Source organism: Budorcas taxicolor, chromosome 5, assembly GCF_023091745.1.
Source record: "Budorcas taxicolor isolate Tak-1 chromosome 5, Takin1.1, whole genome shotgun sequence".
Taxonomy (NCBI): domain Eukaryota; kingdom Metazoa; phylum Chordata; class Mammalia; order Artiodactyla; family Bovidae; genus Budorcas; species Budorcas taxicolor.
In genome coordinates, this window is record NC_068914.1 from 42,959,722 (window position 1) to 43,248,079 (window position 288,358).

Below are 288,358 nucleotides of genomic sequence, written 5' to 3' on the forward strand. Positions count from 1 at the left end.
GCCTGCAGAATCCCAGGACAGAGGAGCCTGACAGGCTATAGTCCGTGGGGTCACAAGAGTCAGACAGTGACAGTACCAAGCAACTGAGCCACCAACACCACCGCTAATTCTTAGGAAACTCTGATTAGGATGATTTTCTGTTTGGATTTGGTAGCTTCTTTAGCAGGGTCTGTATTTGTCTTTTCTTCCCACCCTCTGCTTCCTCCCCAAAGCCTCAATTTTGAACAATATTTTACTTTGGTCACTGGAACATTACATGAGTATTTCAAAACTCAGGTAAGTGACATAGAAACTTGGCGTCTGGACCATTCTGGGCAAAGAAATCCAGTTTATTGACTGCATTAGATAAGACCTGGCCACCAAAAATGGATTAACTCTGTAGCTGCTGCCGAGATAAGATCACAGATGAACGAGGAGGACCTGGGTGCATGGCGGGTGCCGCCGCCGCCCTGAGGAGCCCTGTCTCAGCATCTGCCTGGAGAGGGCCCCTGACAGGGGACGAGGCAGGTGTGCCGCCACCATTGAGAGATGCCCCCTCCAGCCTGTAGTGGGGCACACTGCCACCACCCTGAGGAGCCCTGCCTGGAGAGGGCCCCTGACGAGGGGGCGAGGCAGGCGCACCACCACCAGTGAGAGATGCCCCCTTGCAGCCTGTGGCGAAGGGAAAAGGCACCCCCCACAGCAGGCCCTGAGGTGGAGGGGAACAACTCAGTGATAGGCTGATGGGAGAGGGGAGGAAGGTTTCACTGACCTGCACCATGGGCAGCCATGCACAGACAGACACGGCCACGTCCATGGGCCCAGAGAGCTCCCTGTGCCCCAGTTCTCCACCCAGGCTCCCGACAGGGTGGGCCTGGACACCTGCGTCCCCAGCTTGCAGGCAGGCATTGGCAAGGGTTACGTTTTACTGCTTACCCAGGTGAGCCGGTGGGCCTGATGCTGAGACTATGGTCTAAACCACTGCACAGACTGCTCCCCGGATTCACCAGCGGGGCTGGCGGCTTTAGGCCCAGTTTATGTAATGCCTTTATAGGGCATTTTCTCCTGTCTGAGGCTTTATAGACAGGTGAGATCAAACCTCTCTTCTGATCTAAAATATTGCAGATGCTCAAGGTGCACCCCCTCCCTGCACCATTCTCTCAGCTGCATTCCTTTCTTGCCCTGGATCCAGGCGGGAGCTTTTGGCTGAAGGCCTGATCCAGCCCAGGTTGACCTGCTGGTGAGCTGAGGTCTGGGCAGTGGTTGGCTGGAAAAGAGCCCTCGGCTGCAGCCAGCCCTGTGCTGAGCCAGCTGACCTCTCACCAGGTGGCACAAGGGGAGGTGAAGGGGAAGGGGTGCCCCTGGAACCTCTCCCCAGGTGCCTGCCGGCCGTCTTGTGGACCAGGGGTTAGGGGTGGAAGGCAGGTCTCCAGAGCGTCATGATCCCTTTCCCCAGGTGCTGGCTGCCCACTCGCCAGCTTGTGTCTGTGTCTCGTTCTAGCCCCACAATGGGCAAAGGCTCATCAGCAGTCTTGGGTGTAGAAAGCCAAGGGCTCCAAAGGAAAGGGAACCCAGGAAACTGAACACAGTTCCCAGGAAATGCCTCAGCCCTGCCCAAGGGGCTCCGCAGCCCACTCTGGAGGAGAGCTCTGCGGGATGGCCCTGTGGTTCTGCACCCTTGACTGTCACCCTAAACACCTTCTGTCTTTATTAGGAAGAGTGCTGTGACTCCATTACCTAAGCCTTTATTCCATGTGGCTTCTCTGTGTGGCTCATTTTTAAAAGGATTTTTAAAGCTCCCTTCTGAGTATGTCCTCCTCTCCCATTAAGAAGTACAAGAGGGTATCAGTACCAGGGGGGCACTTGGAGCGTCGCTCGAGGATGTGAGCAGCAAGTGAAGATGTGTCCCATGTGTTGGGCCTGCGTCTTACCCCCGGCCCAGAACACGCCCCTTTTCTCCACCGCCCAGGCCCTCCCGGCTGTGGCCACTGCTGGAGGCGCTGCCCGTGGGAGTGAAGAGCAGCCGTGCACCTGCGCACAACCAGGACTGGGTCTCCTTAGAGGAGGGGAGACTCTTGGCTGTGTCTCTTCTCCATCAGCTACTGTGCTGCAGATGTAGGGCTTTTTTCCTACGCTACTTGGAAGCGAGTCCTTTTGTTTCCATATTTGGAGATGAAGGCTGAGCTGGAGGAGAGGCAGGCCCCTGACTTCTGTGGGGACTATGAGGGGAAGGAGGAGATGGGAGTGGGTGCAGGTGTGAGGGTGTGGGTGTCCGTCAGGTGGGGTGTCCTGCAGCAGAGGGTGAAGGGTCACAGTGGAGCACACCCAAGACACCGCATCTCCCAGCTGGAGGACCGCAGGGGTAGAGCACCTCCCTGCCCGATCTCTGTCTTTAATCTGTGGTTCATTCTTTTACACATTCCTCAGACAAGGCTATATCAAAGCCAAACTGTGACCCACAGTAATGAGTATTACACCCGGGCCTGGCTCTCGACTCTGCCAGTGCCTCCCTTTACTCCTCAGGACTGCCTGTGAGCCAGGACCATCACTGCCCCTCCTCCTTGAGTGGGGAAAGTGATGCTTCACGCCCGTGGTGGCTCCAGGGAACTCAGTCACTCCCACCGCCGCCCCCACTGTTGGCGGCTCACTCTTCCGGCAGGGATGGTGCCAAGAGCCAGGCACCCAGCTAGCAAACGGCATGATCTGTGCCTCGAGGGCGCTGGGTGCACATGTGTGGGCTCCACCCGAAGGAGGTCTCCATAAGGGGCAAGCCCTGTGTGGTGGGGGTGCTGTCGGAACTGCTGCCGGGGCACAGTACCCCCCCCTCCAAACCGTGGGGCGCTTCACCTGGGCAGGCAGCGGACGCGCCTGCCTGCACACCCCCAGGAAGACGGGATCTGAGCCTCAGGAGGCTGGAGCAGGCCTGCCTCTGACCAGGACCAGCTGGTTTATATGTAACTGTCTTTGGAGAGCATGGCAGCACGTAGAGCAACAGAGCGAGAAGTGGCCTCAGCTGCTCAAGAGGCACCGGCAAAGTTTCTCGCCTCATCCGTACTCACCTTAGGTTGTGACACTTCCTTTCACTCCCTCAGAAGCTTCTAACTGGTTCTGTTTTCCCCTGGGAAGTGTGCCCACCTCTTTCCTTGCCTTCCTCCACTAGGAAAGGGCTGCGGTTCAGGCAACAGTGAGTGGTGGAAAAAATAATTAATGGGACAGATGATATTTTAGCTTTTTAATTAGGTCTCCCCCTAGACTTAGCTGTTTTAAAAAAAATACATCTAGCTTCACAGTTGGGAACTTCCTGTAAGTAGTACACAAAGGAGGGAATGGGGCTTCTGTGATTTTAGTAGGTTTAAAAAGATAGACTCAAAGCAGTTGTATACCTTTTTAGGTGTAAATTTTAGAACTGGAGTTGTGAGATTTTTGGTTGAGGTATTTTGGGGTAACTTTCATCCATTTCAACATAATAGCCCAGTATGACGTGATCCTTATTGATACTTATCACTGCTTATCAATAGAAGTACAGTGTCAAAAGTGGGATGGATGCTCTGTCAGCTCCAGTACCAGTGAAGCCCCGTGTCCAGTCCTGGCCCCTCCCTACAGCAGGAGGCATCGACCAGTCAGGGGTCCAGGAGGCAAGGACAGTGGGTCCACATCGAAAGCGAATGATAGCAGGGGCAGCTGGGGAGACGGGGTGGTGAGTGGGGCGCTGCGCTGGCCCGGGGCAGGGGCGTGGCAGCGGTCTCCGGTCCTCCTCCCCGCTGCTGGGCACGGTGCAGGTCACCCGGAGGCGCCTCGCCACAGGGGAGGGGATTTCCAGCACCAGAGAGAGCTGCCCAGCATGGGCACAGGACACCTTCCAAAGCAGGGGACGCTGCCTACTGCTAACCGCCTTGATGGACAGGGGCGGCATTGGGCAGGACACTGTTGCTGCAGGTCTGATCTTGACTAAGGAAGAGCAGAAAATGGGCAGGGATTGAGGCCCCATTCCCAGGGCCTGGCCCCTGGCAGGTGCTGTAACCAGAATGAAGATGCTGTGTCCAGAGGAGGGCTTACCCTCCCCCCAGCCCCTTCCTCTTCCTCGTGATGGTGCCCACTTCCACAGAGTTTCTGACAGGGACATCTGTGTCAAAGAATCTGGAAAGATTGCTGCTTGACATTTTGTTGTTGTTGCCACCATTAGCATTATCTTGTGTTTTTTCAGTTAAGAATCTTTAGGAGAAATTTTTTAATCTTCCTGGAAACTGCATGCATCACAGTTGACATCACACAACTTCTTCTCCATCCCTTTTGTGACAGTAAAGCAGACCCTTTTGATTATTTTTAAAAGTCAAGATTTTGATTTTACACAAAGCATGCTTGAAACACCTTTTTTTTACAAATGAAATGAGCTAATTCTGAGTACTAAAATATTAAGTATGACCCCCCAAATTATTATTCAAGTCAGATATCTAATCATGTGTTTTTTATTTCTTCAACAAAGTGATTACACTCAGCAGCTTTGAAATATAGTAAGATACATTGCATTTGCTTTCTTTTCGGGGAGGGCCGGTGCAGGAGGGGATTACAGGACAAAGGAAATCAGGGACTGTGTGTGGGATCTGTTGCCAGAAGTAAATAATAGCAGAGGTTAGGCAGAGCCTGGGGAACCACCCCAGGGATTCTCCTGAAAGTGAAGAGGGATGGCAGGTAAGGGGACCCGGGGGGCCACAAGCACATTCTACCACCTGAGGCTTCCCAACCGCTGCTGTTCCTGGGGGCGTCCGAGACTGCTGGGGTCCTCCCTTCTCTCACCTCCCGTCTTTTGCCTGTGGGGGGCACAGGAGCCCCCACTGTCAGAGGTTGAACTGTGCAGCCTGCAGGGTCTACTGCAGCCGCCAGCACTGCCCTGTCCTCCCCTTCCTCAGAAGGTTCTGGAATCAGGCATACAACTGGGATGAGCATTTACTGCCAGAAGGCAGGTCCCTGGGAGCAAAGTGAGAGATGGGGGGGAAAGTGCCCACAAGTGGAGCAGGCCTGTGTGGGGCATCAGCAGAGCAAGCTTTGGCTTGGGTGGTAATCTAGGAGGCCAAGGAGTGGGAATTGTTTCCATTAACATAATAGAAAGTCTTTATATTATGAGGTGTTGGATGCCACTTTCCAGGGTTCTTTTTATACATCATTGGAGGAGGATAAAAGATTTTGAGGAGCATGTGTTTAACCTCAATAACCTAAAATAAGAATTAAAACTTTTTACAGTACATCATGGCAATGTTTTAAGTTCTTTCATAGCCAAAACTAACTTTTAAACACAATTTTAAAGTTTCCATGGTATCTTTGCTTGCCACATCTTTCATTAAATGTTGGAATTACCTTTGCTGAATTGTTCTGTTGACCTCTCATGATCATTTTATATTTATTGGTGACTTTCCTCCCCATCAACTTTACATCTTCCTTCCAACTTTCCTCTCTACATCACTGCCTCTTACTCCCGCCTCTGTATGCATCTCCTCTCCTTTTTCTTCCCCGCCTTTTATCTCCCCACCTCCCTCTCCACATTCCTTTGGTGAGCCCTGGAATCGCTCCCTGACTGTCCTCTCCAGATTCAGAGGGGCCGGTCTTGTCCCTCCCTCTTGCAACTATCGTCACCACACCACTGCGATTCACTAGTGGAACGGGTGGGAGATGTGAACATTTGTATCGAAGACACTGTGAGGGTAGAGACAGCCCAGAAAGAGGCTTGGCTTCAACACAGATGAAACAAAAACCCCTTTATAGTTGAGAATGGATATCAGAATTTAATTGACTCATCCTAGGGGCCCCCCTTCCATGCCATGTTTCTTGAACTTTCATCATGTCCCCTGCTGGTGTGGTTCTCTTTGAGGTTCACAGAAATACTTGGAAAGTTAAACAGCCACTCTGATTTGAGAGATAGGATAGCAGAGGGAAAGTGGACTAAAAGTCATTCATTAAATCAACTGTATGAACTCTTCTGAACCACTAGACACTGGGGATGTAAGCAAGGACAGCCTTTGCCATCAGGGACTGTCAAGCTGTGGGAGAGACATACAGAGATCTCATGTGACCAGAGTAATAACAGTATGTAAAAAAAAGGAACAGCGACCATATTTTCTCACAAATAGGGTAGGCTGTTTTTGAAGGAATGTTAATGGGGGATCAGAGAGAGGTCAGCTGTGGATACTACACAAAATGAACGAGCTTGCTGCTTGAAACAAGCCTGCGTCACATGGGCCCATCTTGGGCCAGAGGCTCTGGGATTTGCCACTGGGAGAGTCTTGGGGTCAACAGGTAAAAGTCCAACAGTTCTGCCTCTGTTTAACCACCCTGACACTATGGGGCAGGTGAAATGCATCCATGTTCAAGTTTGTGCTCCAAGGAGAGACAGGCCCTGGAGGAAGTAGCTGCTTCTGAGGAAGCCAGGGAGCTGGACACCGGTCTCCCCCGCACAGATCCTGTCTGGGGGCAGCAGCTGACCCACCAACCCGGGCCCCCTCCCTCCCCACCCCAGGAAGTGGAAAAAGGTTGGGTAAGATCTGCCCTCTCTCAAGGCAGATGGTAGTAGTGGCTTTCTATCCAGTCACCATCCACCAAGTCAGAATGTCTACAGACCACGAGTTAACAACCGCACAAATCGAGACTCACTGCCAGCCAGATAAGTGTATTCAGGAGGATAACAGAATGAAATATTTAAAAACCCAGAAAGATTGTTGTCCTGCTGTAGACTGTATAAGCGCTGGGAAGGGTAGGCGGCTTTGTCTGTTTCCAAGAGTGTTAGAGTGAAAAATAACGACGCGGCCCTCCCCCAATCTGCCCACCTCTCTTGAGCCTCTCCATGTCCGACCAGCAGAGGGCAGCAGAGGACGCCGCGTGCCCTTCCGCGGTCTCTGCACAGCGCACTGCTTCCCCCGCGTTGCAGTTAGGGTCGCACAGGGTTCCAGGCCCAGTGGATGCCGCAGCGAGAGACACACAAGGTGTCTACTGATACAGCGCTGGGAGAGAGAGCAGTAAGCAAGTCACACTCACAGATGACTTCCTGGGGGCAGGGATGGAAAAGGAACTCGGGACACAATTCCACACTAGTTCCCCTGCAAACGTGTGCCAGGTGTTTACCAGGCCCAGGCCCTTGAGGGGGCAGGTGACAAGATAAAGACTCCTGCCGTCCTGAAGTTGGGCGAGAGGGTTGGACCCAGTAAACCAAGAAGTGCTTGTACAGTGTTTGTACAGATACTTAGTTCTACAGACAACAGGACAGTTCGGGTTTGATGAGTGCTGAGGCTAGGCTGAGGGGCTTCTGTTTGGAGCAGGTCCCAGGGGAGGGTCGGCGCAGCAGCTCCAGGGGCCCAGCCAGCCCCACCCTCTGCCAGACTGTGCTGAGGTCATGGGGGCAGCTGCGCCTGGGCCCTTCGGGAAGAGCAGGGATCTTGGGCGGAACAGGCTGTGGCAGAGGGGACGGGACTCAGAGAGGAGGCCAACCCACCAGGACAGGGAAGGTGCCCTCTGGGGAAGCTGAGGGTGTTGGAGCAGAACCAGCAGAGTGGTTGGCAGAGTGCTCCCAGGCCCCGGAGGGCAGGACGGTGGTTCCTGGCTGTGGGGAAAGGGAGGGGCTGAGACGGAAGGTGGGGAGGGAGAGGGAAGCCACGCTGTGGGGCCCTCGCAAACAAGCTGCCGTGGTCCCGCAGGTGGTCTCAGCTACCAGAACCCTCCCCTCCTCTGGGATTCCCCCCAGGGACCAAGGCAAGGCTTGACTTCTGACTAGGACTGCTGCGGATGTGAAAATGAGACTCCTGCTTTCATCTTGGCTGCAGCCCCAAGAGGCCAAGGACAGCGAAGCATCCTGACCCCGCAGAGCTGTTGGGCTCAGCAGGGGACCCAACACCCTTTGGAAGTTTCCAGAGGGTTGCCCAGAGTTCTTAGCGTGTCCCCTGTGTGTCGCTGCAGCCTCGGCTGGGCAGCCTGCCCCATCTCAGGAAGCTTCTCCCTACTGCAGTGACCATGGTGGAGCAGGAACAGAAGACAGGATCCTGCAGGGCCTGGCTGTCCAGGCCAGAGACCTGCCCACAGGGTGGCCCTGGGGAAGTGAGAACTGTGAAGCCTGGACCCTGCCGAGGGGCCCTGGGGGTCCTGTGCAGAGTGACCCATGGCGGCGGCCTCTGCAGGGGGATGTGCTCTGAGGCTGTGCGGCGGCAGTCTGGGCACAGGCTCCACCCTGAAAGCGCCCAGTGCCTCTGTGGGCCTCGGTTTCTGGGAACAAAGGACCTGCCTGACTTCTTTACAGAGATCACCATGAAGACATCAGGGTGTGACACTCGGGGACTACTGCCCCCGTTAATGATCCTGGGCTCGGTAGGCGGAGGGACGACTCCAGTAACAGTGGAGGTCAGCCCTGTCCCAGGCCTCCTGCTCTCAAGCCTGAGGCCTGGTATGCGTCAACCTCCCTGGAAGCAGAAGGCCAGGTAAAGGATGGAACATACAGGGCGTATTCCAGGAAGAGGCCGATCTTTCTAGTGTGAAAAGTGAGACCCCCTAAAAGATGAGATCCCAGCCATGGGGGAGTCCATGTTCCCTCTTTTTCCCAGTCATGCACCCCGCCTCCAAGCAACATCAGGACCCAATGGAGACAGTCCAGCTCCAAGTGGAGTGAAGGGAACCAAGGGATTGCAGGTCCAAGGGATGTGGGGAGGGGGATGACATCCAGGGGCAGAGCCTCTGTATGAGGGGATCTCTGTCTTAGGAGCAGAACAGGTTTAGGAAACCAGTCCAGAGTGCCCCACCGCCAGCCCTGCAGGGGTTCCTTTCTTCTAAATCTGTATGTTTCACCAGACACCCCTGCTTGTGGAGTACCCCCTTCCTTTTAGTAACAGGGAACACTTGCTACTAAAAGATTCATTTGTGTGCACATCTCAGGGCACAAGAGAAGGTGCTCAAAACATGGAGATGGTAGAGGATGCCCAGGCGGCCCAAAGCCGACTGTGGATGTGCAGGTGCTTTCAGAAGAGGGACTGCTTCCAAAAGGCTTTCACTCAGTATTAGAACTGAGATCTCCTCACCAGCTACCACCAGAATCCACAGCAGAAAACAGGAGGCTCCAGGGTGCCTCCCCCTGCAGCTGCACCACTGGGCATCTCACAGAAAATGCCTGAGGGCTCCAGTTTCTCCACACCTTTGACAACACTTGCTGTCTTTGTCTTTTTGATAGTAATGATTCTAACAGGTATGAGGTCTCATTGTGGTTTTAATTAGCATTTTGCTGATGATTGCAATGTTAGCTTCCTCCCCTTACCCTTCCCCCCATGAATGAATGAAAGAAAGATGCTCAGTTGGTCTGAACCTTTGCAACCTCATGGTCTGTCCATGGAACTCTTCAGGCAAGAATGCTGGAGTGGATTGATATTCCCTTCTCCAGGGGATCTTCCCGACCCAGGGATCAAACCTGAGTAGCCTGCATTGCAAGCAGATTCTTCACCATCTGAGCTTCAGTCGCCTCGTACCTGTTGGCTATTTGTATGTCTTCTTTGGAGAAATTAAAAATAGAACTACCACATGATCCAGCAATTTTACTTCTGGGTATTTATCCAAAAGAATTGAAATGAAGATCTTGAAATGACATTAACACTCCCATGATGATTGTAGCACTGTTCTCAACAGCCGAGATGTGGAAACAACCTAATGTCCACCGACAGATGATTGGATAAAGACAATGTGGGCTATACATTGTTGATGAAAAATGAATCAGTGGTTAATCTAAGAGAGAAATGGAGATTTTTATTCAAACCAACATGAGGATTATAACCCAGGAGACAGTCTTTCAGAGAGCTCTGAGGACTGTTCCCCCTGTCAGAGGGAAACACAGCTCTACACATTTTTGAGACAAAGGATCACATGTCATGGTAACATATGGACAGTTGACATAGTCCAACCAGGTGAGCGCAGGTCATCGTGACTCCTTACAGGATCGATGTTATCTCCTGAAGACTGACCCTGATGGTGCCAGGAGGAAATTGCTTTTTCTTGGCAAGCAGGCTTGCAAGGATGTGGTTAACGAATAGTGCAGATGCACCATGCACACTAAAGAGGGTGAGGGCCCAGTCGGGAAGAGTGAGAATTTTATGTTTAAACTTTCTCTTGTTCTGCTTTCAAAATAATTTTTGTTTCACCAACATAAGATGCAATGTTAGTGTTTGAAAAGAAGGATATTCTGCAACAGTGCAAATGTGGCTGAACTTTGAGGACCTTATGCTTAGTGGAAAAGGTCCGTTTTTATTCCAGTCCCAAAGAAGGGCAATGCCAAAGAATGTTCAAACTACCGTACAACTGGGCTCATCTCACATGCTAGCAAGGTAATGCTCAAAATCCTTCAAGCTAGGCTTCAACAGTACATGAACTGAGAACTTCTAGATGTACAAGCTGGGTTTAGAAAAGACAGAGGAACCAGAGATCAAATTGACAACAACCACTAGATCCTAGAAAAAGCAAGGGAATTCCAGAAAATCATCTACTTCTACTTCATTGACTATGCTAACGCCCTTTGAATGTGTGGGTCACAACAAACTATGGAAAATTCTTAAAGAGATGGGAATATCAGACCACCTTACCTGCCTGCAGAGAAATCTGTATTCAGGTCAAGAAGAAACAGTTAGAACTGAACATGGAACGATGGACTGGTTCAAAATTGGGAAAGCAGTATGACAAGGCTGTATATTCTTACCCTGCTTATTTAACTCATATGCAGGGTACATCATGAGAAACGCTGGGCTGGATGAAGCACAAGCTGGAATCAAGATTGCGGGGAGAAATATCAATAACTTCAGATATGTAGATGACACCACCCTTCTGGCAGAAAGTGAAGAAGAACTAAAGAGCCTCTTGAAGAAAGTGAAAGAGGAGAGTGAAAAAGTTGGCTTAACGCTCAACATTCAGAAAACTAAGATCATGACATCTGGTCCCATCACTGCATGACAAATAGAAGGGGAAAAGTGGAAGCAGTGACAGATTTTCTTTTCTTGGGCTCCAAAATCACTGTAGATGGTGACTGTAGCCATGAAATTAAAAGATGCTTGCTCCTTGGAAGAAAAGCTATGACCAACCTAGACAGTGTATTACAAAGCAGAGACATTACTTTGCTAACAAAGGTCCATCTAGTCAAAGCTATGGCTTTTTCGGTAGTCATGTACAGATGTGACAGCTAGAATATAAAGAAGGCTGAGCCCCAAAGAATTGATGCTTTTGAATTGTGGTGCTGGAGAAGACTCTTGAGAGTTCAAACCAGTCAATCCTAAAGGAAATCAACCCTGAATATTCATTGGAAGAACTGATGCTGAAGTTGGAGCTCCAATACTTTAGCCACCTAATGGAAAGAGCCAACTCATTGGAAAAGACCCTGATGCTAGGAAAGATTGACGAGCAGTAGGAGAAGGGGATGACAAGGATGAGATGGCTGAATGGCATCACCGACATAATGGACATGAGTTTGAACAAACTCCGGGAGATGGTGAAGAACAGGGAAGCCTGGCATGCTGCGGTCCATGGGGTCACAAAGAGTTGGACATGACTTAGTGACTGAACAATAACAGAAATGCTTAGTGACATAAGTCAGACACAGCAAGGCAGACTCCACTTAAAGGAGAGCGGTTTCCCACAGCCTGGGGCAGGGTGGAAGGGTTCAGGCCCAACATGGCAGGGCCCCTAGCACCCTCATTCCTGACACCCTGGGACCTGCACACGAGATTTCTTCACAACACGTGATGCTCAAGCTTGATGCTGAGAAAAAACCCCACATTTTACTTTTTCTTTTTCTGATTGAAGTTCGGAGGGTAGAAGGGGGGCTTCAATCCCTGAATCTCCCAGGAGCTCAGCCACCAGCCAGTGGTCCCCCAGCACCTCCCTCTCCCCAGGCTTTCCCCTACCTCATAGGAAGGAGGGGAGGAGGTCGGCAGGGCTTCCCAATCCAGGGAGTGGGGTCTGTTAACACAGACTCAATTGGCTGGAAGTGATGCTTTATTGCTTAGAACAAGTAATTTGAGAACACCTTCACCTGCCCCCTTTGCAGGCATCTCTTGAACAGGGGGCCCTGGGATCCTCCCTGTACCCCAACTTCCCTTACATGGAATCCAAACCTCTCCAAGCCCAGAGGCTGTTCATTTCTCTTTCTAAAATTGCATTCACTCACTAGCAGCAAGGAGCCCCCTTTCCTGCTGGATCTTTTCAAGACCACAATCAAACTGTGGCCAGCACCCCTCTGGGGACCAGTGGACTAGCACCCTCACTTTAGTAACAGCCTGTTAGACTGGGTCTGCATGGAAGGGGCAGCAGGGAGACTCATGACCACCCCCCTCAAGGATTTCCTAGAACTTCTGTGTATGTCACCTTTCATGGCAGATAGAAATTACAGGGGCAGGTAGAGTTAAGGCTGCTAGTCAGCTGACCTTGAGATGGTGAGATTGTCCTGGGTCATCTGGGTGGGGTGGTGTAATCACAGGAGTCCTTCCCAAGTGCATTCACTGAGGAGTATGCGACTATGGAAGACTGTGAGAGGAACCGCTGCCGGCTTTGAAGATGGAAGTGACCAAAAGCCATGGAATATGGAAAAGCTCCAGGAAGAAGCTGGGGAAGGCATGAAAATGGAATCTTCCCCCAGAGCCTCCAGAAAGGAACCACCCCCCCCCCCCCCGCCCCCCCGCCCCAGACACCTTGGTTTTAGCTCTGTGAGACCTGCACCAGACTTCTGCACCAGGACAGGAAGACAGCATGTTTGTCTTGTCTAAGCCACCTAGCTGGAGGGAATTTGTTACAGCGACAACAGGAAACTACTAGCATGGGGACTTGAGACCCAAGAGTGCCTTTGAGGGCAGCTGGGACATTGGGGTTTTCTCAATAAATATGGAGGAGAAGGCAATGGCACCCACTCCAGCACTCTCGCCTGGAAAATCCCATGGATAGAGGAGCCTGGTAGGCTGCAGTCCATGGGGTCGCTGAGAGTCGGACACGACTGTGCGAGTTCACTTTCACTTTTCACTTTCATGCATTGGAGAAGGAAATGGCCACCTACTCCAGTGTTCTTGCCTGGAGAATCCCAGGGACAGGGGAGCCTGGTGGGCTGCTGTCTATAGGGTCACACAGAGTCAGACACGACTGAAGTGACTTAGCAGCAGCAGCAATAAATATGAGGGGGGGCTTCCCAGGTAGTACTAGTAGTAAAGAGCCTCCTGTCAGTGCAGGAGACCTCAGAGACCTAGGTTTGGTCCCTGGGTTGGGAAGATCCCCTGGAGGAGGGCACACAACCCACTCTAGTGTTCTTGCCTGGAGAATCACATGGACAGAGGAGCCTGTTGGGCTATAGTCCACAGGGTCACAAAGAGTCAACCACGACTGCAGTGACCTAGCATGCACGCATGCAATAAATATGGCTTTGACAGGTGTTCAGCACATCATTTCTGTGGCCTCTTGGAATAACAGAATGAGCAGGTTTTAATGGAGAAAGCTGGAATCGGGGGATGGGTCACACGAGGGCATCTGGCTTTGTGGTCTCCAAATACACAGAGGTCAGCATGGATACTGCCTTCTGTGCTTCTAGTTCAGAAACGCGAGCTCTAACTTCTCCTTGTGGTTGGGAGGAGAGCGAGCAAAGTGACTTTTAAACAGAACTGTGCAGGTGGTAAAGCTACGTGACAGGGATATTGTCTCAGGTGAAGCCTTTGGACTTAGCCCATCTGAGTTTATCTGTCACCTAAACAAAGGATGGTGGCACATGACAGGTGACCTGTGATCTGGTACAGAAAGAGCCCTGACCTTAAAATGCAGCCTGCTGGGACAGAGGCACATGCCAGGCTGGAGACACGGATGGCAGTTTGGAAGAGCCTGGAGATGGATCTCTCTCAGGGTTTTGAACCACCTGTCCCAGGGCCCCTCCAGGCTTTCCAACTCTGCACCATTCCCTAGGCTGACCCTGCATTTAGGGAGGTGGAGGCAGGGCCTGGCGTTATGTTGACTGGCCACATGCCTGCAAGATGAAGTGGTTCTCGTGGGATAAGAAAAAACTGGGCCTTGGAGCCAGGACCTTTGAACTGAAGCCAAGCTCTGTTGTTCACTGCGTTTGCAAATAAATTATGGATCCTCCTTGACCCCTCAGTTCGTCTTTTATGGAAAGATGAAGAACTACCTCACAGGGTGACTGTAAGGGTCTTGTCACAACACCCAATGACTAGCTGAGTGTTTCCCAGGTGCCAGCCCCTGCCAGGCTCTTCACCTGCATTATCGAACAGGAGAGGGTCTAGGGAAATGCTCGGGAGAGTACTGTGTTCTTCTCCTGGGGCTGCTGTAGCCAATTACTAAAATATGGCTTAAAATGACAGAAGTGTGTTCACTAACAATTCTGGAGGCCACAGGTCTGAAGTCAAGATGCTGGCAGAGCCACACTCCCTCCGGGGACTCTGAGGAGAGTCTGTTCTTTGCCTCTTCTAACTGCTGTTGGTGGCTGGCAGCCCTTGGCCGGCGGTCACAACACTCAGTTTCTGCCTCTGCCTTCATTTTGCCTTTTCTTCCATATGTGGCAACACTCCCCCGCCTCTCTCGTTTTTAAAACAATTGTTGACAAAGCCATATATATATATATATATATATATATATATATATATATATATATATATATATATATATATGGGCTTTCCTCATAGCTCAGTTGGTAAAAAATCTGCCTGCACTGCAGGAGACCCGGGTTCAATTCTTGGGTTGGGAAGATCCCCTGGAGAAGGAAATGGCAATCCACTCCAGTACTCTTGCCTGGAGAATCCCATGGACAAAGGAACCTGGCAGGCTATAGTCCATGGGGTCAAAGATCAGACATTGTGGGGCCCTAAATGGGAAACCTTAAAAAAGATGGGTTAGCTTTGCGGTGGGAAACTAAGATGGCACCTGGTGGAAGAGATAGGGGCGTGGTCTATGTTACAGTTTTTGATTGGCTCTCTTGATTTCCCTGCACATGGACAGCGCATGATCACCATAGACTCCTGTTATGAAGGCACATGACTATTTGACCTTTAACGTGATTGGTACGACTATGGCATATTACGATTTGACCTTTAACGTGATTGGTGCAACTATAGAAAGTCCCTTGCAAAACTCCCCTGCTTGCCTATATAAACCAAGAGTTTGTGGCAATAAAGCGGAACTGCTTAGACGGAACCCCTGTGGCATTTGATTGTCTCCCTCGCAGAGGGTCTGGGTTGGTGAACAGCAGGCTCACCTCTGCTCGGGACCCCTCGGCTTTGCTGAGGGAAGTTCCACTGCCTCTCTCTTTCTGCGGAGCGCCCCCCGCAGGACATGACTTAGTGACTAAACTACTGCTATTTAATTAGTTTATTTTGACTGCACTGGGTTTTCATTGCTGTGTGCAGGCTTGCACAAGCAGCAGTCACTCTCTAGTTGCAGTGAGTGGGCTCCAGGGTACATGTGCAGCAGTTGTGGTACACAGGCTTTGTTGCTCTGCAGCATGTGGGATCTACCCAGACCAGGGATCGAACCCGTGTACCCTGCATTGGCAGGTGGATTCTTTACTACTAGGTCACAAGGGAATCTCCTGCTTCTCTTTTATAAGGACATTTGTTATTGGATTTAGGGCCCTCTTGGACAATCTAGGGCCATCTCTCCATATCATGATCCTTAAGTTAATCACAACTGCAGAGACCTCTTTTCTTTATCAGGTAACATTTACAGGCTCCAGAAATTAGGAATTGGGACCTAGTATCTTTGGGTGGCCGCTATTCAGCCAGCCTACAACAGTCCATCCTCTGGTCCCTAAAGATTCATGTCCATCCCAACTGCAAAATATAGTCACCTTGTTCCAACATCCTCCAAAGTCTCAGCCCATTCAGTATCAATTCAAGCTGAAAATCTCATTTAAATCTCATCAGCTCAAAAGTCTTCAATTAAAACATCTAAATGAGATATCGGTAAGACTATAGATGTGAACCATCCTGGGGGAAAATACCTCTCCTCCTCTGGACCTGTGAAATTAGAAAATAAATAATTGATTCCCAAAATACAAATGGTGGGGCAGGCACAGAATAATAGTTATAGAAATTCTCATTCCAAAAGGTGGAAAAGGGGGCCACCAATCCAAAGTCCTTTGGAAACTCAGCAGAGCAGCTTCCATTAAGGTCAAGGTGTGGGAGTAGTCCTCTGGGGCCGGAGGTTCCATCCTCTGGTCCGTGGCTCAGACACCAGGGATTAGGATCTATTATCTTTGAAAGAAAGTGAAAGTGTTAGTCGCTCATTCGTGCCCCACTCTTTGCGACCCCATAGACTCTAGCCCACCAGGCTGCTCTGTCTGTGGGATTCTCCAGGCAAGAATACTGGAATGGGTTGCCATTCCCTTCTCCAGGGGATCTTCCTGACTCAGAGACTGAACTAAGGTCTCCTGCATTGTAGGCAGATTCTTTACTGTCTGAGCCACCAGGGAAGTCTAAAAGCCTACAGCACCCAGTATTCCCAGGCAGTCTCCCATCCAAGTACTAACCAGGCTTGGACCCTGCTTAGGTTCTGAGATCCGCTGAGTTTGGGCATGTTCAGAGTGGTTTGGCTGTAGTGGTTCTTATTGACTCTGCTGCTAGTACCATGCTGGCGTCAGTTGTTCAAAGTATATTTTTCATAAGAGTGTGTTGGAACATACCTTAGAACAGTTGTATCTTACTAGTGGACAATCCTGATCGATGGTCCTCATGCAGGTTGCCTGGGCCGCACTGAACTAAACTTTCCTTTTTCCTTTCTGGCCTGGGGGTCAGCCTGGGGACAGCCATACATGCTGGGTTTTTTTTTTTTTTTTTTCCATCCTGTGCAAAGGCCTCAGCAAATGCAACCACCCCAGCCCTCCTCAGGTCCCCTTGGATTCTGAGGAGCAGGGTGGGGAGGAGGTACTCTCTTCTCCTCGGGCAGCCACCTGTTGGTTCATAGCAACCTGTAAGGCAAATTGGTTTGCACAGGGAAGTGACCGCTGAGCTGGGTGCCCAGCCCTGCCGAGCCACCAGGTCTGAGCTTGGCCCCCAGAGAGGGGCCTATCCCAGGAGGAACCCCACAGATTCCTCTTGGGAAGTCCTGTCCACAACGTCCCCCTCACCGCCCATGGTGCCTTGGAAGGACCTAGACGTCACATGTTCTGAAGAAGCCAGACAAGTCCCTGCAGAGTAGGAAAGAGGCAGGTTGGGATGTGGCCTCATGGTGTGAACATTCCTGGGAACAGTGGGCCCTCCTCCCAATCACAGATCCATCTCCTTCTGTTCAGCTACGGGGACACTGTATGTCCAGAGTCCACAGGTATGACTGGAGCTCTGCCCTACGTTAGTGTTCCCCATCCCCTCTGCTCACCTTCCCTCCTCTCTCGATTTCTCTCCAGGTATCTTTGTGCTACCCAGTGACCCCTTAGCCTCTTCTTGGTGACTCCTCAGAACCCATCTGTCTGTGTCCTCAGAGCCCAGGGCCTAATCTGGATTCAAGCATGGTGTCTGGCTTAGCCCCTGTGCAATGAAAATCGTGTGTTTTCCTAACAGGAAGATGCCTCAATAACAAATGTCTTAGGAAGAAGCCTTCACTAGCCTCCTGGAGGTAAGGGCTCTTCATTTCCACAGTGATGGGTGACACAGAAAGAGCCCTGGGCCAGGCGTTGGGGCATTGGCAGAGTCTCTAAGGACTCCCACGGCCCCATCTTGTGATTAAATAGAGGCCTGGCTCTTCTGCAGGAATCCGCCCACTCTGGCTGCCTATGAGGCTGTCATCTGGTTATCAAGGGAGCTTGGTGAGTGAGTAGTTGATGCTCAAGTTAAAAAGCACTGTGGTCTTCCCTTCTGAAAGGTTCTTATATCCATCGAGAGACGGATTTTCATGCTAATACTGCAGGTGGTGTGACAGACTGCTGGGCGGTGATAGTCTGAGGTGAAGGGGTCTTTTGGAGTCTCTCAGTCCCATCACTGGGCAACCTCTCATGTAAGAGCCGACTTTGGACCCTGGCCACCGGAGTGCAGACACAGACCTTGCCGCCAGGGCCTTCATCCGCAGTGTGATCACAGGCAGACTGGAGACCCTCCCTGCCACCACGGGCTTCTCAATGTCAAGAAGGCCCTCACCATCTGGATCCTCTGTCTCTGGGGCTAACTTAGGTAAAATAAAAGGAAGCAGTGGTGAAAGACCATATTAGGGAGGAAAAGCCTGAGTTTTATTGAGAGATGCAGCTGATAAATTTCAGGTCAGGTATGTGAGACTCAAGCTGCAGGTCTGAGCAGCTCTTTCCCCATAACTATCATTATGAAAAGAGACTTAACAGGCAAGAGTGTTTCTCACTGGCAGCTCTCTGCCCCTTGCCCTCCCTGGATGGGAGCCACCACCCTCTCAGGAGCCCTGCTATCCCAGGAAGAGAGGGGCATGGTGGGTGTTTCCCAGAGTGGGGGTCAGGCTGACCAACAAACCCAGGGCCTCAGGAACCCTCCCCCTCTGCTTCCCCACACACTCCTTGCAGCCCGGAGCCCAGGGGTAAAGATGGCTTGTATATAGGAACAGAGGGACATGTGGGGAGTTCTAGCTGCAGGGCTTGTCAGAGCAGCCAGCATTCCAGTTGTATCTTCTGCTTCGCCTAAAGAACTGGCCCGAAGCCCATACAGTTCCTTAAGGTGCTGATACCAAAAACCAATTCAGCGATCAGCAGAGACCAAAGGAAGAATCTGCACTCAAGTGCTTTCTTTAAACACATCTCTCAGTTCTAGTCCATCCTCCTTCCAGGAAGGTGGTGGAAGTGGGCCTATGTTAGTTTATTTATCACCGAACTCCCTGATCCAGGAGAGAAAGAGCAGGGCTGGTTAGAGGGTTAGAGTCACATACAGACCTTCTCCCACAGCCCAGGAACCAGCGTTTGCCTCAAGCCAGAGCCCAGGAGCCACTTGGGACTGTATTCTTCAGTCCTTGCTTGGATCAAGCCGTTTTTTGCCCCAAAGAAGCTAGCTGTCCATGTTTGAATACTTTTTGCAAGTCTTATTCAATTTATCACCTACTTCTTTAGCGTAAGTTCTGTCACTCAAGGCCTCTGACCCTAAGGAGTCCAAATTGAAATCACAAAACGCAGACCTCTGATATGAAGTCCCTCTGAGTCCCAAATGAGGAAAGTGGTTTCCTATGAAGCAGGCTGGCGTAAAAGCACAGCAGTAGAATCACACTGTCCTATCCTTTCCCCATTTTCCTGATGAGAAAACAGAGCAGAGAGACTGAAACACCAAGGTCATGTAATCAGTGCTCAAGCTGGAGCCCATGAAGCTGGCCATACAGCAGTCTGGCTCCAGAATCCACAATTTAAACACCACCCTCCACAGCTCCACAAGGCCACCAGAGGACACAGCAGCCAGCATTTACATGAAGAAGTGTGGGACATTCTGCCATCTGACAAGGGCTGCAAGCTAGTCATGGTCTGAACCAAGGGGTGTGCTCCTCACAATGTGGTCCTGGGAACCACTGGGGAGTTTGTTGGAAATGCAGATTCTCACTGAATTAGCAGTTTGGGGCATGGGGGGCCAGGAGATTCCAATGCCCTGAGGTTTGAAAAGCTGGTCTAGTTCACAAGCCAGCCACGATGATTCTTCCTTAGGAAACTCTGCAGACACAGCAATGCTTGCCCCACTGGTCTTGGACTGGTGTGACATGCATTTTTTGTTTGTTTGTTTTTCAGCTCCCAAAGGAATTGAAATATGCAGCAAGATTTGAGAATTACACATGTTATACAAAGGGCAGGATTTTGAAGTCTGAGAACTAGGCTCAAATGATTGTTCTGCTGACCACTGAGTGACTGCTACACGACTCAACTCTTAAACATTCAGTGTTCCACTTTGCTCATCTGCTGTGGGGTGGGTAGAAGTGAGGATTGAAGGAGATTGCTCATAAGGCACAGTTTTTGGCCACCCACAGGCCCCATCTTTCAATCAAGCAGCCTCCCCATGTCCGCCAGCTAGTGCCTAAGCAGACTGAGAGTATTGGAAGGAGAGCTGGGATGCTGGGGGTTCATCATGGGTTATGACTTTAAAGAAGTTGTCCAGTGCTGGGAGTTGACCCTGCAGACGTGTGCACCCTAGGACATCTGGTTTGGAACTGGCAGGAGGCCAATCTGAGCTGTGCACATGGGTTTGAGAATTCATGAGGGCAAAACCCTGTATTAGGCTTCCAGCGCTGCTATAACAAGGAAGAGTGGTGGGGAAGGCATAGGATAGACATTCCGTTTCCAAAAGGGAGAAACTGGAAAGAAGAAAGGGGTAACACTCCAAAGGAAGTCTGAAACCTTCCATTAGAAGGACAGATTCCATTAGATTATACAGGTTAAGAACAATCCTCTTTGATACTACAAAGAAAATTACAGGCCAATATCTTTGATAAATATAGATGCAAAAATCCTCAACAAAATATTAACAAGTTCAACAATATATAAAAGAGATCATACACCATGATCAAGTGGAATTTATCCAAGGATGCTTCAATATCCTCAAATTAATCATTGTGATACATATACCACATTAACAAAAGCAAGGATAAAAATCACATGATTATCTCAATAGACAGAGAAAAAACACTTGACAAAATTCACCATCCATTCAAGACAAAAACTCTCACATAGTTGGTGTAGAGGGAGCATCTCGCTGTTTAGTCACTAAGTTGTGTCTGACTCTTTCGGAACCTCATGGACTCCTCTGTCCAGGGATTTCCCAGGCAAGAATACTGGAGAGTGGGTTCCCATTCCCTTCTCTGGGGGATCTTCCCGACCCAGGGATTGAACCTGGATTTTCTGCATTGGGGGGAGGATTCTTTGGCACTGAGCCACCAGGAAAGCCCCAGAAGGAACGTATCTCAACATCATAAAAGTCACCTATGACAAACCCACAGTTAACATTATGCTCAACAGTGAAAAGCTGAAAGCCTTTCCTCTAAAATTAGAAATAAGATAGGATGCCCACTCTTGCCACTTCTTTGATGCACAGCATCAGAAGTCCTACACAGCAATGAGAAAAGAAAGAAAAAAAAAAAAGGTATCCAAATTGGAGAGGAAGAAGTAAATCTGTCACTATTTGCAGCTGATATGATCCTGTATTTAGAAAACACTGAAAGTGAAGTGAAAGTGAAAGTGAAGTTGCTCAGTCGTGTCCGACTCTTTGCGACCCCATGGACTGCAGCCTACCAGGCTCCTCCCTCCATGGGATTCTCCAGGCAAGAGTACTGGAGTGGGTTGCCATTTCCTCCTCCAGGGGATCTTCCTGACCCAGGGATCGAACCTGGGTCTCCCGCATTCCAGGCAGACGCTTTAACCTCTGAGCCACCAGGGAAGCCCAGAAAACACGAAAGCCTTCACCAAAAAATTTTTTGAGCTAATAAATCAACTCAGTAAAGTTGCAGTAAAGTTGAAGTATACAGGATTAATATATAGAAATCTGTTGCTTTCCTATACATTAATAACGAACTATCAGAAAAGGAATTCAAGAAAACAATCCCATTTACAATTGCAGCAAAAAGAACAGAATACAAAGGGATAAAGGTAACCAAGGAAGTGAAAGACCTACACTCTGAAAAGTATAAAATATTGATGAATGAAATTAAATGATACAAAGAAATGGCAAAAATATCCCATATTCTTGGATTGGAAGAATTAATATTGTTGAAATGTCCATTCTACCCAAAGCAATCCACAGATGTAATGCAATCCATATCAAAGTACTCGTTACATTTTTTTCACATAAATAGAATGAATAATTCTAAAATTTATATGGAAATTTAAAAACCCTGAATAACCAAAGCAAACGTGAGAAAAAAAACAAAGCTGGACTTATCATACTCCCTGACTTCAGACTATACTACAAAACTACAGCAATCAAAACAGTATGCTACCAGCACAAACACAGACACAGATCAATGGAATAGAATAGAGAGCCCAGAAATAAACCCATGCACTTATGGCCAGTTAATCTATGACAAAGAAGGCAAGAATATACAATGAAGAAAATAATAGTTTCTTCAATACATGGTGTTGGGAAAACTGGACAGCTACATCTAAAAGAATGAAATCAGAACAATTTTCTCACACCATCTACAAAAATAAACTGAAAATGTGCTAAAGACCTAAATGTAAGACTAGAAACTATAAAACTCCTAGAAGAAAACATATGCAGAACACTCTTCGACAGAAATTGCGACAGTATTTTTAAGGATCTGTCTCTTCGGGCAAAGGGAACAAAAGCAAAAATAAACAAATGTGACCTAATTAAACTTAAAAATTTTTGTCCAGCAAAGGAAACCACTGACAAAATGAAAAGACAACCTACCGAATGGGAGAAAATATTTGCAAATGATATGACCGACAAGAAGTTAATATCCAAAATATATAAACAGCTCATACAACTCAGTATCAAAACCGAAACAAAACTAACTCGATTAAACAAATGAGAAAAGGGAACGTTAGTACACTGTTGGTGGAAGTGTAAATTTATGCAACCACTATGGGAAAACAGAATGGAGTTTCCTCAAAAACAAAAATAGAACTGACCATATAATCTAGCGATCTAGCTCCTGGGTATATGTCTGAAAAAAAAAAAAAAAAACCAAAACACTAATTCAAAAAGATACAAGTACCCAGTGTTCATAGCCGAATTATTTATAATTACCAAGATATGAACTTGGAGAAGGAAGTGGCAACCAACTGGAGTATTCTTGCCTAGAAAATCCCGTGGACAGAGAAGCCTGGTGGACTACAGTCCATGTGGTCACAAAAACTGGACACAACTTAGCAAATGAGCACACACACACCAAGATATGGAACCAACCTAAGTGTCCATCAACATAAGAATGGACAAAGAACATGTGGCGTTCTATACAGAATACTACTCAGCCATAAAAAAGAATGAAATCTTACTTCTGCTTCATTGACTATGCTAAAGCCTTTGACTGTGTGGATTACAAAGACCTGTGGAAAATTCTTAAAGAGGTAGGCGTACCAGACTACTTTATTTGTCTCTGAGAAACCCATATGCAGGTCAAGAAGCAACACTTAGAACTGGACATGAATCAATGAGCTGATTCAAAATTGAGAAGGGAGTTCATCAAAGTTGCTTATTTAACTTATATGCAGAGTACATCATGTGAAATGCTGGGCTGGGTGAATCACAAGCTGGAATCAAGATTGTCAGGAGAAATATCAACGTCAGATATGCAGATGATACCACTTTAATGGCAGAAAGTGAAGAGGAACTAAACAGCTTCTTGATGAGAGTGAAAGAGGAGAGTGAAAAAGCTGGCTTAAAACTCAACATTCAAAAAACTAAGATCATGGCATCCAGTCCCCATTATGGCAAACAGATGGGGAAAAAATGGAAACAGTGAAAGATTTTCTTGGATTCCAAAATCACTGTGGATGGCAACTGCAGCCATGAAATTAAAAGACACTTGCTCCTCGGAAGAAAAGTGAAAAGTGGAAGTATTAGTAGCTTTAGTCATGTCCAATTCTCTGCGACCCCATGGACTATAGCCCACCAGGCTCCTCTGTCCATGGGATTTTCCAGCAAGAATACTGGAGTGGGCTGCCATTTCCCCGACCTAGGGATTGAACCTGAGTTGGGAAGCCCCGCCGGCCTCCTCCCCTCCTTCCTCTGAGGTAGGGGGAGAGCCTGGGGAGAGGGAGGTGCTGGGGGGCCACAGATTGGTGGCTGAGCTCCTGGGAGATTCAGGGACTGAAGCCCCCCTTTCACCCTCTGAACTTCAATCAGAAAAATAAAAGTAAAAAGCGGGGTTTTTTTCTCAGCATCAAGCTTTAGCATCATGTGTTGTGAACCTGCTCACTGAAAACTCAGCACCTGTAACAAGTCTTTCCCCAGGCCCTGTTCCAGGTCCCTCCCTGCGTGCTCACAAGTGCCACTGCCTGTATGAGGACGCCCAGCCAGGGATGTTGTCACATCTCACCTCTCATCATGACCATGACCTCGGGAGGCGAGCAGATTGCCCCGTCTCTCAGACCTGACTTTCCTAAGGTGAGACAGGGCTGGGAGGCAGGAGCCTGCGGTGAGGGCCTCTCTGAACTTGCTATGCACCCCAGGCCTCCCTCCAGTTTTCTGGGAGTGATTCCCAGCCCGCCTGCCTCTCCCTGCCTCACTCTGCCAGGGGCTCCTTGCCCTCCTGCTGGACCAGAAAGAGGACCATCTCAATGTGGGTAAACTGGGCAAGAGGCTTGTCCCACTTGGCCCTCAGAATCAAGGCTGGGACCAAGATCAGGGTCAAGGTTGCTGGGGGTCCTGCGGGGCTCTGCTTCCTGCTGCCCCGCCTCCAACTGTCCTACAGTGAGAAGACATGGCCGCTGAGGCACAGAGCTGGTCCCAGAGCACAGCTGTGGGTCACAGGTGGCATCTACTCTGAGATGCTTAGCATTTAGGAGGCCTAGGGACTTCGATGGGAAAAAAATGAAGGCTATACCTACTCCTAACTGAATGAAGCCAATTAACTGGGCACTTCGTCACACATACACACACAAATCAGATAGCTTCACATCACATTAATTGTAGATTTTTCACACTATTGTTTATGCTCATCACTACTTTGAATTTACAGCAATTATCAGACATGAGGGTGCACTATTTAACACATTAAGAAACACGTACTATAAAAATATTTTGATAGTCACCTTAGTATCATTAGTTGTCTTGGTGATCTCAAGATATGAGTCTCACTCACTTGAAAACAAAGGGGCCCCACATTGCCAGCAGACACCAGAGGACCAGGGTGAAGCCTCCTCTCATGAAGGATGCAGGAACCTGTGACCATGTGGCCACCGGGCCCACCCAGCTGCTTCCAGAATTCTTTTAGGAATGACAAGTGTGGTGGGCACAGTGCTTGCCTGAGCAACTGCCCCTCCCTGTCCTGGCCAGCAGATGTGCCCAGGAGTGAGGATGGTGGTGCTGGGAGGTGACTGCTGCCCATGGCCCAGGCACCTGAGCACCCAGTTCTGGGCAATGGGGCCTGAGAGGTCTGTGCAGGGAGTGGGGCGGTCACTGGGAAACGTGTGTCTGCCCTAGGAGGAGGAGGAAAGAAGGAGAAAGATGGACGGGGCAGCAGGAAACACTTCCTTTTCACTGTCTTTCTGCATCTAGGTGGGAGCAGGCAGGGGGTGGTCAGGCAGAAACCAGATGGTTCACAATGAAGTCAAGTCCCAGGATCAAGTTGGAACTCTGTCACCCTGGGCCTTCCTGTTTTACGAGATAATAAATGTATCTTAATTTACATTGCATTTACTTGGGATTTCTGACATTCTTAATGGAAAGTGCTTCAGTAGAGAATTCTGTACAATTCAAGAGCACCATGGACAGTTAATTTCTGGAAGTTCTTCAGCAACCCTGCACCACTCTGAGTCCCCATGTCTTGGCCCTCGATGGGGGACCCTACCCCTAACCACCCCAAAGATTCTCTTCATTACCTTCAGGAGGCCAGGGCCGCCTAAGACTGAATCTATCTCCCTAACTGTCGTCAGTGTGGTTCAAAATCAGACTGCCCTGGATATAACCTGGGGCGGGGACCAGGATAGTCTTTTCCGCAGCCTCCGCCCAGCATCCAGGCTGGGCCCACAGGCGCTCAGGCAGGAGCTGCCGGGCAAATATTTCTGACTGCTTCTTTGGGACCCCACAGATGCAATGACATTTGTAAATAGGATGTTTATCATATCCAGGTACACATAATACATAAATCAAATACATATATATTGTATCATCAGTAAGTTGCTCAGGAATATATAAGAAAATCTATGAAGAGAATTATCTTTTTTTAGGAGAGTCCATGGGCAGAAGAGGGCATGTGAACATTCTATTTTTCTGGCTGAATGTTTTTCAGAATGTGAAATACATTACAGAATCTAATTGCTGAGTTGGCATAAGTATTTTACTCTGTTTTGCAAATCTGATCCTCCCTGCTCCAGCCCGTGGCTCATACAGCTCCCCTCTCCGCAGAAACGGCCTCCACCACTGACCAGACCTACCCAATCTGGTCTCTAAATACCCTACCTGGAGCCCGCTGGACACTCTGCTTTCTCTTTTTCTGGCTTTCAACGTTTCCTCCCCTCCTAGGTCTTCAGGGTATTAGTGCAACATAGTTTCTCAGAAAATATTTACTGGATGAATGAACTTTTCCCTGCAGTCAAAGCAGGAAACACACACACACACACACACACACACACACACACACACATACACACACACAATTCCTAAAGGCCCCTGACACACACACACACAATTCCTAAAGGCCACACACACACACACACACACACAATTCCTAAAGCAGAATGGGGCTTTCAGAAAGTTCAAAACACTCATTGGTAAATCTTTTCAGCCTCCCCAATCTCACTGCAAATTGCTAAAGAACTGGCAATGTTGTGTTTCCCTGACACCCCTGTGGAGCTGTTCAAAGGCTGAGGATGAGGGGGAAGAACTCAGCCAGCCTGGGATAGTAGTGGAGAGCCCAGATAACTGGTGAATAGTATAGGGATTTAAAATACTCTTAAAGCTGTGATGACAGCAGCCCCTTACCATTCCCCTGCCTCATGTAGAGGGCAGGCGCTGGGTCTCAGTGCCCGAGGCTGACCGGTGAGTACTTAGTGGTATGACCTTGAGCAGATTAGCCTGTGACCTTGAGCAGGCTAACAGCTTCAAGAATCAGCTTCCCAAACCAACTGTAAAATGCAGCCCATAATGCTATCCCCCCAGGTGACTGAAGAGACAATGAGGATGTATTTAAGCGCTCCACAGGGGGCCTGGCACACAAATGGTAATGGCTATTATTACAAATAAGAATAAATGTCAAAAGGTGCAGCAGTAAAAGGTGAATGCATTTTAAGAGTGTGATAAGAAGTGGTAATTGAGCAGCCCCCCACCCCACCCAAGACAGACCATAATCACAGTCCCCAAACATCAGTCGCATCCATCCGATAAAGACAACGTATCTATAAAGTATCTTCTCTTTATTTAAGTTAAACAATTTTCAAGGATGGTTTCCATCTATAAAATGGACAAAGTACAAGCTCTGTACAGCAGTTCTTTTTAAAAATCAACTGGAAAAAAAATTACCAAACTATATTTTGAATCTGCAAAACATACTCACAGATACCATCATTTTAGCTTTTATGAAGACATAACAAAGACCAGCACAGAGAAGACAACTAATTTTGCCACGCTTTGCTCAAAGGGCTCCTAGGAAAGAAAGTTTACTTGTAAAAACAGGAGTGGGAGGGTGGGGCAGTCCCAATGACTAAAAAGCAATCCAGCCACAGTAAGTCACTTTGGCACACTGTGTCATGTAAACATAGCTCACCTTAGAGAGCCCTCCCAGCCCACCTCTGCTCGCAACGCCCACACCATCCAAGGCTACCACCCCCACCAGCTCAGGGATGGGGAGTTGCCCCCCAGGGCCCAGGGGGACCCATCTTGATGTTACCAAGCTTGGTAAGACTTCTGGGTGGGGTGGAGGTGTGTGGGCGAAAGATTTGTCAAGAATCTGATGACAATTTGCTTCACTTGAAAGCCAAATTTAATTTCCACTCATGGGATTTTTTTTTCCTAACAGTAGTAGTAGCCTACTACCTAGCCAGTAGTAGGGCTGGGTGACTGCTTCCTGGCCCACCTGCATTCAGCAGCCTTGTACAGGTATCCAGGACTCATCCCAAGAGCTTACTGGTGGTCAAGATCAGCCTCTGAAGATAGGGGTGTGCAGAGTTAATCCAACCAGGGCCTCCCTGTCTGCTGAAAATACACCTGGTTGGTTGGCAGGGGGCAAAAACGCACAGGACAAAGTCACCCAGCCAGGCCTCCAGGCCTGAGCACACTGTCATGAAGCAAACCCACGTGGGGCTTTTGCAGTGGAGGAAGAAAGACCAACATCCCCTTTCCTAGAAGAAACAGGCAGGAAAGAGCTGCACTTGGCAGACTGTCTACCTGGCAGAACCCTTTGGGGCCACTTCCCTGTGACCACCCAGGCCCTCCAGAGGGGCCAGGACATGTGCCCATGTGACTCCTCATCAGGTCTGGCACCTGAAGCGTTGGGCCAGGGGGCGCAGGAAGACAGGAGGGCAGTAATCCTGGGAGTGACTGGGGCACCCTCCTGCGGGCGCTGCAGCTGGGCCACCACTGCATGTGAGCCCCTCAGAGGCCAGGAGGGCTCTGCGGGCCAGGCCAGGGGTCAGGGAGGGCCTCAGGCCTCTTCCTGCTTGACTTTTAGTTTACAACTGGCTCTTGTGTTATGCTGACACAAGCCTCCTTCCTAAGCCACAAAGCTCCTGTTTGTACCCTGAATCCTCAGTGTCAACGAGTAGGTGTTCACTTTCCCTAATTCTTGACCCAAAGCCCCTGAGGCAGGCGGGACAGGGCCCAGCGCGCCCAGGCCCTCACACAGCGCCCCATGCTGCCTGTGACAGCTTCCCACCATCACTGGGAGCTGGGAGATTGTTTTTTACTCAACTTTATCCTTAGAAAACAGAAATATAATTTACAAAGACCCAAAGCAATATCTGTCAAAATAAGTAACCCATCCAGGGTTTACAGACACCAAGGGCACAAAAAGTGGATTTCAACACACAGCATGACTCCCAGCTGAAGCCAAACCGAGATGCTGGGGTCGGGGCCTCCGAGCAGCGCTAGCCTCCGCGGGGGTGGAGGGGGGTACCGCGCAGCGGGCACAGCGGCACCACCTCACCTATAAGGCTCCGGGGGCTATGGAAGCCCCTTCCTCCTGCCGGCCCCTCCTCCTCACGGCTATGATGAGCTTTGTGGAGAAATTACAAGATGAGGATGACTTACGGAAACCATAGGAACTGACCGTACATTCTCTCCTCATATATATCTGGGTTTAGTGTCCCACCGTAGAAAAGTTCATATCCAAAGAGAGCAGGTACACCACATGGAAGGGGTCTGCGCTGGTAAGACAGTTGGGAGGAAGGCCCGGGGAAACACCGTGGCCGTGACCGGGGTGGACCCCGCACAGATGTCTGGATCTGGGTGGAGGCTGGAGAGGCCCCCTCACTGTGCGCAGGGCGCCCCTTCTCTCCCGGTCCACCCTCCGGGGCGCGGTGCTCTGCAGGGGGCGCTGGGCGGCCGGGGCGCAGGGCCGAGGAGGGCGCGGCAGCTCCATCTCCTCGCGGCTCTGGTGCCGCCCGCACTGCGCTGAGGTCTCCCGACCTGCAGACCATGATGGAATACTGAGGTATATAGTTTCTCGGAAAGTTTAAGAAACAGACTTGATGACGTGCTCGTCGCTGGGCGGCCAGGCACGGGCAGACGTGGGAGGCTCCACTACGGCTGCAGGTTGAGCGAGAACTTCCACTGCTGCGACAGCGCCGGGCCGCACACCTCCACGCTCAGGCCGCCTGTCTTGGCTGCGCGGCTGTCCAGGCAGAGGTTGCTGCCCACATGCCGCAGCTTAGAATTGCCCTCGATCTGCTCCCATTTCTGCAAAAGACAGGACACCTTACAACAGGGGTGCCAACAGGGGAGGACGCAGGGGGTCTGCTCTCCAGGTCTGCTGGCTCTGCTCAAGACAAGGTCCCTGACTACAAGGGACAGGCGGGTACAGCAGCCCTGGGACAAAACAGATGTCTCTGAGGGCCAAGAAGAGACCAGCGCGCTCTACGGGGTTTGCAGCTCAAAACCTCTTCTCTGGAGACCACTTTCCTGCCCCATCCTTTCCCCTCTTCTGGCATCTCCTCATCCAAGCCCTGGGCTCAGGGTCCTTGTTCCTCCTCAGTCTTAACAAGGACCTGACACACAGGAGGATTTCCGGGAGGGACTTTGTGCTCATTCACAAGAAGGGCCTCATCTGAGGGTATTTCCCCCGAGGAAGGAGCCACAGGAACCGGGCTGGCACCAGGAGGGCCCGGGCTGCCCCGGCTGTTGAAGGCAGCTCTGCCCAGCCCGGCGTCGGTCACCTCCGAGGGCCCACTTACACTCAGGGCCTTGTGCTGTACCAGAGGGATGGGGAGCAGCCAAATGAGAGGGAAGTGGATGCCGGTATGGATGGAATGCTGTGCTGGGGAGCCCACTTCTCCACTCTCTGTGGTCTCACCCTTTCCACCTTGGTGGGCGTGAGAAGCTCATCTCAGCCACCCTGAGTCCCCAGGTACAGCCTGCCAAGTTCCACATGTGCTGTCCAGGGTGTAACACCATACTGCTGTGTGTACACACCTGTGCCCCACTGAACCCAGACCAGCCCACCAGGTAAACCAGAAAACAAGCCCACAGCCCAGCTGCAGGAAACCTGAGGGCCTCTCACCCTGTTGTTCATCCGTATGTAAAAATCTCTAATGTTTGTTCTTAAAAAAAGTAACATGCTTTTTTCTTTCAAAAGCTCTCCCTTCATTAATGCAGGCTGTGATTCTAATTAATTCTCTACACTGTGTACACTGAGGCTCCTTTCTGTCGGTAGTTTTGCAAATCCTTTGGACACCATGGAATTAAATTTTCTTACTCCTGCTTTCCTTTCTCCTTTGACTCTGCAAATGCACAGTCAAAACACAAATATACAGATGTGCCTGGAAGCCAAATGTTTCAACTGGCAAGACAGTGCAGTTTCGAAACAGAACTCTCTGAGGAGCCTCCTCTCAAAGGGCAAGTAACTAAGGTGGGAAAGAGGCAAAGCACGGTGGGGAGGAGCTCTCCACTGGGACTGGCTACACAGGGCCCTGCATGGATACGCCTGTGGGGACCTGGGAAGCCTCTTGATCCAGCCTGCTGGCTGGGAGTTTTGCCAACAGTGAAATGTATTACAATCTCCCATCGCCTCCCCCTTCACTCCTCTCCCCTTCGCTGTCACTCCTGCTATTTTCCTGCTGTCACATGAAATGTGTCTGTACTGCCAACATCCGTGTGTCACTCTGAGTGGCCAGGACCCGTTTGACAAAGAATGTGGGATGGATGGACCGTGACTGTTCTCTCAGTGAGCTCTGCCTGTGTCTCAGCGTCAGCCAGATGGAGGGCTTAAAAAATGCTGACACCCCAGCTCCATCAGCAGAAGGCGGCCTCAAGCCCTGGACCCAGAGGGCTGTGGTGGGGCAGGCAGACTTCTCAAATGCTGAGGGTCCACTGAAGGGCCACACCTTCTCTAACAGGCAAGCTCTCACTGTAGGAGACTCCTCCAGAGATGGAGCATCTGTATGTCTGCAACAAAGGCTTGGAGTTCAGATAAGGTCATCACGTTATCCCTCCTCTATGCACAGACGCCCCTGCCCTGACACCCAGGCAGCACACCTGGCTTGACTCATGTTTCCTAATGCCGACCGGCAGGTCCCAGGAGGTCAGGGCAGGAACAGGGACTCCTTTGTTTAACAGTCCCTCCTTCTCACTTGGGTGCCACAGACATCAAAACAGACAGGCATTTAAGGACCAGATGGGGTTCGGCAGAGCAGGGCGGGGGGGCACCCAGAACCAGGTGGGGGACAAAGGAGAGACTTTGCAAGTGTTTCCAGACACCTGGGATCCAAGCAAGGGGCCTGGTCTGGGCTGCGCTGTCCCGGGCACCCTTCTATAAGTGAGTGGTGGGTAGGAAACCCGTGTGGGGTCCTGGCTCCAGCAGGCCCCAGGCCTCAGTTTCCCTAGACCTGCCTGTCTCGTGAGGAGGGACAGAAGAGAATAAGCCCAGGTGTCCGGCGAAAGTCATTTAGGGGCTGCACTAGCCACTTCCCCTGGGCTCAAAAAAGGCTTTGCCCCCAAGGCAGCACCAGGGCACAGATCAGAAAACACCAGCTAAAAAACGTAAATGTACATTCTGAACAGTTTGAAAAAGATAACTTGAGTGTGTGTGTGTAACATATCTACTTGCACCTTAATCATTTACAATTTATAAACTTAAAAGGGAAAATATTTAATGAATAAACAAAAACGTGGAATTTCTCTTCAAAATGTCCAGTGGTGGGGGCCTTCCCTGGTGGTCCCGTGGTTAGGACTCTGTGCTTCCGCTGCAGGGGGCACAAGTCCATCCCTGGTCAGGAACTAAGATCCCACATGCAGCCCAGCCAGTGCACCCCACCAGCAATGAGGCCGGCTGAACCAGTGGAAGTTCAGCTTTGCTTTAAAAATGAGTTTATGACTTTACTCATGAGTAGTTAATGAAATACTGACCCACAAACCAGCCTAGAAAAGACAGCCAAAAAAAAAAAAAAGAAAAGACAGCAAGGTTCATGATAATGTCTCCAAAGGAGGTGTGTGTGTGTTTAAATTCAATTTTTATTCCAAAGACTGTAATGGGTAGAAAGAAAATAGCCAAAACTAGAAACAACTGCCTTAACTGGAAATTAGAAGTAGTTGATTTGCAGGTGAGCAAACAGTAGGTGATAGTCTTGGCACTCTGATAACAGCTATAACCAAGAAGGCATAAAAATAACCAATGTCCTGATACATAATATGGATGTGTGGCACATACAGTAAATGACAAGAAAGGAAGAAAGGAAAAGGAAAGGGAAAAAAAAATCCACAAAACCCCCAAACTCAGAAATTAACAGTAATTTAAGAACATACCATAGTGAAGACTTTTGGTAGCAAAATTTTCGCAATTCTTAAAATAGGAGTCTTCAAAAGTACTTAAGTTCAAAAGCTAAAAAAACTGAAGACAGAACAGTTATACTGGCTTAGAAGAGCTGCCACCTGTCACAAGGATGACAGTCAGCCCTAGTTCCAAACACAATGATAACCAGTGCAGCCAAAAAAACAATGTCCAGGGATGTGGGGAGGATATAAGCCACATTAGGCCTCTGGCTTCAGAAATAAAGGGCTCTTCATAGATACTGTTTTATAAAATGCAGGTCTTTCCTTTCAGGGTTGGGGGTTTATCAGCAAGGAAGTGAAACACCTCCTCTGAGCTGACGTTATCATGAACTCCACTATCTTTTCTAGGCTGGTTTGTAGGTCACTGTCTCACTAACTTCTCATGAGTAAAGTCATGAACTCTCATCTTTAAAGCAAAACTGAACTCCATTGGTTCGGCCAGCCTGGTTCCTGGCGGGCTGCCCTGGGCCACTCCGGTGCTGCAGAGGAGCCAGCGCCCAGGACTCTGCCAGGTCACTCCCGGCTCTGGGGCCAGGGGTCCGTGCCTCCAGGCAGGGTTGGCGGCAGGGAGCTGCAATCCACGCACCCCAGCCACCAGCACCCCCATGCGTCAGGTGCTCCCAGGCACCGCCAGACACAGTCTTCCCTGGCGCAGGAGGCCTGTCTCAGGGAGGGCCCAGCCTGGCTCATCTGGCCCCCAGGGGGAACGGGAACCACCTCTGGTGCTGGCACTCCCACCCCAGTGCCCAGCCCTCGTTGACCTGCACAGGAGCTAAACACGTAGCTGCAAAGCACAGCCCTGCCTCTGCAGCCTATTAAAGGGGAGGCTCAACACAAAGAGATGAATCCAGAGGTGACAGGATAAATACCTAGGATGGTGGACTCTGGCAGAAGCGGCCCACAGCAGATGGACTGGCCTGTGTGGCACCCATCCCGTGCTCCTCACAGTGACCCCAGCGCAGGATTTGCTGGGTGTTCACAGCTTGTCAGGGGCTCCACGTGGGGACACAAGACGGCACAAGTCACAGGTGCCCCCAGTGAACACCCAGCCCCTGGGACCCCAGCCCTGGGGCAGGGGGGAGCTGGCTCGGGCTCGTCCCTACTGGCACCTACCTGCCTGCTGTCATTCTCCCGGCAGCCCTGCAGCTTTATGAGGGAGCCAGGCGCCCGGTCCACCACGGTCAGGCACAAGTCCATGTGCTTCACCGACTTTTCCTTGGTAAGGGCCCATTCCTGCAACACAAACCCGAGGTCAGGGCTCGGCTCACGGGGCTACGGGGTGAGGATGCAGCAAGGAAGGGCCCAAGAAGGGAGGCATGCAGGGAACAGGCTTCAGGAGCCCCAGCCAGCTCAGGGCCAGCAAGGGACTTTGTGCCCAAGAGCAAGTCTCCAGCAGGAGTGGCAGGAGCTTCACCTCTGAGCACGAGGCCAACGCCAGTAAGTACTTCAGCCCAAACACAGGCTAGCGCTCCACACTCCATCCTCCATCATTAACTGTGAGCTGTGAACACTGCAGCCCCAGCTTGTCACCCACGGGTGGACAGTTAGGGCCAACGTTTCCTTGGAATGACTCTGGCCTGACACAGGTACAGTTTGGAAATAGCATTTATGACTGTGGCTGTCCTGTGAGAAATTATAAACCACATACAGCATATTTAGCCTCACTACCAACCACTAAGCCAGGCTACTGATGCGTGTGAAGCTCTGTGAGCTCCCTACGAATGGATCCAGGTCTTTGCCCTCACATGGCACAGCCAGCCCTGGGTGCCCAGAATGTGCCTGGCACTGTTCTAAGCCCTTTATACAATAGTCCCATGAGAGGCTATTATTAACTCCATTTTACAGATGAGAAAACTGAGCCAGAAAGTGCTGAAATAACTTGCCTATGATCTTAAAGAACAGACATACATGTGAGCACACGCACACGCACACACACACACCCCTTAAAAGCTGAGAGCAGAACCCTTTATTCCGAACACTAAACAAGAGCATGAGAAAGGGGAGGAGGCTGAGAAGGGGACGCGATGGGTGAGTATGACCAGGCAGGAGAGGTAGGAAGTCTGCTCTGGGCAGGGCCACAGTGGAGGCAGGAGGACACGGCTTCTGACCTTCACTCTAGGACTTGATGCTTGCAAAAGGATAAAACCCACATGAGGCCCCAGGATCTGGAGCCTCTTCTAAGTCAGAATCCCTCAGGAGGTGCCCTCTCTGCTTCTTCTGTACCCCAAGGAAAGCTGCTGTAAGTCAATCTGTCTATTCATCTGTCTACTCATCCACCCAGTGACTGTCCACTGAGTGCCCACACATTTAAAGGCATTCTCTGAGGTCTGGACCCATGGCAGGGAAGACAGGCCAGGGAAGACACAGGCCAGGTCTTGCTCCCCAGAGGCTCTGTCCCTTGTGGGGAGAGTAGGTATCACCCTAGTGCTTGTGTTGTGTAACATGGGGCACAATTGAGCATTGTGCAGAGATTGTTTTCCTGTTCTCTGCTCTCAGGGGACAGAGCTAAGGGAAGGATGCAGAATCTTTTAAAGAAGCCTCATTGCTCCTCACCTAAATCACCTTGGAGCAGATGGTCTGTTATCAGAACAGTGTTAACATCTGGGGGCCACACATGCACCCCAACCCACTCAGCAGTGAGATATGAGTCCAGCTCAGGGGGTGGCTGTGGGGCAGAGGCTTGGGCCACATCCAGTAAAGGGAAGCCCCAGGGGGGGCTTCTTTGTCCCCTGACAGGGGTTCAGACTAGGCAGCCCCCTCGAATCCCTCAGCTTCAACTTTCTCACCTTCTGATTAGTATTTCTCAAAGCGAACTCCAGTAGGAATTCTACGAAAAGTTGCTTCCAGGTCAAGTAAATTTGGGAAACACTGAATTTGGACCATTTGTCACTGTTGCAAATTTACCAGTAGCCTATGAGAGGCTCTGAAAAGTCCTAGAGGAGAAGAACCTGTGTGGCCTGTCTTCCATGGAAGCCCAGAGCCCTGTGCCCACCCATCCCCGGGGCTCTTGGTTCTGAGTATGCAGCGCTTTCTCAGAAGGGCCACGTGCTGGGCCGTGAGGGTGGTTCCAGTCTTCCAGGAGGCTGTCCTTCCCAGGGACGGGGGGGAGTAGGGTGCCTCAAAGCAGCACCCAGTGCCACGGAGGTGCCAGGAGGGGGCAGAGCCTGCACCTTCCATTCTTCTAGGTGTTCTTGTACAACAGGGACACGGAGCTCGGCCTCTCCATTTAGTAAGAGGAGTGATGGGGCAGCCCTCTGTATGGGGAGGGGTTTTCAATTGTTCTTGGAAGCTGTTGGGGGCTTTGCTGATCTCCACGGAAAGCTCACATCTGAATGTTTCTACAATCTTCCTGCCACCGTATACTTCATTACTTTAAAACAGACTTTACACTGAATCCCAGAAAAACTAATTCAGCTACGCAAGCAGCAGAGATTGCTGCCATTTCCTTTTTCTGCTGCATGTTAGTGATCTAAATTTGCAAATAAAGTTCATGAATATTTAAGAAGTACTTTTTCAAGCTGCCACTCTTAAATTTTCCCATTTCCTGTGTGTCTGCTGAGGCCCAGCCAGAAACCAGATGACACATCTTACCCTTTCAGAGCCGCGTCCAATTTCCCATAAGGACATGCTATTTAGTTCACGCGTGGCTACGTGAGTTGCAGTGAAATACAGTGAGAACTTCACACCCTGTTAGCCTCACCAGTTTCCAGTGCTGGGCATCCACATGTGGCCAGTGGTGCTGTGCTGAGTGGTGCAGATCTAGAACCTTCTCTTCCGCACACAGAGGACTACAGGGCGGTCTGATCTGGAGAGGGGCTCACTGCGTCCAGCTTGGTCCACGGAGGACGGTGCTCCCTGACTGGGGGTGGAAGTGTCGCACTGCCTTGCTATTACCTGCCCCTTTGCGTCCTTCCTGCTGGGAAACCCTCCTTGCCCAGCACTCACGGAGGGCCACCCAGCCTGGAGGGCTTCCAAATACCCTGATGCTCTAATTCCAGATTCATGCAATCAGGATTTCTGTGCGTGGGACCCGGGATCCATGCTGCCCCAAAGTTTCTGGGCTCTTCTGCTGAGAGCCAGGGAGGTAGCCCGCCTTGGGATATGAGCTGGAGCCGGCTGGGGGCTGTCTGCTCCCCACGTCCCGCCTGTCACACGTCTGGACAACCACAGAGACAACACCACCCGGAGCAGACAGGAGGCCAGGAACTGGAGGCTGCCATCTGTCCAGACGTTTCTCAAGAGGATGGAGCACAGCCAACTTCACACAAAGGCAGGCACCCTCTTTAGAAAATAGTTCCATTTAAAGAAGACTCTGGGATACACTGAGCTCAAGTGACTTTTTTTTCCAATGGCAGGCCCCCTAAGAGTAGATGGCAGCACCCAGCACTGCCCAGCCATTTTTGTGTCCAAAGCCCTCATTCTACCACATGCCTGTTATCAACTCACAGGAAAACCACTTTCCAGAACACTGTCCTCTGGGAGACAGACCACAGCTGGGTCTGTCAAGTCCTCACTCACCTTGCTCCTTTCCCACGAGGACAGAGCTGTGAGTGTTCACATATAAGCTGTTATCATCTAATGGGCAGCCCTAGCAGCTGTGGGTAAGCACCTGCACACACAGACCTGGGCAGGCACAGATGCAGACAGGTGCCCTGGCATGAGCACACGGCCCAGGGTGTCAGTGCAGAGAGGAGGATGGGGGGAGGGGAGACCCAGGTCGCCCGCCCTGCGCACCAGAGCCCACCCAAGGCTGACCACAGCTCCAGGAGGACATCCCCTCTGACCCCGAGGCCAGCTGTGAGCAGGTGGCCATCTCAGGAGGAGGGAAAAGGAAGGAGGAGGTGAAAGGAAGTGTGGCCTCAGGCCCCTCACCTTCCCCGGTGCCCCATGCACGTACCTGGTTGCCCCCAGCATTGTGACACTCGTAAACTCCAACAACACCATCAGCGAAGTGGCCCAAAGTGTCCAGGCAGTTGGTTCCCTGCTGCAAGGCCCCAAAAGCTATATCCTGATGGTCAGGAACCCTGAAATCAAGGAGACAGTCACTCACTGCACTCAGGGTTGCTGGCTCCCTGTCTGCCCAGCCCCCAACCTGTGCTCAGAGCCCTCAGAAAGGAGCCAGGCAGTGAGAGAGTAAGGGCACCCTCAGGTCAGGTGCCCCCAACACAGGCCCAGCTGCACCCTAAGACGGCATGGCTTCAAGATTCTCAATCCCTGACCCTACAGGGAAAATTTTAGGTTGAAGTAGTCTTTTTGTTTTGTACCAGAGAAATTTTTCTGGAAAGAAAATGCTCCTTTTCTCTTTAGTGTTACTTGTTCAAAGTCACTTAGAAAAGCAATTAATGTGGTCAGATCCTGCTGCTTGGAACTTTCCAAGCTCCAAGACTGAGGACTAACCTTTACCTAAGAGAGGGGAGAACACAGGTGGGTCAGCCACATGTCCTGGTGCCAGCAGAGCAAGAGAGCACAGTGGCGGGGCGGCCGGCTGCAGGGTCAGAGCTGGCCCCAGGCCTGCCTTGGCTGCACACCAGCCTTGCACGCTGCTGTGCGCCCTCCTCCTCAGTGGGGTTGTTTCAGGGGCTACAGAGCAGCCCTCAGCGTGGCTAGGCCCACAGGCTCATGCAGGGAAGGCAGAGAGTGTCGCTGATGCAGCACAAATATCAGGCTGGTGCCCCCCTTGCTGGGCATGGTCGAGGCTGGACGATCTACCCATGGCTGTGGTGTGAATGCTTTACACATGTGATCCCACATGGCACAGGGCCCATGGTCGCCCCAAATCACCGGGGATCTCGGGTCAAAACTGCTGTAATGTTACCGCATCTGGTCACCAGGCACAGGCCAGTGACACTGAAGCGCCAGGAGGGGCTGTGGTCCACTGCTGTGAGCCCCTGGGCTGCTGAGGGACTGCTGTAACGTCACCGCATCTGGTCACACAGGCCAGTGACTGACACTAAAGTGCCAGGAGGGTCTGTGGTCCACTGCTGTGAGCCCCTGGTCTGCGGAGGGAGAGGCAACGGCTGGGACATTACACTGCCGCTGGCCTGCCCAGAGCGGGCAGGGAGGGGACTTCTGTTCTTCCCCTTCCTGGGGTGTATGGGAAACACAGCAGAGGGACCCCGAGAGCGCAGTAAGTGGACAGCAGCAGAGAGGCCGTGTGGCCTCAGACGAAGCTCTGTGGCCAGGGCTCTGAGAGCCCTTTAGCATAGAAGGGGATGGTGGTGACTCCGCAGTCACAGCCTCTGTGTGCAGACACATTTCCTGCTGTGAAATGCACTGGGAAAAGTCAGAGAAAGGAATGTGCCCCACTGAGGCAAGCCCTGTCTGCTGACTCCTCTAAGAAGAAGTCCAGAGCAGCCTGAAGCCCACAGACCCACAGGCCTCCTGCTGTGCCTCAGGATGCGAGTGGGCAGGCATTAAAACAACAGGCCAGTGTGGTTATTTGAGCCTCTGCTGGGCGCTCACCCCTGCTGGCCAAGCCTTGGTCTCAATCCCTACACAACTGCAGGGGGCAAAGGAGCCTCAAGGGGGAGTCCCAGGCAGGGGGAGCCTGTGGGCTGGGGACAAGGGCACCCCCTTGGGGAGCCTGAGGACAGCGGCAGGGCACAGCTCCTGGCCTCTCCCCCTAACACGACCTTCCTTCCACCTCCAGGCCCTGCACCCGGTGGGCGCTGGCTGCCTCCGAATCCTTCTGAAGCAGAACCCGGCCCCGGGGCCTCACCTTAGCTCTGGGTAGACATTTTCCAGGTACCATTTGAAAGGCTTGCAGTTAAGTTTCTTCCTGAGCTCCAGTCGGCTCTGAATACTGGAGAAGGAGACAAGATTCTTTAAGATAAATTTAAAAAACAGATGGGCTCTACATCAAACCTGGAAATCTGCCGATGAGAAAAAGAGCTGGGGCAGGCAGTGGGGACTGGATCATCCACACTGCTGTTTGGACTCCTCTGTCCCCCCGTGCTTCCCGAGAGGGCCCTCGCTACCCTTGAGCAGAGTCCCCTCTTTGACACCTGATCAGCTTACGGCGTGGGCTGCCCCTGCCCTTGTTACACGCGCGCGCGCACACACACACACACACACACACACACACACACACGATCCCAAGAAGCAAAACAGCGAGAGGCCATGGGTCACACTCACTTTCCATAAGGGACATTTCTGGCAGAAGGCACTGCTGCGTAGTAGAAGTTCTTATACTCGTCCATCCAGACCTCTGCTGCCCGGCGGGTGTTACTAGAAACGAAACAAATCTCCTTGAGCCGTGAGCTGCCTTCTCTCCATCGGCGCTGCTTGGTTTGCACTGAGCAAGTGCTGCGGAGGCTTCAGGGTCAGGCTTCTGGGGGGCTGGCGGCCTGACAGGGGCCCACATGGATCAGGGAGCAGGCTGTCCCCCACCCCTAGGTGCCTTCAGGTGGCTGGCATTCAGCAGGTATCACTGAACAACAAATACAACCTCCTCATCTTTCTTTGAACACAGATTGTCAAAGAGCAAAAGTCAAAGTTAGAATGACTGCACAGGGAGCTATTTTAAAACAGGGACGTGGCTGTACCACCAAGAAGGACTGAAGAGGATCACTCTCAGTAACTCTTCGTTGTGTAGCCCAGAAGGCTGGTGTCAGGGAGCAAAACCAAGAATCCTTGACCTCTTCTCTCTGGCCTTTCTCATCACGCCTGCGATGGAGAGCTATGACCAAACAGCTCCGGGAAAGTTGAGAGCAAATCACAGTTACTATTAAATTACTTCGGGTAGAGCTGAGCTGAGAGCACCCTGTTTGGACCAGAAATAGTGAGGGAGAGTAGTATATGCCCCACATTTGGGGTTCCTACTGTCCTGTGCAGAACAGGCTTCTCTAGAAGGCCAGAAGACCCCACACTGACATCTCACAATCACGGAGAGAAACAACCTATGATCAATAAGGCCAGTGGGACAAGCTACCTTGGAATGTATGATATGTACTAAAGGCCGCCACATGCCCGGCACCAGCATCTTCTCCTGCCAGCGTTCTCCTTAGAGCATCTGTGGAGTAGCACTAAGGCAGTGAGCGTCTCTGCTCCAGTATCCCTGGACTCTGCTCCAAAGTAGACTCACATTTTGGGCTGAGACACCGTTCTCTTTTAGAACCCATAAGGCATTCCATGCTTCTAAGATAAATACATTAGGGAGACAATATTCATATTCTACAAGAATAGGTATTGTTCCCCTATTAGAAAGGTCTTTTTAAAATGGAAAGTGAAAGAAAGGGAAAGTTGCTCAGTCATGTCTGACTCTTACGGACCCCATGGACTATAGAGTCCATGGAATTCTCCAGGCAAGAATACTGGAGTGGGTAGCCTTTCCCTTCTCCACGGGATCTTCCCAACCCAAGGATCAAACTGAGGTTTCCACATTACAGGCAGATTCTTTACCAGTTGAGCCACAAGGGAAGGCCATGAATACTGGAGTGGGTAGCCTATCCCTTCTCCAGGGGATCTTCCAGACCCAGGAATCAAACTGGGGTCTCCTGCACTGCAGGTGGATTCTTTACCAGCTGAGCTATAAGTGGGGAGCCTTCAAATCATCTGAGTTACAATTACTAAAATAATTTGTTTGGGGCCTATATCCTTCTTGGCACCTCTTCTGTCAGGTCCATACCATTTCTGTCCTTTATTGAGCCCATCTTTGCAATGAAATGTTCCCTTGGTATCTCTAATTGTCTTGAAGAGATCTCTAGTCTTTCCCTTTCTATTGTTTTCCTCTATTTCTTTGCATTGATTGCGGAGGAAGGCTTTCTTCTCTCTCCTTGCTATTCTTTGGAACTCTGCATTCAAATGGGTATATCTTTCCTTTTCTCCTTTGCTTTTCGCTTTTCTTCTTTTCACAGCTATTTGTAAGACCTCCTCAGGCAGCCATTTTGCTTTTTTGCATTTCTTTTTTGTGGGGATGGTCTTGATCCCTGTCTCCTGTACCATGTCACGAACCTCTGTCCATAGTTTATCAGGCACTCTATCTATCAGATCTAGGCCCTTAAATCTATTTTTCACTTCCACTGTATAATCAGAAGGGATTTGATTTAGGTCATACTTGAATGGTCTAGTGGGTTTCCCTACTTTCTTCAATTTCAGTCTGAATTTAGCAATAAGGAGTTCATGATCTGAGTTACAGTCAGCTGCTGGTCTTGTTTTTGCTGACTGTACAGAGCTTCTCCATCTTTGGCCGCAAATAATATAATCAATCTGATTTCGGTGTTGACCGTCTGGTAATGTCCATGTGTGGAGTCTTCTCTTGTGTTGTTGGAAGAGGGTGTTTGTTATGACCAGTGAGTTCTCTTGGCAAAACTTTATTAGGCTTTGCCCTGCTTCATTCTGTACTCCAAGGCCAAATTTACCTGTTACTCCAGGTGTTTCTTGACTTCCTACTTTTGCATTCCAGTCCCCTATAATGAAAAGGATATCTTTTTCCGGTGTTAGTTCTAGAAGGTTTATAGGTCTTCACAGAACTGTCAACTTCAGCTCCTTCAGCATTATTGGTAGGGACATAGACTTGGATTATCGTGATACTGAATGGTTTGCCCTGGAAACGAACATAGATCATTCTGTCGTTTTCGAGATTGCATCCAAATACTGCATTTCAGACTCTTTGTTGCCTATGATGGCTATTCCATTTCTTCTAAGGGATTCTTGCCCACAGTAGTAGATATAATGGTCATCTGAGTTAAATTCACACATTCCAGTCCCTTCCTAGAATGTTGATGTTCACTCTTGCCATCTTCTGTTTGGCAAGAATACACAGAAGAACTGTACAAAAAAGATCTTCACAACCCAGTGAATCACGATGGTGTGATCACTCACCTAGAGCCAGACATCCTGGAATGTGAAGTGAAGTGGGCCTTAGGAAGCATCACTATGAACAAAGCTAGTGGAGCTGATGGAATTCCAGTTGACCTATTTCAAATCCTAAAAGATGATGCTGTGAAAGTGCTGCACTCAATGTCAGCAAATTTGGAAAACTCAGTCGTGGCCACAGGACTGGAAAAGGTCAGTTTTCATTCCAATCCCAAAGAAAGGCAATGCCAAAAAATGTTCAAACTACTGCACAATTGCACTCATCTCACACACTAGTAAAGTTATACTCAAAATTCTCCAAGCCAGGCTTCAGCAATACTTGAACCGTGAACTTCCAGATGTTTAAGCTGGTTTTAGAAAAGGTAGAGGAACCAAAGATCAAATTGCCAACATCTGCTGGATCATCAAAAAAGCAAGAGAGTTCCAAAAAAACATCTATTTCTGCTTTATTGACTATGTGAAAGCCTTTGTCTGTATGGATCACAATAAATAGTGGAAAATTCTGAAAGAGATGGGCATACCAGACCACCTGACCTGCCTTTTGAGAAAACCGTATGCAGATCAGAAAGCATCAGTTAGAACTGGACATGGAACAGCAGACTGGTTCCAAATAGGAAAAGGAGTACGTCAAGGCTGTCTATTGTCACCCTGCTTATTTAACTTATATGCAAAGTACATCATGAGAAACGTTGGCTGGATGAAGCATAAGCTGGAATCAAGATTGCTGGGAGAAATATCAATAATCTCAAGATACGCAGATGACACCACCCTTATGGCAGAAAGTGAAGAACTAAAGAGCCTCTTAAAGAAAGTGAAAGAGGAGAGTGAAAAAGTTGGCTTAAAGCTCAACATTCAGAAAACTAAGATCATGGCATCCGGTCCCATCACTTCATGGCAGATAGATGGGGAAACAGTGGAATCAGTGGCTGACTTTATTTTTGGGGCTCCAAAATCACAGCAGATGGTGACTGCAGCCATGAAATTAAAAGACGCTTACTCCTTGGAAGGAAAGTTATGACCAACCTAGACAGCATACTAAAAAGCAGAGACATTACTTTGCCAACAAAGGTCTGTCTAGTCAAGGCTATGGTTTTTCCAGTGGCCGTGTATGGATGTGAGAGTTGGACTATAAAGAAAGCTGAGTACCAGAGAATTGATGTTTTTGAAATGTAGTGTTGGAAAAGACTCTGGAGAGTCCCTTGGACTGCAAGGAGATCCAACCAGTCCATCCTAAAGAAAATCAGTCCTGAATATTCACTGGAAGGACTGATGCTGAAGCTGAAACTCCAATACTTTGGCCACCTGATGTGAAGAGCTGACTCATTTGAAAAGACCCTGATGCTGGGAAAGATTGAGGGCAGGAGGAGAAGGGGATGACAGAGGATGAGATATGAGATGGCATCACCGACTCAATGGACATGAGTTTGGGTGGGCTCCAGGAGTTGGTGATGGACAGACAGGCGTGGCGTGCTGCAGTTCATGGTGTCACAAAGAGTCGGACACGACTGAGCGACTGAACTGAACTGATCCTTCATATCAAGTGATATATGTGTCTAGATGGATCATTGTTTAGAAGACCCTGTAAGAGGCAGAGAAGATAGTTCGAATGTACCTGTCCTCTGATCTAGCAGTTCCCACATCTAGAAATTTACCTCAAGAAAATAACAAACCAGGAATGAAAACCTGCTTAATTTAGCACTGCTTACTATGGCAGAATAAACAGAAACTATAGAACCATCAGCAGTAAAGTGGTCAAACACATGGGCTCTCTGAGGCCATGAAAGATACAGGTGTACGTTTCACATGTTGCCACGGGAAGACGTCCCGACTTGATGGATGAAGATACGGTAGCAGCAGAAGAGCACACAGGTACGTGTGAGCAGGAGAAGAGTGGCGAGGAGGGGAATGGGGGAGAGCGAGACTGAAGGATGTTCTCACCAAACTAAAAGGTTTTAGGAAGTGCAATCATACAGCAGTTGCAAACCACCTAAAACTCATTAGTGATTAAGTCATTTCTCAACTTTAAATGCGAAGCCCCCTTTTCTGCCTACTTAATAAAAAAAGGTACGTAGGTAGCCTCAAAGAATGAGCCTCATGTGCTGCTCAACACCAGTTTAAATTCACTGACGCAAATATTTCTCAGGCGCCTATATGGCAAGGAGTCTTCTAGGAGCTGTAGGCACAGGGCACCTTGCCTTTGCTCCCCTCCCTGCCCAGCCTTGGTGCAGGCAAAGTAGTTCTGCCAGGAAGCAGGCAGGAGAGAGAGGGTGGGACTGGCCAGTCACACACACTACACAGGAAAAAGTTTGGTAAGAGAGTAAGTTTAAACTGCTGCTTTCTGTGTTTAATTTAATCGTAGTTGCCCTTACCATGAACACGTCTCACCATTAGCTGCTAACAGTAAACCCAAACGTCTCCCAAGGCACCCGCCCTGCAGCCCCATGGCTGTTCTGGCCTTGGCTCCCGGCCAGGGAGCTCTAATCCACATCCACATTAGCAACACTCTCCAGTCTCGTAAGAGGCTTTGTAAGAGGCTAACTGGAAACAAAGCTGTAAGAAAAAGAGAAGGAAGTGTCCAAGGGTTCTCACTCAACGGGTATCCAGGGACGTGCTTTGATGTAAGAGCTTGCAGGTGTGGCATCACCTGGCTCTCTCTAAAGCAACAGGGCACACATGTGCAGAATAAGGCAGGAACCCAGGAGCCCCTTCTGCACCCACTCCCTCATCGTCCCTGCCTGTCTGCCTCCTTCCCTTCCTCACACAATGACCTGCACAAATGAGATGGTTCTCTACCTGCCACCCTAAACCTACTTTAGAGTCTGTATCTCAATGCTGAAATCTAGCAGCCTCAAGCACTAACCGTACTTAGAGATTTGGATAAAAAATAACATGGACTCCAGAGCCAAGTGGCCAAGATTGAATACCACTTTCCAGCTGCATGAACTCAGACAAAGGAACTGAACCATTTTGTGCCTCAGTTTCTCGTACCCCTAAAGTGGAAATGGTGGTGATGGTTTAGGTCGCCAAGTTGTGTCTGACTCTTATGACCCCATAGACTGTAGCCCACCAGGCTCCCCTGTCCATAGGATTTTTCCATGGCAAGAACGGCAAGAATCCATGGCAAGAATATTGGAGTGAGTTGCCATTTCCTTCTTCAAGGGATCTTCCCGACCCAGGGAATGAACCTATGTCTCCTGCATGGCAGGCAGTCTCCAACATGACAGACAGATTCTTTACCACTGAGCCACCAGGGAAGCCCAGAAATAATAATACTTAATTTATAAGGCTTTATGAGGAGTATGCGACTGGAATGAAATAGTAAAGTAATGCTTAAAATTCTCCAAGCCAGGCTTTAGCAATACGTGAACCGTGAACTCCCTGATATTCAAGCTGGTTTTAGGAAAGGCAGAGGAACCAGAGATCAAATTGCCAACATCCGCTGGATCATCGAAAAATCAAGAGAGTTCCAGAAAAACATCTATTTCTGCTTTATTGACTATGCCAAACCCTTTGACTGTGTGGATCACAATAAACTGTGGAAAATTCTAAGAGAGATGAGAATACCAGACCACCTGACCTGCGTCTTGAGAAACCTGTATGCAGGTCAGAAAGCAACAGTTAGAACTGGACATGGAACAACAGACTGGTTCCAAATAGAAAAGGAGTACGTCAAGGCTGTATATTGTCACCCTGCTTATTTAACTTATATTTAGAGTACATCATGAGAAATGCTGGGCTGGAAGAAGCACAAGCTGGAATCAAGATTGCCGGGAGAAATATCAATAACCTCAGATATGCAGATGACACCACCCTTATGGCAGAAAGTGAAGAAGAACTGAAGAGCCTCTTGATCAAAGTGAAAGAGGAGAGTGAAAAAGTTGGCTTAAAGCTCAACATTCAGAAAACTAAGATCATGGCATCCGGTCCCATCACTTCATGGCAGATAGATGGGAAAACAGTGGAAACGATAGCTGACTTTATTTTTCTGGGCTCCAAAATCACTGCAGACGGTGATTGCAGCCATGAAATTAAAAGACGCTTACTCCTTGGAAGGAAAATTATGACCAACCTAGAGAGCATATTGAAAACCAGAGACATTACTTTGCCAGCAAAGGTCCATCTAGTCAAGGCTATGGTTTTTCCAGCAGCATGTACGGATGTGAGAGTTGGACTATAAAGAAAGCTGAGCACCGAAGAATTGATGCTTTTGAACTGTGGTGTTGGAGAAGACTCTTGAGAGTCCCTTGAACTGCAAGGAAATCCAACCAGTCCATCCTAAAGGAGATCAGTCTTGGGTTTTCACTGGAAGGACTGATGCTGAAGCTGAAACTCCAGTACTTTGGCCACCTGATGGAAAGAGCTGACTCACTGGAGAAGATCCTGATGTTGGGAAAGATTGAGGGCAGGAGGAGAAGGGGACGACAGAGGATGAGATGGTTGGATGGCATCATCGACTCGATGGACATGGGTTTGGGTGGACTCCAGGAGTTGGTCATGGACAGGGAGGCCTGGCGTGCTGCAGTTCATGGGGTCGCAAAGAGTCAGACACGACTAAGCGACTGAACTGAACTGATGAGGAGTATGTACTCCTCATACTCATACACAGAGACTATGTGAATATTTATAAAGCATCCAACAGCCTAGCACATATGAAACACTTTATAAATATTAGCTATTGTTGTCAAGTTCCAACTTTTAGATGGCAAAATACTTATACCCTGAATGTGACATAACAGAAGAAATTAAAGAGGACTGGATTTCAAAACTAACACATTCCACCATCCTAACTTTTAGGTGAGTCAGCCAAGAGGGGGCAGCAAGGGCCTTGCTGAAGGCCTGATGATCCATGCTGCCCCCAGTTCTGAAACATGGTCCGTTTCCTCCCCATATCTCCAGCGTAAGGACTCCCAGGCTGTAAAATACACTGGAAAAGCTTCCCTTCTAAAAAACAGTGGGGTTTTTCCCTTTAAAAAAGCATATAAAGCAATGTCTTGTGTATTTTACTTTATTTTTTTTTGTCTTGTGTATTTTAAAAGACTGTTTTCTGAAACCCCAGGCTTTGCTGGTAGCTATCAGGCTTTGATTTGAAGTGTTTGATCTGTCTCTACAAGAGGTTTCTGAGAAGAGTCTCACGGTGCCCTAGAGGAAAACGTACATATCACTGTTTGATTTTGTAGAGGCTGTCATGTAAGAACATATTTTTGTTTCTAACAAAGAGAAATGAAGTTTAGACAACATCCAGGAAATGATATACTTATTGGGAGAAGGCAATTTGGTCAGAAGCTTATATGATATTTGGCTTCTGTTAAAGTTTCCCTGAACATAGAGCCCTTATGCTAAGAAACCTAGTTTCTGTACGATACAGGAATACTGTGCAGCCTGTACTTAACACATGCTTTAAAATGCCACACGGAGCATAAGCTGGTCATCCCCCACCTTATGCATGCCCACCCTACTCTGAGGCTTCCTGTGTCTGTAGGGCACCGCGTCAGCCAAGTGTGTGATCGCTAGTGTGGGTGTCACCAAGGAGTCCCTGCTCGCTCTCTCCTGTTCATCAGTAAACATGCCTGCCTGGCCCCTGCCCTCTGCTGCCTGCACCATCATTTCCTCTTGGTGTCATCCTTGCCATCCTCTGGCCAGGGACGAGAAGAACCCTTCTAAAGTCCAAAACAAAGGAGTCTGGTAGCTGCTTAAAACCCACAGGGGCTCCCTGCTCCCGAATCAGACAGCGTGATGCACTGTCCTCAGTCCCTACAGCTGCCCCTGTCATTGCCGAGGGGCAGCCCCTTGCAGGACATGTTTCCACACAGCCCACGGTCAGGCCTGTGCGGGGCTGGTCAGCAGTGCTCAGGGCCCTGCTGGGCCTCTCGGTCACTTACCGGGCGAAGACAGTGCCGCTGCCTCCCGGGAAGGTGTAGGGGTGCTGCTTCCTGAACACGTGTCCCACGCGGCTGCAGGGAATGATCTCCAGGCTGCCGCCACACTGCCACACGCGGAACGAGATCTCTGAGGTGGGGAAGACAGGGGTGACCGAGGGCCTGGGCTGCCCACGGGTGTGGATACCCACCCTACCTCCAGGGCCTGAGGCAATGCCAACAGGGAGGACCCTTTCCCAGTGGGGGGAATGTCCCCTGGGGGGACATCTGACACTGGTCTCTAGACTCCAGGGCACAATCAAGGAACTATGTGTGTGGTGGGATGCAAGTGCATATCAAATCATCCTGCTGTATACCTTAAATATATACAATTTTAAATTGTCAGTGAAACCTCAATAAAGATGGAGAAAAAAAAAGATTGAATGAAATGTCCTAAAGATTGAATGATGGTGTCTGCACAGCAGTGGTATTATACAGACAATATAAAGTAGTGTAGATAAAGTGAATAATTTATGCCCAACAAACTACCCACACTGGGACATTTACTATCTTAGATTTTACCACTGAGCAGAATGTCACCGAATTCCTTGTTTTCATGAAAGAAGTCTATTCCAAATTTTAAAGAAAGTAAGAGCACACTTGAAATATTTTTCAGATTTAGACTAGAAACCCTAGGACAAGAGTGACTCCCTGACCCACTGTGGACAGAAGACTCCTGGCAGCAAACCAGGCATCCCTGTAACATCACCAACACTGTGGATGAGGCTCGGCCCAGAACTCCTCTCTGACTGGTTCTCCACAATGGAGAACTCCACAATTACTATGCCTCCTAAGGATCCAAGTTAGAAAAGGCAACCAACAGTGCACGAACGTCCATGATCAAGAGGCATGAAATGCCCACATCAGCCCTAATGCAGATCTAAGAGGCAACTGTGTACACCACCTTCCTCTAAAACTCAAGTGCCCAGAGCATCCGCCTGCACCTGAGCTTCCTCCACCCAGGACAAAAACAATGTCTCCCCTTAAATCGCAAAACTTATCTCATCCCTGGGCAGCAGCAGGTGTCCAGCCAGCCGGCCAAGTCCAGTGACCAATGACGCCAGAAGAACAGCCGACTCAGCACCTGAGCAAGCAGGCGCGGGTCATGAGACATGCACACACAGGCAGCCCAGAGCACCACGCTTGGGAGCAGCCTGGACACAGGGAGCCGGCCGGGCTCCCGTCCTGATCGCCAGCCACTCTGAGCAGGGGCGTGACTGAACTCGAGAAATAGGTTACACGGGAAAATCAAGATATGATATGATGGAGGGTTAGACTTCGTTTTTCTGAAAGGCTTCCTGAGGTTGGTGTGAAAGGGTGTTTGCTCAGCATCACTCTGCACCCCTGACAACACGCGGGGGAGTGAGACAGAACGGCACACACAGTCACTGCTGCCAGCGTGGACGGCTCAGAGCCAGGGGCTTCCCGCGGAACTCAAGGCCTCGTGTGGCAGCAGGTGCCCAGGCCGTGGCCAAAGGCATGTGACACCCACGTGAGAGGAGGGCAGCAGGAATCTCTGCTGGGGCCAGTGAGTGGAAGCCCCGAACACCTCCCTGTGTAGCAGTCTGGGGATTTTAATGACCACTTCCCTCATCATATTAGAAATGTGTGGTCATAACCACCAAGCCTACACAGTGTTGAACAAAACTTGACTAGGAGGCTCCCTGTATCTAAGGAGATAAGATTCAAAGATATAGTTGCCTACCTGGAAAATTCAAAACTGGGGGCCACGAAGACTCCCTGGCTCCTGTATGGGTAGCCTGTTAAACCAGTAAGGGAGCCATTCAGAGACCTGGTGGGAGAGTTTTAAGGCCACGAGCAACTACAGCTATGTTCAACTGATTTCACTGGGCTCCACCGAGGGATGATCGATTACTCAGGAAAACATGGTGGCTTTTTAATTAGGCAGTTTGTGTCTGTATCTTGGCTCTACTAACAATAAGCTCGAGACCTCAAGCAAGACCTCAGTCCCTTCCAGAAAGCATGAAACGAGATGATGCACTGGGGGTGGTCAGCATCCTTCCTAAGGCTGTGGGGATGGGCTGAAAAGGACCAATCCTAAGGAGTCTAACCCTCACATCTCACAGGGGCCAGAGCTAGCATTCTTTGTCCTTTTTATTTACTTGAAAAAAAAACTTTTTTTTTTCCTTTTTTGGCCACAACGCAAGGCTTGTGGGATCTTAGTTCCCCAACCAGAGATTGAACCTGGTGCCACAGCAATGAAAGTGCTGAGTCCTAACCACTGGACCACTGGGGAATTCTCTCTGTTTCTTTTAACTGCTTTAATTAGATTTACACTGTAGGTCAGGAAATCTGGGAGCACTAGTAGATTTGGTGGGGCATCCCAAGAGGGGCTGTTTGGATTTGACTCGGGCATCCCCACTCCCTGACTCTCCTAATAGGTACCCACATCAGCCCTCAGGCTGGACAACCACTATGGGTGTGCATGCAGCACCCAGAAAATCAAGTCTGAGCGGTGCCAAGATGAGAGAAAGACTCACTGCAAGCTCTTCCTGCTGAAACTCTGTGCCTCTTTAATCCTGATGGGAGAAGACCCTCCAGAGTGGCCATGTCAGAGCCCGCCACAGGAGGAAGTGCCACAGTGCCAGCAGCATCCAGACCACATGACCTCAGACCTTCTTTCCCGTCCACCACGCGCCACCCCACCTGAGCCCCTTGAGCCCTTCCAGGGAACCTCGCACACGGCCCAGGTACTTAAACACACAAACCAAACCAACAGTAAACCAGGTAGCAGGAGAGAGTATCTCCCCTCCCGCTGGCCTCCGGGTGCAGTCTCCTCTGACATTTAAATCAATACTCTTTCTACACTCTGATGCTTTAAAAGGCTGGCTGCCTCCGTCCACCTTAACCTCACGGCACACAGCAAACCCCGAGTGGTGATCCTGGCTGGCTGGGCTGCCCCAGGGGTGCCAGCAGGGCAAAGGTGACAGAATTCTCTCCAGGAGATTAACAATCCTTCTGAAGCCTTCTGTGCTCAGATTTCAATCAAGCCCTGCCTCCTTGTCAGTGTATCATTAAAAAAATCCAAAAGGCATCTGACTCAGGTCCTTCCTCCGGGTGTAGTTACTGAATCTAAAGAAGCTTTCAAAATCTACCAAGGTGATAACCTCTCTCCACAAATGAGACATTATCACTAACATTGATATCATAAAATGAGAGAAAAATAACAGGCGTGTCTAACCTAGTTTTTTCTTTTAAACAAACAAAAAAATCAAAGTCTGTTATAAGTAAAAACTACTACAAGGGATAACAGCATCCTTCTTTGCTCCTTCTACCCAGGCGAGAAAGTAATTTGGCAGCACTCAAAGGTGAGGAGACTCAGCTCAAAAACTTCAAGTGAAACAAACAAAACCCCCTGAACAAAAAAACTAACATAACACAAGAGTCCTTCTATATTTATGCAGTAAATATGATGCAACTACCAATAAAGACCAAACTCTATACAATGTAATTGTCCCTAATCATTGGTAAAAATGATTTGTATGCACTACAAACAAAAACAAAATAGAACCATCCCTGCCACATGATTATAGTTCAGCCAGTCTAACAGGCTTCGCTGGGACTCATTTTCCACCCTATGTGTCTAAAAATGAGTCTTAGAGCCTGAAGGGTTCCCCCAATTTTTGTCAGTCTGTTTTCCAAACTCCTGAATTCAGATGACATTAAAAAGTATGGAATTTCCTTCAAACACTCTGTATCTAGCATCCTACCTTCTTAAGGAAACACATTCTAATGCCCAACCCAAGACACTTTTGAGAGTAAAAAGGGTGCTATTTATACTTTATAAGGGGACTAATTATGTCTGTTACACGGTTACTTTAATGTCTCTACAAACCTTTTCCAATTGGCACCTCGATACTACAAACTCTCACTCAATAATTTCTCCAAAACTTCCACTTTTCATTTCTACTCCTTGGTTGGCAGGAAAAGACCATGGTTTCAGCAGAATTGGAAACAGTTTGGTGTCCAAAGACACAAGGCTTATACGTACCCAGGTTTTCTCCTCCCCACACATCCATCATCATGTCATACTTCCCCAGCTCTTCAAAATAGAACTTATCCATCACGAACAACCCTCCAGCAATCATAGGGGTTCTACAGAGGCAGAGAGGGTAGAGGAGAAGAGAGGTCGAAGGTCAAGGTTAGATCACCAGCATTCTAATGCCAAGGTCAAGCCTGAAAACCAGACTTCAAAGCAACAGCACAGCCTGGCCCTTAGCTCAGAGCTCTAGGGGCCCCTCTCAACTTGACCCCTGCTGGCTTCAGTGCCCTGCTCAGATGCTTCCAAGTGCGAGGGGCTGCAGGGAGCCTCCCTATGTGAGAGCAGCTGCTCGGCTGGGATGCTTGCTAGTGTGCCCCAGGCTAGTACTCGGCTTTTCTGTGCCAGGTTCCTTGGAGGATTACAAACAATAACAGGCTTAAAGCACCCAGTGCACACAGGAAACACTCGATGATACTAGCTACCCTTATTCTTATCCTCATCAGAGGACAGCTTCTTCCTCTGTTGGAGGAAGCATCATCTTCTCGTTTCCTCTCAGCCTGGGGACAGGCCAACAGCAGAGCCCCAGCCCTGTCTCCATGGAGTCACTCTGAGAAGTCCAGGCCCCACGCTGCTGGAGCTCCCGGCTGACGGGGGACAAACGCTACAGTGTAGACACTGACAGTGTCCGCAGGGACCCCTGAGCTAGGTGTTCCCGGACAGGCATCCCCACCACGCCTGGGGACCCCACCCAGCTGGCAGTGATACAGGTGCCTCCTCTGTTTGCACAGAGGAGGGCAGAATCCGGTGAATAAGGGGGGCTGACTGGCAGCGGTGGGGCTCACCCTGGCTGCCCACCTCTCTGCCCAGACCCTGAGGGCAGCCTGAGACCCCATCCTGTGTGGAAAATGCTCTACATTATCAGCAAAAAGGATGTGAAATTGGCAGATTTGATATACTTAAGTACAAGAAAATAAATCTCAAAGTACTTTATTCTACAAGCTGTTGGCAGAGACTCTCCCTTGAGTGAAGATGAGGGCAAGTGAGGGTGTGGCTGCAGACAAGAGCGCGACTAGATCCCAAGGGAACATGAGGCTGGAGCCTGACGTCTCACCTGCGACCTCAGAGAAGGGAACCTGAAGGACACTTGGCACTTACTTTATGGGAGCGACGGGGTTCCCCTGCCGGGACCGTCTCTGCTCAGGGGTCATGTAATCCCATTTGAACACCAAGTTCCAGTCAAAACCTGCAGGTCACAGAAGAGAAAAGAAACACAGGATGCTGTAGGCACGGGCGGCCTGCTGCTGGTACTTCCGTCCCTGGTCGCTTAAAGATATCTGGTATTTGGATGGATTCACTGAAAACCAAAGGAAAAACAGAGGTGACGCAGAGGGAAGAGGGAGAGACTGTGGGGTAGAGTGGGACAGGGAGACCAGAGGGGTGGGCACACACTGAAATCCTTCCCCATGAAGCTTATCTAACACAGAAACTGTGGGGCAGTTTTTCCTAAAACCAAAAACTGTAAGTGTGAAATAAGGCAACTGGAGTCTGTGAGGTAATATCCAAGGGCTGTAAGGAGGTGAGAAAGAAGAGTGATGGATTAAAAAATCTGCCAGGCACCCCCTAACAAGGTCCCAGGGGAGGAGAGAGAGGGCAGAGAGGGATGAGAGTATGGGTTCCTGGGCCACAAACTTGGTCCCTTCAGTCTCTCCTGATTGCAGCTGAGCCACGTGCGCTGGGATTTCACCAAATCCTCTCGGAATGGACCTGGCCCAGCCCTGGGGCAGCATGGGGCTGCACCCATGCAGGTCACCTCACCATCCACACCTGCTCCACCGTAAGCAGGTGCTGCAGGAGGCGAGCCCGTCACAGCTCAGCTCCTGCACGTTCTTAAGGGGTAAGACAAACTGGACAGTCACACCGAGGGTGACAGTGACAGCCAAGGGCTTGAACTGGAAAGCCCCAAACACGCTCACCATTTACTAAGCATCTCTGGAATCTTGCCTCGCAACCTAAGTGCCTCCTCCCAGCACGACTGCCCCCAGTTGAGGCACTGGGTGGGAGCAGCCCAATCACGGCCCTGGCCTCCGCCAGCCACCCGAGTGGCTGCACTATCGTCACCCCTTTTCTCAGGCAGGGATGCTGAGGGGCAGAGGGGACATGGCCTGCCCGTGACAGTGCGGCCTGAAAGAGGCACCAGGGCTCAGGGCTCCCCGGCGGGGCCCAGTGTTCCGCTTTCTGAGGTTCCTTCCAATGTCTCAGTTTTACTGTCTCCTTTGTTTACTGTCAGTTGACCCTCAGTTGTGTGTCTGTCTGGAATAGTCCATCTTCTAATCAGTTCAAAACGTTAGAGATGGAAAATAAGCCCCTCAGCTTACATAAAGAAACTGGGGTGCTGGGCCGTTAGAAGAAGAGTTCACTCATCTGAGGTGTAGAAGAATCCAGAGTGAATAAATCGCAGACACGGAAGGCAAAGGTTCTGACGTCTCTCTGGTTTCTCTCTTTACAGTAGGCTTTGCTGAGTTTTTGGCTCTTAGCTGAGTTCTGAGAGGACAGGCTGCCAACCAGCTGAGTTTCAGAACTTGAAGCATTTACCACTGGGCTGTGCAGGAGCCTGCATGCCCCAGGTCACCCCACAGACAGTCCTGGGGTCACAGGAGAGCCTGCGGGCCCCAGGTCACCCCACAGACAGTCCTGGGGTCACAGGAGAGCCTGCGGGCCCCAGGTCACCCCACAGACAGTCCGGGGGTCACAGGAGAGCCTGTGGGCCCCAGGTCACCCCCACAGACAGTCCTGGGTCACAGGAGAGCCTGCGGGACCCAGATCACCCCATAGACACACAGTCCTGGGTCACAGGGACAATAGGGTTGGCTCCTCAGGGTCAGCTAGCATGAGGCCTGTGTACCCATCAGCTTTGTGAAGCTCCTCATGAAAACAGCAGCTCTCCAGGTGGAGTCCAGGAGCCCCTGGAGTCCTCAGGTCCTTTCTGGAGGTCTGTGCTATTGAAACTCCTTTCATATTTATATTAAGGCTTTACAGGCCCCTTTCGATCTCATTTTTCCAAAGTGCAGGAAGGAGTTTTCCGGAAGCTTCAGGATAGGAGGCGTCAGCGCACATGGGCAGCACAGGTGTGCCTGCATCACTCCCTGTTCTCACCGTCAGCCTTACTTTCTAACACAGCAAATGCTCATCAGTACAGCCCACGTGAACGAAGCTCTTTGGGGCCTTCAATAATTTTCAAGAGGGTAAGGACTGCCAACGCAGGAGCCACAGGAGACATGGGTTCGAGCCTTGGGTTGGGAATATCCTTTGGAGGAGGAAATGCCAACCCACTCCAGTATTCTTGCGAGGGTAATCCCACCGACAAAGGAGCCTAGAAGGCTGCAGTCCATGGGGTCTTGAAGAGTCAGACACGACTGAGCACAATAAAGACAAGATTAGACACCTAACTATAGCGCTTTGTGGAGGGTGGATTTTACGGGTCACACTCAAGACATAAGGGCCCTTGGGAAACTAGTGGCATCATTCAGACAAAAGGGTCCCCAGAAGGAGGCGGGACATGGGTGGCTAGTGGGGAAGGGGGGCTGACAGTCAGGCCACAGGAAGGATGGGCCGTGCAGGCCTGGAGGCCCAGAAATCAGGGCAGAGCCAGGCGGATGGGTTTCCAGCAGGAGATGGAGGCTATGAGGGGATGGTGGGGTGTCGATGACAGACCCCGTCAGCCTGGCATCTGTCCACCGGCTCCCATGGGGATGGCTCTGTACACCAAGCCACACGTCCCTGCAGCCATGTAAGCCCAGCAGATAAGGATGGGAACCGTGGAGGCAGTCTCAGGGAGCCCAGGCTGCTTCTGTCCCCTTATGAGCCCTGTGGCTTGAGCACAGGTGCGCTCTTGGTGGGGACCTGCAGGCCCGCATGCAGGTGCTATCGCTACCCCTGACCTGAGATGGAGCAGCGCTAAGCTGCACACAGGCTGGGCCCCAAGCAGCACCTACCGCCTTTTAAGTCCGCAGACGCGCCCACGTACTGAAAGTTGTCCATGTTGATGACATCGATGATGGGGGACACGACACGGGTCCTGTCCTGAAATGCAGGGGAGGCAAGAGCAGGTGTCAGGACCAACCAGGACCTGCATGGGGGAGGCCTGAATGTCAGTGCCCAGAGGAGATCCCCACCCCCAACACCTGCCGCCCCTCGCCCTGGAGTTTGCCCCCTGGCTTGGCACCCACAGCCCTGCGCTGTGCTGGGGGTCAGGGGCATAGAGCACGCGGCCCCAGAGGAGGTGCCAGGGGGTGTGGGGCGGCCCCGCACATGTTCACTGGTGGAGAACCACTATCTCCTGGGACTGTTCCTGGTTTTGTCTTATTTCCGTAACAGCCAAGAACAAATGTCAATTTTTATTAACCCCAAAGAAGAAATTAAGAGTGGCAGACAGCATCTCAGCAAGCATTAGCATGAGACTATGTTGTGAGGATTACAACACATCATTTGAGTTATTTATTTCATGTTTCGTGATTTGCTGCTTATCTGCATTCCTGGCTACGGTACAAAAAGAATGACTTGTTCCTTTAATATTTCTCTCGCACTTTCATTACATTTGCTTTACTGTCCCAAAGAACCTCTTTCTTAGTAGGAAGAAAAGAAAGTCAATAAAACAAGGAGATGGCAACAGAGATATCACAAGAGGCTGAACATAACAGTAACACTAGAGATAGCGTTTCTAGGAGGCAAAGGTGAGCAGTCCCCGCTCACCTAACGGTCTCATGCGTCCCTGTGTGGCTGGGGCTGCCCCTGCCCACCAGCCGCAGCCCAGGTCTCAGGGTGGCAAGGCCAGGCTGGGGGCCCTGCGGCCTCTGTCCTCAGCGCTCTACCTGCTTTGAGCTCAGAATCGGTGCAAAGCTTCGGTCAGGAAAGGAAGACCCTCCGAAGGGGAGGGCTGTCTTAGACGATCCAGACTCTCAGCAGCCTCTGCTCACCCTCCCCTGTACCTGCCAAGTGGTTTTCCCCAGTTGACAGATTCCCCCAGTGGACAAAATCGCCCCCGAGGCCCGTCCCAGCCCGCGCCCTCACCTCAGCCACCCTCTCCAGGAGGGGCTCCAGCCAGCGCTCGTTGCACTCGCAGTGGCTGTCCAGGAAGGTCAGCACCTTGGCCTGCGCCGCGTCAGCCCCCCGCACCCGCGACCTCATCAGGCCTGTGGAGCGACAGCAAAAGCGTGTCAGGGGAGAAACCCAGCGAGCCCAGCATCTGCGCCTCCTCACGCAGCCCCCTCTCTGGCACAGACTTCACCACAGCATTTGCAGAGGGATCGATGCTGCCTTGAGGTCACCCAGGTAAGGACTGTTTTTTTAAGGCTCACTGGATGACTGAGGAAACAACTTGAAAAACCGCCTTCTGAGGAAGGCTTTTGCATAATTGGAGTCTTTACCAAGCAACTGAAATGTGCAACTTCTGAAACTACTTTCGTGACAACAGAGTTTTCTAATTAACTAGGGTAAGGAATGCGTCACCCAGACACTTCAAGTGCTAAGGGAGCCAATTTTAATGGCAGTAATTTAATGATAATAGTGTTGTCAATGTCTTTGTCTTCAAAGACTTACCACAAGCCAAATTAACATAAATGATAAAGCCCAGTTGTTTGACTTTTACACAAAATTAGTTATACTATTTGGTCACATTAAAAAATTATATACTTGTGATCTGCTAATAATACACACCTTTTATTATCACACAAAGTCTTCTCATACATAGTATGTTCATCACTATACGGTGTGGTCGTACTGGCTTATGCTGGGCTTCGTACATGGAGACAATGAGAATATTCACAACCAGTGAGGACAGTACAGTGTTGTATGTTCTTTATACAGTACAGTGGTCAAAAAGGGTTTCAATGATTCTTAAGGACCCGCATGCCAGAGGAGGAAGAACAGGCAAACAATTTCTGGGTCTGCTATTATGAAGTAGCTTGTAATAGGCAAACCACGTTCCAGAGAACAAGTATAAACTCTGAGCAAAATGGAAAATCCAATTTGGGAAAGGGCTCGAGTAGCCAAGGGCAGGCAGAAACTAGAGGGCATTCAACCCCTAAATGAAGAAAATTAGGGATTTCCCTGGTGGTCTAATGGTTAAGAATCCACCCTCCAATGCAGGGGATCTGGGTTTGATCCTTGACTGGGGAAAGATCCCACACAGTGGGGACAACCAAGTCCATGTACACAGCGGGAGAAGTGCATGTGCTGAGACTAGAGAGAAGCCCTGCGAGCCGTAACTAGAGAAAGCCTGAGGGCCAGAGTGAAGGCCAGTGTAGCCAAGTTTATTATTAAAATCACACAGAGTGAGAGCGCTCTTTACATGGGATTTCCCCCCAGTGGTACTCTCCAACCCACTGCAATGGAGCTGTTTGGGGCTAAAGTGTCAGAGGGTAGAGTCTGGGGTTTCTAGAGCGGCTGAAACAGAAGGAGGAGATCCTGGGAGGGATCTGGTGATCCCTGAAACCCTTGGCTGACTCCTGACCTGCAGGCACAGAGGAGACCTTGAAGAGTCCATGAAGAGAAACAATCAGAAGACAGAAAGAACAAAGATTTCTGCTGGAATTGAGCTTTGGCACTCGAGTTCTGCCAAGTTAGAAGGGTTTGGTAAACACCTCAGTTCTACAGAAACTCCAGCAGGGACACATTAGGAACACAGACTATGTCTCAGGAATAAGGGTTTCACCTAAGATATACTCATCCGAATGAAGTATAACGACAAACCTACCCAGGTTCAAGGTCATAAACTAGTCATCTAATTAACCAGATATAACAAAGATCATTCTCTAGAGAAAGGTAACAGAATCTAGTGTCTCTACTACATATCATTCACCATTTCCAACATAAAATTAAAAAATTAGCAGACATGAGAAGAGAAAAATGTATTCCATATTCAAGAGAAAAAAAATCAATAGAAACATCCTGAAACGATTCAAATGTTGAAATCAACAGATGAGATTTTAAAGATGCTATTATAATAACTCTATCCAAGAACTCCAAGGAAATGATTGGAATGAGCAAACATGGGGAATCTCAGCAGAGAAATGAAAACTACAAGAATTAAATGGATATTCCTGAACTGAATACTGCAATTGTCTGAAATAAAAAATTGACTGACTGGGCTGAATAGTAGATTAACCGTATCAGTGAATTTGAAAATGGATCAATAAAAACTGATCTATCTGGTGAATACAGAGAATAATACTGAAAGAGGAAAAAAAGATGAAGCAACCTATGGACAATATCAAGTGGTGTAACACACAGGTGCACTTAGAGGCCAAGAATGAGGCATGAAACAATATGTAAAGAAACAAAAGGCCAAAGATTTCCCGAATTCAGTGAACACTTCAACTTACAAATTCAAAGGGATCAGCAAATCTGCAGCAGGATAAATGAAAGGCAAATCAAATATAACCAGGTCACAGTCAAACTGCTAAAAACCAAAGATAAAGAGACAGTCTGGAAATCAGCGAGAAGAAATACCCTGCAGCAGACGAGGAATCAGCAACACGGATGCCTACACATAAGCAGAGAGACAGAGGCCAGAGGCAGTGGGGCGGCGTGTTCAAGTGCTGGAAGGCAGACTAACGGTCAGCTCAGACGCCTACACATGAGACAGAGAGACAGAGCCCAGAGGCAGTGGGGCGGCGTGTTCACAGGGCTGGAAGGCAGACGAACAGTCAGCTCAGACGCCTACACGTGAGCAGAGAGACAGAGGCCAGAGGCAGTGGGACGGCATGTTCACAGGGCTGGAAGGCAGATGAACGGTCAGCTCAGACGCCTACACATGAGCAGAGAGACAGAGGCCAGAGGCAGTGGGGCGGCATGTTCACAGGGCTGGAAGGCAGACGAACGGTCAGCTCAGACGCCTACACGTGAGCAGAGAGACAGAGGCCAGAGACAGTGGGGCGGCATGTTCACAGTGCTGGAAGGCAGACGAACGTTCAGCTCAGATGCCTACATGTAAGCAGAGAGACAGAGGCCAGAGGCAGTGGGGCGGCATGTTCACAGGGCTGGAAGGCAGACGAACGATCAGCTCAGACGCCTACACATGAGCAGACAGACAGAGGCCAGAGGCAGTGGGGCGGCATGTTCACAGGGCTGGAAGGCAGATGAACGGTCAGCTCAGAATTCTACTCAGAGAATACACTCTTCACTAACAAAGGAAAAAGAAAGGCTTTTCAGACAAAGAGAAAGTGAGAGATTTTATTTCCTACAAGAAAAATGAAGTTTTAAAGGTTCTCTGGGCTGAAGGGAAATGACATTAGACAGAAAGCTGAATCTATGGAAAGAAATGAAGATACTAGAATCAAAATATGCAAGGATAAATTTTACAGTCCATTTATATATTCTAATTTCTTTATAAGATAACATTATTTTAAAGCAAGCATTTTAACACTGTTATTTTGGGGTTTAAACCATATCATAACAACAAATGAAGGAAATATATGATAACAACAATATTCAGGACAAGGAATAGAAATGGAATTAATTGTTGCAAGGTTTTACATAAAGTTGTAATTGACTCTAAATAGACTGTTACAAGTTAAAAATGTATGTTGTAACACTCAGAGCAACCAGGATAAGAAGTATATAGCTAAAAAGCTACAAAAAATATGAAAATGGAACACTAAAATAAACAAAAATTACTTCAAACTACATTACCAAGCTATAGTAATCAAAACAGTATGGCCTTGGCATAAAAATAAGTATATAGGTCAATGAGACAGAATGGAGAGCCCAGAAATAAACACACACACACATACGGCTATTAATTTACAACAAAGGAACTAAGAACACATACGGAGAAAGGATAATCTCTTTAATAAATGGTGTCAGGAAACTGGACAGCCACATGCAAAAGAAAGAAACTGGACTCCTATCTTACATCATACACAAAAATCAACTCAAAATGGATTAAAGTTCTGAAAATTAAGGCTTGAAACCATAAAACTTCTAGAAGAAAATATAGGCAAGCTTCTTAACATTCAGTTCAGTTCAGTCGCTCAGTCATGTCCGACTCTTTGCGACCCCATGAACTGCAGCACGCCGGGCCTCCCTGTCCATCACCAACTCCTGGAGTTCACTCAAACTCATGTCCATCAAGTGGTAGCAATAATCTTATTTTAAATTTGACACCAAAGCAAAGGCTGCAAAAGCAAAAATAAACAATGGGATTACATCAAACTAAAAAGCTTCTCCAGGGCACGTACACACACACAAACTACTCATAAAATGAGAAGGCAACCTATAGAACGAGAAAAAGTATCTGGAAATCACACAGCTGATAAGAGATTAGTGTCCAAAATATATAAAGAACTCACACAACTCAATACCAAAAACAAAAACAAGATAATCTGATTAAAAATGGCCAGAGGAATTGAAAAGACATTTTCCCAATGAAGACATATAAATGGACAACAGGTACATGAAAAGGTGCTCAACATAAAGGGGATTATAATCATAATTGTAATTATATAATTATAATCAAATTTTATCATAGAATTATATAATCACATAACTCATATCATATAATTATATGATATATATTTTATGATATTCATATCATATAATCATAATTTTATCATATATAATCATAATTATAATCATAATCATCAGGGGATTCAAACCAAAACACCTCACACTTCACAGAATGTCTGTATCAAAAAGACAAGCGATATCAATTGCTGGTAAGGACATGGAGAAAAGGGAACCCTTGTGCACTGTTTGTAGGCATGTAGATACGTGTATTCACTGTGGAAAACAGTACGGACAGTCTTCAAAAATTAAAAGTAGAACTACCGTATGAGCTAGCAATTCCAAGGAAATAAGAATCACTATATGCATCCCCATGCTTGCTGCAGCATTATTTACTATAGCCAAGGCACTGAAGCAAACTCAGTGTCCACTGACAGATGAATGGATAAAGAAAACGTCACACACACACACACACACACACACACACGCACTGCCGCTTGCAGCAACAGTATGGATGGATCTTGAGGGCATAATGCTACATGAAATAAGTCAAACAGAGAAAAAGACAAATACTCAGTGAGCTCACTAATATGGAAATCTAAAAAATCTAACCCAAAGATAAAGAGAACAATTGATGGTTGCTAGAGGGAGGGGATGGGTGAACGTGGTCAAAAAGTACACATTTCCAGTTAATGAGATAGAAGTTCTGGGCACGTGATGTACAGCGTGGCGACCATAGTTAATAATACTGTATTGTTTATTTGAAAGTTGCTTTGAGAGGTAGATCCTGAAAGTTCTCATCACAGGAAAAAGATCTTGTAGCTGTGTGAGGTGATGGGTGTTAACTAAGCTTACTGTGGTGATCACTTCACAATACATACATATATCAAACCACTATATTGTATACCTCAAATGAACACAATATTCTATGTCAATTATATACATCAATAACCTGGAAAAAAATCAACTAATCAGGCAGGACAGTAGGAACAAGAAGCACAGGGACAAATTGAGAACCTGGCTTATGAGCATGGTTTTGGCCCCACTGCTGTCATTAAACAGCTGGATGATCTTGGAAAAGCAACTTAACTTCCTTCAACTTTAATGTTTCCATCTGTACAACAACAACTAGGTTTTCAAACTTTCAAAGTACATCAGTATTATCAAAATGCAGATGTCCAGGCGCCACCCCTAGACATCTAAAAATTCTAATTCAATTGTGAGTAGCATCAAGGAATGGTCTTCTTTTAGGTTCCCTAGGTGATTATAATCAATAGCCAGGTAAGGAACACTGGCACAATTAACTCCCAGCACTAAACGACCCAAGGTTGCTCCTTCACTATAAGATTTCAAGCAATTGGCTTGCTCTGTCGTCTAGCAGCGTTGCTATGAGCACTTCTGTATATGTTCAACTATATGGGATACACACACACAGGCACACACACACTTGGGTGTGTATCTTCTGGCGCAACTATCTCATTCCTCATGTGTTCCACATAGGTCTACCACAATCTGGCTTCCCACAGCTGCTCCTCTTCATTCCTTCCCAAAACAAGGTGGGTTCCCCTCCACATGAACTGCCTAACTTGAAGCAAATGGCAAGTTTCTTTTAGAAACACTGCTTTTGATTTCTAAGCAGGTTAAAGGCACTCTGATAAGGCTAGCATGCGGTTTGCCAGTTACAACAGCCAACATGAAAGATGATAATTTCTTTTCTTTTTTTTTCCTCTTCATCTTTTCCCCCATGCCAGAGGACACTTTGGTTTTGAATTCAACAAGTTATTATGTAACTTCTCTGGGGGCAAGTACAGTGAAAGATTTTGGTTTACTCAAAGCTTGGGGGACAGATATAAGTCCAGCAAACAGGTGGCTTAGGGGCAAGGCTGACCCCATTGTTTATGCATCTTGAACATCTGGATTGGAGATCTCTGTTGGTTAAAATATGATGTTGATGATATCGCCCTAACAGGCTCACCCACTTTATTGGCTGGTTAGATTCTTGCTAAGAAAAACTGACTCCAGCTGGAGCACACAGGGGGCCAGATGAAAGACGATGTTCTCTGATCAAAGGGCACAGCCACCACTCCAGGATCAACAGTCATCCTCAAACAGCAAAAACAGCACCTAGTTTAAAGCTCTGCCGTTTTCCCTACAGAGAGATTCTCAGGACCCTGGAAGAGCCAAGAATCCGGCCATTAGCTCTCTACCAGCATGGATGCACTGGATGTTAATTACACTGTGATTTCAGTTTCCTTTCCAGACACTTCAAAGTAATGCTTTCCTCTCTGGAGTCTCTCTTAAAACTGCCAATAAAGTGGACTCGATGAGCCCAGCTCCAGCAAAGACAAGACTGACAGCAGGTTTCAAGGCTGGCATTTGCAATAAGCACGTAATTACAGTGCTCTTTCCCCTTTTTGGATGGTTCACCTTGGGCAAGCTGTCAAACTTGAATCCCAGTTATTTTATCAGATGCCTGAAGCATGGAGTCATTAAAGTTCTCGTTACTAAATCTCCCTTTTTCTTCTTAATTCTAGTACTCAAGGGACTTGATAAGATTTCCTAGGTTGTGAAAGAGAGAAGCCAGTTTTCTAAATACATAAATAACAATGTAATTTGAACTCTAGCCCTAGTGCACAATTTCAATTAGGTAAGCTTTTAATGTCCTTCCTATGTTTGCTGGGAGAGGCTCCCAAGAGGCTGTGCTGGAGAGAGGCAGATAAAAGACGAGACAGTTAATTGTTCCTGTACCTGAAATGCTTCTTCACACCTATTACTGGGTTCAGGGAAAAACAGAATTCAACTGTTTTGGTATTGAATTAAGAGAAGTCTTACCTTCTCGCCGATCATTTCGGAGTACACGTACTTTCTCAATTTTCCCCAAGAGAGCCCCGTCTTCAGCTGAAAAGAAAAGAAGCAAAGCTTTTGAACCTCAAGTTTACAAAGGGCTTGGGGGGGCAGGGATGGTGATTCTCCATCACCTATGGGCTGATGAGCCCCTTGGGGCATCAGAGAGGCCCTCTTTTTGCTGCTCCCACTTCTTGAGGCCTTTTCTTGAAACTTGTCCTTAGCACCCACAGCCCAGAAAGGCTGGTGCCCAGGAGAAGGGCCACAAGGAGGGGTGGGGGTGGGGGACTGGTCTCTACTTACGGTCATTGCTGTAGTCATCCACCAAGATGATTTCTTTTATCAGGTGGGGCGGGCTTTTCTTAAGGACACTGAGGAAAGGCAGAAAGATACAGTTGCAGGCCTTTCAGGGGTGTGATGCGGGTGGGAAACTCTCATCCCCTGGCCCCAGTCCTGGATGGAGGAGCCACCAGCCCCTCCTGTGCTGCACAGTCAGGGGACCTGTCTGCTCCCCCAGACAGCCCTTGCCTGGCTGTGCTGGGCACTTGGCCCTTGTTCGGCATCCCTGCTGGGGATGCCCCTCTACGCTTCAGTGGGTGGGACTGGGTGGCAGCTGTGGGCCTCACCTGACCACTGTCCTCAGCAAAGCTGACCTGGCTTCATTGTGAAATGTGATGACCACGCTGGTGGCTGGCAGATCTACCCGCCACTGCTTCCGCTGACACCTGCAGGAAAAGAAGGAGTGACCTGAACCATGAGCTGGGACCAACCCCAGTGAGCCCTCTGACAGCGTGGGCAGCCGGCCCTGTAGGACAGCACTCGAGGTGAACCTGCCGTTTGCAGGAGGCACTGGCCTATTCTGAGATGCAGTGACAGTGGGCCATCAGGAACAGGAAACACAACCAGAGCAACAATTTAAAAGATGAAAGATTTCAGCAAAATGTAACATACTGAGAACATCTTTCTAACGTGTTAAAAAAAAATGTGTTTCAAAACAGTGAATTCCCATTTAGTCGCACATGCTTATACACCTATATAGATGTGCTTTTCACAGTTCACAGTGGTTACTTCTGAGGGGTGGAATCAACTGCGTGATGCTGCTCTTTTCTTCTCTCCTGCTTTGCCTGCAGCAAGCATGTGGGTTGCTGGGATTCTCAGCCGAGCTGTATTTGGTATCTGGCTCTACCCTGGTCCTGGATCGCAAGACACACGCCCCTCACCTTGCCAGACTGTCATCCCAGGGGCCAGTGCTGCAGGCTGCTGTGGGAGAGGGAAGGATGGTTGGGCCTTTGAGCCCATCAGCTCCCCTTCTACTTCCAGCAGCACTGAAAGAACCTGGGACCAGGCTGAATAAAGTCCCTACAAATTGTGGGCAGACTGCAACAGGCAGTCTGTACCCTGCAGACAGACACAAGGCTGTGAGGGCCCAGAAAAGCTGTTTCAGAACACAGGACTCTAAAGCCCTGGGCTGAAGATGCTGAGCCATCACCCATGAGGCAACAGAAAGGACCAGCAAAAGGAGATCGGGCTCAGCAGGTACAACATAAGGGACACTGCAAGTCCCTCGAAAGCTCCATGACCTTGAAAAACATGCCAGCAGAGAGGTGATGCTCCAGAGAATTCTGAGAGAGCAAGACCCCTGGGCAGGCTTATAGTTCTTGAGGACTGCTGCGAACAAACTGTGGCAGGAGGGCATTCAGGGAGTTATCAGGCTGGTGGGAAAAGGGGTGAGGACAGACAGCTAAAGCCTCTTTGGCCTCTGGAAGCAGCTCTTGGCCCGAGGTGGAGACAGTGATGATCTTGCCTGCAGTAGGGTGGGGACCATCAGTCAGCCACCAGGGACGTGGTCCCTCCACACTGTGCTCACCATCTGGGATCCCTGCACTGGTAGCAAAGAAGGTAGAACACTTCCCATTGGGCCAACATATTTTCAAGAGTTTGTTTTACTCTCGGGACTTTCCTGGTGGTGCAGTGGCTAAGTGGCTAAGTGCTCTCAACGCAGGGAGTCTGGATTCAGCCCTGGGTCAGGGCATTAGATCCCACATGCCACAACTAAGAGCTCTCATGCCACAACAAACAAAGACCCCAGCGCAGCCAAACAAGTAGTTTTTGAAGAACTTGTTTTACTCTTTAGCTCTTAATGTAATTGACCACAGCTGCAAGTGATCTGCTCCCAGAATTGAAACTATTCATCTTAATGATAAGAAATGAGTAGGAAAAGGAGAAAGATTAATATATTTGGAGCTCAGCAGCGCCTTAAAGGAAAATGGTTGACACATATTTTCCCTCAGGACTGGGAAAACTATTTCAGAGAGCAAATTTTGAAAATGAGCAAGAAAAGCAGTACGATTAAAAAGCAATTAGGTCAGATCACAAAATGGGCTTCTTCTGTTTACCTCAGTTATATGGATAACTGGATTTTAATTAACTATGAGAAAATGACATACCAGTCACTGTTGGGGGAAAGAATGCATTCTGGAATTAATGTCAAGTCTTTAATGACAAGTAGATTGATAGGCTGGAGTGTTTTTTCTTTTTTTTTTCACTTTTAAGAATTTGTCGATTGTTAGATTAAGGAAGTAAGAATCTGCAAGGTTCAACTGTAAACAAATGATCAACAAATGTCATTCCCAAGAACCAAAACTGCAAAGCTAATGAAATAAGAACCCCAGGATAGGAGCCAATACTCTGCAATCAGACCCCACTCCACACAGTTGAGGGGGGTGCTTTGCTGAGCTGAGCATATTTGCTGAGCTGAGCATATTTGCTGAACTGTCTGGTGCAGCCACGTGAAAAATCAAAAGGAGAGAAGGGAGCATTTTTCAGGCTTAAATCATAGTAAACTCAGCTGATGCAATCACGTCCTATTCCCTTGTTTTCTGTCTCTCTGCAGGAAGCCTCGTCTTCCACGAGCATTTGGAATTCTCAAGGGGCTTTGGACACATTTTTCAGAACGCAGCATTCACACCATTTTATTAAAATTCCTCTCCAGTCATAAGGCACCAAGTTTTGCTAGGAATTGGCAATTAGGAAATTTAAGAGGTATATCCTATTTCTAAGATAAAGAGGGATGACAAGTAAAAACCGAGAAATAACTCATACCTTGTGAGTTTAAGAGTGTTATATGTACGTATATGAATTCAGATCCTAAGTCTTCACACTGAGCCAAGAAAAAGGAGGGGTTGTTTGAAGAATTTCTTTAAAAAGAAACAGAATAAATCTTGCACGTAAGGAGCTCTGTCGCTGCCAAGCAGTCTTCTCTGCTTCAGAGCTGGTGAAAGAATGCCTGCCTGATATAGAAACCCACTAGGGGGGCTAGCTGTCAGGGGCACCTTCATCCTGAAGCTTCTCTGAGAACTGAGCAGAAGCCGGGGCTTATTTGGCATCAGCAGCATGGAGAGTCTGCAGTCAATTCTGTTCTCCCTCCCAGACGACGCAGCCGAGGCAGTGTGATGTGGAGGATAGCTTTGGGTCAAGTTCACTTGAGTTTCCATGGGTCATTCTGGTAATTTCCTGTCCAGTTAAATGGGGACTTTAAAAAACTGGACACACAATGATTTTAAAAAATATTTTATTGAGCTTTAAATTTCTGTGAGATGATGGCCATCCTATCTATTTCTCAATCAGCTGATGTCTAGTACACTGAGCACCTGAGCCCTCAGGGTGCAGAAGGAACCTGTCTCTGGGGAGGCTTGTCTCTGATGCAAATGTTATATGTAGGTTTCGTTGAGACACCGATGAAATATTCAAACACCACATGTCCTCAGACTGGGAAGCTAGGGGCTCCGTTTAGTAACATGGAAGGTTGCCCCATGGTGTGGAAAAGGGTACAGAAATATGCTGTCTACCCCATGCCCTCGACCTACCTCCCAGCCCCACTGCTGGTCTGGCTTGTGGCAACCTTGGTCACTGAGTGACCTGAGGCACTGCACCCTTCTTCGTCTGTGAAACCGGCCCGTACAATTTTGCATGGTCAGTGGGACGATCAAGTATCGAAGGACTCTGAACACTGGAAAGGTTGCTGTCATCCTAATAAGGGCTATCGTATGCACTTGGCTGTGATGTATCAACAGGCATCTACCCAGGCATCTTCTACCAAGCACCTGGGCTCAACCCCTCTCTGACACCAGCAGGGTCCCCGGAGAGGGCTGTGAAGACCCCACTACCCTAAGCATTCAACACCAGCCCTGCTCTAGCCATGCCCTGGGGCCCCACATAGGGGCAAATTTCCAGCAAATGGGGACCCTGGGTGTCAGTCTCCATGGCAGCGGATTCTTGCTGTGTGTCCATGGTGGGCCTTCTGGCTGGGTCTCAGCTTCCCATGAAACACCTGGAGGGGAAATATCAGGATCATTCACAGTATTTCAAGGTTCTGGTTGCTGTCATGTGTGTTTCTCTTTAGAAATTATTGACCTAAAGAAATTTTGGAAATAAATTTTGGATTTATTCTGTGATTTTAACTGGAGTCTGCCCCTGAGAGACAAATCCAGCTTTGATTTGCTGACAACAAAACAAGGCAAAGCATGGGGAGAAAAATAAACAAGCAAAAACAAATTCAGTTCAGTTCAGTTCAGTTCAGTCACACAGTCATGTCCAACTCTTTGCAACCCCATGGACTGCAGCACTCCTATCCATCGACCGCAGGCCTCCCTGTCCATCACCAACTCCCGGAGCTCACTCAAACTCACATTCATGGAGTCGGTGATGCCATCCAGCCATCTCATCCTCTGTCGTCCCCTTCTCCTCCTACCTTCAATCTTTCCCAGCATCAGGGTCTTTTCCAACGAGTCAGTTCTTTGCATCAGGTGGCCAATATATTGGAGTTTCAGCTTCAGCATCAGTCCTTCCAAAGAATATTCAGGACTGATTTCCTTCAGGATGGACTGGTTGGATCTGTTCGCAGTCCAAGGGACTCTCAAGAGTCTTCTCCAACACCACAGTTCAGAAGCATCAATTCTTCTGTGCTCAGCTTTCTTCATATTCCAATTCTCACATCCATACTTGACCACTAGAAAAACCATAGCCTTGACTAGATGGACCTTTGTTGGCAAAGTAAAGTCTCTGCTTCTTAATATGTTGTCTAGGTAGGTCATAGCTTTTCTTCCAAGGAGCAAGCGTTTTTAATTCCATAGCTGCAGTCACCATCTGCAGTGATTTTAGAGCCCCCCAAAATAAAAGGCAGCCACTGTTTCTACTGTTTCCCCATCTATTTGCTATGAAGTGATGGATGCCATAATCTTAGTTTTCTGAATGTTGAGCTTTAAGCCAACTTTTTCACTCTCCTCTTTCACTTTGATCAAGAGGCTCTTTAGTTCTTCTTCACTTTCTGCCATAAGGGTGGTGTCATCTGCATATCTGAGGTTATTGATATTTCTCCCAGCAATCTTGATTCTAGCTTGGGCTTCCTCCAACCCAGCATTTCACATGATGTACTCTGCATATAAGTTAAATAAGCAGGGTGACAATATACAGCCTTGACGTACTCCTTTTCCTATTTGGAACCAGTCTGTTGTTCCATGTGCAGTTCGAACTGTTGCTTCCTGACCTGCATACAGGTTTCTCAAGAGGCAGCTGAGGTGGTCTGGTATTCTCATCTCTTTAAGAGTTTTTTAAAGAATTTTCCACAGTTTGTTGTGAAAAACAAATTAGCAAACCTAAGGATAAAGTCTTGGGCCATGATCAACTCAGGTGTGGTAATGAGTATCCTGTGGCCTGCTGGGGAGAGAGGCAGCAGGCCTGCTTTTTCCCAGGTCGTCACCACCACCACCATCATGGTTATGTCTGCAAGATATCACAGACATAAAATCTAGACAATGTTATACAAGCACCTAGGTGTTCCTGCCTGGAGAATCCCAGGGACGGGGGATCCTGCTGGGCTGCCGTCTATGGGGTCGCACAGAGTCAGACACGACTGAAGCGACTTAGCAGCAAGCACCCTCCACTCCACTTTTTCAAATCTTAATACTTTGCAACACTGGTACCTGATGAAGATTTTTTAAATGAAATAAAACTCGACATATAATAGTTAAAGTCCTGGTACGTCTTTCCTACCTCAAATCCCATCTTCACCAATGGTAACACTACCCTAAGCTTGGTTCATCAGTATTCCTCAGTACATCTTCATCAAACCACGTGTGTTGTGTGTGTGTGTGTTAGCTGCTCAGTTGTGTCTGACTCTTTGTGACGCCATGGACTGTAGCTCACCAGGCTCCTCTGTGCATGGGATTCTCCAGGCAGGGTTGCCATTTCCTTCTCCAGGGGATCTTTCCGACCCAGGGATCAAACCCAGGTCTCCCACACTGCAGGCAGATTCTTTACGGCCTGAGCAGTTCGTAAGCAGAATGGAGCACTGCTTTGCGTATGGCTGACACTGCACTGCGGCTTGCTCTCTCCGCTTTTGGGAATGTACCTGCTTTGACACACATGGCTCTGTTTTATTCACACCCACTGCTGCACAGCCGTCTCCTGCAGGAACACACCACATCCAGTCCCTTCTGCTGACAGTCAATCTCTCTGTTAGGAACAATGCAGTCGTGGATACTGTCTTTTTGCATATGTGAGAAAGTTTCTCTGCATCATTTGCCCGCAGACGACTCCTAGTCACAGATTTATGTTATTCAGCAAGCTGATCTTTGAAGGCTGTTCCCAGCTTTACCCCACCCACAAGGGCAGCATTCACAGTGCTCCAAATTCTCACCATCCCCTGATAGCATCAAATTTTGCCCACCAGATAGATATGAAATAGCCTCTTAGTATTCCTATTTTCTTTCCCCTGTTTACTAGAGAGGGCACACATCTTGTCATATGTTTATGAGCTGATGATTAAAGACCCCTTTCTAAAATATTATCCCAGGGCCACAGTTTGAAAAATCAAACTTAAAAAGTATGTTTGACAGAATACATCTTAAACAAAATAACAGGATCTGCCACAGACTTGGAGAAGATTTTTGCAGTACTCATGGCTGACAGAGGATACTATCCGGAATATACAAATTCCTATCATCGAATAATAATGAGGTAAAAACCTAATGAATAGTGGACAAAGAATATGAGCAACCATTTGACAGAAAAAACAATCTAACCAGCTCACAGGCCACTGCTGGCCATGGCTGGAGTCTGTGGACTGTGCACTCAGCAACCTAACTGAGCTCTCCTAGTCCTGAGAATCTGTATATTCTCTTGGATTTTCCACCCACTGATTCATCCACATTTTGTCCTTTTCTTTACACCACTTCTACATTTACAGTTCTTGTCTCAATAAGGCACTGTTTATGGCCTGCAATGCAATATGCAATAAAAAAAAAGGTAGTAGAGAACATCTCATCTTCAAAGTGAATGCAATTCAATTCTCATAAAGCATCATGTTTGCCATAGACATTTTACAGATACCTTTAATCTAGTAAAGTAATGCTCAAAATTCTCCAAGCCAGGCTTCAGCAATACGTGAACTGTGAACTTCCTGACGTTCAAGCTGGATTTAGAAAAGGCAGAGGAACCAGAGATCAAATTGCCAACATCCGCTGGATCATCGAAAAAACAAGAGAGTTCCAGAAAAACCTGCTTTATTGACTATGCCAAAGCCTTTGACTGTGTGGATCACAATAAACTGTGGAAAACTCTGAAAGAGACAGGAATACGAGACCACCTGACCTGTCTCTTGAGAAATCTGTATGCAGGTCAGAAAGCAACAGTTAGAATAGGAAAATAGGAAAAGGAGTACATCAAGGCTGTATATTGTCGCCCTGCTTATTTAACTTATATGTAGAGTACATCATGAGAAACGCTGGGTTGGAGGAAGCACAAGCTGGAATCAGGATTGCTGGGAGAAACATCAATAACTTCAGATATGCAGATGACACCACCCTTATGGCAGAAAGTGAAGAAGAACTAAAGAGCCTCTTGATGAAAGTGAAAGAGGAGTGAAAAAGCTGGCTTAAAGCTCAACATTCAGAAAACTAAGATTATGGCATCCATCACTTCATAGCAAATAGATGGGGAAACAGTAGAAACAGTGGCTAACTTTATTTTGGGGGGCTCCAATATCACTGCAGACAGTGACTGCAGCCACGAAATTAAAAGACACTTACTTCTTACAATAAAAGTTATGACCAACCTACACAGCATATTAAAAAGCAGAGACATTACTTTGCCAACAAAGGTCCATCTAATCAAGGCTACGGTTTTTCCAGCAGTCATGTATGGATGTGAGAGTTGGACTGTGAAGAAAGCTGAGCACCAAAGAATTGATGGTTTGGAACTGTGGTGTTGGAGAAGACTCTTGAGAGTCCCTTGGACTGTAAGGAGATCCAACCAGTCCATCCTAAAGGAGATCAGTCCTCAGTGATCATTGGAAGGACTGATGCTAAAGCTGAAACTCCTATACTTTGGGCACCTGATGTGAAGAACTGACTCATTGGAAAAGGCCCTGATGCTGGGAAAGATTGAAGGCAGAAGAAGGTTGGATGGTATCACCGACTCAATGGACCTGAGTTTGGGTAAACTCTGGGAGTTGGTGATGGACAGGGAGGCATGGGGTCGCAAAGAGTTGGACATGATTGAACTGAATTTAATCAGATTTAGGAAATTCCAAGTGCCAAATCAAGTTTATGATTTTTTCCCTTGCATCTATTAAGAAGATCATATAGCTTTCCTCCTTTAATCCTTTGAGAAGGAATATTATATTAATATATCTCCTGTTGTTCTATCATTTTTGTATTCCTAAATGAAACTCCACTTGGCTATGACTTTTTTTAAAATAGAGCAACATTAGATACACTGGTACTTGGTTTCCAATATTTTGACTCTATAATCGTAACAGTAGCTGGCCTACAATGTTCTGTTCTTCTACATTCTTTTTCCAGTTTCACAAGAAGGTATTCGAGCCCTCAAGAAGCAAACAAGGCAGCTTTCCCTCTCTTTCTAGAAATTCTCTAAAATAGTCTGTGAATTCAGGGAAGATAAACTTCTTACTGTTAAAAAGACCTTTCATGGCTTGCATTCATATTTTTCTATTTCTTGAATGACTTTGGTAATTCCCACGTTCCTAGAAAACTAAGCATTCCATTAAATTTTCAAATTTGCATAAAAGTGTACCCACAGTTTTCTTATAATCTTTACAAACTCTACTCTGTCTATAGTTATATCTGCTCTGCTCTTTTATTCCTAACATTATTTAATCATGCTTTTTACATTTATCAGTATTCTTAGAGATTTCTAATTTTTGAAAATCAACCTTTATATAATCCTGTTTCTTATTTTCCCAGTTTATTAAATTTTTCTTTCTCCTTATTTCCTTTCTTCTATTTTGAGGTTTACCCCATTTTTGTGTGTGTGTTTGCCTTTTTGAGTCACAGATCTGTCTTACAGTTTAAAAGTCCAACCAGACTATCACTGGAGAAACAAAGGTAGTTCTGTACACGACCGAGAGGAGGGTGGGGTGAAAGAGGAAGAGGCGCCTGTAGGTGTAATGACTAGCTCTAACACTGCAAGAGTGATGTGGCACCTGCCTTGGTCCTGTGCCAAGGTATACACGTGGGGTGGTGCCTCGGGCAATGGACAGCAACATAGCACTGGGCTGGGCTGGTCTCTCCAGCAGACAGAGCTCGTGGAAAGGTGCCAGTCTCCACGTGCACCCTTGGTCCAGGTGAGACAAGCCAAGGGAGACTGTGTCAGGGTCAAGCTCAGGTGGCAGGGCCAGGGGTTTCAAAAAACAAAAGAACCGATCAAAATATATTGTCAGTTTCCAGGCCCTCTGCCTCTGCTTGCATGTGGAGGTGTGCGTGTGTAGGGTCCTAACACACAGAGCCTGGGACGCAGGCTATGAATAGCAGGTGACCCAGCTGAGGCCCCGAAAGTATCTTTTGTCCTTTGCCCTCACCCACAGGCAACACATTTTCTGTTCAAAGGAAGAAAGAGGCAGGTCTGCTGTTTGAGTTGACTGTGTCCTGGTAGTGGACACAGCGGTCCCCACGGGAGCTGGAACTTTCAGTACAAGCTGTGCAGCTGAAGCCACTCACCCACCCCATCGGGAGCCAACCACAGGCTGGGCATGCTCCTCATCAGGGACCTGCTGTGCTCTGGGGCCAGGTAGCTGTCCTGGCATGATCTTACGGGCATCACTCACAGAAGGTGAGTGCCAGACTCTCCCAAATGCAGGTCGTCAACATGCAGATGCCTTGGCTCTGCCCACACAAGTAGGTCTGGTTGATGCCTAGGAATGTGAGTTTTAGAAGCTCCCTCCTCGACGTGAAGCAGCGCATCAAGAGAGCCAGGCCTAAGGCCTCATGGCCCTGGGCCCTGTGGAAGACGGTGGGAGCCTGGATTCACAGCAAGGCACCCTGAACTCAGACCGGCCCTCCCTCCAGCCCCAGGGCAGGCAGAGACCTTAAAGCCTCAACCCCAGGGATTTCGACTTCAACACAACCTGAACAAGGGGTCAGCCTCACACTGCCATCTCCATGGCTCATTTGCTCCGAGGGGCTAGGGAGGCCAGGGGGTAAAATGGGAGTTGGAAATGGGATTTACAAAAGCAGGAAGGTAAAAAAAGAGGTCTCACAGCTGTTGTATAACGTTCATTTAATTAAAATACACTCTTAATAATCCTTCAAGCAGTGATAATGACATGATATTCACCTAATCAACTAATTTCTGATCAGTCCTAATAGCTAGAGAGCTTATTCTATAGAGGTCTTTTAAAATGGAAAAGAATCAAATCCAAAGATATTTTAAAACCTCTGCAGGACCCATCTGAAATTAAGCTTCTTAAAAATCCAGTTGGCAGCGGATCTGAATTAGCCCCAGATAGTGGCAGGTCTGTCTCACTCTGAAGTTTTCAGTCCAAAGCACCCCAATGCTTCACCTGAGTGTTCTCGTGCCTCGCGCTGCATCTGACCACAGGAGTGTGTTCTTATACCAAGAACGAGGTGTCTGAAACCCCTCTCAAGGTATCAGAAACTGGAGTCTGTTGTGTTTATCACTCTCCCCTTGAAGTCCTCCGATCCCCTGGAAAAGCCAAGCACTCCAGAGGTGAAAGCATAGCAGACGGTCCACAAGCACAGACTCCTCACTCTGAAGACGCTGCAGCAGAGCCACGGAGAACACACGCTGCCCAGAACACACAGGGTCCTCTCCCGGCCCTGAGGGAGTGGATGTCAGGTTTCTACTTGCTGCTTTCAGCCAGTGCCTTTTGGAGAAAGCAAACTATTTTCTCATTCAAAGAGTATCACCTGCCCTTTACTGCCTCCAGTTTTACAGATACTAAATTTTAACTGAGAACTTTTTCAAGAGTGGATAGCTACTGAATGTTAAGAAAATAACAGCCCTGGATGAAGCCCTGTGAGGTTCTTATCCTTCCAAGTGCACTTCAGGCAGGACCTCCTGTTCATGGCTGAGGAAGTCAGAGCAGAGAGAAAGCAGAGCTTGAACTTCTTACCCCTTCCGATGCAGGGAGCCACCCTCTCGGGATGAGGGTGCACACCGTTTATCAGAGAATGAGAGCCATGGGTCCCCACATGTTCCACAGACACAGGCCACCTCCATCTTCCTCCTGGACTCAAGTTTCCAAGTTTCTCTTTGCACTGCTCTGTGAAGAGACCTGCTCCCTGCTATCTTGGGGTTGATTATGCGAGCCCCTCTTGGCTTTAGTCAGACAACCGGCTTTTCTCTCTGTCCTGCATCTCTCTTCCAATCCTCCCCCCAAATACGGGTCAAATAATCCCTGGGACTGGAAGGATGGCAGGTTCAAGTGCACGGACCTTGTTGTGGTTCTGACTTTTAAGGACACTGACGTTGTCACGGAAGATGCTTTTGGCTCTATGTTTTTGCTTGTTGTACAAAGATAAAATTTTTACCCATTTCCTCACAAGGATGAAAGGCAAACAGAAGAGTTTTGTCACTGGTTAAGGACAAGGATGTAAACTGGAAGCAGAACCCTCCTTGGCCCCAGCCCATCAGGGTTTCACACAAATAACCAAGTGCTGAATATTCAGCACTTGGCTTGAGATGACCTGTTCCCACCCTCTCCAGCCAAAGCTAGGGTGATATCTTGTTCCCTGAGACCTTGCTCATGTCAAGTGTAACAGCATCCTTTTGGAATCTTGGGGGGAAAAATTAACTTCTAATGAATGGCAGAAAGATGGTATGTTATGGTAAAGGATGATGAAGTTATCCAATTCATGCTTCCTGACACTGACAGCCACTACGTTTATGCTCAGTCCTTCTGACTGCAATGTCGTGGAGTTCTCTTGTGCACCCCTGAAAAAGGGCACAACCATCTTGGTAACACAAAAGTCACACCCCTCTTGCCCCCTTCTTACAGAGCTTGTTTTGGGCAAACTGCCAAGCCCTAGAGATGAGTTCTGCTTGGCCAAAGACAAACTCCTTTCCCTAGCCTCCACCATGATCTCCAATAACCATGACTTAGTTCTGGCTAACAAATAGTAACAGAAAGTCTGCTGGGGGATTCCAGAAAAGATGTACTTTGCTGATAAAAGCAAACGGTCCCTAAAGAAAAGACTATTTTGGACCCCTTTGCTTCCTGCCTTGAAAGTAATTATGATGCATGGAGCTATGGCAGCTTTCCTGAAACTATACAAGGCAAAAAAGATGAGGCAGAAAAACCAAAAAAAAAAAAAGTGTTTCTAAACAAGAAAAAGGATTTAAGTGCATATGAATATGATATTATACCAATATACTTGAAAACCAAGTGGCATTTATGATAAGCTATAAATTATCAAAATTAATTCAAGTGAAGCACAGGAAAATTTGCCATGTATCAATATCCATATAGGAATTTTAAGTTATCCAAGGATTACACTGATTCAAACAAAAACAGCTCTAGGTTTAGATGACTTTTACAGGTGAATTTCAAGAAACAGTTCCTTTATAAATAAGTTTTTCTTAAGCATCTTTTTTTTTTTACACATTTGTTCTAAATTCATTTTATAAAGTTAGCGTAAGTATAAAGCCAAACCCACATGAAGGGAGGAGGAGGGAAGGGAAGGGAGGAGACCATGGATAATTTCAATTAGGAATCTTAATTCAAGACCCCAAATAAAATACCAACCAAACTGAGCAATTTACTGAAAAAATTCTGGTAGATTCTCAGAACTAAATAATGTACTGACTTTTAAAAATATGCTTCCTTTCAAATGAATGGGCAAAGAGGTTATCAAAAAATACTCACCCCAATACTGTTAGCATTAAAGAAGTAAAGAAATAAACTCCCTCCCATCACCAGAGAACTTCGCCAGTCCAGGTTCGATTCATGATACTGGATGCTTGGGGCTGGTGCACTGGGATGACCCAGAGGGATGGTACAGGGAGGGAGGAGGGAGGGGGGTTCAGGATGGGGAACACGTGTATACCTGTGGCGGATTCATGTTGATGTATGGCAAAACCAATACAATGCTGTAAAGTAATTAACCTCCAATTAAAATAAATAAATTCATATTAAAAAAAAAGAAAATCGAATATATAAAGCCATTTAAAATGAACACTAGATGTAAAATGTTTTCTATGCATCACTGAGTGAAAAAGTAGACTGCCCAATAGCAACTGCAGTGTTGTGCAGTTTATACAGAACGGTCTGCATCTAACTACTGGGAGGTATAGGAGACACGTCAGGAAGGATCTCTTAGCAGCTTTCAAATATACCACCTGGCAGTGTTAACTATGGTCACCATGCTGTACAGCACATCCCCAGTACTTATTTATCCTATAACTGGAAGTTTGTAACTTGTGATTACCTTTCTCCAACTCCTCCACCTTCTACCTCCGCCTCTGGTAGCCAAATCTGATGAGCTTTTTAGTTCACATGTAAGTGAGATCATATAGTATTTATTTTTCTTCATCTGAATTATCTCACTCAGCAAAATGCCTTCAAGATCCATCCATGTAGTCACAAATGGCAGAATTTCCTTCTTTTTTATGGGTAGATAACTTTCCATTGTACATGCATGTGTGTCCAAGTATATAACATCCATTCATCCCTCAGTGGGCACTGAGGTTGCCTACATGTCTTAGAAAGAAAGTGTTAGTCACTCAGTTGTGTCCAATTCTTTGAGACCCCATGGACTGTAGTCTGCCAGGCTCCTCTGTCCATGGAATCCTCTAGGTAAGAATACTGAAAGTGAAGTGAAGTGAAAAATACTGGAGTGGTTGCCATTTCCTTCTCCAGGGGATCCCCCCAGTCCAGGGATCAAACCTAAGTCTCCTGCATTGCAGGCAGACTATTCACCGTCTGGGCCAGCAGGGGGCTTTCCACGTCTTGGCCATTATAAACAATGCTGCAGTGAGCGGGAAGCGCAGAGTATCTCTGAGACAGGGATTTCATTTCCTTTGGAGATACACCCAGGAGTGAAATTGCTGGGTGGCATGGTATCAGTAGTTTCATTTTTTATTTTTTGAGGAACCTCCACACATTTTCCACAGTGGCTACACCAACTTACTTTCCCACCAACGGTGCACAAGGGTTCCCTCTTCCTCCACATCCTCACCAACACTTGTTATCTGTTACTTTTTTCGTGACAGTCAATCTAACAGGTGTGAAGTGATTGTCTCACTGTGGTTTGACTGGCATTTCCCTGATGATTAATGATGCTGAGCACATCTTCATGTACCCGTTGGCCATTTTACCAACAGGAACATGAAACAGGTACATTTACCTTCTCTGGAAAAATGTCTATTCCTATTCTGGTCCTTTGCTCACCTTTTGATAACATTTGGTTATTATTTTTGCTATTTACATGAGTTCTTTATATATGCTGGATATTAGTTCCTTATCAAATATGATTTGCTAATATGTCCTCCTTCCCACTCTGCAGGCTGTCCTTTCACTTTACTGGCTGCTCCTCTTGCTGTATTAACCACCCATTTATTACTGAACCCTTCATCTTGACCCCCACACATCTGATCCCCATATGTTTTCTCACTATTGCATTTAACACTGTCTTATTCCATAAATCTGATCATTTATTTTACTCTCTTCTATTTTCACTCCCTTGACATAAGCTCTAAGAAGGCAAAAAAATTTTTTTATCAGTTTTGTTCATTGCTCTTTCCCTGGTGACCTGTCACAAGGCACTCAAATCCTTACTGAATGAATGCAGAAACGCCAAGAGTCAAAATAAATCAACAATGTATAATATAAAAACTGGAATCTAAATACAATATTCCGACTGCAATATTTTCTTCTTTTAATAGGCTTGAATTTTCACAGACATGAATTTTTCTCTTTCTTTCATCATTGTCAGATGGGGGAAATCATGGTTGATCCAATATGCTTAAGATGAATATTATTCTAAGTCTGCACTTTTAATTTTATAGATTGAAAGGGGATCTGGGTTCTCGCAGATTCCATCACGAGCACTTGACAGCCAGAGTATGTGTGGACGGGTCAGTTCCAAGAGCAAGCAGGCAGGTGTTTGGGGGTGAGCGTGTGGGTACATCCACTGGCAACACCGCTGCTCTCACGCTCATCAGAAAAGTCAGAAAAATCCCTGAATCTGCAGCCTAAATGACTAACAAATGTATAACACATTTTATAACATTGGGGTTATTTCCTGAAATATTCAAGACTTCCATTGAAAAGGACTTTTTTTTTTCAATTGTTTCATGGTTCCATGGTGATGGTGAAGCAACTCATTTAAAAGTGTGGCTGAAACAGGATGGTTTTTGTTCAGACCCACCGATTCATCTCGTTTACAAAGCAACACTCTGCTGACTCCATTTTAATTGCCCTGATTTCTTCTGAAACAGGTGGGATTGCTGTTTCAAAGTGGTTTCTCCAACTGCTTTTGGTCAATAATGAAACACTCCAATGTCATGCTGCAGTGAGAAGACCCAGGTGCCCCTCAGTGTCACACGTGGGAAGCTGAACATCTGCCCTCCATGCCACACTCATGTCGGGAGCACTCAAAGCCAGCTTCACACACTCACACGCCACTAGGCACAGACAACAACAACATAATATCCTGTATTTGCACCACTGTTTGCAGTTTATGAAATTCTTTCATAGACATCTGAGCCTAAGAAAAATGTGTACGATGGGCAGGGCAGGTGCTATGGTTTTATAGCTAAAAATCCAGGGTTTAAAGAAATTATTTCAACCTTAGTCTGACAGTAAGTGGTACAGCCATTAACAGAAGCTACATCTCCCAACTTCAAGTCCACTCTATTTTTATGTACTCTCTTTTGGGACAGACATTGCTGCTTAAAACGAAATTTATGAACTGTGAATTTCCCACTGAATTTAGTTCCAAATAGAACACTCAGCTTTTTCTTGCTCTCAGTGATAGTAAAAAGTTGCTTGTTGTAGATCAACCTACCCACTGAAAGCAACTAGAAATTCTGGATGAAACACATCAAAAACACTGATTTGAAGGTACTGGAGATCGAAAAGGCATCTGGGTTCTCGATCTAGCCAGGTGCTGGAGGGCCAGGTTCTCAGAAAGAAGAGGAGTCATGGGAGTAAGTCCAACACTCTCCAGTCCTCCTCCCCCAGGCAGGGTGGAGCCAAGAGGCTGAACGAGCCAGGAGGAGCGATGGTGCTGCCGGTGGCATGGGGCTGGGGGGCCAGACTGGGAGTCAAGTCAACAAGGAAGAGGGCCTCTGACACACAGCCCGGACTCCCAGGGAGAATCCCAGTGGGCTGCTGCCCGGGAGCACAGAGATCTGGATGCTCACCAGCTCTCCCATAAAAGACCGAACTCCAGCTCTGTTTCAGCTCAACTCCAGACTCAAGGCAATCTGCCCTATTCCAAGTGCCTGCCAGAGAGCAAAACTAGATCCTCTTCAGAGGGAGAAAACATCAGCTACAGACTCTAAATATCTCCATACCTGTTCATACACAGCAAAATATAGTACCTGAAATTAAAATTAAATAGGTGGGTTTGAAAGCAGAATAGATTTCCAAAGCAGGGAAAAGAATTAGGGGGCTGGAAGGCAGGCCGATAGAATTATGTCCAGACTGAAGCTCAAGGAATGAAAGAGAATAAAAAAATATAGAAAATAGCATAAGAGGGACACAGGACATGCGGAAATATCTAACAAAGGCATAGTTAGGGCCCAGAGGGAGTGGGGAGAGAGAATGTGGCACAGAAACACTGACACAGTACAAAGCTGTAAGATTCAGGGACAAGCAGAGACTCCAGCCACGTTCAGCACGGCGACAGTGCCAGGCGCAGTCTAACAAGACTGCTGAAGCCAAAGGTAAACATCCTTAGGGCGGCTAGAGAACACAGTCAAGATCCCTTCAAAAAGCAACAAGAAGACTAACAGCTGATACTCCACCAGGAAGAATGGAGGCAGAAGACAAGTAAATGGTGATGTAAAAGTTCAGAAAGTAACTGTCAACCTGGGCATCTCTACTCAGTGAAAACACTCTTCAAAAATGAAAATGAAATGAAGATTTTTTCAGATAAAATGAAAGGACAGATTCCATTGCCAGCAAATTGGCACAGGAAAGAAATATTCACAGAAGCTATGAGAACTGAGGAAACCGCACCAGGTGGGAAAATGAAAAAATAAAAAATGAGGGAAAATGGAAATACCAATACGCAGGTAAATCTAAAGATATTAACTGTAAAAAAACAATATAAGATATCCAGTAGGGTTTGCACATAAATAAGGAATTAAACCAAATGACAATAATGCATCAAAGGGAGTGGAGGGGAAGTGGTCTGTGCCTTGTCCAGGAGGAAATGAGAGTATTCATTTATATTAGATTCTAATTGCCAAGTTAATGGTGCGGGAAATACTTAGTCCAAAGGAAGCATGAAAGGAGAGGAGAAGAAACACGAAATGGGTGGGAAGAATAGAACTCATCAGAAGAACAGAACCAGACGGTGAGACGATAGTGTTGTTTTGGTTTTTTTTAAGTTATAGTTTTGTCCAGATATATGCCCATGAGTGGGATTGCTGGATCATATGGCAACTGTATTTTAGTTTCTTGAGAAAATTCTGTACTATTTTCCATAGGGGCCACACAAACTTACATTCCCACCAACAGTGTAGGAGGGTTCCCTTTTCTCCACACCCTCTCCAGCATTTGTTATCTGTAGACTTTTTATGATGGCCAGTTTGGCCAGTGTGAGGTGGAACTTCATTGCAGTTTTGATTTGCATTTCCCTAATAACTAGTGACACTGCGTTTATCTTCATGCATCTGCTGGCCATCTGTGTGTCTTTTCTGGAGGCAGGGTCTATGCAGGCTTTCTGCCCGTTTTTTGATCGGGCCCTTTGTTTTTTGTTGCTGAGCTGTGTGCACTGTTTGCCTATTTTGGAAATTAAGCCTGTGTCGGTCACCTTATCTGCAAATATTTTTCTCCTGCTCTGGTTGTCTTTTTGTTTATGGTTTCCTTTACTGTACAGAAGCTTCTAAGTTTGATTAGGTCTCGTTTGTTTATTTTTGCTTTTGTTTCTATTGCCTTGGGAAACTGACCTAAGAAAACATTGGTACACTTTATGTCAGAGAATGTTCTCGCTGCGTCTTCATCTAGGAGTGTTATGGTGTCATGTCTTAAGACACTTTGAGTTTCTTCTTGTGTATGGTGTGAGGGTGTGTTAAAACTTCATTGATTTACATGTGGCTGTCCAGCTTTCCCAATACTGCTTGCTGAAGAGACTGCATTTTCCCACTGCATAGTCTTACCTCCTCTTGCCAAAGACTGATTGACTACAGGTGTATGGTTTATTTCTGGGGTCTCTATTCTGTTCCACTGACCCATGTTTGTTTCTGTGCCAATGCCATGTTGTTTTGATTCCTGTGGCTTTATAGTTATGCCTGAAGTCTGGGAGGGTTATGCCTCCTGCTTTGTTTTTTCTAGGATTGCTTTGGCAATTCTGGGTCTTTTATGGTTCCATACACATTTTAGAATTATTTGTTCTTGTTTTATGAAAAAAGTCATGGGTAATTTGGTTTGGAGAACATTAAATCTGTGTATTGCTTTGTGTAGGAAAGTCATTTTATTAGTAACAATAATAATTCTTTCAATCAAAGAGCATGGGATACCTTCCCATTTCTTTGAATCAGCTTCCATTTCCTTTAATAATGTTTTATAGTTCTCAGCATATGTCTTTTAGGTCAGGTTTACTGCTAGGTATTTTATTTTTTTGGATGTGATTTTAAAGGGGATTTCTTTCTTTCTTTTTATTTTTTTTTCTTAACATTTCCTTTCTGATAGAACACTGTTAATGTAAAGAAATGCAACTGACTTTTATATGTTAGCCTTGTATCCTGCTACTTTGTTGTATTTATCAGTTCCAGTAGTTTCTGTGTGGAACCTTTAGGATTTTCTATATATAGTACCATGTCATCTGAATACAAATGACAATTTTACCTCTTCCCTTCCAATCTGGATAGCTTTTATTTCTTTTTCTTGTCTGATTGCTGTGGCTAGGACTTGTTGCGTACTATGTTGATTAGAAGTGATGAGAGTGCGCATCCTAGTCTTGTTCCAGATTTCAGCAAGAAGGCTTTCTCAACTTTTCATAGGTGAATATTATACTGGCTGTGGCATGTTTGTCATAAATGGCTTGTATTATGTTGAGAAATGTTTCCTCAGGCGCAGAGTATTCTTTAATTGAGATGCACATAAGCCCTGAAATGATCCAAAAGGAAGACCATATAAAGGGCAAAAGAGAGTGGTCCTGGTGCTAAAAACTTGGAATTGGTTTTATGAAAACACTAAAAATAAAAACAAACGAACAGAAAGCAAAGGGACAGGAGAGGAGCAATGGCATGGCCTTGGTTTAAATCTGGCACTCAAGGTGCAAGTCAGGCCACACGAGGAGTTGGGGGTAGGGGCGAAAGCAAAGCACCTGGCAGCTGGCCTCCTCCCGCTGCCCAGCTGCTCAGCTTCTGCGCCTGCCCACCTCCCATGCTGGGGCAGGGGGATCACACTGACGGCACACAGGCAGCGGCCTCACCGCCACCAGTGTGCAAGAACATTTCAGGGGAACGGAAACAGTGTGTTCTGCAATTACGAGAACCCGAGACTGGAGAAAGGGGACAAAAACCTTGGTTTTTCTCAATTTCTCAGGATTCTGTCAGTATGTGTCCAGCTAGGAACACGATGTCTCAAGCTACCAACACCCAGCTCTTCCTGCTTTTTGGGGTGCATTCAGCCCTCATGCGAAAGACTCACACCTGAAAACTGGCAGCAGAGAAGACAACTGTGCAGGGCAGATGGTGAGGCACCAAGTCTAGAACATGGGACTGTGCACACGAACCTGGGCACCCAGAGCTCTATCCCGTCCCCTCACTGCCTGCCCCTTGTCCACCATGTGTGACGTCAGGCAGGTGATCCTGCCCCACAGCAGTGGCCAGCTCTCCCACCTGCTGCATGGACTGGGATAAACCACACAACACAATAACTGTAACATCTAAGACTTGTGGGGGAAGGGCTCTAGACGGGGGTGCCTGGACAGAGGTCTCAGGGATTTGCATATGATGTCACCTGGAGAAGGTGACATTTGCTGACTCAGATGAAGTAAGATGAAGCATGTAAAAGGCTGGGCACAGGCCAGGATGCCCTCACAATGCCCAACAATGTGTTGTGGTTACTGTCGGACAGGCTTTTAAGTCTCACTGACACACCACACCCAGCCCCGCCAGTCACAAATGCCGATGAGGCCACTGAAACCCAGAGCATGCAATGGGCCCAGCTCTGAGAAGCCAGCCCTATCCACCAGGACCCTGCCCACAGTAACCCACAGGGTCAGAGGGGGTCCACCGGGTCCCTGACTGACCTTTGAATGGAGAGCAGCTGGGGCAGCAGCTATGCCAGAGGCCTGGTTGTGTATGCTTATAAAATGCCACTTTCATAAGAAAAATGTGATATGAAACAAAGCCTTGGGCCCCGGAAATGAGAGACTCTCCCATACCCACTGACAAGGAGCAGAAATGCTCTTCGGAGCTAGGCTTCCTCTTGTTTCTCCAGATCTCTTGCCTCCTAAAAATGAGACTGAATCTCACAATAACTGCCTTCAGAGCTTCATGCCAAGCTGCTGAGTTTACCCTGAGAACCCTTCCTTGGCTTCAGCAATGTTTACTCTTTCCAAGTAACAATGAGAAGTCCGGAGGGTGTCCCTCCCACAGCCCTTAATCCTGATTAGCCGCTCTCCTAAGACAACTGACCTCAACTCTGACATGCCACCAGAGCAATGAACACAGCCCATCACTGTAGTGCTAGCCTGCTGATTTAAAATTTCTTAAAAAAAAAAAGAAAGAAAAAAAAAGCCTCTCAGGAGCTCTGATCTCTGTTTCAGTTCAGTTCAGTTCAGTTCAGTCGCTCAGTCATGTCCGACTCTTTGCGACCCCATGAATTGCAGCACGCCAGGCCTCCCTGTCCATCACCAACTCCCGGAGTTCACTCAGACTCACGTCCATCAAGTCGGTGATGCCATCCAGCCATCTCATCCTCTGTCGTCCCCTTCTCCTCCTGCCCTCAATCTCTCCCAGCATCAGAGTCTTTTCCAATGAGTCAACTCTTCGCATAAGGTGGCCAGAATACTGGAGTTTCAGCTTTAGCATCATTCCTTCCAAAGAACACCCAGGGCTGATCTCTAGAATGGACTGGTTGGATCTCCTTGCAGTCCAAGGGAGTCTCAAGAGTCTTCTCCAACACCACAGTTCAAAAGCATCAATTCTTCGGGGCTCAGCTTTCTTCACAGTCCAACTCTCACATCCATACATGACCACTGGAAAAACCACAGCCTTGACTAGACGGACCTTTGTTCACAAAGTAATTTGGGCTGCATTAAAGCCAGACATTTTAAGAGTGGTCAAAACAGAGTTCTTTAAAAACAGAAAAACAAAGTCCTTTAGTGGTTCTTAAACAAAGCAAAAGCTTACAACTGTAATTTATAAATTGAGTCAACACACTTTGTCCTTGATGCAAAGGCTGCCAGAAAACCCATTAGGTGTGTGAAATGGATGAAATTTTCTCCCAGAGAAGGACCCTCATGGGATCATGGTTGGGCTGCTCTAGTCTCAGGAGCAATACTTCAGTTTTAGATTTTAAAAAATGCCTTAAAACCCTTCATTTTTAAATTTAATGATAAAAGGGAAAGGTGTCAACACAGAAGGAAGTCTCTAATGATTTAAACTTTTGAAACCTGAAGGAATCTGTTCCTTGACTAAGTGGTTCTCCCTTTTAAGAGACTGACTGCTGCTGCTGCTAAGTCGCTTCAGCCGTGTCCTACATAAATAAATAAAAGGCACAGTACTGGCTGATGTGGGAGAGAAGAAAACAAGATAATGTTTCTCCCCAAAGGGTTTATTTGATTTCACTTATATAAACAGTTTTAAAGTAAACCATCTAGAGCTCTCCCCAGCAGACAGAATGATGTTCCATACACGTCCCAGGCTCCAGTCCACTTTCATACCTCACTTCCCCATCATATGCAGCTCTGGACAAACGCCAGAAAAGAGAACACAACACAAAGCCTTTCTGAGCCAGATTCTGGAAAGGCTTTCGCAGGGACAACCCTCTCCTCACAACAGCTCTGTTCTAAAGACGGTAGCAGAGCGTCTCTGCTGGGGTCTTGGCACTGCGTGAGGTTTGAGCCCCTACGGCGCTTGGCCTGGACTCCGGTCAGCCTGGGTTTTAAATCTGCTCACAGTGTCAGATCATCCAGAGACGGTCCTGGGCCTCTCTCCTCCTTGTGCATGTTCACTGTCTGGGGGATGACACCCCAGCTCATGGTTTAAAATATCATCTGTGCACTCAACATTCCCAAACCGACATTCCCACTAAGACCTTTCCAAACACTGACAGAACAAGTCTGTCTACCTTCGATGCTCAATTCACCTTGGACTTAACCTGTCTGAATTTTACCCTCTGACGTGTCCCCTAGACCTGTACCACTCACAGTTCTTCCATCTCATGAGGGGCTTCAGCCTGAGTCACCTTGTCCATCCATCTGTCCATCCATCAGCCCATCCTGTTGACTCTGCCTTCAGAATATGCCCAAATCTGACTGCCTCTCACCACCTCCAATGCTGCTTCCCACGATCTTTTGTCAAGAGAGGAAAAACAGCTTCCAAACGTGAGGGGGGGAAGAAACAAGTCATCTGAAAAGGCCTCTAAAAAATTCCCATTGGTTTAATTTGCTAAGTCTTCATAATTTATTTGAAATTTCAAATAATATTAATTGAGGTAGAAAATCTTTATTTTCAACTGAGAGACTGAACTCTCAAGACTGGGATGGGCTACCACCTTTCTAATTTCTAAGTGAGTCTAAGAGTTCCAGTGTGTCATATCCAGTATTTCACTCGGAGCAGGCTTTTCTATACTTCCTCCTTCATTTAAATACTTTTTCTTGGCATAGTATTTGCTACACACTTAAAAAGGTAAATAAAACATAACCCAAAAGTATAGGCTTTTTGTTTGTTTGCAAGGTTCTGAACTTGATTTCTTGGCTCTGCCCCGGAACACAGTGAATAAGGGGTGGGTTGTAAGTCATCACTTTCCAGTCCTCTGAGAACCTACCACACAAGAGAGAGCAGCAGTTCAGCAGCTCCTCCTTACTGCTTAAAAATCTCCCTTTCATCCACCTTTGTTCTTCTATGACTCTTCATATTAAATTTACTGGGTACTCACCATATGCCTGCCACTGAGCCAGGCAATTCACTCACTCAACAAATACTAAGTTTAACGGGTGCCATGAGATGTCTGAATACTAACCCCAGACATGGTCAAGTGGGCCTTAGGAAGCATCACTATGAATAAATCTAGTGGAGGTGATGGAATTCCAGTTGAGCTATTTCAAACCCTAAAAGATAATGCTGTTAAAGTGCTGCACTCAGTAAGCCAGCAAATTTGGAAAACTTGGCAGTGGCCACAGGACTGGGAAAGGTCAGTTTTCATTCCAATACCAATGAAGATGAATGCCAAAGATTATTCAAACTACTGCACAATTGCCTCATCTCATATGCTAGCGAAGTAATGCTCAAAATTCTCCAAGCCAGGCTTTAAAAGTATGTGAACTGTGAACTTCCAGATGTTCAAGCTGGTTTTAGAAAAGGCAGAGGAACCAGAGATCAAACTGCCAACATCTGTTGGATCATATAAAAAGCAAGAAAGTTCCAGAAAAACAGCTTCTTCTTTTTCTTAAAGAGATGGGAATACCACATCACCTGATATGCCTTCTGAGAAATCTGTGTGCAGGTCAAGAAGCAACAGTTAGAACAGGACATGAAACAATGGACTGGTTCCAAAGAGGGAAAGGAATATGCCAAAGTTGTATACTGTCACCCTGCTTATTTAACTTATATGCAGAGTATATCATGTGAAATGCCAGGCTGGATGAAGTACAAGCTGGAATCAAGATTGCTGGGAGAAATACCAAGAACCTCAGATACACTGATGACACCACCCTCATGGCAGAAAACAAAGAACTAAATAGCCTCTTGATGAAAGTGAAAGAGGAGAGTGAAAAAGTTGGCTTAAAGCTCAACATTCATAAAACGAAGATCATGGCATCCGGTCCCATGACTTCATGGCAAATAGATGGGGAAACAATGGAAACTTTATTTTCTTGGGCTCCCAAATCACTGCAGATGGTGACTGCAGCCATGAAATTAAAAGATGCTTACTCCTTGGAAGAAAAGCTATGACCAACCTAGACAGCATATTAAAAAGCAGAGACATTACTTTGCCAACAAAGGTCCATCTAGTCAAAGCTATGGTTTTTCCAGTGGTCATGTATGGATGTGAGAGTTGGACTATAAACAAAGCTGAGTGCCGAAGAACTGATGCTTTTGAACAGTGGTGTTGGAGAAGACTCTTGAGAGTCCCTTGGACTGCAAGGAGGTCCAACCAGTCAATCCTAAAGGAAATCAGTCCTGAATATTCATTAGAAGGACTGATGCTGAAACTCCAATACTTTGGCCACTTGATGTGAAGAACTGACCCATTGGAAAAGATCCTGATGCTGGGAAAGATTGAGGGCAGGAGGAGAAAGGGACAACAGAGGATGAGATGGTTGGATGGCATCACTGACTCAATGGACATGAGTTTGAGCAAACTCCGGGAGTTGGTGATGGATAGGGAAGCCTGGCGTGCTGCAGTTTATGAGGTTGCAAAGAGTCGGACATGACTGAGTGAACTGAATTAAACTGAATAGCCCACTACCTTAATGAGCACATTCAGAGCAACATATAGATAGGTGAGACACGTGGTTTGTAGGTGGTGATGAAGATCATGGAGAAGGATCAACCAGAGAAGTGCGTGGGGATGCTGCAGGGAGAGGCTGGGACCTCACTCCCAGGGCAGGAGCTCAAAGGAGGCGGGTCTGGAACAAAACCTTAGGGGAGGAGGAGCCAGCCTTTGGGAGTGTTTCCTTTAACCCTCACAGTAGCCAGATCATAATGTCACAACGTCACAGTATTTCATAAGCGACAAAGGCCACAGGATTAGGGACTGGAGAAACAGGCTTTCAAACAAGGCCTCTGTGACTCCCAAGCCTTTGTTCTTAACCTCCGCCTGCACCGCTTTCAGATTTATCATAAGTAAAGACTGAATCCCACAGGCAACCATTTCCATCAGTCTACACAAAGGGAGATGCCGCAGAGCCAAATATATGGTGTTTATACAGGAACGTCAAATGCTTTAACAGCCCTCTATTAGATATGGGTTAGGGGTGGGATTCAAATCAGTAACTTAATCTCCTTAGCCTGATATTCAGTAATACTGGCTGTTCTAAAGCGGAGTCTTTGCAGACAGGACGTTGGCTCAATTCCAGGCATCAAATTGACTTTGGGGAGATTTTAATTTAGCCCAAATCCAACAAACGTGGCAGGCATCCCAGCTGCTCCTTTCGCACGTGCAGATGAACACGACACAGTAGCTGGAGCTAAAATTAAAGCACCTAAAACACAGCCCACTGCAGGATGAATATTCAAACATCTGTTTGGACAAACTCATATTTCAAAAACTGAAAAATATATATAGTTTTGTGAATATTTAAGGGACTTGGGGTGGAGACAGAACTCCAGTCTGCGCACTGTTGAGCATCAGAAAGAACACCATTTTCTCTTAGCTGTGAGGAAAGGTCACACAAGAAAACAGCTCTTAAACCAAAAAGTAAAAGAAAACTCACACCATCTCACGGAGATGTCATTCTAAGTGGTGGATTCCAGTCACCAGGAACAATTTTTGAGCTAGATTCTGCTAGAACTTGAACCTCTCTCCCGAGTTTAGGCCAAATCCCAGACTGTCTCCTAAGTAAAAGCCATGCTAAGTCCTTCTGGCCTCAGCCACTGCTCCTAGCAAAGGGCACGTTATAAACATTGCTCTCTCCACAGTGAGGACAACCTTCAAACCCGAGCCATGAGCTATGGGAGTGACTGGCACAGGATGGATCCAGAGGGCTTGGTGAGCCGAGGAGTGAGAGTGGTAGGGACGCAGGCCCCGCGACCCTCCCTAGACATGCAGGCGGCACCACGTGTGGCTGTGCACCAGCTTCAGGGCCTTGCGCCCAGAGCCCACGGGTCCCTGAATCCTAGCTCAGGAACTTATATTCTAGACAGGGTGCTTACCAGTTACCCATGCTGACTCCAACCAGCAGCCCATCAAAGGGGCTTAGTAAAGCTGCCTTAAACATAAATTAATAGGTTATAACAAATACTAAGCAAAGACAATCTTCTAGGCCAAATTTAGAAAAATGATGAGATTCTTAGTATCATGTACAATATATGTTTATATACTGATCATATGTTTCATATATTATCTCTCTTACACAAACAAACACACACACACAACTTCCTGAGTCTGAAAGAACTGTAACTGTACACACTTGTGAGCTGCTCTGGGTATACAGAATTGACTACAACCCCACCCCTGCAAAACAGACCAGCTTGTAAGAGCAGGCAGAGTCCATCTGTGTGACTAACTGGTGTGCACACAGTTACAGAACTCCCCTGAAATCAGGAAAGAAGAGGAAAAGTGTTAACGTGTTCACATGGAGCCTGGTGGCTCTTGTTTCTCTCCAGCTCACTGGCCCTTCAGTACCCAGAACTGGCAGCCAGAGGCACGGAACCCCAGGTGGCACTCTACAGGCCCAGAGCTACCTGTCAGAGCTGGTCACTGGCCTCCTGCCTGGATGCCTACAGTTCAAGACTCTCCTAGACGTTCACTGCCTCAAATGCACTGGTCTGGAGCAGACTGTCCAAGGGCACACTGCCACACACCTCCTCCTGCCCCCTACCTCCTGTCCTCTCCACCAGGCAGAGCAGGAGAGGTTTTTCTGCTGGACCCGAGGATCCAAGCACGGCGTCTACATCACAGTGGATATGGCAGCCACGTACCTTTACACAATGGATGGACAACTCTAAAACAAGCCTGGTGAGCAGGAAGGCCTAGCAGCATCCAGGGAACAACTCCCCTCTAAAAGCAGCTCCTTATTTTATAATAAAACCAGATTAACCATCTAAGGCCCCTAGTGTGAATAGCGTTCCAATGAGAGACGGTTGCCAGCAAGGCTCAAAGGCACAGAGTAGCCGTGAGGGTCATGTTATCACCTCTGCGGTCAAGTGTGGCAAACGCACGTTCAGGGATCTGGAGGCCTCCCATGCTGTGCCTGAGAAGCCCTCGGTCCCTGAGAACCAAAGGACGGATGCAGACCACAGCCTGCGCCTCAAGCACTCGGAGTGGAGAGACAGCCCCAGGACCCTGCTCCAAGTTTATTCTCAATTTAACTTCAACCCTGAGATGCTGTTTCATTCTCTTTACTGATCTCTAGAGCATTCCCAACTTTGAGCTTCCCAGTAAGCAAGACTCCTTTTTCCCAGTCAGGTTGTGAACAACAGAAAATTGCTTTGTGAATGAATTTTAAACATGAGTGACCAGTGCACACGAGGGCAGTCACACTGGTGGCTCCCATGCCCTGACCAGCGGCCTGAACACGCCAGGGGGTCAGGAGGACTGGAACGTGACCTCAAGCAGCGCTTTCACTCCCTGCAGGTGAGGTTCACTGCAACATGCCTCAAACTTTTCCTAGTTTTCCGGCCCTGTGAAGACACGGCACACACTGTTTTGAAGAGTTAACAGAAGAAACAAGCATCCCATTGGAAGTTACTCACTGTCAGAGAGGAAGTGGTCAAGGCGGCGCCCGGCCGTGGACTGACACTTACTGGTCATGCCTAGTGTCGGGAACTGCTCTGTCCATCCGCAGCTTATCGCTCTCGACTTGGTTGAACTTGTTGCGTGCATAGGGGTCCTGCCCGGAGCGGACCATTGTCCCGCCAACGTAAGCCTCCTGGTTAAAGTCCCGCCATCGCACTTTCCCTGCAAGGAGCAGAGCAGAGAGTGTGGGATGTGGGCATGAGCGACCAGAGAGCTTGGCACAGGGGCCGCGCATCAGTGTGACTTCAAGGAGCGGTGCCAGGGCTGCAGCTGACGGCAATCTGAACCAACGGGCTACCCGAGAGTGGCCCGAACAAGCAGCAGTAACTGAACTGTTACAGTCTGCAATGTGAAAGGTAAAACCCAGATTTCAAGCATTTGTCCAGTGAACAGTTTCTATGCCCAAATATCCAGGAGAATGGCACCACTTACACTTCATACAAAAAGAAATACTATGCTTATCCCACCTTCCCAGGGATTACGGTAACACCAAAAGCACCTCAGACATGGTGACAAAGTTTTTGAACAAATGAAAGTAAGGTATCTCATCATGTGACATCAGGTGTCCTCCAAACACCATCAAAAGAATGCCGTGTCCCTTTCTCTATTGCAGAGTTGAGGAAACTGAGATGCAGTTATATGTGATTTGTTCCAGGTTGTAGAGTAAATTTTCTGTATAAAAGCCCATCCGCTTCCTGTTACAATTGTCCTGCAAGGTCAAAAGCCCCATCTCATCTCAGCTGGTTGCCATGGAAATGATGCTGGGGGGTCACAGAGGTCTGGCTTCTCAAACGGGAAAGCAATTCCAAAACTCATGAGGTCCCAGACCGTGAGCAATTCTCAGTCTCTAATAAACACTGGGTTCCAGGAGCCAGCCCACCTGCCTGCATTCTCTTCAGCCTAAGATAAAATGTTTCCAGCACGTGTTTTCCATGCTGGCAGCCCGAGAAGTACCTATGGATCCTCCACTCTCCACACTTCTGCCTTCACCCTGGGCTCCAGCGCTCCAGCCCTTCCTCCTCACCACATGAGCTCACCCCTCCCCAGCTACACCAATCAGAAGCCCTGCCAAAATCTACCCCAGCAGTATTGACCCAGAATGCAAATAGGCTGGTTCCCATTAAACTAACTTGTTTAATGGCCTGAAAACTCTTCACTGCAACAAGGAACTTGGAAGTACAGTGCCCCATCCCAAGCCAGAGAAAGGACCATCACCCACGAGATGCTGTCTCCAGTTCTGCTTCTTGCCTGGAGAACTAGGCTCAGCAGGAAGTGGCCTGGTTGGTGGGGGGTGGAAGGGGGTGTCCTGTGTATAGGGGTTGGGATCAAGGCCCCTGCTGAGTTCCTGGTCCTTCAATCCCCCTGTGCCATGAGACTCCTGAGCCCTTTCTGCAGTAAGGCAGCAGAGGGCTTTATGGATGACTCACGTGGATCAGCTCTGGGGCTGGGGATGTCCCTGTCTTGGCCTCACGCCATCGCTGTGTACCAGATTGCTGACTATGTGCTAGGGATCTCATTGGCTCCTGCAGGTATATCAACAAAAACAGAGCTGATGCCTGCCTGTGAAAGTCATGCTCTGGGAGACTGGTGGCGGGGTGGTGGGTACAGACAAGAAGATAATGACCATGTTAGTAACTGTAGCATTGAAACCTGAGCTAAGTGCTGAGAGTGAGGACTGTAGTTCTATGGAGGCGTCTAACAGAGGAGCCTGGTCTAGAGGTGAAGAGGGGCCAGGGGACGCCCCCGGGGAAGGAGCACCTGAGCTGAGATCTGAGGGATCACAGAGCAGTGGAAGAGAAGCTGTCTCAAAATCCTACCGTTCTTTAGCCTCCAAAGATGGTATGACCCACTCAGACGCTCTCCTCAGTGAGCCCTGCCCTCTGACACGACAGCCTTTACAGCACTCCTGGGGACCCTGCCTGGCCTGGTGACAGCGAATTTCCCAAGGCACACACCATTTTACCGGACACAGGTGATAAATGACCTTTCTTTCATAAAAGCTTAGCAATATATTAGAGTACTGCAGGGACTTTCAAACGTATTTGACTATGACACACAGCTCACATCATGGCCTGTAAACACATCATGTTACATCATGCTGTAAACACACAGAGGTGAAATGAAAGTTTCCTTCCTTGCTACCTGGGAACACATACATTCTATTGTTTCATGTGGGTGTGACTCACAAAACTGGCTCCACATTCTTGCTATTGTTGTTCAGTTGCTAAGTCATGTCTGACTCTTCACAACCCCACAGCATGCCAGGCTTCCCTGTCCTTCACTATCTTCCAGAATTTGCTCAGATTCACGTCCATTGAGTCGGGGATGCTATCTAATCATCTTATCCTCTGCCACCCACTTCTCCTTTTGCCTTCAGTCTTTCCCAGCATCAGGGCCTTTCCCGATGAGTCAGTGGGTAAAGAATCCACTGCAATGCAGGAGACACACGAGACGTGGGTTTGACCCCAGAGCTGGGAAGATCCCCTGGAGAAGAGAATGGCAACCCACTCCAGTATTCTTGCCTGGAGAATCCCACAGCAGAGGAGCCTGGTGGGCTACAGTCCATGGGGCCGCAAAGCAACGAAGCACACACGGCTCCACCCTCTAAGAATGTGGGTTACAGGACCAGCGATTTCTGCATTACAGAGTTGCCAGGGCTGGAGCAGGAAAAGGCAGTGAAAGCAGTATTCTCAGAGGGAACACACGCCCGGGTGCAAGCACAGGCAGTAAGGCAAGAAGCAGATGTGGAGGTAACCTGGGACTGGGTGGCTAAGGCAGAGGCTGGAGAGAGTCAAAACTACAGACACCGTGTCTGAATATACTGACAGAAAAAAACTACACTTATAAATCACCTTGTATTTCTATCACATTTTAAAATCTTAGAAAGAGCTTTAGAATAAGAGTTTCAAAAAATTACATGAAAATTTAGTGAAATGGACCTGGCTAAGCAGAAGCAGTGGATGGAAAATACCCCACAGATATGAAACTTTTCATGAGAAAGCAGAAGATGCCAGCTTCATCACCAAGACAACAGGAAAACAGAACAGGCACTGAAACAGCAGGAGGGGGGAAAAGGACCCTCACCCTGAGAAGGGCTGTGGAAACTGCTCGCTTGTTACATGGGGTCCTAAAGATCTCGATGAGGAGATTTCTAGCAGACAGACCTTCAAAGCTAAAGGAGGAATGGTGTGACCCTGAGCATTGACACCTCTGGTTCCACACAAGGTGAGCCTTCCCGATGGTTCTGGCAGGCTTCCCCCACTCCCAGCCCTCTAGCAGCCCCCCAGCCCCCTTTTGTGGACACACGCAGCCACTCAAGTCCTCCCCACCCTTCAAGGCCAAGCTCGTCTCCTGGGTCCCTGGTACACCATTTCTCCCAGGGTGAGGAACGGGCTCCTGGGGGGCACGGACCAGCCCTCTACCTTGACCCCAGCCCAAGATGGCAGTGGGGAAGCGCCAAGCGAGACCTGAGTCACTCAGAAGAAGGCCTGGCCCCGCAGGCAGTCTCCCGCTGACCCCGGGCCTGAGGACTGCTCTCACACACGCTAGACACTGGCTTGAGACCTCCTTCCACTGGCTTGCAAGCATTTTCTAAATGGCGCCCTCTCAAGCCATTTTTCCATCCCCTCCACAAGGAGTCACAGAAGCCAGGCTCCAGAGGCAGCACCTCTGCCTCTGCCAACATTAATTACCAGACCCCACTCTGGTCAGCCTTGTTCTGAGGCCCTCCATGGTGACCTGCAGACTCCTACTGAACCACAGACCACCCCCCACTGGCCGCACAGAGCCCAAGCCGAGTATGCTCACACACGAGAAACTATGATACTAGAAGGCTGCTGCTGCTGCTAAGTCACTTCAGTCGTGTCCGACTCTGTGCGACCCCATAGATGGCAGCCCACCAGGCTCCCCCGTCCCTGGGATTCTCCAGGCAAGAACACTGGAGTGGGTTGCCATTTCCTTCTCCAATGCATGTAAGTGAAAAGTGAAAGTGAAGTAGCTCAGTTGTGTCTGACTCTCAGCGACCCCATGGACTGCAGCCCACCAGGCTCCTCCGTCCATGGGATTTTCCAGGCAAGAGTGCTGGAGTAGGGTGCCATTGCCTTCTCCGATACTAGAAGGCAGGGCTGTCCTAATTTACTTACTCCAGGCTGCCGGCTGCCTAGCTGCCTCCCAGGGTGGCCACCTCCTCCAGGAAGCCTCTCTGGTATCCTCAGCTGCAGTTCCTCCCCAGGGCCTTCCTCACTCACAGCTCCATCCCGAAAAGGGTTTTCTTACACACCTACTGTTAGAGGGCCTCACAGTTTTTACCACTCCTTCATCTAATAACTAACTCAAAATTGTGCCAAGGCACAGCTCAAGTCTGCCCACCTCTAACTGCTGTTTGCCCTGCTCTGCTGGCACGTTGCTGGCTCAGGGGTCCCCAGGAACCCTGTGCCCTGTCTCTATATGGTCTGGACTCGGAGACACACTCATTTAAAGCGTTCAGTATCCTCCTAACAGCATCTTTGTACCTCTTTCCAGTCCGGACATCAAGGTCCAGATGGAGAAGGCAGGGATAAGCAGTCCTAAGGTGAGGACCTCCTGCCGCTCCTACCACTGGGCCACTCTGCCAGACACACAATCCACTGGCCGCCCTGTCGTTACCACACACTGCCCCCTGGCCCAGCAACTCCTTCTCTTCTTCCTTTCTCATCTCTTACTTACTAGGCAAACCTGCCATTGACATTCTTCCTGTCACACCTGCTGTCCCTCACCAGGCTTTGCAGTTGATACATCCTGGAATCCAGAGTTTCTTCTCTCTTCCCCTTATCCACCCATCAGGCCTTAAGTTACATTGTCTTTCCAGAATCTGTTTCTTCCTAGTTGAGTTTTGGGATTTACCCCCCTATCCATCTTATCTGGACTGGAGAACAGCATCTTTGGAGCAGAGGCTAGCTGGGGATCATAACACGCGTGGTCCACGGTGCCCGCATGGGATGCAGAGGTCAGGGTGTCCCAGGTCTGTGCCCTGTGGGGTCTGGGCAAGGCTGGCTCACACACGGTCCCAAGTGCCTCTCAGGACATCACTGTCATGGGAACGCACATTCTAGGCTCCAAATTACCAACCCTCAAATTACCATTTAGAAAAGACGCTTTTATATTCAGGAAATTGCTTGCCTTTGGATAATGGTGTTCGATTAACTTTAAAATATTACTACACTTCCAAACACTGTCATTTTTTTCCTCAAAATTTTTGTTTTTACTAAACCTCATATTTAAAGAAATGATGTAAATCTGAAAATGGGCGCTCAAAGGATTACCACCACAAAACATTTGGCAACACCAAAACATACACGGTCTTCAGATGAGGGCCCCCTCGGGTGTGCCAGTCCTGTGGTCGATCGGGGCCCTCTGACACACACCCCAGGGCAGCCTCATCTTCTGCGTCAGCAGAAGCAAGAGGGGAGGTGACAGGCCCTGTCGGTGCAGCCCTGCCCGCCAGGGGGCAGGGGTGTGGCAGGAGATGTCTGGACTCTGCTCTGGCAACACAGCCACACAGCAAATCTTCACTCAATTCTCCCCGGGAAGGACAGCTTAAACAAACTGAAAGCCTGCCTGTGTGAAACAGCGAGCCTCTTCTGGGAAAGCAGCCAAGAAGGGAAATAGAATGAATTTTAAATCAAAGGACAAAGCTCTCCAATTTATTTTAACCTCTCAGTTGATCTCAGATTGAATGTAATTTTACTATGCTTAAAAGGAAAAAATTCCTCATATTCTTCCTCTAGAAGGTCATAATGTTGCGCCAAGAAAGAGAAGACCAGGCAGGGTAAGCCCAGAATTACAAACAAATGTGTCCATTTATATGATAAAGACATGTAAATAATACTATTATTTGTCTTTATTATTTGTGTGACAGGCTTTTCCACCTATGAGACACTGTCTTCTGAATGAAATAAGGGATCCTACACAACTCATTTTTAAGGATGAAAAAATAGAAAATTCAAAGAGTGATTAAAAGCTAGTTAGAAGACAATATAAGAAAAAAAATCAGATGCTGTAGGGTAAACACTCTGAATTTATTTACAATTCTTTGTACTGCCAAAATAACTAAAACCCACTGTGAAACACTATGATTTGCATTACGAGGTCTATACCTGGCTTGAATTCAAGGAATCTTCATATACATTTTTCTTTTCCAAACTGTAAACAGAAATTCCTCCTTCTCCCTCTATGAGTAATAGTGTCTAAACACAATAAATTTAGTTTGTTGCATATGGACTGTGAAGAAGGCTGAGCGACAAGTTGATGCTTTTGAACTGTGGTGTTGGAGAAGACTCTTGATACTCCCTTGGACTGCAAGGAGATCCAACCAGTCCATTCTAGAGGAGATCAGCCCTGGGATTTCTTTGGAAGGACTGATGCTAAAGCTGAAACTCCAGTACTTTGGCCACCTCATGAAGAGTTGACTCACTGGAAAAGACTTTGATGCTGGGAGGGATTGGGGGCAGGAGGAGAAGGGGACGACAGAGGATGAGATGGCTGGATGGCATCACTGACTCAATGGACATGAGTCTGAGTGAACTTCGGGAGTTGGTGATGGACAAGGAGGCCTGGCGTGCTGGGATTCATGGGGTCGCAAAGAGTCGGACACGACTGAGCGACTGAACTGAACTGGTATGGTTTTTCATCCTGAATATTAGTAAAAGTATCAAAGCGAACCTCCTACTCAGAATTGGGGCTGATACTTGAAAGACAGGAGGAGAGAAAGACGGGCTCGCCAGCCAGCACCCACAGGACAGCAGCTCCGCACAGACCCCACCTAGCATACAAGAACCCTGCAGAGCACGTGCCGTCACTGCAGTTTGTTTGTGGTTTAGTTGCTCAGTCGTGTCCAGGTCTTTGCAATCCCACGAACTGGAGACAGCCAGGCTCCTCTGTCCATGGGGATTTCCAGGCAAGATTATTGGAGCAGGTTGCCATTCTCTCCTCCAGGGGATCTTCTTAATCCTGGGACTGAACTCTGTCTCCTGCACCGCAGGCATACTCTTTACCCCTGAGCCACCAGGGACGTCACCACAGTTTCCACTGTGCTAACAGGGCAACTGAGATGTGGAAGTTAAACTATAAAACGGAACCACAACTCCCACTGTGGCTGACAACTCACTTGGAAGCGGGTGGAATTGTAACTAAGCACCAAAAAGCATCCCCGCAGTGCAGGCCCCATTCCTTGCTTCCAGAGGGCACCAGCCTCCCCCGTCCCGTCCTGGCACACTGGAGTCTGACTGGAGGAGGTGGGGCCTCTCCTGAAGGCTGACGTCATGTGTTGAAGTCAGAAGGTACCAGGGATGTGGATGTGAAGAGCTCTTCATTAAACCCCCAACATGCAGCCAGCCGGAGCTGCCAGCCTGCACTTCCTTGTACAACAACACTGCTTCCCTGCAACTCCCACCCTCTGGAGTCTCAGATAAAAAGAAAAGAAATTAGCCTCAGCCTCTTCTCTGCGGCACCTTTTCAAATATTTGGGCATCATGATCCCACTTTGCCCTTCTCACCCCTTTGTAGAAACATCCATTTGAGTGCTCTTCATCAGATGTGCTTCCAGCCTCCTCCCCATCTGAGTCTTCATCATCTGGACCTACGTGAATTTGTGAGCATCTCTGAACACCCTGTGCCCAGAACAGAGTGAAATATTTGAGGGGTGGGCGACAGCACAGAGGACACTGGGCGCTGCTGGAACTGTTTGGGGCGTGACATTTCTACTAATACAGCTCAGAGTCATGTTGCTTCAAGAGCGCCACCCCTATTCTGGCTACTGACCTGAACTAAGTCCTTTGTTTTGCTTTCTTACTCATTGGAAAGGGGGGACAACAGAAGATTTGTTTTTAATGTTGGCTAGCGGGCAAGGTATAGGCACCCTCTAGAAAACAACTTGGCCATTAATATTTAAAAAAACGCATGTGTTGCTACTGATCCTGCAATTTCACTTTAGGGAATTCATTTCAAGAAAATAATTAGGGACACACAGATTTATAAGACTTACATATAAAGATACTGGCTGGAAACCTTGTGTGTCCTATAATATAGGAAAAACTCAATAAGCTTATAGTAATGGATGCACATTGTCATTTAAAATGCAGGAGTTATTTAAGGACATGAGAAGGTATTTATGACATATTACCTTAGTAAGAAATAGGCAAGAATAGTGTAGTACCGTATCTGTAATAATCTGGATGTAAGCAGATAGTAGGGGCTGCCTGTCACCCGTCCTGAGCTATTTCAGGAGGAAGGTGGAGGAGGGGGCCCCTCTTGGAGACCTGGCAAGAACCTCAAGGTGCTGTTGCTGGGAAAGAGGGTTATGTGTGGGTAGACTGCCCAGTTAATCCCCAAGATCTCGGGCAGTGTTATCTATCTAGTAGATGACTTGGAATGTGGCACAATGGGGATGTGTGGACAGAGGGGCCCAAAGGCCCAGGAGATAGTGTTGGACTCAGAGATCGAGGTGTCTGAGCTCAGGCCTCCGTGCTGGGATTGGCGCACCTGAGAGGCTGCAGAGACAGCTCACTGCAGCCACAGGGGTGAGTGCGTCCAGGTGTCCGCCCAGTGCGAGACTGGGGAACGTGCAGCGGGAGAGCCGCAGTCATTAAGAGGTGGTGGAATTATATGTGAACACAATGCTCTTATTTTTGCTTCTCTGAATTTCTTAAATTTTCTCTGAATTTCTTAAAATTTCTAAAAGCAAACATCATTGTTGTTTAGTTGCTAAGTCATGTCCAACTAACTCCGTGACCCCGTGCTCCTGGCAGCCTGTCAGGCTCCTCTGTCCATGGAATTTTCCATACAAGAATATGGAGTGGGGTGGCATTTCCATCTCCAGGGAATCTTCCTGACCCAGAGATCGAACTGGCATCTCCTGCATTACAGGCAGGTTATTTACCATTGAGCCACTGAGGTTATTTGCTGTTAAAATGTTTCTCTAGGGATACTCGGAGCTACTTCCTTCCCTGATGAGGACACTGGGCAGACCCTGGGGCTTCAGGCCTGGGTCGCAGGAGGCACGTGGTGTTAGCTGCCCCCTGGCTGCTGCACATGCTACCAGAGGACGTGGCTCATGGCGTCCAGGTGCAGAGGTGCAGTGGAGGAGTGTCCAACCTTGAGAAGGAGGGAGAGGCTGACACACGCTATCTGCCACAGGGACGCTGCAGCAAGGGAAACAAGCCTGTCACAGGAGAAAAAATACCACGTGACTCCACATATGAGGTGCCTGGAAGAGAAGGGTGGGTGCCAGGGGCTGGAGAGGGGATGGGGAGTCAGTGTTTAATGGGGTTAGAGGCTCCGTTTGAGAAGATGAGAAAGCTCTGGAGGTGGATGAAGTGATCGTGGCAGACAAAGTGAATGTACTTAATTGCCACTGACCTCTGTACTTCAAAATAGTTAAAATGGTAAATTTTATGTTATATATATTTTAACATGATTTTTTTTTAAAAAAGCACAATGCTGGAACCCATGAAATCCCTCAGGAGGGGGAGAGGTCGGGGAGCAGTCCTCCTGACCCTGAAACATAGCATAGTAAAAGCTGTTTGAGAAAATGTACACAGGACATTCCGGCCAATTCTATTCAAGGTCATCTAACCAATCTGAAAAATCCCAGTTCAAGTCGAGTTTATCCTATGTGCCAAAAACACACACAGTTGGTTCACCTCACTGCTCTTCCCTGGGAGGCGGAACTGCTAAACACTGTGCAGTGGCAACTCATACCCAGGATTTAAGACCTGCTACACACTTCGCCATTCCCATCTCATTCATCTTTACAGGAACGTAATTTCTGCTTTTTGACCTCAAGTGTCTCCGGTGATAAACCAGCAGCGGGTGAGAGGGGTGGGGTGAAAATCCAGCAAGGGATGGGAAGGACCTCCTAGATACCCCAAAACCTAACCAGGACTCTCCTTTCCTCACTCTCTCCATACCCACTCTCCAAGGTTCACCCCCTCACACGAGGTTTCCAATGAACACAAGAGTTAACACTGAGGTCTTGTAAAAGCAAGAAGAAAATCTGCTCTCAGAGGGCACATCTTCTAAGGATGGGAGTTCCTGGGTAAGACCCTCCACCAAAAGCCATCCTCAAAGCCAGATGCTGGCCCTTCAAATGCAACTGGCCTGTTCCTTCTGTGTCACCTGCTACCCTGCCAACCAGTCTCCTCAATCAGATCAGAGATGCCGAGGAGACAAGAGAAGGAGATACAGGAGGGAGAATTACAAAGAGGAACTGATTTTTCAAACCCAAAAGCTTTTTCTGCACCCAGGGAAAAAAGATAAAACTTATCTCCATTAGACAGATTTTCAAAAAACAAAAAACTGATGAATAAATACTCTATTTGAAACACTTTGAAAATCAGTATTTGAAAAAAAGAAATTCAGTGCTTCCAGCTGGAAAACATGATGATGAAGTAGAAACGATGGTCACAGAATCTAAGGGCAAAAGTCCCCCATGCTGGACCTGAAATGCTCTGGCTTACAGGGTGTGTGGTTAAATAACACTGGAGGCCGTTGCCTCGGGGCGTCACTGCTATCTTACATCTGGCCCCGCATCTCTCAGGGAGCCAGGCTGAGCCACCAGGTTGTGTACACCTCCTTCCTCCCATCTGCCAGACAGCCAACACCTAGAAACACAGGAAGCCACGGCATTCCCAAACAACCTGCTCACAGAGGGCAAAGTGCTGTGACCAGTGGCTCCTTGCAGACCACAGAATTCTGCCCATGCCCATCATTCTTGGGGAAAACATACTTCTTAACCATAACAAAATAGTTTCTAAAGGAAAAACTCACACATATGATGGATGAGTAAGAAAAAATGTTTTAAACAAGAAAAGAAGATAAAGTCCTTTAAAGGCAAAGTAAAAGGATTTGGTGCATTCGTCAAAAGTTATTAGTAATATTTCAAAAAAAAGAGGAAAATCAGTATATTTATATCTCTTTAAAGATAAATAAATCAACTGTATAACAGTTAAGAACATGAAAGCCCAGGTCAGTGCCACATCGATTTTAACTACTGGGTCTGACTGTAGCAAGTAGCTACATGTAGGACATGTCCTGAAGATAGCTTCTCCCTCTCTCTCCAGTATGCCTTGAAGTCCAAGAGAACACTTGGTTTTATAAATATAAGACAACCCACAGGAAATCTCTCATTAATCCACACAGAAGAACTACATCCTATTATTATAAGGAAACACTTTTTAGCTAACTGTTCTGTTCAGATGCTCCCCACTACACAGGTAATGCCTGTCTCACATAGGAAGGAGCTGTGGTTTGGGGCTTCCGAGGCAGTGGGGAGAGAGGGGGCAGATCTAATGCAGATGTCTAATGCACACACACTCCCAAGTTGAGTGCAGCTGGAACCTGTGCTGGGTGTTACACAGGCCTGGACTCCCTGGACTGACAGTGTCCCAGAAAGAAACACTAATAATCAAACTCTCTGTCACCATTAAACAAAATTTCATGCACTAACTTCCTGTTTTCAGGAGTTTGTAAGTTATTACTCCAACCCAACAGATAAACAAGCTGAAAAGCCAACAAGTCCTCTCAGATTGCTCAGAGAAGTGAGGTTACAGGGCAAACTGCTGCTCCCAACACTGGGGAGACCAGCCGGTGAATACAGAGAATCACAACTTCCCAGAGCAGCAGCCTGTGGGAGGCAGAGCCTGAGGAGGAAGCCTGAGCTGCAGGATGAACGACTGGAGGCTCGCTGTGAATAAGCCTGAGTGCCAAGGTCAGGGGGCCCCACACTTCCGTGAGTTCTACCTCCAGGAGCTTAACCAGGTTTCCCAGAGTGACTACTGGAGATAGAACCCCTCATGCCTCCAGTGGAGGAGGGAGCTGTTCTGAAAGAAAAGGCGCACTCTGGTGGCTCAGCAGCAAACAATCCACCGGCAATGCAGAAGATGTGGGTTCGTTCCGTGAGTCAGGAAGATCCCCTGGAGTCGGAAATGGAACCCACTCCAGTATTCTTGCCAGGAAACCCATGGTTCCGTGAGTCAGGAAGGTCCCCTGGAGTGGGAAATGGAACCCACTCCAGTATTCTTGCCAGGAAAATCCATGGACAGAGGAGCCAGATGGGCTTCAATCCATTTGGGCTGGAAGAGCTGGACATGACTCAACTAAACCACCATCTGTTGTTAGGAAGGCTTGCCCTTGAGAACCCGACCAACTGGGCTGTTATCAGAGCCTAATCAATCTGAAGGAAGGGAAATACCCAACTCCAGGGACCCCGACTATCTTGTCCCACCTGAGTGGGAGGAAAGCTGAGATGCGTTTGTGAAGTAGATGCCAGGGGTGCAGGCTCACTAGAAGACTGAGACCACTATGGCACCAAAGGCTGGGTTATGGGAGTTCCTCTTACCCAGGACATCGTATCTGGCTTTTAAGAAAAAAATTATAAGACACACTGAAAAGGAAAAGGAATGCTTGACGAGACAAAGCGAGCAGCAAAATGAGACTCACATATGGCAGGATGTTGGAATCATCAGCCAGGAATTTAAAGCAACTAGAACCAATGTGCTAAGAGCTCTAACAAAAAAAATAAGGTGAAATGAAAGAAAAAATGAATACCATAGGCAAAGAGATAAAAATTCTAAGAAAGAATTATAAAATAATGGTAGAGATAAAAAATACTAACAGAAATGAAGTATGACTTTGAGGGGACTGGACATGGCTGATGAGACGACTTCGGGGCCTGAGGATATGACAACAGAAACTTCCAAAATAAAAATCGAAGATGAAAAACAAGACTGGGAAAAAAAAAAAAAAAACCCAAAGCAAAACAGAATACCTAAGAACTGTTGGATAACTACAAAAGGTGTAAGAGGTGTAAGTGGTTCCACTTACAGAAAAAAGAGAGAAAGCAATATAAGAAATATTTGAAGCAATAATGACTGAAAATTTCCTCATTTTAACTACAACAGCAAACCACAGATTCAGCAAGGTCAGAAAACACCATACAGGATAAATACAGAAAAACTACACCCAAGCATACTCAAACTGTAGAAAATTAATCATAAGGAAAAAACCTTGAAAGAAGACAGAGAGGGGATAAATAGCTTTACAGAAACAAAGATATGAATTACATCCAACTTCTGCTCAGAAAAAATGAATACCTCAGAAAAATGACTCGATGGACGTGAGTCTGAGTGAACTCCAGGAGTTGGTGATGGACAGGGAGGCCTGGCGTGCTGCGATTCATGGGGTCGCAAAGAGTCGGACACGACTGAGCGACTGAACTGACTGAACTCTCCTCAGAAACCGTGCAAGTAACAAGAGAGTGCAATGAACTATTTAAAGGGTTGAGAGAAAAAAAATCATCAACCTAGAATTCTGAACCCTGTGAAATCTCCAAAAGTGAAGGGGAAATAAAGACGTTCTCAAATCACAAAAACTGAGGGAATATGTTGCCAGTAGACCTGCCTTGCATGAAGTGTTAGCAGAAGCTCTTCAGAGAGAAGGAAAATGATTCATGTCAGAAATGCGGATCACCATAAAGAAAGGAAGAGCATCAGAGAAGGAATAATTGAAGATAAAATTACAACTTTAATTTTTCGTCTCTTCGTCTTAATTGATCTAACAGATACATTTGCTCAAAAATAATAATAGCTATCATATATTTGATTCTGTATGCTTATATATGCATTTATGTATATGGCTGACATGTGTGAAATGAATGACAGTAATGATACAAAGAATGGGGGGAGAGATTCGTAACAGTCTGCTGTTAGATACCTGTGCTGTGAAGCAGGTTACTGTTGTCTGAAATTAGACTTGGATTATCTATAATAAAATGTAAAAAAGCGAGAAAGTAGAATCATAAAATGTTTAATTAAAACTACAAAAGGCAGACAAAGAGTGGAAGACACAGAACAAAGAACAAGAGCAAGGAACAGACAAGAATAACAAACACGGCAGACACTGACACAGCTGTGTAATAATTACTTTACATTGTCATGATCCAAACACACCAATTAAAAGACACACTGTCAGGATGGATAAAAAAAACAAGCTCCAACTACCTACATGCTGTGTACAAGAAATCTACTTTAAATATAAAGACACATATAGATGAAAAGTAAAGGGATGAAAAAAATATACCGTTCCAATACTAATCAAAAGATGGCAGGAGGAGCTGTATTAGCTCAAACAGAACAAACTTCACACCAAGAAAAGTTACCAGGAATAAAGAAGGGAAATACATAATGATAAAGGCGTCAACCTGCCAAGATGACAGAATAATCCTTAATGTACATGTGCCTAACAAGAGCATTAAAACACATGATACAAAAACTAAGAAACCTGCAAGGAGGAACAGAATACATAGGTCACAGAACAAATCTTAGTGAAATTAAAAAAATATTCCGAATCAAATAAGAATGAAAATACAACTTACCAGAATTTGTGTAATGCAGTGAAATCAGTGCATGACAAGAAAATGACAGCACTGAATACAATATGGAAAACAAGAAAGATTTGACATTAATCATCTAAGCTTCTACCTCAGAAAACTAGAAAAGTAGAATAAATCCTAAGTAAACAAAAGAAAATAAATAATAAAAATTACAAAGCTAAGAAATGAGAAAGAATTCTAAAAACTGGTTCTTTGAAAAGAGCAATAAAATCAATAATCCTCTAGTCAGGCTGCCTATGAACAAATGAGAGAAGACACAGATTAGAATGTCAGAAATGAAAGAGGGTACATCAGTATACAGATCCTGTGGACATTAAAAGGAGAATAAAGGAATACTATGAACACCTCTATGCCTGCAAATTTGATAACCTAGATGAATGGGCCAATTTCTTGAAAGACACAATCTCCAAAACTAAGACAAGAAAAAACAGGCAATTTCAACAGGCCTATATCTATCTTAAAAATTGAATCAATAGTTACTAACCTCCTATAACAAATGGCACTAGACCCAGCTGCATTCATTGGTGAATTCCGCCAAACATTTAAGGAAGAAATTATACCAATTCTCTATAGTCTCTTCCAGAAATAGAAGCAGAGTGAATACTTCCTACTTTATTTTATGAGGCCAGTGTTAACCCTAATAACAAAACCAGACAAAGACATTGCAAGAAAAAAAAATTTTAAACCAATACTTCTTGTGAATATAAATGCCAAAATCCTCAACAAAATACTGGCAAGTTGAATCCGACAATGTGTAAAAAAGAACTGTACACAATGACCAACTATGATTTATCTCAGGTATGCAAGTCTAGTTCAATATATAAAAATCAGTTAATTTTATCTACCACACTAAGAAGTTAAAGAAGGAAAATCCCATGATTATAGTTACAAATGCAGAAAAAGCATATGATCAAATTCAACACTTGTTCATGATAAAAAATTTTCAGCAAACTAAGAACAGAGGGGAAACTGCCTCAACTTGATAAAGAACACCTAAAAAAACCTTCATCTAACATCATATTTAACAGTGAGAAACTAAAAGCTTTCCTTCTAAGATCAGGAACAGAGCAAGAATGTCTTCTCTCATCACTCCCTTTTAATATCACACTAGAAGTCCCAGCTAATGCAGTAAGACAAGAAAACAGAACAAAAGATATAATATAGACTGAGAAGGAAGAAATAAAACTGTTTTTGTTTGCAGGTGACATGATTGTCTATATAGAAAAACCGAAAGAATCAACCAGAAAAATCCCTGGAACTGTTAAGTAATTACAACAATCCTTGCTATAATTGCAAGATATACAATAAATACACAAAAGTCAATTGCTTTCCTATAGTAAATGAACAAGCAGAATTTAAAATTAAAAGCACAATACCATTTACATTAGCACCCTCAAAATAGAGATACTTTGATACAAGTTTAACAAAATAGACACAAAAATTTATATAACCAAAACCAAAAAACTCTAATGAAAAAAATTTTTAAAGAACTAAATGAATGGACAGATACTCCATGTTCATGGATTGGAAGACTCAATATTGTCAAAATGTCAATTCTTACTAACTTGATCTGCAGACTCAACACAAACCAAATCAAAATCCCAGCAAGTTATTTTGTGAGTATCAACAAACTAATTCCAAAGTTTATATGAAAAGGCAAAACAAAAAACCAGAAAGCCCAACACAAGATTAAAGGGAAAGAACAAAATCGGAAGACTAACATTACCCAACTTCAAGATTAAATCTAAAGGGAAAGTAGTATTGGAAAGAATAAACAGATAGATCTTTGGAACAGAGAAGACAGCCCAGGAACAGACCCACATAAATACAGTCCACTGATTTTTGACAAAGGAATAAAGGCAACAACAAAACAATGATGGCCTATTCAATAACTAACACTGGAACAACTGGATATCCGTATGAAAGAAATAAAAATCTAGGCAGAGACCCTACAACGTTAAACTCTTCTCAAAAATTAACTCAAAATGGATCACAGGCCTAAATATGGAACACAAAATAATAAAAATCCTAGAAGATAACACAGGAAAAAAAATCTAGGTAACCTTGAACATGGCAATGACTTTTTAGTTATATTGAAGGTATACTCTATGAAGGAACTGATAAAGCTAAACTTCATTAACTTAAGACTTTCTGCTCTGAGAAAGACACTGTCAAGAGACGAAGCAGCCAAGCCACAGACAGAGAAAGTGTTTGCGTATTATATATCCAACAAAGGACAATTATCCAAAAGACACAGAGAACTCTTAAAAGTTAACAGTAAGAAAATGAACAGCCCAGTTACAATGTGGGAAGAAGACCTAAACAGACATTTCCGCAACGAAGCTGTACCTGTGACAAACATACGGTGGCTCTAGTGCTAAAGAACCTGCCTGCCAATAAGCTATCACTTCCAACCTATTAGAAGGGCCAGACTGAAAACTGGGGACAATACCAACTGCTGGTGAGGATGTGGGATAACAGGAACTCTCATTCACTGCTGGTGGAGTGCAAAACGGTACAGACACTTTGGAAGACAGTTTGGCAGTTTCTTATAAGTGTATTCCTGCCATATGATCCTTGTATTTACCCAAATGAATTGAAAACTTATGTCCACACACACAAAATTGAACACAGATGTTTACAGCAGCTTTATTCATAACTGCCAAACTTGGAAGCAACCACGATGTCTTTCTGAATGTCCTTGCTAGCTGAATGGATAAATAGATTGATATATCTAGACAACAGAATACTATTCACAATAAAAACAGAAGGGTTATCAAGCCATGAAAAGACATAGATAAGCGCTCAATGCATGATACTAAGTGAAAGAAGGCAATGTGAAAAGGCTACCTACTATTTGATTCCAACTATGACTTTCTGGAAAAGGCAAAAGTCATGGAGACAGTAAAAGGGTCAGTGGTTGCCAGGGGCTGGGGGAAGGAAGGATGACTAGGCAGAGCAGAGAGGACTGTTAGGGCAGTGAACTACCCCACGTGATCCTGCAGAGGAACACGCATGTCACTGAATACAGAATACCATCAGGAAGTCCTAACATGACTGCGGACGTTGGGTGATTCTGATGTATTGCTCTTGGTTCACTGATTGTAACAAATGTCCCATCTGGAGGGTGGGGGATGTTGACGGTGGGAGAGTATGGGGGCGAGGAGTATATGGAAACCTCTGTACACTCTGCTCGGTTTTGCTGAGAACTTAAACTGCTCTTTAAAAAATAAAGTTTATTAAAAAAAAAAATCAGTGAACTGATACATACCATCCTGTATTTTTTTAATTCTATTTTTCCTTTCAAGAAATTTTGGTCACCTCCCAGTAAAGTCATTTCACAAGGCACTTGGGGCTTGAAGGAAGGCTGCTCTAGGGTAGTGTCTCCACTGCCTCATGAAATCCATTCTCCACCCGACAGGAGACTTGCTCCAAATGCCGCATCCAGCTCATTCACAGGGGACAAGACAGGTCCGCACCCCCCCCACCCTGCCCCCACCAGCAGCCCAAGGCTGGCCTGGCCCGGAGGCAGCTGCAGTACCTGGAGGGAGGGTCTCCATGCTGTGTGCTTTCTCATCCCCATTGCTGTGATGCAGGTCTTTCTTTTTAACTGGGTCAATGTCATTCCAGTCCTCCTGGGAGAGAAAAGATAGCAAATGAGTTGACAGGTTCCTGGGGCACACTTCCATTCATCAGGTCAATAATCAGCGAATCTTTCTAGGCAAGTGGACGCTGGGGACACAGCAAGGTGACACCTCCCACCTATAGGATTGCACTCCAGACCTGCTCAGTGGTGGAGACCCAAGGACGGAAGTGTGGGACCTGCTTTTCTTTCTCCATTTTCTATGTATAACACTTATGTACGGAAAGAAATACTCTGGAGACTTGGGGAGGGTGGAGAAGGGAGACAGAGAAACTAGATTAAATAAGAGAATTCAATAGTGGCTAAATCAAAGCCATTAAACTCAGGGTCGCTCTCAGGATGCCTTCTACAGCTTAAGGGTACTATAGGACCAGAGTCTCCCTCGGGCAACTGAACCAGGCTCAGAGGTTGTTAAATGATTTCTGTAATTCTACTAAATAATAGTGGAGGGAGGGGAAAGGATGGCCGAGCTTTCCTTCTGGCTAACAAGGCTACAAATTAAGGGCTTAATGTAAAACCAGATGATAGAAGCTCTGGCAGAATTTATTCAACTCATCTGCGCAAACAATTTAATCTATCAATATTAATCAACCTAAATAGCAACCTCCTGACCACAGAGCTAAATATATTTTTCAGCCACTTGGGACCTGATTTCTGTGAATACCATAAGAAAGGTTTCTGTATACACCCTCAAATCAGCAATATCCCATGGCTCGTAATCCTCCCACACAGACAGATGTCTGTGGGCCAAGCATCATCCACTGGCCATTTCCCCAGCAGATGCTACGAGGACGCTGTCTCCCGCAGGGGAAACCCAGCCAGTCTTGCTTGGATTTATCCAGCCAGCATTCCTCCAGCCAGCAAGGGCTGTGTGACCGCTAGACATGTTTTGGCTCTAAACAATGACAAGTGAGATCTGCAGAAAGAGAAGTTCTCAGGGGCTGCGCCAAATCAGATGTGTTTCCTAAATGCAACTGGCTCTGCCAGTAAGCTGCCTTTTTACTCAAGAGGTAGAATAGTTAGAGGAATTGGGCCTAAGCCTCCTCCTCTGGAGGCCAGCTTGTCCTTCAGTTCCTTCTGAGGTGAAATGAAGCTGGTTTATCCCAGCAAGGGAGGGATCGTGGGAGGAACGTCCCACCAACTTATCACAAGGCCTTCTCAGGCCTCCAAGTGCTATGACTTTTGAAGACCCTAGCTTCCCTTGTGGCTCAGCTGGTAAAGAATCCGCCTGCAATGCGGAAAACCTGGGTTCAATCCCTGGGTTGGGAAGATCCCCTGGAGAAGGGAAAGGCTAAGCACTCCAGTATTCTGGCCTGGGGAGTTCCAAAGACTGTATAGTCCCTGGGATCGCAAAGCGTCAGACACGACTGAAGCAATCTAGCACGCACAGCATGTACTCCATTTAAATACTTTTTGCTGCAAAAAAATTTTTGAAGGATATTTATAATTTGACTTTTGAGATTACTTGGTTATAAATAAACTTTAAATTTACTATTGGCAAAGATTTCAAGACAATCTTGGCAACTGCCAGGGAGAGAGAGAATCTGACCTCTCTCTGCCTTCACAATATAAGGAGACAGGTGAATACTAAATCCAGCAAGTAATGAACTACCAGAATCATACTGTGTAGACTTTTAATTAATTAAGCTTTATTAATTTTTGTTTTGTAGCTTGCTGGTAACATTTTGTGGCTAATAACTTTTTCCCACAGGCATCTCGCCTACAACACACTGGCTAACCAATCACACCATTTAACCTTGTACTTGAATAAAATCAAAAGTAAACAACAACAAAAAGCGAATTGCTGCTGGTGGGACCACCAGGCTGTAATGTGCACCAAATCAACATTTGTAAGTCAACCATCAATGTTTTCTTAGAAAATAAACGTCGTCTTCGCACAAACAAGACTGACCAGTCCGTATGTGAAACTCCCTGACCTGTCTCTACGCTTCCCCGCCCCACCCCGGCCGTGTGGCAACGAACCGAGCCCACCACAGAACTGAGGCCAAAGATGAGGGCCAACTACATAACGAGGCACCGCAAAGTCCCAGCGGGTGACGGGATGCTAAGCACCATGATGGACACCTACGCACTAGACACTGCACGAGGATACTTTTTCATCCTGGCAACAAGCCTGCCATTGTATTAGTCCTATCCAACAACAGGGACACCAAAGATCAGAGAGCTTAAGCAAACTGTCCAGGTTACACAGCAGGCAAGCAGCTCAAGTCGGCCCTTCAGCAGGCAGGATGGGGATGGCCGGCCAGGGCCCAGTTGGAACCAAGTTACAAGAGCCTGATTCTCACAGTATCACAAAAATCCAATACATTTCTAGGGAGTCATCCACAAAGGACTGTTCAGTTCTGCTGCTGCTGCTGCTGCTGCTAAGTTGCTTCAGTCGTGTCCGACTCTGTGCGACCCCACAGACGGTGGCCCACCAGGCCCCTCCGTCCATGGGATTTTCGAGGCAAGAGTATTGGAGTGGGGTGCCATTGCCTTCTCCGGTTTAGTCCTGCACTCAAAGTCAAAAAGTGCAAATCACCACATTGACTGCCCCCTCCTAGAGGAGGGTGGGGAGGGGGAGGAAGGTGGGGAGGGGGAGGAGGGGACAAAGAGGAGGGAGAGGGGAAGGGAGGAGGGGCACTTCGGCCGCTAACACTCACAGGGCCCTTGCTAGGGGCTGAACCCCACCCTAGACCCTGCCCACGTGTCCATCCTCCTTACAATGCTAGCACGGTCTCATTCTACTGATGGGAAGGCTGAGGCACCCATCACGGAGTCAGAGCACACTGCAAGGCTGGAGTGTAGCCCAGAGCTCAGAGTCTCAAACCTCCCCGTGCCCCACCCTGAGAGAAGACAGCTCCCCTCTACCACCACAACAGTCAAAACTAGAGAAAAACCGTGCATTTCCTATTCCCCTCAGGACATGACAGGGCCCTGTAAATTCCTCTAGGTCGGGCTGGCCCATCAGACCTGCTGGCTAAGATGATGCCCATACAACTGTCTACTGCAGGTCTGCCCATTCATGGCTTGTCAACATGTCCACCCCATGTTGTTGCTAGACATTTGGCAAGGGCTGAGGGCAACCCACTCCAGTACTCTTGCCTGGAGAGTCCCATGGACAGAGAAGCCTGATGGGCTACAGTCTATGGGCTCGCAAAGAGTTGGACATGACTGAAGCGACTTAGCACACACAGCACGAGGGTGCAGGTGACACCCACCCTGGGACATCATGACCCGTGCCGGGGGCCGCTGCCCCTCAGCAGAGTCCAGACCAGACCCCACAAGAAAAACGAGGAAACAGAATGACAGGGAGGAGATTTGGGACCTGTGTTGTGGAAATGTCACTCTGGCTGTGGTGAGGGAGGAATTGGAGGGGGCAGGAGACGGGCCAGGAGGCCGGAAGGTGTGGCGGCTGGGGTGGGGGCACTGCTGGGGGGCCGCAGGTGGGAAGGAAGGGGCACAGGGGACAGTCATCCACAAGACACATGGGGAAGTCATCAGGGTAGGGCAGGGGTGGTGCCAGGAAGGAAGAGGAGTCTGTCCTGGAGATGCTGGGTTACCCCGAGACACCACAAGCGGAAAGAAGATGGGAGGAAGGCGATGGTCCGGGGTGGCAGGAGAGGCTGGAGTGCCAGGGACAGGCCAGACACATGGCGTGCAGAGATGGGACCTGGCCTGGGAGCCGGAGCCCTGGGTGCTGGTTACGGCTTTGCTTTGCTGGTGGTGGGGTCTGAGTAACAAGCCTGCCTTCTCGAAGATGGGGATGTGGGGCTAAGGCACTGGAGGGCCCCTGGGAGTCCCAGGGAACAGACCCAGGTATGAGCACTTGATCACGTGTCCTGCCTATAATCCACTAAGGATCTAAAGGCAACACAGGTCCCCTCAAGGCAGAGGATGGGGGTGGTCTCCGGCACATTGCTTTTGTACCCATAGCACCCAGCAAGGTGGTGGTCTTGGGGTAACTGCTCAATAATAAATGCAATTGAAAAAAATCCTCACTCTATATACTCAGATTAATTTTACTGGCTTTGCTCACTTTGCAGAGGAAACTTTTCACTACAACCATCCCCCTCATACATTCACACGTATCGTAAGACATACACACATCAGTGGAGGCTCTGTTTAAAAGTAGAGACGCACGGAATATGATCATACAGAGTGGCTCCTTCACCCAGTCCCTGCCGGCATCCAGGATGCAACACCGGCGATCTGTTTTCTCTGTGTTAAGAGAAAATGACGCACGGACAGACAGATCCTCTTTTCAGTGACAAGCATAAACTGCTCAGGTTAGTGGAGTAATGGTGTGGTTTGATGCTGGCTGGGTCAAAAGTTGCAGAGAATCCAAAGCCTGTGATCCGACCCGTACGTCTGCTTTTACTTCCCAGGATGCAGCTCCATCTCTGCTGTGCTCCTCCTGCCCGAAGAGGGATGCAGGCACTGACTGCGTAATGACTCACCCACACACGGAGGATGCTGCAGTCACATGCACACCAGGCGGGCTTGGTGGTTCGAAATGAAAGCTACATTCTGTCAGGAAACGTGACCCAAGGACTAGGATTCTCTGCTGCCCAGACTGAGGGGATGCCACTGACCCCACATGACTTTATCGTTTGGATGAAGCCTTGGATACACTCACATGCAGCCCCAGAAAGATGCAGAATGCATTGACCAGGGCACTGAGACTCTCTCCCTTTTCAGATGGCATTTGGCCAGATACTGCAACACCAAATCCTGCCCTCCTCACTGACTTACCTGGCAGGTAGTTATTACTATTAGATACTTGAATTTGGTTAGTTTTCAGTCCAAAAGCTCAAGGTACGCATTACTCTTACAAATGCATACAGCAGAAGCAGTCTATTCCCTGAAACACAAGTGGAATTAACTCAGGCCATGAGTGAGATCAAATGAAAATAAACAACTGAAAAACGTCTATTTATCTACCATAATTAAAGAGCATGGCAGCCAAAACACATCCTATTTCTAAGCAGATGAAGGAGCAACGACTTTTAACAAAATGACATTAGTTTCAGAAACAGTAAATCTAACAGGCTGGTTTGTTGAATAGTTATGAAAATTAAGGGTAAATAGGCTTAGTTCTTAAAATAACTTTCTGCACTATATTTCCAATGTGATCTCTCTGTTTCAAAATAAGAGGAAATAAATAAAATGTGGGCTTGGTGTTTGCCTGAGACAAAGCATCAGTCTTGGTGGTGGGGGGCTGGGCCAAGAGGGAGCCGGGAGGGGGGCTTGGACAGAGGTGGGAAGCAACCATCGGTGTCGGGGCACAGCCAGTCAGGCGACCCCTGAGGCTCAGCAGACAGCCACCACCTCGCTCAGGGCACCAGGTCAGCCCTCATGTCCCAGGTGAGGGGACAGCCAGAAGGGTTGGGTGACTTCTCGTTGTTACCAGTCGCTGCCAAACAGATGCCCTCAAAACTTAGTAACTTGGAAGAAAAACACTTAATACCTCACACACCGTCAGAAGGCCAAGGGTCTGTCTGCTTCTGGCCCAGTCTCTCATGAACCACCACGGCAGCACCAACACGGCAGCCGGGGCTGTGGGGCCCAGGGCTGCTTCCAGTGAGTGAGCTGGGCGGGGAGAGGGGACCCCAGGCCCAGCCCAGGAATCGCATGCGGGTCGCAGCTCCTGGTCATCCAGGAGAGCTGAGTCAGCAGTTCAATCCACACCCAAGAGGGGGGCCCAGACCCCTTCTGAGCAGAGGCAGGCACAGACGAGGCCACGTCCCACAGACTGATGCAGCGCTGCAGCACCCCAGCGGCTACCAGCATGTGCGAGGCTGTGCAGCAAACTGCCACTCCACCACGCGCTGACCTCCTCACCACCACCCAACACAGAGACTATTCTCCCCACCATAACACGTGTGAATTATGAACCACCACCAAAACAAACATGCCTACACATGTAAGACCACATAACAAAGAATAAACATATATGGCTAGACCATCAAAGGCTGCCTTCATAAAGTTTAAATGCCTAATGCAACATTGTTAGCACAGGTAAAGATATCACTGGGGAGGAAAAAAAGAAAATAAACAGGTTGTTTTCACTCCCTGCTTACTGAAATACATTTTGTCACCATTAAATTCCTTCAACTGACTAGCCCGTATGCTCAGAGGCAGATCAAGTTACCAAAAATACCACCTGAAGGACTTCTTGAATCTTTTCTCATCAAATGTCTACTTTTCACTGTTATTTAATGACTGTTCAGTAATTGCCACCACCAGGAACAACATTCTAGTTTGGGGGAAAAAAAAGCCAGGTTACCAGATGTGTTAAAAAGATGTCCTATTTCCACAGCCCATTTCTTAAGAGCACACTGCCAAGCTAAGAACAGAAAACTGCTAAGTGGTTTGCTTGAAAGCAAATTTTAAAGAGTGGATGTAGTTTTCTGTTGAAGACCTAGATCCCTACCCCCAGAACTCTCCCTCCAAAGTGATCACAGCGTAACTGCAGAGTCCTCTAACTGTTCAGGTGGCGGCCCACCAGGTGGTGCAGGGCACAGTCAGGCCTTCTCACCAGAGGATGAGGAAGGCACTGATACAAGGAAATGTATCTACACTTTCTACCTCAGACCCAATATGCAGCATGGAAACACCTCTATCCACGCCCCTGAAATGACATAACTGGCAGGGCCCCAGCGAATTGTTACAACATTTAAACTCTGAGTCCATGTTCGCTGACAACATTTAACCTCCTCCTTCCACTATGAAGACCCAGCCTTTACTCCTCTTTTAATTATCCTACTCCAACCACTAAGCTTCCTCCTTTCTGCCCATAATGAGCTCATTCTCCGACTTGCCAAAATATGAAGTGAAGTGAAGTGAAGTGAAGTCGCTCAGTCGTGTCCGGCTCTTTGCGACCCCATGGGCTGTAGCCTACCAGGCTCCTCTGTCCATGGGATTTTCCAGGCAAGAGTCCTCGAGTGGACTGCCATTTCCTTCTCCAGGGGATCTTCCCAACCCAGGGCTCGAACCTGGGTCTCCCGCATTGTACACAGACGCTTTACGGTCTGAGCCACCAGGGAAGTCCTGTTCGTATGTTATTCATATGTTATCTCGTATGTTATACTCCCAAACCTGTGGTTGATGTTGTTTAGTCACTAAGTCACGTCCGACTCTTTTGCGACCCCACGAACTATATAGCCCACCAGGCTCCTCTATCTCATGGGACTTCCCAGGCAAGAACAGTGGAGTGGGTCGCCATTTCCTCCCCCAGGGGAATCTTCCTGACCCAGGGATTGAACCCTCGTTTCCTGCATCGGCAGGTGGATTCTTTACCACTGAGCTACCAGGGAACCCTCCTTAAACATGTAACTTCAGCTTAATCATGAGAAAAACATCAAACAAGCCCCAAATGAGGGATATTCTACAAAATCTCTGACCAGGCCTCCTCAAAACTGTCAAAGTCATCAAAAGAAGGCAGGCAGGGAATCGCTACAGCCCAGAGGAGCCTAAGGAGACACGACGACTAAATGAAACTGGTACCTGGACAGGCTGTTGAAACAGAAAGAGGACATTAAGGAGAAACTCAGGAAATCTGAATAAAGTAGTTAATAATAACATCATCAATACTGGCTCTTTAATAATAAGGGAAACTGGTTATAGCTGGCATGGGAACTCTGTACTATGTTCCCATTTTCTCTTTAAACCTAAAATTGCTCTAAAAATAAAGTGTGGGCATAGATCTTACACCTACATAAAAGGAAAATAATCACATTAAACACTCCTGTATTTATCAATCATGTATTTCTACGGCTTCTGTCCATTTTAAATGGCAATGTTAAGCCCTCTCCACCTCCTTCAGGGAACTAAGGTGTGAGTCAGCATTTCCTGATTTTAAAGCCAATTTTGTAACGAGACACACATCTAGGAGCAATCTATTTTACACCACAATCCTCTTCCAAGAGCAATCAATCCCCTCCCCCCAGCCAAAGCAGCAGGTGGCCCAGGGCAGAGGGAACACAGGCAGGACTATTAACATTCCTTATACCCCGAAGGAGTTTATGATGCAAGACAGCTCCTGGGCCAGGTCCTAAATATCCACGGAGTGGATGATGGAGCAGAGCCTACAGGTGAGCTGAGTGCCTGCCATTTGCGGCCTCATTCCTTATCACGTGGGCTGAGTCCATCTCTTTCTTCTGTAAGCAGAGAAACAAACGGCTTCTCCTGTTAGGAGTCTGCACACAGCCCTCCTTAACTGCGGCTTCTCTTTCTGTTCTGGTCTTCTTAACATTAGCTGAAGCAGCAAACTTGACTCAAAAGTGGCTTTTTACCAAAAAAAAAAAAAAAAGGGTTTTAGAAAGATGTTCCCCCATGACTTACGTATAAGTCAATTTTTTTTAATGTTAAAAAATAACTCCCAACAGATGAGGAAAAAAGTGGCAGGAGAGAAGCTACACAAGCAACTGCCCGGCCAGCACCAAGCGGCCCTGCAGGGAGAAGCAGGGACACCCTCAGCGGCCTCAGATCACTGCGCGCTCCCCTCCACCTCCAGGAGCCACACCACGCCACCACCCTTCTGCATGCTCACCGTCTCCAGGACACCTCCCCCATTGCGGCACCCAACCTCAGGCTCAACGCTCTAGAGGCAAAGCTGCTTCCCCACTTGCTTGGGCTCCCAGGTGGATGAGGGCGCGTAGAACTGGCTGCAACACCACCTTGCAACCAGTAGGTGTCGCCAGCCCGCACTTCATCCCCAACACTGGTCCTCGCCCCAGGGGTCCCGGTCCGCTCAGTTCCAGGGAGCCACCTGAGTCAGAACTGGCTCCTAGGAGGGATGAGTGAGACCCTCCATGGACTCCAAATCTTGGGTCTGTTCTGAAGAGCGTCTGCAGGGGAAAACGTTATGTGAAGGACTCCAAAGGAACCCAGGGTTAGAAACTTAAATGGAAAATTTGTAATTAATTTTTCCCCCTTCTACAATCACAAATCATCACCGAGTCAGAAATTCCTGGCAGTGAGCATGTGGGCACCGACTCTCTGGGTATCATTCATGGACAACCACCCCACAGGAACACACAAGTGCCCGCCAAGGTGGATACAGGGACTTGTGGGAGAGCCCTAGTTCAAGGACAATGTGGGTGTTGATCCACTTCTCTCTGTGACAATGAATCAAAGACCTAGACGTGGGGTAAAAGGCAAGTGTGGGACAGTCAAGGGAGGAGAGAGAGCCTTCCCAGAGCTGCCCTGGGAGAGGTGAGCGGGGCGGTGGGGTGCCCAACACACACCCATGGCCAGGCCAGGGCCAGCAACCTGAAGGCGGGAGGAGGAGGTGTTTGAAGAATATTTGAAAATTCATATCAAGGTCGGCATGTAAAATGAAGGTGACCACATGGATTTTTTAAAAAATAAAATTAGTGAATGTGGCTAGAGGACCAGAAATACCAGGTAGGAGGCACAGCTCAAAAGATGTATGTCACATGCAACCAAGAAATAAACTCGTGAGCATCTCAGTGAGTGTAAATGGGAACTGTACAGCATTTTTATTAATTTAAAATTTACATGTTCTCATTAACCTTCTCTTGATTTATAGTTCAATGGCTAATTGCCATGTGAGTATTACCCAAAGAGTTGGACACGACTGAGCAACTGAACTGATTACCCAAAAACTCCAGAAGGGTTGTCCTAAATCTATTTTTCTCAAAATGTCTTTATTCATTTCAAATTCCTCTTTCACAATGAATTTGTGCCAACAGCACACTCATGTCTCGTTAGCCCACTTCACAGACAAGTGACCCCTGAGAAAGGGGGTTCATGTGGTACTCTGGAGTCTGGATTCCATTTGAACCCGTTGTAAAATGTTGGTTTTGCCACAGCTCCAAGTTCTTCTACAAGATGATTTAGACCACATTACAGAATCCAGATGGAGCACCCCTAATGTGAATAAGCTGTAGCAGGACTCTGCACAGAGACCCGCCCCCAAGAGGAGCAGGGAAGCCAGCCTGCTGGGCAGGTTCCAGGGGTGCCTGCTGTGTGCCTCTCCCGCCTATGTTCTGCATGGGGCAAGGTGCACAGCCCCTGCCAGGGACAGGGAGCTGGATTCTTTACCTCTGGCACACTTACTTACATGTCCATTTTCTGCCTGGGATGTCTTCCACACGATTCCAGTATTACAACATGGGCTACAAATGTCTCACTATCTTATTTAAAAGGAAAAGGATTGGGTTAGTTGAACTTGACTGGAAAGTAATTTGGCGCCATACATCAAGAACTGGAAAGACACAGAACTGTTAAGCTGAGAAATCTCATTTCTGTGAATTTATCCTCATGAACTAACCCAAAATAAGAAACAAATTTTATACATGGATGTTGCAGCATTGTTCATAAAAGAAAAAAAAGAAGAAACTTAAAATATTAACTGACAGGTTGGTTAAATTATGTCACAGCCCCTCAGAAGAATATTAGGCAACCATTAAGAATTATAAATACCACCCAGTTATATGCAAAATGCATATAATACATTAAATGAAAATGCAGGAGACAAAATTTTACGTATACAATGAAACAAACTTAAAACAAAGTACCCATATAGATAAGCCTGGAATGAAATGCACTAAAATAAACATGGTTGTGTTGAGAGTGAAGAATGATGACTGTTGTCTCCATGTCTTGAACTTTCTGTCATATTATTAAATTACTTTCATGAATAATAAATTTTAACACAGGCACGTTTAGGTTGGAACTTGAAACCTACCCAATATTCCATATCAATAACGCATCAGGCCCACACCTGGCCTGAGGCTACGAAAGCCGCCCAAGTTAGCAAGGAGCTGCTTCCAGAAACAGGTGTGTGCCCGGCCCTGCGTTCACAGTGTGTGGTTGAGGCAATACTCCAGAGCCCACGCAGGCCGCCCCTGCCCTGGAGTTGGGGAGGACTGAGAGGGTGCGCTGGCCTGGGCAGGGCTCGGTGCTGCCAGACTCTGCTCCTGCAGGCCTGCTGAGAGCCCAGCTCCTCTGGGTCCAGCCCTTTCCCTCTGAGTGTTTTTTCCCAAGAAACCGGTCAACAAAAGATTGAACTGATCCTGTGTGCTTGCGGCCACAGCTGGCACTGATCTGTCAAACAAAGGGGTAGCTGGACGTTCTCATGAGTTCCCTGGCAACTACACGCAGAGACCACAGCGCATTGTTCTTCCAGGCCCGTCACCGACTGTCCTGACAGAGGACACGGGGGCGGGAATCCCGATGACAGGGACGCCGCCCCCACAGAGCTGATGCTCCCTGCGAGATCCCGGTTCACAGGCCCATGCTGTGTGCATGTCTCCCAGACACTCTTCACACGCCCTTGAGGAGCAGGGTTCACGTCCTCAGCGAAAAGCAAGAAACCTGAGAACCAAAGAGACCGAATCAAGAGCACGGAGCCAATGGGCAGCGAGGGCACCAGGGTTCACACTCTGTCCACAAGGCCAGGCCAGCCCTGGGTGGTCTGACCATCCCCTGCCTTTCTGGGGCAGGCCTGGTTCAGCGGCCTGACTGACTGGCCTGGCCTGAGACAGGATCCGCAATAACTCGGGGCAACCCCCCCTTGTCTTCCCTTATTCGACTTCAAAAGAATTATCATTTTACACTAATATTTTTTTCCCAAGGCTGCTTTTCATGCCCACACGTTTTATCTTGCTTAATTATAAGGAGAAAGATGGTAGGAAGGTGATTTGCTGCATGGAACTCGGGTTCACAGGCAAATTCAGATTTCTGCTCTGGAGTTCACTCAGTATGAATGATGACTGCTGCCCAAGGGGACACTGCAGGAATGAAGTGAGACCCGTGCAGTGGATGCTAAGCCTGACACACTACAGGCTCTCAATGCGTGAGCCCCCATCCCACATCACAGGCCTAGACGTTTAAGGGACTTATTTTACAGCAGAGAAAAGTGAAGCGCACACACACAGAAATTATCTGAGATCCCACAGTTAAAAAAGTCATGAGACTTCTATCCACTGCAGACCCACAGAGTCTATAGAATTCAAGAATCACCACCAGGATATGCCAACCGCATGGAATTTGTTTAAGCAGTGCTTGCCTCTCATCACTAATGTGTTAAAGTCTGAGAATTTAACCACCTCTTCTGATATAGTTATTTCTAATTAAGATTTTAATTTAATGTTGAGTTTCAAAGAGCCAGTTTATCTCTTAATTTACTCTCTACAGCCCAAAGATTCATGTATCCATTGGCTTTGAAACTAGAAAAACTAGATTCAAATCCATGTTCCAGAACTTTACAAATTATCAATCATTCTAATTCTTAGTAGCACATATCCAGAATGCTGGACGTTGAGAGGTTTAAAGAAAGTAAATGTGAAATACTTTGAATACAGTAGAGGAGGTGTTGCTGCTGCTGCTGCTGCTGCTACTGCTAAGTCGCTTCAGTTGTGTCCAACTCTGTGCGACCCCACAGACAGCGGCCCACCAGGCTTCCCCATCCCTGGGACTGTCCAGGCAAGAACACTGGAGTGGGTTGCCAATTCCTTCTCCAATGCATGAAAGTGAAAAGTGAAAGTGAAGTCACTCAGTTGTGTCTGACTCTTAGCGATCCCGTCGACTGCAGCCCACCAAGCTCCTCTGTCCATGGGATTCTCCAAGCAAGAGTACTGGAGTGGGGTGCCATTGCCTTCTCCAATGAGGATGTGTTGGGCCAGATGAACTAAGCACCAGAAAGAACTCATTAGAAGTCAGTGGGCCTTACATGGGTGTGAAACACAGAAGAGTCTACTTGAAGCAAATCAAGCAGAGCATGCAAACGCACTCTGACTCACGCGCACAGAGGCCTAGGCAACGGCCCTGTAGTCCCGGCTCACGCGCACAGAGGCCTAGGAAACGGCCCTGTAATCCCGGCTCACGCGCACAGAGGCCTAGGCAATGGCCCTGGAGTCCCGGCTCACGCGCACAGAGGCCCAGGCAACGGCCCTGGAGTCCCGGCTCACGCGCACAGAGGCCTAGGCAACGGCCCTGTAGTCCCGGCTCACGCACACAGAGGCCTAGGAAACAGCCCTGTAATCCCAGCTCACGCGCACAGAGGCCTAGGCAATGGCCCTGGAGTCCCGGCTCACGCACACAGAGGCCCAGGCAACGGCCCTGGAGTCCCGACTCACGTGCACAGAGGCCTAGGAAACAGCCCTGTAGTCCCGGATCCCGCCAGCAAAACCCATGCCTGGGGAGCACCAGTGTCTGTTTTTAAAGAAATTCTGCTGGTGAGCATCTCCAAAAGTTTATACCTCATGTCTTACAAAAGGGAGTGGGTGGCTTAAAATAAAAAATCTAAACAGAAACACCAAAGAAATGGAACATCAAGACTGATGGAAATGAGGAAGCACATTTGAATTCTCATCTTGAGCTTTCCAAAGACGAAAGTAAACGAAGAAACATAAAGAAGAATTTATGATGTGACGAGAAGTGGTCAAAGGTGAGGAACCTGCCCAAGGTGAACAGGACATGATCAGGTTAAGAACCCATTCAGATCAGACTCCTATCCCTCATGAAGCCCTAAGTACCTAAACACAGACTGCATTTCTGGTGGCCAATCCTAAAATTTGTCATGAAAGGAATGGATTTGGAGTCACGGGTGGTGGTGGATTAAAGTGTCTGCATTTCTTTCCTGCTCCTCTCCAGGGTGCTGGAGTGCACGGCCCTAAGCCTCCTGGACCCTGGCCCTGGGACTTACTGTAGCTCACTGCGTGGCAGCAACCCAGAGTCCAAGATAGGCTCGTCATCCTGTTCTCTGGCTGCCCCCTCTGAACTCGGCCCTATGGCCCACACACGTAAGGAAGCAGGCCCGGGTCCTGGAAAGCCAAGGCGCCCCAGAAAGCAACCACCAAGGCCTGGGGCGAGCAGGTGGGGCCAGCTTGGTCAGCCGGCAACCCAGCTGTCACTTGACTGAATGAGTACACACAACCCGCAGAAAGCCCACTCAACCCAAGGGCTGCAGGAAGTGAGAAACCGCCCCTGTTTCAGGGTGGTGGGCTTGGCAGCAGCAGATAAGGGAAACACAGATGCAGAACGGACCCCCACAAGAAACGTCCAACAACAGCTCCAAGGCCTCAGGAAGCTGCTGTTGTATGGCAGCTGCCCACAACACCTTGGGGTAAGATATACAAGGACAATTCAGGCAAAGGCCCCAAAGGAAGCAAAACCAGTGTCAGCCACACAGCTGGAGCAACAGCCTGCACTGTGAATATTATATTCCCTCAGAAAGAATAAAAGGGTCTGAGGGAGCCTGTACAAAAAAAAAAGAGAGAGAGAAAGATGAAAGTGAGAGACCTTTTGAGCTTTAGAAGCCATTCCTGATATAACCGATTTACTCATTTAACAGGCATTTGTTTGAATGTTTACTTTTAGGCCAGGTCCTTTCCCAGGAGGTAGAGATGAAGAGAGAACTGTACACCATCAGGTCCCGCCCTCAACAGGCTGGACACATGCTGTGTGATCCCTGGCACGTCTGTGCCCTCCCTGGGGACAGTGGCTACTGGTCGCTGCACGGAATCTTTGTGGGCTCCTGGGACAGGGCCTGACACATGCTACCTGATCAATAACACTAGCACTGATACCACGGTAGGTACCACCACTAGGATCAAGCAATCTTGACACTAATGGTGCTATCCCGGTGCTGCGGCTCAAAGATGGGCTGGAGAAGTCATAGCAGGGAGCACAGAGGCAAGGGAGTGTGAGATGGGCTGTTAGGGGAGGACTGTGGTCCTCCTGGGGAGGCAGAGGGGAAGGTCTGATGCGGGCGCAGAGACCAGAGCTGGCCCATGAACTAGACAGGAAGCAACTGGGTGGGACAGCTCCTGGCTTGAGAACACAGCCTCCTTGCCCACCTGCCCCCTCAAAACTCCCAGCATCATTTCAGGTCAAAAGGCAAGGATGGTAAGCCCACCCACCAAGTCCTCCAGGCTGGGAGCACACTCTGGCAAGCAGGGCCAGGGCCCTGGGAAAGCTGATGGGGCCCCAGGACTGCAGTTCCCCAGCAGGGTCTCAGTCCTGCAGGTCCCCAGTGAGAGAGGGATTGAGAACCAGCAGGGCCGCTGTGGCTAGAGGCGGCAGTCTGGAGGAGCGGGGTGGGCTGTGTCCCTCTGCACAGACCAGGGCTCAGCTGGCCCGTCCGTGACAGACAGCCTTCCCCCTACCCAGGCCTCACCACAGGTCAAGGGGGCCGCCCACCCAGTCATAACCAAGAGGGTCTGTGCGACCTGGCACCCGGAGGCCAGATGTACCCAAGGGTCCCTGCAGACTCCATGTGGGGTTCTGGGCGGCGTGCAGCCCTGGGGCCAAACATGTGCGAAGAACCTTTCCCTCCCCACTGAGAAAAGTTGGGCACACCTGCTGCCCAACAAGACTAGTTTTCAGTGTCTTCTTCAGACCAGGGTGAAATGCAAAGCAGGGATCCAAATAAAGACTCGGAGTTAGGTGAAATTCTTCGGTTAACCTCACATTGAGGGTTTTGAGACCCTTCTTAAACTGAAGGGAACACTGAACATTTTGAAAGAAAAGCAATCAAGGGACTTAGCATCATGGGCACATTTAAGGAAACTTATGCAACATCATGGCCTTCCCTGGTGGCTCAGCTGGTAAAGAATCTGCCTGCAATGCTGGAGACCTGGGTTCGATCCCTGGGTTAGGAAGATCCCCTGGAGAAAGGAAAGGCTACCCTAGCCCAGTATTCTGACTTGGAGAATTCCATGGACTACAGTCCACGGGACTGCAAAGAGTCGGACACAACTGAGCAACTTTCATTACGTGACACACGTTCCTGCGGAGGAAGTAAGAGAAAAGAAGGTTCCTGTGGTAAATAACAGAGCACATCCATAGTGACCAACTGCAGGGCGGATGGTGCGCTCCCAGGGCTGGGCCACCGCAAACCAGAGGTGACCAACTGCGGGTCAGGAAGGGTGCTTCATGCAGAGCTCTATTGCAACTGTTCCTCCTCGGCTCTGCTAAAAGCAGTATCGGAGCCTCACCAGATACAAAGGCTGCCCCTTCACCCACTTCAAACATCTGACGTCAGAACAAACAAACCCCCGTCTGGCTGTGCAGTCGTGAACAGCTGGGGCTGGGATGCTGTTCAGAAACACTCTGACACCAGGGGCTCACAGCATCGTGCAGACATATGGACAAGCCTTCCAGACAGCATTTGTCCAACTAACTTGGAGGCTAATAGTCCAAGACCTTAAGATGACAGAAAACACAAGAGCTCCTAAGGAGAGAAGCGAATGGGCACCACAGTCTGTCCACCCGCAGTCTGACGTGATGTACGCAAAGGGAGGAGTGATAGGACCCTCTGCAGGAGGCCAGGCTGCCCGCCCATTAGGAGTTAAGGCTCTGCGGCCCCAGCTGACCACTTCTGCTCTTTGGTGTCTTTAAGGAAGGGAGCGTACATCGGCGATAGTGTCAAGCCTCCCTCCGGTTCCCTCCTACATACACTGGGTTCAGGCCTCATCCACGTGCTGGGGAAATACGCTGGCCTTTATCCATCCTCTTGCAACACAAAATGCCACCCTTATCCTGCCCGCCACTGCCCAGGCAGTCCCGAGGGCTCACTGTTTCCCAGCCCATCAGGCAGGCAACACCACTCCTTCAATGCCGCTGCAGCTAGACCCCACCCCACACACTCAAGCTGATCTCGTACTGAACCCTCAGCGCTCATTCAGGTCTGCTCCCTCAGGTTCCCATACACACCATGATCATTCTCACTTCCTTGGCTGGGCTCAAGATTTTTTTTTTTTTTCATTTTTAAAGTAAGGTATAAAATAGATAACAATAAAATTCACTCCAGTCTATGGTTCTGAGTTCTGACAATTGTTCACAGCCATGCAACCATCAACACAGAAAGACACAGCAGCTCATCACCCAGAAAACTCCCCCATGCACCTTCACCCCCACTCCCAGGGAACCCCGATCTGTCTTCTGTCTGCAACGCTGCCTTTTCTGGAAGGTCATATGGACTGAATCAGGCAGCATGTGACCTCTGACTCCGCCTCCTCCTCTCTAACGACTGCCTGGGGGCCACCGTGTGTACCGCTCCCTCGTGCAGGGGAGCTGTGTCCAGTGCCAGCTGCCACATCGCACATACCGGCGTCCACGGCTAGGTCATCCACTCCCCAGAAGAGGGCCAGTGAAGGAGCTTCCAGTTTGGGGCAAACACAAATAGAAGGTTCTGAATTCTGTGGGCACATAGATTTCCATTTCCCTCAGATAAATATCTAAGGGGTTACCGGGTGGCCTGGGAGCACGTCTAACTCTAAGAACTGCCGGCTGTCCTCCAAACCCTGTGCTGCTTTGCATTCCCACAGCAGGCGTGCACTCTGGTCACTCTGCGTCCTCACCGCAGTGCTGTTAGCATTTTGGGCTTTAAGTCGTCCTAACAGGTGTATGCACCATAATGCTGTTTCCTTACCTGCTCTAAGTATGCTCAGTACACACCAGGCATCATGCTTGACGGCTCACACACTCCTCAATTAAGGCTGACTTCAGCTCTATACCATCAGCGCTTTCAAATGAGGACACTGAAGTGACCTTGACCCAGGGTCAAAAGACTACAAAATCCATGGCTTCCAATCAGATCTCTCCCACAAAGACTTTTCGTACCCCTTCATGGGGTCTCCATGTCCCTTCAGAGCCTGGCTCATACGTGACCTATGTAATAGTTTCTCTAAATCATAACATAATACAGCCCAGCCTGGCCTTTCTTGCACTTCGTCAGTTCCTTAACTACTTTATTGATCTCTAGATAGAGAATCAAAGTATTCTCAATCTCTCTCTCCACCATTACCTTTTCACCTTGTGCATTTCAGGCATGGACAGAAATGCATCAGAATATGTAGGTGTGTGGAAACCAGGGGCGAAGGTGTGCTCTAGAGAACGCTACCTATTTGCGCCCCAGGGCCCCACAACCTACAGGCTCATCCACCCTGCCAGGGGCATCAGGCTGCTAGGGCAGTTGAGCTGCAGAAAAGGTGGTAGGTTTGGGGTCAAGGTAAAGCCCCGCCCCACCCATCAGAAACCTCACAAACTGATCCATGACAAATGGTAATAAAATATCCAGTGTCTAGGAAGCAGGGTAAAACAGCTGTTGGCAACACATGGAAAGAATCAAGAGTTTTAGAAACTCATATTAAACTCAAAAGACACATAAGCCTCTTAGAGTTAAGAATCAATCACCATCCTCCCAGAGATGAGGAGACGTCCCAAGGTGACAGTGGAAAGCAAGGCTAAAGCCAGAACCAGTGCTGACCACACAGCTGACCTTGGCCTCGTCCCTGGAGATCTGGAAAGCAGCCCCACTGGGAGCCCTGCCGTGCATGCAGTGACTCCTCACATGCCATCCCCACAGGTCACTCCTCCCCCAGGATGCAGGACACAGGGCTGTGCTCCACATCCACTCCTCTAGGCCTTGCCTCTCACCTTCTCCAAGCCCAGCCCCATGCTGTCACCTCTCCAAAGCAAAGCCTACTTACTGTTCCCATCGGCATTTGAGAGCAGGGACCCCAAACACATGCCCCCCCCCCCACAACTGAAAGAAACAAAAGCCTCATCCTTTCTGTCCATCATCACCCATGGAAGCCCCCCGTCTCCCTCACCTCCACCCTCCCCTCTTGTGTCACAGGGGCCACCACGGGTCCTCCCATGACCCTCTGGCTACCCCCACGGGCCAACACACTGCAGTCCTGACTGGTCTCAACCGTTTACTCCTCTCTCTAGCGAGCCACTAGGGAACCCGACCCTTTGAAGGAACACTCTCGCCCCTGCTTGGACCCTACAACCAAATTTCCTCACACTGAGGCATCACTTGTCTGTAACCTTCAGGGCCTTCTCCTGACCAGGCCCCATCTCTAATCTCTCTCCTCTGATCAGGCTGGGGGATTCCTCATCTTTGAGTTCCTTTATCTGACTGCTCACTTGGGAAGCCCAGTTTCGGTTTATAACCACGCTCACTTAGAAACAGTCATGTGCTGCGGCCCCCACAGCCTGGCTCTGTGTGTGTGTGTGTGTTGGGGTGCTGTGTTGAGGGTCCTACACTGCCCCCCCAGCCCCAGGGTTGAGACCCTGTTTGGTCATCGGCCCCTTCACCCATCCTAAGGCTTGGAGGGAAGGGACTAAATGATCTCTCGCAACATATCCCAACTCCTGATCTGTTTTTGAAGGTCCCAGAATAAATTAAACTTTATGTTAGATTTCTGAGTTAGTGGCTGCCCTAAACAAAGCTCCTGGTGGAGTTGTATCCAATTACTGGTCCATGGACAGCCTGGCCGGAGCACTGTTTGGGAGCCAGAGGTGAGCTGTGATGGGCACAGTGGCAGTGGCCGCTCTCCTGGAGGTCAGAGGCGGCAAGAGAGCCTGACTTCTCACCACAGCTCCCCCGAGCCTCAGGCTGAGCTCTGGGGGCACTGCCCTCTGCTTCCTGCTCTGTACATGTGGTGACACTCTTAGGCAGGAACTCAGGGAGAAGGGGAAATGCTTCTGCAGAATGCCAAATGGAGGACAGCAGAGGCTACACGCCTAAGCTGGAGTAGGCACTCAGGGCAGAGAAGAGGGCCAGCCCTACCTGGGGGCCCTGATGTGTGGGGCGCCACGCCCCAAATCAAGGCCCTTCCTGGCAAAGATCCTGCAGCTCACAGAAAGCCTTTAAGTACTAGTGTTGAAATACCGTACTGCAAGGGGTCTTGGACTGGCATGCCCAATGGGAAAACCTTCTATAAAGCTGATTTATGATAAACTGACAAACGCTACCTGAATGAGTTTGCTGGGGCTGCCATAACAACGTGCCACAGACCAGGGGACTTAAACACAGAAATTTATTATCTCAGTTCTGGAAGTGACAAGTGCGAAGTCAAGGTATGGGCAGTGCCCTGCTCCCTCTGAAGGCCACAGAGAGGGCTGCTGCGGGCCTCACCCCCTGGCATGCCGATGGTCTCCTCCCTGCCTCTTCACATGGTCTTCCCTCCGTGTTTCTGTATGTCCCCCTTTTATAAGGACACCAGTCCTAATCGAGCAGGGTCCTCCCTAATGACCTCACTATAACTTGATTATCTCTGTAAAGATCCCCCTACAAAAAAGTCACATTCTGAGGTCCTGGGGCTAGGAGCCCGTATCTTTGTTTTTGTTGGGGGACACATAATGCTGTCTCCCAGACAGTTCACAGGAACAGAGCACGTGAAAGAAGGGCTATTCCCCTCACACTCAACCCTTGGCTGCAGCACTGACCTGGGCCGTTTGTTCAAGGACCACGGGCTCTGAACCTCCCAGGGAAGTGGGAGTGTCCAGTGTGTGCATGGGATTGTGGTCCCTCTCTATTAAGGAAGCATCCCATCTGGAGGAAAACTTCGTCACCTGGCTCTGTGACTTGGGCCGCAGCTTAGTACCAAACACGGGATGTGCAACTGTGTCATTTCTAATGGGAAGGAACAGTCAGAAACTTAAAACATGCAAAATATACATTCTCATTGCACAACAGGGATAAGTCCTGGGTAGCAGCTCAGCAGACACTCTGATTATGCAAGCTCTTTTCAGAAAGCTTCCAGCCTCCAAGAAGCTAATCTGACAGAGACTTATTATTCTCTCCAAATAATGGGTGAAAAAAGAAACCATTGCTGAGTCTTTATGAGACCGACCCCTAGGCAGACAGGCCTGCACAATCAATCTGCATAAAAGTTGGTGAGAGGGCTGGGCACCAGTAGTTTTTATGAGAGTATCAATTCCACCAGCCCCTGATGAAGGGAAGTGAGTGAATGATAGGAGGCCCCAGCCCTGCTGCCCACCTCGCTGCTGCTGGCCTGATAGGAGGGCTGGGCCCAGGACAAAGGCTGCAATCAATCTCACAGAGTGAGGAGCAGGGCGCAGGAGACAGCCAAGCTCACTGTGTCTGACAAAAGACACTTTTCACAACCGAGACCTTTGGGCTACAATTATGAAAAGACAGCGGGGGTGGGAGCCGGGAGGGTGCGGGAGGGGCTGATGACTGGTGAATTAGAAGGCTTAGAGGTGTCCCCAGACAAAATTAGACATTCTCTATGAATTATTTTTTGAAAGGACTGGGTAAATTACACCAAGGTCACTGTAATACTTATTTCTATGTAGAAAGTATTATGGGTATTTTTTTCCCTAACAGAGAATTAAAGTGTACTGGCCATGATTTAAAAAAACACAGACAGAAAAATCTCTAAGTTGTTCAGGGATGAGCCTCATAAATTACTGTCTCAGGATATTTGTCAAATCCGAATACAGAAATACTTTTTACAGAAAGACTGTAAGAAAAACAGTCTAGACCATCAGTGAGTATCTGCAGTTTGAGGCATGGCACCAGGCATATGTGGTTCAATCAGTTCGTTTAAATTTATCTCATCTAAATATATTTAAAAGGACTGAATACATTCAGTCAAGTTTTAAGTTTTACTGATAGCAATAGACAAAAACCCTTAAGGCATGGGAAGACGGGTGTGATTTTCCAGAGGCCAGAAGTCAGAAGACGGCAACAAAACAGGTAACAGGAAGGAAACGGAGCCTGAGACCTTAGGCAGATGGGGAGGTGCCCTCCTCCAAGTGCACCTGGAAGCCGGGGACTAAGAGGCAGACCCAGCCCCGTGAAGACAGGCAGGTCTCGGGGTCATCTGTGTGTGGACAGAGGCTGGGAAGGAGCATGACACTCGTCACACGCAGCTAACAACAGGGTGAGCTGGTTCCTTCACGTGCCAGCAGCCCAGCGGCTGTCAAACTTTTTGCCAAAACCCACTGTAAGAGATAAATTTGATGCAGAGAGGCAGCACACAATTCATATAATACATATATGTTGGAGAAGGCAATGGCACCCCATGCCAGTACTCTCACCTGGAAAATCCCATGGACAAAGGAGCCTGGCGGGTTGCAGTCCATGGGGTCGCTAGGAGCAGGACACTACTGAGCGACTTCACTTTCACTTTTCACTTTCATGCATTGAAGGAAATGGCAACCCACTCCAGTGTTCTTGGCTGGAGAATCCCAGGGACGGGGGAGCCTGGTGGGCAGCCGTCTATGGGGTCGCACAGAGTCAGACACGACTGAGGCGACTTAGCAGTAGCAGCAGCAATACATATATGCGTACATAAAGTTTCATAAAATACCATCTACATTCACTATGTGTTATGTGCTAGTATTTTCCATCTTTTTTAAAAATACTTTTAAGTTAGTTTCATTATCTACTTAGTGGTTGATATTTAAAACTGGAGACTTGCCCTTGTCTTTGGAAGAGTCATGTTCAAGTTTCCAGCCTGTCCACTTACACACCAGGAGTCCACACCCGAGGCAAAGAGGCAGAAGCTGTCACTAGTCTGAGCTGTGGGGAGTCGTCTTTTTGCTCCCTGGAGCTGACACCTTTGATGAGCTCCAGGAGCCGTGCAGCCCATCCTTGGGTCTGCCCACGAGGACCCTGGCTGAGCAGAGGGGATGTGCCAGGGGAGGAAGTCTGAGCTAATCAGAGAACAGGAAGTCCTCCTCCGGAGGGCATTGCAGAGAACAGGGGTCAGCGTCTTAGTACTTTCATTACGGAAACGTGGACCTCGAGTTGCCTCCGCTATGGCATCCTGTGCCCTGAAGGCAGTTAACATTTCTGGCAGGGCCATCGTTCCTGGCTTCATGGAGGTACCTTGATGGACGATTAGACCGTTTATCACCTTTATTCTCTTTGACCTGGATCTGGGCTCCCCGGTGGCTCAGGTGGTAAAGAATTCACCTGCCAATTCAGGAGACACAAGAGACGTTGGTTCAATCCCTGGGTCAGGAAGATCCCCCAGAGAAGGACATGCAACCCACTTCAGTATCCTTGCCTGGACAGAGAAACCTGGCAGGCTACAGTCCACGGGGTCGCAAAGATTCAGACATGAGTGACTGCACAAGCACGCATACACACACAACCTGGATCTTAATGTGCAGCCCTGCGTTTGAATGAAAACAGCCGTCAGAACAGGAGATGCAGGAGTGAGGTTCTACTGACACAGCCCTCAGTGCCTGTTCCTGTGGGGGTACATCCTGGAGCCCCGTGATGGGAGGGGCAGAGAGAGAAGGCAGGGGTGGTCACCAACCGTGCTGTAATCATTGTGCTGGCAGAGAGCAAAGTCCAGGCCAGGAGGCTACACAAAATCCTGAACATATTTGCGCAAGAGAAACAATATACTGTTTCCAGAAGCACCTCGGATAGTGTAACTTAACCAGAGGAAAGCTGAGCAGCAGCACAGAGGCACTCAGCACTGCCGCGGCATCAGCCTGTACTCAGAGCTGCAAGCAACAGCCCCACCTGGGGGTTCCGTGAGTCGCTTTGAGGCCACGAGAACAGATTCCCCAGGGAAGGAAAAGCAAAGATGGTTTCCTCTGTGCTCAGGGGAGAGCGGTCTTCCATCCCAAGCAGCACAGTCAGAGGCGAGCTGCAGAGCCCCAGTCCAGGAGGCTGACCGCCTGGATGGGAGAGAGGCTGCTTGCTGCCTCCTGCCACCTAGAAAGGGCAAGCGGAGGGCTGATGTCCCAGAACCTCCTCTCTCGTATGGCCAGACACCACAGCAGCTCTACAGAGGCACCCTGGAAAGATGGTCAGTGGAGTTTAAAGTCTCAAAACAAGAGAAAACTCCAGAAGAACTTTAAACTACTATAAAACAAAAGAGACTCTATAAGAAGATTCATCCACAGAGGAGAGGAGACTTTACTTCCAAAATAAAATAATATGCACATCCCCTCCCAACCCCAAATTCAAACTCCAATGGAGACATTCACTTCTAAGAAGGCTGCTGACAAAAACAAAGCCTCAGGACAGAGAAAACTGAGGCTGTTTTTGTGTATCTTCTTAAAACAGCTTTCAGAAATAGGTTCCAAATTAAGAAAAAAAAAAGGGCGGGGGGGATTTCTGATTGTTTCATCCAAACACAAATTTCTGGAAGCAAACCTGCCCTCTGGGAGATGTATGAAATATGCCTGAAAGGTCACTTCTGGGTGTCCTCTCGTGGGCCTCCACGTGAGATCAAGAAGAAAGAAAAATGGAAGCACAGAGAGGTGGGCAGCTATCCATGTGGCAAATAACCAAACGCACGGCCAGCTCCGGAACTCCAGAGCCCAGGATGGAGCAGCCTGCAGGGGTCCAGGGGGCCGCCACCCTCACCTGGGGCTGCCACCTGTTCACTGACACTCCACGTGGGGACACAGTCAGGGAGGACACTGGGGGGATACAAATTGTCTCCACAGAGTAAATTAAGGGTGGAAGGCCCAAACAGGCCCCAGCATGTCAGGATCAATGGCCCCGAAGGACCCAGAGAAGCTCTGCTGAGCTTGTGCCAGCGGCCGCTGATCCGGAAGGGAAGCCCTCAGGAGCGCGCACGGCGTCCGGGGGGCTCCACCCCACTGCGCTATTCTGAGTGAAGGGTGTGTGGCTGCAACTTCCTGCCCGGGACACAGAGTTATTCAATGTATCTGTCTATTTATATTTATATGGCTGAGACGTAAAACAACCAAACAATAGCAAAGCCTACTGCCTACCTTATTAAGCTGACTCAGGCAGCACACTGTGCAAGACACACACACACACACACACACACACACACACGAGTGGTTTCCTCGCTCCTCTTAATACAAGGGTCCTCAACCTTCTGCAGATTGCCGAGCACCAAAGGAGTCCAGGACCACCGGGAGGAGGGGGAACCTCCCTCCCCGAGACCCAAACTGCACACGCTGCAGGCAGCCAGTGAAATAGCACCTTAAAAGCTGGTGACTTGGTGGCCACCGTGACTGATGCTCCTATACCCTAGGAGGTCCTGCACTGCTCCCCCCGGGAGAGATGAGGTCTAGTTAAAGAGCAGCAGCGTTTGCATTCAGGTGGCTGAGAATCAGATAGGAGCCCCTGTAAGAGGCTGAGCACTGAACGCTGGCTTGGAGCGAGGGGGCATCTTTAGGACGAGGCCTCTGCAGCAAGGAGGTGGGGTTGGGGGGGGCAGCAAAGCCTGCTAGACAAGGGCCTGGCCAGTCCTGTGGGGCCTCAGGACCCACTACCCTGCTCACAGACTTAGAAGAGGATTCCACAGTCACAGAGACTGTGCTGAAATGTCCGGGGCTGTGGCATCCAGAAGAAAGGCCCCCAACAGCATCTGGCTCCCCCAGAGCACGCGGGGCACCCAGCTTCCCGGTGATGTCTCTCCTGGTGGGTGGCCTTCATGCCGTCCAACGACCCATCTCTGTTGGGCAGCATCTCTGTCTTTGAAGCCCGAAGCCATGGACTTCCTCGGGGGCCCAGTGGTTACGCGTACCACCTTGCAATGCAGGGTGCGCAGGTTCAATCCTGTGAGGGGCTGAGATCCTGAAGGCCTCGGGGCAGCTAAACCTGTGTGCTCCAGCTACTGAGCCTGCACTCCAGAGCCTGTGCCCCAGCTACTGAGCCTGTGCTCCAGAGCCTGTGCTCGAGAGCCTGTGCTCTGCAATGAGAAGCCCCTGTGCCACAACGAGCACCCAGAGCAGCCAAACAGAAGAGCTGAAGTCAAAAACCGGAGAGAGAGGGAGGCCTGTGTCTGCTGGGCTGGGCATATCATCCAGGTGTCTAAGAGGTCGTACCTGTATTTATTTCTGTCAACCTTATCCTGGGGTCGGTGAGTGCAGACACCCAAGAGCACCAGGGCAGGGCGGGGAGGGGTGGTGCTTGCCACTAAGACTCCTGAGCACCTGTTTGGGGGCCACGGTGAGGCTCAATGGAACCTCAGCGCATGGCTCTCTGTCAGCTCCCCAAAGGCGCACACCCAGCAGGCGAGGTTGAGACGTCTGCCAGGAGACAGAAGCCCACCAAGGACAGGAGGGAGGCAGCAGAGCAGGGAGAGGACGGCAGCCGCAACCCCTAACAGGAGCCAGGTCAGCAACCCCAAGATCCGCCTGACCCTTTACAAGGGAATGGAAGTGGCGAGCGGAGAGAGGGGATGTGGTCTGGCAGGGCCAAGGAAGGAGACACGCTGCCGAAGCAGCCCGTGATCTCTCCCTCCCTCGGGGGAGAGGCACTCACCAGCCTCAGACCACAGCCGCCCCCACGTGACCAGCTCTCCAGCTATTTCCGCCAGGAGCCAAGGACCCGCAAAGTGAGCACACAGGTAAAACCACACCTTCACCTTGAAGTGGGTGGTGCCCAGTGAAATGTTTTCACCATAATGAATGTTTAATAAAATGAGATCATTATAACTCATGGTCAGTTAAACTAGGAAACAAAATGCCAGAGGAAAGGTTTTGGAGGTGTTTGCTTTAATTGCTGTATTAATCATCCAGGGATGACATCCTACAAAGAGCACAAAAGCAATCCTCCACACAGGATGGAGTCAAACCTTAGAACATCAAGTGGGATCACCTCTACTGCACCCCCTCCTCCGTGACACCCCCACCCACCCCCAGGCCCAGACCCCGGACCTCACCACCTGTCCTGCTGTATGGACTCTGCTTCCTGTTTCTGTTCCCAGGCTGGCTTCCCTGACACCCTGCTCCAGCGCATCAGGGGGAACACTGCACAGCACACCCACACTCAGGGCCCCCACCATTCTCACCTCCACCTTCCCACCGTTTCCAAGCACCACCCCCCCCACACACACACACCTCCAGCAGCTGCCAGCTTCTAAGTGACTTGCCAATAGGCATGCATGACCCCTCTCCTTCTGCCCCTCCCAGGGAACGGCCCACCCCTCTGGCTTAGTCCTGGTCCCACTGCTCTGTAATCATTTGTTTTCTTGCCTCTTCGTCTGAATAGATCAGCCCCGACAGCAGCGTGGGCTCCCTGCGCCGGTGTGCAGGGCAAGCACAGCAGAGATGTAACATGAAAGGTGCACACGGGTGCTCCCACAGAGGCCTTCCTCTTCCAGGAGCTGGCCGCTTCTCTCCAGCCTGGCAGGAAAGGAGGGGCCCCAACGAACACTTCAAAGAAAAAGTTTTCTCAGAAAAAGTAAAGAATCAGAAACATGATGTAGTTATTAACAAAAAGTACTGGAGAAGGGGGGGTGGTGGCTCAGGGCCCTGGCCTGGCAGGGTGGAGAGGGGACTCGGGATTCCCAGCCCTGCCCAGAGAGTGGGGGCCCCCCAAGTGCACCGAAGGGGAATCGCTGGTCAGCCTTCAGTTTCCAGGCTTCCCCTATCCCATTCCAGATAGCAGAAGCAAAACGACTGGCTTTTCCATTCCAAGCCCAGAAGAAGGAAGGAAAAGAGAGCCTATCTTAGCCAGGCCTCCACAGCTCAGTGAGGGCCGAGGAGGAGAAAGGACCCACTAGAGGTCAGGGCCGCAGCAAACTGCAGCACACAGCGCTGGGAATGTGGCCTGAGGGAGCGGAACAGGTAGGGTGCTGGCCCTCCTTCTGGCCGAAGGAAAGCCAGAAGAAATCCCCACACATGAGCCCACCTGTGTGTCTCTCCACACATACCCTTTTTCTCCCAGTAAACACTTCACTTGTCTCACTACCTTCTATCTCCGTGTGGAAATTCACTTCTACACAGCTGAGGGGCCAGGGCCTTGTCACTAGCCACTGGTCTAGCAGCTAAGATTCAGCGTTCTCACTGCTGCGGCCTGATCTCGGGAACCAAAATCTGCTTCCAGTCACTGCAGGCCAAGGCCACTGAGATCCCTGGATCTCAGCCCCTTTTCTCCTTGATTTCACAGGTTACCAAACAAGAGGAGCCTGACTTAACTCCAAGGTCTTTCCCAAAGGCCTGCCAGCAAGTATCTGAAAACTGTGGAAGATTAACTCAGAGTCACATTGTCTCCACAACCAGTTTGGAAGCCACCATTTCAGAAATGCTCACCGTACCCTTTGCACCAAACTAGCCACCTCTTCTCACAGGTTTCTTGTACCTTACAAACAGAGCTCGGCCCTCTCACTAACCCCTCTGCTCTTCTTGCCCCACACAAGACTCAGACACAGGTTCGTGATGCATGAGCATCACAGGAGAAAAACAATGCCTGGGATCTGCTTGAAAATATACCAGCCATTTCACACCAGTCAGAATGGCTGCGATCCAAAAGGCTACAAGCAATAAATGCTGGAGAGGGTGTAAGAAAAGGGAACCCTCTTACACTGTTGGTGGGACTGCAAACTTGTACAGCCACTAGGGAGAACAGTGTGGAGATTCCTTAAAAAACTGGGAATAGAACTGCCTTATGACCCAGCAATCCCACTGCTGGGCATACACACCGAGGAAACCAAAACTGAAAGAGACACATGTACCCCAATGTTCATCGTAGCACTGTTTATAATAGCCAGGACATGGAAGGAACCTAGATGTCCATCAGCAGACGAATGGATAAGAAAGCAGTAGTACATATACACAATGGAGTATTACTCAGCCATTAAAAAGAATACATTTGAATCAGTTCTAATGAGGTGGATGAAACTGGAGCTGATTATACAGAGTGAAGTAAGCCAGAAAGAAAAACACCAATACAGTATACTAACACATATATATGGAATTTAGAAAGATGGTAACCATACCCTGTATGTGAGACAGCAAAAGAGACACAGATGTATAGGACAGGCTTTTGGACTCTGTGGGAGAGGGCGAGGGTGGGATGATTTGGGAGAATGGCATTGAAACATGTATACTATCATATGTGAAACGAATCGCCAGTCCAGGTTCGATGCAGGATACAGGATGCTCGGGGGTGGTGCACTGGGATGACCCAGAGGGATGGGATGGGGAGGGAATTGGGATGGGGGTTCAGGAGGGAGAACACGTGTACACCCGTGGCGGATTCATGTTGATGTATGACAGAACCAGTGCAGTGTTGTAGGGTAGTTAGCCTCCAATAAAAATGGATAAATTTATATTTTTAAAAGTTTAATAATTAAAGAAAGAAAATATACCAGCCAAAGAGCGGTAAAAGCATATACAAGAAAAGGCAAACCAAGCACAGAAAAATCCTGATGGCCACTGAAGTGGGGGTGGTAGGAATACAGGAGTTCATAGCATCTACGCCTATGGATTTTCCATAATAAAAATATTTTTAAGATAAAATGCTAAGAGTCTGTGTATTTCCTACAATCATAATTATAACGCTAGGCAGGGAACAGGGGCCACTGGATCTTGGTCATTTGGTCACAGGCCAGTGACCCCCACTGTCCCAGCCTCCAGCTGCTCTCCTCAGGTAATTATCAGCCCTTAGCCTCCACATTCAGAAGCACTTGGCCAGACACTGAATCACGGTCACTCAGACAGGGAACAACCAGGGTCATTTTTGAAATGTGGCCCCAAAGCAGCGCAGTGACCGCCTCACCTCTGACCTGCTCTACATCGTGATCCAGGTTAAAATGCCGGCCCAGGTCTGCGCTCACACATGGCTCCCCACAGGCGTCAGGTTGCAAAGCACTGTCAAGTTATGCTTTTGTAAACTGAATAAATTCCGACAGCTTTCACAGCACTCAGATTTCTGAAGGTTTTAAAAAGCACCACCTCTGTTCAGAAGGATGCTGCTTTTAATATGATGAAGATGTAAAGGTTAGCAATTAAAGCCACTAAAAACTAAACTCTCAGTAACTGACAAATGCCTAAATGACAGGAAGACCACCACCACCTGGGAAAAAGAAAATGAGCTAGATACTGCCGAACTCGGTGCCAGGCACGCAGCACCTGAACAGACACGAACAGTCGTCACAGCTGGAAAGTCTGGGTGTCCCTTGGACACCCTCCACGTAGTGCCACAGGTGAAGGCAGGCGCGACACCCTCTGAAGGATGAGAGCGCACCTGAGGCTGAGGACCAGAGCTGCAGCCAGGCAAAGGGCGGGGGAAGAGACAGCGAGCGCAGCTGCCGGATGACGCTTCCTCCCGGGTCCCCCCGCATCCGTCATACTCGGGACAAAGCAACAGTGCACGGGCCCCACACAGGGCTTCTGGGGCAGGGGGCTGCCTGAAGGGTGGGGACCACTCTCCTCGCGCACCCACACATCCTGAACTCCGTTCTGTGCATTTCATCCTCACTCCCCACACCCCACTGCCACCCTTGGGCAGGGGGCCCCTCAAATCCATCACAACCAGGAGGCAACTACAGAGCCTGCGGGTGGTCTCTCCCCTGGAGCTTTCAGCCGCAGAAACCAAGAGCTGGAGTGGGGACCTTACCCAGGTGACAAGGCTCCCTGGTGACACAGCAGAGTGGCCTGGCCACCCCTCTCCCAGTCCCCGACCCCCAGCGCCTGCGGCTCAGAGAGCCCTGGGGGTCCTGCCTCCGGACCCAGCTCCAGGAGCACTGGAGCCACACAACCACCACACACAGACAGCTGTGAGCCTGTGCCTCCGGCGAGGGGGGCGCCTCTGCCAGGACACAGCACCTCCTCAGTGCACGCTCAGGCTGACCCCACTGCGGACACTGAAAGGGAAACCCATGAAAGCCAGTGTACACAGGCCCCCAGGTAAGGCAGAGGGGAGAAAAATCTCTGAGAAGTATCCGGAGAGCATTCAGCAAATAAGCGAATGTATTTTATTCAGGCCATGCTCTGCTTAAGAAGTTAAATTTCAGACTCCCAGACACACCAGGAGTCAGACCATCTTCACCCACAGCAGGGTCCCTGCTCACGTGGTACTCCCTGCGCTAAACCCACTCAGGTGGGCCTCAACACCCCCACGGGCAGGACGCGCCAGGCCTTTCACTCAGCAAGACAGAGGCACAGAGAGGAGACAGCTCCTGCCCCGGGGTGGAATATAAACTCACCTCTGGCTCCAGACCCTGGCCGTGAACCCTGGCCACGAGGCTCCCCTGCAGGACTGCTGGGGTGCTCAGTGCTGCCTTTGGAAACACCTGTCACTTCCAGGGAAAGAGAAGGACCAGCCCCACGCTGCCTGGCAGAGAGTGGGGAAGGCTCCCAGCCACAGCCCGGCCTGTCTGCAGTCTCCCCTCACCTCACAGGCCTCTGCCTCCCCGGCTCTGGTCTCTGCTAGGCTTCCTGGTCCTAAAACACAGTCCCATCTCTCACTAAGCAGTGTATGGCTTTTCTGGGTGGACCAATTGACACAAACACCCTGTACAATGATTCTCCAAGTTCTAAACAAGTAACTCACAGAAAAGTGAAAACCCTTTACAGACCTTGTGAAATCACTTGAGAAAAACAGGGAGACAGAGCCTATCACCCCACGGGGAAACGTGAGACAGAGAAGATGTGTTCCACCCACCCAGGACATGGCCCATCACCCCACGGGGAAACGTGAGACAGAGAAGATGTGCTCCACCCACCATCAGGACATGGCCCTGGAGTGACGGCAGTGCAGCCAGGGGCCCTCAGTGGGCAGCCCTGCGGGAGGCGCGTCGGGTGTGGCCAGGGTCTCTGCTCGGCATCCCCGGCCACAAGCTGAAACTCGACGCAGACTGCTCAGCAAGGCTTTGGAGTGTTGACCAGGCTTTGAACCCTTTACATGTGTTGACACTTAATTCCCTCCACAACCCAAGGTCAAAAAGCAAAGTAAGCCTACCAAAACCCCCAGAAAACAGCAAGTGCTGGTGATGGTGTGGAGAAATCGGGATCCCTGCAGACCGCTGGTGGGAATGTAAACGGTGCAGCTGCTGTGGAAAACAGTATGGATGTTCCTCAAAAGTTAAAAGTAGAGTTGCCACATGACCCAGTAACCCCTCTCCTTGGAATATACTCCAAAGAACTGAAAGCAGAGATCTGCATACTCAAGTTCACAGCAGTATTAGTCACAACATCCTAAAGACAGAAGCAACAAGTGTCCTCTGATGGAGGAATGAAAAAACAAAATGTGATATAGCCACACAATGGAATGTTACTCAGTGTTTAAAACGGGAGGAAATTCTGACACCTGCTATAACACGCATAAACTTGTGGACATGACAATCAGTGAAACAAGCCAGTCACAAAAGGACCGATATTATAAGATTCCCTTAATATGAGGTACCAATACTGCACGATTCCATTAATACGAGGTACCAAATTGGCCAAATTCATAGAGACGGAAAGCAGAAGGGTGGTCGTCAGGGCTGGGGGCCGGAGGGGGGATGCTTAAAGGAGACTAGGTTATAATTTGGAAAGATGAAAATGTTTTGGAGATGGATGGTGGTGCTGGTTGGACAAAAATGTGAATGTTTTTAATGTCAATGGTAAACTTAGAAAAAGTTAAGATGGTAAATTTTGTTATAGATATTTGATCAAAACAACAACAAAAAAATGTTTTAAAGGAAAATAAAGGGCACAACCAGGGTCTGCTGAACCTAGTATGTAGCCCCGGAGCAGAGGCTATCTTAAATGATGGGCAGGTCTTTTCTTTCAGCTATAACATCAAGACTCCATGACACACTGTTTACAAAATCAATCAGCTCCTACTATCTTCTTGTCAGATCTAATTCACACCACTAACAACCTCTTTAAAAAATAGATTACCTAGAATGTTGGTAAGATATTGTACCAACATATGTTGGTATCCAGATAGCTATACACTCCTGCTTAGTTTGTGGTTTGTTCCAAAACACACACATTTGCAAGGAATGAATGCTGAGATTTTTCCATGATGACACAAAACCAGAGAAATAAGGACACAGTTTGTTTACAACCCAGGAAAACGGATATCTCCATTTTTCTGTCTTTTAATACCACCATTTGGTAAACAGATAGGAGATCCTTTGGGTAAATTTAAATACTGTGTAAGTGGGTTGTACAAAGACACATACCTCTGAGAGCTACCTCATTCACTGTACGTTACACTAAATGACTTGACAATTCACTCATCACAAGGTGTACACAAGTCTCTCCTGGAAGAACAAACAGGGCCGGGGGGCACTGAGGGGAGGTTCCTAAACAAGAGGGTATCTAAACACCTCAGACAGGATTAGGTGTAGGAGGGGGAAGAATGAATCCAAATACATTTGCAAAAAAAGCCTTCTGCAGCAGGACCAGGAGCGAGCCAGCCCAGAAAACACAGCCTGCAGAAATGACAAGCTTCCTCGCACCGCTGCAACACTCCGAGCTAGGATTCTGAATTTCTATAGCAACAGGCAGTAGGCTTCAAAGGGACCTTACAAGCCACCGTGTCCTCCTACCCCTGCCCCTCTGTGGGTTCCCAGAGACCATGGTACGTCCACCCAGGCACTGCAGGACACAAACTATGGTGGAGGGGAGGGAAACTGGGCCTGGGTGGCCAAGACGGGGAGCTGCAGGGGCAGAAACTGAACACAAGTTCTCTGCCAAACATCCCTGGCAGGGACCATGGTGCAGCTAACTCTAGCTGTTCCCAAATATGAGGCACAGGCAAGGCAAGGACAAACTATTTCAGGTGCCCAGACCCACAGCTCTAGCAAGGGGAGAAGGCAGGCCTGGAGAGCACGGCAAGGCCCTGCATGGAGGGCACACTGGCACAGGCTCCAGCCTGGCTGGGGAGGGACACAGACATCCGGGCAAACACAGCCTCTCTGAGAAGGCTGGACCAACTCACCTTTGCTCTCCCTCCCAGTGCTGCGCAACCCTGAGTCTGTGAACACAACCGGAATGACCAGCCCACAGCACAGTGAAAGGCGTCCTGCAGCTTAAGGACCTCCACTCCCAGTTATAATCCCAAAGCAAAATGATTCTCCAGGAAGCTGGGCAGTCTTCACAGGCAGTAACAAGACCAGATTTCCTTCAACAGCAAACGAATCCCATCTTTACCCCCGAGTCCACGCACTGGCAAATTACTGAGCTCAGTGCTTTGCTTTTTCTTCCCCAGAATTGCATTTAAAAAACAAAAGGCAGAACTCCTGGTGTGCTGCTCTTTTTGTCAGTGGCCATTTTCTCATGATCCTACCAGCTCTGGGCTGACTGTAGCTTAGAGAGGTCCCAGCTTATCAGAAAGAAAAGGACAGCATGCAGGTAGAATCAGCCACTCAGGGCAGCACAAGCACTGCCTGAAGGTCAGGTGTTCACACACCTGTGCCACGGCAGGGAAAATGGTCTGCAAGTGTACCACACACCTGTCTCACAGTATCAATGATGTCACCAGGTGTGCAGCACACTTGTCTCACCGCAGCAATGTCACCAGTGTGCGGCACGGTCTCACAGCAGCAGTGATGAGCAGCTGGGAAGCACACCTGTTCCACGGCACCAGTGACTGCTTTCCTCTCAGGAAAGGGAGGAGCCTCTGCAGAAAGTCCACCAAGAGGAGGGCGTCTGCTCTCTTTCCTGTAGACACTGCAGAGGAGGGGCGAGATCCCTCCGTGTAACCCAGCGGGGCACCTACCAGTAATTCAGGGGTGGAGCATCAGCCGCTCACACCCTCCACACCACCTCACAGCCCGAAGTACACGCTGCAAAACCTCTTGTTTTGCTGAAAAGGGAAGCCCACCGTACACATGGTCCTTTGTTTGTCTAGTTCTCTCGGATGCTAATGAATCTTCACACCTGCTTCCAGGCCACCCAGAGAGTGGAGCTAGGGCATGGGTCTCCTCCGTGTACAGAACCCACTATCCTCCCCTCACAGGGCAGGAGGGTGAGCACTGCTGGGGCGGGGCAGGCTCTCCATAGACCAGGCGTCTCTCTGTAGGGCCGTACAGCTCAGAGGTCAGCACACTGGACACAGACGGACACACCTCACATCATGAGTCAGACTCACAGGACTCAGTGCATGGGCTCCAATGCTAACTCACAATTCTTCAGGAGCAGCAGAGACTTCACTGTCCTCACCTAAACTTCCTTCTTTAAATATATGGAGACAGGGATGAATCCCCATCTCTCACAGTGAGGAAAGGGACCAGGGAAGTGAGGTGATTGTCAGCAGTCCATGGTGAGAGAAAACTAGAGGCTGAGGCTCCAAGCTGGTCTCATTAGACCACAGTCCCTGGAGACATCCCTCAGTATCCCCACCACTGACATCTGATGGAACCATGGGGGTGGGGCAGGCGGCTGTAGCCAGAGGACTTAGGAAAGGTGTCAGCAGTGACAAGCAAGGGATTTCAATCAAGCCATCACTGAACAAAGATCAAGGAAAAAAAGGTAAAAGGGATGAGTGAAGGACTAGAATAAGGTACAACCACCAGTAAAACAAATCACAATTAAAATACCAGGGGACAACAATGATGGTGTGTTTAAAGACTTGGAGGAAATATTCATCTCCATAAAATCAACAGAAATCAAAGGAGAAAGTGTTCCATTTTCATTCATGAAACAAAATAAAAGTGGAACCCTGTACAACATCATTCCTGAGTCAATCCTATTTTTTTCTCTCTCCTTTCAGTGTGTTTACTTAAACGGGCTGCAACCCAAGCTGCACACCTCAAGGAGGGCTGGCAAATGCCCTTGGCTGTGTCAGGACACGGGGTCTGAAGCAGTGAGCTCCTGACACTCTGGCCAGGGAGAGCCTCAGAGTCAGGAGAGTTTAATTAGAAAGCAATGGCCTTTCTTCAAAAACTTAAGTAATTCACATATACCCCTCAGCCTTGGGAGAGGCAGTGATTCATTCCTGATTGTTGGAACGGTGGCAGTGGGCTGCCCAGCTGAGGGTCAGCAGGAAGCACCCTCTCCAGCAGCAGCAGGTGAGGAGGTACAAGGCCCACATCCCAGCCTCAGCACCTAGGTGCACCTTCTGGGTGACAGTGTGCAGTGACACCCGCCTGACCACAGCATGAGTCAGCACTGGGCCGACTCCAGGAAAATCCTTCTTCTATGCTGGCCACCCCTGCACAGCTGGGACCCAGCTACACCACCTTCCAGCTGGGCCCGGAGCGGGGAGACAGACAGCAGCTCCTCTGTACAAGCGTTTGGCCTCACTGCTCCCAGTAGGAGCACTGGGGCGGCCCGCATCCCGGGAAGCTATACCCTAGGAGGGAAGCTGGGAAGCAGAAGCCCTGGTGGCAGCACAGACTCCCACCTGGAGGAAAGACTCTCAACTCAGAAAGGACCCACAGCCCCCAGCTGCTGCTCCTGCCACCGTGGGGACCGGTGAGAAGCCAGGGAAGGCGGTCGGTGGGGGGGGGGGGGGGGGGGGGGGTGCGACTGAGTTGGGGAGAAGCGCTTGGTCTCAGGGTGGTTTCCACACGTTCTTGCGAGATGACCTTGGACCAGACACTGACATTCTCACTTCCTGTAAAGGGCACGACCAGGAACCTCCTCCCACTCCTCCACGCCAAGCCCTGGGAGGATCCACACCAGTGGTGCCTGGAAGAGCATCAGTGCAGAACACTGGCCCATCATCTGCAAGGGACTCCCATGCCCAGGCCTCCAGAAGGGCCCCCAGTCTGTGACGCGAAGCCCCCGCTTCAGGGTGGACACACTCCCCCAGGGAGGGGGAGCTGTGGCTCTGGGCCAGGGGTGGTCAGGAGGCCACACTCTACACTGGAAATCACGCCAGGCAGGCACCTGGGACACGCAGGCCGTAGGGACACAGCATGTCTGAGATGCTGGGCTAAATGGGGAGAGTGTGACTTCATACCTCCCCAACAAGATGTGGACCCCACCTCCCTCAGAGCTCAGTGGCAGGGTCACCTGCAGGCAGCAGATGGCCAGACACACCTGGACAGTAAGACAAGGAGTGGATGTATCAGGCGTGTTCTGATCTGGGGTCACCAGCAGTAACCCGATACCCCACCAAAACAGCAGGACTCTTCCATCTCCTGCTCTCCCCCGTGTCGCCCCAAACGCTTGAGACAGTGAGAAGGAAAGTGATGTGTAGTGTCCACAGCACACCCAGGGCTTCACACACTTCAGCTCACTTCACTATGCCAACAAGGCTCCCGAGGAAATCTTTTATCCTCATTTTACAGTAAACTGAGGGTCAGAAACGGCACTTGTCTCAGACCCCTCAAGCAACAAACGGCAGAGACAGACTTCACATTCACACCCAAGCTCACCAGGCTCAAGAGGCTCCTCACATCCCCAGCCCGTTCTCTGCAGGGGGCAGGATGAAGGCTAAGTCACCGAGGTCACTGAGAGACACCACCTTCCGACACCACCTCTCAGCGGAAGGCAGTCTGATGTGGCTGTCTATGCCTGACAGTTCCAAGAAAGAAAGGTGGAAGGTACCTGGGCTGAATTCACAGGTTCTGTCAGTACAACGGAAGTGAGGTAAAGAAAAGTGGAGAACGGAGTCTTCTCTCAAACAAGCGTCACCAAGTAGAATCACCAAGAGAAAGGAGCCTCAGGAATCTGCACAAACATGAAGATTCTGTGTTGGAGACTAAAGCCCGCGTTTATGGGACCGTCCTCCTCAGCAGTCCTCCATGAGCACCCACACCACGCCTGCAGCCAGGGCGGCGTCTCCTCGGGGCTCTCCCAGCAGAACCTGCTCCTGGGTGCAGGACTGTCCCCGTGTCGACCCCTCTGAGGCGGAGGCAAGCCGGAAGGCCGGCAGTGGGACAGCCTGTCCTGGTCTCTCTCTTAGAGGTAAAAGAACGACAGCGCGTCTTACACACCTCACACCTCGGACTGGAATTTATATTTTATAATGTTTTCAAATTATATAACATTTCTAGATGCTTCAAAATACTGTCATATATTCTGTCTCACAGGAACTTCACCTGTCTCAGACACAAGTCAAATAGGGTTTCAAATTCCCACTGTTCTTAAATAAAAGCAGAGAAACGGAGACCCGTTGCTTGGAGATTTTTTAAACAAGTGGCAACACCAACAATGGACTGGAGCTTCTCGCGCTGGGCCCACGGGGAGGAGCCTAAAGTTCAGGTAGAAGCAGCAGGTAAATGCAGGTGGCCTGGCCCCACCTGCACTGGGCTCCACGACTTGGCACCCGTCCGAAGATCAAAGCCTCAGGATGAGCTGACTCGGGGGGAAGACCTCTGTAAATACAGAGCATCAGCGGCTTTAAAAGAGGCTGAGTCAAGGAAACTAGTCCTCCCCACTGAGCCCGGGATGCCCCCCACCTGGCCCCAGACCAGCAGGGGAGGATCGGGGAGGAAAGATTAGAAAGAGGCCCTGAAACAGAGCAACTGGCTGCTGTGTGTGGACAACGGGGCAGCTACTGGAGGGGGGTCGACTTAGAGCTCCCCTTCCCATGGTATCAAACAAATTCAGGTGAATGAAGAGTTAAATGTGGAAACCAAGCAAACAAACCAAACATCAGAACACTGTGTAAGTAAATATTAGTTCTATCTGATTTCTAGGTGAGAAAGGCATTTCTGAGCTTAAAAGCAATGGAAGACACCACAAACGAAGAGAATGAGAATTTAACTACACAAACTTAAGTCTCCTTAACTTAAAAAGAGAAAAAACAAAAAAACTCTGCCGAACTATTAACCCCTCCAGAAATAGACAGACAGTTGTCATTTGTAATATTTAGTAAACAGCAAATACAAAGTCATGAAAAAAGCAGTTAATATAAGTGGGAAGCTGTTCTGTTCAGCAGAATTAAAGAACTGAAAATGGCAATGTCAACCACCACCTACACGATGAACAAAGATTTTATTTGCAAATATTAATGTTTACTGTGGCAAAGGCACAAAAGAGTTTTCTGGTCCAAGTACGAACTGATACAACCTTTCTGAAAAGAAGGTGACAACCTCTATCTCAGAAATGTTCAAACTCTCTGACCTTACAATTCTGCTCTTAGGAATTTATTCTTAAGGAAACGGTAAAAAATGCAGCGAAGGTTTGTGTACAAAGATATTCACTGTAAATTAAATGACCGACAGAGAATTATTATTATTTAGGTAGATAGGGACACAACTTCACGTTGTTACTAAAAGCTTTCAGATCATGAAAATTTACTTATGACGCAGTGTTTAAACTTTCAAAGCAGGGAAAAAAACTGTACATGTTTTTATCTCAAGGATATTTAAAAAATAAAGAAAATAAAAGCTTAGAAGGAACCACAGCAGTGCTGCTTTTGAAGTATGGATTATATGTTAGTTTTTTCTGCTTCCTATGATGTTCTTCTATATTTTTATATTTAATATGCATTCGTTCTATAAGGCGGGAGGGTAACAGGTGACTACCCTTACTCTCTCAAGCAAGGCAAAAGGCGGCCATCACAACAGACACTAGAATATTTTTATGACATTCAGAAAGAAAAGAAAATCTAACAGTAGTTCTTTATTCTGCAGCAAACTACTCAAAACATTTTTTGCTGCTGCTGCTGCTTCTGCTGCTAAGTCGCTTCAGTCGTGTCCAACTCTGTGCGACCCCATAGATGGCAGCCCACCCGGCTGCCCCGTCCCTGGGATTCTGAACACTGGAAGAACACTGGAGTGGGTCGCCATTTCCTTCTCCAATGTATGAAAGTGAAAAGTGAAAGTGAAGTCGTTCAGTCGTGTCCAACTCTGTGTGACCCCATAGACGGCAGCCCACCAGGCTCCTCTGTCCATGGGATTTTCCAGGCAAGAGTACTGGAGTGGGGTGCCATTGCCTTCTCCCAAAACATTTTTAAATCACTGCTTTAATTCTTTCAACCACTGGCTCCACCTGCGTCAAGAAATGCAGAGATCGCCCCTTTTCATCAAAGTACTGCCATCCATTCCTTCTCCCGCCCCCGCCCCCGCCCCCGCCCAAGTAAGCACCAAAACAACTCGCAAGTCACCAGGCTTGCCCAGTCTCTTCTTTAAGTCTCCTATTTTCACATTTACCAGCAAGACCCAGCTTTGCAGCAAAACCAGAGGCAGGGGCAGGGCCAGCTGGCAGGCAACTTTCCAGTCCACCAGGGGTGAGCTGGAGAGTCTGGGTTCCAGGAGCTTCAGTGCACACCAGGGAGCCCACCCCAGTATCAGCCAGAGAGATGGCCACTGGGCCCCTTGAGGGAGAGGAGTCAGTATGTTCTCTCCCCAGAAGCCCCTGGTTCTTGGGTTGGAAGACCTGGCCTCCCCCATTTCTGTCCCCTTTGGGGCTATCTGCACCTGGCCCAGCCCAAGCCCCTCCTTCTCTCTCTGGGACTCACCCTCTAGCTTTCTGCTCCCCTGAGAAACAGAGAGCAATCAGGTGGCAGGGGTGGGGGGTTGGGGCGAGGGACCAGCCCCTCCGTTGCTTTAGCAGCCATCCTGCCAGCTTCCATCCTGGCCCAGGGTGCTGCTCCACCGGTGGCCCACAAACTGTCAAAGTGGGTTGGCCACTGTCAGCCAAGCTCAGCTAAACACAGAGAGCTCAGATCTCCAAACCCAGCTAAGTGGAAATTCCAGACAGTTCGTCTGCAGAGGTCCCCCAGGGACAGCAGATGGGAGCGCCCGCAGGAGGAAGGAGCCAGGGCCAGGGAGGCCCGTCTGCTCCAGACCCTGAAGCTGGCTGCCTCCGCAGCAGACCCCAAGCTTTCTGGCCTGTGTCCCATGGGTGCTCCCTGAGGCCGCCCCCCGCCCCAGTCACAGGAGTCCACACAAAGTGTCCCCATTCCAGTCGGGCTTGCAGCACAGCACATCCTTCGCTCAGCTCATGCACAGCAGCAGCCAGAAACAAGCATTTAATGAGTGCTTTCTGGCTGCCAAAGCCTGTGGTGAGTGCTTCTGAGGCCACTGAATTTACTCCACAAGCAAGGCAGTTGTGCCTGAGCTGTGCGTGGATGCTCGGCTCACATACAAAAGGCTACGGCTCCAGCTCAGAAGCTGCAAGGAGTGCAGGCACAGGGGGCTGTGGAGCAGGTGCTGAAGAACTCAAAACCCTAAGATGTGGAGGGATTAGAGGCTCAGCGTATAGCAGAAGACCTGCATGGCAGTAGAAGATGGTCTGAGAGTGCTTTTCAGATATCCAGGAGACTTTCACATGCAGAAGGCATTAAGACCAGAAAGTCGCACAGTGGTGGGTCAGCCAACCAGGAGCTTCAGAGACACCAAGGGTTTCAGGGCTGTTGAGCGAACTCTGCACGTTTCCAGCAAGGAGACCGAGGCCACACAGATCTTCCACACAACCTGGATGACACCAGCTGTGTCCTGCCCACCCAGAATGTTCCAGGAGGAGAGTCCTCGGGGGCCGAGGGGGAAATACCTGCACTGGGGCGCAGCTGTGGAAGCTTACAGAGCTAACGCTCTGACACTGACTGAACATGAACCGAGGGAGGAGCCAGGCGTGTGGTCCCTCCTGAAAGGCACTCGGGAGACACTGTCCCCTCCGAAAGCTCTAGATTTGTGGGTTTCCTCCCCAGATAGCACACAGGCTATAGCCGAGAAAAGAATAATTAAGAAACAGAAAAATTCACAGCATATCCGCAGCCAGAATTTGGCTTTAAACCCTAGTAACATAATCTATTCTGAGTACTAGACAAGTTAGCTAATTCCTGATGAGCCAGATTAGAAAAAGACTACAAACGCATAGCAAACTCATCACGAATTACAAGAGTGCCCAAAATACGCCCATCACTTATGAGCTGCTAACAGTGCCACATGGCCACTGAGGGGCTGGTGTCCTGGGGCCCAGGAGAAAGAGGGCAGAAGTAGTGCTGTCCTCTGCAGAATTCCTCCCGAATCACTGCGCCCCACGGGCCCCGGACGACAGGGCTGAGCCGCCCTGACGGGCTCACGGAGACGGACGAGCACGGGGCACCCTGCACCACCTCCAGGAGGCTGTCCTGAGTGGAGCCCGTGAGGGAGCACTCCAGCGGACAGCAAAGGGGGTCCAGAGGAGGGGAGACTGGGACTTGAGCACGGAGGAGCCTGGAAGGAAGGGGCTTCCTGGCCAAAGCTCAGATACTCTGACCAGTCAGGGAGACACACCCAGAAACATCCCTGGCAAACTCCCTTGTCTGCTCCCAGACAGTTTCTGCTTTGCTCTCCATCCTCCCCCCCCCAAAACGGTGACTTTCTGGAGACAAACTGGAACCCAGTGGTTCCAACCCCAGGACACAAGAACCAACTGGGCGCCTTTTTTCCATAGTCGGGGGCACTCTGAGCAGCGAGGCCCTGACCTCCAGTGTCCGGGGCCAGTGAGGAGCCCTGAGCCCCATTATCACTGGAATGATACAAGGCCCTGGGGAGACCCCACGTGGCACATGGAACCCTGTCTGTGATGGCTGCGGGTGACAGCCCCACCCCCGCAGCCCTGGAGGACTCCGTGACCAACCCTGCAAAGATGAGACGCTCTGGGGAAGGTGGACAGAATGGTATCTGAGGCGGATGCTGGGTCCCATTTGCTCTCCCGCTCCCAGCACAGCCGCAGAAGCCGTCAGGGGTCACAGAGGCACTGAGGTCATGGCGACGCTTTCAGAGCAGGGCCCGGGGACATCTTGTTTTCACCTGTGAAGATGCACCACGCTGCACACCTCGGAGGCAGCACCCATGCCGGCCACGAGGACCCCCACCTCCAGCCGGCTGGGGGCGCTGACGAGCAGCACCCATGGCGGCCACGAGGACCCCGCCTCCAGCCGGCTGGGGGCGCTGACGGTCAGATGGCGCGGGCGGCTGCGGTGAGGAGCGCACACAGCAAAGATGACCATGTCCCACTCTCTTCACACACAACTTTCAAAATGAAGTTTAAATCAAGCACTAAGACAGGCCTCCAAAGCAGGTGCCTGGGCGAGCCACAAAGAGGACTCTGGGGCAGCTTCCGCCTGGCCCACTTCCCAAATGAGGTGTGGCCAGCCCACAGGGAGGGGTGTACAAGTTTTCTGGGTCTTGTGCTGTGCAAACATCAACATCCGTCTTGAGAGCCGGAGACACTCTGGGCACACCCACAGCCAGCCACCAGGAACACGGGAGCCCCAGGAGCGGGAGGCTGTGCGCCCACAGGAATGAAGGGCTGGGAGCTGAGGTCTCCCTCCCGATGCCGACAGTGTCCTCACCCCTTAGCTCCTCTTCTGGCCTCAGCAGAGGGCACCAAGAGGCTACTTGTGGCCGTGAGCTGACGGGGTGGCCCACCTGAGGGTGCTCGCTCAGGGGGACCAGCAGATTTCTTCCTACTGTGGGGTGGGGGGGTCTTATCCTCACCCCGATCTTCTCAAAGCATCAGCTCCATTCATCCTCCACTGCAGCCCCCTTTTCATCCAACAGTCACACAGTCCCCACAGCGCCCCAGGGGGCCCCAAAGCCACTGGACAGCTGACCCCTCTGGACCACACTCTTCACCAGGTCCATCTGTGCACCACGCACAGCACAGGGTACCTGCCTCCCCCATCTGGCTCTCACTGTGACCCCGGCACCCTCTCTGCCCCAGGCACCTTGCCCAGGGAAGTTCTCCATCTCAGGGTCTCGCCTGGGCTGTCCATGGACCAGGACCATCTTGTCTCCACCTGCCATCTGGGTGACGCACCTCATCGGGGGAGTTTCCTCTCCAAGAGGCCTCTCCGTCGGTCCCTTTGTTTATGTGTGGCCTCCACCAGGCTCTGGGCACTTGGGCAAGCCCACCCTTCCCACTGTCCGACAAGTTCTGGTCATGGAAACATGGAATTGAGGAGACAGGTGGGGAAATCAGAACTCTGATGAAAATCTTTCTGGAAGGGCTGGGCACATGTACTTCAGTTCTAAATAAAAGATGACATGAAGCATGACAAGAATGTTTAAAATGAGCTTAGTTTTTCACTGAAAAGGAAACGGGAGTATCAGTGTTGAAAACCCTCAGAACTTGCTCACCTAACACAAACTGGCCTGTTATCCTCTGCTGCTGCTGCTAAGTCACTTCAGTCGTGTCCGACTCTGTGTGACCCCATAGACGGCAGCCCACCAGGCTCCCCTGTCCCTGGGATTCTCCAGGCAAGAACACTGGAGTGGGTTGCTATTTCCTTCTCCAATGCATGAAAGTGAAAAGTGAAAGGGAAGTCACTCAGTCATGTCCGACTCTTCGCGACCCCATGGACCGCAGCCTACCAGGCTCCTCTGTCCATGGGATTTTCCAGGCAAGAGTACTGGAGTGGGGTGCCATCGCTTTCTCCTCTGCACCCCAGTATAATTTCTCAGTGCCCAACCCCTCAGGCACAGCTGTCCTGCCACCAAAATCTGTGACCCCCACTCTCCACTACATAACTTAGGATAGTTTCAATACTATTGATATTTCCATATATGCAATAGACACAAAATTTAAGACATAATCTTGGCTGAAAGGCTTATAATCCAAACACAGTAAGTCAACCTTTCATCTTCCATTATTTAATCTGCCTCTAATTTAAAACTCATGATGCTCTCAAACTCCAGCCCAATCTGGAGTGACACTCCTCAGGGTGGGGTTTGGGGGCATCCAGCAAACTGCAGGATCTGAAAAACACGGGGACCTTCCCACAGCTGTTCTCTCTCCCTCCACCCCCACCCCCACCACACACACACCACAACCCTATACAGCTTCCTTAGCCCCATCTCAGTTCATCTGACTTGGAGAAGGGAGCCTACACTGTGATTCTGCAATGGGGTATCACACCTTCAGAAGCTTGGTTATCTTCTCTTGACGTCTATTGACTTTAAGCCAGGCTCAAGAAGCCTTCACATTGGAGAAGAAAAGATAGGAAGGACTTGGTAGAGATCAGGTTATGTGATGACTCAAGTTTTTTCAGATTCTTCAACAAATAAAGCCAAATCTGAAGGGAGAAGGTGGTCTGCCTGGTAAAGGAGACAAAAGTGGTACAGACCAGCCATCAGACCACTGAGCGCAGTGACCTGGACTTCACAGCCACACAGGTGGGCTCTGGAGGGAAAGACCATATTCCCAGACCAAACGGACCCTCACCCGCCAGGAAGGGACCTGGGCAGGGCTATGAGCGTAGGTCTCACCTGCGGCCCCCGTTTTTGTTGCTGGAGTCAGGGGAAGGGCTCCAACCAAAGGCAAGTAGAAGTTTCAAGGCCCTGGGTTTGACTTCTTTGAGGACCTGAAGGAATCCAGTGTGTTCAGGAATACTACAAGCACCTTCCAGTCTCTTTAATGAGAACTGCCACCCGCCCTCATGAAGCACCCAGAGACTTGAAATTAAACGCCCGTATGTGACACCTCAGCTACTTCCGGACACAGTGCAACCAGGGAGGTTTTTCATCCTGTAGGCAGATTTGAGGAGAATCCCTAATTATATTGTCTTTGTTCTTTCATGACACTTAAAAACACTGGTGATAAGGGGACACGCCAGCTTGGCTCAGAAGGGCTCTTCCAGTGGCAGAACAGTCCTTTCAGCAATGACCACCAGCACAGCATCACACTGTGTTCTTCAGAGCTGGCGTTGTTCCCTCTCCCGCCCTCCACGTTTGCAGCAAAATTAAAGAGAAGAAAATAATCAAATCAATTCCAAGAAACCTGTCAGTACTATGGCTTAAACTAATCCCATCTAACCTATGCCAATATTGTTCACCCTGGATAGATCTAATGACAACATCTTCCTTGCTTTTCAGATTTGAGCTGGGCACAGGGTTGATTCAAGTGCTGCTGAAGTCTGGAAGGCAGGGATCAGCCTCTCAGATCACCCATAAGCCACCGTCTGCACATTTTAATTACATGGCAGAAGCTGCACTTCGGGGTCTCTAAAGTTCACCAAGGGAACATAAGTCTAAGAAACCAACACTGTGGTGTTCTCACATGTTCAGAGTGCTTGCACAGAGGTTTTGGGGTTTGGTTTCTATATCACATTTGCTAAGGTCATTTTAAAACTGCAGATACTGAGAAACAAGCAAAGGTTATGATCAGGGGGCTAAAGGAGACAAAAGAAGGCAATTAGCACATCCTATTTCTCACAACAGAGGAGAAGGGCATAAGCACACTTGCTGCCTTCTAGATGGTATACATCCCCCCACCTTCCATGTCACCAGAAAGCGAGGAAGCAGAAAAGACCTCCAAAACACAAGGTAAAGATCTGTCCCAACATGGTCCCAGACAGGACGCTCCCAGATGGGCACAGAGTGAAAGATTAGATGGGGGAGCCTGCAGGGGCTGGGGAGGCGCCAGGCTTGACTTTACCTATGGGGGCAGCACACGCACGCCTCAGAGTCCGCACAGCTGGGCTGTGTTTGGATCCTGGTACTCTAATGCCTGTGGCATGAGCTGCCCCCACACAGCACCAGGGCAGACCCTGGGCCCCCTACACAGTCCTGGGGCAGACCCTGGGGCCCCACACACAGCCCCGGGGCAGACCCTGGGCCCCCCACACAGTCCCGGGGCAGACCCTGGGCACATCCACGATGCTGCCGTGATGAAAACATTTGTGGAACTCCTCCCATGGGTGGCACCCTCAGAGCCCACAGCATAATTTTCATCCTTTAAGGCTTATTTGTTTTTTGGAAATAGCTAACAACCACTCAGAGCCAAGAGTAATGAATAAGGTGGGTGACTAAGCTTGGTAATTTCATTCATGGTCAGAAACTCACAGTGGGCTGAAAATAACCAGCGCATATTCTCAGATGGCTTGTAATCCAGCTGCAGTGGTGATGCTGAGGGCAGTCCTCCAACCGTGCTCTGTGCAGGGATATGAGGGGGGCCCCCCGCCCCAAACAGGATCTGGGAAGATCACCCCTTCTCTGCACACACACATTCCAATGAGTCTGTGAAATCCAGCCCTCTGGTTTACAGTCATTCATGATAATCACTCATCACTCCTGCACATCCCCAACTCGATGCAGCCCCTAACAAGTCGTTATTACTGCGAGGACACTGCCCACTTTATCGGAAATGCAAACCAGGAAGCACAGCCCTGCAAAGATGCCAGCACTGCACGGGTACAGCCAAGCCCCAGCAGTGAGTGTAAGCACAATGTGCATTCCACGCAGGGGGCAGATAAACAGACACACACTGCACAGACTTACAACTCATTCCAATCATCTTCAGTGGGTTTATCCTAAATATAGATAATAAATTCAGTGTTAATAATAGCTGAGACCTTTAAAATCCTCTGAAGGGAAACACACACCACTACACCTTTCACATCCCTCCACAGTGACTGACCGGCTGTGGTTTTCTGGTTTCTCTACAATTGGAAGAAAAAATTTGCATTTAAAAGGTGCAACTAAAAAACTTGAGATAAAATACAAACACAAACACTGATGCAGGACCTCCCTGGAACACATGCTTCTCAACATGAAAATGTGTGGATTTCACTGGGTGGCGAGGAGTCGCTGATCTGGGAGCCTCGAGGCTTGGGTCTCAGATTTGCTAAACCTGGATCTAACGGACAGTGGATTTTCTCAAGGGAAGGTTACGCCACTTGCTTTTCCAAGAAAAGAAACAGCTGGGATACAGCCAGCTAATCTCTCCTATAATCATGTTGCAAGTCTCTGCAGCGTGGCCCATCTCCCAGGAGACACACAGCACTAGTGATTCCAAAGGTCAGATCACCTATCTCTGAGAGGATCAACAAGAGGATCTCCGCCCAGAACTAAGACAGAAGCCGGTAACCCCCTGCAACACACACACATATGCGTCACAAACCGCCTAACTGCACATCTGTCTAAGGCTCTCTTCTCCAACCCCTACCTCAGGATTTAGGAACAGCACTAAAACTATCCTTGTCAGCGATGCAGCCAATCGGAAAACTGATGCACAAAAGAAGGAGAGAACTAGAGAGTGAAGTTTGGCTTGCAGTAGAAGCAGAAGAACAGGAGGGAGAATCAGGAAAATGAAGAGGAGAGGACAGAAAGCAAAACAGAGTTGTCCAAGTGTGAAAGCCCTGCCGTGCTTCTTCCAGTACTGGGTGCCTCCCCACCTGGGGCAGAGACAGCTCTCCTCCAGGGGGATCTGGTTCCCCTCACATTCTCACACAGAGGACCATGGCCCCAGCAGACCAAAGGGATGAGCCAGAGTGGATGCTCAGATCCTGGGGTGGACAGGGAAGCAGCTCCATCTCATGGGACACCAGCTGCAGCTGCTGTAAGGTCGCCTCTGGATGGGGACTGAGTGGCCAGCAGAACACAGTGTCATGGAGGGGCACCTGCTCTGCACCCATCCTAGGGAGCTTCTGATAGATGTGGACAAAGGTGAGACATCGTAAACCAAGGTTAATCAACATCTAGCCTGGCGCCTACATCAAGGTTTGCTGATGAGGCACCCAGCACGTCAAAAAGTAAGGAAATAACTGGAAATGTTGTTTCAACCATAGTGAAAAAGATGTGCCGCTACAGCCTCACCATGTCTGATCACGGGTGATGATCAGGGGCATGGCCACTGTGAAGAAACACACCAGAGGGAGTGCGAGTATGTACCAGAGAAAAAGGAAGGGAGGAAGGCTGAGTACAGAGTCCTGCGGAGGAAAAGGCTGAAGGAGCAGCTCTGGGTCTAGCTCTGAGACACAAGGGCCTAATCGGTGTGTCCAGCTTGCCTGGTGATGCCAGAGAGGAGAGGTGTACAGGCTCCATTTAACACCGAACCTAGTGCACCACACAGCAAAGATGTGGGGGGTCACACAGATGGGCGTGACATTCCAAAGAACAAAGACTCAGGGAGACACATGGATGAGGCTCAGGCACCAGGAGGATTTGCAGCCTGGCAGCTCCAGAGACACACCCTCTGCAGGAACCACATCCTTCTCAGGAAGAGTCCTGGCAGGCCCGATATGGGCACAGGCATTCACAAGGAGAGCTGAGACCCAACAACCTCACAGGCTGCTCATGAGCAGCTCCCAGAACAGTGGATGGGACTGTAGGAAGAGATGGGGAGACCCCAGCAGAACACAGGCTAGGGGGCAGGCCTGGAGAAGCTCCGATGTTGTATGTGACGGCACCAAATGGCCAAGAACCCAAAGGTGGACCAACCTGATGCTGAGTCCAGACTTGTACATCTCAGGAAAGGACACAAGGGTAAGAGGTTGTCACGGTTATACCGACAGTACCCAGAAGTTTCACCCGGGGCAGAGAGCACGGTGAGGAAACCCAGACACATCACTTGCTAATAGGAAGGAACCAGGCTCTCTGGGAAAAAGGCCAGTTCTAGATCTGGGCAGGACATACACAATGTGACCCTGGAAATCCTATCATGCGAGCTAGCAAGCCAGGAAGATCACACCAAAAGGACCCAGGAGCCACTAATACTCTCCCACTGACCAAAGCTGGGACAAGTTTAACATTAATAAGAACAGTAACAGCAATACACCAAAACACAAATGTTTAAATCCCTGAGTTCACAATGATCTAAATCCAAAGCAAATACAACTCCCGCTTGGTCACCAGTGACTGAAAACTGAGGAATAGAAGAGAAAGAACCCAGAAGTGAGTGATCTTTCCCATACGGACAGAACCCCAAGGTGAACAGACAGTCGGGCAAGGCAGAGCTGTCCTTTCCAAGTCTTCAAACCAGGAAGTAAAAGCAGCTGATGAATGGGGTGTTGTAACCCAGGTATCAGGGGATGCAGACACAGATATCAACAGCTGCACAACTGGAGATTCCAGCCTGAAGAACAGAACTCCTCCCATGAGGGCAACTAGCCCAACTCTCCAAAAATAAAAATAAAACCCAAACTTGAATCTCACCGTACTTCACATCCAACCTCCAATTCGAAGACATAAAGGAGCACCAGGGAACTGGCTAAACTCCACCCTGGGAATGCACCTACCTAATTCAGACTGTGGAAACGTGTAGGCAAAGCCCAGCCCCCTGAAGAAATGCATTATGAAAACAAACCAAGAAATAAGATCAAAACACAGGAAAGATAAAAGAGGAAACTGTGACTTAAAAAAACAGACAATTAAATCATAAAGAGTGACTCTATCTGAATTCTGAATTAAGGAAAAACTATAAATAAGTTTATGACATTTATGAACTAACTGGGAATGTGAATGCTAATTAAATATTTGACGTTATTAAGCAATTTGTTCATTTGGGAGTACGAGCCACACCTTATTAGGTTTGTTTAAAAGTACTTATATTTGAGAGATATGTAGTAAAATATTTACAGATGAAAAAAGAAACATTTCTGGGCTCTGCTTGGAGAGGGCCAGGGCGGGGGCAGGATGGACCACATACTGCTGGTGGCTGCAGTAGGGCAATGGGTGTGTGGGGTTCATAATACCATTCTGTCTACTTATGTGTATTTGAACTCCTCCATAATACCTTTTTAAAAAAAAAAAGGCAGCCTGGGCTAAGAGCTAGGTCCTCCAGAGAAGGTGAGATCTGGACCAAGCCCTGCAGGCTGGGGTGGTGGGAGCACAGGGCAGGAGGCAACGACGCCAGAGGAGAACCGCCAGCCTGCCCGCCGCTGTCTGCACACTGGCGTTCCCAAAGTCACAGGTGGAAAGCCGAACGCTGAGCGTGCTGGGAGGTGGGCCTTTGGGAGGTGATCACGTCATGAGAGGGGAGCCAGTGTGAATGGGACCTTATAAAGGAGGGACCCCTAACCCCTCTGCCCTGCGAGGACACAGAAGTCTGCATCCTGCGAGAGGACTCACAGAAACCCCTGCCCCTGGGCCTGGTCTCAGCCCTCCAGCCTCCAGAACCCTAAGAACCCAATGTGCGCTGCTTACCCGGTCTGCAGTGCTGTGTCACAGCAACCTGAACACGCTCCTCACAGGACGGAAGCGGGCCAACACCGAGGCTGGGGGCGGGTGGGAGAAAACATGGCCACGGAGGGGCCTTCCTTTTACGCCGTCAAGCTGGGACTCCGCGACGGGGAGACCGGCCATATTATGGTTCAAATGTCGCAGGTCGGCAGATGCAGGCCCGGTCACTTATGTGCAGCTAACGCCCCTCATCAACTGCTGGCCTGCACATTGGAGACCTGTTCTTACTGCTGTGATTAACTCCACACCACACAATCCTGGGTTCTGGACCAGACAGGAAAGTGAGCTGAGGACATGTATCCCAGATCAGGCGCACACTCCACCTCAGCAGGCCAGCTCACCGCCCGATCCAGGACCACCAGCTTGGGAGATCCCTGCCCATGGGGGTGGCCCAAGCCCACCACCAGTGTCCAGGTCGGCACGCTGCCTCATGAACCCACTCCCCGTCCTCTGGCTAAGTGAGAGGAGGGGGAGTGGCTTACCTCCACCTCACTATACCACTCAAAAAGAACTGTTTTGCAGAGGTGATAATATGGAAAATGTCCGTCAATTTACTAACCTCACATGCCTTCCTAAATTTCACCAACAAGCCATTCACCTGGAAAATTTCTTCACAAGTAAGAGTTTGAGGCTACCAGGTAAAGGCAGAGAAAGGGCAAGAAGGACTAAATCTCTCACTGGAATGAGATGTGAAAACAACAGGAAACTCAACTGAAAACCTGATATTCAATATGGTAAAGAAGGAATCACCGTGGCCCATTTCAAACTCCTCGGATCACCAGGGATGCAGCTCAGTGTGTGGGGACCTCCAACTCCAGCTGAAGCCAGCTCTGAACTTAAAGGAGACAGAGAACAAAACCAGCTTCCCTCAGAAGGACACTGATGTCAGCGACTTCTGCACAATGGCCTCCACCACAGTCCACGTTGTAGCCCAGTCCGTGGTCTGTCTGCACCGTTCCCAGGCCCTAGTGCTCACATGGCTTTCTGAGGCCAGACAGCCTTCCTGCTCTCAGTACCATGAGATATCACCACATCCCCAGGGTAAACTCCCTGCTCTGCCTAAAGTAGCCTTCAATCGTCTGCTTAAAAAAAAAAAATTATTTGGCTGCATCACGTCTGCAGGATCTTTAGTCGAGGCATGTGGGATCAAGTTCCCTAACCAAGGATCAAACCTGGGCCCCCTGCAATGGGAGAGTGGAGTCTTAGCCACTGGACCACCAGGGAGTCCTTCAATAGGCTGCTTTTACTTGTAACTAATAAGATCTTTTAAAAGAAAATACATTAAAAATCAAAGAACAAAAAAGAGGCTACAGTGTGTGAATCTGGTGCCCACCACTCAGATGATACAGGACAAGGGCAATCAACATTTTACTCCCAGATTTCAAGTCCTAGACTCTAGACACACACACAGGTACATACACACACATACATCCCCTCCCTCTGCCCCCTATATTCTCACAAGTCAGGGATGACCAACACCTCCAACTCATCCTTTTCAGCTTCTGCCGGCTAGTGTGCTTCCAGCACTTGAGAGAGGAGAGCGTGGATTTCTCTGGGGCCTCAGGGTCTCCCTGCTCTGTGCAGAGCTCGCCTGGAGGGGCAGGTCCTGTGTGTGCGGTCCTGTTCTGCATCTCTGCTCCCTGATCCACTGCAGCCCCCAACCCCCGTTCTCCAGAAAGGTGGGCTAAGGTCCAAACCCTCTGAGCTCACACTCACATACCCGCATTCCCAGTTTCAGCTCAACCAGGAAAGTCCCTGGACAAATATGCTGGAGAAAAAATAAAATCCAGGAAAGCACAGCTGAGATGGACCCTCGGAGCTCAGGCAAAGCAGCCAGAAAGCAGCAGGTACTGTAGAGAAACAGCAAGGAGCCGGCACGGTGTCACTAGGCACCCCGCCTCTGCCTCACTCAGCCTCTGTGCGCTGCGGAAGCTCCCTCCTCGGGAGTGGGAGCCAGACCGAGGTGACAGTGTCACGCCCTCACAGCTGCGCTGGGCTCCTCCAAGGAGCCACACTCCAGCCACTTCAACTCCCGGCCTGTGAGACCTGGGGGCACCTGACCCCAGAATCTGTGACTCAGACAAGGACAGCCGAGAACATCATCTGTCCCTTCTTCCCCGAAACGTGCCTCCCACAGAGGAAGATGCACAAGATGGGTGAAGGAGGCCGCCACAAAACCGAAGGCCCGCAGTAGGGACCGCGGACGCGGGGCGGGGCCCGAGACCGCGGGGTGTAACGGCTGCCAGCATGAGGCTGCAGGTGGGAGGACACGGGGCCCCTGGCGCTCGGCCCACGAGGTGACCACCCAGCACCACACGCGACACACAGTTCTGCTCCACACCAGCGACCCCACCACAGGAGCCAGAAACAAGCCTGGCACACAGACACCGACCATGTCCAAAGACCCAGAGGGTACAAACTTGTGAGATGAATGTGCTAGGCCTCTGGACTCTCAGGGCTCACGACCTGCTCCCCCGGTTACTGCCCCTCTTCCACCCATCCTCGCTGCTGTTTCACACACTGACCCCTCTCAGGGACTCCTCCCCACTGCTCCCGCCTCTCAGGGACTCCTCCCCACTGCTCCCGCCTCTCCGTCCTCCCCACCCGCCTCTCCATCAGCCCTGCAGCCTCCACAGCCTCTCCTGCTGCATCCGAGGCCCCCTCCCGTGAGATCCGGGCCCTCCACCCCCTCCGGCCACCCAGCCCCTGTGAACTGCACAGCTCGCCCACTTGCCATTTTGTGCCCAGGGAGGTGCTCCTCATTGCTCTTCTGAGAGATGATTTAACTGGTCATCAAATCCTTTCTACCAGGGCCAGACTGGACCTGGGAGCCAAGAAGCAAAGTTTCACGGTGTAACCCTCACTGGATTCCTAAAGACATCAAATGTCATCGCTGAACAACAGCACGAGCAGCCTGTGGAGGCATCTGGGACAGAATTTTCAACACCCACACCCCAGGAGAATTGGGCCAGAGCTGGTGGCTGGCAGAACTCTCCACAGCCCCGTCCAAAGCTAGCTCCTGGTCTCAACACTGCCTTCCCTTTCCTGCTGCTCCAGCAGCCCCGCTTCGGCCACACCCAGTGGGGGCACTCACAGGCCTCTCATCACCTTCACACACGAAGCAGTAAGATTCTCTAGCAGTGAGAGCACTCCCTGGGCCACCTCCCCGTGCTGGCCATCGGAGCTCCGTGGAGAACAGGAGAGCCCCCATGCCCATCACTGCACCTCTGCTGGGGGTGGGGTCATCCGGGGAAAATGAGTCACCGGGAAGACAGGACAGGAGGGGACAGGGGGAGCCAGCATCCCTCTGCCTCTCCTCAGGCTCCGCAAGATCTAGGACTCGGGGGTCTTAGAGGCCTTCAGGGGGCATCCAGAGAAACAAGAGGCACAGCCTGCACTGGGTCAGTGTCCACATGAGTGATGCCTCTGTGAGCAGCACAAGTGGTAGGTGTGTACTTCCCTCCCTTCACAAGTAAGAGAATGAAGGCTCAGAGAGATGAACAGCCACTGTGAGCAGGACGGCCGCACGGTATGGAGGCGGCTCGGTGGAGGCAGGTCTCCATGTGAGAAGCGGGAAGATCTAGGCAGGCTGCCCCGGCTCATCTCACCACACAGCTCTCCATCCAAATGCCCAGGTGGGCCTGGTTATGCTTCAAGACTTCAGAGTGCAGGATGTGTGCTGATGCCTGTGCAGAATTCAAGGCGAGCCCCTCGGCCCACAGGTCAGGGGAGGGGGCCACAAGCGGGCGTGAACCTGGGTCACTTGGGGCCTCCCGCCCTACTGTCCCTGCCCAAGTGGAAGTTGCCCCTCGCCACCATCCTTCAAGGCTGGGGTCTAATTTTGTTGACAGTGTGTCCTCAACTTACAAACTCCTGGGGTGGAAAATAAGTGGGTCAATGACTATGGCAGGGAAAAATAACCAAGTATCATCGGAGAAGGCGATGGCACCCCACTCCAATACTCTTGCCTGGAAAATCCCATGGACAGAGGAGCCTAGTAGGGTGTGGTCCATGGGGTCGCGAAGAGTCAGACACGACTGAGCAACTTCCCTTTCACTTTTCACTTTCATGCACTGGAGAAGGAAATGGCAACCCACTCCAGTGTTCTTGCCTGGAGAATCCCAGGGACGAGGAGGGGAGCCTGGTGGGCTGCCGTCTATGGGGTCACACAGAGTCGGACACGACTGAGCAACTTCCCTTTCACTTTTCACTTTCATGCATTGGAGAAGGAAATGGCAACCCACTCCAGTGTTCTTGCCTGGAGAATCCCAGGGACAGGGAGGGGAGCCTGGTGGGCTGCCATCTATGGGGTCACACAGTCAGACCCGACTGAAGTGACTTAGCAGCAGCAGCATAAGAGATGCAGGAAGCAGGCTTGGCTGCAGCAAAGGGGTGATCTGTTTAGGACAATGGTTCTTAACCTTGGCTGCTGATGCCTACCCCCTGCCTCCAAGAAACAGCCTGAGCAGGGGCTGCCCATGCCCAGGTATCAGCCGTGCACAGAACAAGCCTCCAGGTCACTCCCTGCTCCTCACGGTGGACATGGGCTCGGCACGGCTTTCAGTTCTGCTGCACCTCCCACAGAGCACAGCACAGACTCTGAATAAACACTGGTTCGTTTCTGATGATTCCAGATGAACGATCCCATCAAATGCACATCCCTAAAAGGAAGAGCAGCCTTCATAAGCAGAGTCCATTTATATTTCTATCATTAACCATTTAGTGTCAGAGCTGGGTGGCTTCCACCTGCCCCATTTCACCAGGGTCTCCAATTATCTGCAGATCTAACCTTGATAGACGTTGGGACTTCATAATGTTGCAGCCTGAGTGTTGCCTAAATAGTAACCATGCCATAATACGCACAGGGGAGCCAGTCCTGGCTGGGCCAGAGAATCCAAGAGCTGTTGGTGATCCCAGACACGGATGTCAGACCGACTGACCATACAAGCCGGAGCAGGTGGCAGGGCTGCCGTCCATGGGCCTGGTGGTCCTACAGGACGCTCGGGGCCCTGTCCCACTCCCCAAGGGAGCACAGCACCCACCTGCTCCTCCTTCCCAGCCCCCCGTTATCAGTTCACAGCAGTGAGAACATCAAAGTACACTCAGCAATAGTCAGCTTGCCTGCTGCTCTCCTCAAACATCCCATGAAACATCTCGCCAAAATTCACCCAAAACGTCCTTAGGCATCAGGTCCTCTCACAGGTCTTCTGTCCTCACCTCTCTTAGGGAGACAGGCATCTCAGGGAAGGCCCATCTGCAGGGTGAGAGATCAATGCAGCAGGGTGAATCTGCATTTTTCATGAGATAGCATAAAAGAAAAAAGAATATTCAGCAGGATGGGTGGATGGATGGATAGATTTCACCTTCAAAACAATTAGAAAACCTCTTCCTAGATCATCTTATTTTGACCTCACTGATCAATGTTTGACCAGAACTGCTCTTTCAGGATCATCCACATTGCTTCACGGGTGGACAATCTCTTGTGGCCTTGAGTGGGAGCTCTTGGGTGCAGTGAGCCCACCTCTTCCTGCTGCCTCCACCCTAACCCAGCGCCCTGTCCTATGCAGTCTGCTGGACCCTCTGCGTGAGCTTGTCCAAAGCTCAGCACCTCTCACAGCACTCGAGTGTATACGGAGGACATCTGTCCACACCTGCATGAGGAATGGGAGGAAACACACAGGGAGCCACGTCCAGGACCCCAGGTTCCCACACAACCACCTCCAAGAGGCAGCCTCAGCGCCAGGAACTACTGGGTGCTGCTTCCCTCTTCCTCACGCTCTGACTCTGATTATTAATGTCTCAAGTCTAACGAACATCTTTTAGGAAGATTTTTTGGTTTTACTCACGTAAACCACCACCCAAAAATCCTGCTCCCACAGAGATACATAAACCACTTTTCACTTCAGTTCAGTTCAGTCGCTCAGTCGTGTCCGACTCTTTGCAACCCCATGAATCGCAGCACGCCAGGCTTCCCTGTCCATCACCATGTCCCGGAGTTCACTCAGACTCACGTCCATCGAGTCCGTGATGCCATCCAGCCATCTTTTCCGCGGTCGTCCCCTTCTCCTCCTGCCCCCAAACTCTCCCAGCATCAGAGTCTTTTCCAATGAGTCAACTCTTCACATGAGGTGGCCAAAGTACTGGAGCTTCGGCTTTAGCATCATTCCTTCCAAAGAAATCCCAGGGTTGATCTCCTTCAGAATGGACTGGTTGGATCTCCTTGCAGTCCAAGGGACTCTCAAGAGACTTCTCCAACACCACAGTTCAAAAGCATCAATTCTTCGGCACTCAGCCTTCTTCACAGTCCAGCTCTCACATCCATACATGACCACAGGAAAAACCATAGCCTTGACTAGATGGACCTTAGTCGGCAAAGTAATGTCTCTGCTTTTGAATATACTATCTGGTTGGTCATAACTTTCCTTCCAAGGAGTAAGCGTCTTTTAATTTCATGGCTGCAGTCACCATCTGCAGTGATTTTGGAGCCCAAAAAAATAAAGTCTGACACTGTTTCCACTGTTTCCCCATCTATTTCCCATGAAGTGATGAGACCAGATGCCATGATCTTTGTTTTCTGAATGTTGAGCTTTAAGCCAACTTTTTCACTCTCTTCTTTCACTTTCATCGAGAGGCTTTTTAGCTCCTCTTCACTTTCTGCCATAAGGGTGGTGTCATCTGCATATCTGAGGTTATTGAGATTTCTCCCGGCCATCTTGATTCCAGCTTGTGTTTCTTCCAGTCCAGCGTTTCTCATGATGTACTCTGCATAGAAGTTAAATAAGCAGGGTGACACTAGACAGCCTTGATGTACTCCTTTTCCTATTTGGAACCAGTCTGTTGTTCCATGTCCAGTTCTAACTGTTGCTTCCTGACCTGCATATAGGTTTCTCAAGAGGCAGGTTAGGCGGTCTGGTATTCCCATCACTTTCAGAATTTTCCACAGTTTATTGTGATCCACACAGTCAAAGGCTTTGGCATAGTCAATAAAGCAGAAATAGATGTTTTTCTGGAACTCTCTTGCTTTTTCCATGATCCAGCAGATATTGGCAATTTGATCTCTGGTTCCTCTGCCTTCCAAAACCAGTTTGAACATCTGGAAGTTCACGGTTCACATATTGCTGAAGCCTGGCTTGGAGAATTTTGAGCATTACTTTACTAGCATGTGAGATGAGTGCAATTGTGCGGTAGTTTGAGCATTCTTTGGCATTGCCTTTCTTTGGAATTAGAATGAAAACTGACCTTTTCCAGTCCTGTGGCCACTGCTGAGTTTTCCAAATTTGCTGGCATATTGAGTGCAGCACTTTCACAGCATCATCTTTCAGGATTTGAAACAGCTCAACAGGAATTCCATCACCTCCACTAGCTTTGTTCGTAGTGATGATTTCTAAGGCCCACTTGACTTCACATTCCAAGATGTCTGGCTCTAGATTAGTAATCACATCATCATGATTATCTGGGTCATGAAGACCTTTTTTGTACAGTTCTTCCGTGTATTCTTGCCACCTCTTCTTAATATCTTCCGCTTCTGTTAGGTCCATACCATTTCTGTCCTTTATCGAGCCCATCTTTGCATGAAATGTTCCCTTGGTATCTCTAATTTTCTTGAAGAGATCTCTAGTCTTTCCCATTCTGTTCTTTTACTCTATTTCTTTGCACTGATCGCTGAAGAAGGCTTTCTTATCTCTTCTTGCTATTCTTTGGAACTCTGCATTCAGATGCTTATATCTTTCCTTTTCTCCTTTGCTTTCTGCCTCTCTTCTTTTCACAGCTATTTGTAAGGCCTCCTCAGACAGCCATTTTGCTTTTTTGCATTTCTTTTCCATGGGGATGGTCTTGATCCCCATCTCCTGTACAATGTTACAAACCTCATTCCATAGTTCATCAGGCACTCTATCTATCAGATCTAGACCCTTAAATCTATTTCTCACTTCCACTGTATAATCAGAAGGGATTTGATTTAGGTCATACCTTAATGGTCTAGCCATTTTCCCTGCTTTCTTCAATTTAAGTCTGAATTTGGCAATAAGGAGTTCATGATCTGAGCCACAGTCAGCTCCCGGTCTTGTTTTTGCTGACTGTATAGAGCTTCTCCATCTCTGGCTGCAAAGAATATAATCAATCTGATTTCAGTGTTGACCATCTGGTGATGTCCATGTGTAGAGTCTTCTCTTGTGTTGCTGGAAGAGGGTGTTTGCTATGATCAGTGCATTTTCTTGGCAAAACTCTATTAGTCTTTGCCTTGCTCCATTCCACATTCCAAGGCCAAATTTGCCTGTTACTCCAGGTGTTTCTTGACTTCCTACTTTGGTATTCCAGTCCCCTATAATGAAAAGGACATCCTTTTTGGGTGTTACTTCTAAAAGATCTATAGATCTTCATAAAACCGTTCAACTTCAGTTTCTTCAGCATTACTGGTTGGGGCATAGACTTGGATAACTGTGATATTGAATGGTTTGCCTTGGAGATGAACAGAGATCATTCTGCCATTTTTGAGACTGCATCCAAGTACTGCATTTTGGACTCTCTTGTTGACCATGATGGCTACTCCATTTCTTCTGAGGGATTCCTGCCTGCAGTAGTAGATATAATGGTCATCTGAGTTAAATTCACCCATTCCAGTCCATTTTAGTTCGCTGATTCCTAGAATGTCGACGTTCACCCTTGCCATATCTTGTTTGTCCACTTCCAATTTGCCTTGATTCATGGACCTGACATTCCAGGTTCCTATGCAATATTGCTCTTTACAGCATTGGATCTTGCTTCTATCACCAGTCACATCCACAAATGGGTGTTGTTTTTGTTTTGGCTCCATCCCTTCATTCTTTCCGGAGTCATTTCTCCACTGATCTCCGGTAGCATATTGGGCAGCTAATGACCTGGGGAGTTCCTCTTTTGGTATCCTCTCATTTTGCCTTTTCATACTGTTCATGGGGTTCTCAAGGCAAGAATACTGAAGTGGCTTGCCTTTCCTTTCTCCAGTGGACCACATTCTGTCATTCTCTCCACCATGACCCGCCCATCTTGGGTTGCCCCGTGGGCATGGCTTGGCTTCATTGAGTTAGACAAGGCTGTGGTCCTAGTGTGATTAGATTGACTAGTTTTCTGTGAGTATGGTTTCAGTGTGTCTGCCCTCTGATGCCCTCTTGCAACACCTACCATCTTAGTCATCAATAACCTACTTGCTTTTCTCGCTTTTCTTTACTCGCTTTTCTTTAATCAACAGATTAAACCACATACACACTCGGTCTATGAGAAGAAACTAAAACTCACATTTCCTCGAATGCATCCCTCTCCAGCTGTCAAGGGCAGCCAGTCCCCCAACAAGGAGAAGGCAACTCACGGCATCCATCAGTCAGCCTCTGAGCCACAGCCATTTCTCACCGTCACCCGTGAGTAACCTCCCTGTGCGTTTGAGATCTTACATCCTGCTGACAGGATGCCACCTTCCGGAGGAACGCTGGGCAGCCTGCCTTCCGGGTTCTACAGTCAAGTTTCTGGAACCGGATCATTTGGTTCAGCTCTGAGCATGGGGCCCAGGGTTCAGACCACCTACCCATCAGGGTAACACCTGCACCGTCCGTCAGGGTGACACCTGCACCGCCCATCAGGACAACACCTGCACCGCCCATCAGGACACCTGCACCACCTGTCAGGACAGGGTGACACCTGCACCGGCCATCAGGACACCTGCACCACCCGTCAGGACAGGGTGACACCTGCACCGCCCATCAGGACACCTGCACCACCCGTCAGGACCACACCTGCACCGCCCATCAGGACACCTGCACCGCCCGTCAGGACAACACCTGCACCGCCCGTCAGGACACCTGCACCGCCCATCAGGACAACACCTGCACCGGCCATCAGGACAACACCTGCACCGCCCATCAGGACACCTGCACTGCCCGTCAGGACACCTGCACCGCCCATCAGGACGACACCTGCACCGCCCATCAGGACACCTGCACTGCCCGTCATGACGACACCTGCACCATCCATCAGGACAGGGTGACACCTGCACCGCCTGTCAGGACGACACCTGCACTCCTGCAATGTGCCCACCATGTGCCCCAAGACTACCTCTGCTGTCACTGAACATACTGCCTCTTCAAGGTGTTATGGAACACCCGTGAGGGTGAAAGGGAGCGTGTGACCCCCCCAGGGCTGTCCTGGGACACCAGTGTGTACAGCCCACCTGCTGACTGAGGACTTGGCACAGTGCTTGGCAAGAGCAACTATTCAACGAGGACTGAGGACTGAAGAAACCAGCAACAGGAGTGTGAGCAAATGCACAGGATCACATCATCCTGTCCCACCTCAACCCCCATGAATAAATGAACAGGCACTAAAGCCAAATACAAAACAAAAAAACTGAAGCATCTCCAGGAGAGGGTGGGTTTAAAAGCAGTGGCCAAATGACATGTGGCTTCAGCAAAGTGCAGGGGCAGAGAGCCTCAGGTGTCCAGGGTCCCGCCCCCAGGCCCCAAGGGTGCTCCAGCTCCCAGAGGCAGCCTCCCTGCTGTCATCTCCTGCTGGCGCCCCTTCTCACACTCAACTCTCTGGGTGATAAAATGCCCCTCCCTGCAAGGCATGGCCAGGCTCATGGAGGAATACACTCGCTGCCCAGAGATCCATGGCTTATTCATGTGGAGAATACAGAGCTTTGCTATCATCAAGTGTCCAGGAGACGGAGGACAATGCCTGCTCACTGTGCAATGGGCAGACTTGAGCAAAAAGAGCTGACACAGACTTGTCATGTGGTTAATATGCAACTATTGCACAAGACCAGCCTCTGAGACGTCAGAGCCTAAAGAAATGAATCATCTTTATTGCATCCACCATGACGGCCTCTGAAACACCTACAGGGCTGAGAATAAAGATGAGTGGGAGAGGCTCGAAAGATAAAGGGTGTGCTGACAGGGGGCAGGGCCTGGACCTTGGAGCCTGGCCTCTGTCACTTACTAGCTGTGTCACAAACAAGCCTGTGCCTGCAGCCCAATGTGTAAAAGGGGGGTGATCATCCTCATGAGCCCACAGGTCGCTAACACCAAACCAGATGTCAGTGTCCTGAGGAGCCAGGCTGCAAAGATACCCACAGGAGTCCTTGCTTTTGTACACTGCTCTCTGTGTACCTGCCACCCTTCATCCACACCAACCACCATGTGGATGAGGTGGATCAGAAAGAACACGTCCCCTGAGCACAGGCAAGAGCCACAGAGGTCATCGAATCCAAGACCCAGCAACTGCAAGGCCGTGAACTCCACCTAACACTCAAGAGGAAGTGTTATCAATGAAACCATGAAACACCAACCATTACAAGATGCAACCTCATTTTAGAGATGTTAAAATGTGAGGGGGAAATGTGCATTTTAGAATCAATGAGACATAGTGTGAGAAGAACCCCAGGGCCCTGGAGCTCAGGGTCTGGTCCTGACTGGACAATATCCAAGGCCAGTCTGAGCCCACAGAGCAGTGGTGTCCAGTGCGGGCTGCTCCTCAGTAACCCTTGGGACCTTGTTTAAATTCCAGGCTCCTTGTTCTGATTCAGTAGATCTAGGCAGGGAACACGACACACTCTGGAAGGGGCAGATGGTAGAGAATTCCTGCCACTCACCAGTTAGCCCTTGCATGCCCTGCCCACTGCCATGCCCTGGGCTGAGAAAGTGTAAAGATGTGTGTGTCAGTCACAGCACGGAGACTGGTGAGGCCAACAGAAAGGATCTGCCCTCCCCGAGGTGCCCCTTCCCCCCGGCCTCTGGCATCAGGTCACCCCTGCGGGGAGGAAAGGCCCAGGAGCACAGAGGTGTGGGCCTGACCCAGCACTGTTTGTGGTTCTCCCACACCTCCCTCCTGGTACGTCTCCCGCACACTCTCCCTGACTCTGATTCATCTGGAGTGTGCGGCTGCAGACTTCCAATTAGAAAGGGGGCTGGAGGCATCCTGGGTGGCATTTCCCCAAGTCAGCTGTGACTCAGCCTGGCAAAGCCCCAAGGGCCTTTACAGCGGTCTCCTTCTGCCCTTTGATTGGCTTAGTAAGCAGCAAGAACCAATCATCACAGGCGATCACTGCTCACTGCACATTAACCAGCGCCTCCTGGGACTCAGAGGAAGAACAGGCACATGGCTCCTTCCTCCCAGTTTGGGGACACAGGTGGAGCTCTGTGGCTGGTGACTTACACATTCCAGGATTTCTAAAGCCTATTAAGAAAGGACAGCCTACATGAGGATATAGCTCCAGCCACCTGTCTCCCTCCTCCCGCCCCCACTCAGCGTTTCACATCTACTTTATGACTCAAGGCATCCAACGAGGCAGGGGTTTTAAAGCTTCCCATTTCTGATGCTAGAGAGCTGGGGGCGGAATGCCAGACAAGCAGGTCACAGTGACAGCCCCCGCTCTCTCAAGCCCACCAGCTGCTTCTGATGACTGATTTTACCATGATAGGAAAGGATTCCCTGGCCATCTATGCCCAAATCCCTGGAAGAGAGGACTTCAGCCTTTTAAGATAGTGGTTCTAGTAAGTTTTAGAGAAGGGAGCGGGGGAGACCCTGGGAGAGAGAGCCCCTCTCCCTCACTGACTCCGGAAGCACCTCCCAGGCCCAGAGCCACCGGCACAAGCAGGTCCAACATCCTACATCTTGAAAGAACTTAAGGAGCTTATAAGAATACCTGGGAGTCAGAGGGACAGGCTGCTGGCGGGACAGGGCACGTGTCCAGCATGGTGACTGCACAGCAAGCACTGAGTGAAGCAATTTGTTAACGACACCAAATCTGTGATGTCGGGGGGAAAGCACCTCCGCCCTGAGCAGGGAATTCTGCTGGAGGAAGAAATCATCACTGCGGGATATCAGGTGGAAGCAGCTCTCTCCAAGTAAATGACTAGGGGAAGGGAGGGAGTAAATAACTAGCCATTACCTAATAAGGGGTTTGTCTACACCGGCTGACTCATTCCAGAACTGAGGCCAAAATCAGGGTTAACTGAACAGGGACGACATGATAATTATGCTTTTTTTTTTGTCTTTTCATTTTTCATGTTTTTAAAGCCACAACTCCTTTCCTTAGAGCCACACACAGGATCCTGCAGGACGCACTTTCCTGGAGACAGAAATCCATCCTCGGACAGTCCGGCTGATGCAGGCAGCCTGCAGCCCACCGACACCTGCCCCAAACCGAACAGCAGCGCTGACCAGCACTTCTTCCCAACCCTGAGGCTGAGGGTGAAAACGTGTCCGTGGCCATGGATGCTTGTCTTGATGAAAAGACAGCAGCTGTGGGAAAGCATCTCCACGCTCACCTCTGCATCAATCTTTGCTGAATAAAAATAGTCACTTTGCACAAAAGCAGTGGTTGTTCATGGATGCAAAGTGAACCACAGGAAAGACAGTAAAAGCCACACTCAGTCTCTGCAGCACAAACCGAGATTCCATGAACGTCATTAAAATCTATTAAAGGGATTTGGGCCTCTGTGAAATCTAAGGAAAGAATATTAAAGGCCCACAACTCTCTCTCTACCTCTGCAAATAGCTCTTTCTAGCAACTGTTTTTCTGGATAGCATCACCTAGGAGGAAGTTGAGGCTGTTATAAATTCTGCCAAGCAAATGACTAGGATTATAAGAATCCCTAAGGCCAAGACTTCCCTGGTGGTCCAGTAGTTGAGAATCCACCTGCCGATGCAGGGGACATGGATTTGGTCCCTGCTCAGGAAAGATTCCACATGCTGCAGGGCCATTAAGCCCACGCACCATAACAACTGAGGGTCCCCGGGCCTGTGCGCTGCAACAAGAGGCCACTGCAAGAAGTCCACACACAGCAGCTAGAGAAAGCCCCTGTGCAGCAACGAAGACCCAGTGCAGGCAAAAATTAACTCGTTTTTAAAAATTATATTTAAAATGTTTTTTAAAAAATAAGAATCCCTAATATAAAGTGCTGTGTTCTAAACATTATCTCAGAAAGACCAACATACACAGGTCTCAGCCCCAGTAAGATGCATCAAAGCAAAATGTCACTTCTCCCAGCTCCAGAGGGAGTCCTTGATGACACCTTGTCCACACTCCTCCTGTGGCCACCCGTCCCCGGGCCGCCACAGTCACAGTATCCGGAAGGTTTCCAACCTCTCCACTACCCAAGACCCTCTTTGTAGTTTCCCCTATGGACTCTTTCCATGAACACCTAGGAAAAAACCAGGGAATGACTTAGTTTGCTCTCTCGATGGGGGAAAAAAGCCACAAGGTGCCCTGAGTCATCACACCTAGTGAATGTCATTCTAACCAGACGCGAGGCAGTTGTCACAAAGCCCATACAGCCTTATGTCAGATCAATAAGCAACCTCCACCTGGCTTTGGCAAATACTAATACTTCAAAGATCACAACAGGGAACCCCTGAGGCATTCTGTTCTTTCCCCACAGAACCACATCTGCTGCAAACTCTTTCAGAAAATAAACTGGGGTTTCTAAAACAGAAAATCATCTGTTTGGGCTTGCAATTTCTGAGAGACACAACTTCACTTTAAGACCAAAACTGCAGCATGTATTGTTAAGCTGTAGTCACTGTCTCAAGCAGGAGCTCCCCTCCTGCATTTGTAGCACGGAAAATCTGACCTCCAGCCAAGGGTTGGGGTGCCCAGTGTGCCAAGGACCTGCTGGGCTCCAGAAACTCAACACAAAACACAATATAACTGTCCCCACGGGGTTTCAGCTCATCTCCCCTTTCCTTACTTTAAAAAGAGAGTTGAGCTTATTTTTTAAGGAGAAAGAGATTCTTCTAAGAAAATAAAAAACTGTGAGCCCTGTAAGCCCTTAAAGTGTTCATTTCCATTCAGTTCAGTCGCTCAGTCGTGTCCGACTCTTTGAGACCCCATGAATGACAACACGCCAGGCCTCCTGTCCGTCACCAACTCCCGGAGTTCACTCAGACTCACGTCCATCGAGTCGGTAATGCCATCTAGCCATCTCATCATCGGTCGTCCCCTTCTCCTCCTGCCCCCAATCCCTCTCAGCATCAGGGTCTTTTTCAATGAGTCAACTCGTCGCATGAGTTGGCCAAAGTACTGGAGTTTCAGCTTCAGCATCAGTTCTTTCAATGAACATCCAGGACTGATCTCCATTAGGATGGACTGGTTGGATCTCCTGGCAGTCCAAGGGACTCTCGAGTCTTCTCCAACACCACAATTCAAAAGCATCAATTCTTCAGCGCTCAGCTTTCTTCACAGTCCAACTCTCACATGCATACATAACCACAGGAAAAAACCATAGCCCTGACTAGATGGACCACTGTTGGCCAAGTAATATCTCTGCTTTTGAATATGCTATCTAGGTTGGTCATAACTTTCCTTCCAAGGAGTAAGCGTCTTTTAATTTCATGGCTCCAATCACCATCTGCAGTGATTTGGGAGCCCAAAAAAATAAAGTCTGACACTGTTTCCACTCTTTCCCCATCTATTTGCCATGAAGTGATGGGACCGGATGCCATGATCTTCTTTTTCTGAATGTTGAGCTTTACGTCAACTTTTTCACTGTCCTCTTTCACTTTCATCAAGAGGCTTTTTAGTTTCTCTTCACTTTCTGCCATAAGGGTGGTGTTATCTGCATAATCTGAGGTTATTGATATTTCCCCAGGCAATCTTGATTCCAGCTTGTGCTTCTTCCAGCCCAGCATTTCTCATGATGTACTCTGCATATAAGTTAAATAAACAGGGTACAATAGACAGCCTTGACGTACTCCTTTTCCTATTTGGAACCAGTCTGTTGTTTCCTGACTGTTGCTTCCTGACCTGCATACAGGTTTCTCAAGAGGCAGGTCAAGTGGTCTGGTATTCCCATCTCTTGAAGAATTTTCCACAGTTTATTGTGATCCACACAGTCAAAGGCTTTGGCATAGTCAATAAAGCAGAAATAGATGTTTTTCTGGAACTCTCTTGCTTTTTCCATGATCCAGCAGATATTGGCAATTTGATCTCTGGTTCCTCTGCCTTTTCTAAAACCAGCTTGAACATCTGGAAGTTCACAGTTCACATATTGCTGAAGCCTGGCTTGGAGAATTTTGAGCATTACTTTACTAGCATGTGAGATGAGTGCAATTGTGCAGTAATTTCAGCATTCTTTAGATTGCCTTTCTTTGGGATTGGAATGAAAACTGACCTTTTCCAGTCCTGTGGCCACTGCTGAGTTTTCCAAATTTGCTGGCATATTGAGTCCAGCACTTTCACAGCATCATCTTTCAGAATTTGAAAGAGCTCAACAGGAATTCCATCACCTCCACTAGCTTTGTTTGTAGTGATGCTTCTGAAGGCCCACTTGACTTCACATTCCAGGATGTCTGGCTCTAGGTGAGTGATCACAGCATCGTGATTATCTGGGTCATGAAGATCTTTTTTGTTTAGTTCTCCTGTATTCTTGCCCCCTCTTCTTAATATCTTCTGCTTCTGTTAGGTCCATACCATTTCTGTCCTTTATCGAGCCCATCTTGCATGAAATGTTCCCTTGGTGTCTCTAATTTTCTTGAAGAGATCGCTAGTCTTTCCCATTCAGTTCTTTTCCTCTATTTCTTTGCAATGATCACTGAAGAAGGCTTTCTTATCTCTCCTTGCTATTCTTTGGAACTCTGCATTCAGATGCTTATATCTTTCCTTTTCTCCTTGGCTTTTCCCTTCTCTTCTTTTCACAGCTATTTGTAAGGCCTCCTCAGACAGCCATTTTGCTTTTTTGCATTTCTTTTCCATGGGGATGGTCTTCATCCCCGTCTCCTATACAATGTCACGAACCTCCATCCATGGTTCATCAGGCACTCTATCTATCAGATCTAGGCCCTTAAATCTATTCCTCACTTCCACTGTATAATCCTAAGGGATTTGATTTAGGTCATACCTGAATGATCTAGTGGTTTTCCCTGCTTTCTTCAATTTCAGTCTAAATTTGGCAATAAGGAGTTCATGATCTGAGCCACAGTCATCTCCCAGTCTTGTTTTTGCTGACTGTATAGAGCTTCTCCATCTTTGGCTGCAAAGAATATAATCAATCTGATTTCGGTATTGACCATCTGGTGATGTCCATGTGTAGAGTCTTCTCTTGTGTTGTTGGAAGAGGGTGTTTGCTATGACCAGTGAGTTCTCTTGGCAAAACTCTATTATCCTTTGCCCTGCTTCATTCCGTATTCCAAGGCCAAATTTGCCTGTTACTCCAGGTGTTTCTTGACTTCCTACTTTTGCATTCCAGTCCCCCATAATGAAAAGGACATCCTTTTTGGGTGTTAGTTCTAAAAGGTCTTGTACGTCTTCATAGAACCGTTCAACTTCAGCTTCTTCAGCGTTACTGCTTGGGACATAGGCTTGGATTACCATGATATTGAATGGTTTGCCTTGGAGACGAACAGAGATCATTCTGTCATTTTTGAGACTGCATCCAAGTACTGCATTTCAGACTCTTCTGTTGACCATGATGGCTACTCCATTTCTTCTGAGGGATTCCTGCCTGCAGTAGTAGATATAATGGTCATCTGAGTTAAATTCACCCATTCCAGTCCATTTTAGTTCGCTGATTCTTAGAATGTCGATGTTCACTCTTGCCATCTCGTTTGACTACTTCCATTTTGCCTTGATTCATGGACGTGACATTCCAGGTTCCTATACAATATTGCTCTTTACAGCATCAGACCTTGCTTCCATCACCAGTCACATCCACAGCTGGGTATTGTTTTTGCTTTGGCTCTGTTTCTTCATTCTTTCTGGAGTTATTTCTCCATTGATCTCCAGTAGCATATTGGGCATCTAACAATCTGGGGAGTTCCTCTTTCAGTGTCTTATTTTTTTGTCTTTCATACTGTTCATGGGGTTCTCAAAGCAAGAATACTGAAGTGGTTTGCCATTCCCTTCTCCAGTGGACCACATTCTGTCAGACATCTCCACCATGACACGTCCATCTTGGGTGGCCCGACACGGCATGGCTTAGTTTCATTGAGTTAGACAAGGCCGTGGTCCGTGTGATCAGATTGGCTAGTTTTCTGTAATTATGGTTTCAGTGTGTCTGCCCTTTGATACCCTCTCACAACACCTACCGTCTTACTTGGGTTTTTCTTACCCTGGACATGGGGTATGTCTTCACAGCTGCTCCAGCAAAGCGCAACCCCACGTCCAAGGAGCGGCGGTTGCGCAGGCGCAGGAGGGCCAAGAGGAGCTACTCCACGTTCAAGGTCAGGAGGGGCAGCTGCAAGGACATACCCCTCGTCCACAGTAAGGAGCAGCGGCTGCACTTTGCTGGCGCAGCCGTGAAGAGATACCGTTAAAGTGTACTAGCACCTAAAATCAGCTCCTCAGAGAGACAATTTGTCTTTGCACTTTACACAGACAGCTTGCAGGAAGGGGGAACTGTGTCTGCCAAGCAAGCATGCAGGCGGGGAGCAACTAGGAAGGTGCATCTTAGGAGCAGTATCTCACTCCGTCCACTGTGTACTTCTGCCTGGCAAAGGGGCAGAACGGGAGATGAGGAAGCTGACCCTAAACCTCTTCTACAGACTTCGATCCTTAGTTCCAGTACACTCCATTCCAAAGAACCAGGAAAGGTGTCCACATTACAGAGTTACATGAGGGAGGAGATGAAAATTCTCAGGAGGAACTGGAATCATCACACAAAAAACAGCAGTAATGATAACCTATCACAGATTTACAGAACCCACAGTTCCACTTATGACACATTTTTCTTCCATTGCCTTATGTTGTTTATTAAACCTTTATTCCTGGTCCTGAGCCTTGCTGACCAGGATCTGAACACTTGTTAAAACACCATCAGGATGTTAAGGATCCTTTAAGTGGTCTAAAAACGGCATGTTGCATCTGTCTTGACAAACTGAGAGTATATTCTGCAGGCTTAAAATTTTCAGCTCAACAAACACATTGGCATCTGACATATCAAGAGTAGGGAGATGCATGTGACAGCAGCCAGCCTCCAGGGAGCTCTGATGGAACTGACCAAGCATCCCAGCCCCTCCAAGGAAGCAAAAGACAGGGAGGATGCTCATTTAACATTTACTGCAAAAGCCAGAATTGCAATGAGGCACCCCTGGTGTGTGACACATTTAGGAAGTGGGAGGTGGGTTATATATACACACATATACACATATGTGGGTTTCCCTTGTGGCTGAGCTGGTAAAGAATCCGCCTGCAATGCAGGAGACCTGGGTTTGATCCGTGGGTTGGGAAAATCCCCTGGAGAAGGGAAAGGCTACTCACTCCAGTATTCTGGCCTGGAGAATTCCATGGACTGTATAGTCTATGGGATCACAAAGAGTCGGACACAACGGAGCGACTTTCACAACATACACATATGTACATACATACATGCACATATATATACATACACACATACATATTTTATGTATTGCACATTTAAGAAGTGTTGGGGAAACATACATATATAGACACATACACATACATATATATGTGTATATACGTACACACATGCATACACTGTATGTGTATACTTCTCCCCCTACACTTCCTAAATGTGTCACACACCAGGTGGGGTGTGTGTAGGTTGGTGTATACATGCATACTTCCCCAGACACTTTCTGAATGTGTAGCTATATATGCCTATGCATATGTATATATACAAACAGGTTGTGAAGTGAGGCAGCCTTGCATTTTAATCACACTTCTCTGACTTAGGAACGTCTGACCCTGAGAAAGTTTTTCATCATTTGTACCTGCTCATTTGCAGAATCAGGTCAGTAATACCTACACCTCACAAGATGGTTAATGGTGAAAAGAAATGCTGGGTGGCCCCAGCATTTGTAGGAATAGCTAGAGGAGGTGTGTCAGTAGGAGGCACACAGTAGGTGCAGAACAAGGAAGCTTCTGGGATGTCCTGTGGAACCATTTGAGGTATATTAGCTAAACTTTAGAATTTAGCATAGAGTGATGGAGTGTCTGGAATCTCAGCACCTTAAAACTACTTCCAGGACTTGAGCCTTCATTTTTTAAATTGTTCACTGAACAAACAAGATGTGGAACCCCTGCTCTTCTCCAAAGACCATGTGGGTAGCCGGGATACGTCAACAGACAAATCACAGGCTCTGCCCTTGAGGTGCTGTGAGCCTAGTGGGGTAGGGACAATGTTAAGTACTCACTCCAGCTTCAGTGATGCTAGGGGTGAAGCAGCTCCTTGGAATCCAATGCCTCAAACCCGAGAATGGACAGAAGCTGAGCACACCAGGAACCAGACTGCCCTCCTGTAGGCGCCAGGCCTGAGAGAAAGGCCAAGGTGTGCACAGCCATCTGCAGGGCCCCACAGGGGGATTCCAGGACATGACCTTGGGGAAGCTTGCCCGACAGCCATCAAAACGTAGAGAGGAAAAAGTCTCCTTCCAGGAACAAAGGCCAGAATATTCAGCCTCGCACCCTCTGCTGAGCCCCAGGCAATCTCCCAGCCTGCTTCCAGCTGGCACCTCCTGGGCATCAGAGCTCGGAGAGTAGAGAAAAGTCCTCCTGGTCTTTTAATCACACTTCTCTGACTTAGGAACATGTGACCCTGAGGAAGTTATTCAGCATTTGTACCTGCTCATTTGCAGAATCAGGTCAGTAATACCTATACCTCACAGGATGGTTAATGGTGAAAAGAAATGCTGGGTGGCCTGGCAACAGAGCTGTGTGGACTCGCTGGACACTCCAGAAACACAACGGAGTGTTACTGATCTCGAGAAACTCGCAGCAGTGAACGTACTAGGCTGCTGACTGCCTGAGACAGCCAGGGACAGGGGCCCCCACCTGCTGGGCCCCGGACACACGTCCCCGCCCACCCCAGTTCCGCTCCGGGTCACCAGGGTTGGCTTCTGGGGATGGTGCCAGCCCAGGCACCTGCCTGCTCGCAGGGATGAGAATCGGGAGAGCAGGTCAGGGGCGCGAGACTGCAGCAGTCCACAGCAGCCCCTACTCCCCAGCACACGGTGGCGGCCTGTGCTCTGTGGAAGAGCCAGCATCAAAGCACACCAGGGGATCCGGGGCACCAGGAGTGCAGCTCTCCCAAGAAAGAGAGCAAGCGTGCGGTCAGAGGAAATTGCAGACCCCTCTCCTCCCCACGGAGGCGATTCTACATCTAAGCCAGGGTATGGCAGGCAGATTCCCTGAACGACTGGGTGTAGATACCACCTCAGTCAGCATTCCAGCCGCCCCCCCAAGACCCATCTCTGGGATGAATGTCCCCCCCACCACCATGCCTCCTGCCACATCTCAGGCCACCCCGGCACACAGTCCGTGCTCAATAAGTATATCCTGAAAAAGGACACAGCAAATCCACAAGCTACACAATTCACGTGCACACAGTCTAAAGAGATGCTCTCCCATAGCGGGGACCCCACACCTGGAAGGAGCAGACAAACCAAGAGACAGGGAAGAAAGAAGGCCATTCCCAATGGGACACAGATTCTGTGGGAGCACACTGACCCCAGAGAAGCTAGATATGCCTGCAAATCCCCAATCCCACGATTTACCCCATATAGTTCAAGTGTGTGCTAAAAAGACTATAAAGTTTCCAGAAGAATGAAGTTATGCCAAATCTCTACTTAAAAACACCTACTTACCAGACTGCAAAGAAGAAAATTCAGAAGTTATTCTGGTATTAACTACTAAGAATCACATACTCTTTTTAATAATATACACTCACACATATTAACTCATTTTTGATACCTGAAATCTAAGATGAATTAATATTATTATCTATTTTATTGATGCCAAAGCTAAAGACTCAGAAATGAAAAAGTTGCCCTAAACTGCCAACCAGTTAAGTATTAAAGATTCAATGTATATTTGGTACCTGTGATGTTTTACATTTTGCTGATATCAAGAATAGATTAAATTATGTTTCATCTCATGTTAAATATAAGAAACAGCAGCATTCACGATAGCCAGAAGGTGGAGTTAATACAATTGTCCATCAATAGATGATGAATGGATACATACAGTGAAATATTATTCAGTCTTAAAAAGGAAATTCTAACGCACACTACATCACAGACAAATCTTGAAGATGCTGTGCTAAATGAAGTAAATCGATCACAAAAGGACAAATATTCTATGCTTCCATTCATATGAGGTCTCTTTAATAGTCAAATCCATAGAAACGGAAAGTAGCGCGGTGGTTGCCAGGGGCCAGGTTGGGGTGGAGTCAGTATTTAAAGGGGACGGAGTTTCAGTTTTACAAAATGAAGTTCTGGAGATGGATGGTGGTGATGGTTGTAAGACAATGTGAATGTACTTAAAGCCACTGAACTGGACATTTAAAAATAGTTCAGATGGAATATTTTATTTTAGGTATATTTTACCACAATTTAAAATTTGTTAAATGATTTTTAAAAGAAAATATAAAAAGTAAGGAAATCTACTCGGTTCACTGAAAAGTGATAATGTCAATATGATAAAAAATTACACCTAGCGAGTAAAATACGGTGTTTTAACAATTTGAATTAATGGTTCATTAAATTAAGAGTTTGGTGTATACAGTCTCCCGTGACCCTGGGTCTGAGTTGTGAAATGCCAGACAAGCCCCTTCATTTTTGGTTCCTTTCCTTCCTGTTCCCAGCCGCAGCTTTGGACAGTAACTTAGTATGATTCTGATGTTCTCACAAGTTTAATAGGAAGAGGGAATCATTTTGTTTGCTTCTAAACAAACCATTCAGACAGAAATGAAGGAATTACTCATTATGTGGAATCTGTTTCCCATCTGTTGCTAAAGGAACGTCTTTACTGAACTGGAGGACCTCTGCATGAATTAAACCCCAAAAGAAAAGATGCCTTCGAGGTTTCAAGTCTCTTTGATTCTGTGACTGCACATACTTCAGACCAAATCGATTCTATCTTTGAGAAGAAATAAATGAAGGGGTATTAAGGAGACTCAGCATGGACAGCAGTTCTCAACCAGGCACCCCCGGGGCTAGGAAAACGGAGTTAATTGGGAATTAATAAGGACTAATTTGCCTAATGGAAAAAAAATTCAAGTAAGCTGAGGGTCAAATGCAGAAACATTAAAGAGGTCCTGGCAAGAAGAGGGAGGGAGGGAGGGAGAGGATTAGAGGCCTGGGTGCCACCTTCTGCCCTGGGCACCAACTACTGCCCTGAGCAATAAGCAGCCATTACCTGCTCCTCCGAATCCTCCAGTGACAACATTCGCATATTAACAAACATCACATAGAAACCACTTAAGCAAATGACTGATCTGCAATGAACAGGAGTTCTTTAGTCATAATTATCATACATAGTACATCTTTAACACGTTTGGTTCAGTAATTAAAATCCTCTTAAAAGGGAAAATGTTCTGCCGTGGATCAACCTAACCTGGCACATCCTAGGGGCTTCCCTGGTGGCTGAGCAGTAAAGAATCTGTCTGCAATGCAGGAGACACAGGTTCGATCCCTGGTCGGGGGGAGACCCCCAAAGAAGGAAATGGCAACCCACTCAGTATTCTTGCTGGGAAAATCCATGAACAGAGGAGCCTGGTGGGGTATAGTCCATGGGGACACAAAAGAATCGGGCACAATTTAGCAACAGCACTATTTTCCATAATGAGAAGACACCTCACATGTAGACTGGCATAGTCTTCTTAAGATGGAAAGCAAGCTGGGCAGGAGCTGGCTCAGCTCAGTGACACAAGGGACTAAGGCAAATACCTTCCAACACGTGGCCATGCCAGCTACCTTCCTGCAAGATGCCAGTGTCTAACACAGCAGTGGTTTAGTGCCTCCCAGGCCTCCAGTGTGGATACCTGGCGGGTGCAGGGCCCTTTTCGCCCAGTCTCCCCCAGCACAGCCTGCCTGTCTCCCCGCGGCAGCTCCAAGGCTCCCTTCTCTTGCAGAGTGACCTGGACATCTCACAGCCCAGCAGCTCAGCTCCAAGGAGAGTGAAGGGCAGGTGCCAGGCCTCTCAGGGCAGGGCCGCGCCAGCCTGGGGTCACACCCCCAAGGCCACTGGGCAAGGACACCTCCAGAAGGCTGATGGATGCGAGCACACCTGACAGAGGGCAGGCTGTGTGTGTCTCAGCCCGTTCCCTATCTATAAAGGGGGAAGCAGCAGCCCCGTGGAAACAAGAGCCAGACACCTACCCACATTCAGGGTCAGCCTCACCGCCCCCTCTCATCTGCCCTCCTTAAGCTGCCTGGGTCTGACTGCTCCTCTTCTGAGAGCTTTAGTTCACCATATAAACTCCTTTAAGCCAAGCTCTATAGATGTTCTGAGGGAATCACACGTATTCCATCCTAAGTACAGTAAGGCTGAGACTGCTTCCATTTAATAAGTGGAGAAGCTTAGGTTAGAGAGTTTAAGTACCTCACATGGCCAGAAAATGGTGCAGGGCAGATTCAAACCCACTTCTCAAAAGCATGACCTCTTAGCGACACATCCCGCTGTCCCTGCTGAGTGAGGTCACTGGAGGCTGAGGGACACAGCCCACGCGCCCTTGACCAGGTCAGAGCTACAGGTCTGGCCATGGACGGGGCACCACGTCCTCTGCTCAGACATGCCTTCACACGGCGACAACCTGGGGCTTCCACCTCCCCGTCAGGAACTGATCCAAATAAAAGGCCACATATGCATCCCAGCATCTAGTATTTAATAATTTTTCCCACAATGGACACTATCCATTATGAAGTTCAATGATCTCTGAAGTCTCAGTTCAGTTCAGTCACTCAGTCGTGTCTAACCCTCTGCAGCCCCATGGACTACAGCACGCCAGGCCTCCCTGTCCATCACCAGCTTCCAGAGCTTGCTCAACCTCACGTCTACCCAACCATCCGACCATCTCATCCTCTGTCATCCCCTCCACAGTTTCCATCTGCTTCGGCCATCAAGACTCAGACCTGCTGAGAAGCTCGCACACTGGAGCTCTACTTGGCAGTTCTTCAGGGCTGGGGCTCTGCTGTCAATGGGGACGACAATCCCCACTGGGATTACATAGGGTTACACTGAAGAGCAGATTCACACAGATGGGAACACCCCCAGGACTTGCTGGGGGATGAAACTCGGAGCTGGCACCCTTCACACTTCCTTCTTCACCCTCTTCTCCTTCTTCTCCCTGCCCTCCCCCTCCCCCATCATATGGCCTCAAATTTTCAAACTCTTTAACAAATCTCTTTACACATAATATGCTTTTCCAGATAAGGTGCCTCGAATCTTTTCAAAAGCATACATAGCTTAAGTACACAAGAGCCATCATCTAAAAGTGGAAGGAAATTTCAGAGCTCTTGTGTAAATGGACATAGAATTTGGAGGTAAGGTTGTAAAATGTCACCCTCCCAAAATAAAGCCAAAAAGAACCAAATGGATGAAAGACATGAGCCATCTGTGGCAATCTTTCTAGGAAATCGCTCACTCTCGCTGGCGACAATCTACAGATGTAGCTGATGAGAAGACAGTGTCGCAGATTCACTGAGAAACTGAAGCAAAAAATCCAAGGAATGGAAAATAGCTTATGGTATTATAATTTAGCAAAATACATTTTGGGGGGGGGAACAGTTCTGTTGACTGATTACTGAAGAATGTTGAGAAGAAAGTCAGGTGCAACAGTCAGGATCCAATTTCTAGAATTCAGGTAATGGACAAGCTTTTAAATAGAGGCTTTATCAGGTTGTTGACCAGGTAACTGACAGGGCACCAAGAAAACTCTAAGGCATCAGTCAGGTGGCAAGTGCAGAAAGCAGCCACTGCCCGGGATGGAGGGAACAAGGGAAGAAGCGGAATTAGTGAGCCTTACAAACTCATGAGGAAGGGGTCTGAGGCCACCCATGAGCAAGGGGGCTGCTCAGCTGGTGATGGGTATCTAGGACGGGTGGGGAGCAGTGAGGCTGTTTCTGTCCATGCTGGGAAAGGACACACCAGAGTCTTCATGGCAGCAGAAAGAGACGGGTTCATGGGGCTGCTCTGGAGCAGGGAGCCACAGGAAGGACCAAGACCCTTCTCTGCCTCCCATTCTGCTGCCCTCTGGACCACGCCTCCCCAAGGGCACAAATGTGCTGTGCAGAGTCCAGCTCTGGTGGCACAGAGCAGAGTCTACAAGGACTTGGAGATGAGACAATAGTTTAATACATTGCACACTGAGTTTTTTGAAAAATGAATCTCTTCAGCACCCTAGGGAAAGGTTATTGATTCCATGCACAGAAATATCCCCAGAAGGGTGAAGGCCGATTCCTCAAACTTCCACAGAGGGAGGGAAGCTCACCTATGAGCACACAGTTGTCACCCAGCACACGTGCCTTCTCACCCAAGCTCGGCCTCATTTTTAATTCATGAATTGCTGTCCTTATTTACCCACAGTTTACAGCTCTGGTTTATGGAAACCCCAGACTTTGGTGGATAACCTCTTAGGTGAACTAATAACATTGAGTTTCCAAACCTATGAAACGCTGAGACCCAGGGTGATTCTCTGTCAAAATTCTACCTGAAATAGCTCACTGGCCTCTCTTTACACACTGAAAAACTGACCAGGGCTTTTGAAGAAAATAATCATATAAGCCTCAAAGCTTTCTACAAATGTGTTCAGTTCAGTTCAGTGGCTCAGTCGTGTCCGATTCTTTGCGACCCCGTGAATCGCAGCACGCCAGGCCTCCCTGTCCATCACCATCTCCCGGAGTTCACTCAGACTCACATCCATCGAGTCCGTGATGCCATCCAGCCATCTCATCCTGGGTCGTCCCCTTCTCCTCCTGCCCCCAACCCCTCCCAGCATCAGAGTCTTTTCCAATGAGTCCACATAATTGTACAGAAGTAAAGAAAACAGACACAAAACATCAACTTCCTCCTGGAGAACCCACTTCCAGCATCTGTAAACTCTATGCAGTTTATTATTCCCCAACAGAGGAATCAGCCTAAGTCCAGGAACCTCAGAAGCATGGGCACCCCCCATCTCCTGTGTCCCAGCCTGCACCACCTGATGCTCCCCGAGGGTCTCGGCTCCTGGGCAAGGGTCCCTGATGGAGAGCCTCTGCCCTCACTCAAATGGGCACATGCAGGGCCGTGGGTGAACAGTCAGGGTGTTGCACAGGGCGCTGAGCATCACCCACCAATTCCACAGTAGACTGGAAGGCACGGCTTTTTTCATTTCCCCGGAGTGGCTGACAATCTGTGTCCTCTAATCATGAAGAAGTTCCTGATGCTTTTGATCAGCTGGTACTTGATCAGAGTTTTCCTTGAGAATTACATCTGCATGGTCACTGACCCTCACACATAGGATCATACCTCCTCCCTCAAAACAACAGTGAAAACAAACCAACCCCACCCAGATTAAACTAAGATAGGAAAACGAAATCCAAGACTGCTCAACTACTGAAAACCTCAGGCCACTCCTGATACTCATTCAGTCCAGGAAGGAGGTTGCAATTCCTTTAAGCTCCAAACAAGTCATTGCCATATATTCTGATCATTTTTATTGTAAACAACCCTTGAGATGTCCCTTTAATGCAACAAGTCAAGTGCAATCTACAAGCAAACCCCTCCACCCTGCAGATTCTTCATTTGTGAGATTCAGTAGTTAGGATTGGTCATGAGATGAGACAGTTCTTAAAATATGAACACTAAGCATGCTCCAACCGGCGGGTCCCTGCTCCCCAGGGCAGGGTGTGCTGGGTTCAAAGCAGCCTGCTCAGGGCCCAGCACGTAACCCTACCTCCACCTCCGCCAGCACCTTCAGAGGTGAAACACCTTGCTCCTTGAGATGGAAGGAGATGTGCTGAGCTCCACAAAACAACTTTACATTTCTAATGAAGTGTGCCAGGTACAACTTTTTCAGCCAGGAAGAAGGAAAGATGCATGCACATGTTTGCGTGTGTGTGCACGCATGTGTGTGCACAAGTCTATGTGTGTGTAGCTGCAGACATAAAATGACTTTCCAGCAGCTGAGTTAAGGGGCAAGCACACACACGCACGTCCACAGCCCCCACACAATGTACAGAACACTTTCTACTGATGGGCACACAGACACTTAGCTGGGAAGACGGCTGTGCGCCAAACAGCCTTTAGTAATGACAAGTTATGAACCTCTCCTAAAGATCCTGCCCAGTGAGCCAGGCTGCAACTGAGTCTTCATTTCTGCAAAAGTGTGTTCTGTGCAGAGGTGAAACAAAGGAGGAGGAACAAGGGTGAGAGGAAAATAAATCTCTTAGCACACAAAGAAACCTGCTCATTTCACAACTCTTTTTCCTCCCTGACCAGTAAGAAAACCCCCCAAAAATGTAAGGGACAGAAAGCCCGATGTCCATCGGCTGAGCTGTCTTCCCCCTCCTAGGCCTCCTCTGCTGCCCACCCTTCCTTCCCCTTGATTTGTGCCTTCCGCCCCCAACTACCACCACCAGTGAACTAGGCGAATAACCACTGCTGAACACAGGGCAGTGATACGCATTCACTCTCACTGAATTTTTCTTCCAGTGACTCCAGATGCCATCAGTGCCTCCCAACTCCCCAAATAATTGAGGACATAATTTTGTCTTCTATCGCATCCTCAGAACACCAAGCCCTGGAATAAATCCTATCACTGGTTCTCTACAACCCACAAAGGTGGACAAACCTCACCAGTCACTCAGCACATATATGGGGCACCCAGGGTCCTCCCTGAACTTAGGAGGTCAACCTCAAACCCTTCACAGGTCGCATCATGCGTTTCAACAGATGCTACCAAAGAGCAAGCTTTCACTTGCGTGCAAGTGGCGCAGTGACTTGCTAACCCCAGGCTGGGTCACCTAGAAGAAGCAAAGTCCAGGGAGAGGGAAGCAGGGGCCAGGCTATCTCACACAGGGCAGCAGACCCTTCACTGAGCCCGGGCTCAAGGCCTTGCCATCACCAGGACTCCACCCATTTCAGTCTCATCCTAAAGCTGACAAAATACCAACCACAGCCCCTACAGTGCGCTGGGTGCCAGGCCACATGCAGGGAATGCGGTGACTGGCACGGATAAATCCCTGAATGCAACCATGCCCTGAGCACTCTCTGACCTTGTGGGCCCCTGTCCACCACACTTCCATTTGCTGACCCTTCTGCTTTACACTGTACAAGCACATCAAGTTCCCCTGGCCCCAGGACCTTTGCACATGACGTTCTCCATGCCTGGACAGTCCCTAGCATACCCTTCTAGACGTTAGTTCTCCCTCAAATATGCCCTCTTCAGTCCTTTCTGATGAGCTTCTGTGGAGCTCCCCGTAGAGCTGACACTGCCTTGGTGGCCCCCAACCCTAGTCCCACCCAGACCCTCATCTGCCTCACTCCCTGTGGCCTCCCTTGGGCTGGTACAAAATGGCTACGGATGAATCTCTGTAAAGATGGAGGGCTGGGAGGGGAGGAGCTGAGCAGGTGCTGGCCCTCAAGATGCTCAGTCTACCACAGGCATCCTCAAATCCCAGGACACAGACCAGCACTGGTCCCTGGTCTGTGAGGAACTGAGCCACACAGCAGTGGGCAAATGAGAGAAGCTTCACCTGTATTTACAGCTGCTCCCCACTGCTAGCATCCCCCTGGTCTGTAGAAAAGCTGTCTTCCACAAAACTGGTCGTTGGTGTCAAAAAGTTTGGTGACCGCTGGTCTACTGGATGCAAGTGTGCAGCTGGCTGGAGACTTCTGGTGTCAACAGTGGCACCTGGTGAGGGACATGGGAAGGTGGGGGGCCGTAAGCCCCATTCTCTGCTGGATCAGCAGGATCCTGGAGATACAGACCCTCCACTCCACACGCATGTGGCCCAATGTTCAAGGGCTGGTCGAGCAGAGATCAGGCCCACCCACGGCTCCGGCTCCTCTCCCTGTTTGTCTCAGGCACTGCTTCCCTCTGTCACAGACAGATCAGAGGATGGGGCAGCGGGGCCCTGCACAGGGGAAGGGCTGAGAGATGCCATGGGGATCTTCAAGCACATGCAGCTATAGCCGCTCCCAATCATCCCAGAGACACCAAGCAAACGCGCAGCGTGGCCCCAGCCATCACTCAGAAGAAACCACGTGCTGAATGCCGACCACCTCCGTCTATGTTCTCTGGGTATCATTTAACAGCTAAGAGCTTTCTCAAGCGAAGACCAGTGTCTTAAAATGGGATTTTAAATCTCAAAACATTTTAATGTGCTGCAAGCATCAGAGGGTTGCCAGTGACCTTTAGTCACCTCTTAGCCTGGCTCCCGGCTCCCCCATCCTGGCTCCCTAATTAGTACTTTAAATGTGATTTGTGTATGTGGTTTCCTGGCTATCAGCTTGGGCAACGGCTAGCTTTCTAGGTTTCGTCCACTGTGTCTACGTGTACAGACCGAAAACTACACCTTCCTTCTTACAGCTCCAACACTCCTTTCCTGGAATAATTAAGTAACACAGGAAATACAGAAGCTATCAGAGCCAGACCGTCCCCCAGCTCACACTGAGGGGTGGGGCACGGAGCAACGGGACCCCACAAGGGGGGTCAGCTGCGCAGCCTCAGGAGGAGCTGGCCGCCAGAACATCTATGGACGGAAAAGGCAGGACTTGAACCCAGACATGCATGAAATGCCCACCCATCAGCTCCTCCATCACGCCCATTACTCCATTCGGTCTGCTTTGCTCTTGAGCCCCTGGGAACGTATACCACACTTTGGCCAATCACAATTTCTATCTTAAAATGTGATCCAAATGTGACAAATCCAGCCCCACTCAGCACCAAAACTTCAACCTGAGCAAAAATGAAGCATGTCAGGTCCACAGCAAGTCCACAAGCCGGAGAGAGGGAGACAGAACGCAGAAGGCGGAGAGTCTCTTCCCGGGGTTCCGCCCCGATTCATATCCTAGCCACCAATTCACACCATGAAGCTACCCTCCACCTGGGTATCTGCTCCCAGCAAGGTCCCTCCCGCCCCCAGAGGAGCCCAGAGTGGCCCCCGAAGCATCTGTGAGAAAGAACAGTGAGTACACGTGCCAGTGAAATTAAAGGAACCCTCATTACTCTGCACCAGCATCGTCCCCACCAACTCACTCATTTCCATCAGCTCCCTCCCCACAGACAAACACAGGAAGGGTAATAGGCAGTACCAGCAGGATTCAAACCCAGGTCTGACGTCACAGCCAGCCTCCTTCGATTACCATACCTGAAGTTCACGTTTCCAGGTGGATTACTCGTCTTGAAATCATCACACAGCGTATCTATTAGTCTGCAGTCTAGTTCTAAGGTACCTTAATGAGAGGCATCAGAGAAACCACATGCACGCTGTTCTAATCATCAGAACTAGTCCTGCCCTCACAGGGACCTCTGCTGCGATTATTGACTCGTCGCCACTTGTCACTCACCTACAGTTTCAAAAGCAAGTCAGAAACTGAACTAATGAGACTACAGGAATGCTTACTAATTAAAACCTTGTGGGAAAGTTTTCAAATAACATGCTGTATTCAGATAATAACAGCTCAAGATATAGAAAAAAAGATTGCCAATTAAGAGTTTTTAAAAATTAATTATACAGTCACATAGTTAAAAACCACATCCTTGTATAATTTTCAAAGACATGAGACTAAGGGATAAAATTGTGAAACAGTGTCCTGGTGGGGGCGGGGGGGGTGGGAAAGTTCTGGCCTACAGCTTCTTGCCTCTCACTCCACAGACTTGGGGTCCGCCAGGCACTCAGCCACCCTTTCCGGGGCTGTTTCCTCACTAGAGGGGCAAGGACTGCAGACCCCTGTCCTCACCCCTCTGCCAGGGAGAAGGCCCTAGACAAGGTCCATGCAGGCGGAGGTGCTTCCTGGAAAGGAGGCTCTTGACTTAAACACAGTGTGTGTGTGTCGGGGTGGGGGCGGTTAGCCTGGCTCAGTGGGCACAGATGCCTGGGGCTGGTGATGCCAACTAGAGGATGGCCCAGCCAGCCAAGGGCACGAGCCCCTCACCCCCTGTCACCATGAGACTTTACATCCACGTTTACGATGTGGCTATCAGGGCCCGCTCTAATTGAACGACAACGAGAGATGGCACGTGCGGAAACCGAGGTACAGAGGGGCTGAGTATCTTGCCTGAGTTTACAGAACCAACTAGAGAAGCCAGAATTCAAACCCAGGCAGTGGCCCCTGGGCAACACATCCTGTGGGTCCTCTCAGCGTTACAGCTCAGATCAGCCACCCACCCAGCCAAGAGCTTGATGGCAGCATGGCCCTGGGCTCTTCCCTGCAGACTCCCCCCAAACCCCGGACTGAGCCAGGATGATCTGGATGCTCTCCAACTGCCCAGTGTAAGTGTGTCGAGCTGCCCAGCTACGCACAGAGACCTGGACACTGGCACAGGAACTCGGCCAGCCAAATGGGCAGAGCCACCCCCTCCAACCCAGCACATGGGGGCCTGGGGCACCAGATTCATCCCACAGGCAGTCCAGACCCCCACACACAGCAGCCCCCCTCTCCACAGAAGCCTCAGCTAAACTCTCCCAGGACTAGGAAAGCTTGGCTTTCAAACACCCCTGGGATAGCAGGAAAGAGCATCAGGCCAACAGGAATCAGAAAATCCCTCTGGGGCAATATGCCACCATGCATTCCCCACCAGTAAGTCAGAAAAACTCTTTAAGCTGAAAACTCTATCTTAAGTGTAAACACTTACATGCCAAGTCAGAGTCATGCCCATGGAGGGCTTACTTCACCTACATTCCAGTTCTTTGGAAAACAAGAGAGACCCAAGTAACAGCTTCTTGATGCAGACTGACGGGGAGCCTCCTAAGTCAGCAAGCACAGACAGAAGACAAGCCTCAGCAGCCTCTGCACAGGGAGGCCTCACGGGGCCTCACCTGCCTCCGCAGGCTTGTCCGTGCGGTCTGGATGCCCAAGCTATGCCTTTTTCCTGATGCCCAGCCTTAGGCCCGGAACTCAGACCACCCAAGAACAGCCTGGGCTGGCTCCTGAAATCAGCACTTTGCAATGTAAAGGTCAAGGAGTGATCACCAGCCTAGGCAATCAGCACCTTCCAGGCTGAAGCAGCAGCTTTGCAGCCTCGAGACAGAAACCTGCCATTTGTAAGCTACTGGGGACTCGGGACTGTGGCTCTGGGACCAGCACGACTGCAGCCGACCTGCCCTAGAGCCAAACCTTGGGCAGCTTTGGGAATATTAACATTCCAGCCCCAGCCATGCTACGTCATGACCGGTGGGGCAAGATAATAACCTCGGGATCCACAGAACACCACCTGTGTGAGGGCAGGAGGCCTGCAAGCAGGCGGGGAGGAAAGACAGACGACCCGCGGCTCAAAATGCTTCAGGCTTCCCAGCCACAGCCCTGACACAAATGTGCAGCACCAGGAATTATACTTCACAGAAAATACGCACCATCGTATAGTTGTCAAAAATCTCTCACATACAAGTACAGTGAAAAGCATGAGGCTTTCACAATAACATCCTGTGGGGGAAACAAAAAGGAATACTATATATATTTATAAGGTCTCCCACCGTGGCTTCCCAAATCAACCACAGCTCCAGCGGATCACCTGTGACAGCAGGCAAACTGCCTGCAATAAGTGACGTATAGGCATGTTCTGCCCTCTGGTGCCTGCCGCACAAGAAGGGGTCGGCAGCGTCGTAAGATATCCACGCCAGACGCTGCTGAGCGACAGCGTCTCTGGGCCGCTGAGCAACCTGGCCAAAAGCAAGCGATCTCCCAAACTACCTAAATTGCTACTCTACCATCAAAAGGTTCACAAAAAGTAGCAATTTCCAGAGAATTTAGGTAATTCTTAGAGAAGAAACAGTACCAAGCATAAGAATAGTTTCCCGGTGATACAGGTAGACAATTCAGGATCTTAGGCGACCTCTGAAGCATCCTTTTTAAAAGAATCATCGCTGGATATTGCTAAACTACAGAAAGATATAGAGGCTTATGTACGTTTTAACTGACTATGTTTTTGTAACTGATGAGAAATATATGTTGGCCATTCAGATGACAAAAATATATTTCTCATATACATTTTGTCTTTGGCCTTACTTCTGACTCACAGCTCGCCAAACCCTTGGGGTTTTCTGAGCACTAAGAGCCACAGAAGCATCTTTTGTTCCACTTGGTCTCTTGTCCTCTGATCCACAAGGTGAAATGAGTATCCTGTTACTCATGACAAGCTCCTTTCCACCACTGCTGGGCTGATGTCAGTGAGGAGGCCTTTGGAAGTACCTGCAGATGGGGGCTGGTTGCAGGGGAACCAACCATGAATAGAAGGGTGCAACCTTCAATCCCATCTGGTGATTTCCTCGAGGGAGAGGGGCTGGAGTTTGACTCAATCACCAATGGCCAATAACTTGATCAATAGTGTCTATGGAGTGAAGCCTCCAGAAACCCAAAAGGACGGAGTCTGCAGAGCTTCCAGGCTGGGGAGCCAGAACACGTCCACGTGCCACCAGACTGGGCCCCAAGCAGGAGGAGAAGCACCTTTGTTTGGGACCTTACAACTGCTATGTGTCTCTTCACCAGACTTAACTTGTATCCTTGAATATCGTTTGTAACAATTCAGTAATCTAGTAAATAAATGGGTTTTCTACTCTAGCTAATTAACTGAACCCAAGAAGGGGTTCATGGGAACCTCTGATTTATAGCATGTTGGTCAGAAACACAGGTGACAATTTGGCTTGCAATTGCCATCTGAAGGAGGGGAGTGTGGGAGGTGGGGAGTCTGCAGGACTGCGGCCTTGCCTATAGGACCTGATGCATTTCCAGGTGGACAGTGTCAGAACTAGGCTGAATGGCAGGACATTCAGCTGGTGTATGGGTACTGACTGGTTGTGGAGGGGAAGCTCATTCCCCCCTCCCCCCCCCCCACACACACACCCACACAGCTACTGGAAACTGGGAGTAGAAACCTTTAGCTGACTGTATTACAAAGTCTTAATTTCCTTTTTTAAAAATACTAGTTTTCTGCTGGTTTGCTAATTTAAGTTACATACACCTATAAAATTTTTTAACTTTTTAAATAAAATTTTCTAAGTAGGCAAAAATAAAGTAGTATTATGAACCCTGGGTGCCCGTCAGTCATTCAACAGCACACTCTGTCAATCTTGTTCCCTCACACTTTTTCAACAGTGGTGGTGTCACTGTGTTCATAAATACTTCAGTTTTTATCTATAAAAGGTAAGGATTTTCAAAAAACATAACCACAAGGCCATTACTGCCACTAAATAAAATTAATAATGATGCCTTAAGTTTCATCTACTATCCAGTCCCTATTCAACTTACCCCTAATTATTATTTCTCAGGTCTTTCTCTAGTTATTTTGGTGAGCAACCGTGAACTTCTTAAAGGGTGGCAGAACACCATGTTCACATCTGCAGACCCCAGCACTCAACAGGGTGCCTCGTGGCCAGAAATGCTCAAAGCCTTTCGAAGGTGCTCCTCAACTGTGCATCTCTCAAAAATAACAAGCAGGAAGTCCTTCAGTTGACAAGGATTCTGGGGACTGGGAGTGAACAGACGTAAAGGCACACATTTTGATGAGGCTACCGTTTCCCCTCCTTAAGGTCAGGGCCTGGAGCTGGGATCTCACAGAAGAAGGGAACTGACACGGGAGAAAAAGGAAGGCTCTAATCATGAATTCTTAGATGCACTTTATTTCCAGTCTGACATGAGATTGAGGTGTACCTCACAGTGATCAACATCTTGTGTCTGCCTCTATAGCTTTCTACATCTTTCTGCTTAACGACCTTTACTAAGACACCAAACCTCCCTGACCCTCAGTTTCCTCATCTTTAGAACAGGGAGAGTTCTTGTAGCTAAAGAACTATCATGGCCTGGGCCGTAACACACCATCATGACCAGCACTTGCTCACACACAAGACACACCCACAGCAGAGTCTGCAGGACGCAGGTCAGTGCCTTGGAAGAAAATTTCAGAAGCAATACTAAAGCAATGTAATCTCCAGACACAAAATCAAGTGGGACAGAAGTGGAGGGTAAACTGGGAAGTTAGATAAAATTCCCAGAAGAGTCAAAAGTTGGCCAACTCTACATGGTGCCAAGCGATGGTGAGAGCCCAGGGCCCTCAGGAAACACTGCATCCACCAGAGCTTGGAGGTACAGAGGAAGAAGACTCTTGTCTCAGATAAACAGACACAAACATCTCTGAGGCAAAAAGCAGACACTGGAAGATGTATTTCACATATACTTTCCTTTTTATCCATGCACAAGAGTGATACATGGAAAAATCAATGTCTAAGTCTAAAAGAGCTCTTTAAATAAGTAGAAAATAAAAATGTTAACTGATAAGAAACCACCATGTCACAGTTCAACGGAAACTTTTTTTCTTCCCTAGTGGTACATAAGATAGTAGTTTTACAAATAAAAGCATCTTAGATTCAACAAAAAATGGTATATTCCAGACACAGGGACACATCAGTAGTCACCAGAAGTGAGACAGGAAGGAAAACAGGTGCATCACTTACTGTGCAGGGGAATGGAGTGGGAGAGTGGAAGGAGGGAATGGAGAAAGGCGACAAGCCTTGAAGGTCACAGCGCAAGAGCTCACAATCTAGGTTAGTGGGGTAGCCCCTGAGGTAGGAAGGACCAGGGCAATGACTCCAAGGCCTCCCACACCAGGCCAACATCAGCATCCAGGATGGTCACACATCTTCGCACACAGGAGTCAGCATTCATTTACGGGTGTCACTAAAACACAGGCCTTTACTTCTAAAGTTCCCACAGGGTGACTCATCTGAAATGTGTCCCCCTTCTGAAGCAGCACCCTTCAGGAGGAGACACGCTTCCTTTCTGGACGAGCCTCTGATGCCGAGATGAAGAAACCCTGAATGGTGCCTCCTGAGTCAGAAGACTTTAAAATGACCTTTCCTCTGCAGCCATGTCCACATTCTGGTTTTTTATCCAGAAACACGTTGGCAGCACAGCACACCCCACACCCCAACAAGGCATCTAAAGACCCCTCATGAATGCCAATAACTACTATGAAAAGCGGCTGATGCTCTTGCTTGAGAACTCCCTAAAGGAGCTGCAGGCAATGAAATCACATGTCCACTTTATTTCCTACAAATATCACAGATCACAGTGCTTCAACACAACTCCATTGCCAAGAACAGCCTCTCCAAAACCCGGGAACAGGCAGGCCTCTGACCTCCTATTTCCTACAGATGAGAAAACCACAAGTCTCCCCACCCACAGCAACTCACAGAGACAATATCCCAGTGGAAACTCCGTACAGGAGCAGTTGCACAGGGCCCAGTGGGACTTCTCATTAAATGGTGATGTGTGTGGAGCGCACTCTACAAAGGAACTGTGTGACTGAGTGGGGAGCCTGACAGTGGATGGGGATGTTCACCCAGTTCAGCCAGCCCTGCAGAGACCAGCTCAGAAATCACACCCGAGGGCTGTGGCATGAACACAGGCCACAAAGTAAAGCAACATATTAACCTGCAGCACCTAGCGTGGTCCCCAGCCCGAGGTGGGAGAGGGTGAACTGGGAGCGTACATCCTGTGTTACCCAGGAGAAGAACGCTCCTCACCCAGGACTCCTCGAGGAATAAGAATGAAAGGCCCGAGAAAAAGAAAAACAATTATCAAATACTAACACAAATATATGGAACCTAGAAAGATGGTACTGATATTTGCACAGCAGCAATGGAGACATAGACATCGAGAACAGACTTGTGGGCACAGCCTGGGGGGAAGAAGGAGAGGGTGGGAGGTATGGAGAGAGTAACCTGGAAACATACATTACCATATGTAAAACAGACAGCCAACGGGAATTTGCTGTATGACTCAGGAAGCTCAAACCAGCTCCCTAACAACCTAGAGGGGTGTGATGGGGAGAGAGATGGAGGGATGTTCAAGCAGGAGGGGACATGGGTAAACAAACCTAAGGATGATTCATGTTGCTGTTCGGTAGAAACCAATGCAATACTGTAAAGCAATTATCCTTCAATTAAAAATAAATAAATTTTTTTAAAAAAGAATGAAAGACCTGACCTTGCCACAGGACAGAGGAAACGCCACCGACAGACCAGAGGCCACAGATTCCCAGAAAGAAAACAGGCTCAATATTTAGCAAAGGAAATCAAGGCATAGAGAGCGCACCCAACATGTCAGACACTCTGAAGCTGGAGTTGCTGCTGCTCTGGGTCTTGGCTCAAACCTGCTCAACCTGTACCTCGCAGGCACCAGCCCCTCTGCTTACTGTAACTGGCCCTCCCTGACTCCTGACCCCTCAGGGACACCCCTCTCTCCTCTGCACTCAGCCCCTTCTCACACTACGTCTTTTCACTACCTAGCACCGTGTTTGGTCCCACTGCCCCCAAAGTGAAAGTTCCCCAGGGGTCGAGATGATGCCTCCGTTCTATTCACTGCTGTAGCCCAAACACCGAGGAGTGCCTGGCACACAGCAAGTCTCAAGCAATACTCATATCAGAAGAATCGATGCAAGGGCCCGCAGCCGGTTTTCGTGTCTGCTCCTGCCAACAGGCAGCAGAGACTTCAGGACACACAGAGGCCTGAGGACAAGAACACGGGAAGCATTTCACACAGCAAATGGTAAGGATGGAGAAAGCAGCTAAACAGAATGGCCTCCTGTGGAGTATTGCTGTGGGTGCATCCTCCCTAGAGCACCTTCCAGGAACTTCCCACCACCATCAGAGGATCTGGGCACTGGCAGCACATGGAAGGAAGCCTGGAAAGCGAGGGCCCCATCCCGCAGGAAGGAAAAAAAAGTCAAGTTCATGCTGACCACAGCAGTGGTTCTTAAGTGAGGGCGAACCTGTCCCCTGGGATGCCTGTTAAGGGCTAGACATGGTCACAGCTGAGAAGGGTGGTACCACTTGCAGAAGCTGCTAAATATTGACAGTGCACAGGCCAGTCCCCTGCCCCCAGCATACGTTATCTGGTCCAAAATGCCGACTGTGTCAAGGCTGAGGGGCCCTACGTTACAGCGACCACTGCCCCCAGGCGCCCCCATCCCTGCCAAAATGCTGGTCCTGGTTTGGGCTCTGGGAATTCAGCAACTCTCTCCCTGGTGCCCAGGCCATCCCTCCTCCCAGAGAGTCACTAGGCAGGACCAGGTAGTCAGTGGGAGGTGCTGGGAGGCCAGGTGGGCAGACCAGGGGCAGGCTGAGTCACAAGTGACCAGGCAGCCCCTGTAAGAGTGGGGGCAGGGACGCAGGACTCCCAGAGCCAAGAAAAGCTATTGGAATGTAAGGCCAGGAATGAGATTCCATGAGACGGTTTTTTTTTTTCAAATCCAGCCACAATGACTCATTGCCATCTTCATCCTGGCATGCTAAGAAACTCAATCTGTACAAAATGACACTTGCTTCCTGGGCCTATAATATTGGTCATGACTAAATGCAGAAACGCCCAGTGCCTCAGTTTGCCCTGTAGGAGGCAGACGCAAGCAGGAACCTGGACTCGGGAGGTGGAGAGGGCGGTGCTCCTCAGGGAACGACCTGTTGGATCTTTAAGCCTGTGGGAGAGGCTCTCCTTCCTGACTGGACAGATACACTGCACACGTTTTACTAGAACCTCCACACTGGGGGCTCATCCTTCAGGTCAAGTGCGTGGCCAAGGTCAGCGCATCCTCACACAGTTAGGAAAACAAAGTCAACTCTACTTGGAGTGCAGGAGTGTCTGTAGGAGGCTGGCACCAACATGCTCGACGCAACTCTCCCCATGGAGGAGGGCTCCTCGCCACACTTGGCCTGTGCCGGGTCCCACCCAGGCGGCGCCAGGGGAGGTGCTGGGAGGTCCTTGCGAAGGAACCACCCCATAAGGCAGCGTGGTGGCAAGGGTCCAAGGCCACGGTGGTGGGACAGGCATCCCCAGCAGCAACCTGGAATCAAAGGCTTCCTCAAGGGGAGGCCACCCTTCAGGTCAGGGCAGTAAGGCCGGGCCAACACCTGCTCTGATTGAGGCAGTGTCTCTCCAGGAGCCATGCTCAGCGTACCTAAGGACAACCACGGCAAGGGCACAGGGGCCGGGTCCGGGAGGCCCTGCAGTGGGGGCGGATCAGGGAGCAGGGGTCCCGAGCAAAGAACAGGGCAGGTGGGGGCAGAGGGGCTCCAGAGAGGGGCATTCTTTTAGCATCCTTACGGAAGGCTCCCACCGTCATGAGCTACGTGACATGGCCGTGGGTGTGCTTCCACCTCGCTATCCGCCTGGGTCGTAGGACAGGGGTCACGGGGGAAAAAGAGGAAGAACAAACAGGGGGCGTGAGGCTTGGCCAGTTTGGGCTATTTTCTCACTCCAGGATTTCTGCTGGGTCACTAGGAGACTTCACAGATTTCTCCCAGGAACACCTTGCCTTCTCTTCCGGATCTTGGCCAGAACCTGGCAGTCAGCTCCTGTGTGTGCCTGGTCTCTGACCAGGCAGCCTACCACCGCCCTCCACTAAGCCAAATGCCACTGAATTTGCTAGCGGTTCAGGCAGCAGGGCACTGCCTGTCTTGAAATCAATAGCTTCCCAAAGTGACTTCTCAATCCCTAGAGATGTCAGAAACATGAATGGCAGCAACAATAAACTGTGAGTGTGAGTGTGAGAGAGTGTGTGTGTGTGTGTGTGTATAAAATCACATGATTATACACAATATATAGTTTCAGATACATAATTATATATACATCTCCCCTTGCCTCACCCCAACTGTTTTTCTGCCGCCGCCACTGCTAAGTCGCTTCAGTCGTGTCCAACTCTGTGTGGCCCCATGGACTGCAGCCCACCAGGCTCCGCCACCTCTGGGATTCTACAGGCAAGAATGCTGGAGTGGGTTGCCATTTCCTTCCGACCTCCTCTCAAATACCTCTCCCCCTGATCCAAACAGGAGACCCACCTCTCATCAGGAGCTGGGATGGGAGATTCAAAAGGGGCCTGAAGTCTCCACACAACACTAACAGCTCCCCAGGCGCCCCAAGCCCACGCCGGGAGCCGGATGGAGCCCAGGCAAGCCAGCCTGCTCCATGCCGGGGACAGCGGGCTCTCTCACTCTCACCAGGGGGCTGGGGAAAGAGCCCCTCAGCTCTCGCCATCAGTCACAGCCTGCTCCTGTCATGTGTGAGCCCCAAGTCGCTCCAGAGGAGTGACACTTATATTTTCTTTAGAAAACGTTTCCCTAGAGAAACTTTGTCAGATTTGCCATTTGTCAGATTCTCTGGCTGTACTCCTGCATGCTCGATCTCAACTCCAAACCCTCCTTTCAAGTGGAATTTAACTGACTAGCTGGCAGGGTGTGGCCTAGGTCTCCTTCTCAACCCCTTATGGACATGCTCACAGATCTGCTGATGTCCAGGAAAGCACGTGGCAGCCGCTGTGTTCCGCCTCATCTCCCACGTGTGGGTGATGACAGCCACCTTGCCTCCTGCCAGGAGGAGCAAGCCTGTAGGCAGCGGGTGAAAGGGGCGCCTAGAGCCTGGTATCGGGGGGACCGGCTCCTCACCACAGGATCCTCACTTAGGGACACAATCAGCAGCACTCCACTGGTTTGAACAACCACCAAAGAAAGATATGTCCTGCACCCACTCTCCTGGTGGCTTCCCACAGACAGGAGCCCCACTCTGACACCACAGCTGGAGACAAGAGAGCTGGCATGTTGCCCAGACCACTTCTCAAAAAGGCAGTCTTTGATGTCACTCAGGGTCATGGTACCGGCCCAAATGAACCAACCAAATCAACCTGGGAGGAATGGATGAAGGACTTAAAAAAAAAAAAAGGGAAACCTCTAAAGAACAAGAAGATGACAGGTCAATATATTTTCAAGAAGATTCGAGGCTTTTTCCCTCCCCGCACCCCACCCTAGACACCATCTACTCAGCACCTACCATTTGCCAACACCTACTAACGGCCTCTAGTCTTTAGCAATAAGAACTATCCCTATTCTAAAGATGAGGAAACTGAGGGTCAGAGAGGTTTGGTAAATTAGTAAAGGTCACTAAGCAGAAAGAGGTAGAAAGCTCGTCTAGTCTTAGTACCAAGAAATGGATCCATGCCATTCTTCTTAAATGTCTACTGCCCAGCTCAAAAACACCAGTGGTTCCCTATGGACAATCAGACTATGAACCAACAAGTCAGCTCAGCTTGGCATTCAAGGCCCTTTACAATTTAGTCCCAAACTCTCTCAAGTGTACATTCTCATATTCCCCTACAAACATACCCACTCCAGCCAAGTGAGGCCCCTCTGTACTCTTAAGAAGAGGTCAACCCCTCTCCTAGAAACCCCCTCCATACCTGACCCAAAGGCGCCCAGCTTGGACCTCAGGGCAGGGACTGCAGCACCTGCTCACAGAGGAAAGGCAAGGGGAAGTGACCAGAAGGACAGGCCCTGGTCAGGCCCTACGAGAATGCCTTCCCTGCCTCCCGAGGGTGTGGGAGCACCGACAATGGGTCCTGGGCTACACACACTCTCTCAGGAGAGACCATTCTTCACATACTAGAAAACCCTTCCCTCGCCAACCAAAAGAGACACACTTCACCCAGAGGCACATTCATTCCAACAGAAATCCCTTCCTTTCTCTGCAGTTCCATCATGCCAAGTTACCAAGGCCCAGAGGAGGCTTAACATGATTAAAATTTTAAAGTATTTAATATGCTCAAAGGCAAGGTATCCTTGAAGTGCAAATCATCAATCTGGGGGAAAGAGAGAAACACTGGGGGAGGGAAGGTTCTATGCAAAAGTAAATAAAATATAATTTCAAGCAATATTATGCACAAAGGTCAGGTTTGTGCATACGGTCAGGTTGTACTGATCATACAACCTGAACTTCAGCATTGAGTCCTGATTAGGGCAGTCTCTGCTCCTACTGAGTTGATTAAACCTGCACTGTGAGGTGAGTGGGTTCTCTGGGTTTCACCAGATGGAGAACAACCGTCCTCAGAGGAGTTATTCAACAGGCAGGGCACACAGTGACAAGCCTGGGCTGGGTGCTGAAGCAGCAGAAACTCTAGTCAGGCTCCCATCAGACAAACAATCCCCCAAAGCCTAATACTGAAGCCTAGTACCCTGTGGAAAATGTCAAGGTGAAGAGAAATTGACTAATTAGAGCCTTGACTTGAATGGTACAAAATGAGAGAAGAAATATAAGTCCATTTACACCTAAAAAACTGTAGCTAGTATTTAAGTTCTGCCTATATACGCATACTACCTTAGCATTTTTACGCCCATACTTTACAAGCCAGAAAATCTATACATTTCCCTTTATCGCAAGGATGAACTAAATTTGAAGAGACTTTCTAGTCTCTGAATCCATGGAAACAACTCAGGAGGAAGAAAAGACCATGCAGTTTCAGAGTCTAGACTAAGAAATTCAGGACACAGGTTCTATTGACTCCTCCAGAAACGGTCTTAGGGTGTTCTCTTTAATATATAGGTCCAAGCCATGTTAACGAGTCTTCTCCAACTTCAAAAACTATTGCATGTACACAACTCTTCTTCAACTGACAAACTGCCAAACCATTCTAAGGGCTGCTGCTGCTGCTAAAAGAACAGAATCCCAAAATCATCAATCCATGTACGATTGTTCATTTCCCACATTTTTTTTCTATGTGGTCTCTGAACCTTCCTACTGCCACCTGGCCACAAGGAGTTACAGGACTATTACTTTTTTTTTTTTGAAGGATCAACTGGAAGACCCTTCAAAGACCATCCACCAGCTGAAGCCCACCACGGAGAAGTCAGCCTCTCCAGATGCTAACCCTGTTGCTGTTTCCAATCGCAAGGAAAGGGGATCACAAAGCACAGCTTGGGTATTTGGTTTTCTTCCACATGAAAGGCAGGAAGCTTTGCCAGGTCTCACCAGCACACCAGGCTACATGGACCTGCGAAAGCACCGTTTGCTGGGAAGCAAAGCTTTTGAAATAATTCCAGTTTAATAAGACCACAGTTTTCAAAGGGCTGCACTGCTTGCACCGCTCTTTACCATTCAAGGATGGACAAACTCCATGTACCTAAATAACAGTTCCTTGGATTAAAACAGGGAAAAGACAGGGCTAAGAGAACCTGTCAGCTCAGAAACAAGCTAGGCCAGTTCTGTACATGAGAAGACTTTTCCCTCTGCCCCTCTAGATATGGCCTAAGAAACTTACCATGAATCAAATAAGACACCTGTCTCCATCTAATACCTTCCGCTGAGAATGAAGGAAAGAAGGCCGGACGGAAGGAAACCTCTGAAGTAGCCAGGCCTCAGCGTTGACATTTACGGTCTGACTTTAGGGCTCCAGTCTCCTCATCCAGTTACTAGCGTCCTGCTTGTTCCAGGATACCATTCTCTGGTTCCAGTTCAACCCATGGTCCACCTTCATTAACTCAGAATTTCCTGGATTTGCGCTGACACTAACCGTCACAGTATAGGGGTTACACGGTGTGGGGTCACTTTCAAAGCCTGGTAGTTGCCAAACACGACAAACACCGCTGGCGGCATGCGCACCGCCCAGAGCCCCCGCTCTCCCAGCAGGATCGCAAGGCCGGGCGCCCTAGGCGCTCCATTTCCTTCCTAGAGCGGCTGGCTGTGCAGAGCGGCTCACGCGGTCCCCACGGCGCAACCCCTCGGCCCTTGGAACCCATCTAGAACACACTCAGCAGAAGGACCACCCCACTGAACAAGAGCGAGGGGCTGGGGAAAGAGGGCGCCGGGGGCCGCGCTGAAGGGCCGGCCGAGCCGGTCAAGGCGAGCACCGGGGCAGGGAGGGGACCGTCGGGGGTGTGGGCGGCCGGCCTCACCCGGGCGCGGGGGCCTTCCGCCTGCACCGCCAGGGCGGTCTGTTCCGTCGGGCGCGGGGCTGGCTGCGCCCCCGCCCCCAGGGGAAGCGGGCCGAGACCCAGAACTGCCCCCTCCCCGCGGCGCGGCGAAGAGGGGGAGGTAGGGGGGCTGCAGTGGCTGGTTTCAAAGGGCTGAAAAGAAACTTGGACTCCTCTCTCCCAAGGTACGTGACACGTTGGAAAGGCAGCCGCCTCTCTCCCTTCCCCCCACCCCCTTTTGTGCTTCCCCATACTCTCACCCCCAAACTTCTCACCGCAGGGGACTGGGCTCCCGACGGCCGGACGACACTCAGATTAAGAGGAGCAGAGAGCGGGGACAGGGGGCGACTAGAGGCGTCAGCGACCCCAGCCCCGGGAGCTGCGCGGGGTCGCCCCCTCCCGAGCCCGGAGAGCACCGAGCGGCCGGCGGCGCCCCCAGCCCCAGGGACTCGGTCGCGAGGCCCAAGGCGGGGGCGGATGGCCAGAGCCGAGATCCGGGCGGAGAAGGGCAGGAGGGACCTGGAAACCCCTCGGTCCCCGGCGGTGCGTCCGGGCGAGGGGCCTCGGCGGCGGGGCCCGGGCGCATGGGCGCCGGGGACCCCGGGGGCCGGGCCGCGGGCAGGCGCCCCACTCACCTTCCTGCCGGCGCCGCCGCCCGCGCCCGCGGCCAGCGCGGAGCCGCCCCCCGAGTACATGTAGTAGGCGATGCCCAGCACCCACAGGAAGGCGAAGCAGAGCAGCATCCGCGAGCGCCGCCGCATCCTCCCGACTCGGCCGCCGGCCGCGGCCGCTGCTCGCGAGTCTGCCTGGGGCCGCGGCGGGCGCGGGCCGGGGAGGAGCGGAGGAAGGGGAAGGGCGCGGCGGCTCCTCCTCCGGCGCGGCTGGCGGCGAGGGCGGCGCGCGCCCGGCGCCCGAGCTCCGCCCCGGCCGGGAGCGCCGCGCGGCGCCGGAGCAGGAAGCGGCAGCCGCGGAGGCGGCCAGGGGGTCAGGGAGCAAAGGGCGACCAATCGGCGGCGGCTGCGGGGGCCGGGCGGGGGCGGAAGGGGGGATTACCGCGTCTCCGCGGCGGCGGCTCGGGTGCCCCCCGGGGAGTGCCTCCGCGGGCCGCCGCCAGGCCACCGCTGTGAGTGACAGGTGGTCGCCGGGGCCCCGGGCAGGGCGCGCACACGTGCGCACACACACGGGCGCCCACACCGGGGACAGCGGGTCACCGCTTCCTCACGCTGCGCGGGCGAAAGCATTACCTCCTCGGTCCTCAGTCTTTGGGACCACCTCAGACCCCTGGCAGGCTCCCTCTTATTTGCCGACCGACCTGAGTTTTTTGGTGCAAACCCCCTCTTCAGGACCAGACTCGGCTGCTGCTCACTGCAGTTTTCTTACCAATCTTGCAGCAAAAACACCCCTAATCCCCAGGTGTCTATTTTATTGATTTGTTTACGCAGAGGTGGGGGCCTAGCGGTAGAAACCGAGAGGTTTTTTCCAAGGGAATATGTTTCTGGGGATGAACAGAGCGCTTAATAGCAGGGTTTTCTTTTTCGTTTTTGTATTTATTTTTTTTTAATTTTACTTTACAATACTGTATTGGTTTTGCCATACATTGACATGAATCCGCCACGGGTGTACCTGAGTTCGCAATCCTGAACCCCCCTCCCACCTCCCTCCCCATATCATCAAACGCGAAATGAGGAAAAAGGAAGGCAACACGTATTTTTAAAATCGTTTCTTTGCGGTTGTTTCGATATTAGAAGAAAGAAGAGGCAGCACAAGTAACAGCTTTAAAGATGCAAGAAGACAGACCTGTCTTGTAACAGAATCTGAGTAACCTTGACAATGCCCTTGTAACAGCAAAGTTTCCAGTGTTCCTAGGAAAGAAAGAATGTTACTTAGCGCTTAATATTTTAAAAGGGATTCCAGGAGCTGCCCAGTTCAGAGGATAAAGGCAGCTGTCTGCATCTGAGTCTCTACTCACATCCTCAATAAAACACAAACACAAACAAGCCTTCAGCTCTCCTATGACAGGGAATGTCATGAACTGACCTTCAAATTACTTAAGTAGAATAAAGAAAAGACATCATATTCCAACAGAGCTCCCTCCACTGTTGCCAAGTACTTAAGTGTAACCCAGGCTTAAATCCTTCTATGAAGAGCAAGTCCAACCCCAAGAACTAAACACTGAACACAGGTTGGGTACTTGACTGGACAAGGGAAGAGGTCTGAAAGAGAATGGGACAGGATGTGGCAGGCTTGAGGAAGCCTTGGTTTGGGGAAGTGTCAAATAAATAGAGAAATGGCAGTGCCCTTTGGAGATCTGGTAGTGAAGGGAAAGAAAGAACTGAAAAAGGAAAATTAAGGATCCCACAGAAATAAATGACAACTAATCCCTCCCTCAGAGTGGTTATCTATTAAAAACTGCACTTCAGTATGCAGAGAAAAGAGACTTCCCAAGTGACTTAAGTGGTAAAGAAACCTCCTGCCAATGCAAGAGACACAGGTTCTATCCCTGGGTCGGGAAGATCCCCTGGAGAAAGCACTGGCAACCCACTCCAGTATTCCTGCCTGGGGAATCCCATGGACAGAGGAGCCAGTCCATGGAGTTGCCAAAGAATTGGGCATGACTTAGCGACTGACTAAACAACAACAGTGCAGAGAAGAGGGCATTCTAGAACCATGAGCCCTGTATCAGGATACCTAGTAACACTAAAACATCAAAATAACTGCATAAAAAGCTACTGCAAAGAAGAAAATACATTTCTTATAAGATGAATCATAACATTTCAACTGATGAAAATCCTCCATCAATAAAACCACAAAGCAGAGAAAAATTGTAACACTGTATGTCAAACTCTCAAGCTGAACAAAGTTTCCTATATTTGGATGCAGAGAGAGAGAGAGACACACACACACACACACACATACACACACACACGTTTACATACCACTAGAATCAGAAATTCAAAACCTAAGAATATATTATATAAAAATTAGGGTGAATTACAGTAGAAGTTGATCAGATTCAAGAAATTAAAAATAAAGACAAAACTATCCCAGAAACAAGTAATTGTAAGACACACAAGAGAGAATATATCAAATACAATTATGTAAAAGAACACTGAATAATGGCAAGAAAATCATCAAGAAATTGAGAATAAGATAAATAAAGAAGTAAAAAAGCTTTCAGAGATAAGTGGTTGAGATGAAAGCCAGGAAAGAAAAACCAGAATACATATCACTGGAGCCTCTAAAGTTGAAACACCAAACAGTGAAGCAGAATTAATATTAACACAATCATTTCAGGTGTAATCTACAGCATGATGACTATCGTTACCACTACCATGGGGTATTTTTAAAGATTGTTAAGAGTGCCTCCTAAGAGTTCTCATCACAAGGAAAAAACACTTTCTTTCTTTCCTTTTTTTTTTTTTTGTATCTGAATGAGATGATGCATATTAACTAAACATTGTAGGACTCATACAATATATGTTAGTCAAACCATTATTCTGTGCACAATGCTATATGTCAATCATATCTCAATAAAACTTGGAGGAAAACTATAATCCCAGAAAACAATCCAGAAATAAGAGAAAAATTTTATATCAACTTCCATATACCGTGGAAGGGGCTTCCTGTGGCGTAACAGTAAAGAATCCATCTGCAGTGCAGCAAACACAGGTTTAATCCCTGAGTCGGGAGGATCCCCTGGAGAAGGAAATGGCAGCCCACTCCAGTATTCTTACCTGGGAAATCCCACGGACAGAGGAGCTTGGCAGCCCATAGTCCATGGGATCACAAAAGAGTCAGACACGAAACTAAACAACAACAACCGTATACCTTGGAGAACGGAGTGGACTAATCAACTCCAAAACATATTTTATTAAAACTACCAGATTTTAAAGGCAAAAAGATCAAGTTACTTATAGAAATAAATATTTAGGCAAGGCAACAGTAGAAGAGTATTCACAAGACACTCAAGGAAAGAAAGTACCAGCCAAGGATTTTTGGGTTCAGCTTTGAAGCATCCAGGCTACAGGCAAAGATGAGAACTGAGTACAAAAAGTATGCCTTTCTTGGAGAATGAGCTTCCCCCAAACAAGAGATAAGTCAGTGTTAGTTTCTCAGTCGTGTCCAACTCTTTTTATGGCTAAAGCTTCAACTACATTGTGCACAGCAGCGGGTCTGAAGGCACTGTAGTTTGTAGACATGAAGTCAGAAGAAAGGCTGGATGTGATGTGGGGAAGTCTAAAGACAAACTGGAAAGATGAAGTAGACCTTGTGACAACAACTAAAATCCACAAGGGCAAATGTGAATCTACCTCCAACAAACTCCAGAATGAGATATCACTTCACATCCATTTGTATGGCTATTCTTTTTAAACAACAACAAAAATCCCAAAACATAACAAACATTGAAAAGGATGTGGAGAAATTGGAACTCCTATTCCTTAAAAAAATTAAACCTAGAATTACCATATGATTCAGCAACTCCACTTCTGGGTACATACCTAAAAGGAGTGAGAGCAAGGGCTTGAACAGTGCTCCTGTGTTCACGGCACTATTAGTCACAATAGCCAGAACATGGAAGCAACCCAGTCTCCATCAACGTATGAATGAATGTTGATGTTCATCAATGTTCATCAATGTATGAATGAAATGTGACATAGAATGGAATATTTGACTTTTAAAAGAAAGTAAATTTTGACAGAAGTTACATGATCAGTTCAGTTCACTCAGTTGTGTCCAACTCTTTGCAACCCCATGGACTGCAGCACACCAGGCCTCCCTGTCCATCACCAACTCCTAGAGCTTACTCAAGCTCCTGTCCATTGAGTCGGTGATGCCATCCAACCATCTCATCCTCTGTCGTCCCCTTCTCCTCCTGTCTTCAATCTTTCCCAGCATCAGGTCTTTTCCAATGAGTCAGCTCTTTGCATCAGGTAGCCGAAGTACTGTAGTTTCAGCTTCAACATCAGGCCTTCCAATGAACACCCAGGACTGATCTCCCTTAGGATGGACTGGTTGGATCTCCTTGCATCCCAAGGGACTCTCAAGTCTTCTCCAACACCACAAATTAAAATCATCAATTCTTTGGTGATCAGCTTTCTTTATAGTCCAACTCTCACATCCATACATGACTACTGGAAAAACCATAGCTTTGACTAGAAAGACCTTTGTCAGCAAAGTAATGTCTCTGCTTTTGAATATGCTATCTAGGTTGGTCATAACTTTTCTTCCAAGGAGTAAGCGTCTTTTAATTTCATGGCTGCAGTCACCAACTGCAGTGATTTTGGAGCCCAAGAAAATTAAGTCTTGTCACTGTTTCCCCATCTATTTGCCATGAAATGTTGGGATTGGACCCCATGATCTTAGTTTTTTGAATGATACAGCATGATACTAAGTGAAATAAACCAGGCATAAAAAGACAGATACTATGAACCCACTTATATGAAGTACCTAGACAAGTCAAATTCACAGAAAGAGAAAGAAGGGTAGTTACTTGGTAGTTACTTGGGACTGGGAGAGGGGAAATGGGGAAACTGGTACAGAGGTCCAGTTTGGGGAGACGACAAAGTTCTGGGGATGGATGGTGGTCCAGAACAATGTGCATGTGTTTAATGTCCCTGAAATGTACATTTGAAACTGATTCAAATGGTAAATTTTGTGTTATGTACATTTTACACAATAAAAAGACATGACAAATGGGAAGAAATTATTTCCACACCTAGCATAGATAAAGGAGCAAAGTAATATCCTTAATATATTAAGAACTTAAATATTAAGAAGGACAAAACACATAAACAGACAATTCACAGTAAAGAGCTTATGAGTTGTAAACATGTGAAGAGATATTCCACTTTACTCATAAAAGAGTTGCAAATTAAAACTACAGAGATACTATTTATCCCCCCAACAAACTGGCAAAAATTGGAAAGCATGACAAGAACTCTGTTGGTAGGGCTATAAGAAAGAATAAGGAAGCCTTTTATGAACAGATATGGAATGACTTCTGGGATATGTTATTAAACATTAAATGAAGTATTAAATGCAAAATACAATAGCTTATATATTACATGCTACTTTTATATAAGAAAGAAGGGAAAATGAGAAAACATACAAGTATCGGTTTATTTTGGCAACTGACACATCAATGACAAAGCAGAAAATAATGACATGGGTTACCTGTAAGGAGTGGGAGGAAGAGAGAGAGGAACAGAAGAGTGTGACACCTGATGCCTTTCTCCCAGGCTTGATCCTGGAAGCATGTTTTCTGTGTTAGTCACGCAGTCATGTCTGACTCTTTGTGACCCCATGGACTGTAGCCTGCCGGGTTCCTCCATCCATGGGATTTTCCAGGCAAGACTAATGGAGTGGATTGCCATTTCCTTCTCCAGGGAATCTTTCTGACCCAGGGATTGAACCCAGGTCTTCCGCATTGCAAGCAGACTCTTTACTGTCTGAGCCACCAGGGAAGTCCTGGAAACATGTTAATGTCCTACATATTCAAAAGTAAAATAAAATAAACAAAACTATGACGGGATCACTAAAAACTGAATCCAAACAGAAATGCCTGAACCCAACTATATTGTGAATGGTTAACATAATCAGATTGAAAGGGGATAAAGGGATTAACATGTATAACTTTTAAACAAAGTACTTGGGCTATATACCCTCAGCCTAGAAAACGGACTCCAGACAATTTTTGAACTCTTCTCTATGCTTCTTCTTCATAGTGTTAAGGCTGTCACAATCGAAGTATTTTATGCACATTGTGCAATTGAGCAAATCGGAAAATGTATTGTTTCAGGGATCTAGGGTTTTCATTATGGAAGAAAGGAGATACAGTGTGGAATGAGGGAAGGCAGAGATTACTTGGAGTAGATGTGGAATTAGAACAGTGCGAACTCATTATTTTATACATATATATACACTTGTCTATGCTCATCTTTATGTCCACATATAAACAAACATTTCTACATATACCATATTCATGTATGTACATATTTCCTAGGTCTGTCCATTGAAAGGACCAGAGCAACAATATCTTGGCATAAATGAGTACATCTTGCAACTAGATCTTGGTTTCTAAATCCCATTTTCCATCCCAAGAAAGTTTCCTTGGAGCAGCGATTGATCCGTGACTGGAGCCTCAGTTCAGTTCAGTTGCTCAGTCATGTCCAACTCTTTCTCTTTGCAACTCCATGGACTGCAGCACACCAGGCTTCCCTGTCCATCACTAACCCCTGGAGCTTACTCAAGCTCATGTCCATTGAGTAGGTGATGCCATCCAACCACCTCATCCTCTGTTGTCCCCTTCTCCTCCTGCCTTTAATCTTTCCCAGCATCAGAATCTTTTCCAATGAGTCAGTTCTTCGCATCAAGTGACCAAAGTTTGGAGCTTCAGTTTCAGCATCAGTCCTTCCAATGAATATTCAGGACTGATTTACTTTAGGATGAACTGGTTGGATCTCCTTGCAGTCCAAGGGACTCTCAAGAGCCTTCTCCAACACCACAGTTCAAAAGCATCAATTCTTCAGTGATCAGCTTTCTTTACAGTCCAACTCTCACATCCATACACAACTACTGGAAAAACCATAGCTTTGACTAGGCAGATATTTGTTGGCAGAATAATGTCTCTGCTTTTTAATATGCTGTCTAGGTTGGTCATAGCTTTTCTTCCAAGGAGCAAGCGTCTTTTAATTTCATGTCTGTAGTCACCATCTGCAGTGATTTGAGAGCCCCCAAAATAAAGTCTGTCACTGTTTCCACTGTTTCCCCATATATTTGCCATTGAAGTGATGGGACCAGATGGGATTTTAGTTTTCTGAATGTTGAGTTTTAAGCCAACTTTTTCACTCTCCTCTTTCACTTTCATTAAGGGGCTCTTTAGTTCTTCTTCACTTTCTGCCATAAGGGTAGTGTCATCTGCATATCTGAGGCTATTCCTATTTCTCCCAGCAGTCTTGAATCCAGCTTGTGCTTCATCCAGCCTGGCACTTCGCAAAATGTACTCTACATATAAGTGAAATAAGCAGGATGACAATATACAGCTTTGACATACTCCTTTCCCAGTTTGGAACCAGTCTATTGTTCCATGTCCAGTTTTAACTCATGCTTCTTGACCTGCATACAGATTTCTCGGGAGGCAGATAAGGTGGTCTTGTATTCCCATCTCTTGAAGAATTTTCCACATCTAGACTGGATCCTAGATGGTACTAGATGAGCCTAGAACATCTGGTAATAGAAAGTAAGGTACAGAGTTTCAGTTTGGGGAGATAGGGGTAAAAGGTCACAGGAGCCAGCTTGAAGGGCCCGCTGTCTAAATCTAGGACACATATGTGTCCAAATAAATACTGAATAAAATGGAAATCCAAGAGTACATGCTGGTAATTAATAGATAAACAAATGGAGGAGATGAGAGGGCTCTTTCTTTCCATAGAATGTCAGCTGATAAAAGTGAAGGGAAGGTGACATTAAAAGTCACTGTTTTGCAACCATCATAGTAATGGTTGGTTGGAGAAGACTCATTAGTAGATATTCAAGTGTGTGTGTTGGGGGCAGGAGGAACAGGAAAGTTGGATGAGAAGGAGGATGTTTATAATGTCTTTTGTCAGAATACTTGTTAGTTACAGAGGAAGACTAGTAACTGTACAGTGGAGAGATTGGGCAACACCTTGGCGAGGTGATCAGATGACTCATTCATGAGGGTCAAATGGATATCCTGCGTCTGCACAAATACCCTGAGAAAGACACAAAATGCCATTTTAGTATTCTGGCCAAGGATACACAACTTGAATCTCATAGTGAATAAATATTGAAAGAAACAAAATTGAAGAACAGTCTGTAAAATAATTGACTTGTGTTCTTCAGAAATGTCATTATTATGCAAGACAAGGAAAGGGCGAAGAGCTGGTCCAGACTAGTGGACCTAAGGAGACAGACAGGATGACTACTTGAGCCCATGATCCTCTGTGAGGGGCTAAGAATGCGACAAGAACAATTAATGAAAGTGTATGAGGGATGCAGGATAGGTAGCAACATAGCTCAGCCATACAACACTGCCCGCACGCGTGGGGCTGAGATTTTCTGATTGTGAGAGCTATGGCATGACTACATAGGAAAGCCTTGTTCTTAGGAAATAGCAACTGAAGTATCAAAGGTTAAAGTGGCCTGATAAACACAGCTACCCTCAAAAGTTCAGGAAAAGTGTAGATGCAGGATAATAAAACAGCTGTAGCAAAATATTCAATATTTGGAGGTGATAAGTCTAGGTAAAGAGCACGTGAGAATTATTTTGCCAACTCTCCTATAAGCTTGATTTATTTTCTTTAAACAACGATTTAACTGACAGTGTGAGAGAGCTGCATTTTGTGAATGGAGACAGATGCAGAACCCTGAGACCATTTGAGTAAAGCTACCCAGCTCAGGCCTCTAAATTTCACTGTATCTTGGTTCCTGAGGCAGCTCGCACAGGCAGAACTCTCCTTTCCCTTCCTTTCACCTGTGTCTACCTTCCTGCCACACTCGCACCCACACCTGCTTGTACACACGTCCTGTGTTTCTCTGGGTAATAAGCCGAGTGCCAACTCTCCTAAAGTGCTGACTTGTCCTTGGCTCAGCCTAGGCGGCTCTGCGGTAGTCATTCTTCTGGGTCATCTTCTCCTGCCGGAAGCCCTTAGGGCGCTTTTCTTGAGTGTTCAGTACTGCAGGAACAGTGCCTACTTACAGCAACACATCAATGAAATGGAGATATTTCTGCAGCCATTCACTGTCCCAGTTGCTGTTGGCAGAGGTGTCAGGAACCCTGTACAATTTGCTGAAATATGTGTCTTTATGCAACAGAACCTTTTTTTTTTTAAAATAATCTGATTGTTCAGTTTTCCTTTTCCCAAACTATTTCAGTAGGGGGAAAACATCCAATTAGGAAAGAATAGAAAAACAAAATTTTAACTTCTTAGATGGGACCAGAATATTATACACTGAAATTGAATAACAAGAACTATTTACCTCTAAAATTTGAAGTGCGTTTATACAGTGTGTGCTGAGTCACTTCAATCATGTCCCACTGTTTGTGACCCTACGGACTGCAGTCCGCCAGGTTCCCCATCCATGGATGTTGAGGCTCCTATAAAAATTCTTCCCTGTAGCTCAAATGGTAAAGAATCTGCCTGCAATGCAGGAGACCAGGGTTCCATCCCTGGGTTGGGAAGATCCTCTGGAGAAGGGAACAGCAATCCACTCCAATATTCTTGCCTGGAGAATCCCGTAGACAGAGGAGCCTGGCAGGCTACAGTCTGTGGGGTTACAAAAAGCTGGACACGACTGACTAACACACGTTGTAAAAAGCAGACATTAAAGTCTGCTGCCCGTGTCCTACCATGAGCTGGCTTTAACGCGTGGGGACACTTAGAAGTATAACAGTCCCATCCATGGTGAGTCGAGGACTACTTTCCCTCCCATACCCAGTGGATACATACGTTGACCACTTTCCATAATCTTCCCAGAAATTTCCTGACTTGAGTTGAGACTGAGAAATACTCATCATTGTGATTTAGGTTAAAGAATTCGATTGCCCTATAAATATAAACATTAACGATGTACTTATTACACACCAGGCATTGTTCCAAGTGCTATTTGTATATTATTTTCCATGATTATTATTAATCTTCAGAACAGCCTGATAAAGTAAACACTATGATTATTCCAGTTTTACAATGAGGCCCAGTGCTACCTGCCCAAGGCAGCTCAGCAAGCAGTCTTTGGGGAAATTGAGGACCTTTTGGCTTTGGATCTGGGTGCTGGCTGCGGGAGCCATTGAGTTTCTGAAAAAGTCCGATGGACTGGAAAGCTATGATAGATGCATTACCTATATGCAAGTTATGCTTCAGTTAAACAATCAGAAAGGAGGAGGAATCACTGACTCTTTTTTGGCATCTAAAGCCTCCGTGAAACAGCCTGGCTCATCAGCCTCTGTCCAGAACCCCCTCAGCACTGCTGCCTTCCCTTCCCTGCTGGCCCTGGCAGTCCACTGAGCAGAGAACAGAGCAGCCCAGAAGTGTCTGCACAGCCTCCTTGCCCCACACTAGGGGAACGGCAGGCCATGGGGGATGAAGGGCCAGCTGCCCAGGGGCTTCTTCCTGCTCTTCATTGTCCATCGTTGTGCTGGAGCCCACCCCCAGCCTCTCCTGGACAGGAGCTCCAGACTAGAGCTGGGAGCTGGCACAATAGCTCCTTTCCTTCTGGATGGTTCTTTCTCCAGGAGTACCTGGGACAAGGAGGACATCCCCATGATCATGCTGTTGTCAACCAAGCATGTGCTTGTGACTCCCCTCCTGCCTGTGTGAATCCTTGCACCCAAGAGTACCAGGAAACCCATTCCAGGGGAGGGGTGCCCCCAGGGCAACCTCTGCTGTTGCCAGCATGGGGCAAGCTGCCTCAGAGCTGCTGAGGGCCTTTGTCTTGTCCACACTCCTCAGAGATGATAATCGTTGTTGTCCACTCTTGTATTGCACAACCTGGGTGGGGAGGAGAACCTTCTGATGATCAGCAGCTGCTTCCCTAACCTCAGAAGTCCTCTTCCCGTCCTCTCCTCCAGCCCATGGTGGCTGCCCTTTTTTACAATGGGCTTCTCCTGGGAGACCTCTCAGTTCCCAAGATACACAAACCCCTGGTGCACTTGCCCCGGCGGCCTGTTATATAGACCTGGACTCTGGGTGAACAGACTTCCAACTCTCACAGAGTGCTTACACAGGCACAGCTCACTGAGTACTCATGAGTTATCACTCTATTCATCTCAGAGGACTGCCTGAGGCTCAGAGAATTCAGGTAAGTTTTCTAAACCATCCATGCAACTAGAATATAGCAGGGCCAAGTGAAGACCCAGGCCATTCACTCTAGGCTCACAGCGACACCCCGTCTTCCCTTAGCTGCAGAGTCCCAAGATGGGAACATGTGCATGGGTGTGCTGGGGAAGTCACTCATTTATTTATAGTTTATACAACACTCACATTTGAAGATAATTGGAATCATCTTACAAAACCCACAAACACATACACATAAGATATAGAGAGAAGTGTTGTGTGGGTAGACAGTGTCATGGGGGATTTTCCATTTCCCCCTCCCCCTGCCAGATTTCTAATCCTGGAGAACTTTGTAAAAATACAATTTCCTGAGATTCCCACCCCACACCTACTGAGTCAGAATTGGCAAGAGGGGAGCTGGCTCATTTACTGTGTTTAAATTCGGTAAGGCAACTATGTAAAGGACACTAGACGCAGACTGAAGCGAGAGCAGGTTCTACACTGCATAGCTGTAGGGCTCAGAGTCTCTGACAGCCCCTTGGGCCTGGGCAGCTCTCAGGGGCCCAAAGCATCTCTTCCCCAGAAGCTGCTTAAGGACAGATGTGGCCTGTTCTGGACACAACTCGCCTTTTGAGCCTGACTAACGCCTTACGATCCCAGAATCAGAGACGTCAGTGGTTTTCTGTGAACTATAGGTCTTTCCTATCCCTATAAAATGTAGTGGACTTGTAGGGAAAAAGAATTGAAATTCAATTTATGAAAACAAAGTCATTATGTAATCAAAAGGCAAACATCTCCAATTTAAGAATAAATGAAGGAATATTAGATTATATTTTGACATGATTATTAATTTTTAGTTCTGATAATGCTGTTGTACTTATGTAGACAAATGTTCTTATTCTTAGCAGATGCAGCCTGAAATACTTAAGGGGTGAAGTGTCATGATGTCTGCAACTTACTTTCAAATGGGCCAGCAAAGAAGTATTTATGTTTATAGAGAGAGGTGTTTTATAGAGAGAGGTATAAATATGTATCTTCCCCCAGGGGCTCAGCAGTAAAGAATCAGCCTGCCATGCAGAAGCCACAGAAAAGTATGGGTTTGATCCCTCTGTTAGGAAAATCCTCCGGAGATGGGCATGGCAACTCACTCCAGTATTCTTGCCTGGAGAATTCCATGGACAGAGAAGAGTCAGACATGGCTGAAGCAACTGAGCAGGCCACAGGCATAAATATATAGAGAGACATATGAAAAAACATTAATTATTGAATCCAGGTGGAGACCATAATTGGATTACTATCCCATTCTTTCAACTTTGTCTATATTTAAAATTTTTTCAAGGTGAAAAGTTGGGAGAAAAAAACAATAAAGGAAAAATGACGGAAGTTTGCAGGATAATTGCAGTGAAAATAATCATAATTTTTCCTTAAAAAAAATCCCCCAAAAGCAAAAACCCAGACCTTGTCGCCAGACAGAAACATCTGGCATTCTCGGCTGGCTGGCAGTCAGTCTATCAGTTATTGAACACGTGTTCATTACAGGTCTCTGTTAGGTTTAGAACTTCTCTAACAGGTGAAAGGGACACAAAAATGTGCTCTATGGGGTGTCTGTCCTCAAAACTGCTAAGGATTAAGCTCAGCTCCACAGAACTTTTTTTTGCTCTGGATCTAATCTCTTGGGAAGTTCTAAAAATGCATGAAAATTATCCATACCTCTGTTAGCAAAGATGCTTCATCCTCAGACACAATGTCTTTTTAGAAACTTCTTAACCAGGAAGAGAATCCAGGATGTTCTAGGATGTCAGAAAAGAGAGATCATACTAAGAAAAATTCCTGCATCCAATACCAAGGAGGCCAATGGGCTGGGCACAGGATGCACTGTGTCTGGAGGTCCTAGGAAGGAAATGAGTGCAGAGCTGGGGCAATGTTAAGCATGGCAGAACAGAAGAAAGGTTTGACCTCTGCAGGGATGAGGGATGGAAAGCCCTGGAGAGAAAAGGGCTTGAGACAGAGGGCCTGATGAGCCTGATGAGGTTGGTGACGAGAAGGGGACACAGTCACAGCTTGTCCTACTTCGAGGATGGGGCAGCGAGCTGGGCAGGTGACCGTGAGGAAGTGTCTGGGAATCAGTTCCCTTAGGCTAGCTGCAGGATCAGGTGAACAGGCCTAGGGGTAATTTCTGAGCTGTTTTTGCGTAAGGAGGTAATGGGAGGGAGAACATTTCTCCCCATGAAGATAACTGATCATTCCTGAGCATTTCATTGAGTAATTGGGGATATAGGGTTCAAAGTATAAATCTCCAGTAAGCTGAGTCACCCATTCGGCAAAGACTTTTTTGAGTATATACTTTTTTCAAGCTCTATTATAGGTTACAGGAAACACTGATGAGGAACACAGAGAAAAACCTCTGCTTTCAAGAAAAAAAAAAAAATCTCATACTTTTTAGTATAGTGTATACAAGGCTGAGGAAACGGGTTTCAATTCATTTGGATCTTCTGCTCCAGACTTGGTTGTGGGGTGGGGAGCTGGAGGTGGGTCCCAGAGGTTAGCCCACAAGGCACTTCAGAGAGTGAGAAGGAGTACCAAGAGGCTCCAGGTGTCTGCAGGAACCTCCCAGACTCCCACACCCGCTAAGCGAGCCAAGCTGACCAGAATGGGTAGGGAGCAGACACCACACTAACATATTTCTGACTTGCAGCTGAAACCAGGAGGCTCTGCTAAGAATGATTTATGAAGATGTTTTGTTTTTATTTTCGAACATAGTTGACTTTGAATAAATGAACCATGCTCCTAAGAAATTTCTAATTAAGGTGTTGCTCTGTGAAACAGCCTTTACGCTCAAGAAACTTATTGCCTCGTTTGAGAGACAGAACACACAAACAAAGAATAGACAGGAAGGCAATAAAAAGTGTCAAAATGCTGGGGTGGACAATTAAGAGGTCAACAGAAAATTTTAAATGCAATATATGTGGTAGAGAGCAAGACATGATTCTAAGTCTCTTCTAGGTTTCCAAACAAAAAAAGGTTTACTGAGCTTAATCTCCCGCTGCATTGATCTGGCTTTAAATCAGAAGCAGCTCTCAACTGTAGTTGTGCTAAGCTGGGCTCAGATGCTCCGTCGTGTCCGACTCTTTGTTACCCCATGCACTGCAACCCACCAGGCTCCTCCGTCCATGGAGATTCTCCAGGCAAGAATACTGGTGTGGTTGCCATGCCCTCCTCCAGGTTGGGATCTTCCCAACCCAGGGATCAAACCCAAGTCTCCCGCATTGCAGGCGAATTCTTTACTGACAGAGCCCCCAGGGAAGCCCCCAGTTATAATTATGACAGTTCAAAAAGAAAAGGCAGGTACATGTGGGCCAGAGTGCTGGAAGGGTTGTGGGGGAGGGTTTGAGTTAGGCTTTCAAGGATAAATATAGTTTAGTCTGAAGTCTGATCATTCTGGGAGGATGGATGGACGAGGGGACGGAAGTGGGACAGGCAACAGGCAGAGAGATGGCAGCAATGGAGGTGTGGTGTGCAGACAGCTGTGGTCCAGGCGGCGCCCAGCTGGAAGTGGGCTCACAGACCTGTACATCTGAACTTGACCCAACAGGCATGGGGGTGGGGGGAATGAAATAAACTAAAAGCAGTGTTGTAGGGTTTTTCGAAAGATTAGTAGATGACTCAGGATGTACTGCAGTTACAAGCCTGTTAGTGCCATCAGCGTGGGGCGGGGATGGATCTGAACTTGGGTAGGTGCTCCCAGGCAGGGATGTCAAGACAGACTGTGTAAACAGCACCTGGTCCCCTCGGGTGAGGAACTCCTCCCCTGAGGGTCTCCACAGGGCAGGAGGCTCAGGCTCCAGGAAACAGGGGACAGTGGCAGGTGGGCTCAGTGAGGAGCCCTGCTCACTTGTTCACCCAGTATTACTGGGCACCTGCTTGGTGCTGGGCACTGCCCTGGGAACTTGGGTAGCATCAGGGAACAAAGGGTCCTTTTGGGGCTTACATTCCAGCACAGGGGTGAGAAAAGTGATGAGATTACACGTAACAAGCAAGGAGAGTGAAGAGTGCGTTTGGAGGCAGAAGGTGTGCTGGACGGAAGGGATGGGGCACAGTAGGGTCGTCAGGCTACATCGTTAAAGGGGAGACCTGGCAGGCCCCATGGAGCCCAGACTGCTGGGGGTGAGAGGGTTTGCCAGCAAGTCCCTAGGGAAGGGCTTCCAGGCAAGAGCCAGAGGAGCCAGGGCGTGTTCTGAGGCGGGAGCTTGTCTGGCCTGCAGGGTCAACAGGGGAGGCCAGTGTTGGTGGATCAAAAGGAGAGTGAAGGGAAGGAGATTAGCGATGGGTCAAAGGTCGAAGCCAGCTGGGGACGTGGGGCCCCATGGGTGCCATAGGACTTGGCTTCTGCTCTGAGTGAGACGAATGCCTTGGGGGATTTGGGGCAGAGGAGACGTGGTGGATGCCGGCTGCTGTGTTGGCAGCACGCATGGAGAGCAGCAGTAGGAAGATCTTCAGAAAGGAAATGCGATCACTGAGACGGGGTGGTGGCTCAGATGGGGGTACAGCGGAGCAGGCGAGGAGAGTCTGTCTCTTCAATCTTGAGGGTAGAACCAACGAGACTTCCTGCAGGTGGTAAGTTGGGTCTGGGAGAGAGAAAGAAGTTAAGGTTGATGTAGCTTAAGGGGACTCTGCCCAGAGCTGCCCTCAGCAGAGGCAGCAAGACAGGAGATAGGGCTGGTTCCTGGGGAAGGAACACGGGGCAGGGGTGGGGGTGTTGAGTGAGAGATGTCCTACAGACTCTCTGAGACATCACGAAACTGTGGACAGGAATGTCTGGAGTTTGGGAGGGAGGTGAGGGTTGAAATGGATGTGGTGACCCCTGGCCGTGGAGGGGTGACTGAGGACACCAAGAGTGCAGGGAGGTTGGGGACAGGTGCTGAGGACTGAGCTCTGGGATCTAAAGTTCCTTGGAAAGTTAAATACAGTAAAATACAACTGAAAATCTAATATCAAATAAAAATAGGGAGAAGAGGGAGGGGAAGCGAGAGAGAGAATTCAATGAACTCTGGACTTGTGTTGCAAAGAAGAGCAAGCAAATGAGGTGATGGGCGAGTTAGGGATCCAAACACAATGTTTGATGAGGGGTGTTTGTAAGGTGAGTAGGGGAATGTCCTCTCAGTGGGTATGTCAGTTAAGGGCAACGGTGTTGTGCCCCACTCAGGAGAGCACTGTACCACTGAGGCCACTGGAGGGGCCTGTAAGGCAGGAGAAGGTGGAAGCCACACAGAGGAGCCACGCAGCTATTATTTCATAGTTCTGGAGGTTGGAAGTCCAAGATCAAAGGGTCTGCAGGACAAGTTTCTCTGGAGGCCCCTCTCCTTGGTGTGGAGGGTCTGTCTACACACAGACAGACGTTGTGTAGGTCTCCCCTTGTCCCTGTGTCCTCCCTGTGTCTTACTATGGTCCTCCCATGATCCTTCCTCTGTGCTTGTCTTGATCTCTTCTTCTTAAAGGAAACCAGTCACACTGGATTAAGGCCCAAACTATGACCTCATCTGAACATAATTACCTCTTAAAGGTCCTGTTTCCAAATATAGTTACATTCTGAGGAATCAATTCAACATATGAATTTGGGGAACATAATTTAACCCGTAACACTACAGAACAAATTGGATCAGATTTCTTCCTGAGGTGGCAAAACTGGAGTCAGAATAAAGCTGTGGTTAAGATGGGGGCAGATGCTGTCTGCTAAATCCTCCCACCAAATTAAATGTGCAGTGGAGAGCAGCAAGCGTTAGGGTATGAGACATAGAAATCCCCAGTGTAAGCAGACAAGGGCAAAGCCAGGACCTGCGGCCAGGCTGATCTCAGGAGGGAGCTCCCACGAGCCTGGCTTTCTACCACCCCTCAGAACCTCCCAGGCCTGCTCTGTGCTTCACGCTTCTCTAAAGTACCTGCTTCCTCTACCTCTGGGCTCACAGGCCAGCTGTGGCCCTCCCAGGCCCCATCCTACCGCCTAGCAGATTTGAGCGGTGATCTGGTGGCTCTAGTGGTAAAGAATTTGTGTGCCAATGCAGGAGATGCAAGAGATGCAAGAGATGCAAGTTTGATCCCTGGGTCGGGAAGATTCCCTGGAGAAGCAAATGGCAATTTTCTTTGGTATTCTTGCCTGGAAAAATCCATGGACAGACAAGCCTGGTGGGCTATGGTCTACTGAGTGACTGAACACACACACACACACACACACACACACACACACACACACACTGAGGCTTAATTCCAGATTCCTAGGAACTAAAAGTCCAATTGGCTGGATTGAGTAAAATTCATCCCCTCTCCCAAACAATGAGAAAAGGGAACCCTTTTACACTGTTGGTAGGAATGCAAACTAATGCAGCCACTATGGGGAACAGTGTGAAGATTCCTTAAAAAACTGGAAATAGAACTGCCATATGACCCAGCAATCCCACTTCTGGGCATACACACTGAGGAAACCAGAACTGAAAGAGACACGTATACCCCAATGTTCATCACAGCACTGTTTATAATAGCCAGGACATGGAAGCAACCTAGATGTCCATCAGCAGATGAATGGATAAGAAAGCTGTGGTGCATATACACAATGGAGTATTACTCAGCCATTAAAAAGAATGCGTTTGAATCAGTTCTGGATGAAACTGGAGCCTATTATACAGAGTGAAGTAAGCCAGAAAGAAGAACACCAATAGAGTGTGCTAATGCATATATATGGAATTTAGAAAGATGGTAACGATGACCCTGTATGAGAGACAGCAAAAGAGACACAGATGTAAAGAACAGTCTTTTGGACTCTGTGGGAGAAGGTGAAGGTGGGATGATTTGGGAGAATGGCATTGAAACATGTAAATTATCATATGTGTAACGAATTGCCAGTCCAGGTTTGATACATGAGACAGGATGCTTGGGGCTGGTACACTGGGATGACCCAGAGGGATGGGATGGGGAGGGAGGTGGGAGAGGGGTTCAGGATGGGGGACACATGTACACCCATGGCTGATTCATGTCAATGTATGGTAAAACTCACTACAATATTGTAAAATAATTATCCTTCAATTAAATAAATTTATAGTTTTTAAAAAAGGCACAGAATACAAGTATGGCTGAAGGGTCCACCCTGGGATGCCCTCAGTAAGGAGCCTGCCAGGGAGGGTAAGGGGTGGGTGAGGCGAGGTGAGAAGAGTCAGAACTGAGTGCAGGAAGTGAGCCACGAAGAGCCGCTGTGCAGAGCAGACAGGAGTCAACAAGAGGTGAGGGAAGCAAAGATAGGTCTGAATGACTTTGGGAGAGTGAGATCCAGAAATATGCAAAAAAGACAGTGACAAGACAGTTTAGGCCAGGTAACGCTCCAGGGAATGTGAGTGCACATCATGAGGCAGAATGACAGGGAATGAGGGGCCCCGGACACTTACTAGGTGTTGTTCCTTTCCTGTGCTTAGAATACTTGGGGCAAATTCAGGGAACTTTCTATGTGGAATATAAGACAAAAATGCCACAGAGAATGGGTTATCAAGTAGATTGCCCCTAAAGCAGAAATCAATTCATTATGTGAATTGAATCTGCCAAACGAAAGGAAATATTTGGAAATATTCAAACATTTAAGAATGATTAACTTTGCTTTGGGGCTTCCGTGGTGGCTCAGTGGTAAAAGAATCTGCCTGCAATGCAGGAGACCTGGGTTCAAGTCCTGGGTCAGGAAGATCCCCTGGAGAAAGAAATGGCAATCCACTCCAGTATTCTTGCCTGAGAAATCCCATGGACAGAGGAGCCTGGAGGGATACAGTCCATAAGGTCGCAAAGAGTCGGATACGACTTAGCGACTAAAACAGAGTCACCGTAATAAGTTTTTTCTCACTGGGCCTTGTCTTACTTGCTGTAGGATGATGCTGAGTGAGTCACACTCTCTTGGAACCTTAGTTTACCTGTCTCTAAAATGGGTATCAGACTACTTATTCTGCTGCCTCGCCAGGCCACCAGAGACTCACCTGGGCTCACGGGAGAGTGTGTGGAAGAATTTTGCAAGAAACAGAGTTCATCTGTGCCTCAGCCTGTCTGTTCCTGAGGGTGGGTGGGTGACATTCCCCAGTGGCTTGTGCCATAATCGTGTGGCTTGGGAGGTGGTAGCAGGTGGTGGGGGGCAGGCCTGCTGTTGTCCCCAAAGGGGGTTTCATGTCAAGTGCCACTGCACTGCAGGCTGGCCAGCTGCCTGCCCAGACCTGCAGGGGACTTATCCTGTCGAGTATATTTCAGCAGCAACTGTAAGTGATGCCGACAGGCCTGCTTCACATGATCGATGCACAGTGAGACCCTGCCTCCTGTGCCCCTCCTCCACTCACCCACTGGTTCATGTAGATTTGTGTTTACGGTCATCAAGTTTATTTCTTCTTCATCCAGACCTTGGTGCCAGAGTCAGAGCATCATATACACAGAAAACTGGCACAGCTCATTCTCATCGAGGGCTAACACTTTACACCTTTTCTCATGTAGTAAATAAATTGTGTCACTCTTCCTTTCCATCAGTTCAACTAGTTTTCAATCTTTTATCCCAGCTCCCCAAGGTACAAGATGTTAGATGTGCAGTCTCATGAGAAAAGCCCTGTGACCCACCCCCTGGTGAATACTACTGGGACGACCGCTCCCACATGAGCCCGAGCTGCTAGAAAGCCTCCTGGCTCAGGTGGGATGCTTGGAGTCACCACCTGACTCTGGCTGTGAGCACGTTTAGTAGTGGCGAAGGAAGCTGAAATCTGCAATGGCGGTTTATTTTACTTTAGTCATTCTTAGCTGCCCATCAAACTCAAACATCCTCCCCACATTAAAAAAATGATAATTTATTTTTTATTGAGGATAATTGCTTTACAGAATTTTGCTGTTTTCTGTCAAACCTTAACACGAATCAGCCATAGGTATACATACACCCCTCCGTTTTGAAACTCCCTCCTGTCTCCCGCCCTTTCGCACCCCTCTAGGTTGATACAGAGCCCCTGTTTGAGTTTCCTGAGCCATACAGCAAATTCCCATTGGTTGTCTATTTTACATATGGCCATGTAAGTTTCCATGTTACTCTTTCCATACATCTCACCCTCTCCTCCCCTCTGCCCATGTCCATAAGTCTATTCTCTATGTCTGTTTCTCCAACTTTGCCCAGTAAATAAATTCTTCAGTACCAATTTTCTAGATTCCATATATATGTGTTAGAATATGGTAGTTATCTTTCTTTTTCTGACTCACTTAACTCTGTATAATAAGCTCTAGGCTCATCCACCTCATTAGAATTGACTCAAATGTGTTCCTTTTATGGCTGAGTAATATTCCACTGTGTATATGTACCACAACTTCTTTATCCATACATCTGTTGTTGGACATCTGCATTGCTTCCATGTTCCAGCTATTGTAAATAGTGTTGCAATGAACAATGGGATACATGTGTCTTTTTAAATTTTGGTTTCCTCAGGGTGTATAATGAGGAGTAGGATTGCTTGGTCATATGGTGGCTTTATTCCTAGTTTTTTAAGGAATCTCCATACCGTCTTCCATAGTGGCTGTATCAATTTACATTCCCACAAACAGTGCAAGAGTGTTCCCTTTTTCCCACACCATCTCCAGCATATATTGTTTGTAGACTTTTTGATGAGGGCCATTCTGACTGGTGTGAGGTGATATCTCATTGTAGTTTTGATTTGCATTTCTCTACTAATGAGCAATGTTGAGCATCTTTTCATGTGTTTGTTAGCCATCTATGTCTTCTTTGGAGAAATGTCTGTTTAGGTCTCTTTCCCACTTTTTGATTGGGTTGTTTGTTTTTCTGGTATTGAGTTGTATGAGGTGCTTGTATATTGTGGAAATTAATCCTTTGTCAGTGGTTTCATTTGCTATTATTTTCTCCCATTCCAAGGGTTTTCTTTTCACATTGCTTATGGTTTCCTTTGCTGTACAAAAGCTTTTAGGTTTAATCAGGTCCCACTTGTTTACTTCTGTTTTTATTTCCATTACTCTAGGAGGTGGGTCATAGAGGATCTCACTTTGGTTTATGTCCTCGAGTGTTCTGTGTATGTTTTCCTCCAAGAGTTTTATAGTTTCTGGTCTTACATTTAGGTCTTTGATCCATTTTGAGTTTATCTTTGTGTATGGTGTTAGGAGTGTTCTAATTTCATTCTTTTACATGTGGCTGTCCAGTTTTCCCAGCACCATTTATTGAAGAGGCTGTCTTTGCCCCATTGTATATTCTTGCCGCCTTTGTAAAAAATAAGGTACCCTAGGTGCATGGGTTTATTTCTGGGCTTTCTATCTTGTTCCATTGGTCTATGGTTCTGTTTTTGTGCCAGTACCATACTGTCTTGATGACTGTAGCTTTGTGGTATAACCTGAGGTCAGGAAGCTTGATTCCTCCAGCTCCATTCTTCTTTCTCAAGACTGCTTTGGCTATTCAGGGTAGTTTGTGTTGCCATATGAATTGTGAAAATGATTTTGTTCTAGTTCTGTGAAAAATGCCATTGGTAATTTGATAGGGATCACATTGAATCTGTAGATTACATTTGGTAGTATAGTCATTTTTACAATATTGAATCTTCCTACCCAGCAACATGGAATATCTCTCCGTCTATTTATGTCATCTTTGATTTCTTTCATTAGTTTCTTCTAATTTTCTGTGTACAGTTCTTTCATATCCTTGCTGCTGCTAAGTCGCTTCAGTCGTGTCCGACTCTGTGCGACCCCGTAGACGGCAGCCCACCAGGCTCTCCCGTCCCTGGGATTCTCCAGGCAAGAACACTGGAGTGGGTTGCCATTTCCTTCTCCAATGCATGAAAGTGAAAAGTGAAAGTAAAGTCGCTCAGTCTTGCCCAACTCTTAGCGACCCCATGGACTGCAGCCTACCAGGCTCCTTTGTCCATGGGATTTTCCAGGCAAGAGTACTGGAGTGGGTTGCCATTGCCTTCTCCGTTCATATCCTTAGGTAAGTTTATTCCTAGATATTTGATTCTTTTTGTTGCAATAGTGAATGGGATTGATTCCTTAATTGCTCTGATTTGTCATTGTTAATATATAGAAATGCAAGTGATTTCTGTGTATTTATTTTGTATCCTGGAACTTTGCTAAATTCACTGATTAGGTCTAGTAATTTTCTGATACTATCTTTAGGGTTTTCTATGTACAGTATCATGTCACCTGCAAACAGTGAGAGTCTTACTTCTTCTTTTCCAATCTGGATTTCTTGTATTTCTTTTTCTTCTCTGATTGCTGTAGCTAGGACTTCCAGAACTATGTTGAGTAATAGTGGTGAAAGTGGACACCCTTGTCTTGTTCCTGATCTTAGGGGGAATGCATTCCATTTTTCACCATTGAGAATAAAGTTTGCTGTAGGCTTATCATATATGGGCTTACTATGTTGAGGTAGGTTCCTTCTATGCCCATTTTTTGAAGAGTTTTAATCATAAATAGGTGCTGAATGTTTTCAATGGCTTTTTATACATCTATTGAGATGATCATATGGCTTTTATCTTTCAGTTTGTTAATATGGTGTATCACATTGATTGATTTGTACATATTGAAGAATCCTTGCATCCTGAGAATAAACCCAACTTGATCATGGTTCATGAACTTTTTGATATGTTGCTGAATTCTGTTTGCTAAAATTTTGTTGAGGATTTTTGCATCTATGTTCATCAGTGATATTGGCCTATAGTTTTCTTTTTGTGTGTGTTGTCTTTGTCTGGTTTTGGTATCAGGGTGATGGTGGCCTCATAGAATGAATTTGGAACTGTTCCTTTCTCTGAAATTTTTTTGAAAGAGTTTTAGAAGGATAAGCATTAGCTCTTCTCTAAATGTTTGATAGAATTCTCCTGTAAAGCCATCTGGTCCTGGGCTTTTGTGTTTGGGAGATTTTTGATCACAGCTTCAATTTCAGTGCTTGTAATTGGATTGTTCATAATTTCTATTTCTTCTTAGTTCAGTCTTGGAAGATTGAACTTTTCTAAGAATCTGTCCATTTTTTCCAGGTTAGCAATTTTATTCCCATATAGTTGTTCATTATAGTCTCTTATAATCCTTTGTATTTCTGTTGTCTGTTGTAACCTCTCCTTTATCATTTCTACTTTTGTTGATTTGATTCTTCTCTATTTTTTCCTTGATGAGTCTGGCTAAGGGTTTGTCAATTTTGTTTTTCTTCTCAAAAACCAGCTTTTCGTTTTATTATTCTTTACTACTGTTTCTTTCATTTCTTTTTCATTTATTTCTGCTGAGATCTTTATGATTTCTTTCCTTCTACTAATTATGGGTTTTTTTTGTTCTTCTTTTTCCAGTTGCCTTAGGTGTAAAGTTAGGCTGTCTTCTCGATGTTTTTCTTGTTTCTTGAGGTCGGATTGTATTGCTATAATCTTCCCTCTTAGAGCTGCTTTTGCTGCATCGCATAGGTTTTGAGTTGTTGTGTTCTCATTGTTATTTGTTTCTAGAAAATTTTTGATTTCCCTTTTGATTTCTTCAGTAACCTGTTGGTTATTTAGAAACGTGTTGTTTAATCTCCATGTGTTTGTGTTTCTTACAGTTTTTGATATCTAGTCTCATAGCGTGGTCAGAGAATATGCTTGATACGATTTCAATTTTCTGAAATTTACTGAGGTTTGACCTGTGACTCAAGATGTGGTCTATCCTGGAGAATGTTCCATGTGCCCTTGAAAAGATGGTGTATTATATTGCATTTGGATGGAATGTCCTGAAGATATCAATGAGATCCATCTCATCTAATGTATTATTTAAGACTTGTGTTTCCTTATTTTCTGTCTTGATAATCTGTCCACTGGTGTGAGTGGGGTGTTAAAGTCTCCTACTATTATTGTGTTCCTGTCCATTTCTCCTTTTATGTCTGTTAGTGTTTGTCTTAGGTACTGAGGTGCTCCTATGGTGGGTGCATAGATATTTACAATTGTTATGTCTTCCTCTTGGACTGAGCCCTGGATCATTCTGTAGTGTCCTTCCTTATCTCTTGTGATCATCTTTACTTTAAGGTCTCTTTTGTCTGATATGAGGATTGTTACTCCAGCTTTCTTTTGCTTCCTATTTGCATGGAATATATTTTTCCATCCTCTCACTTTCTGTCTATGTGCCTTGAGGTCTGAAGAGGGTTTATTGTAGACAGCATATATATGGGTCTTGTTTTTGTATCCATTCAGCCAGTCTGTGTCTTTTGGTGGGAGCATTTAATCCATTTACATTTAAGGTAATTATTGATATATATGTTCCTATTGCCATTTTCTAATTGTTTGGGGCTGATTTTGTAGATCTTTTTTCTTCCATTGTATTTCTTTACTTTACAAGTCCGTTTAACATTTGTTGTAAAGCTGGTTTGGCGGTACTGAATTCTCTTAACTTTTGCTTGTCTATAAGTCTTTTTATTTGTCCATCAACTTTGAATGAGATCCTTGCTGGGTACAGTAATCTTGGTTGTAGATTTTTCCCTTTCAGTGCTTTAAATATATCCTGCCATTCGCTTCTGGCCTGCAGAGTTTCTGCTGAAAGATCAGCTGGTAAGCATATGGGATTTCCCTTGTATGTTACTTGGTGCTTCTCCCTTGCTGCTTTTAATATTCTTTCTTTGTGTTTAGTTTTTGTTAGTTTGATTAGTATGTGTCTTGGTGTGTTTCTCCTTGGATTTATCCTGTTTGGGACTCTTTGTGCCTCTTGAACTTGATTGACTATTTCCTTTTCCATATTGGGGAAATTTTCAACTTATCTCTTCAAAATTTTCTCATACCCTTTCTTTTTCTCTTCTTCTTCTGGGACCCCTATAATTTGAATGTTGATGCATTTGATATGGTCCCAGAGGTCTCTGAGACTGTTCTCAACTCTTTTCATTCTTTTTACTTTATTCTGCTCTTCAGAAGTTATTTCCACAATTTCATCTTCCAGCACACTGACTTGTTCTTCTACTTCAGGTATTCTGGTATTGATTCCTTCTAGAGTATATTTAATTTCAGTAATTGTGTTGTTTGTCTCTGTATGCTTATTCTTTAATTCTTCTAGGTCTTTGTTAATTGATTCTTGCATTTTCTCCATTTTGTTTTCAAGCTTTTTGATCATATTTACTATCATTATTCTGAATTCTTTTTCAGGTAATTGTCCCATTTCCTCTTCATTTATTTGGACTTCTGTGTTTCTAGTTTGTTCCTTCATTTGTGCAGTATTTCTGTGCCTTTTCATTTTTTTTTTAAAGTTATTGTGTTTGAGGTTTCCTTTTCCCAGGCTTCAAGGAAAGTTGAATTCTTTCCTTTAAGATGGTTGAATTCTTTCTTCATTTTGGTTTCTGCCCTCCTAAGGTTGGTCCAGTGGTTTGTGTGAGCTTTGTATAGGGTGAGGTTTGTGCCGAGTTTTTGTTTGTTTGTTTTTCCTCTGATGAGCAAGGCTGAGTGAGGTGGTACTGCTGTCTGCTGATGATTGGGTTTGTATTTTTGTTTTGTTTGTTGTTTAGATGAGGCGTCTCACATGGGGTGCTGCTGGTGGCTGGGTGATGCCGGGTCTTGTATTCAAGTGGTTTCCTTTGTGTGCGTTCTCACCATTTGATACTCCCTAGGGTTAGTTCTCAGGTCATCTAGGGGCTTGGAGTCAGTGCTCCCACTCCAAATGCCCAGGGTTTGATCTCTAGTCAGGGATAAAGATTCCACAAGTGGTTTGTTATGGCCATAAGGGAGAGTAAAACAAATATCCAAAAATGAGAAACCAAAGATGAACCCTAGATCAATGGCAGTTACAAAATCAGGCAAATAATAACTAAAATAATGGAATATACACATATACATATACACCCATGAGCAAAGTGAAAACAGTCCAACAAAAATAAAGTACAGTAGATTGACCCGGTGAACAAAAGAAATCAAAAATTATATTTACCAGTTAAGAACAAAACTAACTAAAGCACAAACTGGAAAACAAAACTAAAGCAAGGTGCTAATTGGGGAATAAAGCAATGAAAATAAAACTAACAAATACGCTGAGAGGAAAGAGGAAAAAAAGAAAGAATACATATGCAAAGTTAAATAGAGGTAGATAAAGAAGATTTATATACATTAAATATTAGCTGCAAGGGGAGAAGTACAGTAGGAAAAGCAAACAAAGGAATAAATGTAGAAAAAATAATAATAGGTTTAAAAAATTAACAGAAAAGAAACAAAAAAAGAGGAAAATGCCACAGAACCGCAAAAGCCCAACATAGAGGCAGAGGTTTATGACAACAATAAAAGATGTGACTGAGGAAAAAAAAAAGCTCAAAAGCTTAATTGGATTTCTTAGTGCCAATAAAATCAATGACTACAACAGAGTGGGGAAAAAAAGAAAAGGAAAAAATCCAAAAGAATCTACAGAACAAGTCAAAGAATAAGAATGATAAATGTTTTTCTTGAGTCACTGCTGTCAGAGTCCTTTCCCTTGCTGGGAGTCACAGTCCACCTCACCTCCCTAGGATGCCTTCCAGCACTGTACTGGTCTCTGGACCTGCTGTCGGGGCAGCTCAGATTCTAGTCTGGTCCTACTCCTGTGTGTTCTTGCCTCCAATGTCCACAGCTATCAGAGCTAGTGTGTTCTCTTTTGTGGGAGCTCTCAATGGCCTCTTATCTATTCCATAGACACAGAGTCCACCTAGTTGATCAAGTGGATTTAATCTGCAGCTTGTGCACCTGGTGGGAAGGTTCTGGGTCTTGTTCCTTAGCCACACTGCCCCTGGGTTTCAACTATGGTATTATTTCCACCTCTACATGTGGGTCATCCACTGGGGTTTCCTCCTGAGGCTGCCCTGGAGGGCTTGGGTTTGCCCCTGTGAGGGCCAGGTGTGGAGGTGGTGCAGCTGCTCGAGTCGCAGGGGTTCTGGCAGCACCAGGTACTCAGGGGAGTTGGCAGCTAGGGCAGCAGGAAATATAGTGCTCTAGAAGGGTATGGCAACCAGTACTGGCCAATACGCTCCAGTATTCTTGCCTGGAGAATCCCCTCTCTGACAGAGAAGCCTGGCAGGCCACAGTCTACAGGGTCGCAAGGAGTTGGACACTACCAAAGCAACCCTGCGTGCATAGATGTCTGATTTTTTCTGCCTGTGGCAGCTCTGCCCCAGTGAGAGTTGAGCAGGAAGGTGGTGCAGCTGCTTGACTTGCGGGGACCCTGGTGGCACGAAGTGTGCAGGGACACAGACCGCCTCTGCTGCAGGAGTTATGACCCTATCAGAGTATTTTTTTGAGCCTCTTGTAGCTGGTGATCAGAAGGCCTCTTTGGCCAGTCTTTCTCCATAACTCCACCTGTTCAGGCACTTAGAGGGCTCCCTTGCCTGGGGTCCTTATTCTCTGTTGTTTGGCGTGTCAGGCACATAGAGGGGCCCCCCTGGCTGGGATCCTACATAGATCCTACATAGATCGGCGCATCAGTCACTGAAAGGGGCACACTGGGTGGGGTCCTACTCCAGTGTGTCAGGCGTTTGATGGGCCAGCCTCTATTGTTCACCTTCCGATGCTGGCATGTGGGGAGAGAGAGACTATGGTGATGGCCCCACCCCCTACGCGTGACTCAGCAGTATCACCTTGCTTCCATGGCTGCCTGGCTTTCCTCCACTGGCATTTCCCACCACGATCTCCTCCCTCACATCCCCTCCATCTGTCTCTCTGCAGTCAACAGCAGCCCTCACCCTGGAATTTCTCCACATTCCCTAAACTCTAGCTCCCAGCTGCTGCCCCTTCCAGGAGACCCGTGCTCCTGCCCGGCATATGTATATGTGCCACCAGGACTGTCTGATTCTCATTCCATTTAGGCTGCCACAGATCAGCTGTTTCACTCTCAGCCTTAAGTGTTTCTCCTCTGACTTAGAAAATTGCCCCGCTGTGGGGATCGGACCCCTGCTTCAGTTCCCCACCCACGAGGGCAGGTCCAGTCCTACTAACACCCCTGTTTTTTCCCCTAGTTCCTTTGTTCTACCGAGGTTTGCATGTTTCTATATATTCTTTTCCACTGGTCAAGTACTCCTGTCTGCTCTCAGCTGGTGTTCTGAATGCACGTCTGTGTCTGAAGGTGTATTCCTGATGTATCTGTGGAGAGAGATGTACTCCATGTCCACCTAGCTCTCTGCCATCTTGTTCTCCCATCCTCCTCACATTTTGATGGTTGGTCCCACCGTGATTCCCACCTTTGCAACCCAAAGGCCCCACCCCCTTGCTGCTGGGTGGCTTGGGTTCTGCCAATCATCTGTGCTCTCCTGAAGATTCTATTGGATGGTAGACTACCAGCTGTTCTGTTTGCCCTGTCACTGATTGTATGTGAGGCTTTCAGTGCTGAAATCGGTGAAGTCCCCAGCAACCTGGCTGATCTGGTCCCTATTTATAGCTTCCTGTGTGAGGAGCAGGCTGGGCTGGGCACCCATGTTGCTGGCCTGGGTAGAGGCAACTTGGGTTGATGGTAGTAGCAGCCACCTTTCAACCCAGTGCTGGCAGAGGAGTGAGAGCTGGAGTTGTGTCTGTAAATTTCCCAACATTTTCTGGGCTTCTGAATATTCTCTAAGGTATCACTTCCTGTAAACTAGCTAGAGGGAGCTCTGACCAGAGAGATGGGCTTCGGGTTCATCAGAGGCTCAGGAGTGGCCTTGGAGACTATTTCTATTTCTCCAATTAGCCCTCCAGCTTAGGGGGCTCCCCTGTGGCTGCTGGATGGCTCACAGGTGCAGAAAGAGTGCAGAATCTTCTCACTTGTGTCCAGAGGGAGAAGCAGTACTTCTGCCCCAGAAACCCAAGCAATCTAGAAATTTAGGCTGATTGGACCTACGTAGACCATACTCCCCACCAGATGATGATATGGCCAGAGGAATGGAAGGTGCTCATTGGCTTAAGAAGAGTCAAACTTTCCCCAAAGCACATGGACTGTGTTGGCAAGAGGCAGATGTCAGAATTAAGTTGGTTTTCTGTTAGGGAGTGGAAATGTGAGGAAATGGGGCAGGGGAAGTGACAAGAAGTATCTTGACATGTGGCCTTTACCTTGCTGCTCATGAAACCTGAAATTCAGCTCAAACATGGCCTCCAGCATAAGCCGTGATGCAGACCCAACACAGGGGGCCCTCTCTTTCTTTCTTTCTTTCTTTTTGCTTTTTAATTGAAGTATAGTTATTTCACAATGTTGTGTTCATTTCTGCTGTACAGCTAAGTGACTCAATTATACACATATATACATTCTTTTTTCATGTGCTTTTCCATTATGGTTTAATCACAGGATATTGAATATAGTTATTTATGCTATATAGTAAGACCTTGCTGTTTATCTTTTCTCTACATAATAGCTTGTATCTGTTAATCCCAAACTCCCACTCCAGCCTTCTCCCAGCCCCCCTGCCCCTTGGCAACTACCAATGTAGCTATCCTCTGTGTCTCCATGGAGCTCTTTCTCCTCTGAGATCTATTCTGCCTACTGGGTATAGCATGCTCACATATAGCCTATGTGTTGCTCTATGTATCTATGCCTGGACCTAGTCATCTCCCTGGCTGTACTGTTGGAAGAGGCCAGGGCCCCACCTGACATGTTTCTGCAGCCCTGTCCTGCAGACCACAGGGCACTGACAGCAGAGGGGTCTACTAAACACCCAGCCCCTCCAAGTTCCTGATTCCAGCCCCACCAGGGTGTCTGAAGCCTGGTCTACTAGGAACTCTGTTTCGTGAGAACTTACCCTATGGAAATATGCACATCTCAACTTTCTGTGTGTTTCTTTTTTAAGTCGATTGCATGGTGCTGAGGACTCGGGCCTCCAAATTTCTGCAAATACTCTTCTCCTGAGAGGTCAGTCACATGGAGCATCTTCATCCCAGGAGGCAAAGCCCTCACCTGCTTATTACATATGGAGTGATACAGGGCAGGGGGCCTGTTCTGCTGTGAAAGCAGCCTCCACTGGGATCAGCTGAGCACATGGTCTGGCGTGGAAGTGATGACTCAGTATTTAAAAGCTCCCCCCAACAGGTTCTTTCACTGGTGGTTGGGGATGAGAACTGAGAAGAGGACTTATTTTAAAGACACCTTTAATCAAAATACTCAATAAAAGGGCTGAAAGAGAAAACCCATCATTTTGAAATGAGTAGGCTGGTTGTTTCAAAGGGAAGTATTAGCATATTTCAAGAACACTGTTACAGTAGGTTTGAGAAGGTAGTATTTGACCAGATGGATTTTTTTTATCTGTAAAATGCCCTGTGGAATCAGTGTTTCATAGGACTAACAAAGTAAAATTCATGTTTTATGACAGGACAAGAAAAATCTGAGAGTAGAATTTTAATTTAAGCACTGAATTTTTCTCTGCCTATTTGGGCCTCCTCTTTCCCCTTGTGTATATTAACCAGACCTCCTTAAGATATGATCTTCCTTCTTAATCCTGTAGGGACACACGATATCCTGCTAGTCATTTTATGTGCAGATATGGGTCATATAAACTGTCAATATGTCATTTGATGTATAACCCTTTGTCTCAAAAACTATAACTGTACTGTGACCTCTAGCAGGCAGAATAGACCTCCGAACTTCTGAAAGACTGTCTCCTGGGTTATAATCCTCAGGTTGGCTCGAATAAAATTAAAATTGTCTTATTTCTTTCTTAGATTGACTACTTATTAACTTTCTCATCAACAGGACACAGCTGAGAAATAGTGCCTTGTCCCATTCCCAGGCCTCATTTTGACCATCAGCTTCAGACTCTTCCTACCAACACTTTCTCAAAGAAGCACACCAGGTTCACAGGTGGCTCTGAGGAGCAGAGGAGGATCCCAAAGTACACAGTAGGGTCAGGAGATGCCCAGACTCCACCCGCCATGAAATCCTCCCACAGAGATGCTGCAGGGCAGGCTCAGGGTCGGGAGGTCTGACAGCATCTGGAGAGGGGTCAGAACAAGGCCTGCTGACCAGTGTGTGTGTGAAGGGCATGGCTCAAGCCCTTTTGGAGATGGAAGTGACTAGTAGGCACACGGAAGGGTGGAAGGCTGGCTGGTTGTACGGACTGACAGCCTGTGGTGGGGTGAGTGGGGAAGTAGAAGCCTAGTTCCTGTCAGGGGTCCCAGGAACTCAGGTCACCTCAAACAACCTGGATGGCAGATGCCAGCAGACACTAGATTCATACTCCCAGTAGAGAGGAGGTTTCTCCTAAGGTAATCCCTGTCCTGACCATCACTGGTTCAAGGATTAGCAATACAAAACAGACTGCAGGTATCATTTGCACACCTGTGTGGGGTTGGGGCCAACCTAGGGGGTCAGCTATACTGATTCACAACAACCAGCAAATTAAGAGGCCAGGGTCTGCCTCATAAGGCAAAGCCACTATTAATTGTTAATAGCAAGAAAGAAGTCAGGAAAACAAGGTAAGAAGATCACAGGCACATAGCAGCCATGCACAGGTGTGGGGGTCATACCCTCTGCCAGGGTGGCCGGTCACAGAGGCGGGCAGGGCCTGCAGCCTAGCCTAAGTTCCACTTGTGAAGATAGAGGCCCTCATAGAGGGGCTGTGCACACTCATGAAACAGGGCGCCTGTTTCATGGAAAACCTGGAAGAGGCTCTGACGGGACACCAGACCTTAGCTTGTGAAGGGAAGAATGGGGACGTGGCTGGGGACATTCAGGCACTTTTCATATGAGATTTGGGCAAATCTTGTGTAAAAGCTAAGAATATAGGCAAATCCAAAGAGAGAGCTGGTGGGGACTGAGGTGAACAAGGCCCAGAGGGAAGGCCTCATGTCATCCGGGTGAAGCCACCCAGGCGCCCCACATGGTGTCTCTCTGAAAGCTCCACACCCCCGCCTCCCAGTGGGGGCTCTTTCCCATGAGTTAAAGGTGTGGTTCTGGCCTCAACGGCTGACCATGTATGAACTCTTCTCTATTTTTAATAGAGTAACAGGAGCCAAGAATCTTGGGAAAGCTTTACAGCCACACCTGGGAGTAGGGCTGGGAATGCAGCCCTTCCACAGACCTTGCTTGGATGTCTGGTGGCCAAGGAGGTCCTGAGAAGCTTCCGCTGCTGCTCCCTGTGAACTTCGTACCACTTGCTTCTCCCAGCTGCTCTTTAAACCTTACATCTTATACCATTTTTACTGGATTACTGTACATCCCATATCACAGAGAAAATAAATGTCACCAGAAATGGGCATCTTGGAACTTTCTGCCCAGCATTGCTGTGATATTGTGATATAATAAGAAATGTGTATTTTGGTCTTTGCCCCTGGCTCCTGGCCAGAGCTCCTAAAACCCTTATAATCTCCTAAGTGAAAAAATCCTCTCGCATCTTTTGTTGTAATATTTGGAGGGGAGTGATAAAAGTGAAAGGAGCCCCTTTCAACCACACCTGAGTTTATGCTAATGAGGTGACTTTTGGCTGGTCTCCGAGGATGGGGGACTATTTGCAACTAGCATATGATTAGAGGGTTGGAACTTTCAGCCTCACCTGAAAGGGAGGGGAGAGGGGCTGGAGGTTGAATTGATTGATTACTGATAGCCAATGATTTAATCAGTTGTGTTACATCATGAAGCCTCCATAAAACCCTAACTGAAGGGGTTCAGGGAGTTGCTTCGAGGTTCCTGACCTGGAGAGTGGTGCACCTGGAGATGAGGTGCAAACTCTGTGTATCTCAACTCCCAGACTTGCCCTATGCACCTCATCCATTAACTGTTCCCAAGTTGTAGCCTTTACAATATGTAAAATACATACATAAGTAAATGTCTCCCTGAGTTCTGTGAGCTTTTCTAGCAAATTATTGAACCCAAGGGAAGAATTGTGGAAGCTCTGATTTATACTTGCTTGGACAGAAGTGCAGGTCACAACCTAGACCTCACATTGGTGGCTAATGTGGGAGCAGCTTGTGGGATTGAGCCCTTATCATGTGGGGTATGCTAACCCAGACAGGTAGTTAGTGTAAGAATTGTCTAATATAAGGAAATGTTCCCCTCTCTCCCCACACACATGGTGTCAGAAGTTCTGTGGGAGTAAAGAAAAATGTTTTTTTCTTTTCCTTGCACACGTTTGTTCTAACGGTGTTTATTCTTTGTTCATTCTCTCTCGCCTGCAGAAGGAAATATGTGATTCAACAGAAAGAAAAATGTTCCCTTGCTTCAGTCGAAATTTTAAGCTCCTATTTCTCCTTCTCTCTCTCTCAGCACAAAATTTCTTAAAAGAATATCATAGACTTCTGCTTCATCCCATGATAGAATACAGGGACTGGATTTACTCTCAAGTCTTAAGCAAAATGTCATAGAAAATTGTACAAAATTATTTTTTAATGGTTTTTAGACTTTAGACAACAAGCAATGCATGATTGATATTTCTGGGAGAAGGGAATTAAACCAGATATTGCTCCAGTGTCGTGCCTGGAGACAATTTCCAGGATGTTTTGCAGGGAAGGGGTCCCAGATGGTCTGATGATCATACTGAGTTCAGGATAAAGAGGTCAAAACTGGGGGAAAGGGGGCAAGATGACTAGAATTTGTGGGATAGAATACTGACCGGGCGAAAATAAGAGCTCAATGGAAAACGAGCTCAGGATATCTGTAGAAGGAACCACTCAAGTGTCTAGATGAATACTGATCTGCCTCTGTATGAAAAAGGAGTTACCTGAATCTGATAAAAGAATCCTGCAAACAGAAGGCTAAACATTCTTAGAATTCACATACGGGTAAGAATAAGTTATATTTCCAATACTGAGACTGGAAATACTTTGTAATATGCAGAATATCAGGTATAATCTTTAGTAGTTGGGATAAATTCGGAGAAGGCAATGGCACCCCACTCCAGTACTCTTGCCTGGAAAATCCCATGGGTGGAGGAGCCTGGTGGGCTGCAGTCCATGGGGTAGCTAGGAGTCGGACACGACTGACTGACTTCACTTTCACTTCTCTCTTTCATGCATTGGAGAAGGAAATGGCAACCCACTCCAGTGTTCTTGCTTGGAGAATCCCAGGGATGGGGGAGCCTGGTGGGCTACCGTCTATGGGGGTCGCACAGAGTTGGACACGACTGGGGTGACTTAGCATCAAAGACTGCTTGAGACCAGCGCTAAGAAAGCTTAACAGCAAAGCATGAAAGGAGCAAAGATATTCCACGGAAGTTAACAGCCTTTTATAACTAAGTCCTACAATTTTTAAAGCAACACAAAACTAGCACTCTCAAAATGTAAAAATCACAATATCCACTATTTAACCAAAAATTACTAGGCATGCAAAAATGGTAAAAATGCGAACCATTATTAGGACGAAAAATAATCAGTAGAAATATACCTAGAATGATAGATATGACAGGAACAGCAGACAAGGATATTAAGAATTATAATTATACTTCATTGTTTAATAAAATACAGGAAAAGACAAATGTGATGAAATAAATGGAAGGTATAAGAATATCTGAATGGAACATATAAAGATGAGGAATACAATATCCAAAATTTAGAAACACAGTAGAATTAACAGGAGATTAGCTATATCAGGAAGAAATGTTAATGAATGTTAATAAAGACATAGCAACAGAAACCCTTCAAAATCAAGCACACAGAGAAAAAAAGTGTTTGGGAAAAAAGTCAGAATATCAATAATGTGTGAGAAAACATCTATCTGGGGTCCCAGAAGTTGTGGAAAAGAAAGGGAGAGAGAAAAATAAAGAAATAATGATCAAAGTTTTTCCAAACTTGATGAAATCTATAAACCAGAGATTCAAGAATCTCAACAAAATCAAACAGAAGAAACAAAATTACATAAAGGGTTATAACCAAATTGCTGAGATCCAGAAATAGAGGGGATTTTTTTCAAACAACTAAAAGAAAAAGACACAGAGAAAGAAAAATGAGAATGTCAGAAGAATTCTTGGTAGAAACTATGTCAGCCAGATGACACTGGAATGACATTTAAAACACTGAAAAAGGAAAACTGTTAATCTGGAATATCATATGCAGGAGAAATAGCTTCAGAAGTGAAATAGAAATAAACACTTTTTCAGATAAACAAACTCTGAACTATTTATCACCATCAAACCTGCACGATAAGAGATATTCAATTCAGTTCGGTTCAGTTGCTCAGTTGTCCAACTCTGCAACCACATGGACTGCAGCACGCCAGGCTTCCCTGTCCAACTCCTGGAGCTTGCTCAGACTCATGTCCATCGAGTCAGTGATGCCATCCAACCATCTCATTCTCCCCCTGCCATTCTCCTCCTGCCTTCAATCTCTCCTCCTGCCTTCAATCTTTCCTCCAATCTATCCTCCTGCCTTCAATCTTTCCTTCAATCTTTCCTCGTGCCTTCAATCTTTTCTAATGAGTCAGTTCTTCACATTAGGTGGCCAAAGTATTGGAGTTTCAGTTTTAGCATCAGCCCTTCCAATGAATATCCAGGGTTGATTTCCTTTAGGATTAACTGATTTGATTTCCTTGCAGTCCAAGGGACTCTCAAGAGTATTCTCCAACACCACAATTCAAAAGCATCAATTCTTTGGTGACCAGCTTTCTTTATAGTCCAACTCTCACATCCACACATGACTACTGGAAAAACCATAGCTTTGACTAGATGGACCTTTGTTAGCAAAGTAATGTCTCTGCTTTTTAATATGCTATCTAGGTTGGTCATAGCTTTTCTTCCAAGGAGCAAGTGTCTTTTAATTTCATGGCTGCAGTCACCGTCTGCAGTGATTTTGGAGCCCAAGAGAAGAAAGTCAGTCACTGTTTCCATTCTTTCCTCATCTATTTGCTATGAAGTGATGGGACCAGATGCTATGATCTTAGTTTTTTGTAATAAAAGATATTACAGGAAGTTAATTCTTTAGGAAGAAAATGGTTCCAGATGAAAATTTGGAGCAATACAAAGGAATGAAGAATGCAGAAACATTTAGATATTAAACAACATATTTCTAAATAGTCTATAGGTCAATGAAGAAATCACAAAGGAAATTAGAAGATATCTGAGGAAATATAACACATCAAAATTTGTTGGTTTCAGTTAAAACAGTGCTCATAGGGAAATATATAGCATTATATGCTTAAATGATATAGATAGCTCCCCAAAATCAATGAACCCTAGGCTTCCTTCTGAGCAGACTATAAAAGGAAGAGTCAAAGTAATCAGAAAAAAGAAAATAAATAGTACTGAAATGAAATGAATTAAGTGGAAAATATAACAATAGAGAATAACCAAAGAGACCAAAAGCTAATTCTGTGAGAAGTATAAAATTTATAACCCCTGAGCCTGACTGACAAATAAGACATAAAAAGAATAAGAAAAGACAAGGAAAAAATTAAAAAGAGAAAAGATAAAAATTACTAATATTAGGAATGAAAAAGGAGCAGTATTTCAGATTTTACAAACATAAAGAGAATATAAAGGAATAGTATAAACAATTTATATCTATAAATCAACAAATTAAATAAAGTGGGAAAAGTCCTTGAAAAACACAAACATAACTTATGAAGAAATAATTTATTGATAGCCCTGTAACTATTAATGAAATTAAATTTATAGTTTAAACTTTCCTGAGAATGAAAAGAGTAAATTTACACTGAAGAAATCTGAAAATCATTATCTCAGGTAGGTAATCAAAATTAGTATCAATAGTGATAATTTACATTAATAGCATGTGCCCTTAGTATAATGAGATGAAAATAATACTTTTAACTCTGTGGTCTTCCTCCCCAAAACTCATCATCCAGATCTAATAATGAAAAAAACATAAAACAAGCCCCAATTTAGGGACATTCAATAAAATGCCTTGACCAGTACTCCTCAAAACCTTCAAGATGATCAAAAGAAGGAAGATCTTAGAAACTATCTTAGCCAACAAGACTTCTTAAAAAATTTATTCAAATAGAAGGGTAATTGGTTTACAGAATTTTGTTGTTTTCTGTCAAACTTCAACATGAATCAACCATAGGTATACATATATCCCCTCCCTTTTGAGACTCCCTCCAATCTCCCTCCCCACCCCACCCCTCTAGGTTGATACAGAGCTCCTGTTTGAGTTTCCTGAGACATACAGCAAATCCAACAAGATTTTAAAGTGACAGGAAAACTAGCAGTATCATGGTGCCCTATGTGATCTTGGAACCAAAAAAGGACATTAAGAAAAAAATTTAAATAGGAATAGATTATGAACTTTAGTTAATAATAGTGTATCTGTATCAGCTAATAATTATGATAAACATACCATATTAATGCAAATGTTAATAAGATAAATTTGATGTGGAGTATATGGAAACTCTCTGTACTATCTTCATAGCTTTTCTGTAAACCTAAAACTATTCTAAAATAAAAAAGGTGTTTAAAAAAAAACACACAAAGAAAACTCCAGGCCTGGAGGCCTTCACTGATGAATTCTAGTAACCATTTAGAAAAGGAATAACACCAATTTACAATCTCTTCAAGAAACAAAGAGGAAGAACATTTTCCAAATCATTCTATGAGGCCAATGTTGTCCTGATAACAAAACAATACAAAGACATTACAAGAAAAGAAATTGCAGATTAATATCTTTCAGAAACACAGGAAAAATTCTTAGCAAAAGCATGGTCCAGAATACATTATTACCAAGTAGGTTTATGCTAGGAATACAAAGCTAGTTATCATGTAAAAATCAATGGAATCACCATGTTAACAGATTTAAAAAGAAAAATCACACGGTTATCTCAATAGATGCTGAGAAAGCATTTGACAAAAATTTAGTATTCATTGCTGATTTGGAAAAGAGTCAGACATGACTTAGTGACTGAACGACAACATGATTTAGAAAAACTCAGCAACAAGTGAAGTGGAATGGAAAGCATGAAAGGAAGACAATTTCTCAACCTGATACATCTATTATACTTGGTGATGAAAACTGAATGCATCACCCCTAATTTCACCCCTAATATTTAGACCAAAACAGGATTATCTGCTCTTGCTTTCTCCATTTAACTTTGTACTGGAAGTGCTCATTGGTTCAGTAAAAGTGAACCAATGAGCACTTCTTTTCTCCAGAAAAAAACAAGTCAAATGTGTAGACATCAAAAGCAAAAAAAAAAGAGATTATACTCATGGATGATGCGACATGATTGACCACGTATAAATACTACTGAATTTACAAAAGTGGTAGCTAACCTTTTAGGTGAATTTAGTAATACTGGTATTAAAAAACAATTGTATTTATGTATACTTGCAATGAACAATTAAATTTAAAATATAATGTCATTTACAATTACATCAGGCTTCCCTGGTGGCTCAGATGTTAAAGCGCCTGCCTGGAATGCAGGAGACCTGGGTTCAATCCCTGGGTTGGGAAGATTCCCTGGAGAAGGAAACGGCAACCCACTCCAGTACTCTTGCCTGGAGAATCCCATGGAGGGAGGAGCCTGTAGGCTACAGTCCATGGGGTTGCAAAGAGTCAGACATGACTGAGAAACTTCACAAATTACATCAATATTTAGTGACATATTTAGAAAATGCATGCAAGATCTGTACACTGAAGACTACAAAATAGTGTTGAGAAAAATTAAAGAAGATCTAAATAAATGGAGAGAACATCATGCTCATTAATTGGAGACTCAATATTTTTTAATGTCACTTTTGCCAAAATTTATTTATAGATTTAGAGAATCCTAATCAAATTTGTAGCTGGCTCGTTGGGTAAACCACTGGCAAGTCACATCTAATATTTATAGGTAAATGTAAATGCCCTAAACAAGTCAAAACAATTTTGAAAAGTAAGAACCAAACTGAAATACCCACACTGATTTTAAGATTTACTGTAAAGATATAGTATTCAAGAGATTGTGACATTTGTTTAGATAAATGTATAGATCACAGAGACACAATGTAAGCAAGAATGGCAGAGTAAGAACCTACAAAACTCTTTAAGGGCAATGAGACCACTGAGAAAATTGTCAGATTCATCTTTTTCCTATCTCTGGAAATCATCCAAAGACTTGCACCAAACTGAGGAGTCTATTCAAGAAAAATAGCTGAATCTTTGTAAGAACACATTATCTAATTTCCATACCCATTTCCCCAATTCTTAAGTAGCTTTGAAAACAAACAGCCCACATTTACAGTGAAAACCAGCAGCCTGGCAGTGATCAGAGGGGGCAGACTGGAGATGGAACTCATCTGAAACCTCATTCCCAGAGAATTGTCATTATTTGACCCATTTGGTGGTTCTCCAAGAGACCAGTCACAAAATTCTTCTTCATTTGAGCTGACTAGGAGTTTGCCTAGTGCAAAAAAACCTTTGCCCAGGAATGTTTGTTGGAGACAGCCTGAGGCAATTGTCTAATATTGCAAATATCTGAAGAACTGGTTTAGCATTTAGGGTAAAGAATGTGTTCTCCAAAAGCATTAAAGTAAAAGGTGGATAATAAGATGTTTATGGGAGGCTTTGAAAAGCTCTGGTATGTTTCTGGAATCTATAAGGTCACATGTCCATGTAGAGCCGTATGCATGCTCAGAGCTATGTGCATCCTCAGGAAAAACTTGAGGAGGCTCCCTTCTGGTTGACCTTGAGGCTGTGTGAAAATAGCAAGTGAGGCCAAAGCAGAAATGTAGACTGCCTGGCTGAGTGTTGAATGTATTCCCTAACATACACATAGAGCCCCATAACAAAGACTGGGAGACATATTGGTTCCAGACATTTCTGATGAGTTGACCTCAAGCTCACCCAGTAAAAACTTCAGAGGCACACATGATCAAAAAATACAGACTCAACAGAATTAGTTCAGAAAACTAACAGTCATAAATCTTAGAGGGAGGGAGATTCTGACTTCCAGAATTGCCACGTTGTATTATTTGAACAAAAAGTTTTGAGAGATGCAAAGAAAAAAGAAAGCACAGCCCATGCACAGGAAAGAAAAACCAGCTAATAGAATACTATCTCTGATGGAGCGCAGATTTTGGATTTACTAGACAAGATTCTAGCTCAGATATTTTGAATATGTTCAAAGAACTAATGGAAGACATGTACAAGGAACTAAAGGAAAGTATGAGAACAATGGTTCAGTGAAGAGAACAGAAATAAAGAGATACAACAATGTATGTATATATCTAATATATTTATATGTGTATATATACACAAATAGAAGTTAGAAATTCTAGGATCAAAGAGCACAACACTTAAAATGAAGGGCTAGATGGACTCAACAGCAAATGTGAGCAGGAAAAGAATCAGCAAACTTGAAAATAAGTCCATTGAGATTATTCATCTGAGGAAGAGAAAGAAAAATGAGTGAAGAAAAATGAGCAGAGCCTTAGAGATCTGTGGTTTACTGTCAAACATATGCCAACATGTGAAGAATGGGAGTTCTGAAAAGAGAAGATGCACAGGAAGACCAGCAAGACTGTTTAAAGAAGTAGCGGCTGAAAACTTTCCAAATTTGATGCAAAACATTACGTATTAATAAGCTCAATAAACTTCAAGTAGAATAAATTAAAGAGGTCAACACCTAGGCACATCATAGTCACATTGCTAAAAGTCAAAGACAAAGATAGAACCACAAAAGGAGAAAAAAAACAACAACAACAGCTCCTCAGTATGGAGCAACAAGAAGATCAACAATATCTCATGAAAAACTATGGAGATCAGAGGCAGTGGGATTGAACAGTCAAAGTCCTGAAAGAAAAGATTTTTAATCAAGAAGTCTACAACTAGCAAAGCAATGCTTCAAAAGTAAAGGAAAAATAAGACATACTCATACAACAAAACTTGAGGGAATTTGTTTCTAGCCAACCTATGCTCCAAGAGCTACTGAAGGGAGCCTTTCAAGCTGAAATAAAGGACACTTAACAGTGATTCAAACCAACATGAAGAAACAAAGAGCTCCAGTAATGGTAGATATAAAAGGCTATATGAATGTATTTTTAATTAATTTTTTCCTCAGTTGATTTAAAGTATAACTGAAGAAATCAATAATTAGATCAAATGGAAGAAATTAAGACCAGAAATGTAACCACTGGAATATGCTGAATTGAGTTTTAGCAAAGATATCAGTTCAATGGGGGAGTAGATTGTCTAACAAATACTAGAACATCATACCAAAATGACTCTTAGATCATATTCAAAATTAATTCAAGTTGGATAATAAACCTAAACTTAAGACGTAAAATTATAGGGACTTCCCTGTTGGTCCAGTGGTTAAGAATCCACCTTCCAATGCAGGGGACATTGTTTTCATCCCTGGTCAGGGAACTAAGATCCCACATGGTGTGCAGCAACTAAGTCCATGCACTGCAAGTACTGAGCCTGAGCACCACAACCAGAGAGTCTGTACACTGCAAGGAAAGTTTCCACATGCTGAAACTAAGACTCGACCAGCCAAATAAATAAAAAAAATAAATTAAAAAATAAAACTATAGAGGAATCTCCTAGAAGGGAAAAAGCATGAACCATGAAAGAATCAATTGTTATGCTGAGCATCATAAAAATTAAAAATGCTCATAAGAAAACAAAAAGGCAAATCGCAGCCTGGGAAAGAATATTTGTAAGCATATATTTGATAAAGAGTTTGAATCTAGAATATACAAAGAACTTTTACAACTCAATGAAAAACTGGGTGAAATTTTTGTTGACACATTACCAAATTAGATATTTAATAAGCTTATGGAAAAATGTTCAAATTATCTATCATTAGGGGAATGTAAATTAAAATCCCAGCGATAGTCTACTACATATCCCATTTGAAGAGCTAAATTAAAGAGATTGTCAACATCAATTTTTAGCAAAGATGTGCGGCAACTTTGTCAAAACTTGGTATTTTTGGTGGAACTCTCACCCATTGCTGTTGAGTATGTAAAATGGTGCAGTCACTTTGGTGAATACAGTTTGGCAATTTCTTATAAAGTTTTATGTAACCCTGCTTTATTTCTAGAAATCTTTTTACTAAGTGTTTCAGAGAAATGAAAAGAATATGTCCACGTGTTCTCATTTATACCTAGCAGTTTTATTCATAATTGCCTCAAACTGGTAACAACAAGATGTCCATCAACTGTTGAAAGGGTTAACACTTTCTAGTATATTCATGCTAAGGAATACTATTCAGCAAGAAAAAGGAACAGACTGCTGAAACACAACAACATGGATGCATTTCTACAGCATTATGCTAAGTGGAAAAGCCAGAAAAAAAAAAAAGAGAGAAAACATGATTCCATTTATATGAAATTCTAGAAAAGGCCAAACTATAGTGGCAGAAAGTAGATCAGTTGCTAGGGCCCTGAGATGCAAGCAGAGGTTTGACTGAAGAGAGCACAAGGGAACTTTTTGGAAAAATAAATTTGTTCTGTAACATGATTATAGAGGGAGTTATACAACAGGTTCTGCATCCGTGGATTCTAACCAACTGTGGATCCAAAGTATTTGGAAAGAAGAATTTCAGAAACTTCTACAGAGTTAAGCTTTGCCTCACATTAATTATATGTTGTTTACATTGTATTATAAGTAATCCAGAAATGATTTAAGGTATGCAAAGATTGTGGTGTTTATGTGCCATTCTACATCATTTTATTTAAGGGACTTGAGAATCTGTGAAGGGAAGGATCAAGGTGTGGGGTGGAGGAGGGGCTGGAATCAATCCTCTGAGGATCCTGAGGGATGATTGTAGTTATACATTTTTCAAAAGTCATCAACATGTACATGTAAAATTAGTGGGTTTAATTAGTTTTAAAATTACACCTCAACAAGGCAGACATAAAAACACACAACATACACACAACAAGGCTGACTTAAAACACACACACAACAGAAGTCCCTTCTTGGGGCCTTTGAACTTAAAGTTCACTCTGGACCTTCTCACAGAAATCTGTGTGGCCCACTCCCTCACTGCAGTCAACTCCCTGCCCAAGCTTCACCTGTCCTGGGGGCCTTCTCTGTGCCATCTCTTAAAAATAGAACCCCTAGGACTTCCCAGGTGGCCCAGTGGTGAGGACTCTGCACCTCCACCGCATCAGATGTGATTCCTCTTGGGGGAACTAAGATCCCGCATGCTGCGTTGAATGGCCAAATATGTACAGATAGACAGATGGCACCCGTGCTTTATCAGTGTCTATCTTTCGTTGCTGTTTTGTTGTTGAGTCGCTATGTCATGTCTGACTCTTTTGCGATCCCAGGGCCTGTAGCCTTCCAGGCTCCTCTGTCCATGGGATTTCTCAGGCAAGAGTACTAGAGTGGGTTGCCATTCCTTTCTCCAGGGGATCTTCCTTATCCAGGGATCCAACCCAGGGATAGAACCCACGTTTCCTCCATTGCAGGTGTATTCTTCTACTGCTGAGCTACCAGCGAAGCCTAAATTTTTACCCTGTGTTATATTCTTTGTGGCAATTATCACTACAAAAATTAAACAGATGAAATAAACACACAGCAAGAAACACAACCCCTGTTTCTCCTTCCTCCCCTACAGTTTGGCACAAACAGCCGTTTGTTTTGCCCCACCTTTCTGTGAGACTCCTCCAGGTTGCCTCTAGCTTCAGTCTTGGTCAGGTTCACCTTGCCGTAACATTTCACATTTTCAATCTCTTCCTTCTTCTTGGCGTGTGCTCTTTGCTGGCTCACATAATCTCCCTCTCTTCTGAACTGTTCTCAGCTGCTTGGCTTCTCCCTTTTGGTTCTCTTTCCAAGCTTCTCCTCCTTCACCCCTTAGAGGCGGGCCTCCACCAGGATGTTTCTTGCTTTGGTTCTGCCCTTAGTGAGCTCTGGGCATGTTATCACCCTCTACAGAATCTCACTCATCACTTCCAAATACAGCAATCCAGGCCCAATCACGTCTTGGCAGCCCAAGCGGTCTTACATTGTCAAGGGCCATAAGAAAACCGTAAGAGAAAGGAGTTTAAATTTGCTTTAATTTAAACCAGTCTGTATCACACAACTAGAAGGGATGTGTGAGAAATACATGGTTAGAGTAAAAATCAAATGAGCTCTAGTGTTGCAACTCCAACAAAAAGTTTATAATCACCAATCTAATCCAGCCCAAGCTTTACAGCCACTCAGGAGACCTCCCCACCTTCCATCATATGACAGCATTAACGTTCCTGGCAACCACTGCTCTGTCCCCATGACGGCTCCACCCCTTCTTCAGCTCAGCCCTTGGCACGTGTGCAGAGCTGATCATGAGGGAACCTGCCCACTGAGACATTTTCCCAGACAAGCAAGCCTCCCTTTACTATTCATTCTCCTTTTGGATCCAGGATGCCTTGCAGACCCGGGAGCTACCTCACAAGGCAATGTGCCTGCTACCCTATGTGAGACAAAGGAGCATGTCACTATGAATTGAAGAAAATAAAATCTGTCCACAGTAAAATGGATTTAGTGGTCACAGTGGTATTCATAAAACACCTCTCCTCAGCTTCTGAAGCACAGGCTTTAGTAATTTAATGTTTTTTCTGCTGTGACAGAAAGTCCACAGTAAGATAAAGCCTACATCTGCCCCATTTTCATGGCAGCAGAACTATTGTCTCTTCTGCTACCTTTAAACACTTCTCTGTGTAAAGTCTCTTCATACCAGGGCACTGATTTGGGATGCCCGTCTCCTCCAGGCTGATCAGGATGAAAGGCCCAGTTCTTGAAAGGTTTAGCAAAGAAAAAGGATTTCAGTATTTGCATTTGACCTAACTAACTTATATAGTTTTTTTCCAAATTCTGAATCCTTAACCTAACTACAAAAGTAACAAGATAAATGCAAAACTAAACATCTAGTATCCTGCCACACAGACCAGATAGATGCTCCACAATTACTTTCCGTCTTGTGGGTTTATTATTGTTACTAACATTTTCCCAATTAATGCAATATATCTAAGGGTTTTGTTGTTGTTTGGGTGTGGGGGAGCTGTGCAGCACCAAGGATTGAAACTGTGCCCCCTGAAGTGGAATCAGAGAGTCTTAACCACTGGACTGCCAGGGAAGTCCCATATCTAAGGTTTTAATACATTAAAAATATATAAACACTTTTAAAATATAAAAAGTAACAAATATTCCCGCTGAAAATTTGGAAAATAGAAAATATACAAAGAAGATAACTGCAATACCTATAATTACACTGGTGAAGAATCACTGCAAATATATCTTACAGCTATTCAGTTTTTTTAATGGGCATGCACACAGATTTGCACGTTTATGAGGTCATACAATATATACTGTTCTATAGTCTATTTCATTTAATAATTCACTGTGAGCATTTAGTGATCATATAGTATTTTTAATGTCTTTATAGCATTCCATTATATGTCTTGTATCATTTATATAACACGGATCTTATTTTTTTTAAATGTTTCAGTTGTTTCTATTTATTTGCTTATAAATAATACATGCTTATATATTTATTTTAGTACATCTCTATTTCCATAGGATGAATTCTTGGATGATATACTATAATTTTTGGTAAGATAAACCTAGGATTTTGAAATGCCCCTGAAGATCTAAGACTTGCTAGTTAGGACCCTGTACATTTAATAAACTCTCCAGTGATTCTTCTTAGAGCCCAGTTGCAATCCCATTGTTTACCAGTCTTAAGAACATGTAATGAATTAGGTGTTTATTCTCAAAGCTGGCATTCTAGGACCTGCCTTCTAGTTATGTATCGGGCTCTCTACAAGTCCTAACAGAGGACCAAGGGACATGCTATTGTTTTCAAGTTATAAGAATGGAAATCGAGAGATTCAATCCCTTACCCAAGGTCTGCTGCTGCTGCTAAGTCGCTTCAGTCGTGTTCGACTCTGTGCGACCCCATAGACGGCAGCCCAGCAGGCTCCCCCGTCCCTGGGATTCTCCAGGCAAGAACACTGGAGTGGGTTGCCATTTCCTTCTCCAATGCATGAAAGTGAAAAGTGAAAGTGAAGTTACTCAGTCGTGTCCGACTCTGTGCGACCCCATGGACTGTAGCCCACCAGGCTCCTCCATCCATGGGATTTTCCAGGCAAGAGTACTGGAGTGGGGTGCCATTGCCTTCTCCATACCCATAAACACTAATAGATGGGACTTGGACCCAGGTCAGTGACGCGCATGCTCTTCTCCTACAGGACTCTCACTAAGGCCCCGCCCACCCCCCTGGAACGGGGCGTGCATTCTGCTGCAGGGGCCGGCCTGTCTAGGTTGGAGCCCATCCTTAAGTCTAGCCCTGTGACTTCATACAAATACTGTCCTTGTTGGCATTTGCTTCTTCATTTCCAAAATACAAACAAGAACAGTACGCATAGGGATGTGCAGTGGGCTAGATCAGTTAATGCTTAGACTTGTGCCTGGGGCTTTAGAAATATTCATTACATTTGTCATCATTGTCATCTATTACATTCCAGGCAAACCAGCATTACTGGCCATTGTCCAAACACAGGCTGGTCACTGATTTGTTCTGCTCACACTGTTTTCTACACTTGGCATGCTTACCCCATCTTCGTACAATCGACTTTATGGCTAATATTTATTGGTGATGCTGGTGGAATAAATCCTCCTTATCCTCCCAAAGCCATTCTCTTCCTTATTGTTCATGATCTCTTCCTTTCTATTATACTACCTGTAACTCTTTTATATTTTTCATCCTGTCTGTCTTGTTTCAGAGTTTGTGTATACTTGCTTACTTCCTTACTAAACCAGAAGCTTGCTGAGGGAAGAGACTGTCCTGGGAACTGTCACACACACAGTGTGAAGGACACTGCAAAGACGATGCCAGAGAGCCCACATTTAATCCCAGGCCCACCCCTTTGTTTAAGTTCTCTGTAAGCTGGTTTTACATCGTAAAGTGGCCATGGTAATAAGACCTATTTGTAGATTTGTTGGGGGATCAAATGCATCAATATATGTAATGTGTTTGGAACTGTGTCTGGAGCAAAGCAAATGCTCAAAAAAATGCTAGTTTTCCTAATTTTACATAGTAGCCACTGAGTGTTGCTTAAGTGAATGCCAACACATATGAATCACAATTAGTCACTAGACATTTGCCTTAACTGTCCCCTCTTTGATATCTGAGTGAAAAGCTGTATGGACTCTCTGGATATTATTTGGTGCAATCAGGAATAATTTCGTAAGATTACATGGGTGAGGGTAGTAGTAGTAGTGATTATTGAGCTCTAAGCTCTGAGTCAAAGAGAACAGATATAGGTAAATCTTATTTAAAAAAAGGAGAAAATAACTCCTGGAAAATGACCCTTTAATTTCTCTAAAAGTCAAACCATTTGTGAGAAATACTGAGGCCAACAGCAAACACCTTGCTGAAGGCATCTTGGGGCCACAAGAATAGACCTGTTTGGTTGTTAGTGTTACATCCAGAGGGGTGGCCAGCTATAAGTAGAACCAGGGAAACTGCTGCTGTCTAGTTACACTTCTTGTTTCCCTAGAACTTCTGTTCCCACCCCAAAGAGCAATATGGCTGCCATCCATCCCATCAGTTCAGTTCAGTTCAGTTCAGTCACTCAGTCATGTCTGACTCTTTGCAACCCCATGGACTTCAGCATGCCAGGCCTCCCTGTCTATCACCAATTCCTGGAGCTTACTCAAACTCATGTCCAGTGGGTCAGTGATGCCATCCAACCATTTCATCCTCTGTCATCCCTTCTTCTCCCGCCTTCAATCTTTCCCAGCTTCAGAGTCTTTTCCAATGAGTCAGCTCTTCATATCAGATGGCCAAAGTATTAGAGTTTCAGCTTCAGCATCAGCCCTTCCAATGAATATTTAGGACTGATTTCCTTTAGGATGGACTGGCTGGTTCTCCTTGCAGTCCAGGGACTCTCAAGAGTTTTGTCCCACACCACAGTTCAAAAGCATCAATTCTTTGGCCCTCAGCTTTCTGTATAGTCCAACTCTTACATCCATACACGACTACTGGAAAAACTATAGTTTTGGCTAGATGGGCCTGAAAGATGGACTGAGCTCAAATTTAATAAGGGATCAGAACATTAGCAATTTGTTCTGACCTTTGATTTCTGACCTCTTAATAAATTTGAGCTCAGTTGCCAGCTCTCAGGCTTTCACAATTTTCTTCTTAGTCGGGGTGTTATACAGTCTGTTTTAATTCTTTTAGTGGTTACCCTTGGAATCATAATGTATATTCTCAATGTATCATAAGTTAATGTTAATCTTGGGGCTTCCCTGGCAGCTCAGCAGTAAAGAATCCATATGCAGTGCAGGAGCCACAGGAGATGTGAGTTCGATCCCTGGGTCTGGAAGATCCCCTGGAGGAGGGCACGGCAAACCACTCCAGTATTCTTACACGGAGAATCCCATGGACAGAGGAGCCTGGCAGGGTATAGTCCACAGGGTCACACACAGTTGGATATGACTGAAGTGACTTAGCACACACACAGTGATAATCTCTACTTTTACCTTCCTTCTGGGTAATATACTGCCTCTCTGGAAAAATTACTGTTATACTGCACGATACTAAAATACATTTCTCTGGCCATGATGACTGAGTCCTTCTCATCATTAAAGAGGTTATTTCAAAGAAGGAAAACAGGTTTCAGTATGTCCACATCAGTTAGTAATAGGCAGAGCTCTGAGGCAATGCTTAGGTGCAGAGGGAAAGAGCCTTGAGGTCTTTTAGGAGCCAAGTAGAAGTCAGAGATTAGATCCGAGAGTAATCAGAGATATCTGCTAGAAACATATAACCTACCAGACTGAATGATGAAGAAATAGAAAATCTAAAAAGACTAATTTGTAAGGAGATTGAATCAGAAACAAAAAACCTACCAACAAACAAAAGTCCAGGATGAGATGGCTTCACTGGTGAATTCTACCAAACATTTAAAGAAAAATTAATACCTTCTCAAACTCTTCCAAAAGATAGAATAGGAGGGAACACTTCCAAACTCAATTTATGAAGTCAGCATTACCCTGATACCAAAATCAGACAAGAACATCACAAAGAAATGAAAGTTATAGGCCAATATACCTGATGAACATAGATGCAAAAATCTTCAATGAAATATTAGAAAATCAAATTTAACAATATATTAAGAAGATGATGTACCATGATCAAGTGGGGTTTATTCCAGGGTTGCAAGGATGGTTCAATACTTGCAAATCAATCAGTGTGATACACCACATTAACCAAACGAAGGATAAAAATCATATGATCATCTCAGCAGATATAGAAAAATATTCAGCAAAATTCATCATCCATTCAATATAAAACTTCTCAACAAAAAGGTGTGGTATTGGTGTAAAACAGACACATAAATGAATGGGTCAGAATAGAGAGCCCAGAAGTGAACCCGCACATATACGGTCAATTAATTTATGACAGCTGCAGTCCATGGGGCTGCTGAGTCAGACACGACTGAGCGACTTCATTTTCACTTTTCACTTTCATGCATTGGAGAAGGAAATGGCGACCCACTCCAGTGTTCTTGCCTGGAGAATCCCAGGGACGAGGGAGCCTGGTGGCTGCCGTCTATGAGGTTGCAGAGTCAGACTTGACTGAAGCGACTTAACAGCAGCAGCAGCCACAAATATGCTGGGGGAAGGGATAATCTCTTCCATAAATGGTGTTGGGAAAACTGGACAGCTATGTGCAACGGAATGAGACTGGATTTCTATCTTACACCATACACAAAAACAAACTCAAAATGGATTAAAAACCTGAACATAAAGACCTAAAATCGTAACACTTCTAGAAGAAAACATAAGGGTAATTTCCTTGACATTGGTCTTGACAATGGTTTTTCTTTCTTTCTTTTTTTGGATTTGACACCAAAAGCAAAGGCAACAAAAGCAAAAAATAAACAAGTGAGACTACATCAAATTAAAATACTTCTGCATAGCAAAGGAAACTATCGAGGAAATGAAAAGGGAACCTACTGAAAGGAAGAAAATATTTGCAAATTGTGTATCTGATAAAGGGGTTAATATCTAAAAAGTTGAAGAATCTATACGATTCAGTAGGAATACAACAAAAAACCCAATAAAAAAGTAAGCAGAAGAACTGAACAGACATTTTTCTGAAGAAAACAACCAAATGATCAATTGATATGTGAAAAGATGCTCAACACCACTAAATATCAGGGAAATACAAATCAAGACCACAGTGAGGTATCACCTCACACCTGTTTGAATGACTTTTATCAAAAAGATAAGAGATCATAAATGTTGGTGAGGAGGATGAGGAGAAAAGGGAACCCTTGTGCACTGCTGGGGATGTAAATTGGTTTCAGGCAGTACAGAAAACAGTGTGGAGAGCCCTCAAAAAAATAAATGTAAACCTGTCATATGATCCAGCAGTTCCACATCTGGGCATTCACACGGAGAAAATGAAACCGTTATCTCGAAAAGACATCTGAACCCCTATATCCTCTGCAGAATTCTTTACAATAGCCAAGACGTGGAAACAGTGTTTCTATTGATGGAAGAATGAATAAAGAAAATGTTGCCTACATACAATGGAATATTATTCAGCCATACAAAGAAGGAAACCTTGTCATCTGCAACAACATGGACGGATCTCGAGGGCATTGTGCTAGATGAAATGCCATCAGAGAAAGACAAATACTAATACGATCTCATTTACATGTGGAACCTTAAGAAGTTGAGCTCATAGCTACAGAGAACATACTGCTGATTTCCAGAGCGGGTGTTTGGGGCAGCAGGGGGCTGGAATAGTGATCAAAAGGTACAAATTTTCAGTTTTAGGAGAAAGAAGTTCTGGGGATGTAACATACAGCATGATAACTATAGTTAACAATACTGTATTATATATTTGAAAGTTGTTAGATCTTAAAAGGTCTCATCACAAGAAAAATAAATTTTTAACTCAGTGATATATGTTAACTAAACTTTTTGTGGTAATTATTTCACGTTACATAAATATATCAAAACCTTACACTGTACCCCTTTGACGAATACGTCAGTTGTATCTCAATAAAACTTGGAGTGGGGAGACCTGGCTAATAAAGGACTTAAGCAACACGTGTCTTTCCTGGGGATTGTTTGGGGGGTTCCCAGCTTACTGGTGACTTCTTGCAGTTAAAACTGCTCTCTAGGATGAGGTAACAGCTGTTGGAGGGTGCCCTGCTCACATGGAGATCGTGAGAATGCAACACCTGTGCTTGTACCAGGCTGGTCGTCATCACATCAGGGGAACTGAGATCAGAACTGGGTATTAGCAAACAGAAAATACCAGAGCAAGAAAGGAGGTAATTCATTTTGCAGTGCTTACTCCTAAGATAAAATGTGGAGCACACAGTAAGCTGACCGGGAGTCAGAGCGGAGCTCGGCCTTGAGGTGATCTTAGGAGGACTGGGTTCTGCCTCTTCTATTGGTTGATACGTCACAGTGAGATTTCCTGAAATCAATGTGGTATGAGGTTTCCTGAGAGAACTGAGCTGTTGAGTGGCCAGGTGAGAAAGACAGTTTGTCGCCAGTGCTGGGCACAGACGTGTGGACACTGAGACCCAGGTTTCCAGGCCCAGTGCTCGAGAATGCCTGGGAGCTCCCTGTCCACATGCTAACAGGGCACTCAGAACAGGGAAGAACCAGACTTTTCTCTCTGTTCCCCATCCCATTCTGGGGGCGTTTGAAACTCCAGGGAGCAGAGAGTTAATAGAATGCGATGAATAAACACGGAATCTTCCAAGAAGTGGGCTTTCTCCAGAGGTGTAGAGTACACACCGAGACTCGACAACAAACTCTGGGAAGACACCAGTGAGGCCCAAGCCAGGAAGCCCAGCTCTTTTTAAAACTGCTTTTGGAAGAGAAGTGATCAGAATGCTGACATCCTTCTCATCTCCATTGGCTTCAAAAAATGAGACCATTGGAGGGAAAATATTAAATTTAACCGGGGCCTAATTCTTCACCTTTGTAGGGTGCAGGTTAGGTACCTAAGAATGGGTATACACCTAACTGGACTAGTGGTGCAAAACTGGGGCCCTGTGCCCATCCCCGAATCCCACTGAAACCAGAGCATGACTGGTAACATCCTTAGGTGTTGCTACTCCTGAGACTTCGCATTTTACCGTCGTAAACCATCAAACCGAAGACTTATCTGGGAGAAGGAGCTCTCTCTCAGCCTCCCAGACTCTTGGAGTTTACTAGGCTTCCTCAGCTGCTGATCCACTTCCTTACGGCCCAAGATAATTCCAAATAAAAATGACTGGGAGTCCCCTTTTTTGAGTGGCTCAGCTGATACAAATGGATACCATTTTTACGTCCTATTCCTCCTCCCCTCCAACCAGCAGTTAAGTTTGAACTTCTTCATTAGCCAGTCAATTTATTTCTGCCTTCCATCTGACTAGTGCAAAATTTAATCTAATTTAAAACTTAATCAGGTGAAGCAATCAACACAATATGGAAATCCAGGATTTCCTCTGCATAGTGTACAAATAAGAAAAATGTGTTTACCAGCATAATTCGGGAAGAACGCTTTACAGCGTAGGGAGTAACCTGGGGGAAGACCACGTACCTGCTGCTGGGGGATGATGAGGTGTCCACTCGCTGACCAGAACCCCTGACACAGGCAGACAGAAGAGCTGGTGACACCCTGGCAAGGACACTGAGAATAGGTTTGGGTGTCCATATGAGATCCTAACAGGCTCATCTGACAGTCAATCCTGGTTCAGCAGAAAAGGCAGTGAATTTTGCCATGGAAGGTGTCTCATCATTGATGAGTCCCTGTGGGAGCCTCAGTTCTCTTATCTGGCCAGTGGGGACCCATCCCTACCCATCATGGTGGTTATGGGCACCACCTGGGTCACAAGCCCAAGCTGGTCATAAGCACAAAAGCACTCTGCAGGTGCTAGTTATTTTTTTTTAATCAAAGGAGACTGGCTATGCAGTAAACAATCATGGGAAGCAGAGGCGTCAATCAATCAGCAGTTGGTGTGGGACGCCTCACAGTGGCAGCGCTCAGGGGCGCAGGACACCCGAGGGCCCGTGCTGCAGCGGCACAGCCCTTTCGGAAATGGGTCGCAGGGTAAGTCTGGGCAGTGGGTGTCGGTGAGTGCTGAGGATGAGATGATGTCTGGCAGAATGAGGAGTTTAAATCTGCAAGGATGAGGAAGGAGCCCTTCAGGATTCACTCCTTCATTAAAAAAAATTATTTGCTCAACAAATGTCTATTGTGTGTTTGATCTAGATTAGGCAGAGGAGCAAAGCCGCGAGGCAAAGCCGTGCAGCGCATGCTGGGAGCCTCCGAATAGAGCTATGAGAGCATCAGGAGAGAGAGACAGGGGAGAGAGGGAGAGAGCAGGCAGGTTGTGGTGGATCAAGGAGTCTGCCTGTGTGCCTGGCTTTGATTCAGAGGCGCAGAGCCACTGCCCTTGAAGACAGACCCAAGGAGAATGAATAAGTCTTTCCTTTGTTTTGGTGGATGCTCACCTCGCTGACAGGGCTGATTCAGAGAGTGGATTTGCAGGCAGTTGAGCAGCGGAGTGCCTGGAGCAGAGGCGCTTCTGAGGGTTCCCAGACAGAGCCCAGGAGGGGTTCTGGGCCAGTTCACTGCAGGCAGCTGGATCTCTCTCTTTGTCACACACACACACACACACACACATACACACACACACACGTGCACACACACAGAGACATGCACACACACCACATGGCTGGCTCAAGCCTGGGACCTAATCCTATGATCCTTGACCTAGTGGAAGTCCTGGTCTCAGCACCTGAAGCCTTGACTACTTGGCTTAGGATGGAGAGGATTCCAAGGAATCCTCTCTCGCATCTTTTGAGAGGGGGACACCTTGCCACTGAGGCAAAATCAAGGTCCTGGTGGCCCAGATAGGCAAGCGAGTGGCACCAACAGCCCCAAAATGGGCTGTGAGGCTCAAACCCACTTGCTCCCAATGTGAGCTTGGTCTGAAAATAAGATGGGAATAACCCAAGCTGTCCCTCCATTCCCCATATGTTCCTCCATCCCCCAAATGCACTGGGTGGAAGGGAGGGTTTTCACTGGTGGCTGAATTGGCACATTGTGAAGACCAGAGGCTGGAGGGTCAGGAGGCCTGGAGTCCCTCACTGCCCCCTGATCGGCTGGTCTTATGACCGTGGGAACTTGCCTTGTCCTTCTGGGCCTCAGTTTACTCCCTTGTAAATGGGAGGTGTTGGCTTAGAGCTATGGTCCTCACCTGGCAGGTGGTGGTGGAGGGATGCAGAGTCAGCCCCTTGGAGGAGGGTGGGATAGGTGGGTGTGGACCCTGCTGGAAGGGTGTTGGCTGGATGAAGGTGAGGAAGTTGGGGCCTCAGGGAATATGTCCACCTCACCCTGCTGCCCTAAAACCTATGTTAACTTTTTAAACTCCAGACCATCTCACAACTGATCATTACCACTCCTAAGGCAAGTACAGTAGAATTGATCTTCCTGTTTCCAAAAGAAGAAATCATTAAAAAAGTGATGTCTTCCAGGAAACAGCTGAATCTTCAATATGCGAGGATGCTGAAAACAAACCATTAATCCCCAAATTTCAAAACATCACGAAGTTATAATTGAAACAATTGATTGGCAGCCCTGACACTAAACTGAAAATTCACACCCCACCCTAACCTGGCACCACCCTAGGGAGTGACATCTCACAAGCCTTCTTGGAGTTAGTGGGGACAATTTCAACCCCAGCCTCCTCTCTGCCTTTGGCTCCAGCTTCCACGCCCTCTGCAGTATGGGATCCACCCTCTGGCCTCTGCCTCCTCCCTCCCTACACAGTCCCAGGGCTGGGCTCTCTTCTTTGCCTGTCCTTCCTGCCCTCCCCTGGCTCCCAAGACAGTGGGCCCCTGGCCAGGTCCCCAGGGCCCTGCTCACCTGGTCCAGTTCTTTCTCTCACCCCTTCCCATCAAGCTTCGCAGCCTTCATCCCTTTCCTGAAACCTCTCTATGTCTTCTGCACAGAGCAGCCTGGCCTCTTACTCCACAGATAAGGGCAGGGCTCATCTGGAAGCAACATTCTCTCGACCGCCCTGCTCCCCAGACCAACCAGGGCCCCACTGTGCCCAACCCCTCCAGCCTCAGGGCCTGCACTCTGGACTCCCTCCTTCAGCTGCCTCAGCCCCTTCAGCTCAGGAGTACATGGCCCCTGGAGATTTAAAGAAAACTGTGTGTTAACAGGGAAAGCTCTACGCCTGGCAATCAGGAGACCCACACGACAAGGCAGCTCAGTCTCCACCACCTCCAGTCCCCTTGAGCAGAGGACACCCACTCCATCCGGCCCCTCCATCCGGCCCCTCCTCTGGCTGTGCCCCCTCCCTCCAGCCCTCAGCCCTCAGGTCCTGCACGCCCTTGCTCTGGCCCAAGGCCCTGGTGCTGGCTCCATGGGGCCACCTGCTGTCTCACACAGGCTGGAGGAGGCTCCATAGCTCTGGGTCCTGATGGTGGAGGGAGGCGGGGAGGAAAATGCCCAGTGTGGTCCAGCCCCCAGATGAAGCAGACATGATGCAAACCACGATTTCTTAATATTCTCAGTGTGATTCTGTTCAGTGAGACTGTCTTCATCTCTCTTTGATCAAACCCTTCTCACTCTCCTTTGGCATGAGGAGGGATGGATGCATCTCCAGGGCAGAGAAAGGGGGAGGAAAACTCCCCATTACAGAGAAATGCTCTCGGTACCCCAGAAGAACAGTCCTCTGCTCCTGCTGCCCTCAGCCTGCCCTCTGACCTCCTTCTCCCCATCATTCCCACCTGGAGAACCTGGAAATTCCCTGCATCTCATCAGCATCCCTAGTCCCTTGCTCACTCTCCACTTCTGCTTGCCGCCCACAACCCCTTCCTCTGAAATGGCCCTCCCCAAGTCCTCGCTGCCCTCCAGTCGCTACGTCCAGTGCAGAGCTTAAAATCTTTCTCATTTGCCACTTCAGGCCCCTGAAGCAGAAGTAATCCTTGCTTTTCTCTAAGCTATAGGCTGTTCCTTCCCCAATTCTCTGCCTCTTGGATGAGAGTATTTCTTGTCTGCTTTCTGAATTCTAGCTGCCTTCCATTCTCTCACAATTTTCAAACCTCAGTGAGAGACTCACAACCTCCCCATGGAACTTAAGGCCCCCAAAGCTCAGTAGCTGTAAATCTTCCACAAAATGGCCACCAGGCATTTGGAGCTCAGTCTGCCCCAGATTGAACTTGTTGCCCTCTTTTCTAAATCTCGCAGCACTTTTTTCTCTTTTCATGAATGCCACGATTGTTCATGACCGTTTATCACCTGCACTCAGCCTCCATCTCTGCCTGGCCCCCTGCTCCTCACCCGCCACACAAGCCTTCTCTGAGGCCTCACCACTCTCCTCCAGGACACTCCGCGGTGCTGCCGGCATGAACTTCCTGAAGCTGCTCCTGGGGTTTAGACCCTTCCATGGCTTCCTGGTGACTCCTGCAGATATGAAACCCAAACCTTAGGGGCAACAGGCTCTTCTTATTTGAATAATGTGACTGCAAGAGACTCAGCGGTATCCAAGCTCGACAGCGCCCTCCGATGGATGTTGCCTGGGGCAAGAGCCAGTGTTGAGAGCTTGGGTTTGCTTTTTATTGATTGATTAATTTTTAATTAAAAATTATTGGAGTATAGTTGATTTACAATATTGTGTTAGTTTCTGCTGTACAGCACAGTGAATCAGCTATACATATACATCTATCCACTCTTTTAAAGATTCTTTTCCTACATAGGCCACTACAGAATATTGAATAGCTCCCTATGTTATACAACATATTCCTATTTGTAATATATTTTGTATACACTAGCGTATATGTGTCAATCCCAATTTCCCAGTTTATCCCTCCCCCTTTCTCCCCGGCAACCATAAGTTTGTTTCTACATCTGCAACTTTATCTCTGTTTTGTAAATAATTTTATTTGTACCCTTTTATTAAGATTCCACATGTAACTGACATTATATAATATTTGTCATAGTCTATCTGACTTGCTTAACTCAGTATGACAATTTGTAGGTCCACCCACATCACTGCAAGTGACATTATTTCATTCCTTTTCAGTCAGTCAGTCATTTCAGTCGCTCAGTCGTGTCCAACTCTTTGCGACCCCATGGACTGTAGCATGCCAGGCCTCCCTGTCCATTGCCAATTCCCGGAGCTTGCTCAAACTCATGTCCATTGAGTCAGTGATGCCATCCAACCATCTCATCTCTGTCGTCCCCTTCTACTCCTGCCTTTGACCTTCCCAGCATCAGGGTCTTTTCCAATGAGTCAGTTCTTCACATCAGGTAGCCAAAGTATTGGAATTACAGCTTCAGCATCAATCCTTCCAATGAATATTCAGGACTGATTTCCTTTGGGATGGACTGGTTGTATCTCCTTTCAGTCTGCAGGACTCTCACTAGTCTTCTCCAACACCACAGTTCAAAAGCATCAATTCTTCAGTGCTCAGTGTTCTGTATAGTTCAACTCTCACATCCACACATGACTATTGGAAAAAACTATAGCTTTGACTAGACGGACTTTGTTTGCAAAGTAATGCCTCTGCTTTTTAATATGCTGTCTAGGTTGGTCATAGTTATTCTTCCAAAGAGCAAGTGTCTTTTAATTTTATGGCTGCAGTCACCATCTGCAGAGATTTTGGAGCCCAAGAAAATAGTCTGTCACTGTTTCCATTGTTTCCCCATCTATTTGCCATGAAATGATGGGACAGGATGCCATGATCTTAGTTTTCTGAATGCTGAGCTTTAAGCCACCCTCTTCACTCTTCTCTTTCACTTTCATCAAGAGACTCTTTAGTTCTTCTTCACTTTCAGCTATAAGAGTGATGTCACCTGCCTATCTGAGGTTACTGATATTTATCCCGGCAATCTTGATCCCAGCTTGTGCTTCCTTCAGCCTGGCATTTCACATGATGTACTCTGTATATAAGTTAAATAAGCAGGGTGATGACATATAGCCTTGACATATTCCTTTCCCAGTTTGGGACCAGTCCATTGTTCCGTATCCAGTACAAACTGTTGCTTCTTGACCTGCATACAGGTTTCTCATGAGGTCTGTGGCAGACCACCTGAATTTTCCACAGTTTATTGTGATCCACACAGTCAAAGTCTTTGGTATAGTCAATAAAGCAGAAGTTGATGTTTTTCTGGAACTCTCTTGCTATTTTGATGATCCAACAGATGTTGGCAATTTGGTCTCTGGTTCCTCTGCCTTTTGTAAATCTAGCTTGAACATCTGGAAGTTCATGGTTCATGTACCGTTGAAACCTGGCTTGGAGAAATTTGAGCATTACTTTGCTAGTGTGTGAGATGAGTGCAAATGTGCGGTAGTTTGAGCATTCTTTGGCATTGCCTTTCTTTGGGATTGGAATGAAAACTGACCTTTTCCAGTCCTGTGGCCACTGCTGAGTTTTCCAAATTTGCTGGCATATTGAGTGTAGCACTTTCACAGCATCATCTTTTAGGATTTGAAATAGCTCAGCTGGTATTCCGTCACCTCCACTAACTTTGTTCATAGTGATGCTTCCGAAGGCCCGCTTGATTTCACATTCCAGGATGTCTGGCTCTAGGTGAGTGATCATGCTGTCATGGTTATCTGGGTCATGAAGATCTTTTTTGTACAGTTCTTCTGTGTATTCTTGCCACCTTTTCTTAGTATCTTCTGCTTCTTTTAGGTCCATACCATTTCTGTCCTTTATTGTATCCATCTTTGCATGAAATGTTCCCTTGGTATCTCTAATTTTCTTGAAGAGATCTCTAATCTTTCTCATTCTATTGTTTTCCTCTATTTCTTTGCATTGATCACTGAGGAAAGCCTTCTTTTCCCTCCTTGTTGCTCTTTGGAAATTTGCATTCAAATGGGTATACCTTTTCTTTTCTCCTTTGCTTTTCACTTCTTTTCCTTTCTCAGCTAATTGTAAGGCCTCCTCAGACAACCATTTTGCCTTTTTGCATTTCCTTTTCTTGGGGATGGTCTTGATCCCTGCCGCCTGTACAATGTCACTAACCTCCGACCTAGTTCTTCAGTCACTCTATGAGATCTAATCCCTTGAATCTGTTTGTCACTTCCACTGTATAATTGTAAGGGAATGGTCTAGTGGTTTTCTCTACTTTCTTCAATTTAAGTGTGAATTTGGCAATAAAGAGTTCATGATCTGAGTCACAGTCAGCTCCCAGTCTTGTTTTTGCTGACTGTGTAGAGCTTCTCCATCTTTGGCTGCAAAGAAGATAGTCAGTCTGATTTCAGTATTGACCATCTGGTGATGTCCATGTGCAGAGTCTTCTCTTGTGTTGTTGGAAGAGGGTGTTAGCTATGACCAGTGTGTTCTTTTGGTAAAACTCTATTAGCCTTTGCGCTGCTTCATTCTGTACTCCAAGGCCAAATTTGCCTGTTACTCCAGGTGTTTCTTGACTTCCTACTTTTGCATCCCAATCCCCTATAATGAAAAGGACATCTTTTTGGGGTGTTAGTTCTAGAAGGTCTTCATAGAACCGTTCAACTTCAGCTTCTTTAGCATTACTGGTTGGGGCATAGACTTGGATTACTGTGATACTGAATGCTTTGCCTTGGAAACGAATAGAGATCATTCTGTCATTTTTGAGATTGCATCCAAGTACTGCATTTCAGACTCTTTTGTTAACTATGACGGCAACTCCATTTCTTCTAAGGGATTCTTGCCCACATCTGAATTAAATTCATTCATTCCAGTCCATCTTAGTTTGCTGATTCCCAAAATGTCAACATTCACTCTTGCCGTCTCCTGTTTGTCCACTTCCAATTTGCCTTGATTCATGGACATTTGCCTTGATTCCAGGAACATTCCAGGTTCCTATGCAATATTGCTCTTTACAGCATCGGACCTTACTTCCATCACCAGTCACATCCACAACTGGGCATTGTTTTTGCTGTGACTCTGTCTCTTCATTCTTTCTGGAGTTATTTCTCCAGTCTTCTCCAGCAGAATGTTATAGGGCACCTGCTGACCTGTGGATTTCATCTTTCAGTGTCCTATCTTTTTGCCTTTTCATATATTCATGGGGTTCTCAAGGCAAGAGTACTGCAGTGTTTTGCCATTCCCTTCTCCAGTGGACCACGTTTTGTCAGAACTCTCCACCAAGACCTATCTGTCTTGGGTGGCCCTACACGGCATGGCTCATAGTTTCATTGAGTTAGACAAGGCTGTGCTCCTTGTGATCAGTTTGATTAGTTTTCTGTGATCGTGGTTTTCATTCTTTCATTCTGGAGGTAATGAAGATAAAGGCCACCCCCTTCAGAAGGCCCCGGGAATGCACTGCTGCACTCAGTGCCCCCGACCCTGCAGCAGGCCACTGCCGACCCACACCTCCACGAGACTCCTGCTTCTCGCAGGCAAGTCTAGGTCAGTCTCTTGTGGGGTTATTGCTTCTTTCTCCTGGGTTCTGGTGCACACAAGGTTTAGTTTGTGCCCTCCAAGAGTTTGTTTCCCCAGTCCTGCGAGTTCTGTAATCAAATCCCATGGGCATCCAAAGTCAAATTCTCTGGCGGTTTTCAGTCCCTTTGCCAGATCTTCAGGTTGAGGAATCTGTTATGGGTCCTAGAACTCTCTTAACAGTGGGAGAATTTCTTTGGTGTAATTGTTCTGCAGTTTGTGGTTGTCTGCTCGGAGGCTCTGTGATGGGGTTAATGGCGACCTCCTCCACGAGGGCTTATGCCACAGTCTGTGTGACCCAGGTAGCAGCACCCAGAGCCCCTGCCCCTGCGGCAGGCCACTGCTGACCCGTACCTCCACAGGAGACTCAAACACAGGTCTGGCTCAATCTCTGTGGGGTCTCTGGATCCTGGTGCACACAAGGTTTTGTTTGAACCCTCTGAGCGTCTCTGGCAGGTATGGGGTTTGATTTTAAATGCGATTTTGCCCCCCTTCTGTCTTGCTGGGGCCTTTGTCCTCAGATATGGGATATCTTTTTTTGGTGGGATCCAGCATTCTCCTGCTGATGGTTGTTCAGCAGTGAGCTGTAATGTTGGAGTTCTTGCAGGAGATGAGCACACGTCCCTCTACTCCACCATCTTGAGAGCTCATTCTTTTTAGTGACTGAATAATATTCCATTGTATATATACACCACAGCTTCTTTATACATTGCTCTGTTGAGGGACATTTAGGTTGCTTCCATGTTCTGGCCTTTGTAAATAGTGCTGCAACGAACACTGGGGTACATGTATCTTTTCAAATTACGGTTTTCTCGGGATATATGCCCAGTAGTGGGGTTGCTGGGTCATAAGGTAGCTCTACTTTTACTTTTTAAAGGAACCTCCTACAGTATGTATTCTCCATAGTGGCTGCACCAATTTACATTCCCATCAATAGTATAGGAGTGTTCCCTTTTCTCTAGACCCTCTCCAGAGTGTATGGTTTGAGATTTTTTGATGAGGGAGGGTTTGTTTTTTAAATAAAGGAGACAAGTAGAGATACAGAGGATTCACAGGGACCAGAGGATAAATGAGTCTCCTGGGAACATTGTGAGCAGTGGAGAGTGGCATGCAGGGCAGATCCTTTGTGTATTTAGGTGTCTGCTCCCAAAGCATCTGCTATTCTTCTCTGATTAGGGTCACTGTTTTGAACGCAGGTATTTTTGTTTATGTTTTCTTTCTGGAATACCCTCTTGTAACTGTGTGATATGGCCCTCCTATAGTATGTGTTTAATTAAAATGTTAACATAGTCTTTGAAAAGATGGATAAATGTGTCTCCTGGCCCAGCAATGTGCCAATAACCCAGTGGTGCCTAACAATAAATTAGACTGGATGAAGTCACCCTAGAAATTTATGATAGACTCGTGGGGACAAAGATCACAGACTTTTCTAGAGGGAGAGGTGGATGCAGGGGAAGAGGAAGACCTGGAACAGAGGATGATTCCAGGATCCAGCCTGCGACAGGCTTGTGAGGGCCCAGAACAAAGGGCCTCTGGAAACACAAAATCACTGGAGTCTGGGAAGCAGTGGAATTTGGTAGAGTTGATGTAGAAAGAAAAGAAGAGGTGTCCCTGGTCTCATCTCAGCTGGAGCCTTCCCAGCGCTCCAGGCACTGGCCTCTCTCTGGTGCAGCTGCACTGGGCTTGACAGTTTCTGGACTACCCCAGTTCTTTGACCTTAGTGCTCCAGGTGTCAAGAGTGCTTTCCTTTCTTTATTTTAAGCGGTAGGTTTCATCAGTATTCATGTGCGGTGAGACCAACAGATCAGCAGATGACTGTTGTTGGAAAGAGTCTATTATTGCTGCGGACTGAACATTTATGTCTCTCCTTCAACTCCTAGGTTGAAAACCTAATGCCCAATTCAAAGGTATCAGGAGATGGGGCCACTAGGAGGTGATCAGGTTATGAGGGTGGAGCCCCCAAGAATGTGGTTAGATACCCTGAAAAAAGAGACCCTTGAGAGCTCCCTCCCCCTTCTCCACCTGAGGACATGGTGAGAAGAACCAGGAAGTGGGTTTCACTGGACACTGAGTCTATTGGCACCTGATCTTAGACTTCCAGTCCCCAGAACTGTGAGAAATAAATGTCTCTTGGACTTCCTTGGTGGTACAGTGGATAAGAATCCATCTGCAGAGGACATGAGTTTGATCCCTGGTCTAGGAAGATTCCACATGCCACAGGGCAACTAAGCTCAGGCACCCAACTACTGAGCTTGTGCTCTAGAGCCGGCAAGCCACAACTGCTGAAGCCTGAGTGCCTAGAGCTTGTGCTCCACAACAAGAGAAGCTACTGCCATGAGAAGGCTGCTCCTTGCAACAAAGAGCAGCCCCTGCTCATTACAACCAGAGAAAGCCCACACACAGCAATGAAGACCCGGGGCAGACAAAAATAAATAAACATTATTAAAAAAGAAATAAATGTCTCTTATTTATGAGCTACCTAGTCTGTGTGGTATTTTGTTATAACAGCTTCAAGATAGACATGCTCAGATAATAGCACTCACAGATCCTTAGGGGAGGGGGCATACCTTGTCGTGGGTGGGTGGGTGGGAGACACGTGGGGAAAGCTCCAGGGTGCTCAGGTGGCCGAGGGAAGGGGAAATGTAGGCAAGGAGCCTTTGCTGTGGTTTCTAGGGGAAGAACAGGCAACGCAGGGTCAGCGGGCCCAGGACTGGCTGGTTTGGATCATTTCCGGGCTCTGGGGCATAGGGACCCTCTGGTTGCCCGGTACCTGCCCTGGGCAATGAGGTTATATTGATAGTGGTTCTCGAGAGTGAGAACCACAGAGGTGGTGGGCTGTGGGCTCTGGGTGGTTGGTTTGCATTTGAAAGGTGCTCTCTAGGAGAGCTGTCCATTCTGTGGGAAGAGGGAAGCCGAAGAAGGGGCAGTGCCTCCAGGGTCAGAAGGCCCAGATGTCAACACATCAGAAAACATTAAATAAAAATCATGATTAACACATCTTTGCTCCTCTTGGCTCCACCCCCTTCTCCTTCCAGGTTCAGCCTAAAAACCTACCTCCTTAAAGAAGACAATAGGCAGGGAAGGCTTTTTCTTCTATTTCTTTCAAAGAACTCAGCATGAGTTAAGGTTATTGCTTTAGCTGCAGTTCCTGGAAAACAGAGTGAGGCAAAGATTTAGTGGCAATGTTCTATTTGGGAGGGAAGAGTTTGAGGCAGTGAGAGAGAGAAGGGAAGCGAGGTGGGGAAGGAGGCATCATCTGCCCAGTGAGGTACTGCTCTGCTGGGGCAGCTTCCGCGGGCTTCAGGCCACTCAGCAGGAGCCCCTGTTCCACTTCCAGTAGACAGCTGCCAGACAGGCTTCATGGAGACGAGGCAAGGCAGGCTCTCCCCTCCTGCTCTCCCTCCATGGGTCAGTGCTCCTCCACACTCTGGGCTGCCTGATCTGACCACTTGAAGCTGGACCTTCAGACCAGTGTGGTGGCATTTTTAACTCAAGTCTGGAAGTGGCAAGAGAAGACATCAACTCTGAGCCCAGGGAGAGAGCTGGCATTCCAAGGGCAGTTTACTGGTCTGTCCCTGGAAGGTCCAGGGAGTGTTGGAACTGAGAGGTCTGGAGCTACATCTGACCTAGGTCCCCAGCTAGACCAGAAACACCTTCCAGGCAGAGACTGTGTCTGCTTGATTTATACCTTGTTGCCAGACCCAGCATACTGCCTGGAAGAAAGTAGGTGCTGAACCCAGGTTTGCAATTCCAAGTTCAACTTCTAGAGAGTTGCGCAGCTGTGTGTTCCCCAAGTGGCTGACTCACTCTTGTCTCCACAACATGTTCATAGCTAGGCTGTGGGGACCCCGAGGATGGGGAGCATTTCCTCTTTTCCTAGTGATTAGCTCAGAGTCTGGAGTATAGTCGGTGCTCAGTGACAATGTGCTGCCATGTGCGAGTGAAGGCATGCAGCTCGCAGAAGGGTTGCTAGACCATCTGAGCTATTTCACACGTGGGCCCATTTGACTTGCAAGACACTCTCCTGGGCTGCTTGTTCAAATACAGTGAAACCAAGGTGCTCCAACCTGGAAGACACCATTTCATTTGTTCATTACTCACTTGTGGTAGCAAAGACTTTCTTTTCTGGTAATATGCCAGATTAGACAACCTGAAGATTTTCTTGCTTATAGAACACCTGGAAATAATGATCAAAATGTTACATCTGTAACTCAGTGGGACCCTGTGCGGTCTTCCCAAGACAGAGCTCCCCATGTCCTCTGCCTGTCTCTTGTTTGTAGAAAAGCTTTAGTTTTCCAGGCCTCCCCTGAGTCACAAACCTGACTCGAGAATTAATGACTAAAATAATGAGAACATATAGCAACAACAAAAACGAAAAATAGCAGTTGGACCACAAGAAACAATGATAATTTATACAATAGATAGATCAGCTGTATAACAGTCATAGAATTTTTAGTTCTTCCCTGGAGGATAGGGGTAGCAGTGTCTGATGCACATTTCTGAGTCATTTTACAGATGCTAAAACCCCCACCAGATGGAAGAAGGTAACTGCTGGAGCCTGAGACTGATGATGTTAACCCCTGTGACGCCACCTTGTCACCTCTCCAACAACCAAAAGATCATGCATGAGCTGATTACACACCCTGAAGCCCCTCCCTCACCTGACCTGTAAAGACCCTTCCCTGAAACCCACTGGGGAATTGGGGTTTTTTAAGCATTAGTTGCCAACACTTCTTGTTTGGCACGTGCAATAAATGCATTTTCCTTCACCACAAACTGGTGTCAGTTGATGGGCTTTATTTTGTACAGGTGAGTGGACCCAAGTCTGGTTCAGTAACACTGTCTATTGAGATGCATAATTGAGATTTCAAGAAAGGAAGCAGTCTCCCCAGGGGCAAAACCAAATAGTTACATTCGATCTTCATTATTCGTAAACTCCGTATTTGGTAAATAGATTAATTGCAGAATTTATTTGTAACTCCCAAATCAATCCCTGGGGAGCCTTCACAGTCATTTGCATATGTGTTCAGTTCAGTTCAGTTCAGTTGCTCAGTCGTGTCCGACTCTGTGACCCCATGGAGTATAGCACGCCAGGCTTCCCTGTCCATCACCAACTCCCGGAGCTCACTCAACACATGTCCATCGAGTTGGTGATGCCATCCAACCATCTTATCCTCTGTTGTCCTTTTCTCTTCCTGCCTTCAATCTTCCCCAGCATCAGGGTCTTTTGCAATCAGTCAGTTCTTTGCATCAGGTGGCCAATATTGAAGTTTCAGCTTCAGCATCAGTCCTTCCAATGAATATCCGGGTTGATTTCCTTTAGGATTAACTGCTTTGATTTCCTTGCAGTCCAAGGGACTCTCAAGAGTCTTCTCCAACACCACAGTTCAAAAGCATCAATTCTTCAGCGCTCAGCTTTCTTTATAGTCCAACTCACATCCTTACATGACCACTGGAAAAACAATAGCTTTGACTAGATGGACCTTTGTTGGCAAAGTAATGTCTCTGCTTTTTACTATGCTGTCTAGGTTGGTCATAGTTTTTCTTCCAAGGAGCAAGCATCTTTTAATTTCATGGCTGCACTCATCACCTATAGTGATTTGGGAGCCCAAGAAAATAAAGTCTTTCACTATTTCCATTGTTTCCCCATCTATTTGCCATGAAGTGGGGACTGGATGCCACGTGTGCAGAGCCACAAAAAAATGTGAGCCACTCTGTGTGCAAAAAAATGTGAGCCAGGTGAGGTTGGTCAAGGTGATGCTCTTGTCTCAGCTCTCACACTAGACAGGCACCCTCTCCACAGGCTGCTTGGTGCTACATTTTCACATTTTCCTTTGCATTGTTGCTTTCACTGTTTAAAATGGCCCGCAAAGGTAGTGCTGAAGTGCAGCCTGGTGCTGCTAAGTTTAATAGAGGCATGTTGTGTCTTACAGAGAAAATATGTGTTAGATAAGCATCATTCACTCAACCTTATGAGTTATAGGGTTGTTGGTTGTGAATTCAATGTTAGTGAATCCACAATACTATTTTTTAAAGTATCCTTAAACACACATAAAGAGAACAAGGGAAGAGAACAATTATGTGTTGATCAGTTGATGAAAATATTGTGACCAGAGGCTTATAGGAATCTAACTGTAGCTCCCCTGGGAACAGTAGTTCAGTATTCAGTTATTCAGTGATTCTCGACTTTTCAGAAGGTGACTACCACAAACAACAGGAATCAAGTGTATCTAATAAGAGTTTCAAGAGAGAATAGGGAAAATTGATGTTTGAAGTGGCTGAGAATTTTCCAGAATTGATTTAAGAAACATGTTTTCAGATTCACTAAGTACAATGTGTCCCAAGCAAGATCAAGAGAAATTCATATGTTGACTCAGCGTATAGAACCCACAGAAAACCCACCATAAACATCTTAAAAACAACCACAACAAAAAGACAGTATAAAAAGTAAATACTATTAGATTGACAATACAATTCTTGATAGCAGCAACAGACAAAAGAATACAGTGGAATTTCATTTCAAGTATAAAGAGAAAATAACTGATATCCTAGAAATCTATGTCAATATAAACTATTCAAGAATCAGGGGAGAACAAAGATATTTCCAGACAAACAAGGATTAAAATGATTTTCTGCTAGCAGAACCTCACTGAAAGAATGACTGAGTATATGTTTCAGGAGTAAAGAAACTGAACCCACAAGGAAAGAGTGAGCTGCCACAAAGCAGGAAAGAAAGAAATTTATCAACAAGGAAGTAAATCTACAGAAACACTCCATGTAAAACAAACACAGACAGAGCTTGAGCAGTACTCTCAACATTTGTTCATTCAATAAATATTTATTGAGCGTGTAAAATCAGTGTTAGTAAGATAATGGTGAATAAAAAAGACCCAAAATGCCGATCCTCAAGAGAATTATAAATAAATAGATAAAATATTTAGCATGCTGCAGGGGGATACATGCAACAATGAAAAATTAAGTCAGGGAGGGGGAGGGGGACAGGGATAAACAAAGCTCCATCCTCACCTTGAAGTCCAGTCAACTCAAAGGATAATAAGCAAACTGGAGGCTGAGGGTGAGATACCTGGTTCTTGTCTCTGCATTCATCTTCTTAGAGGCAAGATCACTTTTTTTCCCCCCTCATCCAAAGTGACTTAAAAAAAAGAAAAGGGACACTATGAGCAGCCACCCTTGTGCATGCGTGCTAAGTCGCTTCAGTCGTGTCCGACTCTTTGAGACCCCATGGACTGTAGCCCACCAGGCTCCTCTATCCATGGGATTCTCCAGGCAAGAACACTGGAGTGGGTTGCCATGCCCTTCTCCAGCCTCCTTCTAAAGGGACAATCTATGAAGATCAGTGCAAGTGGCAAAGCCATGGGAGGTAAACGCAGTGACCATCGGGCGGTTTGGCAGTGGAGGTTGTCTACAGCCAATCTGGTTCTTCCCAACTTTAAGGAAAATGCAACAACCTAATTGGGCAGAAATTCACAGGACTGAGAGGGTCCTGGTAAGTTGGAGAGATATTAGAATTTAGCATTTGGAAGAGTTTGGGAAGAAGGGTGTTTAAATCAAACCCTTCTGAGAAAAAGCGAGTAAGAGATTTTGTGGGTTGTGGCCAGTTGTAAATTTATTTTAATGCCAGAGTTTTTAAAAAGTGGATTTTACAATCTATGAGTGAGTTTTATTTATGAACTTAAACTTGATCTATTTTCTTCCTGTTCTCTTGCATAAAATAGGCCGAGCTTGCCTGGTGTGACTCAAACTGTGAAGCAGAACAATTGTGCAATATCTGAGTTCTCCAACTTGTAAAATTCAAATTTGTCTAATTTATAAACAATATTTATGAATGGTTTTCTAGGATAAAAGCACCGTTCCTCCAATACACTTCTGGGCACTTCCCTCCCTGTGCAGGTCCTACTGTGCTCAGCCAGGTGGGGAGCACTTCCCAGTCTCAGCTGATGCCCCAGAGCCAGGGACAGAGGGAGTACAGCACTGCCCTGCCCGTGAGGCTCTCAGAACTGACTTCCACCACCCTGAGTGTGAAATGGTCCAAATAGCGTCTCCAAGAGAAAACAAACTGAGTTACAAACAGCTGAATCCAATTAATTTTTGTAATTCATAATCACATGTTCAGTTCAGTCACTCAGCCGTGTCTGACTTTTTGTGACCCCATGAATCGCAGCACGCCAGGCCTCCCTATCCGTCACCAACTCCCGAAGTTCAATCAAACTCATGTCCATCGAGTCGCTGATGCCATCCCGCCATCTCATCCTCTGTTGTCCCCTTCTCCTCCTGCCCCCAATCCCTCCCAGCATCAGAGTCTTTTCCAATGAGTCAACTCTTCCCATGAGGTGGCCAAAGTACTGGAGTTTCAGCTTTAGCATCATTCCTTCCAAAGAAATCCCGGGGATGATCTCCTTCAGAATGGACTGGTTGGATCTCCTTGCAGTCCAAGGGACCCTCAAGAGTCTTCTCCAACACCACAGTTCGAAAGCATCAATTCTTTGGCACTCAGCTTTCTTCACAGTCCAACTCACATCCATACATGACCACTGGAAAAACCATAGCCTTGATTAGATGGACCTTTGTTGGCAAAGTAATGTCCCTGCTTTTCAATATGCTATCTCAGTTGGTCATAACTTTCCTTCCAAGGAGTAAGTGTCTTTTAATTTCATGGCTGCAGTCACCATCTGCAGTGATTTTCGAGCCCCCCAAAATAAAGTCTGACACTGTTTCCCCTGTTTCCCCATCTATTTGCCATGAAGTGATGGGACCAGATGCCACGATCTTCATTTTCTGAATGTTGAGATTTAAGCCAACTTTTTCACTCTCCTCTTTCACTCTCATCAAGAGGCTTTTTAGCTCCTCTTCACTTTCTGCCATAAGGCTGGTGTCATCTGCATATCTGAGGTTATTGATATTTCTCCCAGCAATCTTGATTCCAGCTTGTGCTTCTTCCAGCCCAGCGTTTCTCATGATGTCCTCTGCATATAAGTTCAATAAGCAGGTGACAACATACAGCCTTGATGCACTCCTTTTCTTATTTGGAACCAGTCTGTTGTTGAGAGGGATGCAAAATCAGAGGACAATGACAGATGATCAAGACAGACGATTCATAACTTCACTGAGGAAACTGCTATGCTGTCAACCCCCAGATTCCTCAGCATTTTCTTGGAGAGCTGGACCCCTCCAGGCTGGGGAGGGCAAGAAGCTCATTCTAGTCAACCCAAGGAGAATGAATCACTCTTACCACCTAGGAGGTAAGCCAAAAAAAAGAGGTCAGTCACATCCTAATTTTCCCTTGGAAGCAACTTAAATGGTTTCTGCTCCCTGTAGGAGGGAGTGGGGTGCACCCAACAGCCTGGAGGAGAAGGAGTGCTGGGAGGCGGGCACCCTTGCATCCCGAGGGGCAAGCTCTCCTCTGGGAGTCTAGGTGATGGGTGGAGTGTGAGTCGGGGTGGGGACTGTGCTCGGGCTCAGTTCTCTGTGTCCTCTGAGCTCTCTTGAGAACACACCTGGGAAGGGCCACCATAGATGGAGCTGGGAATTTGGAACTTGAAATCCAAGGCTTATATCTGACTCAAGGAGACAGGAGCTTGTGTGACAAAAAAGGAAACTGGAATGAGTAATATCTGTTGTCCTGGAGCCAAAACCTGAGGAATCTGATCACCAGCACCGCCTGGGGAGCCTGAAGAAAACAGGCAGATATTGGCCCCACCCAAGAAACACCAGATCAGAGATTCTGGCACAGAGTCCAGGATTGTGTGCTTTATCAAACTTCCCTGGTGATTCAGATGATAAGCCTGGTCAAGGAAAGCATGGTATGTGGAATCCAACAGGAAGTATCACACTGGAGATTCATTCATTAGAATTATATTGGCACAGAAAGCACTCTTCCAAATCAATACGGAAAATATGGCAATCATATGGAAATATGGACAAGGCAGTTTTATTTTTAAAAACACAAATGGTCAATACTTACTTGGAAAGATGTTCATCCTAACTATTAAAGAAGCAACCAGATGCAATTGTTTCTACACAACAAATTGGCAAAGATGGAAACATTGGATTGTTCTTAGCGTGGGAGGGTATGGCAAGACCTGCATTCTTGCACTCCGTTGGTGGGACCGTAAATGATGCTACCTATTTAGGGAGCTTTTAAAAGAAAGTACAATTTTTAAATAAATGTAGCTTTCATGAAGCCTTGGGGTTTCCCAGGTGGCATTAGTGGTAAAGAACTTGTCTGTCAATGCAGGAGACATAAGAAATGCAGGTTTGATCTCTGGGTTGGGAAGGTCCCCTGGAGGGGGAAATGGCAACCCCCTCCAATATTCTTGCCTGAAGAATCCCATGGACAGAGAAGCCTTGTAGGCCTCAGTCCATAGGGCCGCACAGAGTCGGACAGGACTGAAGCGACTTAAGGGGCACAGGCAGCTTTCGTGAAACAATTCCAAGGGCTTTACTCAGATACACAGATATTTGAGGAAGCAAGTCAAACATATATGCATAACAATGGTCCTGGCAGCATTGTTTATCATAGCAAGACCTGGAAATGACCTAAATGTCCTTTAATAGGTGGCAAAACCACAGAAGAGACTAATAGTAATTCAACTGTTAAGAAGAATCACTCAAAAAAAAAAAAAAAAGATGACCCGGATCTACATGTGCTGACATGGAACCGGGTCTGGAGATGCTGTTTCATAAAAGAAAAATAAATAAATGAATAAAAGCAATATACATGGCTGAAATTCATTTTGGGTAAAACAAAAGTGGGTAAAAATAGGTATTTGTGTTTATATGTGCATAGAACACTGAGAAAGGGACGTAAGAAACTGTAAACTGAAGTTAACTTCGAGAATGGGAATAAGACTTCAATAAGAGGCATTTTTAATTTAGTTTTCATTTGACAATCTTATAAATGATTTGAATTTTACCATGGGCATATATTACTTTTATAAAACAAAATAAGGTAATTAAGCCAAAGGCTTCAGCAATACATGAACCATGAACTTCCAGATGTTCAAGCTGGTTTTAGAAAAGGCAGAGGAATCAGAGATCAAATTGCCAACACCCACTAGATCATGGAAAAAGGAAGAGAGTTCCAGTAAAACATCTATTTCTGCTTTATTGACTATGCCAAAGCCTTTGACTGTGTGGATCACAATAAACTGTGGAAAATTCTGAAAGACATGGGAATACCAGACCACCTGACCTGCCTCTTGAGAAACCTATGTGCAGGTCAGGAAGCAGCAGTTAGAACTGGACATGGAACAGCAGACTGGACTGAACTGAAGGGAAGTAGGAGCTCAGCCGCCAGCATACGCAGCGGCTGTGAGGACGGCGGCCTCGTTCTGCGGCCGCTCCTCCGGCAGCCGCTCCCCCTGCAGTCGCTGCCTCTGCAGCTGACAGCAGCCCACCCTACATATTTCCACAGTGAAGTCAGACTCACCTCCAGCAGAGAGCATTCGCCACAGGCCTGTGTCCTTCTGCTTTCCTCCCCAGACCCTGACGGATGTCCTGAGTCTGAGGTCTGAGGGACTGAAAGCCCCAGGAGCGGTGTTGATGGGAACTGGGTGGGTGGCGCCTCAGCTCAGGGAAGCGCTCTGCGCTCTTCTCAGAGGGCGCCCCCACCGTCTGTCTCCCCACCCCCCAGCACCCATGCTCTAGGTAGACACCTAAAAAACCACTGCACTCAGGAATTTGGCTCAGGGTCTGCCTTGCAGGGAACCCTGTCAGAACTGCACACCCTTGGAGGTCCTTTCCCTAGGGCTCTGGAGAGGCCATGTTGAGAGCATGTTGCCAAAAAACCGGCCTCTGTTCGCCAATGCCGAAGATAAACATGGAAACAGAAGTTTGAAGGAGTAGGAGGGAGTATCTTCATTACTCTGCCAGCAAAGGGGGACCATAACACGCGAGCACTTTCAGGACTGTGCCCCCCTTCCTGGGAAACTGGAAGAGGGCTTATAGCTTTAGGTTGGAAAACGGGGCTGAAGATAAGGATCAGGGCTGATGTGGTCTTGCATTCTCCTCCTCCTGGGAGCATTGAGATCATGAGAGCTGGTGGCATCACATGATTCCAGGACAGGTTCCGGTGGCCCTTGAGGTGACTGTCTGGTGACATTCTTTCTGGAATGAAGAATGCTCCCAGAGGAAAGGAGTGTTAGGCAGTGTTGTCTTGCAGAGGTAAACATCAGGTATATCTAGAGGGCAATCACTTTCAGAGTGCAATTAAGCAAGAAAGAGGGAGAGCAAACATCTGCAGGTTAAATCGGTGGCTAGAACAAGGGCTGGATAAGGAGCTAACAAAACGGGATACTGTTGGGGGCCAGCGTGAGGAACTCTGCCTGTGGCAAAGTCATGAGGAAGGAAGCTTGGCATACGCAAAGGCGTGATCAAGCCTCAGGAAACCCCCTGTTCCCAAGCATCTACCCCCAAAACCAGAGTACTTTATGGGGGGCTCTCCCCCATAAACATTTCTCTCGGAGAAGGAGTTAACTTGCAGCTCCAGTTAATAAAAATTCCTGGGCATAACAAGAGTGTTTCAACTTACGAACTCTGAAGGTTCTCTGGCCTGCCTGATCAGGCTCGTCCGGCCGCATGTGATTGTTTACAGCCTCCCAACTGTGAGAGGCACGGGATGTTTTAAAACTTTCTAAATACAGACTCTTTTGAGAAGTTAGAAGATCATTAGTATAGTATTAGTAGGTTGATCAGAAATTATATTGGTGAAGGGTTTCTTCATTTGTCGTGCCAATAATTACTGCTAATTCCCTGCCCTGGGTGTGACAAGGATGTCTCAGGTCAAACCTCTCTGCTGACAGACTAGCTTGTGTGACAGCCTCTCAACCATAAACAGCACAGAGAGTTTGGAGTATTAGCATAGGGCTTTTTTCATTGATGAGTCAATGATTGCAATCAGGCCTCCATATCCTTAGGCACCTGGGAATATATTAATCAATGTATTTGGAATATAGAAAAGGAAATATAGTAGTTTTTTGATGTTAGCAATACTAGACTTTTTGAGTTAATGAATTCTTTTATTATAGACCACTGTACTTTTTTTATAAATCATTGTGTCCTTGCTATGCAAAAATATAACTTTATCATTATCTTAAGACAAAATAGATCTTAAGGGGAACATTGTTGAAGGGTTTACATTTGTTGAGCCAATATTTGCTGCTAAATCTCCGTATTCCTGCCCTTATAATGAATATAACTAGCATATAGGAGAAATAAGTATTAACCTTTAAGATTAATCATGTTAAGCCTTAGGTTAAGTAAATTCCTTTCTTGACTGTAACTCACTACACCCTCACCCTATAGGAATGCAACTTTATTTGGAGGGTGGCGCCTGATTTAAGAAAAAATCACCCCTGGAAAAACAAGTTTTCTGGTTAGCTGACCGGTATCAGAAAGGGCCATAAAATGTCAGCAGACCTCATGGCCAAAAGATGATGAAACTCATAAGACCTTTGTATAATTTTATATGAAGCACCTGATTGTGAAAAGGGTCAGGTCTGCTGACCCCCGTGTGACTCTGTATTCATCCCTATGTATAACAAAAAGATATATAAACAAACCTGAAAAATAAAGAAATCGGATCAGTTTCTGGAAAGACTGATTCCCCCGTGTTGTTTCTTTCTCACTCCCCGTTTTCCTGGCTGAACCCCCATCTGAAATGTGGGTACTCACCAAGCCTGCTAATTCTGCCTGGGCTTCTGAGATCGTACCGGGGAGGCCTCAGTGCCTCCTCTCCTTCGGGAGAATGGAAAGACGCCTGTGGCCTACATAGGTGGTGATTGGTATTCCATGTAAACCAGTTATTCAGCCTCTTTTCTCCACTAATTCTCCTACTACACTATCTATTTCTAATCTCCCTCTATATCTGTAATTAAATAAGTTTTTTCCAGGACGCTGATTCCGTCCCCACCTTCGAATCACCCTGGATCCCCCAGGGCTGGACCCTGGCAGGATACCTCAGTTTCTGCTATAGCACCACTGACAACAGTGTGACGTTCAATGACCAAGATTCAGCATCGTGGCAGGCCCTCCACTGGGGCTCTCCAGGACCACCTCGTTTCATCATTCCATCCACCTGTGCATGCATGCATGAATGTGTGTGTGTGTGTGTGTGTGTGTGTGTGTGTGTGTGTGTGTGCTCAGTCATGTCTGACTCTTTGCAACACTATGGACTATAGCCTGGCAGGATCCTCTGTCCATGGGGATTCTCCAGGCAGGAATACTTGAGTGAGCTGCCATGCCCTCCTCCAGGGTATGTTTCTGACCCAGGAATCGAACCCATGTCTCTTAGGTCTCCTTCATAGGCAGGCGGGTCCTTTACCTCCAGTGATACCTGGGAGACCCCCATCGACCTGTGAGGCGTATGCTATTCTGATCTCCATTTTACCCTTGAGAAAACTGGGGTGACTGAGTTTACTGAGTCTCAGAAAGCTGGGGTGGATGAGGAGCAGCCCCCTAGCTTTAGATGGGCCAGCTCATGCTCCTTGGGCTCTTGCTTGTAGAATAAAGGGCTCACAGGTCACTTCCTGTGGGGGTCCCATTCAGCAGAGATAAGAGGCTGATTAGCAAATCTAAACTGGGAAAAATCAGTTTAAGATGCTAGAGTCAGGCAGTTGAGAACTGAAGGGTGAAGATAGAGAAAGCATTTCATCTCAGGAAGGAGAAAGGCAACCTCTGGAGTAATGCTTCGGGGTGGGGGGGGCATCCAGGGGATCACCCCTCTACACTGTGTCCACATCATTAGGCATGGGCCTGGGTATGGCTGCAAAAAGAGTGGAACATGGCATGGGAACAGTTAGTCAGCTTGATCACCAGCAGCTGTTACTCTGGGTATTGGGCTTTCAGAGAAAAACTGGAGCCTGAGAACAAGACCACAGTTTGAGGAGGGGTGCACATCTCCGCTGGGCTTTACTGGTGGATTAGTGGTAAAGAATCTGCCAGCCAATGCAGGAGATGTAAGAGACGTGGGTTTGATCCATGGGTTGGGAATATCCCCTGGAGAAGGAATGGCTGGGGAAATCCCATGGACAGAGGAGCCTGGTGGGCTACAGTCCTAGGGGGTCCCGAAAGATTCGGACACGACTGAGCAACTGAACAACAATAACAACCACCACAGCTCTGCCAAAGCTCTTGTGGATTTGAACTCCCTCCTTAATCACCTATCAGATTAAGAAGAATATTCTGCAAGTAAAACAACTGTGTTTGCAAATGTAGCTTCAAGATAAATCCCTTAGTCTGCCTCCAGCCTTGATGCCACTTCTTATCCCCACTCCCCAATGATAATTTGGAGCTTCTTTTAGGGATGGGGTGGGGGTGGGGTGCTCAGCAAACTGGTCTTGCTCCATTTGGAAATTCTAACAAGGCTGACGGGGCAAGCCCTCTGGGCTGAGGCCAATAAGGGTGGAGGTGGTCCTGTGGGGGTGGCTCCCTGCCTGCCAATATCGCACACACCTGGCCTGATTTTCCTTGGGGCTGGGCTTTCTGCAGGCATCACACAAGCCATGTCTCCGCAGATGGCCCCCTGAATCTAAGATGACAGCTGCTGCTCCATGCAAGTTCCTTGGCCTAAACCACAGGGGATCCTTCCAAAATCTTATGGATGAGGGGTCTGAGAAAGGTACAAGTAGGAAGGGAGCTTAGAAAAACAAGGGGAAAGAATTTTATTAGCAGAAAATGCCAGGAACAGATTATTTTTCACTGATCAAGGCTCCAAGTATTCTTTGAATAATATTTATTCAAAGGGATGTTTTAAGTGGATAGACAAGCAAACATCTGAACCCAGGATTGTCTCAGATTCTCTCGGGGGAAATAATCCTGGATGTGGGACCTGCCTCTGCAGTGTCCAGAGAAGGGAAACACAGTTGGCCTGGCAACAGCCTGGTGCATTAAATTTTCAGGTGCTTCCCAAAGGTTAAAGCTCAGATAAACCCTGACAGGTGCCTAGGTTTCCAACCTGGAGCTTTCTCCAGTAGCTGGAATGTTCTGATCCTCCTTTAGAGTGCAAATAGTGGGAGGGCATGGGGTACTGCGGCTGTTAGCAACCCTTTATTCCTGCTGGGAATGAGGGCTTTGAGAAAAGGTTTTGAAAGAGAGGGAGGAGAGATGTTATAGGTTGAATTGTGCTACCCAGACCCACATGTTGAAGTCCCCCAGTACCTCAGAATGTGACCTTAATCAGAAATAAGGCCGTTGCAGATGTACTTCATTAAGACGAGACTGGGCCCTTAATCCAGTATGACTGGCGTTCTTATAAAATGGGGAAATTTGGACACAGGCACACAGACGGAGAAAACACCACATGACGATGGAGGCAGATGTCAGGGTGATGCGGCTGTAGGCAAGGAGCACCAAAGATCACCAGCAAACCCTCAGGAGCTAGAGGAGAGTCTGGCACAGATTCCCCTAAACCCTCGAGAGAAACCAGCGCCATTGACATCTCGGTCTCTGACTGCTACATGCCAGTCAATTTCTGCCGTCACCCAGTCTGTGGTTCCCTGTCACCGTAGCCCTAGTGTCACAGAGTCCAGGCTTGTGCTGCTCACCACACGACAGGCCAAGAATCAGGAGACAATCTGCTGGGGGCAAGGAATAGCGATTTTATTTGGAAAGACAGCAGTCAGAGAACATGGCAGACTAGTGTCCCAAAGAACCATCTTTCCTGAGCCAGAATCCAGCCTTCTTTTATACCGAAAGGGGAGAGGGTGTGGCTGGTTGGTGCAAACTTTGGTGCAGGAATCCTTTGTTCTTGCAGCTGTCCACATAGGTCAGGTCATAATGTTCCTGTAAAGCTCCAACAAGGCAAATGCTCTTCTCTGTTCTGCAGCTTTTTATTTCTATACAAATGGAAAGATGTTATAACCTTAAAGGTCAGAGAGCTGACAACGGGCTCTCTGTCTATTTCAGACTACAGCAGACATTCTTACCTTGTAGCAAAAGCGACAGAATACAAAGATTAAAGTAAAAAAGACATCCAATATGGAGTCAGATGTGTTCTTCCCTGTTGCCTGAGCTGATTAATGATACAAGGAGTATGGACCGTGGTGGAATACACAGGAGGACAGAGGCCACACCTGGGAGGCTGGGACCGTGGGCCAGACTGCTTGGGGTTGGTAACCGATGAAGCGAGCAGGCCTGGGCACAGTCAGGACCAGGCTGTTTCCAGCCAGGCCAGGGGTGGGGAGAAAGTTTGCTTCCTCTGTCTCCTTGAACGAACACCCACCCATCTGCAGGCATTCAGGATGGCGAGCAAAGCTAAGTTCCTCCCACCTCCCTCAGGCAATCTGCTGCTGCTGAGAGCAGGAAGTTCAGGTGACTCACGGCTCTCTGAGGCCAACACACACCACGGGTGACAACCAGTCCTGAGAAGAAGTAGGAGCTCTAGTCACATCCAGCCCACTTTGGGCAAAACTTGTTTTTTCTGCCTCCAGCCTGCCTTCTTTTTGGATTTGCTGATGAATTTTGGTTCTTGTGCCATGTGGAAAAACCCTTATGGTGATTCACTACTTTTCCAATGAGTCTCCCTGAAGATGCTTCATTCTCTAGAGTTATAGTTTCACACTGGAGTTCATAGGGAATCTTGGAGCGCTGAAGGTGCTTCTGCAGGGCCGACATCCATGATGGGCAGAAGTTACAGACCACTGTCTACTCTGAGGCCAGACTTTGCCGGGAGGCCCCTCTGAGGGGCAGGCAGAGGGCGGGGACCTTGGAGCTCCAGCGCTGAAGCCTGCGAGCTTGGCCTCCCCCATTGCCCCTTCCCAGCCTGCGGCTGCCTTGTGCGGAGTGTGGGTGGAGCACCCGTGGCCCCTGGTGGCCATCCAACTTGTCAGCCTCTTTCAAAGCATGGCTGAGACCTGCTCCACTTCAGCTGGGCCCAGCCCACTCGCATGCCTTCTTGGCCCTCTCCCTGCAGTACACACACACTCAGGCTGTCCTCCTTCCCTTTCTTTCCTTACTCAGCAGTACAAGCATCCTCCAGCCTCAGAAACCTGGGTGTAATCTGTGAGTCTTGCACCCTCTGAATCTGCCAACTGCAGGCTGCCTCTCATGTCTTCATTTCTTCCCATTCCATTTAGCTTTTCCAGAGCCCAGGTCTTCACCTTGTCTCCCTTTGACAGTGCAGTGGCCTCCAGACTTCCTTGCTGCTGACCCCCGATCCTTTGGCCCTGGACTCTGAGTCTCCTTCAGAAGCGCAGCTGCCAGCCCAGATCCCCTCAGTGCCCCTGAGTGCTGTATATGAGACGCTCCCAACTTGGGCTGGAATCAGCATGGCATGTGTGCTGAGCTGAATTTTATTCCTCCACCTGCCCCTTGTGGGGGGTTCTGGCGAAAGGGAGGAAAGAAATTGCTCCCCTGTTAGTATAATGCTGCCCTAGGATTGTGCTCCAAGGAGGGGCGGGGTGGGTTCACACCCGCTCCACTCTGAGATGCCTGAAGGAGGGGGAGAGAGAGAAGCAAAGTGGACCCAGGCAGGCCCAGGGCAGGGGCATCCCCAGAGCTGGGATAGGCCAGGGAGACAAGGGGCACCCACGTGGCCGCTCAGTTTCCTGGGAGGCAGTGATGCAACGTCGGGTGGGGGCCTATGAAGACGCCCAGCAGGAGGGTCTGTCTCAGGTCCTTTAAAGGAAGCAGAGATGATGGGTGGAGGGCAGTGGTAGTGGGGTTAAAGATTCCCTTCTTTTTTGCTTGCCTGTGGCTGGAATTGGGGGAAAGAGAGAAGGAGGGTCCAGGGTGGAGCTGGAAGATGAGGAACTGAGGCTAACTGAAAACTCCGAGCTCTTGTCTTAGCTCCTGCTACTCCATGACAGGCCCTGGGGGCCCCCTGGACTCACTGCTTGTGTTCATATTTCCCTCTGTCCACACAGCTCTTCTCCAGCTCCAAGTGCTAAATAAAAGACCAGCACCACTTAAGATCAGCTCAAGCGTTGCCTCCTCCAGGAAGTTTTCTCTGATTTCCTAAGTCAGGATTAACTCCCTTCTGTATGCCTCTCTTGGTACTTTTCTGTTTGATCATGTTCATGTATGTTTGTTTGATAGTGCATGAACCCCCAGAACTTGGCGTAAGTACTAAATAGCTGCTTATGGACTGAATAAAGAAAGAATCGACAAATGGGTACAGCAGACGTCACCTCTAATCCAGACTCCTCTGCAGTAACCAGCATGGTCTTATGTCTTGTTGCTCCTCAGTAAATGTTGGTAACGTGTTAACTTGATGGAGCTTGTGATTATAATAATCTTATTTTGTGTCATTATTTTTACCCACTTCCTATGGGAGATATAAAGGAGAATGTCCTGCCCTGAGCTCACGGCAATTGTATTTTCTGACTATTTCAGGCAACATAAATGGTTTAGGGCTTGCACTGGGTGTGTGGGGAGGCCCAGATGGCTGGGCAGCTTTGTTGGAGGATGCCCAAACACCAGATGACAGGATCATCTTGGAGTCTGTGGAGCACCTTTTTGTTCTTTTTCATAACTCTTTGCACTCACTTGATCTTATTTAGAGCTCCCAGAGTCAGGAGGTGTCAGCCTGGCTTCCTGGACCAGGAGGGGTACCTCTGGGGAAGGAGATAAAGGGCCTCCCCTGGGCCACAGGGCAATTGATTGGAGAACCTGCTCCACCCAGAGCCCTGGCAGGAAGCCTCCTGTTCTGCCTGGGCACAGGGAAGTCCCATCACAACTCACAGCCCTTGCGGACAGGTTTCCTGGGGCTCCTCTTTCTCTCCCATGGACCAACATCTTGTTTTAGCCCTGTGAGATTCTGAGGCAGGAAACCAGGGTAAGTTGGACTCCGGGCCAAGGCCACCTTACTGTCCCCACAGAAGCAGTAAAAGCAGGACACTGCCTGTGCCATCCTGGTCTTTGTTGAGAAAACTTCCATCAGTGCCCTCACACCTCCCCCTCTCATGGACCACTGCCCCCTCTCACTCTCAGAGCTTGAGTTTGTTTCTTTTTGAACTCAGAGCTTTCGCAAACCACTGGAGAGAAGAAAGCCATCTGGAATTTCAAGCTTCTCAGCAGATTTGGCCCTGCCTGCAGTCCCTGGAAGCAGGAGAATCATCCTCCCAGCTCCTTGTACCCAGGGGGACTGTGATTCAGATCAAGGTTCGAGGCTGCAGCCTGAAGTCACTTCCTCACAGGCTGGGCACCACCACCCTCCCAGCACCTCCTGCTGCACAGGAAGAGGGCCTGGGAGACGGGCTCACAGAACTCACTGCAGTCGACAGCCAGCTGCATGCAGGCCATCATCATCTCAGGTCACACTCATCATCAGCCTCATGCATCTTCCTCACCAAGTGCTCAAGCAGCTTGCGGGGACCCTGGAAACACTCTGTCAGAGTCTGGCTTGAGCTCTTAATAGAACCAGGTTTTAGGGTCTAGATACTTGGGCTACTTGAAGGAAGCTGACCCAAAGGGCTTGCTTTCTAGAACCCTCTTTTCCACCTGTAGACTTCATTGTAAGAACTTAGATCAAAAATCTACTTTCCCGAGGCATCTTTTTCTTTTTGCCTGGCATACCAATACCCAGCCCTCTTAATCCCAGCATCCCCTTCTTCTAACATCCAGTGTCACAGCATCAAAGACGGAAAGGAATGGCCTGACCCAGCACAAGAGGTCGGTGTGGAGTTAACAGTGGGACCCTGGAACTGCTCTGCCTGATCCAAATACTGGTCCTACCACTGCTCTCCATGTGATCTAACTGATCTGAGCCTTGGTTTTCTCATCTGAGAAATGGGGGTGTTTTGTTATGTCTTTCCAAAGTTCATGTTGAAGCCCTAACCCCCAGTGTCTCAGGATGGGACTCTATTTGGAGACACGGTTTTAAAGAGATGATTAAGTTAAAATGAGGTCAATTAGGGTGGGTCCTAATCCAATCTGACTTGTGTCCTTATAAGAAGAGGAAATTTAAATATACAAAAAGCCATCAGGGAAGCGTGCTCGCAGAAGGAAGGTCGTGTGAAGACACAGCCAGGTGGCAGCCGTGTGCATATCCAGGATAGAGGCCTTGGGAGGAACTGTCCTGCTGACACCCTGACCTTGGACTTGCAGTCTCCAGAGCAATACATTTCTATTGTTTAAGCCCCCTAGTTGTGGCATTTGTTTATGGCAGCCTGGGGGACTGAGACAGGGGTGTCTGCAATGTTCCAGGACCCATTCTGGTTACATTCCTTTTAGAATCAGGTTGCCTGAGGTCCAGTCCTTCACTAACTTTGTGATTCTGAGCAAGTCATCTGTCTTTCCTAAGCTTTCATTGTTCAGTCAGTACAATAGGGGTACTTTTAGCACATGCTATGAAGTCTGATGAGTTTGTGTACATTAAGTGCTAAAGCCCACAGAGTTAGCAAACATGCAAGCAGGGATTCAAACACAGGTAGTCTGATTCTGAATAAATGCACCCAGAAAAACTCTATGGCAAGTCTATATTCTTCATCATAAACTTCATCTCACTGGCCGTGAGACACAGAAACAAAAGTAATATTGCCCTCTGGACATAACTCTCAGCCGACTTCTATTTGGCCATTGAGCAGAAGAGCAGGGTTCTCTGGGGGTTTCTGCCTCACCCTTCAGCTCTCTGCATCCCCTGAGATGCTCCCCAGACCCATCCACTAGCACCTTCCATCCAGCATACAGCACAGGGCTTCCAGAGAAAATAACTCAAAACC

General features: G+C 47.5%; 1 protein-coding gene and 2 non-coding genes across 3 annotated transcripts; all 3 read right to left on the reverse strand.

Annotated features, from left to right (window-relative positions):
• Positions 1-21,241: 21,241 nt before the first annotated feature.
• TRNAS-GGA (transfer RNA serine (anticodon GGA)) lies at positions 21,242-21,314 on the reverse strand. The gene has a single exon. It is a non-coding gene; the product is annotated as a tRNA-Ser (tRNA).
• Positions 21,315-26,966: 5,652 nt separating this feature from the next.
• GALNT2 (polypeptide N-acetylgalactosaminyltransferase 2) lies at positions 26,967-206,494 on the reverse strand. The gene is made up of 16 exons (XM_052639645.1): positions 206,323-206,494; positions 110,712-110,805; positions 92,754-92,907; positions 65,246-65,344; positions 64,923-64,990; positions 64,608-64,673; positions 57,342-57,463; positions 56,267-56,354; positions 53,430-53,517; positions 52,284-52,387; positions 48,236-48,362; positions 39,675-39,767; positions 39,259-39,342; positions 37,438-37,564; positions 33,654-33,773; positions 26,967-29,453 (listed from the first exon to the last, which is right to left on the reverse strand). Exons 1-16 carry the CDS (start codon positions 206,446-206,448, stop codon positions 29,298-29,300), a joined length of 1,716 nt encoding a protein of 571 aa, XP_052495605.1. The 5' UTR covers positions 206,449-206,494; the 3' UTR covers positions 26,967-29,297.
• TRNAE-UUC (transfer RNA glutamic acid (anticodon UUC)) lies at positions 50,456-50,528 on the reverse strand. The gene has a single exon. It is a non-coding gene; the product is annotated as a tRNA-Glu (tRNA).
• Positions 206,495-288,358: the final 81,864 nt, after the last annotated feature.

Excerpts from the sequence above, each read along its gene's own strand:
- GALNT2 (XM_052639645.1), bottom strand. The coding sequence starts at position 206,448 with ATGCGGCGGCGCTCGCGGATGCTGCTCTGCTTCGCCTTCCTGTGGGTG. Across the intron at positions 64,991-65,245 it reads TTGCTGAGGACAGTGGTCAG|TGTCCTTAAGAAAAGCCCGC; the intron begins GTGAGGCCCACA and ends GCCTTTCCTCAG. Across the intron at positions 39,343-39,674 it reads AGAAATGTCCCTTATGGAAA|TATTCAGAGCCGACTGGAGC; the intron begins GTGAGTGTGACC and ends CTCCTTCTCCAG.